Consider the following 288,358-nt stretch of genomic DNA (forward strand, 5'->3'; position numbering starts at 1 on the left):
ATAAATGGAGAGAGGTACACTATTCATGGAGTAGAAGACTCAGTATTTTTATGATTTCATTTCTCCCCAAATTCACGTATGGGTTTAATGCAATCTTATTGAGTTGTATTTTTTTAGAAACATAACATATTGATTCTTGAATGTATATAGAAGCAAAAAAACATAGAAAGAGCCAGATTTTGAAAGAAAGGAATAAAGATGGAGGATATCCACTAACTTATTTCAAGGCTTACTCTAAAGCTACAGTAAACAAGACAGTTTGGCAATAAAGAAAATATAGGCATATAGATCAATAGAAAAAAATGAGGGTGCAGAAACAAATCCACCATATATGGTCAATCAATTCTTAATGAACAGCCAAGAGAGTTCAGTTGTAAAAGAATGTTTTTTCAACAAGTTGTGGTGGAACAAATATCCCTGTACAAAATGAATCATATCCCTTCCTCACAACATATACAAAATCAACACATGCTAGGTCATACACTTACATTTAAGAGCTGAATCTATAAAACCTTAGAAGCAAATAAGATAAAATGTATTTTGATTAAGTCCAGTACTTTTGCTATAATTCCAAGTTCATTAACATTTTCTTCCATATACTTAATCCTTTATTAATGCCATCCAGTGCATTTTTCTACTGAGGCATTTTATTTTCAGAGGTTTGATTTGAGTCTTTAAATTGTCTGTCTCTCCGTATCAAGTTCATGCTTTCCTCTGCCGTAATTTCAATATTAAAACAGCTGTTTTAATATCTTTGTCTGCTATTTCCACCATCTCTGTCATTTCTGGGTCTATCACTATAAATTGGTTTTCTCCTTATTATGGGTTATATTTTTCTGCTTATCAGCATGCTTGGAAATTTTTGACCAGATGCTAGTCATTATGTTTGTGACATTTTTATGTTGGAGTCTGATTGTGTTTTGTTTTTATATTTCTTCAAATAAGTTTGGGCTTGGTTTGGGGATTCATTTAAGTAACTTAGAAACAATTTGATATTCCACAGGATTGAGTTTAAGCTTTGTTAGGTGGGACCAGAGCAGCCTTTAATGTATAGTGAATTTGGCCCCAAGTTTGAGGCCATTCCTTTTAGAGTAATCTACGTGCTACCCCATATGTTGAGGAAGTATTTCTACTCTGGTTCGAGAATGTAAACTATAGTTGGCTCTCTGGTATTTCCAGTGATTTGACTGCCTGCTTTCTTTTTTTGTGCTTCTTTGCATGGCCTGAGATGGTTTTCTGTGTCCAATATTGATCACTATTCAGGTGAAGACTCAAGGGAAGTACTATGTAGATATCCAGATCTCTCTTTATGTAGATCACTCTCTCCAGTACTCTGCTGTGTGAATTATAGATGCCTTGACTACCTCAAATTTTAAATTCTATATTATCTACTTAGGGAGGCCACCAAGCTGCATGTGGGTTCCTGTGCTTATTTATATTGCTTCTCAGTGATCATTAATGAATGTTACATTTCATTTAAGTCTGAAAACTATGCTTCTTATATTTTGTCTGAACTATTGATTTTTTAAGGTAAATGGACAAACACGTTGTTCCATCATATCTGGAGGGGAAAATACAAACTTGATGAGCTTTAAAAAATATTCATCTTCATGTAACCATCACCTCAATCAAGATACAGACTAACAATAAATAACAAATAGAAATTTTAAAGTGAGTATCTCTTCCTGTCATAATTATGGCGGATTATTTTTTTTTTCTGTACGCTGCAATTTTTTCTTAATGACTTCATCAATTCCTCAATTCTGTAATTTGAGAAAAACTTTTAAATGTAATTATAAAAAATAGACCATGTTTTACAGTTTAATGCTTTTTCTGCCTTGTTAGAACATGCATTTTATAAGATATTTTCTATACAATTTATCCATAAAGCCTATTTAAACATTAAAAAAAAAACCCAAAAATCATTTGAATTCTCCAATTTGGTATTTTACAAATAGTGGATATTTTATCACTTAAATTTCTGTATTAGTGTTTAATATATAAGAATTGAATGTGATTTTTTATTTGTGTCTAATTTCATTGTTTAAATAATGGAAGCCTTCATTAATTTTTCTGCAGTCATATTTCTGTCCTATTTCTGGAATTCTGAAGAAATAATTTTCCAAAATGAAAAGATTTCCTCCCTTAACAGTATTATTTTTTAAGTTCAAGAAACAGAAGAATGTTGGGCAAAATCTTTATTGAAGAGAATCCGGCAATAACAAGAACAAAGAGAGCTATTTATCACTGTAGAACTATAGTAATTGCATACTATCTTAGTGATTAAACTAATGATTTAATGCTTGGAATTTAAAGGCTTGGCAGAACCCCTCAAACAAAAAACCAAACAAATAAAAAAACCTTAGTTATGGGTTGTACTTCTCAGCAGTAGCATTAGCTTGAAATTTACATTGGAAAGTACTGCAAGTCTTTATTATATTAAAATTGAGATCCCTCAAGTGTTTTAAACTCAATACGTAATGGAACCAATTGAATTGTAATTCAGTCAATTATTTGTCTTACGTTTAACATTTAAATTTTAAAATCCTGCTACCAAGAAGGAAGAGGTTACTGAGATACAAATTTACACACACACACAAACACACACAAAACATATTAATAATCAATTAAACTAATTAATCAGTTTAATCAAACTAAAAAAAATTTATTTGTAACTGGGCATGGGAAACGTTTCACATTTTTTTTCTGCCTGACTACTTACTGAATAATAAATCTACAAATGTGGAAAAGTTGTGACATTATTTCAAGACAATCTGACTTTTAGTTTGTAGTTCAGGTACAATGGGGAAATAAAATGATACTGATTACACTTTTCAAGTGAATACCGATTACATGATTGTGAAACATTTTCAATGATTATTTAAATAGAGACAGGTTATAGAAATGTCTGCAAGTTTTTAAAACACTAGCTATCAGGCTGCACAGTCTATTGTCTATTGTTTACTTTATTTGGAAATGGCTCAGTGACCTACATAATAGTTTCAAATCTCCAGGTAACTGTGAACTTGGTGACCTAAGGTCAAAAGTGAAGGTAAATATGTCATATATATTATGATATTACTTATATAAGGTAAAATTTCCAAAAGTACAGTTTGGAAACATTTTTTACTCAATAAGCAACAAAGGAAAATAGAAAAATTCCTATTGTTTTCCACTTATTAACTTGTATAGGTTCCTAAATGTCTCCCAGCCTGGTCCAGAGAATCATAAAATAAAAACATGTTCAGAATTACCTCTTATTTTTGTAATATGTTGTCATGAGCCATTTATTTTCCTGCTTTTGAAAGAGATTGTGAAAACATATTCCTATTGGAAAGTGAATACCAATACCAAGTTAATTCATATCCCATGCCTCTTTAATGACAATCAGCTATTTCTGAATCTCTCATCAACCATTAACACACTTTTTATGTTGCTGGAATATTACTGAATACAAGAATTTTTGGTAGTGCACTTGAAAGTTTATATAATCTATTACTATATTGTTTTCTTGTTCACTGTGTAAGCATGTGTAATTAATTAAAGAAGCCAATTTGTCAACCCGATGTGCTCTCTTTTAAAATCGGGAAGTGAAGTCCTTTCACTGTATCACAGTGCATTTAATTAACCTTTGCCAGAGGTTTATTTTTACCCTGTGCCTCCTACATTTACTAGCAGTTTTACCTTGTCATATACCATATAGCATGCCAAACTCAGCTTAACGTTACAGCTAACAGTAGTATTTAGCACCCTTGGTTAAGACAAAATAAAGTTTACATATGTATCATTTGATAAAACAATGTTTATTCTGTATTGGTGTGTTAGTTCATCAGTTGAGGAACACATCCCTAGAATCGAGAGAGCTTAGATTCAAATACCAATAAAGCCATGCAAAAGCATAAAATCTTAGTTTCCTATCAAATATACATTTTAAGGAAATTTAATTATATATTTTTAAGAAAAATAAAATGTGAATAATAATTAAAATATTGAAAAAACAAAAAATATAATTATATTTTATTAAAAATACATTTTAGAAATTAAAAGATTAATAGTTTTATAAAATTAGAGTATAAAATAAAAATCATTACAATTTTTGAAAACGTAATCCATGGTATTGATGGTATATTTTCCCAACAACTGACAGTTTCTAAAATATAGCTCTGCATATTTTGTCATCTTTGAAAAATAATGGGCCTTGCCATAAGTCAAACTTATAAAAAAGGAATGAAAAACAAAACAAAACAAAAACAACTTTAAAATCAGTTTTTTCCATTCTAGTCCCAGAGGAGATTAAGTATACTCTATCCTGTCTTTTTCCCACTGAATACAATTACAAATTGGACAGAATTATGGAACACATCTTTGAGTACTCTGAAATCTACATTTTAACCAGTTAATCCAACAGAAAAATTGATTAAGAAAATAAACAATTCACGAAAGTAGAAATGCAATTGCTAAGAAGTATATGAAATTATGTATAGTAAAACAGTATTAGGAAATTAAAAATTACAAATTTTTACTATTTGATTATTAAATATTATGTGATTAGCTCTGAAGGTTAGAAATATCAAGTAGTGCCATAGATGTGGAGAATTAAGAACTGACATTTACTACTGGTGTAAGATATATATATCCCAGAGGATATGGAGATTATATATATATGTGTGTGTGTGTATTTCCTCTGGGATAGGTAATTCACAGAAACTGCCATAACACACCTGGGAAAAAAATATTCACATATGGGCATTATATTTATGTATAAAGCTAACAGTTAAATAGAAGTTGTACTGTATAACTATTGATCACCAACTAAATGGCAGGAACAATGCTAAGTTACTTAAATTTATTAATCTATTTACTCCTTGAAAATGAACCTATGAAGTAAGTATAGTTATGACCTACATTTTACAGATGAAGAGAAAAATACTTGGTTTAGATCATACAGGCAATATGTGTTGAGATTACAATTTCAAAGTAGATCCCTATTATGGGAGAACAAAAGAAAGTCATGGCCAGATTACAGGTCTTGATATTAACAGCTCTAAGTGAAAAAAGTCGGACTGGGAAAGACAAATACTGTGCAATCTCACTTACATGTGGAATCTAAAAATACAAACCAACTAAACTCATAGATACAGAGAACAGATTGGGGTTTGCTAAGGGTGGGGGCAGGGTAAAGTTGGTGAAGGTGGTCAAAATGTACATACTTCCAGTTATAAAATAAAATAAATATGCCCTGGTGACTTAATGTACAGCATGGTGACTATAGTTATAATACTGTATTGTACATTTGAAAGCTGCTAAGAGATTGTACCTTAAAGGCTCTCATCACAGGAAAAAACTTTTTAACTCTGTGTGGTGATGTATGTTAACTTATTGTGGTGATCGTTTCTTAATATATGCAGATATTGAACCATTATGTTGTACACCTGAAACTAATAGAGCAATTATATCTCAATTTAGAAAACAAATACTAAAGAGTTTGTTTAGACAAACTTATTTGTAATTAAAACCAATGAGCATTGAGTGTGTCAAAAACTGTAAGAAAAAAATACAGAGGAAATTATTATTAATTAAAATACACTAACCAACCAAAATGGCTTTCCAGTTATCCTAGTATTATTCCTGGGCAAGATCTTGGTTTAGCATCATTTTGTAGAAGAAACTGTGCATCTGTTCTGCTTACCCTGCCAGAGGGACCCAAGCACCGGTACACAAGACAGCTGACACCACTGAATTCATGCACCTCAATTCTGTAAGCTCCCTGGTATTCTTCCATTAAACACTTTCACTGTTTAAAACAACTGGAGGTTCTTCTCTTTACTCTTGTTCTTCCTCCTCTTTCCACTTCTTGCAAACAAGGATTCTAGCAGCAATAGCTACTCATCAGTAGTAAAGTTTTTATAACAAAGGAATGATTTTAGAGATGGAAAAGGATAGTAAATGAGACATGTTCTCCCCCTGTGAATATGATGAGAGAGGATGTATCTGGCCATGTCCTTTACTGTAAATCCCCAAGGTACAATTGTCCTCAAAAGCAAGGATATAACCATTAGTTCAGCTGACACATTAAACGTGATTCTGCTTCTTAGTCTAACTGCATAACAACACCCCTTGGTCAGAACCCATGTAGGTCAACAGTAAATATCAAATTCTTTTCCCCACTGGTCTCCAAAAAAAAAAAAAAAGATTCAGAAAAGATTCAGATGCCCTTGGAAAGGAAGAGAGGGACGCAGTGAGTAATTTCTCTGTTAGTTACTGAAACTCATCTAAATACCTTTATGTTCTTTCCTCAATTACTTATGTAGCAAGTCATAATTCTGGCAAAAAGTTTTGAAAAAAATAAAACAAAATCCCACACAGAGTGATAGTAAAGTAAGAGCCATTATTTAAATCCTGAGGGTAAAGTTACAGTCAGGGGGAGATTCATCTCTAAGGGAATAAAAAGTAAAAAGAGTTACTAGTGAAAGAAAGAAAATAATGTCAGGGAAAAATTTTTTTTAATTCTTGAGGGAAATATATTAAGGAAAAATCAAAGAACAGTACAAATTTAAGAATAAAAAGATTTTCTAAATAAAATGTGGCCACATAACAAAGACAAGGGGAAGATTAAAGACTATCTAAGATATTATCAAAGGGACAATTACAATATATAAAGATAGCAGGATTCTATGTGAGCATGGAGATTATATAAAAATAATGACACTCAAGAGAACACAGGAGGAAAACATTTGAGTTCAGATAATAGATACATTAAAGGCATATATTTAGGAAAATGTTTGAAATATGAGTAAAAGAAGGCTTACTTTGATTTGTTGAGAAAAATAACAACCAAATACACATTTTAAGAGTGAACACAGTTCTTTTGCATACTAATAGTTTTATATACTGTTTGATTTATATCTGTGGCCTTGATTTCTTTCTTAGGCCAAGTGTAAGTAATGAAAACAAAGAAAGTTCTCAATATTCACATCTGGGATGGCATTTCCTCAGTATATAACAAATTACGGCTAGAATGATGAGACATTTACATCTGCTCATGTTAAATTCACAACGGATTTAAGCCATGTTAGTGGGGATACTGACTATGTCTGCACTAGGGTACATACAACTGGAATGCAAAGGAGTCATATAGTCATTACCATATAGGTGTTATTTAAAGTGAAAAAGACCACATTAAAAATGACTATAGAAAGAGAAATAGAAGGATTCTGAAGCCTAATCCCTAGAGATTTCAACCTTTAGAAGTCTAACAGAGATTTAAAAATGGGGGAGAAATGAAGACTTACAACTTGTCAAGCAATGTGCTAAGGAATCTTTAAATACTTCTAATTGGACAGTTTGGATTATTTATAGTTGAATGTGATTGCTATTCTTTCACTCATATATACAAATATGTTATCTCTGCCCATACACATAGTTTTCTTATTTCTAAAGATCTTTACATAATTTGCTTTTTGGTTTTGCCTGTGGCTGGTCTCAATTTCATGTTGAATATATGGACTTAAGTTGTGATGACAACTTTCAATTATGTTTATGCCCTATAGATAACCTTTTCTCTTTTTGGTTCTAATGATCTTTGAGAAGCTAAGGACTAAAGGGAAGTAATTAAATAAATCAGTGTTTTTCCTGATTGTTTTGTTGGATGTTTTTAAACAGAACTTGATAGTTTCTATTTATTTTCACATTTGGGGATATTTTAAAAATTTAATAGAATACTATTGGTTACTAATGAAACATTTGAGCAAGAAGTTTTTCAACTTTCCCCATTTTTAAAACCACTTGATTAATGCCATCATGATTTACGGTTATGATATAATTACTATAGGGGATGGGTGAGTAACTTTTAATATTTTAATGTTATTGCTTGCTCTTTATTTTTTTTAACTGAACTCAGCATGGGAAGGAAGAGATTAAAACATGAAGCCAATTACTTCTCTATTCCTTTCACCAGAGAAAGTTTAAATTGGGATTAATGAGTGCTTAGAGGCACTTTTTAAAAAACACTTCTGTGAGGTAAAATGGATATGCCCCAAAATGCACACATTTTGAGTACATTATGAATTTTGAAAAATTTATAGATTTGTGAAACCTTCACTGCACCAAGAAAATGAACATTTCCTCCACACCCAAAGGTTCCTGATACCGCCTTGTAACCCATTTTTCCCCTCAACACCATCCATAGAGAAATGAATCTTCTGTGCTCCATTCCAACTCTACCAGGGCAGTGTTATTGGGTGTTAATATTGACACATATGTGGTATGTATATTCATCAACATTAATTTCATATACAATCTGAAATTGAGAATAAGTAATCCAGGTGAAGGTTGCCATGGCAAAAGTGAGAAAACCAGAGCCCATTCATTGTCTTCATTCATTTATTTAGTTACGTTTACTGAAATAAACACTGTTGTCAGGCACTGTGCTTGGTGCTACAACTACAAAGAGGGAGCATGACCAGACAGAAAACAATAGTTCTGTGTGGAAATTTCATGTTTAAGACATTTTTGAAGTATCCAAGTGACAATGTTAGCATAAGGAGTAAGACACATAGGCAGTGTGCTAGAGCTGGTTATGTAGAACATAAAATTTTCTCAGCTCAGAGCCTGATAGACATGATACGAACATGGGGTTTAGAATCATATGTAACATAATTAAGACTAGTTCATCCCTGGTGCAAGATTGGTACTTTTTTCCCACTATATCCATGTTATACATCATTAAATGACTACACCTATTTTTTTTTTTGCAATCAAAAATCTTTGTAACATAGTGTTCCAAGAAGAGAGAGGCAATTGATACTACATCTGCAAAAAGTGAAAAGGCCAACAAAAAATAATAGGAATTTAGGATTATGTTAGAAATCTGGGATGAGAAAGACGCAACATGCAGGATCCAATCACCAAAATCAGAATCATGAGAAAGGTGGTCCTGAAGGAAGAGAGGACGTAGGAATATAATATTCAAAGCCCATAATCAGAGCCTCATAAGGCATTAGGGCAAGATGTCCAACATCAAGAAATGTACAATTATCTTAATAAACAGTTGTTTTCAATCATCTTTGTAGGCTAATAGTTGTGAGCATACTTTGATACAAGGTTCTTAGATTTTGATATGTAGATGTTATAGATTAATTTTATTCAATAATTGTGCCTTTAAATTGTCTATTCTTCTTTTATGGAAAAACTAAAATCTAAGTACTCTACTTACAATGGAGTTTGCATAATCACAGAAAAAATTTAAGAAAATATTTTTCAGTTTATTATATGTGCCACATATAAGGAACTTGGGCTATGATCTGCCAAAAAAGAAAGGAAAGAAAAGAAAGAATCCAACAAACTACTACTTCTTTAATTTTTCCTTTTTCTTTTTTTGAACTGAGCATTTCTCAGTGGAATAAGCTAGGCAACGTTGTTGCCTCTATACCACCCAGTTCTCTCTGAAGCTATTTCCAAAAGAAAGTTGTATCTGCATAGTCTTTCTGAAGCAATGTAGTTGTTTCTCAAATATCCAGTATATTTTATTTGTCTATTTTTTTTCATCCAGTGTTCCTGGTTTTACTCTTGGGATAAAAATTATTTCCGTAATCCATGTTTGCAAGTACTTGATATTTATAGATAGATTTTATGTCCCCAGATAGACTTTGTTCATTCCAGCTCATAAAATTGGAGGTATTTTAATCCTTCTCATTAGTCTATCTGTGCACTCTCCTAATCTCTCATATTGCTTTTGCTGTGGTCTCTTGGTTTTCATTTATCTATGTGTTCCTAGGATTGGAATGTCTATAACTACATGTATTCAAGCAGGTGAGTTCACATCAAATATGAAGACAAATCATTATTATCATGCCTGTCAAGTTGATAAAAGTCACACAGATTGAAAAAAAGAAAGCTCTTATATTTTAATTATTCTCCAACATTTTACTATTATGAAGCATTTATATAGCATGTTATTTGCACAACACCAAATCGATTTTTTTATGTATATACTCTATACTTTCATCTATTGGCTTAACTACTTCTTGGTAATGTTTTAAATCCTCCAGGGACCACTTCTGAAATTAAGTCAGATGGCAAAATTCTAAAATAGTTATTATTTCTGAAATTCATTAAATATTTGAACTCCTTCTCTGTTATTACTGTTAATATTGCCTCATTGTTCATTGAAAGATGTAGCAGCTACTCTACACGTCAGTTGTGACAGTTGTGATGAGGTCACAGAATGGATACAAATACTGCTGGGTAAATTCCTTTCTTTTAAGACAGGGATCCCTTTTTCTTTAGGTAAAAATCTATTTTCTAAAAAAAATCAGCATATGAAAATCGATTGATTTTAAATTATGAAATCACTCGTATGTGGAATATAAAAAAAGAAATAAAGAGGACACTAATGAACTCATCCACAAAACAGAAACAGACTTGCAGACGCAGTAAATGGTCTATGGTTACTGGGGGTGGGAAGGGATACATTTGAGAGTTAGAGATTTGCAAATGTTAGCCACTCTATGTAAAAACAGAGTGAAAAAACAAATTTCTTCTATAGCACAGGGAACCATATTCAACATCTTGTAATAACCTCTAATAGAATAGAATATGAAACTGACAACCAAAAAAGTTTACGTGTGTAATCATGGTATTGAGATTTTAACTTGCAATATTTTTGTTGTTGTTACACTATCGTCAAGTAAATCTTTTCAAAACATTAATACATAGGTCATGACAAACAATAAATGGTATTTAGGCTTAAAATGAGAACCTGCCAGCCTGCCCCTTTATGTTATAATGATATTAAATAATTCTGCCAGTTGATATCAGTTTTATCTCAGACATTCCACTTTGTATTAAGCTCTGGTCAGTTTATTTCCCATCTGTTATTAAATTGAGAATTAATGGACACATAGCACTGACTATGCATAAAACCAAGTCAAGCTTTTTTTTGAAAAGAAAATATAACTTTTGTTGACAAATCATGCTCTCTATGATTATTAACCAATACAGAAAAAAAAATTGTAACAGAAAGCAAAACTGTATTTTTTATAAGTCTATAAAAATTAGGTCTCAAGATCAAACAGCAATCAAATTGAGGTGCCCAGGAAAAAATCAGAAGTATTTACAAGAAGAAAGAATTTTCCACTCATAACTTTGGGAAAGGCAGGAGATAGAGAGGTGGGTTTGAGGAGTTAAAAAATGGAGAGAGACCACCACCAGGTCCCTTCATCTAACCAGCTCCAACATTAGAAAGGATATTCAAGGACATTTCAAAGTTTATATAGGGGTGTTGTAACTAATGTAATTTTCAATTTTTATTGCAACATCTCACGTTATACTGTTATACATATGAAGGCTCAGAAAACCAGGAATATCAGAATAAATAACCTAATACTTGACTATAAGAATAAAAGGCAGATAGAACTGAAATGAGAAGAACATCACCTGGCTCTTCCTTTTGGAATCCTAATGCTCTGCCTTGTGAAACTGACTGGAGGGAAGAAGATGTGCCACGTCTCCTCCTGTGGACGCGCTCTTACTCAGTCCTGCTGTCTGCTTTAGCTACTTCTGAGGTACTTTTTCTATTGAGATCTTCATGCCCATGAATTAAAATCTGTCTCTTTTTCTCTTGTTAAACTATCTTATGACAGTTTTATTATTCATCCAACCACAAGAACTTAGGAGGGGTCAAGGGGGAAATTTCCCCTTCCCAGACAATAGTAACAAATAATGCACCCTACTACAATAACGTCATGTTGTTAAAATGGCTAATGTGTAAAACTACATGGAAATCAGTGATTAACAATAAACTTCCCTTAAGAATAGCAATGACTTACAGAAAATGATGAAGAACTTGCTTAACCATTCCAACACTCCAAAAAGGCTTTCGCATTGTTCAGAGTAAACTGCTATTTAACTGCTCTTTATAATATGCAATATCACTGTCCACATCAAAGGTCCCTTCGATGATACCATAATTATTAACAGTTAGGTAATGAATAGTCACGGTGTATAGAAAATGTCTCAAAATACTTGCGATTTTATCTACTTTTGTGAAGTTGTATATTGCAAATGTCAAAAATGATGATAGCAATTTCAGATACACGTATTTTTCTTCCCTTTTTTGTCTCAGTTGAAAGTCTGTTGAAACCTCACTGAATCTACTCTGCCATTCTCTACTGGCCGTATGGTAATCAGACCTGGGTAGGACTCAAATAATATTCATTCTCCTCTCTGTATGGCTCAGAGTTAACTATAACATTTCTCTCCAAAGGTGTACATTTTCTTTGCTTTAAGATAAAAGCTGTATTCATACACAAAAAAAAGTACAATGAGATTGTCGAAGATTTTTTTTTTTATAAACTAACATTTTTTTGGACTGCAGTCAGCCATTTAACCTTACATCTCAAAACATGATAAAGTGATCATTCTCTACTATCCTTTTACTCCAGTAGTTATGAAGTCACTTGCAGGGATGCGCTCTGACTTACAATTTTTTAAATTTCTAGAATAGTACCCGGCAATTTTTTGGTATACCATAATACTTTTTTTTAAATTTTTTATTGATTCATAATCATTTTACAGTGTTGTGTCAAATTCCAGTGTTCAGCACAATTTTTCAGTCATTCATGGACATATACACACTCTTTGTCACATTTTTTTCTCACTGAGTTATCACAACATTTTGTGTATATTTCCCTGTGCTATACAGTGTAATCTTGTTTATCTATTCTACAATTTTGAAATCCCAGTCTATCCCTTCCCACCCTCTAACCTCCTCCCCGTAACCACAAGTCTGTATTCTCTGTCCATGAGTCTATTTCTGTCCTGTATTTATGCTTTGTTTTTGTTTGTTTGTTTGTTTTTGTTTTTTAGATTCCACATATGAGCGATCTCATATGGTATTTTTCTTTCTCTTTCTGGCTTACTTCACTTAGAATGACATTCTCTAGGAGCATCCATGTTGCTGCAAATGGCATTATGTTGTCGGTTTTTATGGCTGACTAGTATTCCATTGTATAAATATACCACATCTTCTTTATCCAGTCACCTGTTGATGGACATTTAGGTTGTTTCCATGTTTTGGCTATTGTAAATAGTGCTGCTCGAAGATTTTTTTAATACATACCTATTTTTATTTCAAATGCTAACTTTATAAAATCCTAAATATAGGAATAAATTGGGAGTTCGAGATTTGCAGATACTAACTAGTATATATAAAATAAACAAGTTCCTTCTGTATAGCACAGGGAACTATATCAATATCTTGTAGTAACCTATAATGAAAATTAATATGAAAAGGAATATATGTATGTACATGTATGATTGAATCATTATGCTATCCATCAGAGATTGACACAAAATTGTAAACTGACTATACTTCAATTTAAAAAAGGAAAAAAAATCCTCAATATTTTTCTGATATTATTTATTTCATTCCTGTGAATTATTTTTCTTTTTTTCTTGTTTTTTCTCTCTTCTAACGTTCTCTAAGCTCCTTCCTCTCTTTTTCCTTCTCTTTTTTTCTTCTCTTTTTTCCTTCTCTCCTCCCCTTTCTCTTGTTCCCTTCCTTCTTTCCATTTGTCTTTCTTTTCTTCCATTTCCTTTATTTTCTTCCTCTTTATTTACAGAGAGATATTTATATCTTTGGTAGTCTTTTCAGAAGTATTGAGCTCAAAAATTATATTTTCTCCTTTATCTAACTGATATTGTGTGCATACAATTTTTTCCTGGTTAGAAGAAATGCATTCAGTCACAGTAAATAACTACCTTAATTCTTTAAGGTTAATTATTGATAATTTTTTTAAAAGTAACTGGATGACTATATATTGCTTATGATAAATTATCTTACTAATAGTGAAAATCTAGCTCAACTGGGTCCATTTACAAATTATAAATTTACAAAGCATTTAAAACTTAATTTAAGTGCATTTTTGTTCTCAAAAGGATTTTGATTAGTTTTAGAATTTCAGTAAAGACAACAGATGTACTTTAAGCAAGAGATAAATCTACATAAATTCAAAAAAGCAAAGTCCTTTGGAGTTTCATTTGTTTATCTTTCTTGTTTCCCACTTTTGTCAGTATTTTACCAGCACTGTACAAAAAATATATGCATATGCAGATGCTGAAATGGCATAAATTCTAATATTTAAAGAATAGATGGACAGACTAAATGTGATCATTTACAACGTATGACTAGTTCATCCATAAACTCACATTACTCAGCAGCATATATACTCCATGTAACATATACAGATATATATATGTGTATTCTAAAATATGTAATTCTTCATCATCATAAAAATTATGAGAATGTTCACAGATTATCTCAAGATCTCCCATCACTGTGGGATGCTAAAGATACAATGATGTTAAAGAAAAACAAAAACAAATATATTGGTCATTTTTTCCCTCAGTTCCTCCCAACAAACTTTCCTCTCTGCTCCTATTCCAGCTCCCAGTGGGCAAGATGCAAATACGTATTTGGGACTAACTGGAGAAGTTGAACTAGAAGCTGAGGGGTGTTTCTTTCTGTCTTTATATTTAGTCACATTTCAAATGCTTAAGTTTGATTTTCAAAGCTGGAACAAACCATACTTATCAGCAGAATATTACTTGCCACTAATTCCCTGAGAACAGCTAGGTTTTCTCTGAAGTCACCTATGTCTTTGTTTTGCCCTTAGAAACAAATGCTTTGCAGTATCTTCTCCCTGTCACCCATATTCCTCCAGAATCTTAAATGCTTTTGTTGTGTTCTCACTCTCACAGGAGACTTGTAAACACTTGACATTTCAGAGGAGTGATAGAACTTTGCAGATTTTCCCCAAAACATTGTTTTAAAACAAGCATTCAATATTTTATTATTTCAGCTCACTCATTTTTCCTAAAAACAAGTACATAAGTATGTGCTCCTAAGACAAAAATTAGAAGTTTGTAGTTAAAATAGATCAAATTATGTAATAGTTATGAATAAATTAGGAAATAAATACAAAAGAACTGACTGATAGACATAGTTGGGAGCATTTGAGTAAATTAAATCCTAATGGTTTTTCACTGTATTTTATTGTTTCAATCCTAATGTTAACTCAATGTTTAGAACAGAACATATTTCATATAACATTTTTAACTAACAAATACTAATAAAATCTACCACTATGAAGTAAATTATCAAAGAAATTTTGAGTGAATAATATGTTTTGGCTGTTTCTACACTTGAATAGCCATTTGGTGATTTATAAAAATACACACCCGTATCATCCATTTATATTTTCATTAATTACTTGATTAATTTTAGAGTGTTAGATTACATGTGTGTATAGAGAGAAAAGAGAAAGTTTTGTATGTATGTGTATACATATACATTTATAATATCCATCTAGCCATTACATTTATGTTATATAAGTATATAACATACTTGTTATATAAGTGCATATATGCCTATTATATATACAGCATGTATCCATATAACATATATATAAACATACAGTCAACCCTTGAACAACACAGGAGCTAGGGGTGTCAAATTTCCACACGGTTGAAAATATGAGTATAACTTATAATTGGCCCTCAGTATATGCAATTCATCCATATCCATGGTTGACATCCACAGGTCCGCATCACAGACCTGAAGTAAATTACAGATTCAACCAATAATGCATCTTGCAGTACTGTAGTATTTGCTGTTTAAAAAATCCACATAAAAGTGAACTCATAAAGTTCAAATTCATGTCACTCATGGGTCAACATCCATAAATATATAGAGATGTATATTTACATGTTAATATTATATATGTGTGTGTACATATACATACACATTAATATTTATTTGTTATACATAAAGATATAAGCTTTGTGTGAGAAAATCAACATATATGCATTTTTCAGATTCATTAAAGAAAGAAGATTGACACCGAAAACTATTTTTCCCTTGGTAGATTTCTTTTTTTTTCTCTACATAGAGAATTCTGTTTTTCTATTAGCTTATTAGAACCTGCATCACCATCCTGGATCACCTAGACTAGTGCCTTTTCAAAGTTTAATTAAGATGTCTTCTTCAATTGTAGTTTTCAATTGTTGCTTTACTACATTATATTGTTTTTGCCCTTAAGAGTTTCAAGTTTTAACGTTTTGAAATATTGTTGTCTGCTGCCTGTATCTATCACATTTTTATTTGTTCTTCCCATTTCTTTCTGTATTCCTGGGATTTTTGTCTTTTTTTTTTAATTCTCCAACAGAATTTAATTTCTGGATACTGAAATTTGGTTTTGACATAATTTTTGATTTGATATAAATTTTATTATTTTTTAAATATATTTTTATTGAAGTACAGCCAGTTTACAATGTTGTATTAATTTCTGGTGTACAGCAAAATACTTCACTCACATAGGAACACACATTCATTCCTTCTAATATTCTTCTTCAGAAGATGAGACTGACAAGGGCTTAATCCCTAGAATATATAAATAGTTCATACAACTTAATAACAAAAAAAAACCCAATCCAAAAATGGGCAGAAGACCTAAACAAGCAATCCTCCAATGAAGACATATGAATAGCCAATATAGGCACCTGAAAAAATGCTCAATATTGCTAATTATTAGAGAAATGCAAATCAAACAGCAATGAGGTATCACCTCACACCATTTAGAATGATCATCATTCAAAAGTCCACAAATGACAAATGCTGGACAGGGTGTGGAGAAAAGAGAACCCTTCTCTACTGTTGGCACAGCCATTATGGAAAACTGTCATATATATTTTAGATGTCCTCTAGCTAGCCTTTACTTCTGAGATTGCTTTGTCACTTCTTCAATTTTTCTCTGATCTCAGGAAGCTCAAATCTAACATTTCCATGATTTTTTCCCCTTTATTTATATTGTGGTTTTGAATCTCTTGCTTTCTTTCAAGTAAGTAATTTCTTAATTATATTTTTATATTGATACTATGAATGTCACATTCAATTGTCTCCATTTTTAATTTTTGAGGGTAAGTGCTTTAATCTGCTGAAAGTTTTAATTGTCTTTTTTTGTTGCTACTGTTATTTGTTTTTTATATGAACTTTATACGCACTTAGTTTTTCTTGTAATTAGATTTATGTACATTATGCCAGAGATAAACCTAAAGCAAATTGAATCAGAGAAGCTAAAATAAAATAAACAAAAAATATTTGCCAAATACAAACAAAAAGAAAACAGAGGTTTATCAAGCAAGATAGAATTTAGCCTCCAAAAATTAAATGAGATAGATTTATAGTTTGAAAGTTTGCAATTTATAGTGGTTGTATAATAGCTCCAAATATCTAGCCTATTAACAATACAGCAGCAAAATTTCTAAAGTAGAAACTACAGGGAATAAAAGAGGAAATAGAGAGGCATTAAAAAAACACCCATAATAAGAGTTTTAACTCATTACTCTAAACCCAAAATATTTCATGTGGAAAAAACTTGAGTACAGAGAAGATCTAACCTAAACAAGATAACTAATAAGGTATTGATATATCTGTTTACTCATTCATAATGTACATTTCCTCATTGGTAATGTAGAAAAAAGCACTTCTTTTCAATTGCAAGAGAAAGAGTTTAAACAGAAAAAGTAAAATGAACAAGTAGAAATAATACAGAAGTTGACATTTGATTACAGTACATCATCTTTCTGGATGTAACCTGCCAATGCATTAAGTATCTTTAAATTATGTATATGAAAGAAATTGATTTATAATCTTCCATTATTGTAATGTGCTTGTCAGCTTTTGGCTTCAAGGATATGTTGGTCTAACAATTGTTAAGAAATACTGTCTTTCTCTGCATTCCTTGGAAAACTTTGTTCAAGGTAAATGTTCCTTCTTCTTACATTGGGAACATTCACTGCTGGATCCAACTAAGACAGAAGTTTCTTTTGTAGGAATGTTTTTAATAATACATTCAATTACCTTAATAAATATTGGACTATTCAAAATTTTTATTTCTTTGTGCCAGATAATGTTATTGTTTCCCCAAGGAATTTATGTATTTGCTTTAAGTTAGGAAATTCCTTGGCATACACTTGTTCACAGTTATCATCTTATTAATTTTTTTGCTAGTAGAATGCCTAATAATATCCCTTTCATCATTTCTAGGTTTGGTTAATCACATTTTCCTCATTCTTTATAAAAAATTATAGTAGTCTTTTCAAAGAATCAACTTTTGACTTTGTTAATTTTCTCTGTGGTTTATTTCATTTACTTCTCCTATTGTCAAGGTTTTCTGCCTCATATCTGTTTTCCTAGGGAGGGGATTTGCTCTTCATTTTCTAGCTCATAAGTTGGAAGTGCTAAGGTTAGCTAATTTCAAACCTTATGTTATCTTCTAATATACACCCTAAAGTTATAAATATCACTTGGAGATCTCCTTTAATTACAACCCACAAGTGTGTGCTTCCTTATTCTCATTATTAATCATTTTAAAATATAATTGATTGGATTAGTGATCTCAGCCTGTATTTTAAACGTTTTCTTTTATATTTCAATTATTTTTGAAGTGTATTGTTTTTAAAGAATCTCTAGGTACATTTTTCTACTTATCCTTTGATTAATAATTTCCAAGTTAAATTCACAGTAGTCCAAGAATAGGCTTTGAATATTTTCAAAATGTATTTATTGAGGCTTCTGTAAGGCTCAGGGTTTACCGATTATGTAATTGTTACATGGATACCTGACAAAATTTTGTGAACTCTTTAATCGTTGGAGGCAAGTTTCTTTATATGCCACTTTGGTCAAATTTTTTAACTGTGACAATTTCCTATTGGATTTACTCCTTTATTTTTAAGTTACCCCTCTTTATCACTGGCAATGCTACTTTCCTTAAAGCTAATGTTTTATATTAGCATAGCTATATCAGTTTTTTGATTTGTTGTGATATTTTTCATGTTACACTTATAAACAGCATACAGATGTTTTTATTTAAATTGAGTCTGGCTATCTTAGTCCCAATAAAGTATTTAGTTTATTTGAATTTATAATAATTACTGAAATAGTTAGGTTTTAATATGTCATCTAACTGTTTTCAATTAGGCTCATTTGTTTCTTGTTTTATTCTGTTTTGTTTTAATTTAATTCCTTCCGTGTTTCTTTGAATGAATCAAAAGATTCATTTCATGTTTTCTACATTTGACTTATTAGTTACCTTTTCAGTGTTCTTTTTGTGGTTATACTACATATTATAACCATTATTTTTAGTTATTATATTGGATACAAGTTATTATCTTTGCCACCTCCTGCAACATTGCTAGAGGTCACTTAAGACATATTTTCTCCATTTTAGATTTTATGTTATTGCTTACATTCACTTTAATTCTATGAACATTTTAAACTCACAGAGGTATTACACTTACTGTTTTAAATTGTCAATATTCATGTGGAATTTTCTGGCTGTTTACCATTTTCAGTGATTTTTATTCCCTATTAACAGTTTTTGTTTTCTTTTGTTGTCATTTTTTTTTTTCAGATGGGGGAGAACTCAACAAACAGATGTCCACTAAAAGCAAAAGTTGGAGCTAGGAACATAGAACTAAAAAAAAAAAAAAAGATTTAAAATATACTTTAAAAAAACCCCAGTCTGTGCAGGAGCTGTCTGCCTTCCCACATCCAGTTTTACACTCCATGATTGGTATCTATAAGGAAATTGCTGCTAAGGACTTAAAGCAAATTTTTATCCTCAGCACAAGTGGGGAAAAACAAAACAAAACAAAACAAAACAAAAAGAGAAGTAGTTAAATACATTGTATTCATTATTTCATGCTGTTTCTAAACAGAAACTAACATTGAATTTTAGTGCCTCAGTGAGTCACAGTAAAACACACACAAAAAAAGATCCAGTGAATGCTTAGTCATCCCCTATCAATTATCACAGTAATTTCTAAACCATCACCTTAATTCCACATTAATTATTTATGATGCTAATTTAAGGGGAAGTATTCTATAATTTACAACTTCTTACTACCATCCTCCAACTTAAAGAAACAAATAATATTAATTCTTAATGTATATAAATAACTGACTTACTGGATAGCATATGTTTTAACCTGTGTCCTCTAGAAAGCGTATTTGAAAGGTACAAGTTTAGCACAATGATGGGGGAGAAAAAAGGGAAATGAGACAAGGAAAGATTTGAAGCAACATGATGCTCACCTTGTTGGCACCTGCCTCACTGATATCTAGGAACAAACAGCAGATTTCTCAGCAGTTGTGCTTACTCAGCATGGAAGACTTTTCTTGAAGGACTGCAAGGAATTTATGTCTGGCTGTCTCCTGTCTGACATTTCTTTTGGGTTAAATTTCTGTCCATGGTAAACAAACTTCCCTACACTTCCAGGTTGTAATATTCAGAATCTCTGCTCTTGTGAAGGAAGCCCTCCCTCTTCCACCCTTCACGGTGTGGTTCTTCATCTAACTAGGAAAGTGGAGAGAAGGAGGGAGGCAGTCAAGAGAGACTCGCTTGTTTCCCAGTTTTCTGAGTTTAGAAGTTCTTAAGTATTATGAATTAAGTCTCACAACTAGCCTATAGGGTAGGCGATGAATTTTGTCCCATTTTACAAATGTGTAAAACATCATCTTCAAGGTCATATGGCTCAAAGTGTTATAGGCATAAAATTCAGATTCAATATGATGGCCCCAAGTGTCCACAGTTTGAAGATTATATGCAATCACAAGGTCAGTAATAAATTATTGTTCTTTAATTAAACAAAAGGAATGTTTCTTCAATTAAATAGTTTTATAGTGCTATTCAGGCAGCCTGTGGAACGTCTTAACAGTGTGGATTGTTTTATACCATTTTGAAAGAATGAGTAACTTTTTAATAAAATGTTGCCCTTGTGGCACTTGAATGTATAATATACGGGAAATTTACTGGATTTAATTTGGTATCGGTTAGATGAAAGTTATAGTTAACTTTGTAAGGGAATCTATACAATTATCTAGGAGAAGTGCAACTATAAATAGTTCTTGATGCCCAGTACTTTTTCTTCCCAATAAAAAGTATTACTTATTTAAGGAAAGGAATCTAATAAATACTTGTTGCTGAGCCAGATTTTCCTCTGCATTTCACAGTCATAACGAGCTTCTCCAAGATTTTGCCCCATAAATGAAGCACGCACTGAACTTCAAGGTTGAGTTATGATCCAATAGCCTCTGAATGGAACCATGCCGTGATGTATATGAGACAGCAGATAATTAGAAGTCATTTCTCAGTGTTCTGGACATCCTTTCTGTGCTCTTTAAATGGACTTAAACCACCTCTGCAAACCACACTGTAGTGATACAGCCTAGGCAATGTGATACAATACAAGGTTTTGATTCCACTTTTCCTGTCAAACCAAATATTTTATTCCTAAGAAGCTAATTAAATTCTATTCTCTTGTTTTAAGTAACTAGAATACAGCGAATTGAAAGAAAACAATTATTTTATAATGCTTTTTGTTTGTGCAAATAAATCAATGTTGGAATAGTCAGTTAAATGAAGGTTCCTGAATAGAACTTTGAGTGTATTTCAAATGACCAGTTTTGCCAATAAGGACCAGTAATCAAACAATGATTATAGAGATATGTAAATATAAAGATGGTCTCTACACCTATATTTTGCTTCTCATACTTTCATTGGTTCTATTTATCTTTTTCAGATGCTTACATATTTATTTTTAAATGAAATAATTATCTTGCTCAGATTTTAGGTTTACCTTTTCATTGTGAGTGTACTTGTGTGTACATGCACATTGGAATAATCCAAGGATTACAAAGGATAAATAAATGGAAGATATGGACCTTGACCTATGAAACTTTACCTCTTTTGGCTTTCAAAAATTGTGACAATCAATTTGAGTGATTTTGTTAATAATTATCCTTTTAAATGAGACATTGTAACATTAATTTAAGTCTATTTCTTGAAAAGCTGTATCACTGGAAAAAATGAAGTTGGGTGATCTACAGAGTTAAAATTATCTCCCAGTAAGCTAAATTGGATTTACTTCTTTTTCAAAAGGCTGTATTATACAAAGAAGAGGCTATTCCTCCTTACTGAGATTTCTTGCATTTTGCTATGTTCTAAGCACCAGATAAGCTTTACCAATTACAACCTGCTGTTCAGCACTTAAAGTACAATGGGTCAGCTCTAAAACAGACAAAAGAGCAGCTATATAAAGTTTGACAGTATATCTTTATCTTCAAATGAAACAGATATATTCTCTAATTAAACTTTTTCACGGTTTGGTCTAGTATGTTACCGTCTTTTTTGAAACTTTAAAATTTTTCTTACCTATATTGGCGTTTTTCTTTACAAGTATAGGTTATGAGAAAATCCCTGATTTTGTTGGCCTAAATTGAAAAAGGGAGAATATCATTTTTGATCTCATGGAACCCAGAGAATCTCAATAATTTGCTTTTCCCAGGAAAAATAATATTCCTCTATAACATAGTGGGTATATGTGAGGTATCTGAAATCAAATTATGTGCATTTGTGCGTCTGAGTTTGAGTTTCCGAAAGCTTAGTGTCTCAGTTTTCTTATCTGCAAAATAATAATAATAATCACTTCAAAATAGTGTTTATAGCAAAAAATGTTTGAGTATATTATTGAATACTTATTCTGTATTCAATACAAAGTAATATATTATATTAGTATTATTTTATTATGTAGATATCAATTTTTAATTGACTAGAGCCATGTCATTAAAGATAGCTTAAAATTCTGATTGAGGTTAAGTAACCTGGAATGGATTAACCTCAGAAAAGCATAGGAGAGAACTGAAAGCCAGGATCTGAGTCCTGGAACATGCTCATCTCTGCAAAAGGAGTTATTTGTTGATAACTGTCAGTTATCTTCAGAAGTGAAACACAAAGCTCATCGGGATTGGGTCTAGGTTGCATCAGAAACAAGTGGGCAAAAAACAGGACCAGTAGGTGGAACAGCAGCCATCAGAAATGGATTTTTATTCTAATCCTCACCCACAGCAGCTCAGTGCAGTCAACTCCGCCCTTTAACCAGTTAAGAGGGAGTAGGCTAGTTCATCAATCCAATGACAACATCTACAGATAATTGAGGATATTTTCTGTATTAAGAAACAATGTCATTTGCATCCATCAAGAGTGATACATAATCTAGAAATTCCTTTTCATTAATATAAGCATATTATAACTATAGAGGCAAAAATTAATTACGTAAAATAAAGGCAATGTCCTTAGTCAACAATCCAGACTTCAGGACAGTGAGTTTCCAAGTAATTTACTCCTTAATTTATTCTAAATATTAATTGACTCACTGCATGTCAAGGACTGTTCTAGGTTCCAGGGGAATTCAGATAAACAAAAAGACAAGTTCACTATGTCATAAAACTTGTACTCTGGTAAAAGGAGATGGAAAACAAACAAAAATACAATGTGATTGGTCAGTAGTGGTAAATTATATAATAAAAAAATAGGTCAATTGAGATAAAAAAATGGATGGTTACATTCAGTTAAATTTCCAGGAAAATTGTTATTCTAGTGATATTCAATACGATACTTAATGACAAGAAATATCCAAATATGGCAAAATTTGGTATATAAATAGACCAGAAAAAGGAAGCAGGACTTATAAAGGCCTGGCAGAATGAAATTTGGTAATTGCAGAACTAGAAAGTAGGCCGATGTGATTGCATGTCAGGATATTGGAGGATTTCAGAAAATGAAGTCAACCAATAGGGCCTCAAGTTAATGTCAAACTTTTTAGAATATTCTAAGATAATGGGAATCCATTGAGGGTTTAAACAAGGTATCTTCAGGTTCTGAGTATCTATGGGAATATCATTCTGGTTGAAGACAGGAAATGAATGAATTCATGTATGGAGAATGAAAGGAAAGGGCACAAATTCTGAAGAATGGACTTAGGATAAAATGTTACTCTATTAATCCTGGAAGAGATCTAATGGATGGATTTATTAAAAGTGGTAGTAATAGAGAGAGGGGCATTGTGATATATTTTGTAAATGAGGTCACTAAAATTTGCCAATAGTTTGGATATAAACAGATGAGAGAAGGAAAGAAAAAAAAACATTCTTGAGAAGGTTGAATGTAAGTGTAGCGATCAAGTAATCTTTTTTTATGTTATGTTCACAATAATTATTGGAAATCCAACTGGATACATGAAGCAGAAAAGTATTATAGATAAACGCATTTGGAATTCAGGAGAGGAAGGTGCTGAGTCCATAGCTCTGAGCCTCTTCAGCAGATCGATATTATTAAAGAACATGTTGGATAAGGTCACTCTGGGAAAAAAATTAGAGAGAGAAGACAAAGGATTACCAACCTCTGAAACAAAGATAGATCCTTCATACTTGGAAATTGACACCAGTTCCTACTAAAGTGACTATCATTATTTCCTGGTAATAACAGGAATTTTCTCATTGACTTGGCTATAACAAATTGGGTAAGAAATTACTCTTTTTCATACCAAGCTAGCACATCTACATTAAGAAAGAACAGTTCAAATCTAAAAATGTATTATGTCTAAAGGAAATACTGTATATGTAATTTAGATACAGATTTACTTGTGAGCAATAGAAAAAAATCTCAAAAATTACACTGGCATAATGACAAAAAGTGTCTCCAGGAACTCAGTTTATTACTCAGCTTTATCCAGAGTCTGGAATTTAGTCTCACATTCCAGAGAAGCATCTGTGCTCAAGGTAATAAGATGGAAAAAAGGATAAAAAATAGTAGGGTTGATGGACTACACAGTCTTTCTGAAAGAAGATTCCCATAGAACATACAGAATGATTCCATTTACATCTCATTAGCTGATTGTAGTCTCAAAGCCCCTCCACAATGCGAAGAATGGAACCATGGCCTTTGTTAGAGGTGACTATATGACCAGCTAAGTATTCACTGTCTTTAGAAAGAGTGAATGGGTACTAAAAATAATCAGGAGTCTCTGTCATTTTCATATTACTATTTAATAAAAAAGGATGATGTTGAAATATAGTATTAAAAGGAAATAATTAAATTGACAGTCATTAACTACCTCAATGAATTAGTCCCACTTTCTCAAAAACCTAAGGACTATATGCCTACTTTAATAGATATATGGAATTGTTTACATGAAAATTAATTTAATTAATGCCCACACATTATCCTGTATCCTTTTTGCAGCCCAACATAATATGAAGTTAAAGGGGAAAAACTATAAATTTTAATAATAAAGGCAATAGAAAATTATGTGGGATAATCTAAAAAGTGTTACAACAAAGTAAAATATTTCAATGAACTTAAAGTTTATGTTTAAACAGAGATGCTGTTTCAGAGATAATGTTTAACATATTACACCTCAACAATGCCAGCTACCTTCTCTTTCAGCTATTATAAGGACATATAAATCTCTGCTTATGCAAAACACTTCATGTAGATCATCTGGGGAATAACTTTAAAGAAGAAAATTGGAAGGTGTAATTTCAAAAAGTGTCCAACATCAAGTATATTTCTTTATTAAAATTTGAATTTTTTTCTTCTGAACATTTTAGTTCATTAATAAAGAATAGATCCACTCTCTGAAAAATCTCTTAATTTTTGCTGAAGCACTGAGTATTAAAAGTTTCTCCTTTAACCTCTCCAATTATTGAAAGTTATTGTTTCCTTGTCTGGTTCAGAGTTATAGGAGAGAAGTTCTGCTTTCATCTGAAGGAACCAAAATCAGGTCAAAGAGCTTCCTCCAAGGAAAACAGAGTAAGATAATTCTAACCAGTATTAGTTACCTCAGTGGTTAATAATAAAAATTATGTGAGCTGTCTAAATCAGTATAATAGATAAAGTTAGTGAGTTAATAAGTGACTTTGGAACATTCTTGTATAGTGGAGAAAACCTGTAAAAGAACCTTAAAAGAATACATATGAGTCCAAAAAATTGTATTGATCCATTTAGGATTTAAGACCCATTACTTATGGGATTTGGGCTTAAGGCAAATTACTTCATGTGTTTTCCTCTTTAATATTGGTTATCCCTTTTTGTCTTCTTGTGATATTTACATATTCACTTTATAGAAGGACATTTATCTCAGGCACATTTATTTATTAAAACAGAAGAGTTTAACCGGCATAATGAATAAAATGCTACATTTGTTTATCTCTTATAAAGGCAAGTAACAGTAACAAAGGAATGAAGAGATGTCTCATGTCTGATTCTGCTATTTAAAATCTCACTAACAAAATATTTTCTATGTTATTATTATAGGAATCTCAAATTTGAAATGGACTGTAGAGATAAGTGCAGTACAACATTCTGCTCTCTCTGCTTGAGCATCACTAGTGTTCTGTGTTTTCACAGAACACAGGGAATATCCATTCTATTTTCAAACAGATGTGTAACTGTGTTCTCTAGAGTTTATTCTGCCACCTCCCCCGAAATCTTATAAACACCTTGGTTTAGCTCTCTAGAGTCACAAAAATTATTGGTCATCATTCTTCTACACATCAGATGCTAAGGATATTAGCAAAAGTTTCATGTCCACTATCTTGTTTTTTTTAGGGCCCAAAACTTTATTTTTGTTAAGAATTTTTCAGATTGTCTTTTTTATGGGGGCCTAGAAGAAAGACTACATTCTTCCTTCCAATGCAGCTGAGTATAGTTAAATGACTAAGTGCTAATAAATTGAATGTAAAAGAAAGCAGTCTGTGCTAAATTCAGAAGTATGAGGCCTTCTCTGCCTTCCTCTATGGCACTGGTTTCTTTTAAATGTGCTTGGAATTTGATTATAAATATATGGAGCTTATGTAAACATCCTGAGTATAAGGATGAAAGCAATATTCTAGGAAGATTTCCCTGGAAATGAAGAAGGCAACTGGTTATCGATAACTTGGAGAAATAACAACCCTAATTTGAATGACAAATCTCCAAACATTTGAGTAAGGAACCAAACTTGGTATTTAATGAAAACACTGTTAATCTAGGTGTTTTCTCAATTGCTGTTGAGATGTATTCTTATGGAGATGTATTTTTAATGGATACATCCTTATATAAGCTCTCATATTCCAGGTGTTTTTCCGTGAAGTATTTTGCTATACTGAAAAAATAATTATATTCACGTAAAATATTAATGTATGAATGATGATGTTTAACTGATGTTAAATTACACAGAAATAATTAGAATAGTTTTAAATATTTATATTACTGACTGCATCTATTGACTCTCAATTATGAAAAAAGAGATTTAGCATACTTACACTTCTTCCCACCTTTTATCCGCATTCCTATAATTTGATTTTGTCAGGTGAATTATCAATTTATACAGTCAAGATATATCACATTTACTTTCTTTTTCCTAAATGTAATTTTAAAAATTGGTTTGCCCTAATTCAAGGTTGAATAAAGTCAAAGTTCCTCATCAATTATTTTTAAACTATAGCTTTCCACATTCCTTCATTTTTCATCTTTAGATATTTATTTGTTGTCCAGATGTGATGGTTTTCTAGTACTTTTCTCAGTAAATACTCAAGGATGGTTTTACAGACATAAGAACATTCATTGCTCTACGGCTGAATGAATTTGTTCTGACCATAATGTTATTCAGGTACCACTCCTTTACTCAAAACTTTGTTTTATTTTGAGGATATTGGAAGCCAACATCATTTTTCTGACTAGCTGCCCATCAGTTTCACAGGATATTTGTTAGTGTTAATTATTTACATAAAATTTTCCTGTAATGAATTATGCCCTTTCAATCTACAGATTCAAATCTATTTTAAGATTATTTTATTCTCGTATATTTATATCTGCTATATTATTTCAACTTGCGTTGTTCTCTGCTTCTTGCACATCAATTATGTGTAGCTCAATTCTTCTTTGTCTCCAATAATTATCCTTTCTCATTCCTGTTTTATATCTTTTTGTTGCTGTTCTGTTTTCTGTTTTGAAGTGAGGTTTCAGCCTTATGAATTGCTTGGGTCATGGAACATAAGCAGAAGTAATACATGTAACATTTGAACATGAAAAATATCCCCCAAGACGCCATGTGCAATATGCCACCTATGTTTCTCCCAACTCCAGCAAGGAGAAATAATTTAGATGATGGATAATACATTGCCCTGGGTCCCTGAATGAGGATGAAATTCACTAAAGCTCTATGCCAACCCAAGCTGCGTATGGTTGATCTAGTAATAGTATGAACAAGTAATAAACCACTGTCCTTTTATACCAGTAAGATTTGGAAATTGTTTCTTACTGCAATATAACCTATCTCTTTCTGACTGAGCATATACAACAGTTTTTTCTTCTCATTTATCAGACTTATAGTTTCTTTCTTTGATTTTAATTATTTTTAATTATTTGTATACCTCCATCCTCTCAAGTATATTTCTCTTCTATTAAGTAAAGAATGTCTAGATCTATGTCCAATGTATTTAAACCTTCTCTCAAATCTTCTCTATCATTCTATTTTTCTACTTTGCTTTTGAATATTTTTTCTGTGTTTCATTCCACTAGTTTGCTCTCTTTTTTTAGTTAAATAAGCTGTTTCATTTCAAGAATTCTAATTGATTTTTCCCCCAGGTACAATATTCTTTGGAATCAAGTTTAAAATACAAATTATATTTTTTTCCAAAAATTTTTAAATTTGGCTCTGTTAGATTTATTGAGTGTTAACTTTTTTTTTAATTTAGTGACTTTCCTTTATGGAATTTGTTTTCTCTCTGATTATTTTTCTAACTTTTTAATGGCTAATTCTTGTTCACCAGTGTTTGTTCTATGCACTATTTCTGTTGAGTATGTGGGAAGGGCAGGAATATGTAGAAGTTATAACTTCCCTAAGGCATTTCCCTCATTCTTTAGTGCTGACATGGATTGGCCAACACACTTATTCGGCAGCTTCCCACTTAATAACCCTAGTGAAAGTCAGAGGGTTCAATGCAGTCCTGTTGAGCTTGGTTTATATATCCCTTGAAATAGTCCTACAGCATCAACAATGTATTTTTGTTATTGATTTGAACTGTGGTTTCCCTAGTTTTGTTTCTCTGTAGAATCTGAAACTGGAAATCTTCTTTACTGACAGAAACTTCTGAAAAATTCTGACACATTGATGGCACTCTTTCTTGTTTTTCTCTGTTATTGTAGCTATAGTCTCATCTCTATGTTGTTGCTTCAACTTTCCATGGACTTGGGGGCTTGTGGGGCTGGTGATCTTGGCTTTGTCTGGAATTTTTGTCTGATGTCCTAGAGTTGCCTCTCAGAAGCAAAGTAATTTCTCTGGAAAATATGACTATATTTTCCAGTCTGTTGTGTAATTTTATAGCCTGCCTATGTGCTTCAGAGGCTTACTGCCAGCTTCAGGTCATCTGTGAATTTCATTAGCATGTTTTCCATGTACCCAGCTAAATCACAGATAAAGATGCTCAACAGGATAATATTAAGAACCAAGTCCTGTGCCTCAGTTCATTCCAGGTTGATGCTGAGTCTTTAATCAATATTCTCTTGGGATTCTCATTGAGAAGTTATCAAGTGTAGTTAACCATATTATCAGGAAATTTAGAATTACCCATCAATTTCTCAAAAAAATGAAAAAAGCATTTGCCAATTGCCATGCTAAAATTATTTTACTCTATGTCTTTAGCATTTCATGCTGGCTATCTTTATTTCACCGTCCTCCTTCTGACTGTTCTCTGCACAGGATCCAAAATAATCTTTCTAGTCTGATTAACTTACAGCCCTGATCCTCATGCATCGATGTCTTTCTTACAAATCCCTCTATAATGTGACCTCTAGCTACTTCCTATCACTCTTGTAAAACACTGTCTTTCTTAAGAAATTATGTAATTGCTGATTTTCTTATATAAAATGTTCTTCCCTTACATAGGGACTTGACTTCCTCCTTCACAGTGTATAGGCTCTACTTAAATATGATATCCAAGAAGATATCTTCCCTAATTATCCTGTTTCAAAGAACATGCTCCTTCCATCACTTTTTATTTTCTTATACTGTTAAATGACAGAATGGAGGAATAAACCTTCCACCTCTACTTGCTTAGGGAAAAATAATTTTAATTAAATGAGAAATTTTTAAAAATTTCATTGACTTTTATTGGTCATTCATTGTCTTTATCAATGCTTATAAATCATCTGAATTTTTTTAATCAAAATTTTCTTGACATTAGACTGAAACTCACTCGCCCATGGTTCTGGCATTTACCTCATTTATTTTTAAGAAAATTATGTCTTTGAGCATTTCTAACCTCCCAGAGCTTTAAAAGAGATAAATATAATAGGTAAGGAGTAGAGTATATGTTAAAATGGTCCATCTTATACCAAGAACCACTGCATTATATGCTTACTGTGTTTCATCAGTTTTCAGTGATGATCAGAATAAAGAGCTAGCTAGGAAGTTAGGGGCAGAACCCTAGATTGGTTCCTTGGTTAGGCTGCTTATTCATGTTATTTCAATTTTCTGCCTCAAGTTTCACAATCATTATCCTAAGAACTTTCAGAAGGTTGTAAACAAGTATAAGGGTAATAAATGTAAAATACCATAGAAGTAGTAGGCATCCAATAAAAATACATTAATGTAATTCATAAGCTGACAGAGCAAGGACAGAGCTAGGGCTCAGGTACAGGCGTTAAATGGTGGCTTTCCCACAATCTCACCTACACTGTACTTTACTTTTTTATACCAACATTTTCTACATTTTTCTACTCTGATGATCATTTTCTTTGGAAAAAAATAGGTAAGTTTGATTATTTTTTTGTTTATATCAATACAATTCATAACATGGACCACCTGCTAACGTTTTTTAGTGGTTTCCTTTATGTGTCTTGTTGATGAAAATTTACTGCTCAGCTAAGGTCTCTTTGTTCGTAATATAAATATTGAGTGCTTTCTCTCAATTGGCACATCTGCCACATCTGGACATGATAGCAAATAAAAATAGAGATACAAATACAACAAGCCCCCACCCCTTCCACACACAGAGATTGGTTCCAGAGAGTAATGGCAGAAATTAATAGTGACCTTATAGACGTCAAGAATCTAAGGATGGAGGCCCCTGTATACCTGTGTCTAACTCACCAGTCTAGCCCCTACAGAACCAAAGAGGTTATGTTAAATCACAATGGACAAGTACTAACAGCAACTGAATCTGTTATGCCACACACTGTGTCTTTGTTAGAGCGTTAACAAGGGCTCAGTAAAAGGAAGGTGATGAGTGAGCCAAGTAATACATTCTTGGCTATTCCTATTACTAAAAGAACATTTTTCTTTTGCTTTATGATTTCTGATTTTGAACTCTATTAAGAACCCCTTGCCTAAACGTAGTGAAAGCTATGGTTAGGGTTAATTATTTTTGCATTTTTCCCTATGCCGTTTGTTGGAAAGTATTCTATTCTTACAGTTTTGTACTAGGCATTGTCTGAAGATCTTTCTAAGTGCTCTAGCACTTAGATTTTAATTGGTGGCTAAGCACCTTTAGTTTTCCCTTTGTCTTTGTCTAATGCATTAATTATAATCAGAAAAAAAAAACTAATTCCCTAATATCTATGATAACTATTTATCTTATAGCTCTCAAACATCTAACACATTACATTTGCCTGTTCCTTCTCTCCTACTAGTACTCTATCCCATTCCAGATCCTAAATTATATCATAAGACAAAGAATTAGGAAGTATAAGAAAGGAAGAAATAAAACGCTGCTATTTATAAATAGCATAATTGTATAAACAGAAACTCCAAAAGAAACTGTAAATAATATATCCAAATCTATAAATAAATTCAATATGATCACTAGAAAGAAAATAAATACTATATTAATATAGTTACATTTATATTTTATAACAAAGGGTATTTAGAAAATAAAATTAATAGTATCATTTACAACTGGATCAAGAATATAAATAATCAGAAATGCACTAAAGAAAGATGTTCAAGAACTTTCTATTAAATATTACACCATATTAATTTCCTATTGTTGATTTAGAAATTGCCACAAACTTAGTAAAATACATATTCATTATCTTACAATTCTGTAGATCAGATTTAGAAAGTGGGTTAGCAGCACTGCATTCTTTCTGGAAGGTCTAGGAGAGAAATGTTTCCTTGCCTTTCCCAGCTTCCACAGGCTGCTCATGTTAGTAGGCTCATGCATCTGCATTGCTCCAGCCTCTGCATCTTTGTTACACCTCTTGCTTTGACTCAGACCTTCTGGCCTTCATCTTAATAATTCTTGTGATTACATGGGATCCACCCAGATAATTTAGAATAATCTCTGTCTCAAAATGCTTAACTTAATCACACCTATAATGTCCCTTTTTGCTATGTAAGATAGCATATCTACAGGTTCCAGAGTTTAGTTCGTGGACTTCTTTGTGAGGTTGTTATACATCCTACCACAATAGAGAAAAATTAAAGAAGAAACTAATGAAGTTCTTTATATCAGACATTATGGGGAACAATTGAAGAAGGTGTAAATCTTCATGGATTAGAAATCTAAATATGGTAAAGCTGTCAGTTGCTTCTAAATCTTTTAATAGTTTCAATGCAATGTCATTTAAAATGTTAGCAATATTCTTCCTTACTGAATGGAGATGTTGATTCTGAAATTTATATGAAAATTTAAAATATGAAGTAAAGCTACAATTTTAAATTGGCTTTAAAATTTTATAGCACTACATCATCGTCATGTATCAAAATTTATTATGAACTTTACCATAACTAAGACAGTGTGGTATTAGTGAAAAGATAAATAAGTAAATACATCAGTGAAATAGGACATATTAGAGATTCCAGAAATTCTCATTTATATAATATATATATGAATATAATATAGGAACAGTACCCAATGATCTCATAGGAGGCCTACAATTAATTCTTAAGCACAGTACAGAAAAAGCTAATCATAAGCATAAGATTTAAAAACAAAGGAAACTGATGTCAACAAGATGGTAGATGGGAGTTTTCCCTCATTTTCCTCTCAAAGAACACACATTTGGATTATCATCCATAGACAAGAGAGAATATCTTAGTGGAAATTTGGAAGTCTAGCACACTATTGGAGCAAAAAAAAAAAATTCTGAAATTGGATGCATTGAGGGAGGTAAGAGGAACAGTTTCACTTCTTTACCCATATCACCCTCTCCTAAAGCAGCATAGCTCCGTACCAAGAGAGAGCCTCACCATCCACGATGTATCCCACAAGGGTAAGTGAGCTGTCCTCCTCAGCTGCGTGGGACTCTTCCAAAGAGGTCTGCTTCCTTCTCACTCCACCCAGAGTACTAAGACTGTCTGCTCAGCTGAGGGCAGGGAGAGACCAGGAACACGGCGGCCAGGACTCAGAAATCATCAAAACGATGTTGATCCTACTAACTGCTTCATGCGCTCCATCTAGAAGACTGTTCAGAGAATGATGAAAATGCCTCACCTGTGGATCTCTCTGACTGGCCCACAGGCACCCCGATGTTCCATGCACCTCAGCCACATGACCCTAAACCCCTGTGATGGGCTCTCTGAGTGTGCCCCATGAATAAAAAGTGTGAGTCTTTGCAGACAGGTAGTAAGCACATAAAGAAAGCCAGACTAACTATGTGGTTTGGGAGAAAGCACACAAACTTGAACATTCAGTACTGTCTTAAAGAAAGAAAATGGGAGACTGTCAGCATTCAACCTGGCCTTGTAAGATTAAGAGAAGGCATACAAGTTTAAGAATTATCCCCTCTCCCCAAGAGAGAACAAGAAGTGTGGAAGAGATAAATCCATAGAAAAGGTCTGAGAAAGCCTCAGAATCCCTATTAGGGCTGACAGGTGGGAATATTTCCCTTAGAAACCACTCACTAAAGACTGCAGGAAGTTACTGCCTCTTTAAATTCAAAGAGTGACACAAGATGAAACAAAACACAAAAAAGTCAAGAAGATATGAGATTACTACAGAAACACAATAATCTTCCAGTAACTGACCACAAAGAAATAATGATCTATAATCTGTCTGATTAAGAATTCAAAAAAATTGTTTTTAGGAAGCACAATGAGTTACAAGAAAACACAGAAAGACAATAAAGCCAAATCAGGAAAATAATACACAAGCAAGTTGAGAAGCTTAACACAGAGATAAAATCATAAAAAAGAACCACACAGAAATTCTGGAGCTAAATAATACAATAAAAGAAATTAAAAAATACAATAATGAGTAAGGAGACAGAATCAGTAATCAAAAATCCCTCAACATAGATAAGCTCAGGAACAATACAGTTTTCTTGGCAAATTCTACTAAATATTTAAAAAATTAATGCTAATCCTTCTCAAATGCTTCCCAAAAATTGAAAAGTATGAAATACTTTCAAACTCATTTTCTAAGGCCAGTGTTAAAACTCTGATACCAAAGTGAGAAAACACAACAAGGAAAAAAAAATCACTGGCCAATATGCCTAATGAACATACATGCAAAAAGTCTTAATAAAATATTAGAAGACAGAGTTCAACAGCACATAAAAGAATTATACATCATGATCATGCGGAATTTATCCCTGGGTTGCAAGGATGGTTCAATAAAGCAGTAAATGTGACAACACCACATAAACAGCATGATATGCATAAAAAGCATATTATTATCTCAATAGGATGACACAATTCATCCTACATTTATGATAAAATCTCTCAACAATATTTAATGTAGAATGAATATACAGTAAAATAATGAAAGTCATATAGAATTCAAGCCCACAGCTAAAATCATACTCCATGGAAAAAAGCTGAAAGCATTTCCTCTACAATGAGGAACAAGAGAAGGATGCCCATTATCACCATATCTATTTAACATAGTACTAGGAGTCCCAGCCAGAGCAACTAGACAAGAAACAGAAATAAAAAGCATCCAAATTGGAAAGAAGAAGTAAAACTGTCTTTGTTTGCAGAAGATATGATCTTATCTATGGAAAACCCTAAGACCCTACCAAAACCTTTTAGAACTAATACACAGATTCAGTAAAGTTGCAGTATACAAAATTAATATACAAAAATCAGTTGCATTTCTTTAGTTACAAACTGTCAAAATATAAATTTAGAAAACAATCCATTTATAAATGAATCAACCCAATAAAATATTTAGAAATAAATTTAACCAAGGATGTGAAAGATCTGTATATTGAAAGCTGAGACATTAATGAAAAAAATTGAAGAATTCACAAACAACTTAAAAGGTACCCAATGACTATAATTGTAAGAATTAATATTGTTAAAATGTCTATACTACTTAATATACTCACTCATTCAATGAAATCTCTTGAAATTCCAATGGCAGTTTTCAAAGAAATAGAAAAAAAAATCCTATAATTTGTATAAAACCACAAAAGATCCTGAATAGCCAAAGAAATCTTAAGAAAGAAGAAAGCTGGGGGCATCACACTTTCCAATTTCAACCTACGGTACAAAACAATCCAAACAATAAATATTGCACTGGTGAAGAAAACACACACATAAACTAATGGAACAGAAATAAAGGCCAGAAATAAACTCACACATACATGATCAACTAATCTGACAAGGACATCAAGAATGTACATTGGGCAAAGGATAGTTTCTCAAATAACTGGTGCTGGGAGAGCTGGATACCCACATTCAAAAGGATGAAACTGGACCTCTATCTTATATCAGTCATAAAAACTAACTCAAAATGGATTGAACACTTAAGTGTAAGACATGAAACCATAAAACTCCCAGATGAAAACACAGGGGAAAAACTCCTTGACATTGGTCTTGGCAATGTTTTTTTTTTTTTTGGATATATATCACCAAAAGCACAGGCAACAGAAGTAAAAATAAACAATTGGATCTACATCAAACTAAAAATCTTCTGCACAACAAAGGAAACCATCAACAAACTGAAAAGGCAACTTACAGAATGGGCAAAAATACCTACAGACCACATATTGTATAAGAGGTTAATATCCAACAAACATAAGAAGCACAGACAGCACAGACATCATCTGATTCAAAAATGGACAATGCACTGAACAGACAATTTTCCAGAGAAGAAATATAAACAGTCAACAAGTATATGAAAAGTTTTTCAGCATCATTAATCATCAGGGAAATGCAAATCAAAACCACAATTAGATATCACCTTGATGGCATTAATCAAAAAGACAAGAGATAGCAAATGTTGTGGAGAATGTAGAGAAAACTGTTGGTGGGGATGTAAATTGGTACAGCTATAAAAAAATATGGAGGCTGCTCAAAAAAATAAAAACAGAACTATCACACAGTCCACCAACCCCATTTCTGCATTTATATCTGTATGTATCTGACTGAAACAAAATCATTATTTTGAAGAGGTATCTGCATTCCCATGTTTATTGTAGCATTAGTCCTAATAGCCAAGATATAGAAACTACTTCAGTGTCTATCAATGGATAAGAGAGATATGAGATAGATAGATAGATAGATAGATAGATAGATAATAGACAGATACAATGGAATATTATTTAGTCAAGAGAAGGAAGGAAATCTCTCTTCATGACAACATGGATGAACCTCAGGGACATTACGCAAAGACAGAGAAAGACAAATAATGTATGATCTCATTTATATGTGGAATCTAAAAAAAAACAAAAATCAAAATCACAGAAAAGAAGAACAAAATAGTGCTTACTAGGAGCTGGGTGTCGGGTAAATGGGGAGACAATGGTCAAAGAGTTATAAGATGAATAAGTACTGGGGATAACGTATAGCATGGTTACTATAGTTAATAATACTTTGTTTTACACTTGAAATTTGCTAAGAGAGCAGATCATAAGCATTCTCACTGAACACACAAAAAATATAGAGTATGTGAGGTTATGAAATTGGTAATTAACCTGATTACGGTAATCATTTCACAACATATATGCATATCAAATCATTATGTTGTGCACTTTAAATACATACAAGTTTATTTATTAATAAATTGAGGTGTGTGATTATATACACCTCAATAAAGCTGGGGAAAAAGAAATAAAGTATCTTTTAAATAAAAAAGCATGTTCTCTGATTACAAGAAGATTAAACTAAAAATCAATGAAAGAATGATACATGGAAATTCCCCAATGACACAGAAATTAAATGACTCACTTCCAAATAACCCATGAATCAGAGGAAGCCACAAGAAAACTTTTAAATATTTTGAATTTATTTTAGTGATGCTAAATAATACACACTTTTATCTAAAAAAATAAAATAAACTGGTAAGTTGTTAAACACTGGTTCATTAAACAATATAATTTAAAGAGTAAAAAGGCATGATATAAAGTAAGAGAAGAAATAAATGAGCAATCAGGATGAAATGTACAGTGTGGAGAATACAGCCAATAATAATGTAATATCTTTGTATGGTGACAAAGGTGGTCAAAAGGTACAAGCTTCTGGTCATAAGATAAATAAGTACCAGAGATGTAACATACAACATGATAAATATAATTCACACTGCCATATGTTACAGATGAAAGTTAAGAGAGTATATACTAAGAGTTCTCATCACAAGGAAAAATTTTTCCTTTTATTTTGCATCTATCTATGAGATGCTAGATGGTTACTGAATTAAATGTGGTAATCATTTCATCATGCCTGTGGGTCAAACCATTATGCTGTATACCTTAAACTTACACAGTGCTGTATGCTGATTATATTTCAATAAAACTGAAATGGAACATAAAAAAAGTGGGAGAAGAATTTTGAACAGGAATTTCAACACAGTTTGGAGAAAATCTCCCAAAACATGTGAACATTTTCTCAACCACAGTAGTCATCAGATAAATCAAATTCAAGTCAGAATAACTTGAAATGTTCAATAATACAGTTAACCTTAGCGACAAATAAATAAAAAGAATGAAATGCCAGGAGGAAACAAGGCTATAGAGCTTTTAGGACAGTGTTACGCTGCCCATGGAGGTATAAATTTTCTAGTCACTGGAGAAAATTGGTAGTAGCTTCTAAAGCTCACAGAGCCTTACCTGTATATCCCCGCTATTTCACTGCTGTGCACCTAGGCGGGAAGAGGCATGTGCAGCAGTGATCTGCACAGCACTGTTCACAATATTCAAAACTTGAAACAACCTTCTCATTTTTAATTCATGGGTTGCTTTTGACATTTGGATAGGATTGTCCTTATTGTATTCTAATTAGCATCTTCCAATCCACCAAAAATAGCAGCACTGTTGCCTAGTGGTTTTGACAACCAGACTATCCCCACATATTTTCAAATGGACTCTAGCAGAGAGGTACAAACCCCTCATGAACCGCATTACATAAAAACAAGGAACGAATAATACTGCAGAACAATGGACACAGAAATCAGGCATTTCAGAAGAGCAAGAAAATGGTTTCAGAAACTGATATTCCTTTTAATGCATAGAAAAGGGACCTTTCTTGAAAGGATTGTGAGGAATTTCAGGAAGAAAGACTTAAACAAAGGAGGATATTGAAATTACTTCAGAAGGCAAAGTTTTAAAGTTTTTCTCTCTTGAGTTGTAATCTCATATATTTGTACAACCATTAAGTAAAAAGCTTTCACTTATATTTCCGGTGCCCCTGAAGAAATCCTGATAGGACTGAAGCAGCCTGTCTCATACCTTCTTACTGGCCCTCACAGGGAGAGGGCCCATCAAACTGGCCATGCTTGGAGTAATTGAGTTAAAAAGGCAAAAGAAGTAAGATCCAAGAAGCTCTAGGATAAAATGATAGAGGACAAACCAAAAGATGGAAACATCTCCTCACCACTGTAAATCTCAAAGTGAGAAAGTCTTCACCCAAGCAGGTGATCAACAAGAAAATGCTTTTCAGGCTCATTAAAAGAAGGGCAATAAATAGCAAGTCTCTTCTCCATCTAGGTCTGAATAGCAGTGGGTCAAGGTAGAGGCTAATATATTATCTTTGCTATTAATGAAGACTGATGGGGAGGGTGGAGCTTAATTTAGCACAAAATGGATGTCCCACCTAAAACCCCAAATGAGGCAAAATTACCCAACCAGTCATTGTCATGCGGGACCCGGGCAGTCCTCTGCTGAGAGGGAACAGACAAGCACTACGCTCTCTTTCTGCCGGTAGGTGGGCTAGGTATATTGTTATTTTTCTCAAATTTATCAATAGGGCAATTTACTGTACATCCCTAGGGAGGGCTGAGTAAAAGTGAAGAGACCTAAGGGGGCTCCTTTTAGAGGAAGAAAGCATCAGGCATGGGAGGAAGGATTCCGTTACCCTTTCCTAGTTTTTTTTTTTTTTTTCTCCCTTGACATATTGGACTTTTTGCAAGGCAGCTCACAGTTAATGAACTTTGTGACATTTCCCTGACCCAAGTGATTAGCAGTTTCTCTGCATCTGCCTTTCGGGCGTCTCCTCCAAACATCTGCAAATGCTGCTTTGTGTCTCTTCCTGAGACCATCAGTATTCAGTTTAGGTTTGCCACCCAGATGTTCTGAAATGAATCAAAACAGTGTACTCATTAAACTAACACCAAGATCAGTCTATAGTGTCAGTTAGAAATTCACTCTTGTTCTATTTTTATGCCAAATTAAGTCCAGCCATACTATTCATCAATCTATATCAACTGCAATGAACTCAAATAACTCAAATAACATCAAGATACTTCAGTAAAAGATGTACAAGTATATTTCAACAACAAAAAACTATGCCAAAATATAGAGATATGCTATAATTTAATACAAGTTTTCTATTACCTTTTAGAGAGAAATTCAAAGATTAAACCTCCTCGCAATGATATCAAAAATGCAATGAATTAAAGTTTGAAATGAAATCCTCCTTTCCTAGTGAATTCATGATTAAAGTTCTCAAGTCTTAATTTAAATCCTAAAACCATTCTTCAAACTCTCTTAATCTCTTAATTTTTTTATTGAAAGGTTTTTGAAGCCTAGTAGGAACTGGAAATTCCTTCTCTGGAGCTGTGTGATTCCTGAAGAATCCCAGAAGTTATATTAGTTTATTTCCAAGTGTCATAAATACTGCATTTAACAAATATCTATTGAGCGACTCCTGAGTCACAGGCACTTTTCTAAATTCTTAGGATACATTAGTTAATAAAACATCAAATATCTGTACTCTTGTGAATCATATTCTAGAGAATATGACATAAACAACCAATAATACATTAAATAAGTTATTTAAAATTTTTGCTATTGGAAAAAAAATATATATATACAGGGTAAAGAAAATAGTAAGTTTGGAGGTAGGGGCTACAGATGATAGTTTTAAATAGGGTGGTGAGGCTAAGCCTCACTGGAAAGGTCCCATTTAAGCATCATTTACAGTAGGCAACATGGGAGACTAAACCACGTGGGCTTCTGGGAAAGCATTGGAGGTGGAGAAAAGTCAGAGTGCAGGCTTTAAGTCCCTCTAAGTCAGTGCTTCAGAGGGTGTTTTAGCATCTCGATAGAGCAGGGTTCTTTCAGTCACTGTCCCTGAGGTCTCTCACCGGAGTGGGTGTGATGATTTCTTCAGTTTTAGAAGTTCTTATTCAATACCAAATGCATCTAATAAATGTAGTTTTCCTTTACTTCCCTGGATTTTATCATTCTGACTGGGAGGTATTTTTTGCTTCAACTCAACATCTACTCCAGATATAGACTTTATCTGCCATTGATAACTTTGACACAGGAATCGGACAAGGCATAGACATTCAAGGAATAACACAGCAATTAACACTAGGATGGTGAAAGATTCAACCCCCAGTAGGACTTGAGGCTCAAGATGGTGGGAGATTTGACTTCTTGTAGACCTTGAGCTTCATTATATGCTCATTGTTACATATGAGCATGATAAATAACATGCCCATAGGTGCCATGACAGTCCCAAGGCTAACCATAGGAGGTCAAAGAGTGGGCCGTGGCTAAATACCTGGGACTCCCAGCCCCTTCCCCAGGGTAGCTAAAATGGTCCTCTCACTTGTTCGCATATGAAGCTACTGAGCCCACAAAAACTGACAACTCAGCTCCCTCCTCCTTGGAGTGTGTAACTCTTTTACTTTCATCTGAGCACCCAACCCCCACACCTGATGGCCTTTCTCTTGCCTTCTTAAATAGCCTACATTCTATGCAGTATGTATCTCTCTAAATAAATACACCTTTACTCAACTGTGGCTTGCTCTTGAATTCTTTCCTGCGCTAAGGAGGATATATTGATAGGAACTTAAAAAAAAAAAAGTCTGAAAAAATGGACCAAAATACCCAACAACTGTGAGATAGCTAAAAAGTTGAAACATAGGTTTAATGAGAATGCTAGAAGGAGAAGAAAGAAAATGAAACAGAAGAAATTTTTGAAGCAAAAATGACCAAGAATTTCCCCAAATTAATGTCAGACACCAAACCACAGATCTAAGAAGATCAAAGGACACCAAGTAGAATAAATTCCAACAAAACCACACCTAAATTCTATCCTTAACTTCCATGGACCTCCAAGTACATACACTCCAGAGTTTATAAGAAGTAGCCATCAACCATAGATCAGTAGTCCTCAACTGAGGGCAGTTTTGGCTCCCAAGGGACACTTCTCAGTATCTGAAGACAACTGTTATTATCACAGCTGGAAAAGACGTACGACTGGTGTCTAGTGGGATCCTACAATGTACAGGAAAGTCCCCTGTACACCCAAAAATGAGTTATCAAACCCTAAAGGTCAATAGTGCCAAGGTTGAAAAACTCTTCTGATGACAAAGCCCCTAAAGCTACAGTTAGCCTTGGATAACAAAATGGTACATTTTCTGAGGATTAAAAGCCCCTACCCAAGCATCAATAGTTAAAAGTCAGCTGCACCGCTGTGAACTACTGCCCAACTGAAAACAGCCATCACAAACCACCATGTTAAAATTTTCCAACCCACATGTTAAAGGGAGTTCAAGAGAGTCGCACCAATCGTGCCAGCCTGCATCAGCTGGCTAGAACCTTCAAAGAAAGGAACATGCTTAGGGTCTTTAAACAGATTTAGTTTTCAGGAATATTCTTTCACTTAGTAGATTTAACAACCCTGAGGGATTTACTTAACTTGTTTGAGTTTCATCTATAAAATGAGGGGGATATATACAATTTTATGTCATTGTTGTACAGGTTAAGTTAGATAATGTATAATCAGTCCTTGGCATATACATGTTCAAAGAAGTTAGTCCTTATGAGGATGGTGACAGTTTTGCTGGATGTCTTATATTTTCTCCTACAGAGCTACTCTGCATCCTTTCCCACTCTGTTCTCTGCCCTGGGAGGCTGGAGTCTGTAGGGACTATATCAACGGTCTCCCTTAACTTCTGAAACCCTGTTGACTTTGACCAACAGGAAGCACCAGAAGTAAGTTGGGAAAAGAAGGAAAAGTGAGGATTGGTTATTCCCTCAGGGGTTTATGGGTCATAACAGTCCTTCTGTTACTAGTCTCCAAAATTTGTGTTATTCCTTGTGGTTTTCCTACATCTGACTGTACTCCCCTGTACAGCTTTTGAGAAGAGCTTCTTTATTAAACACTCCTCAAAATACCCAGTTTGAGTACCATTTCTGTTTCCTATCAGGACTTCATTTGACAGGTACTATTACTAATTATGATGATGGGGATTGTTAGTCCTCATGCCACAATGATTTCCAGAGGGGCAAAATTCATGTTTTATACAACTATTTTCCCTTAAAGTCCACAGCACTATTAAAAGATAATGCAGATAAAACAAAACCAGTGGATTCTTGTGTTTTAATTTGATTGCCATTGACACTAATTCAGCTAGGTCATTTCATTAAAAACTTCTACACATTACTAAATAAAATATAGAAAGCCAAAAACATTAATGGAAGCAAATTCAAGTATGTCATCTTGTTAATGTTGGGGTTTATATTGTTTCCTCAGAATAGTAATTTATAAGCAAATGTCTCTTATTTCACTCTCCTCTAGAATTTTGAAATCTTTAAGGAAAAATTCCATTAAGTGCAACAAATCCTTAACGTAAAATTTAAATAGTTGATAAGCTTCTCGTAGTGCAGTTGTTAGCTTAGGGTTCTCAAGAGATTTAGCTCTGAAATTTGATACAATCATTTTTCTGCCAAAGAAAATTACACCAATTTAATGAAACTGTCACAGACTAGACCAAGCAATATACACATCAAATAGATCAGTTCTCAAAGATTGGTCTTCAAACTTCATGACTTTTTTCTAATAGAATAGCAAAAGTTGCTCAAATTCCAGCAATCTTTGCAGTTTAGGGAGCATTTTCTTCTCAACAGTGAAAGGTCATTTAGGATCTAAAGTATTAGGCCTTTAAGTTTTATGTGATCATATAATTTATCACCCAACCTGGGAAATGTTTGAGAGTATCAGGTGGGGCTATTAATAATTATACAAGGTAACAGGTATAAACTGGGACTTTGAGGGGAAAGCTGTGGTGTTTGGTTACTCTATCAAATTCCTTCTAGACTGAATAAAATATTTTTTTATAGATTTTCAGGTTTTTTTTTTTCCTACCCCATATTAATGTCAATCTCCAGAATGTCTCATCTTGGGGTATTTTCCACAATTTTTCTAAGATTTTTTTTCTTTTGTTTTCAGAATTTAAGTGAAAATTAGCCCTGGGTCTGCTTAACATTATTCTTGACACTTCCATTCCTCTTCTCAGTAGGCATTAAATAAAGAAACATAACAAAATCTGCTGGGATAAATACCTCTATCAGTGTTTGTATGTATATGATTATAAGTTTGTAGTTTTCCAAAAATATGTACATTCCAAATAAAGCATCCTATAGGCAGGTTTGAATTTGGTAAACCTTCCACAGAGGATATTTCTTACTCTGTTCAATTCTGTTAGAGAAAATTAAAGTCAATACCATGATATAGGGAGTGTTCTTTTAAACAAATAAATGTAGCTGATTATAAAATTTTAAAATCTGAAACTTATTTATAAAGGGAACATAGATGACAAGTATGTCATCTGGAGAGTTTTCTGCCTGCAGCAGTAGAAACTTATTGAGACAGCAACCTTCAGTATGAGAGCAAAAAAACACAGAAACATAGCACTGAAAACTCTATTGGTGCTACTGACATGAAGGGGATTAAATATAATAACTTTGTAAGTGCTAATATTTCAATCGAGATATGAACATTTTTCATGTCATTTCATGGTTCAATTTTGAAAGCAATAAATCATTATCTATGTACTGCTTTGCCATGATTAAAGTTTAAACGGATGAGCAAAAATTCATACCGAGCTTCATGAAATCTTAGAAACTGAACATTGAGTAACAGTTCTGAGCAGTTAGTAAATAAAAACATTCAAATACAAGGCTCTTTCATGGTAGCTTAAAGCAGGATTTTGATGTATAATGAGCAGTGCAATCTATATAAATAACTGGCATCTATGATGATAAGTTTATCAAACATATTCCATTAAGCCTTCATGAACTTAGAGATAAGTGCCTCTCTTTAGCTGATACAGAAAAACTTTTGACATTCTGCAAAGTAAAAAATAATGTTCAAGTTAAAATTACAACTTAACTGTTCTAAGCAGCACCACAACTCATGATGAAAACTTCAGCATTCACCTCAAAGAATCACACCTGACACGTCACTCATCCAAAACATTCTAACTATTGTAATTACAGTACAAGAGTCAAGTTAACAAGATGATGGAAGTTTGTCTTGAAAGCACACCTCTTGTTGGAGCTTTGTCCAAAGCTGATCTATAATAGGTAGGTAAGCCTTTTTATATTAGAAAAGCCTACATCTTCCATGAGTTAGTGGAGTGCAGGAAATTCTGGTTTGAATAGTCAAGTAGTTATCAGCAGTAGAGTAGGAAATCCAGGTATTTTAAAGATTTTTCTATTATTCATTATTCATTCTTCCATTATTGATTCATCTGCTCAACATTTATTATAACCTTCAGAGGCAGAAGATATGCACTCAACACTGTCGAAACTAAAAATAAAACAAAATGGATAGACCCTGCATGTGGTAGAAAGAATAAGTGGCCCCTGAAGCTGTCCGATTCCCAATCCCTGAAACCTGAATATTTTACATAATAAAAAGGACTTTGCAGGTGTGATTAAATTAGGGATTTTGAGATAGGATTATCCTGGGTTATCTAGTTGGTCCAATGTAACCACAACGATCCTTCTAAATGGCAGAAAGAGGTCAAAGTCAGAAAGAGAAATTTGAAAATATTACTCTGCTGGCTCAGAGAAAAGAGGAAGGGACCACGAGCTAAGAATGCAGGTGGCCTCTAGAATCTGGAAAAGGCAGATTCTCCCCTTCAGCCTCCAGAAGCAATGCAGCCTTGCCAACACGGTGCCTTTAGTGTGGTAAGAGCCAGTTTGAACTTTTGACTCTCAGAACTGTTATACTAACTTCATAATTTATATTGTTTAACAAATGACAAAGCAAAGTTGTTTTAAGCCAAGAAGTTTGTGGTGATTTGCTACAGCAGCAATTGAAAACTAAAATGCTGCCTTAAAGGAATCTGTGGGCTAAATATAAGACTAAATATAAAAGTTAATAACACAAAGTCAATATCTCTTTGAGAGATAAAAGCATGAGATACGATAATGAAGTACTAACAACTGATAACATTGATTGAGCACTTATTCTACTCCAGGACACATGAATTTTCAAGCAACTCTTAGGATAAAAATATTTTCTACCATTTCTATGGTGGAAAAAAGTTTTTTAAATTTATTTTACTTAAAGTAAGTTAAAAAACTGGGAAAGTCAGAGCTTGAATCCATGCTGCATGATTTCAGATCATGAAGTCTAAACCACCATGTTATATATAACATTTCACCAAATGTCAACATAGGGGAGTTAAGGTAGTTGAAACCACAATAGGACCTACTCAGGCAGTGAATTTGTGCATGTACTAGCTGGGTAAGGGAATTCTTCCTAAGATCAGGAGCACTAAACACAACGCACATGTCCTGAATGACTATCTTAATTCACGTCTTGTATAGCTTATAATCATAGTCACCAACATGATGGGCCAGACTTTATTAAATCAAAGGTCTTTGTTCCATAGCATTTTTACCTTTTTGCACTTCCTTGGTAGCTTCCATTGAGTAAATTTTCCCCCAGAGTAGTCAGAGTCATTTGACATTGTAAGAACACACACATATACAAGCACAATGGCCTGACAGATTAATTTATCTTTATGCATTCCCACACATGTCATGAAGCCAAGTATGTACTAAACAACCCCAAGTTTTATTAAATTAATTAGTGAAGATAATTAAAATATTTTTATGGTTCGAAGTGTCCTAAGAGCAATCTAGTATAACACTCCCGTGAAGAATGAAACCGTTTTTGCCTGAGTGATGAGTCATGTCTTAGAGGGTTCATTTTAAATGTCAGAATGACAGGTATGTATATTTCTATTGGAGTAACTTTACCAGTAAAGATTTCAAATGGGAAAGTTAAAACATCATAGTTTAAACCTAGGAAAATGAGAAATAGAAATTCTGTTTTGAAATTGTGTTTGTGAGATAAAAGGAGTCTGCAGCATACATTAATACGCACAGAAATGGGAAGGAAAGAGTTGACTGAGTGATCCTTTAAAAAACTGAATTTACCAATTTTGTTGAGCCCACAGGTTATTGAAATAGAAGAATTATGATTAGGAGAAAGAGAGTGACTGAAGGTACTGAGATTATATAGATGAGAGTTGAATGTGGGGAGTGCTGAATGCAGTTAAGAAAATATGCAGTTAGAGAGTGCAGAACAAATATGAATAACTTACATTTTTAAGAAGAAAACAGGAATAGAACATGTCAAAGAGGACAGGTAAATTAAAATGAGAATTAAGGGAATGAGTACTGTGAATGAAAAAATACGGCAAACCATATGAATAAATAAGAATGCTGAAGCCATCAAGTCATCAGCAGCTGCCGCCACCACCCAGTGAGGACAAGCCTGCAGCCCAGCCTCTGCAGCCACTCCCAGTGGTGCCCTCTGAGGGGACTCAGAATAATAAAGGACAAGAAACTGGCCCTAGATAGCTAGGTGCTTGTCAAAGAATGAATTCAATGAGCCCAAATGTTTGCTTCCTCCAATGATCTGGGGCCAATCTCACAGCCCCTCCCCCGATCCCGCCCCCCAGCATTTCAATCCTGGCACCCACAGTTCTGATGAATGTCAAAAGCAGACTTGAAGAGGGAAGAGGAAATGATTCATTAGTCCCTTGTGTTCCAGGTCAGTTCACTGAAGAGCAAATCTCCACATGATGAGCCAGATTTTCAAATAAACTTGCCTTGTTTATCAATGTACCTATTTCTTTTACTTGTTCATGATGTGTACATGAATTTTTTGGATGGAATTATTGTTAACAGGTTTAAAAGATTTTCATGAAATATCAGTTGATGGATTTGAAGTTTTACCTTGGTTTACTTTTTAAACTTGGTTTAGTCTCACTGTACATCTGTGACCAAAATTCAGTGTATTCCAGATTTTTCTCCATTTTGGGTCAATGACTATGGGGAATGAGAATTTCATTGGTATTTCAAATTAGATTTCATGTATTTTGGATGACAAGAGTTTCATGAATGGTAGAACAGGTTTCTCTATTCTGATACCTTGTCTTTCAGTTCATTGCCTTTTGTACGTCTCTTAATGCACAAATTTGTAAACCAGCTAGTTCAGATAAATATTTTGCCTCGATATCAAGCACTTGAGAAGGGATTAGTGTCTGAAATGTGAGTCACACGCAAAATTGAAATTCATTTTGAGTTGGATTGACAAATCTGTTGCAAAACAGTCGGGGTGAACAAGCTGTGGCACACTGAAAACCAAGTCCGCACAGCAGCTCTAACTACAAGCTGACAATCCTTAAAGGCATTTGAAACCATTTCACATAGCATAATTTGCCAGTAAAATTTAAAAATTAATTATATATTTTTAAATTTTGGCCCTTACAGCATAGTAGAGTGAGTTAATCATTCTCCTTCATAGAATATTGTCATCATTGACCCATACAAGGTCCTTCTCAGGTTTTATTGTGTTTTATATATTCCCCCTTCATCTCCAATCTCCACTCTCATTCCCTGCCTCCGTGAGGACTTGCTGTAATGTGTTTGTTCTATGTCCTTAAAATGTGTGGAGAGGGGAGGGTAATAGCTCAGTGGTAGAGCACACACTTAGCATCACCAGTTCCTGGGTTCAATCCCCTGTACCTCCATTTAAAAAACAAACAAACAAACAAAATTTATTTAAACACGTGGATCCTAACTAGTGTTTTGTATGTTTGCTTTTAGTTTTCACACATAGAATGGTGCTGTAAATATCCTTCTATTTCTTACTCTGTTTTAAAGATCTGTCCATGTTGATCTTTGTATACTCAGTTCATTGCCTCCAACAGTTGCTTTGTATTCCATAGGATGCATTCAGCCCATTTTATTTTATTTTTGGGGTTTTTTTTTTGAGGGGGAGGTAATTAGGTTTATTTATTTATTTATTTTTTAATGGAGGTACTGGGGATTGAACCCAGGACCTCGTGCATGCTTAGTTTGCATTCTACCACTGAGCTACACCCTCCTCCCTGGGCCATTTTACTCCTCATACCCTAGGTATAGGTTGTCTCCAGCTATCCACTATCATAAACAATTTCCTGATGCACGTCCTTACACACGTGCCCTTACTGAGGAATGAGATGAGTTTTGTGGAGTGCACACGCAGGAGGCTGATCACTGTATCACAGAGCATATGGACATGTAACGTCACTAAGTACTGCTAGCTTGTTTCCCTGAATGACTAACCGGTTTAAACAACCATTGGAGGCAGGGCAGGGAGATGGAGGCAAAATTTAAGGGAGTGCCAACAAACTCAGTAATAACATAATATTTTTATTGAAATATAGTTAATTTACAATATTGTGTTTATTTTAGGTGTGCAGCAAAGTGATTCAGTTATATATGTATAAAATATATACATAATTAAAATTATATATAATTATATATACAATTACTATATTTATAACTATATATAATTATTATAATTATACATATTTTCCAAGTTATTTTCCATTATAGATTATTACAAGATATTAAATACAGTTCCCTGTGTTACTATGTTATACAGTAAATCTTTGTTGCTTATCTGTTTCATGAATAGTAGTTTGTACATGTCAACCCTAAACTCCTAATTTATCTCTCCTCATCCTTTTCCCCTTTGGTAACCATAAGTTTGTTTTTCTATGTCTGTGAATATGTTTGTTTTGTTTACAGATTCATTTGTATTATTTTTTAGATTCCACATGTAAGTGATACCATATAATATCTGTCCTTCTCTTTCTTTCTTTTTTTTTTTTTCTGTCTGACTTACTCCACTAAGTATAATCTCCTCTAGGTCCATCCATGTTGCTACAAATGGCAAATTTTTTCTACGGCTGAGTAATATTCTCTCTCTCTCTCTACATATAGGCATTTGAGTTGTTTCCATGTCTTCGCTAATGTAGTTTCTCCAAAGAAGACATACAGATGGCCAAGAGGCACATGGAATGTTACTCAACGTCACTAATTATGGAGAAACGCAAATCAAAACCATAAGGAAATATCACCTCAAACTGGTCAGAATGGCTATTATCAAAAAGTCTACAAATAATAAATGCTGGAGAAGGTGTGGCAAAAATGAAACCCCCCTACACTGTTGGTGGGAATACAAATTAGTGCAGCCACTATGGGAAACAGTAAGGAGGTTCCTTAAAAGACTAGAAATAGAGCTAAAATATGATCCAGCAACCCTACTCCTGGGCATATATCTGGAAAAGACAAAAACTCTGATTCAAAAAGATACCCGCACCCCAATGTACACAGCAGCACTATTCAACATAAAATTGTGATGCAATATTTTTAACGAGCTAAGTTAATATAAAAAAATCCACGATGAACCAAATTTTAATATCTAAAAATAAAGAAAACAACCAGTGCTACACTTGCCTAACTCTCAGACCCCACCTCAGGGATGAGGAACGGGGTCCTCCAGCTACTGGGAATAGTGCTGGAAGACAGTCCTTGGCCTTCAGCCTCTTCAGGAATGTTCTCAGCTGGAAAAAACCACCCCTGAGCGGTCATCCAATTGAGGGCATAGAAATGACTCATTCCTTTACCTCTGCTGGGTCAGCAATGAGGGGTGACCCCAGCCTCAGTGCTCCCCGTGGGGCCGGCTGAGTCTTTCTTTGTGACAGCGACGCAGCTGATATCTCCTGTCTCCTCCCCGCCCTCCTCCACAGGTCCTTCCCAGTAAATGTCTTGCTTGCTAAGCTTAACCTGGGAGTTTGCTATTGAAGATTCCAACTTGTGTCACTTGCTAATATTTGGTATTATCTTCCTGTACAGCATTAGTCATCCTGATGTATGTAAAATAGAATCTCAGTGTTTTTCAAAATTTGCATTGCTTTGATTATCAGTGAGGTTGGACATCTCCTGGCATGCTCTGTGGCCAGTAGGTCTTTTCCTTCTATGAACTGCCTATCCGCATGCTTTGTCCATTTTTCCACATGTGCTGTAAACTTTATAATGTAGAGTTGTTGTTGAATTGATAATTTGGTGAGCTGGCCATTCCGTAGTCTAATTTTAGCAGTTTGACTGTCAGTGGATTAGCTTTCCTTGGATTCCATTTACACTTTTTGATTAACTGAAAAATTTGGCAAATTAGGTGAATTCCATTTGGCCAATGGAATTTTGGTGAATTGACTTCAAGTAAACTGGTTTTTGATGAATTGGCTTGTATCTACTAAGGATGTTTGGGCCGCTAACTCTCCTTACAACTTTCCTTGAGAACGCTCCATGAGATCTGTCAAACCCAATGATGGGGGGAATGTACATGGAAGACCCCTGCCTCTTATAATCCAAACCCCCTACCGTGTTTCCTCCTTCTCCCCTTTCTACCCATATCTGATCACTATGCCCCTCTGCTCAATATCCTCCGTAGTCTCCCTCCACTCCATCATAGCAGAAGATGCCCTCTGCCATGTGACCTAGTCCATCCACTTTTGCTCCTTCCTTCTGTCAGCAGTGGCACGCCCAGTGTTACCTGCATCCAGCCATCTCTACTGTTCCTCAGACCAGCATGGCTCTCTCCCATCACAGAAAAACTGCTTAAAAGGGCTGACTAGACTTTTCTTTTTTTTTTTTTTACTTCAAGTTTTATTTTGCCTCTTGCAATGGTCTTCAGATAGTTTTACAGTTCGTTTTCTACAGGAACTGAGCTTTGATCTAATAAACAATCAATGAAATGTCATCCCAATCTTAATAAATATTCATAACCATAGAGAAGACAGCATAGCACTTTACGATCCTAGAGGCCTGGAAATCTGTTTCATAGTTAGCTCTGTGACCAGAAGACCAGCCAAACTGATAATTAAAAGCCAAGATAAAGCCACAAGCAAACTTGCTAAAAATCCTGATTCCATAAGGGGTTGACCATGAAATTCTCCAGATAAAATGCTAGAAATTGTCCACTCATGTACAAAATGTACTTAGAGAAAATCAAATGACATTAAGCCATTTTAAATAGTATCTTGCAAAGATCTTCCCTTCACCTAAGTCCTTGAAAATGCCAGCTAGGTTCCAGTTGTCCAGCATACCATACATATCCTGCTATCAGTTAAAGATTTCTAAACTGAATATAAAGAGGTCTTCCTTCACCTCACCCATTCAATGCACATTCACAGGCCTTGGTTCAAAGTCACCTGGTAGCACTGGGTACTGCTTTAAAAGATTCTCTCTTCAAAACCCATACGGATGGAAATCTAGGAAGGAAAATCTTTCAAGTTTCTTTTTCCTTGATGCTCCCCTCTCAGCTCAAAGTTAAAACAGCTGATACAAAACTGCAGGGAAGCAAGATAACAATATACTGTTAGGAATCTGGAGAAGTCAGCCAGCCATGATTAAAAAAATGAATCCTGCAGAGATTACCTTCTAGTCTCAAGCTCAGAACCCTTAAAAACACCAAATCTAAATTAAAATAAACAAAGCTTTCGGTAACTGTGGTTAAAGAAAAAAAGTTAACCATAAGTCATTGGTTAAAGTGTGCTCATTCTTTTAAAAAATTAGATACAAACATGCAAGAACTAAAGACTGATTTAATAAAACCAGTAGTAACAGGTCTTGAAATTAAAGGACATCTGACCTGAGGGCAAATGAGATCAATCAGTCCCCGAACCCTACTTGCCAGATGTCTAAACTAACATTTCACATGCTGACCTGCATTGAGGTTAATTTCCAGAAGTGACTGTACTTTCCAACAGATTGAGTCCTATGGAAGTTAGGCTCTCGTACCCAAAGTGGTCATGGCCTAGCCCTAGGTGGGAGGCACTTCAAAAGTAATAAAACTTCTTAAAAAAACGAAGACAAAAGTAAAGAAAATCCACCTTCCACTGATTTAACGTTATTCAAAGTGCCATCCTGAACCACACCCTTTCATTTTCAAAAGGAAAATTACAAAAACAGTAAACACAAAGGATAGTCAGGTTACAGCTAGTTTATATACAAAAAATTTTTTACAAGTTTGTCACTTTTAGGCTTTTGCCACAAACAACTGCACATTTGTCTCTACAAAGCACAACATGCCTGAACCAATGGTCACTACAAAGACGATTGGCCATGGCTTTACCAAAAGCAGAAAAACTGCCCAAATTGAAATCATTTATTCAGCTTACTATGCCATAACCATCCCACTTGGAATCTCCACCCTGAAGCCTCTGAAACCAAATCTTTCTCATCTTTGCCATGACCCTGAGAATGAGATACATTTCATTCAATAAGCCAAGGAGGATGACAAATGATTTTGATTACTCTTAGGTGAGAAATGCAACCATACTGGATGCAGAAAACAGTGCTGACTATATTTATTGAAGAACCCTTCCCTAAAGCCCATGTAAGAGGTCTTGGCACCTAACACAAGACCCAATAAGGAGGCCCAGATCTCTTTCACACAGGATTTGCAGCAATACTATCTTCTTCCAGCCAGTGAGTAGTCTCAAAGTACGATGGGTGAGTTTTATATAGTCTTCTTTGTTTCCAATCCCCATCAGCTGATTTGTTGCCGCTCCAGAGGCTGAACTGTATGAAGACCCCAACCACCACACACCAGGTGAAGTTAAGAGACTTTCCGACAGTTCATAGTGCCAACAAATGTCACAGGCTCCGACCAAGTATAACCACATCCTTTGGAAATCCTTCCATTTTTGCAATTTCAAAACAGCCTAACTTGCTGTAAAATTCCAAAATTCTTTTATCATCCGGTCTCACTTCACAGAAAGCCCCTCGGGAGCCATTAGCCTTCAGTGAAGAAAGGAGACAAGCCATCATGCTTTTGGCTATGCTTGGGTCAGTTAATTTTTTGTGAATATCCATCTTTATCAGAGAAGGGAAGTTGGCAAGGAAAGTTTCTGGCAACACTTCCTGCTCTTCATGGAAACTCAACATTATTTTCTCAGCCTCAGAGAGTTCTTTGTCACCATTTGGCTTGGTATACTTCTCCTGCATGAAGGGAATCCAGGAAATTTGACATTTTCTAATGAAGGGAGTCACATCTACAGTGCCCAGGGCATAACCACATATGCCATCTTCATCTTCTAGGACAAAACAGTAATCCAGGCTGAGGGAAAGCAACCCTCCTACTAACTTGTCTCCAATAAGGTCAGGCTGACTTTGAAAAGGTAAACCCACTCCATCGTCATACATTTCTCTGCAAATCTTGTACACGGAATCCTCATCTTTAGGAAAATATGGTCTGATAGTATAAACTTTGGAGGTAGGAGTCAGTGGGGGTGGTTGAAAAAAGAGGTCATTTGCCCCATCAATTGGCAGCAAACGCTGGAACTCTCCTGCTAGACCACCTCTAAAGGCCCAGGTTTCTTGGTCTCCAATTAAGAACTGTGCTGAAGAATGACTGTGACACCCTAACCACTGTACAAAAGACTTCACCATAGACATTATACTCTTGATATCCCAAACATAGGAGTACATGTCATAAAGGATTGTCCTGTTGGCACAACTGGAGAGCCGAGTGAACATTCCCATCACTAGTCCACACATCTCTTCAAACTTGGCTGCTCGTGACCGCCATTCTTCAATTTTTTCAGAGTCTTTCCCTTTGCAATTGACGCTAACAACACTGCTATTCGCTCGAAGCCACTGGAACTCCCTTAACATCTGTGCTCCTTTGGGTCCACGTTCATAAGGAAGGTAGAATAGGTCAGCAAGTAATTGTAAATCCTCCAAAGTCACCGGTTCTGCAGTGTACAAAGGCTTTTCATTTGGACCAGGCACAAACTCCTCCTTGTTTGTCTGTTCATCAGTCTGCATAGGGGCAATATCACTAATGCAATCTTCCTGCATAGACATCTCTGGGGATTTTGATTCAGCTATGCTCTCTTTATCAGTGTCCATTGGTTTCAATTCCTCTGCCATCTTAGCTTTGACAATTTCAGTCAGTATTTGATTGTCATTCTTGTGGTCTGTTTCTTCCTGTTTTTCTACTACCATGTCCATGGATTCCTCATCTGGGCTGTTTCTTTTCTTCTTCCTTGGTCAGAGCTGTAGGCTCACCACTCAAGGCTGCTCCTTGGCTCATAATGGGCTCCTGGTAAACTGCTGTAACTACAGTTGTGGCATTTAAAGAAGGTGCTGCAACTAGAGGAGTCCCATCAACTACACTTGCTTTAGAGCCACTGTGTGCAACTTGCCTACTGCTGTACTGATGAGGTATGCCAAACTCCTGCAGCCATTCTGTTAAAGCTAACTTTAGAGCCATCTGTGGACTATAGAGTACATCAGTTTCAATATCTTCATCACTGCCTTCATTTTCTAACTTTATCTGGATGGATACTGTACTGTCTTCACTGTCAGTCATTACGACATCTTTTCTCACTCCATTCATGTTTGATTTGTACCAAGTGGCAAGGGTATGGATAGCAACATAGTTGGCTTCAAATTCACAATTTGGATTAGCCAGGACTCCTTTTAACCATGGGATGAGTTCTGTGGATCTTCCTTTGTATGGGCCCAGAAATAGTCTCTTCTGGTCATAATCATTAGCATGAATGTTATCCCAGATTACCGGAGCTCTCTTAATAATCTTAGAAACCTCTTCAATGGACTCTACTGGAATTTCTTTAGATACAACTTTGGGACCTGTCCAAAGCACCTCAATTCCAGGTAGCAGCTTTTCACCCACAGTCCTTAAGTAAGGAGACTGAGACACATTTGGATAACAGAAAGTGCCACAATATTCTGTGGGACAGAAGAGGAACGTTTCTGGCTCTCCTAGATACTGATAAATTTCATTTGTGATGGAGACCTGGGCATGCGCAAAAGAACTGAATACCTCTTTGTCAGCTGCACACATATTATGGTCAATATCATCAAAAAGAAAGCAAATGACCTGCACCCAAACTGAGAAACCTGATCCAGTTTGCGTTTTAAGGTAGATACTTCCTTGGGGTTAGAAAAGGTAATATCCAATCCAGGTGAGATAGCATAGATGAACTCTATCTCATATTCCCGTGCAGCAGAGATGAGAGTCATAAGTTGCTCAGCTTCTTCCACTGAATACATCTCTCGCCAAAACATCCTATGTTTGTAGTCATCTTTTGGAGCATACAAATATGTATTTAGTTCCCATTTCTGGAGCCTTCTAAAGAGTTCTTTTCTCTGTTCCATTACCCATGGTCTTCCATAAAATCCTTCCACCACGCCACATAGGAACCTCCGAGCCCCTCCTGCCGCCCCGGCCCCCGCTGCTCCCCCGGCCCCGGATGGGCTGTCTTCTCCGGGGGCCGGAGCTGCCGGTGGCTCCAACGATGCCCCCGCGGAGGCGGCAGGGTTGGAGCTGAGCTCGCCCTCCCACTCCTCCAGCGCCGACTGGCTCTCTTTCTGCACCATCCTCCTGACCCCGGCCGCCGCCACCTCTGCAGGTCCTCCTCGGCCTCCGTCCGTTGGGCTACAGGCCCGGAGCCCTAGAGAGGGCCTCGGCTCCAAGCGCGCCCCCCTCCTATTCCTCCCCCTCCCCCTCTGCCCTTGCCCCTCCCTCTCCGCAGGGACCCGAATGCCCGGATGAGAAGGGCGGCGGCACCGGCGCGAGCCCTTTGTCAGCCGCTGCCTCAGTCGAAGCTGGGGATCCGGAAATCCGAGCGGAGAGCGAGGCCGCGATCTCTCGTTGCCTAGAGGTAGATGGCCAAGGCGCGTTTTTTCGTTCTCAGTCGGCCTCTGCTGCCCTTCCAATAATCCTAGTTCTTCCGCTGCCTTCACCCGAAGCCCCTAGATCTCCTCTGCCACTGCCTCTACCGCCCGCTTCCTGTTTATCCGCCTGACTAGACTTTTCATCTCCACTTATTGCCTCCATTCTCTCCTCAACCTATTCTTGATGGATTCCACCCCCAGGACCCAGCAGAGACTGCTTTTGTAAAATGCCCGATGGCCTCCAAGTGGTAGCGTTCAGAAGTCACCTGACCTTTCAGGAATATACTTTCTGCACAACTACTTGCTCCTCTTGAGACAGCCTCAGCTCTTGGCCTCAGTGACGCCACGCTCTCTCAGTTTTTTGTTGGAATTTCCTGATTCATCCCCCCTTTTGTGGCTGTCTCCTTCTCCACTCAGCCTCTAAAGGTAGGAGCTCTCCAGGGCTGGAGGCTGGGTCCCTCCTCCTGTGTTCTCTCCCCAGGATATCGCACTGTATGCCATGGTCCTAATACTATCTATATGCTTTATCTGCTGTCTCCTCAGGCCAAGCTCACCCCACATTTGAGTGGAGAAGGAGACAGCCACAAAAGGGGAGAAGAATCGGGGAATTCCAACAAAAAACTGAGAGAGTGTGGTGTCACTGAGGCCAATTAGCTGTTTCCTCGGCCTGAACCCCCTCCCCCAACTCTGCCCATCCCCACCTTTGCAGGTCTGGACCCTCTGTGCCAGTCAGATATGACTTTAAATGGCATCTCCTCAGAGAGTTCTTCTCTGAGTATCCAATTTAAAGTAGCCGTCCACTTACTCTTTACTTCACACCATTTTAACTCTCTCCACAAGCCCTTCTGGTTTTCTGGGGTTTTTGTTGTTGTTTTTGTTTGTTTGTTATTTATTTCTTCCCTTTCTGACTACTCTAGAGAGAATATGAATCCCCATATCAGTACAGACTTCATCTGTCTCATTAGGCAATCAGTAAGCAAGCAAATAGATCGACTTTAAAACACTTTAGCATATACAGTTTGATTTTAGGGACATGCCCCTTCCGTTAAGTTACATAGAACTGTACCTCAGGCTGTTGGCATTTTCACCAGAAATGCACAGTCCCGGGAAAACCAGCAAGTATTCTCATTTGGAATTCCATCTTCTGTACCCTGCAGCAGTTCTGTCCGATAGAAATGTAATGTAAGCCACATACTTAACATTAACTTTGCTAACAGCCACTTTTTAAATGCTGAGAAAGAGGCTGAAATGAATTTTTGGAATGTTTGATTTAACCCAATACATGTGATATTATTTTGACATATAAAATTATTAATGAGATATTTTATTTAATTTTTTTGTGGGGGTTGTACTAATATTAGGTAATTATAGAAGTAGGGGACTGGGCAGATGAGGGAGGATGGTCCAGAAGATGGCATTATGCCCGCTTCCAGCATAAAGGGACTTCACTTCTTCTAAATGAGTGTGAACAAAAAATGGGTTAGAACCAACAGCTGCAACTGCTCGGTAGAGAGAAGAACTTGACCCCACAGGACCCAGTGCTCATTGTTATATAATTAACATTGCAGTTTTGGCCCCTCCATGGGTTTTTCTGTGTACAGCATGGGTAAGGCCGTGTGCAAAGGAAACAAGCATTCCAGGGGCAAGAGCCGTCAATCAATCCAAAGACCATCTCTAAGCCCCGGTACAGCATAAGAGAAAGGGCAAACAAAGACCACCGCTTTCCCTTCCTTGGATCAGCCCGCCTCCCGTTTCTGGAAGTGTACTTTTCTTTTCCTAAATAAATCCTTCAAAATCTTTCGATACACAATGCACTCCATCTCCCATCTGTAAACTTGTCTTTCGGGTAAGACAAGGACCAGGGTCTGTTCCTTTTTGGGGGAGCACTAAGTCTTCCAGCTCTAATGTATCTTACGCTTAAAGAGCACCTCACTTGGCCTAGCTGAAGCACTCCACAGCCACACGTGGCTCCTGGCTACCATATTGGATAGCGCAGCCCTCGAGAGTTTATCACAAGTGCTCCTGTTAGCGAGATCTTGATCAATACTTGAGGTTCTGCAAATTAGCATCATGAATGTCCAGCATTTTTTTTCCCTTGGGGAAACTGATGGCCTGTTAAACAGCAAGATGAATATTTAAAATGGACTTTCATGGGTGAAATGAAAGATGTTAAACAAACATGGAGCAGCTACAATACTTTTGAGACACTTTCCACTCTAGTGTGCACAGGGTGTAAGAATTAGGAGGCCTATAGCTTGTATTTGCAAGGATGGCACTTGAAGTTGAATTCCTAAATGGTCCCAAGTCCAGTCATTGGTTTAGGAAGACTTACGGTTGTCTGATGCCAACTCTACGGCTAATGGCATACTGCCTCTGGAATGTAGTTCTGCCATTCTGGCTGAGCTGAAACTCTCTTGCACGTGCTGGTCAGAGCCCACAAAGCACCTAAAAGAATAGAGAGCTGCCACTTCATTCACCCGACCAGCAGGAACTGCTTTGTGCTTCCTTAAGGAGTATTTATTCAGAAATGTGTGTTTGGCAGATTTTTTTTGAGGCTTGCTTTCATAGTAGTAGTAAGACTGTGGAAGTAAAGAAAGCCTCAAATTTTTCAGCAGGAATTTTTCAGCAAATTGAATTGCAAGTTTACCTATAATCCAATGGACTTGGGGCAGTTCACGGCAGTCTTCACAGCAAACCTCTTGTCAACCATTAACGCTCAGCTGAAGCTCCACCTCCTCCCCGGGCAGACATCAGCCTGCTTCCCTTGCCTCCCATTACACCTTTTCAAAGGCCCTCTGCGTTGCAATTATTTTTATGTATGTATGTATATTACATTGTAATTACTGTTATGTGTGTGTCCCTCCCGGGACTGTTAACTCCTCAGAGGGCAGGGGGTCCTACCTTTTAATCTTTGTATAACTAGCAAACTCAAATCAATGCTTTGCTCTCAATATGCATTTAGTAATCATTTGCAAGATGAATGAACTAATGAACCACAGACAATACTCCATTTAATGCTAAGGAAATGCTCAACCCGGAGTGGAGACACAAGATACATCCTGCCTCAGTGCCTTGTAATCGAAGTAAGGCAATCAGTAGACAAGAGGGGGCTCAGAGATGGCCTGAGGTGACAGAAAATGGCAGATGTCGGTAGCAGTTTTCTTAATTTCTCCATTAATGAGAGTGATTTTTTTGTTTTTTTTTTTTGGTTTTTTTCTGCTTTTTAATCTATCATCTGACATCATTTAGCTAATATAGTCTTTTCCATCTTTGGGGTGACTAACTGTGGATCTTGGCTATTGTCTTTATTAGTTTGGTAATGACTTCATTGGGTTTAGGGGTCATTAATCTCTTGTTAATGTTTGCAACTTTGACAAACAGATGAAACATATTCCCCTTCATTCAAAATTTGGTCTAAAATTAATTATCTTACTTTTTTGGCTTCAGGGCTTGTATATTTTCACATCAGAAGGTACACTTAATTTTAAATGAAGTGATTTTTATAACCTTCCTCTGAAAATTTAAGAAGGGCACTTGCTCTTTAATCTAGGTAATTATATCTCTGGTTTTGAATTAGCTTTTCTTTTTGGATGCGCTAGTTGCCTTCAGCATTTTTCTGTCTCTGTGTCTTCTGTATCCAGTCACAATTTGTCATGATGTCCATGCCTTTTAGCTTTTAATTCACTCCAGAGACCCAGCCATAAAGCCAAGACCTTTTAAAAATTGTGTCACATGTTTCTACTTTCAGGAAAGTGCACATTCTGGGGCTTTTTTGAAGTTATTATTTTTTTTTTTCCTTTTTACACTGATGTCTACAGTTCCCTGAAGGAAGTTACTTCTACTGACTTCACTCATTCCTGTTTCTTTAGTGGCTCACTCTGATTCAAGAAGGGAAGAGTTATGACTTCCTGTTCCAGGAAAAGAATGAAGAGAAGACAACACAGACCATCAGGAGGCTACTCAGAGCACTGGCCTCAAGTCTGGAAGTTTCTGATCTGTAATGAGAAGCCCTGTGGCAAGGGGCGTCCTTCTCATCCTGCTGCTTTGGCTCGCCTTGTGAGTCAGGAGCACATGACTGCCTGAAAAGTATAGGTCAAGCAACTTCATGAAATTGCTCTAATGTTTAAAGCCTGGAACCCACAAAGCATAGAAAGAAAGACAGAATGAAAGAGAGGGATGACTAGTAGACTGCAAATAATCATGTTTATTCAATAAGAAGGAAAATGTGAGTGACAACCATAAGGATTCCACCTATTCATCATGGTCTTTATGTGGGTTGGAATTTGAAATAAAGAGTAGCTGAAGTTTGTTTCTGGGTTGGAAAGTTGAGCTTCAGTAGATCTTAGATTTTTTCCCTTAGTGTTAATAGAATCACGGATTCTTAATAGAAAGCTGAACCCTGGAAGGTGGCTCGTCACTTAGACCAATGCCATCAAACCAGGGTCTGAGAGAGGGAAATGCTTCAGGGACGCCATGAAGGTTTCAGTTAAGCTTCATTTTAAAAATATTAGTAAACATTTAAAAAGCTGAAAAGCTATGACTTTAAAAAAATTACACATAACTCCAAATATTTGATACACCAAATTTAACACATCAGAGACCATTGATGAAATAATGTGTGCTGTAGGTTAACACAATAATCAGACCTGCAACATAAGAATAGTTACCACTTATTATATTCATATGCTGTACTAGGAATAATGCTAACTAATAGCCAATTGGCTTATAACTATTTAACTAACAGATAAATAAATATTTGACTATTTATTTGATTATTTCTTCATAAGTCATTTAATGTCTTTCTCACAGTGTTTCTATGATGATTAAATGAGAAGATGCACATAAACTATTGAGTCCAGTACTTGGCACAGTGTAAGCATTCCATATATATTAACTACTATGAATTCTCACAAACATTCCTGTGGAGGGATTTTTACCACTGTTATATTATCTGTAATTTGCTTTAAAATTCTTCAACGTAGTGCGTATTAACTTTAATCTCTATCCTCAGGGCGTTAGTTAACATTTGTAGTTCCCTACATGAAAATATACAATCCAGGGAGTTAGCATTTTAAAGACTCTACTCCAAAACTGAGGCTCCACTATCATTATTCCTGATCAACACCGGAAGGTTTCTAATTAGCATAATGGATGTGAGAAATGACATTTCATTGGAGAAATGAATAGTGCTGAAGGATGAGTGGACTGACTAGAAGTAATGAATAGACACCCCTGCCCTTGAATGAAGAGGAAAGAATCAAGCTAGCCCAATAGCCTACACCGTTCGAATAATATTAGGATTCTGACTTGTTCTGAGTGTAGCATTTAGTGGAGGTTTACGTCACCTGACTGAGCAGGCTGTTAGCTGAGCGAGGCTGTCAGGATACTTCAGCACCTGCCTGAAGTGAAACTTGCAGACAAGCTGCTTTCAAAGTGTCTGAAAGGACAGAGAGTTAGCACTTCCCTGACCTTTCATAAACTAAGACCAAATGGCTACATGGTATGTGCTTGTATGTTGCAGAACTTGGAGCCGTAAGGTACTTTCTATGTCCAGGGTGCCGTGGGAGGAATCTGCTTCTCCCTGTTGGAGGTTTCCTCTGTCTTCTCAAAAGAACTCGGTAACTGTCAACAACCAGATTGGCTTGGCTGGTTCTCGATGATTCTCATTTGTAAAGCTGAGGCTGAAATTGCTTAAGAATTCTGCTTGGGGTCAGTTTTGTAGTTAGTGCTGGTGGCGCTGAGCTACGTGGCGTCAAAGCCTAAGTTCCTAACAAGTGTGTTCCACCGCCTCTCAGAGAATTTGTTGAGTGAGTAACTGCCCTGTGGTGATTATATCGTATCGTAGATTGTTGTAGCAGTTTCTGTGAGCTGTGTGTACTTCTCGTCTGACTTCTGTGTTATGATAAGGCAGGCATGTGGTTGTTAGATACTGTTAATGATTGAGACTTCAAACAAAATGTCCTGACCTTTTTCCAGCTTCTGAATTAGTCCAACTGAAGAGTATCTGGAGATATCAAAAAGGACAGTGAAAACACCACACCGTTTACAATAATACACACTGAAAACAAAATAGAAATATAACATGAACGCCAAGGCAGGTATTAGATGATGTCTGTCGCTCACCACTTCAGATGTCATTGTTCTATTGTCATTAAACAGCCTCACTGTTCTTACTGGGTGACTTTATAATGAGTAGATATTACATATCTGAAATTGTAAAATAATAGCATATGTCTGGATTCAAATCCCAGTGTTAATTATTCCACCTGTATGAGAGTTGGTAAATAATGTAACTTCTCTGAGCTTTGGTTTTGTAATGTGCGAAAGGGATACTACTATAAAATTGGAAAGATTTCTATGAGGATTAAATAAATGAAAATATGTGAAGCATGTAGCACTTCAATATACGAAAGCCATGATTTTTATTACTCTTTGTATCATTATCATCCAGTCCCATGTTCTACATAAAGTAAGAATATTCTCTCCACCAGTCTTAGCCTATAATGACTAAGCTTCCTTGAATGCTTCCAGTGACAGGGAGATCACTACTTACTATTCCATTGAGTCCATATCTGTACCTGGAAAATTCCCACCTTTGATCCTAGTTCTGCCTCCGGAACTGGAAATTTACCTCATATACCCACGAAGCAACCCTTTAGCTTTTTAACATGACATCTTCACATGAGATGGGAGGGTCAACCGAAGAGAACAACCTGAGGTTGGCTTGTCCCATTTGATTACAGAAAACAGGTGACACAGGACTTGCTTGGGGGCATACACCAGCCTCCAACCCAGCCAAGTTGAGTGATTATATACCAATAACCAGAGTTCTCAAAATATATAGACTGTAAGCAAGATGAGTGGCTTTCCAGGAAGAGCAATTTGGGAAGTCAGAACAATGCTTCTTTCTTTTGTGACTTGGAGGCTGTTTGTCCTTAGGAGCCTCAACTAAATCCCAATCCCCCAGAATAATGACCATTCTGTTAGGGGCTAGGTACACATATACCCATTACTCCCATTTTATAAACGAGGCGCTGAGGCTTAGAGGTGAAGTAGCACTAAGACATACATTTAGTGATGGGCTTCCAAGCCAGTCTGGCTGAATCCAGAGCCCACGTTCTTATCTCCTCAGCAGTCATGAGTCACTGGAACAGTCTTAGTGATGTTTTCTGGTAGCTAATTTCAGCCTGAAAGAGTTAGAAAGCTGCCTTAGAGTTGTTACTTTCAAAATATACCAAATATTAACATTTTAGTCACTAAATTTAGCAGATCTGTGGTTTTCATGATTATGTTTTATTTTAAAATGTGGTAAAGGAATTGTAAGAATATTATCTCTTCCTTGGAGGTTCAAAAATCAACTTGCCATTGGGGAGGAAAAAGATAACGTGATCTATAGGATATTTTTATAATTCTGGAGTCAGCATCCGTGCACCTTGCACACATGAATTTGCTCCAACTGCAGATCACAGCCTGAAACTTCCACAGCGATTGTCAACTAACACCTTTGCCTCCCTGAATATTTGCCTTCAAAGCATAAAAAGGATAAGGAAATGTTGGTGACTCGGAACACCTGTAATATTCCAATAATTCTTATTGTCAGAAGGAATTGCAGCAGAATATAGTGGTTAAGAGTGAGGGCTCTGAAACTCTGCAGCAAGTTTGAACTTGGCCCTGACCGCTTATCAGCAGCATGAGCTTGGACGCATTCCTTCTTTGGGCTTCAGCTTCCTCATCTGTAAAATCAGGGTAGCAATAGTGGCGTTGTTGTGGAGGTTAAACGTGTACGGCGCCTTGAACATGGCTGAGCATGTAATAAGCACTTTATGTTCTTCTTACTTTCCCTCCAGAAAGGTTTGGGGAATTGAATGGTTTATGTAGTACAGCGCTGCAGAATAAACCCATGTGTATGTGTAAATGTGGGTGCATAGGGGGGAGCGAGGGAATGGGGAGGGGGGTGGTTATTTAGCGTTTTAAAGAAACTAATCCAGAGCCCACACCTCAGAAGTGGTTGTTTAAGCATTTCAAGTATCATTAAGAATCTACACACCAGAAGGCTCAGAAACTGGTATAAGGTTGTACCACAGCTTTTCTTGCTTCCATTGGCTCTACCGAGTGTTAGGATATGGGTTTGGCTAGAAAGTTTCGCAGGACCCGCTGTCCTTACCTGAAGGAAGAGGAAGAGCCCTGGTGTTTTCCGAGCTGCATCTCCATCCTGAGCTCTGCTTGGTCCCGTGTTTGCCTCTCTGTTCACAGAGGGCTCTGCCCTGAGATGCATTTGGAAGGCTGGTTAATCCATTGGTCAGAATCCTACAGAAAGACTACAAGTGAGCTTCCCACACAAGGTGCAGTCAGAAGGCCTGAGGACAAGGAGTGGGGTTCTCTGCACTCGTCTGAACAGGCCGTGTGGCTGTTTTTGTGCCTGGTGGCCAATCAGTGTTTATAATTTACCAAGAGGCTGGTCTAAGATATACTTTCATTGAAACATACTGTCTTACTGAGTAGTGTGTTGGAGGAGATAGGAGGAGAGGGAATTGATGGCTTTTATCTGCCTCGGAGGCCAGAGGAGACTAATTCTTACCAGAATAACCACTGACCGTTGAATGACCAAATTGGCATAGGTCAGCCCCCAACACTGAGAGGTCTTATGTAAAGGACTCAGCTAGGTAACTGATACTCTTTTCATTCCCTGAAACCTGCCATTCCTACAAGAAAGCAAAAAGGTAGGCCTGCAACCAATTCATTCATTTATTTGACAACTATTCAGAGGGCCCACTCTGTGCCAGGCACTGTGTTAGGTGCTGGGGACATATGCAGTAGTGTGTAAAGCAGCAGTTCTGCCCACACGGAGCTGACGTTCCAGCGAGCGAAGACAACGAACAAACTAAAAAAATGCCATCAAGCCTTCCTCTCCGTCTCCCCGGGTCCTGCATCAGTACCAGAGAGCAAGGTGGAGGTGGACCGGCCTTGTGAGGTAGAGGCGGGCGCCATCCTGGGGAGGCTACTTTCTTAGAAGCAGTCACAGGGGTCTAGGAAATGGTTTGTCCCGGTGCTTCAGAACAGTTCTGCAATGTCCACGAGCAGTAAACAAGCAAGAAACAAAAGCAGAGTCACTGAAGAGCCACCGCCTATGTGTTGTATGTGTTCTGAGCAGAGACACTGCACATGGGCACTCCACATCCATGGGACCAGTGTGGTTTTCTACCTATTTGAGAAAAACCTCCAGTTCAAGATTCCCTTTCAATATTCAGAAGTAAACAATTAGCTCAGCTCTGAGCCAGCCTGACTCTGAAACATCTATTTGCCCCTTATTTCAACCCTCCTTAGATTCAAGAGCTTGTTTAGTGTCACATCTTTCCTTGCCTCCCGTCCCCAGCCTACCCAGCCCACCTGCCTCCACTGCTTGCTGACAAGTGACCTCTTTGCTCCCAGGGATGGTCTTTCTCTTCTCCTCATTGTTATCCGAGGCTCCCGGGCCTCCATTTCCCCAATATTCTAGGATTATGCCTTTGTCTTTTATTATCCTGTCGCCTTTCCCTTTTAATAATTGTATTCACCCTCCTTCAATAATAAAAGTAAAAAGGGAGAGTAAGTTAGGTTTTAAGCATAGGACTCAAGAAAAAAAAGTCATTTTGATGTTAATCCAAGCACAGCTGAGGGTTGCCTTGGGAAATATATGACCTAGACTTTTGAATTTAGGAAACAGGTTAATTATACTGTGATTATTCATATCACAAAAATATTGCAATGTTACTGATGGTAGTATTATATCTATTTTAAAAACTCCAGCAAGGTAAACTATTTAAAATAATGAGTTCCTGGAACATTTAAAGTAGAATTTGATTTACACATATTTTACTTACAAATTTTGGAGCCAGTGCATTTTGTTTTAAATGAGTCACACCAATGTAATACTGAAATACGAAAGCAAAAATCGAAAAGTATCTCAACTGGTTGGAGCCCCTTTGGGGTCATCATTGTCTCATGATGATTAACAATGACTTTAGGTATTGAGATAAACAGAACCGTCACACTTAGTAATTACTTACTTACTTTAGTGATTGAATATTGATTTAGCCGCCAGCCATTTGTAAGGACTGGGTAGGTCCCCCCTAAAAGTGTAAGACAAGGTACTTACTCTCAAGGTTACTTACAATCTAACCATGAAGATAAACCATATGTATAGAGAAAGTGAATAAAACCTCAAGGGTGATACAGTAGGTACCAGTTGAGGGGTGTAGATGGACAGGTGGTGTGTCAGTTTTGAGGAAGGCTGATTGGCAGGCCAAGTGGATAAGGTTCACTCCACACTAGTGTCTGGATCATCTCAATTACTGTAAGTAGCTTTGGCATCTTCTTAACTCTCGCTCTGTATCTTTAGTCTTTTTCACGCAATTGATTTATTTAAGTGGGCAATATATAGTTACGTGGTAACGTATTTTAATAGCTTGAAAATATACAGTGAAGTGAGTCCTTGTGAAGACATACCCTGATCCAGCAGCAACAGAGTCAGCTGTTCACTCCAGAAAATGAACCGGGAGGGGTTACCAGGAGGCCAGTAACTTATCTGAAATAATATTTATACCACCCAGCAAATAGTGAAGAAAAACTTCCTTCAGCTCTGGACATGGTAGTAATCAAATCCGGTGGCAGGGCTGACATGAGCACTACTCAACAGACAATCCAGCATATCTGTCTTACATCTGGCTGCCGCTACCCAAGAGTTATTATGACATCCAACAGTGGTTAAGTATCAGTAATTTAAACCCCTGTGATTATAACTAAACTGCACCCCTCAAACAATACATTCATGTTGATTTCTTCATCCAGAAATATATATGCAGTGAAAATTGGCCACCCCTGCCCTCTTTCACTGCACGTACCCGCTTTTACCGGACTGCTTCTCTCCCTGGAGACCACCGCCGTTACTGGTGCCTTATGTGTCCCTCCAGAGTTAGTTCTGTGCATGTACAAACATACACAAATGACAGAGCCTATGTACTAGTCCAGATCTTTCGCTAACTTGAAGATTTATCTTGGAGATCATCATATCTCACTAGATTTACTTCACTCTTTTTGTTTGTTTGTTTTCTGTTTTTGTTTTTGTTTGGTCGGGAAGGTAATTCGATTTATTTATTTATTTAGTGGAGGTGCTGGGGATTGAACCCAGGACCTCTTACATGCTAGGCTTGCACTCTACCACTAAGCTATACCCTCCCCCTCTACTTCATTCTTTTTAAAGCTGCATATTATTTTTCTCTTGCATTCTTTTTTAAATTGAAGTATAGTCAGTTTACAATGTTGTGTCAATTTTTGGTGTACAGTGTAATATTTCAGTCCTACGTATACACACAGATATTCATTTTTATATTCTTTCTCATTATAGGTTACTACAAGATATTCAGTATAGTTCCCTGTGCTAGAGAAGAAAAATTTGTTATTTACCTATTTTATATATAGTAGTAGAGCTGTATATTATTTCAGTGTCTGTATGTGCTATAATTTGTGTCACCTCTTGATGGCTATTTAGGTAGTTCCTTAGTATGTACACTTATTTTTAATTTTTAATGTTTTTAATTGAAATATAATTAACATCAATTAAAATGCAGAGATCTTCAGTGTTGAGTTTGGAAGACTTCTGATGATCATTTACACCCATTAACCACTACCTAAGATAAAACACAGAATATTTGCATCTTCACAGAAAGCTCCTTTGTCCCTCTGCAGTCAGTCTCCCCTGCCCCTCCACTGCTCTGATTACTATCCTTATAAATTAATTTTGTCTGTTATTGAACTTCAAAGATTGGATTCAGATAGAATCTACTCTCTTTTGTCAGACTTCTTTCATTCAGCATCACATTTTTCAGATTTGACCATGTTTTTTGCAGATTTAATCTTAATTTATATACTAATCTAAATAAATAAGATTTTTATTGAAGTGTAGTTGATTTTCAAAGTCATGTTAGTTAAATAAGATTTTGCCTATGCTCTGGGTATTTTAGGAGGTTACAAATGCTAATTAATTGATTTACTAATTAATCTCATCAAAAGAAGGTTGGACCTTTGAAATGGTTAAACAAAGATTTGAAAGGAGTCATGAAATTAATAGTAACTTTCATTTAAAAAGACTGCAGGATTTTAGGTGATGCTAAAATTGATATGTGTTACCTCTTTGATATGTAACAAGTGGATGTGATTTTCTGAGAGTCCATGATTTTAAACCATTCCTCTTTTAAGTGCCTTACTTCCTGAATTTCTAATATGTGTTTTGAGATTTTTGCCTGATGGCAATGATAGTCCTGATATAATTATATTCAATGTTCCTGGAGATGTAAACAGAGAAGACTTCTTGGAATGAATGCACAATAAACTCAAGATTGACTGTGGTATACACCCTCCCATGACTATATAAAAGCCATTCCTCCCTGCTCCCTTCACTGTAGCAGAGCCTTGGTTTGTTCCATTTCCCTTGCTTTGGGGAGTACAGGTCTGTCCTCAGCTCCAGAGGCTGAGCCAAATGTTCTAAGGATGGCAGAACTGAGAGACAGCGAAACTGAGGCTGTTACTGTGTACTTAAATGGAAACCTAAGGGACAGAAATTTTTTGTTGGAGGTTTTGAAATTTATTTTATTTTTTTAAGTCAAGTTTACTGAGCTATAATCTACCCTGTTGTAAAATTCACTCTGTTCATGATGAGTTAATTAAAACTAAATTCTTTGTATGCTCTTTGTCATGATTTGCTTTTTAAATACTAATAGCAAACAGAGGACAGTTTTGGTCCATTTAAATTCTGAGTAATCTAGAACCAGTTATAGCACCTTGAAGCTTGGAAAGAAACTGAGCTCTGTAGAGCTTGTACCACATAGGATGCTTTGGCTGAAAGTAACAGAAAGTACTGATGCAAAATGGACTAAAACAATAAGGAAAAGTATTATTTTGGAGAGCTGGGAGTCCATAGTCGGACAGGTTCAGGTGCAGTATGTTCTGAGGCTCCAGGGAATCCCAAGGACCCAGACTCTGTACATATATTCACTGTTGTCCTCTGCTTCCACTTTTGCCTAACGCAACTTCACTCTTGGTCACAATTTCATTGCTAGCAGCTATCTGGGGTACTCCTTCCTTTGTTTGGGTACAGCGGGAGTGAGAGCCATGGAATAAAATATGCCCTTCCATCTGATTGGGCCACCAATCTCTATCACACCTATCTGTAGATCAGTAAGTCTCACACCTATCTCTAGATCAGTACTAGTCAACAGGAGATTGGCTTAGAAAAATAGGATTATTTGATCAGGTGAATGTCTGATGAAAAATTAGGGTCCTCTTAGGAAGGAGAAAGAGGAAAATGGATTAAGTAACAAAAACAACATTTACTACAGAGCTGTATGAAATCTTAGGCTGCTAAGGTCATATTTAGTAGACTAGTTATTGCCTCACCAATACTTGGACTATTCAGGTGGCCTAAGAGGATTAATAGAGCTCCATTAAGTGTTTTACTCTCTAGAAGTGCTTTTATGCACTGCAAAATAGTCTTCACTCAAACAAATTTTATTATATCTCACGGGTAGGATTTCCAGTTCTGGACTCTTTCTGAATTACTTTTACTTTGCATAACCACAAATATAACTTATGGTTGTCAAGAAAATCTCAAGAGAAGCTTACAAACTTTGTTGCAACTTAAAAATATAGATAAAAAATTAATTTGATTCTAAAAAGCAATGTTAGGAAAGTGAAAAAAGGAAGGGAGAAGATGGGAAAAAAATGCCACCTGAAGCAATCTGAAAATGCTTATACTATACAAATGTGAAAACCTGAAAATCACTTTAAGTAGCTTTGAACTAGGCAGAATTGAGCTTCTTCAATTTGAGTCTATGTCATATTACCATCAAATTCTTTAAGAGCTTCAAATACTTTTAAGATCTATGTGTAAGAATTATTCTATGTGTATAGTAAACAGTCTTATGGTTACCGGGGGTGGGGAATGGGGGTGGGAAGGAATAAATTTGGGAGTACGAGATTTGCAAGTATTAACTACTATATATGAAAATTAATAAAAAACCAAATTTCTTCTGTATAGCACAGGGGCCTATAAACAGTGTCTTGCAATAACTTTTACTGAAAAAGTGTATGAAAATTAATATATATATGTGTATGTGTGACTTGGACATTAAGCTGTACACCAGAGATTGACACATTGTAATTGACTATACTTCAATTAAAAAAAAATAAGAAAAAAAAAAAGAATTGTTCTATGTCTAGAAAATAAAACTGGAAGGAAACATACCTAAATGTTGATATTATCTGTGAGCATGAGGATTAGGAAAGATTTTCTTAACTGATTTTCATATTTTTCACATTTAAAAAAATGAACAGTATATATTACTTTTTTCAATCAGAATAAAATAGTGTAGTATAAAATATACAGTGTTTTGTCCAGCAATATAATGTAGAGACTAGATTTATAACTAGTGAAGAATACTTAATCTTGTTCCATTACTAAGAACCTAGGGATTTATAAGCCAGGAACAATCTCTGTGACCAAATATTTCATCAGTGTGCAATATCCAATTGGCTGCTTATATTAGAAGCAATTGCTCCAGGTGTTTTATAGCAACTAAAATGATCCCACCAGATCACTCTTCCTGACTAATCTCATCTTTTCCAAAAGTTAGAGACTCCAATACTAGTCCTTTGTGACAATGATACTGCATTTTGTGAAAAAGATCAACTCCACGTGCCAAATTCCAAATAGCTAAGCAGAGTTTGCAAACTGGTACCCAGAAGGCTAAATCTGATTAATATACTTATTCGGTTTGGCTTGTACAGAGTAACTTAAACATGAAGTAGTCAGTAGTCAAACAAATTAGAAGATTTTTTATAAAATATGAATTTTTGGATTCCTTGAATATTTAGAAGGCTGGAATTGCTTCTAAACAACCATCATATTGCCTACCTTACAGGACTGGCTCCATTTCTTAAGTGTGTGTCTTTGGCAAGTTACTTATCTTCCACATGCCTCTGTTTCCTCTCTGGCAAGGTGTAATAACAACAGTGCCTGCTTCATAGGGTTGTGTTGAGAATTGAATGAACTAATACAACTAAAAGACATAGAACAGTACTTAGTACCTAGGCAGGGATGGATAAATGTTAGCCATTATTAATGTTACCAGGCAACCTCAGGAGGCACTTGAGTTTGGTCCTTCTGAAGTTGGGGATCACATCCTGCAGAAGGTAGGAGAGGTGGGTGGTGCTGGGTACAAAGAGTAGGTTTGGGACATGGGATGGATTTGCAGAGACTTGGCTTCTGGTATAGTGAGACAATGAGAGGGGAATAGATATCAATCAGAACTAGAGAGAGGGGAGTGTAACAGGAATCTGAAATCAGATGAGCATATTTCTTTGCTTTGCCATTTACCAGCTGAAGTTTTCCAAAGTTTTCAAACTTCTGTTTCCTCATCTGCAGAATGGGGATAAAAACAATGCCTATCCTGAGGCATGTCTTAGCATGGATTTCCTCCAGAAAGTAAAGTGAGAACCAAGAGCTTTCATGGAGAGAATTTATTTTGGGAAATGATCCTAGGGTATAGGAGCAGGGGACTGAAATAGTGTCCCAGGAAGAGGAAAAATAGCACAAAGCTGTGCTGCTGAGCTGGATGCTCTTGTAGTCAGCTGGACCTGGGTCCCACGAGACCCTCGAAAAGCCATGTAGAATATACCTCAGATTTGTTCACTCAAGGGATAGAAAAGAGGAGCATTCATGTATGGTCTCTATGCCCTCTCCCCACTGCCCTGCTCCTTTGGTCACTGGTCGCCCATTGGGGTATTAGTTCTTTTGCACTTCCAAGTTTGTGCATATGGAAACCAAGTGGACACCTGCAGGCTTCCTAGTGTCAGAGGTGTCCCAGGGTAGACAGCAAGGGGTACTTGGTACAGAAGAGGCAATGTGCTGTCAGGAGGCACCTGTGGGAAGCAGGTTGCTGCAACAATGGCTGGAGGAAACGGTGGACCAAGAGGACTGTAATGAGGCCCACTGGGGGCCCAGAGTCTGCTATAAATGTCCTATATAGAGTCTGTGGGTTTTCCCTTGTCAAGAGAATCTGAATTTGCTTCAATATCCTTTTTTTTTTGAGGTGGTATGTCTATTTTAATGTACTTTTAACAATGACTGAACTTTTAAATAAATAAATGCATAATAAAAGTTAACATATGTATCCGACAATTTTGTCTTCTATTCTCAACAGTATATTTTAAACCCTGGACAAAATTAGTAGCCCAAATCTTTATTCTACCTTAAATTAATTTGTTTGTCCTCTTCTCTCCTCTCCAAATCACTGTACAGAGTTTGACGATAAGAAATATGATTCTTTGATAGCCCTTAATTCATTCTTGCAGCACCCCTGTATGGAGTTCAAGACCGACACACTTGAATAGCATTAACGTATGTCAACATACCAAGACATCTAGATGTCAAGACGAGAGGAGAGGTTCAGTCTGGAGATGACGGCTCAAAGACTTCTGCTGAAGTTGAAGACCACTTTGTGGTACACCGTCCACTATCTGCTGACTTCAAGCAGTGTGACAAAGAACAACATGACCAACACCAATGAATGTGACCCTACGTGATGCGGCGAGGGACTGATGTCCACAGCAGCTCCCGAGGTAGAAAACTGACTACTTATTATCAAAGATGTGCATGATACCGAAGTTAATAATGTATAAGTATAAAAGTTAAAAAACTGCGCAAAGGTGCTGTAAGTGCCCTGCACACACACGCTGGCAAGAGGCTAAACTACATCAACCAGGAGGTCTGCAGTGAGACTGTTTTCTTTATGAGTTTTAAACTCTGTATTTCTTTAGAATTTTTATGTATTCTATGCGTTCATTTTCTATTTTCTTATGCCCCCTCTAGCTCAAATCAAGGAAGAAAAACCAATCCTAAAAACTTGTGGGTCACTCAGCGGCTTGCACATCAGTCCTCACAGATGCGGGAGGCCGCTCGGGCGCAGGGCCGTGAGAGGCGAGACGTGGGGAGAGGACTCGAGCTGGTGGTCCCAGGACGCGTGCGGAGGGGCTGGGGAGGAGGACGTCTGAGAGACTCTGGGGCTACCCACTTGGACTTGAGATCGCTGGGATTGAGGAGGTTAAATATCTATAAAAACTGAGAGTTTTCAGGTGTCCTACACCTACACCATCCAATTCTGTAAATAGGTAACTCACTTTGTTTTAAAAATACTGGTTTTGAACAATCGAGTTACAGTTATAGTGCATGCTACATCTATTCAGGTGATTAGAAAACCGATCAGCCAGTTTCAGAGATGCCTCTTTCTTAAATTAGCAGTAGGAAATCCCCATGAATTTATCTCAGGGGCAGACGGGTGGTGGGAAAAGCACGGAGTTGAGGAAAACGTGCAGAGAACTGGTCAGGAGTGGCAGAGACGCTCCCTTCTCAGTGTCCTGGCGGCCCCTCTGTAGACAGAGGGTGAGAACACAATTGTGTGTTTATCAGTTTATGGAGGAAACATAAATTTCTGCTTGTTTCAGAAAGGGCCCTCTATAAACACTACCTGACCCTGACAACACCTCATTTAAAAACTGAAGGAACTAGACCTGGCGTGGGTGTGCAGGGAGGGAGGAGAGAAGGCAGGGGAAGTAAAAATTATTCCTAAATGCGAAGTTCAGAGCAGAGCCTGGGCCTCGGGGCCACTGGCCCAGCAAACAGCGCAATCCTTAGAAGGTCGGGAGTGAGACTCTGGGCTGACAATTAAGAGTGAGCAGACGGCAGCTGAGCAGCACAGTCACAGGAGAAGAAAACAGTCACCACTGTTCATTTTTTCACTCTCCCTTTAGCTACAACCTCGGCATAGGAGGTGTGAATGAAGTCATAGAGCTGCTTCGCGTTTGCCGCGTTCCCCAGGACACTCGCCAGCTTGTCTTGGGACAGGCTGGCTAACTCTGCGATGTTCTTAACGTGGTTCATCAAGGAGCGACAGTTTTTGGCATTGACCCCCGGCATTTTCAACAGGAAGTCTTGGGGCCCGGGCTATACTTCTCTGCCTCGGGGAGGGTCTCGGAGTCCGCGGTCACCGCCATGGCGGCCACCGAGTCAGGCTGTGGCTTGTTTTGCTTCAGCTCCTCAAACAGCTCCACGGTTGCGTGTGGGGAGGGGCACCAGAGAAGCCAGAGCCTGGGGAAGTGAAGCGTGAGGAGGGTGAGCTTGGAGCTGACGTCGCTGCTGGAGATCTCCTGGTGTAAGGCACCGCGGGACACGAGGGAGAAGGGCTTGCTGGCGTCGAACTCGATGAGGAGCACCGGCCGCTTGTAGCGGCGGGACATGGAGGTGCACTGGCTGTACAGGCGGCTGTTGTTCAAGGAGCCGATCAGGTCGCTGATGCTCTTGCGCTCCACGCACATTTCCGGAGTCAGGATGTAGTCGCCGACCTCCAGCGTCACTGGCTCAATGTCGATGCCCCGACGATGGATCAGAGACGGGAGTTCACTTCGAAACTCGCGCATATCCACGACTATACTTTGCTGGGTACCATTCTGCTCCTGGCCGCCCTCTTTCTGAGTGTCAGTGGGAGCGCCCGTAGACATGCAGCCTCTTACGAGGTCCAGGTTCGTTTCATCCCTGCCTTCTCTTTCTTCAGGGACAACCATGCTAGCCTTTTCCCTTATGAGCTTTTCAAAAGCTTCCTTCTCTTTCCGCAAAGCAGTGAGATAGCGCTGTTCCTCGGTGGAACCTCCGTATATAAGAAAGTAAACCCTCAGCGGTTTCCCGGGGCGACTTGCCCTGTAAATTTCAAGCTGACGTACGAATGTTAGCTCTGCGTCGTACAGAACCGCGTATCGCGGCTCCACTTCGTGGAGCACCCTGGTCAGAGCGTAGGGGTCGCTGCAGCCCAGAAGTGGGTGGATGATGGTGAGGGGGTCTTTCAGGATCCCGTACGCGGCATCAGACGATACATTTAAATCAAACTCCTCATGCTGAATATCTTCTAAGGAGTTCTCGGGGCTGTTGCTTACGTCTCTTGGACACCCTTCCTCGACATCTCTCTCCTCATCCACTTCTTCAGATTTCCCCATCATCTGAGTTAAAGTCAACCATGGCTTCTTCTTTCTGAGAGCCCTCTCTTTGGCAGCAGCCCCCTCTTTGTTTCGGAGGCCTCTGAGCCTTCTGCTGGATTTCGTTGTTCTCTTTGTACCGTCCTCCTGCCTGAACTTCACCCACACGTCTTCAGCTTTGCTGTCCTTCTCAAAGGTTTTCCTGTACAGCCTCAACAAGAAGGCCTCTGCTCCGACCGCGACGTACTCCCGCAGCTGGGAGCACGTCCTGTCGTCACTTGCACAGATGAGAATTTGTCCTAGACCACCGAGGGCTTCACTCTCCTTATTCTCTGCCTCAATTTCTTTCAGTACTTCGGTAAGTGCTTCCCACTTTGGGTTGCTTTCTAGTACCAGTTCCTTTTTTGCTTCTTGTTCCTCTTCAATTTCCATTTTTTCAGGCATTTTGCCTTTTTTACTCATTTTGGCATCTGGAACATGATAAACCCTTGCTCGAGCATTTACGAACATCGAGGTGCTAGAGTCAAGAAACAGCCAACCTGAATTCTGACCAAATGCCTTCTCTGTTGCTCTGAGAAATTCCAGAAGATTAAGAAATGTGACACAATCATATTGAGAGAGATATTGCAGCAAAGTACGTAATATCTTCAAATCCTGAACCAAGGATTTAGTCTTGGCTCCAAGCTGGTGCCACAAAGGATCCAGATAATGGCGGATTGTCTTGTCAAAAGGTTTTCCAATAGCATTTTCTAAAGATAAATCTTCGACTTCCAGTGATGGGTTATGGCATTTCAGTTCCTTCAGACACACATTTAAAATGTCCGGAATAGCAGTCTGTATAGCACGCATGGCAGGTGTCATAGAAACATGAATTTCTACGACTTCGGGTTTATGCTGTTCTAAAAATGAGTTTACTGCTACATGGAACCTTGGCCACAGATTCAGCTTCTTCACGAAAAGATTTCTCATCACTCTTTCCACGTGACAAAAGCCAGTGTCAAAGGCAATGGCATTGTCTGTGAAAGCTTAAATGAAACCACGTTTGTTTTTCTGTCGAAAGAGGCGCAAGATGAATGCTTCTTGACAAGAATCGATTATTCTGTGAGCTCTATACACCAAGACGCCAGTAATTAAATCTGAGGGTATTCTGTCAGTCAAGAAGTCAACCACAAGTATTCGACTGGTTGCAAATATCACACCGCCTTGTGTGTAAACCTCATAGCGATTGTTACTTGTGATTTCATTTGTTTCACGGCGAGGGAGGTGTTCAATTCCTTCTATCTTCAGCTGATTGATAAAATACTCCTCCTCGGCCGGCTGCGTGTTGAGCACCAGCACCAGGCCTGCCGGGTGGCAGTGCAGCTGTAGGAAGTGGTAGAGGAGCCGGTCCGCGCTGAGCCCGCGGGCGCACACTACCAGCTCGTCCGCATCCAGCAGTTCCAGCACCAACTGCCGCTCGTATTCCAACAGCGGCGCCATAGCTGTCGGTGGAGCCGGCAGGCCCGGCTCCATGGGCGCCCTTCCGGGGCAGCCCAATATCTTTTATTTAGTTGCATTATCCACATCTCCATGAAAACGTTTTTGGGGGCAACTTGCGTTTGCTCTCTGTTAATTGCATAAAAGGTATCTATTTACCCTCTGATTCAGGAATATACAACATTAAAAGTAGATTCCCGTATGATACATCCAAAAGGACAACGTTTAGACTTAGATACCACAGAGCTGATACACTTGTCTGGACATTTCCTCTATAAAATTACCTTTAGAATTGTTACACATTTTTATGTTCAAGAAATCTAGCTTGAAAGACTGCTCCAGAGATTACACGATCACTGCTCTTTGCTCTGCATCTCAGGCAAAGGCCTCTGAGCCTGGGCAGTAAGAGCAGTCAGAGTGATGTGGTAGACGGGGGTCAGGCTTTGACCGCCTCAGTCTTGTTTCAGCCAAAAACTTGTTTTGTCCCCTCACTTCCCCAAGCCTGTTTTCTTGTTTGTAAAAGGATTTGGATTAAACGACTTAAAATTTCTTTGATATGGGAAAGAATGAAATTGGGCTCCCTACCACACACTGCATACAAAAGTTAACTCAAAATTGATCAATGGGGGGGTTGGGGGGGCAGGGAGGGTGCCATGAAGCTTTAGCTCAGTGGTAGAGTGTGTGCCTAGCATGCACAAGGTTCTGGGTTCAATCCCCAGTACCTCCATTAAACAAATGAACAAACAAGCAAACCTAATTACCTCCATCCTCTGGTCCCCCAAAAAAGAAAAAACAAAATGGATCAACCACCTAAATATGAGATAAAACCATAAAACCATTAGAAGAAAATGTAAGAATAAATCCTCATGATCTTGGATTTGGCAATGGTTTTTAAAATATGACACCAAAAGTATAAGCAAAACAACAACCAAATAAATATACTGGACTTTCTTAGAGTTAATAAATTTTGTGCACCAAAGGATATTATCAAGAAAGCGAAAATACACCTACAGAATGGGAGAAAATATTTACAAATCACATATTTGATAAGGGTTTAGTATATGTAGAATATGTAAAGAATATTCTCAATAATAAATAAATAGTCCAGTTCAAAAACAAAGGACTTGAATAGCCATTTTTGCAAAGCACATGGCTACGAAGCACATGAAAAGATGCTCAATGTGATTAGTTATTAGGGAAATGCAAATCAAAACTACAGTGAGATACCAATTCATACCAACTGGGTTGGCTATAATAATAAGTTTAAAAAGGAAAACACGTGTGAGAATGTGCAGAAATTGGAACCCTTGTGTATTGCCAGTGGAAATGTAAAATAGTTCTGCTCCTATGGAAAACAGTTCGGCAGTCTCTCAAAAAGTTAAACAGAGAATTACCGTATGGCCCAGCAATTCCACTCCTAGGTATACACATGTCCTTAGCATTATTCACAGCAGGCGAAAAGTGTAAGTAACTGAATGTCTATCAAGGGGTACTAGGGCTGTTCATCCCTTAATAGTAAATAAGGGTACATGCATACAGTGGATAAACAAATTGTGGTATGTGCACACAATGGAATTTTATTCAACCATAAAAAAGGAATGAAGTACTGTTACATACTACAAGATGGATGAACCTCAAAAACGTTATGTTAAGTGAAAGAAACATGGCAGAAAGGTCACATATTGTGTGATTCCATTTATATGAATTACCCAGAATAGGCAGATCCATAGAGACAGAAAGCAGATTGGTAAGTACCTAGAGCTTGGGATAGGGGATAAGGCAGAATAATGGCTTAGTGGGTCCAGGGTTTCCTTTGGGGTGATGAAAATGTTTGGAACTAGATAAGGGTGCTGGTTGCATGATACTGTGAAGGCACTAAATGTCACCGAATTGTTCTTTTTAAGATGGCTAATTTCATGTCATATGAATTTCACTTCAATTTTTTAAAAAGTCTTTGATAGCTGTGAAATCTCTGAACGTGACAAAAGTAATAAAACCATAAATAGTTCGTAAGATGGGAAGAGCAAAGAATGGGGCTTATTACATAAAATGAACAGTACAACTCTGAAAAAGCCAGGGACCCCCTGTCTTAGATCACGAACTTTCAGCAGTGGGGAATCTGAGTCAGGGTCCTAATGTCTACATTTATGTTGGCACCATTTGGCTGATTTTTTCAGGCAACAAGTGAAGGCGAAGAGTAGCGTCTTTACATCTACAATCGTCTGTAAGAAGTCTGTCTGTAAATCACATGCAATGCAGAAACTTAAAAATAACTCCCCGTCTTTTATGGCTGCCAATCTGGATAGGCATGGAGACAATATGCTGTATTCAAGGCATCAAAGAGATATCACCAAAAGTGTGTAAATGACCTTGGGTTTATTAACTTTTTCAAGGCTATTCATGGTGTTAGCAGAGTAAGCATTTATTGTTTGTGACAACCCCTCAGGGCAGATGCCATGGTCCTGCCACTTTCACATGCTTGTTAATTCTTTCTTGTGTCCTAAATTTCAAGAAGATGGAAATGGACGTTTGGAAGCTAATAATAGTGTCGTCTCATTGGCAGGAGCGAGAAGGGAGACGCCTGCGGAAAAACGATAACACCGGGTGCCTTGAGGCATCCGCAAGGGAATGAGGGAGAGAAATGGGACAGGAAGGACCACGGGGAATCAATAGCACAGGAAGGCAGGGACAATGAAAGCATGTGAGCCCGAAAACCAGCAGGAAATAAAAATATATATGTAAGAGCTTAAACAATGGGAATCAGAAGCAGAGCCTGCTAGTCGTTCACTTCGGCTGTCAAAATTCACTGGGAATTTAGCAGTATTCAAACCACTTAACTTGGTAACTTCGCCTCTGGGGCTCTATCTTAAGGAAATGACCCTATTGAGAATATGTCCTTTTACTTGACATTATCAAACTTCAGCAGTGTGGGGAGGACTAGTTAAGTGAAACATTGACCACCCCCTTGACCAAATAGCCATTAGAAATGGTGTGGTCACAGCTTTCATAATAATATGGGAAAGTGTTGTGCTATTTTTGCACAATAATGTATTTCTTCCTTTTATGAAAGTGAAATACAGTAATTGTGGAGAATACAAATCATGACAGCATCAAAAATAAAATAATTTATAACCCTACTTCTAGAGATAACCAAGTTGTATTTTGGTTTACTTCCTTCCAGTCTTTTTAATGAAAGTATGCATATACATACGTATTTATAAAGATGGGTTCCACATTGTACCAACCTTTGTAATCAAACTTAACTGAAATAGGAGGAAAAAAGTAGCAAGATCTTATACACATATGGCATCATGAATGTCTTTGTATGACGGACTGGGAAAGGTTTCCCCATTTTTATTCCTCAACAGTTTTTTGATATTTGTCCACTTCCTTGATAGAATGGATTTCTGGTCCTCTAAAGTTGGAAATGGTAGGAGAATTGAGGAGATTTGGGAAGGGATGGATGGCTGACTCCATCCTGAGATTCTCCATTCAGTGCCACCAGGTAGGATGGAGGCTTGGTGTTATCACCGGAGCTGGCAGCTTCTCTCCGAGAGCTGAAATGGGATAGTTGCAGGAGAGCATCCCCAGGCTGAAGTCGGGAAGCTAAGTATTTGTAAACCTGCATTGTGTGGCTGTACGTTAAGTTTCCCTTCTTAGTCCTGGCCACCCTCTGACCCCCTATTGCCCCTGCCTCCTCCACATCTCACACACACACACACACACACACACACACACAGAGGTCTCCTCTCATTGGCAACTCTGGACTTGCTTTTATTTAGGAAGCAACTGGTTTCCTTAAAGAAAGTGTGTATTATTCTCACAATGGGAAAATAAATAAACTTTAATGGATAAATAAACCTAGTTGCAGAGGCAGATTTCTTAGGCCCACACTAAGGTTTTCACTGACACTGTGGGCATCCAACATCATGAGTTTACACTGTCGAGAAAGACTTGCACCCCCACCTGGGCTTCATGCTTACCCTGGCTCCCTAGGTCCTGCCCAGGGCACATGACTGAGATCCAGGCCAGTCACACATCTTGTGACAGCCTGACCACTCAGCTCTTCCCTTTTGCTGAATTCTGTCTTCTTTTGCTAACAAGTCCATACAGAAAGAGCAGCTGGGCCCCGAAAGGGCATTTTATCAGGGAGGAATTAGCCTGGTTCTCTGACACCAAGATGAGTGTGTTTGAAGATTATTGGTACTCTGCTCCTTGGCCCTCTGTCCTTCAGTCTAAATAATCCCAGTTCTTTCAATTTTTCCCCCCATAAGCATTATTGTTTCCTACCCTTTAATATCCTTACAATTCTTCTCGGAACCTCTCCCAGTCTTCCTCTTCCCTCTGTAATTACAGGGCTCAGATACAATATTCTAGGAAGCACCTGAGCTGTGCTCAGTAAAATGGAAAGCTTATCTCAAGATTCCTCCATGCTGGGGTTGATGCAGCCTTCCCAGAGTCACACAACGCTGTATTTTTAAGCAACTGCTTTAGAATGCCTCGTGAACAGTTTATTATCTCCCAGGAGCAGAAGCCTGCAGAGGTGGGCATGGTGCAGGGGCCCCCGGGGGGGCACAGCACGACCAGCCGTGCTGGCAGCCAGCACTGTGGGCACAGGAGGCAAACTTGGAGAGTGAGGCCCTCGGGGCCTGGGTCCCTTTTTAAGAGCATTTTCCTCTTCAGAGGCTTCCTCTCCCACCAAACAGACTGCTCCTTAACCTTCCAAAGTAAGAAAGAATCTAATATCATCATTTATACTTTGCCTAAAACTCAGTCACATCGGTGTGTGTTTCATTCAGGAATTTGCATTTTTAACCCTTTTAGTTTTAACTGAAGAGTGAGAGACATTCACTACTGAGAGAATCTCAAACAACAGCAAATGAATGGGCCATATCGTGTCTATCTATTATCTATCTACAGATCTATTTACCTACCTATTATCTATTTATAGATTATCTATCTATCCACCTATGGTCTATTTTCTATCTATCTATCTGTCATCTGTCTACTTACCTGTTACCTACCTATCCATCTGTGTATCTGTCCATCTGTCATCTATCGGTCATTCCTTCTTTCTTCTTGCCTCTGGCTCACTGGCCAGGCTGCTGTTTCTGCCCATTGGGATACCTAAGGGGCTGAGACAGACCAGCTACTCCGTCTCCTCCCTGCTCTCTCCCCTCTTCCCTTCCTTCTATTCATTCAACAAAACTCTGTTGGGTACCTGCTCTGCTCCTTCCACGTTCTCAACAAAGTTCTGGGATTAAAACAATGAAAAAACAAAACAGAGCCCCTGCCTCCAAAGGACTCGTAATTTGGTAGGAGGTGTAATTCCATCCAGACTGATGAGAAAATAAGTGTAATGAAGCATCTAGACACAGCCCTAAATGTCGTGTGACAAGAAAAGAATTGTTGTTCCCACCCGGGAGCGGAGGAGACAGCTGGAAAGCCCTCTTGTGGGGGGGGGCGCTGAAACTTTACTTCTACTATGAGCCCATGCTCCTCCTTTACCATCTTCTGTCCCACACCTCCCAAGATGCAAGCGAGACAGAAATACTTTTTTTCCTTCTGAGCCAGTTGTGTTTCTGCTTTCCTGTCCCCTCCAGGGCAGCTGGGTCACAACTTCATAGCCTGGAGGCTCTTGTTTTAACTTCCTCTCGACACAGGACTGTGGAAGCCCTCAGTGTATAAACGATCTGTGAGTATACATGTGTGTGTGTGTGTGTGTGTGTGTGTGTGTGTGGTGTAAGCGCTGTACACGTGACCAAGTACTAGAAATCTCCTTCCTTGGGACGCAGTGGGAGAGTTGAGGAACCTTGGACATTGGAAACTAGGATCTCATTTTTTCCATGCAAGTAAGTACAAATCAAATACATCTTTATCTACTTGTGCTTTTTTTCACTCTTTATTTTCCACAGCAATTTATTACAGCAAACCTCAGAGATACTCCATGTTCGGTTCCAGGCCACTGAAATAAAGTGAGTATCACAGTAAAATGATCCACATGAATTCTTTGGTTTCCCAGTGCATACAAAAGTTATATTTATACTATACTGTATTAAGTGTGCAGTAGTCTAAGAAAACAAACTTAATTTAAAAATAATGCTATTGGAAAAATGGCAGCTATAGATTTGTTCAACGCAGGGTTGTCACGGATCTTCAATTTGCAGAAAACGCAGTATCTATGAAGTGCAGTAAAAGCAGCGTAACAAAGCTGGGCATGGCTGTGTTCCAATGTTTAAGTAAACTACTGTTCCTTCTCTGCTCCCCTCCTCACAGCACTGCTGACACTACGTACGGGCTTTTCCACACCAAGCAACTCTCCGGCTCTTGGTGTCATACGTTTAACTGCCGCTTACTGCCCAGAGGGCACAGACCCCACAGGGGAAGCACTTGGTCCCACAAGGCTTCAGACACCTCTCGTAAGTCCATGCTGTCACCTGTGCTTCTGACCAGCCAGCCATCGATCCAGGGCTTCCACAACCTTTTCCTTAGGGTTTGATAATTTGCTAAAATGGCTCTCAAAACTCAGGAAAAAAATTTACCAGAGTACCAGTTTATTAGAAGAGGATACAACTCAGAAACAACCAGATGGGAGAGATGCACAGGGCGAGGTGTAGGCAAGGGGCACTGAGCTTCCGTGCCTTCTCAGGGCGCGCCACCCTCTCAGCATCTCCACGTGTTCCCCAACCGGGAAGCTCTCTAAATTGCATTGTGTAGGGTTTTTATGGAAGTTCCATCAGGTTGGGAATACTTGATTAAATCATTGACAGTTGGTGCTTGAACTCAGTCTTCAGCCCTTTCCCCCTCCCTCAAGATCAGTGGGTAGAGCTGAAAATTCCAACCGTCTAATCACTAGCTAGTTCCTCTAGTAACCAGCCCCCACTGTGAGGCTGTCCTGGAGCCTCCAGCCACCTGTCATCTCATTAGCATACAAGAAAGACACTTATCACAGAGGAGATTCCAAGGGTTTTAGGAGATGCTTGACAGGAAAGCAGCAAGGCACGCAGAAACCGAACATGTATTTCTTATTCTGCCCCAATGTTATTCTTACATTTGAATTTACCTTGAATATTAGACTATAAGGTCCTTGAGAGGAAGGACCAAACCATATACACCTTGATACAACCTTTAGCTCTTCACATACACTCAATAAATATTTGTTAAATAAATGAATAACTTCATTAGTCAAAACAAGTATTTTCTAAATGTTTGTTGAATGAATAAATGAATTCATGTGTATTGATCTCTTGTAAGTTTATTTGGTTTCCACAGTAAAATTGACACCATTGTTTCAGTGCCAGGGTGTTTCCAGCCCTAGGAGGATTTTGGACACATGTGAGGTATCTTTAGTTGTCATAATGTTGGAGGAAATATCTCTGGCATAGGACAGTCCCACACAAATTCACTCCAGACTTACAAGTAGGTGAAAAGTGTCTTTCTACTTATGAATCCCCAAACTAACTCAATTGTACCCATAAATACAGAGCACTTTTGGCATCATTTTAATACATGCTCATTGTCCCAGCAATAGAACAATCATACCAAGCAAGGGATGGTTGTACCTTGACTTTTTGGAAACTTTAACAAGAATTGTTCACCAAAAATTATGTCATCTATGGCAACAGCCCTCATGGCATACAAGTCGTCATCACAGCTCAGCTCAATTTGTCAGCATTTGTGATCGTGCATTCATAGTGCTTCTTTGTAAAGACCTAGCACCTGACAGTCATCGCTACATCTTGGTGTGGTCATGCCTAAGCATTTGTGACTGAAATACACATTGCTTTGTTGTAAATTATGTTCCTTTTATTTATTTTATACTACATTGATTTTTATATTGATTTTTTAAAAATTATGTATGATGGTGGTTATATTAGCTATACATTTCAGTTCAAGGTAATAAAGGATAAGCTACATGATATTTGTATTAAAAACAGACTTTGGGTCTGCTATAAACTGAATGTTGGTGTCCCCCCCTCTCCCTGCAGATTTCCTATGTTGAAGCCCACTCCTCACGTGAGAGTTTTAGGAGAGGGGTGACTAGGTCACAAGGGTGGAGCCCTCATGAATGGCATTAGTGCCCTTGCAGAAGAGGCCCCAGAGAGCTCCCTTGCCCCTTCCACCACGTGAGGACACAGAGAAGACGGCTGCCAGTGGACTATGAATCAGGCTCTCACTGGACACTAAATCTGCCAGTGTCTTGATCTTCGACCTCCCAGCCTCCAGACTGTGAGACGTGAATGTCTGCTGTTTGTGCACTGTGCAGGCTGTGGTGCTGCATCGCAGCAGCCTCAACAGACCACGGCTGGGTCTGGGGGGGGCCGAGGTCTTCTTACTCTCCCACACTTTGCTGCTTACAACCTCGAAGAATCATGGGGAGACAACTACCATCTCTTAGATCCCTTGTCCCCTTTGCATTTCCCAAGGAGGCCTTCCCACCTCACTTGGGTGCCCTCAGTTATCCTTCCTCAGGGGTGCAGTGCTGCCTCCCCAGGTGTCAGCCGATGGTGACACCTGACAAAGCCTCCTTCCTTAGAGCTTAGCCATTCATCTTGGTTTGGGGCATTGCTCTTCTGCCAGATGAACAATGACATCAAACTCGGTAATGAGGCTGGGATTAGCTGGCCAAGGGGAGGAGGTTGGCTTAGGCTAGAGAAGTCGTTAGGAACCATTGGTTTATTATCTGAACTCCTGAGAGAAGCTTTTGGTCATGTCCTGAGCTTTCTATAGAAGGCATGTCTGCACACAGCACAGGGGTAGCCCATACAGTGTCTTTGTATGAACTCGAAATGGTGCCCCTTGGAAGGCAAACAGTTGCTAAAAGGCTTCTTCTCCCCTGGCTGGTGTGGCTGAGGCTTGATCAGAGCCGGGATGGATCACAGCTCCTACTCACCTCTGCAGCAAGGACAGCCCTGACTTGGGCCTTTAAAGATTTACTTTTGGTGAATGATGATCATCTGGGGTTGGGCTAAGGGACACTTGTGGCTACCTGAGGTCTAGGCTCCAGAGAATTAATTTCCAAAATATGTTTCTCATGGGCCTCCGTCCAGCTAAGACCTTGAACCCTGGAGGCAGGTTGCCTGATCCAAAACTCGGTTCTATCATTCAGTATCTCAGAACCATTGGCAAGTTGGGTGAACTTGGGAAATTTACTTTAACTTTTAATACCTCTGTTTTCACATTTGTACAATAGGGATAGTAGTATATCTAATCCTCTAATAAGGTTGTTACATGGATTAAATGAGTTAATATATGTCCAGGGTGTAGAACAGTACACTCTGTTAAGAATTATATAAATTTATATATAAGTTTAGAACACTTTATATAAATTCCATATCTTTATTGCTACACTTCCTAAATTATATGAAATTATGTTTGCATCTTTGCTACTAGACCGAATCTCTCACAAAGCAAGACTACTTTTTACCCACTTTGAATCTCTCACACAGTAGCAGAGTGACTGCTCCTCCCGGCTCAGTGAATGGTGTTGATTGACTGACTAACAGACTGAATGAATGAATGAATGGATTCCCAGTGCAGAGCAGTGCCTTCAGGACACCATCTTCCCTGGTAGGTCTTCTCCCAATATGCCAAGCCTTGAAGTAGAGGAATTAGCAGGAGCAAGGAGGTTCCCTGCCCTTCCTGATCGCACCTGAAGTTACCAACAGGCAGAGAGACTGTCTGGCTACCAACCAATGCTGTTAAGTGAACAAAGACGTCTGTGGTCTCTGGGGCTGCCCGTCTGGCACCTTGCAGGAAAGTGAAACCGAGTGTGAAACACACCTGTTCTCTCTGGCCTTTTAACTGGCAGGGCTTTAATTGCTAAGGGGCGGGAGAGGTGGGAGGTCCAGGCTTTAAAAGAGCCAGGGGATTAATTGTGTGTTAATGGATGGATGTACAGGGGTGAGGCGGCGGTGGAGGGGGGGGGCAGCCCGGGTGGGGAGGGGAGTGGGGAGCAGTTGCACATTCTGGCCTCTTGGGCTCTTTCTTCTTCACTGCTGTATGCCTTGTCAGCAGCCAGATGGCCCAGACCAAAATGAAAACAAATTCAGTTTGGGAAGAGAAACCGTAGAGCACGTCTCTAGTGAGTAATGATGCTGAGCGGCATCTCCAGGTCTGGAGCTGTCCTTTGTTGCTCATATTTCAAATAGTGAATTTCCAACCTCCAGTCAAGGCATTCGAGACCTTTCAGGGTTTGAGAGTTTCAGCCCCAATTCCCTCTCCCCGACCAAATTCCTCTCTGTCCTTCAAATCTTAGTGCACATTTTGGCCTCAGCATTGTTCCTGTTATCTCTGTGCAAAATGCCCTCTGCCTATTCAACTGCTCTTGTTAAAAACTCCCATTCTTGTGACAATGAATGTATGTATGTTCATGTATAACTGAAAAATTGTGCTCTACCCTGAAATTTGACACAACATTTTAAACTGACTGTAACTCAATAAAAAAAATGTTTATATAAAAAAAAACTCCCATTCTTTAGGGCTCCACTTAAATGCATTTCCTTCAAGACGCCTCTGAGATCCTCTTAACTCAAGCCATTTTAAGACTCTCATAATCCCATGTACTTTTCCACCTCCCTTTGTTCCCAAGATACTAAAATTTTAAAATATAACTTTCCTTATTAAATTACTTATTATTTTGAAAACATTTAATTTACAATTTGCCGTGGTATTTTGGCAAATCATTGTTTATCCCTGGGAATTCTGGTAAAGTAAGAAAATCTACTATATAGATTGTTTTCAATTTATAATGATATTTTATAAATTTTAAATTTGACTATCATTGAAGATAATAAATGCTTATAAATTCTGGTTTTACTGTTTATCTTTACATATTAGGAAGCCATTACTTTCTTATTTGGTTCTGCAGTCTCCATAGGCCCTTGGAAAGCTGGGTGGCCCTGGATTCTAGGCTACAACTTCTAAACGGGACCGAGCCCTGTCACCAGCAGACTCACTCTCTTTCTTCTTGAGCATAAGGCTCTCTGCACCCCTAGTGGGGGGCTAGTTTTGATCAAATTCTGCCCTTGATTCAGCATCTAGCTACCCGCTAGAAACAGAGGCTCACAGGATATGGTCACGATCAACCAAAAAGATGCCATAATTGTGAACCTGTAGGCACCAGATAGTATGCTATGAAAACACAGAAATCAAACATGTCAAATCATAAGGAGAAATTTACAGACTCTTCATAATAATTGTAGATTTTTATATACTAGTAGATTCAAAGTACACAAATTATAAAAGATACGGAAGACTTGAATAACACAGCTACAAACTTGATGATATAAGTACTTATAAAACTCTGTACTTAACAATGTGACTATACATTGTTCATAAGCACACACATACCATAGAAGACACCATACTCTGGTGAGGTTGTCCTCAGACTGAGAAGCACAAATGAATGGGGAATTCTCCCTGCTTCGTTTGGTGAGAATGATTGAAGGTGGCTGTCACCAGTGGTGTCTGGAAAGGTTTTACAGTGTCGTCTTGAAGGAATTCACTTGTTAAGCTGGTAAGGAAGAGAAGAACATTCCAGTAAGTAGAACTAGTTTATAGAGACCAAAAAAAAAAGAGCCTCAAATGGGGAAATAGCAAGTACTTCTATGTGACTAGAGTATAGGGAATGTTGAGAAGACACCGGAATTTTAAGCAGCAACCATTAAGAGATGGCCTTGCAAGACATATTTTACCTTACAAAGTAGCAGTTTCTAAAATGAGGCTACCCAGACATGGCCATTGATTTTTGCCATATCCATCCACCAAATGTATTTTTCAATCTTAATGTTCTTTAAGTCAACAAACTCTAAAACTCAAGTACATTTACTGAAAAAAGAAATTGCAAAACACCTCTGTAAATGAACAACTGGTAACCTTGTCATTAATAGGAGTTAACTAAAAAAAAATATAATGAAAGCAAAACAAGATGACTACATTCTAGTTATGTATTACGGACTATGGTGAGCATCCCACATACCCCTCTCCAGCAAAATAAAAACTACCAATGTGCTACTAATTGTGGGTTATTATTCACATTAAAAAAAAAAACTGATGCAAAGGAAGAAATCTGTAGTGTTAGAATCACAGGGCCTTCAGAGAAGCTCATTTATTTAGATCACTTAGGTAACCCTTCTCTTCACCAAATGTTTCTGCAGTCCACAGAATAAAGTAATAATAAATGCGCTCTTAATTAACAGGGTTATGGTGAGGATTTAATGAGTTTGTGTAGCGGATCATAGCCTGATGTTTACTGAGTGCTTATTACAGACATACTGTTAAATGTTTTATACACATTATTTAATCCTCATAGCAGCTCTGTGAGGTAGGTACTATTATAGTTACCGTTTTACAGAGGATGAAGCAAAGCCTCAGAGAGGTTAAGTAACATGCCCAGGATGGCATAGCAAACAATTCAGAGCCAGAAACTGAACTCAAACTTCTTGGTTTTTAAGCTTTCAGTGTTAGTTCTAATAACATTTTTTATTTGAATAGTTTATTTTCCTTTTCCCAGAGGCTTTTCCTTGTCACCAGATTCCATTTAGAGGCAGGGGATTAATGTTACTAATATTGCCAGGGAAAAAAGCAGGGAGAAAACCATATACCCAAATCCACTGACCACCAGTTGGCTGGATAATTATTTTCATACTTGACTAAGTTTACTGAATTGTTTCATCACCTCTATACAATTAGGAACAAAGGCCATTCAGTCAGTTCAGGCATAAAAGTCTTCACATTAAACAGCTGAACCTATCTGCCTCCCTGCCTCCCTTGAGAATGATCTGGTTTTAATCTAATGAACTTCAAGAAATATTCAGCTTATCATGTGTTTTTCCTTGGGCTGAATGCTGGAAAACTCACGGTGAAACTGGAGACTTCCATCTACAAAGGGTTCATCTGCACACTTGACTCCCAGATTTCTCTTATTTTCTAACGTTATCGTCCCCTTGGCCTGATTGCCTCATCTATCTATTTATTTGAGATAAGTTCTTATTTTTTTAAATTTAAAATTAAGGTTTAAGTATATGAAGATATCTTTTTAAGATGATACCATTGGACACCAACAGATTTTGACAGTCATGTGTGTAAATACGTTCACTTATTGTAAGTTAACTGTTTTCCGTTTTAACAAAAGTTTCGGGATCCAAGTTCATGATTCCACAGAAATGTTGGTGATTGTCTTGGGAGCTTAATGCCTTCCTCCATTGGAAAACCCCAGTCTTCTTTTTCCTTTATTTTCATTAAATCTCGAAGTTTGGGGTATTTGACAATTAATATGTTTACTTTCTCCATTTAAAATATTTTCCTGTGTATTTTTATAAGCTAATTAAATTCCTTTAAGAAGTTGGAATATCAAGACAGCAATTAATTACTTCATTAACAAAATGACTATCCCCGAGTCCACTTCCCCAGTTCCTCAATCATTTCCTGGATTGGCTAATCCACGAGCAGATGGGCAGAATGCCTGAAAAACACCTTCATTTTGTTTTTCTGAACCATCAAAGTGAATAGCTTTTTACCATTATGAGAAATAAAAAAGCCTAATAAAATCTAGGTGATTGATCCCTTTTATGCCTCTTGAGGGGTTTCCTGAGACGTCGATTAGACACTTATTTTATTTCTCTGACAGAGGCTCACCTTGGAAGAGCCAGGGGATGGATCTGTGGGCAGAGGACCAAAGAGGTTTGGAGGCTCTAACCACCAAGCTGATAGCGGAGGCCCCCGGCTGGACCGGGATTCCATCCCTGTGTGCAAAGGGCAGAGCCACCCAGCTGACATCAGACCAGGGCCCAAGGTATCAGCTGAGAGCTCAGCCTGCCCTGTGCCATGAGGCACCTGGTTTCTAACCTCTCAAATTCCTATCGATTTATTTATAAATGGGAAGAGAATAGGGATCGACCATAATAAAATGATAGAAATGGAGTCAATTTCTCAAAAGACGCTTCGATTTTCCAAACTGAGGTAAAATGAAGAGTTGTATTTTATTGGTCAGTAATTTAAACTTCACGGTCATCTGAAGTTCAGTTTCCCTAATAGTGTTATCTCATGCCCAAGTAGAAGTTAGGTAAATATTTTTCTTCTAGCTAGAGAGAAATTCATCAAAATTCTGTCAGGCAATATAAATTGTGATCACTACTTTGGACTCTCTCTAGAACTATAACAAGTCTCATTCAGAAACTACAATATTCTTCTGGGGAAAAAAACGCACTTTAATCATATACCTGCTGGTCAACACAAAGCTATGAATAAACAGTCCAGCAGGCAATATTGCAAGTAAAGTGCTGAGTGTTTTCTTAAGAACTGAGAAGAAAAAAATGTACACTTTCCCAACAAATGTTTCCTTTGAGTCCTTCGAGAACCAAAACTAAGGACTGTGAATACTAATCTAATTGTGTACATAAAATTACTTAACAAGACATTCTTCAACAGCTTAGTTTCCCCATCATATTTTCACTATAGATTCTTTTAGTCACTTGGAATTCATATTGCTATTAAAATGTTTTCTTAATCATGTAGTAATACCTGGCATATATTTGGGACTGTTTTCAGATTCCATTTTTTCTCTAGTGACACTTTTTTTTTTTTTGTCAATAATACTAAATGTTTTAGTAACTGGTAGGTCTTTTTTACTCTATTATTTGCTTTCATCCTGACTATGTTCTAATTCTTTTTACATGCTTAATTTTCAGACAACTTTAGTATAATTTTATCTATTTCCAATAAAAAAGAAAAAAGTTATTTTATTTGAAATTAAGTCCAAAATATTGGCAACTTGGGAATTGATTGGCAATAGAATTGATACTCTAAAATATTTAGTATTTTAACCCATAAACATTAAATGCTGTTTTTCAACTCTTGTGGGAAGGGATACAATGTATCCTCCAATGAGCTCCATCTTCTGGTGTTTATGTTCTGTTGTAATTCGTGGGTGTTACCTACAAGTTGCTTCTAACCAATAGAATATTTCACAGGTGATGTAATGGCATTTCCATGATTATGCTTCATAACATTATAATTTCTACCTTATTAGAAGACCCTCTCTCTTGCTTGCTTTGATAAAACAAATTTTTATATGCAGCCTTCTCCGTTGAGGCCCATGTAGCAAGGAACTGAGTGTGACCTGAAGGTGATAGCCAGGGAAAAGCTGGGGCCTTTAGTCCAACAGTCCAAGGGAGATGAATTCTGCCAATATGAAGTGACCTTCAAAAAGATCCTTTGCCAGCCAAACCTTGAAATGAAACTGTAACCCAGAAAGGAGTCTCATTTACATGGAATACACAGATATGCGTACACTGATGAATTTAATAAGTTAATACTTAATGGATTTTTGCATGGGTGTTTTTCAGTTAAATTAACTGGCAATTTTCACTCTTCATTCTATGTTTCACAAATTTGGTGCTAACGCTAGCTTGGCTAATTTACAAAATAAATGGGAAAGTTTTCTCTTTTTTCTAATTTTAAAAAAATTATATAGTATATCATTTCCTTCAGTACAACTTGAAAAAATCATGCAATTTCCTCACAGAACCCCTATCTGAAGCAAATGTGATAAGCTACGTAAACCTCTTTAATCAGAATTTGGGATGTTTGGCATTTAGTAAATGTTAATTGCTTCTATGAATGATACTGCTCTGACAGTTTTACCAGTTTCTTCCAAGGTATTTAACTGTTAAAGTTTTCTATCACATAATGACATTTAAAAAATTTATACTTTATATTTTATCTAACAATTCAAATTATTTGCAAGGGTTTTACAGAGTACTCATTGAGTCCTTCACTCACTCTGCGTGTGTTGTGTTTTTCTTATTCTTATTTCAGTGCATTGTGTGGCTTCTCCGTGTCTTCTGTTTTAAAGAATATATTATTTTTATGTAGGATTGTTTCGTAAAAATTTATTATTCTACTCATTCTCCATTTCCTAATTTCCTAATCTACTTTTTTGTTTTAATAGTATGTCTAAATTCTTAAAGTAGATGATTAATTCAATATTATTCTCCCCTGTAGCACTGAAACACGTTAAAACTTTATTCTTTAAGAAAAAACTAAATATCCATAAGTTTAGATATGTAATCTTTATATTAAAATTTTTTCTAGATATTAAACAATTTTAGTGGTAATTTCCATTTTGACACTATTATTTTTAATCAATTTTTTCTAGTTTTTGTTTGTATTTTCATTTTTTTCTCTGCTTTCATTATTTTTATTGCATTTTTTAATATTGGTCAAAGTACATGGCCTATATTATTTGGTAATTTTTGAAACTGAGATTTGCTCTGCAGAATAATACACAGACAACATTTTTAAATGTTTGATGAGGATTTGAAGGGAGTATGTTTTTTCAGGGTATAGAGTTCAATGTATTTTTTAAACCTGCATTATTAGTTAGATATCATTTGATTCTTCAGCATTCTTTCTTATTTTAAGGTATATTCTTTAACACAAACTAATAGAGGCAAGTTAGATTTTTATTTCAATTGTGTTTCTGCAGAATTTGTTTTTGTATTTTCTATATTTTATAACTACTTTAGTTTTTAAGGGTTCATGATGTTAAGAATTGGTTATATATATACAAACTTACTTGACGTCAGTATCTTAAACTAGATTTTTAATTTTTTAAATTTCTAATTTTTTTGCTAATTCTTGTCCAGTAATTTTTAACCATGTTCTACCGGCCTTAGTATAATTTCAGCCCTGAGTCAAAATACAGAGTGATGAAGAGTATTTAAGTAACTAACTACACAGACTGTTTAACCATTGAGGCCAACGTGTTCTGAAACTGTCCTTTCAATGTCCCACACAAGGCAGTTCTTAACGGTAATTACATTAAAGAGACAAACAATTATAAATCTCCCTGTGGTATAATTTTATCAGAGCAGGAACTTATGGGAACAAAAAACACATTGTAGTGGTGAGATCAGCATTATTTTAAGCACTAAAATGCAACTTACTGAGGCTAAATAACCCAAGTAATGGCAATCCCAGAACATCCTTGGGTTTGAGGTTAGCAAATGTTATCAGTGTCTGGCTACATAACTTATTCTGTAAAATAACAATCAGAAATGTATTACCAAAAACAATGTCTCAGAAGATAGAAGTTAAATAATTCAATTCTAAAACCTATAGAGTTTGCATAATATTTTTTCAGACTTCTGACTTTTTCATGTAGTATAATCAAATATAACAGACTGTAATGAGAGTACTTGTTTTCTGAAAATACTAAAGACTGTACATAGACTTTTCTTTTCCTCTCTCCTCTTTATTCAAACTTTGCAGAAGTGGAATGTTGTTTAGGTAATAGATAAACCTCGGGTAGAAACCACTTTTATGAGGAAGAGTTCATGGTGACTTCATCTCTGCTATACTCACGGGTCCATAAGTGTAGTAGCCAAGTTTACAGTAATTCTCTTCCCTGTATTCCCACTGTCCAATACTGTACTTGGTACATAGTAAGTCTACTGCTATTGCTCAGTGTTTTCCACTTTGAGTGAATAAATGTGTGTGAATGACATTGAAGACTAAAATTTATCAACTTAAAATATATATTTTTATGTCTTTCTTTATTATCTTAGAGATAAGAGTCTAAATAAAAATGTATTTGTTTACTTATTTGCTTAGAAGTTGAAAGTTTTCATTTAAAAATTGTGCAAGTTAACAACAGCTGTTTCAAGTAAATTGTTGGTAAGCTAAGCTTTTATCCACATACTGGGAAAAACAAATAACAATAGTAGAGTATAAAGACTTTTGGTGGAGATCGTGAAAGTTGAAGGTGCAGGAGTCAGGTTGGTGTACAAGGAGTCAATAAGATTTGACTCTTCCGTGAATAAGCTAATGAGATTAAGTAACTAGAGTTGAGAGGGCAGAAGAGAACATTTGTTGAAAGTGTGATGTGAATGAGTACCAGGGAAAGGAGATATAATCACTATCCTTAGATTTTAAGATCACATCTTCATACTCACATGGCTTAAACAAACAAGTAAGTAAATACATGTGTTAATAAAGATAAAGCAAAGGTATATTCTCTACCAGATCATCTAACTCAGCTACTCCTGGTGTTGGCCTTGTTTATACTTTTGCCTCAATTCTTTAGTTCAAACTAAAATTGGTAAACTTTCTTAGAATAATAGTCTTAACTTTGATAAGTATTAGCAAAATTAACTGTTTTTATTTTAGTAAGAGTAATGGCAAAATTGGCTATTTCATCACATACAATACTCCCCCTGGTTGTGTTCCTAATTATCCTAATATATGGATTCATTAGATATGAACTCTGTTTTATTAGTTTTTTGTGATTATGTATATGTACTAGATTCTTGGTATATATTTATGATTATGTCCCTAAGATGTGAAATACATCTCCAAAATGAAAAGAAAACAAATAAATTAAAAATACGTACAGATATATAAATTGACCTCTGTCAATGTGTACAGGCAAAACTAATAAATGACTCTTTATGCACTGCCATTATCAACAGCGTTCTGAAGTATTTTGTATAATACTGTGGGTAAAACTTTTCAGTAACCCATGTTAAATGTGGAATTGCTGAATCCTAGAAGGAGAGAGGGATCCAGATAGTGAGGCTGGAAATCAGAACTATTTTTGTCCTGCTGGTGTTTGCATGTCAATCAAAGGGAGATGCCTGGAAGAGTCCAAAGGAGAAATACAGTGTTAAAGTTATTACAGAGATAAATCCGGCTGAATTGGGGGATTTACTAGATATTTAATACATGAAAATAATAGATAATTTCCTGCTTTCATGAAGTTTATAGTCTGAAATAAATACAGGATAACTATTTGCAATAAAGTACGATAGTGAATACTATGATTTAAACATCAAAGTAGTGTTATGGAGAAAATAATGTAAATATGGTTTCCCTAGGACTAATTGATTATATGACATGTGGAAAGTGTCCAGACATCCAGAGATCCTAGAACATGAATTTCATCAATGGCAATATAATGAATGGGCTTCAAACATGTTTTATTTTAAAATTGTGTGTCCCTTTCTTGCTGCAGACATAGCCGTCTCATTAGAGGATATCATTATTATTGCTGTTATTATTATTATCACCATATTATTGAATCCCATGTAAATGTGATGTATTATTCAGGAATAAAACCACAGAAATTTGACAGTTCAGACAAACAAGGTTGTGTATGCATACAGTGAAATCGAACATTTTACTATCACAGCCAATGAACTAGTAAGTTGTCATCTTGTATTTTGAGCCTCGATTTTTGTTTTCATTTTCACTTCTTTGAGGAAACTAAACTACCAGGTGATTAAAAACTGTATTACAAGCTTAAACTGAATGCCTTCTTACTGCTAATGTACTCATTTGTTTTGCATTACATTTGGAATTGAATGAGTGACAATGTCTCCTACTTTGGGCTCCTCCATCAAACCATGGTTATAAAATTAATGAACTGAAAGGGGCTCTTTTTATTAGCAGAGGTTAAAAAAAATTAAGTGCCAATGCAACTCTGAATCCTGAGAAACTAATGAGAAACGTTTTACTTGCTCTTTATTAGAATTCCTCGAATGATAGAAAATAATAGACAATTGAGCACAACCCTTGGTCTAAATCAGCGATACTGTGAGCAAGGTATCATTTGTTGAGCGTTTGTTGCTAAATGCTATGTAGAGATATTTATGCCTCTGAAATTCTTCTAATCCATTGTGACTGATGTATCTGTTTATCTATCTCCTCCACTATCCCAAGGACAAATTGAGGATAAAGCCTAGGTCATTCTTCTCCGTAATGATAACAGTAATCATAACAATAATACTTATCATGCAACCATAGCACATGTTTGTGTCTTCAAGCACTTTACAATGACTCACTTAATATTCATAACAATGGCCTGAAGTAAGACCTCTTACGAAACCCAACTTCCGTTCTAGCGTCTGGATTTAAAGTCCATGCTCTTAACCACAAAACGATGTCAGACCCACTAGCACATTATTGCCAGTTTACAGCTGTCTCTTTTAAATGACTTAGGAAAAAAAGAGATTTTGTAAAAACTCAGTGAATTAATACGGAAATATAAAAAATACACTCTTCCTCTTCTCCAGGGTCTCAAAATGTAGAATTAGGAATTTATATACATACACACCTGAGAAGGTTCATTTCTTTCTGTGCTGTATTTTCTTCGCCTTTTCTGTTTTCTGATCTTAATTTTGTGTTGATTTTGTTTTTCTGTGTGCAGTAGATAGCATGTTTCTAGGACTAATCATATCAGTATCTTCTGAGGTTTTTTCCCCCTACATAGAGAAATTTCTTTCATTCAGAGAGGCCCCAGTGGGGCTATAAGGCCACAGTAATTCTATTTAAGCATAATTCTTCAATTTTAAAAAAAAGGTTACTTTTCGTCTGGATGTTACGCTATAGAAGTACTTCTCTTTAGATAATGAAAGTGAGAGAATTTAACACTTTGTTCTATGAAAATATAAGTACAATACTAAAATGTTTGTGATTTAGTTTTTAACTCATTAAATTACCATTCAATGCAACATAACATCCTTTGTTTTCCTTTAACGGTTGTACAGCACAGTGACCAGCATTTTAAATCTAAAAGTAATGCATATCATATCTTTAAGATTATGATCTTTTAAACAAAATCACTATTCTCTCTATACTTTTAGTTTTCACTTGTGGAATCCCTTGTCTATTTCTCCTTCTTCCCAAGAAGCATTTTTATCAGTTTCATGTTACTATGTCCTCATCACAATGAGTTTCGTTATTCCTGTATTTTAAGGCAGATGTCCTGTGCTTTTAGCTCAGTCATATGTGATCGGGAGACTATATGATTTTTGTCCAAACTGTGCCACTATTGAGAATCAGAACAATGCTTTTAATAAAAGTAACCCAAGAAAACAAGTATAAACCAAGAATAAACTGGGACCCCTGTTTACCTTATATACAAGTTTTCCAACTCTTACGTTAAGGTAATCTTTGATCAGGGAAAGAACAGGCACTCACAGCTGTCTCACTTTCCTAACGCATGGATTTTACCATATTTAGTGGCCCACCTTTTTCTGGATATCTAGTGAGGACAATTTACACACACCCAAGTTTGGCCCCTAGAATCACACTGACCTACCTAGATGCATATTAATTAAGTCAATTAATTAATATGTTCCTATATTCATGTATGCAACAAACATTGACTAAATGCAGGCCAGTCGCTATGCTAATATTTAGGAATCATCACTGAATGACATAGGATGCCTTTTGTATGGGGTTCTTCATCTAATAGAGAAGGATATGCAAATGGGAAGATGATGTATGCTATGGCAGGTAATGTGCTAGAGCACATTACAAGGTCTAGGAGATGAAAAGTGACATAAAACTAATTCACTTTTCATGAGTGAGAGAAATTTCCAGAGAGTAAGGTGAGTTAAGATGTATGGATCCTTTTTAATTGGTCAGTAAAAATGAAGATTATTTCATTTGGGAAGAATGGTGTGTGTAGAAGCCTCGAGGCTGTAGGAGCCATGGACAGGACAGACAGCATGAAGTTTGATAAAGTGAGGAATAAGGTATGGGAGAGAAATGATGAGAAACTTGATGAAGGAAAATACAAGCGCTCATTTCCAAAGAGCCTTGGGAGTCATTCTAGAGTTTGATTTTCATCCTGAGCCTAATGACATTTCAGTGCTTTAAGTAGGAGCCACGCCATTTGATTTGTGGAGATGCAGTGAAAATGTGCCGGTCAGACTTCCTCCTGGGAGGCGCCTGCTCCCCAGAGGTGCCGCTCTGGAGCCATCATTCTGGTGAGGATATATTTCCTGCTGGCTGCCCTCAGGGAGCCTGAGCAGGGTGGCGATGCCAGTGCTTACCCACTCCTGCAAGAGAAAGGACTCCTTTAGGTGGCCCCAAGACTCCTCAGTGGCCTGGCTGATCTGTCTTAGAACTGCGCTGCAGTCTGAGATTCTTTGTATCTACTTATCCTTCCCTCCTGCAGTAAATCTCTTGCTCATCTAATCATATCTTGTCACCCAAACTGACATAATTTGATCTCTGATTATTGAGATTCTGTATGAGTGTCAGCCTTAACTGGGCCTTGGGTTTTGTTTTGTACAGCATGACTATCTACTCTGCTGACTCAACCTTGTATGCCCCAGAGAGAATAATGTGAATTCTAAGTAAAACCCTGGATAAGCATATATCTTAAGAGACGTTTATACATATACATGATCTAACTTAATCAGATCAGAGTCTGTCTGTCACACTACTTTTATAGCTCTTTGAATAGAGAAATTTTTCCTCTCTTGGTCATTAATGTGTATCTTATCCAGTAGAGAACCTAAAATATGATAGGTGAACAAGTATGGTGTGTACATTTAAGGAACAGTATTTGCCAATTAAACAGTGATTTGATGCCTATATGCCTATTTATCTTTCTTGGATTCCTTTGTAACACTTATTACAAAATTAAAATATTTTTAATTTTGGCTAATTATTCCCTGAACTTTTTGTAAGTTATTTTGAACATGTTTATATTCCCATTGCAGTATATGAATTCCAGTTCCTAAACATTCTAACCAATAATAATTTTTATTTAATTAGAGGTATTCTGTTGGTTGTCAAATGACCTTGAAAGATATTTATGAGGAAGCTTGGAGAAACATAATTAATAGATCCTTTAGTTAAAGCTAGAAGTAAGTCTCAGTCATTTTCCTTAAATATGCTCTGATCATGTATTTTATTACAAAGTTTGAGATAACTCTTTGAAGGCTGACTTGGGTATTACAGAATGTTTAGCAATGTCCTTGGCCTCTACCACAAGACGCCAGTGGTACTTGCCATTTCTTTGCCCCCAAATTTGATAACCCCAAATCTCAAGATATTGCCAAATATTCCCTGGGAGGCAAAATTACCCAGGGTTAAAAAGCATTGATATAAAGGAAGAATTCCATCAACTCTATGTTCAATATCTTGAAAAATAAATATTTCAAACTTTAATCTAGATATAGTATAATGCCTCAAGCACATTCTAGAAGGGGAAGAGTGGATTACTCAGTAGAGTTTTATACTGAATTTATCAAGGAAAGGGAATTCATGTCTTAAATTTTTTAACCATGGCAATATCTTGAATATAGTTGATTTCACCAATGATAATGTTTCTAGTATATATTTTGCGAATTAACAAGCCACTGCATTTCACTAATGTGAGAAAATTTCTACTGTAAAAGCAATTGTGTTTCTTGAAGGTGAAGGACACTGAATCAAACTGCAGTAAGCACTTCTGAAGTATAGCTTTCCTTATTTAATGCAAAATTAACATTCTTGGAATGTGCATTAATTAATCATATGGACTGACTATTAATAGGACAAATAAGTGTCCTGGGAAGTAGTTTAAACTAAGGCATATGTAATATCTCATTGTTTATTTGAAAATAAATCACAAATATCATGGTAATTGGTTTAATTATCCCTCTTAATAATTGGGCTTAATGTATCATTGAGTCTTCATCAAGAGAAGCAGTATCTCTTGGAGATATGTATGAATACGTAGGCGTTAACTTCCTAGAGGGTTTGACCATATGAAATTGTGATGCATAAGCAGTCTCAGGAAGGCTGCTGTTTCATGTCTGATGTTGCAGCCTGAAGTCCACAGGGTGGGAAGTTGGGACGGAAGGATGGATGGAAAATGGGAGAGATCCAGAGCGAATTGGAGCTTCTGGAGGCAAACAGAAACTAACTCAGTTCTTCAAGCCCCTGGTGGTGTGGTGGTGTCCTACGCAGCTTGGGCCAACCCATCACAGAGCTAAAAATATACTCCTGACCCCGGAGTCAAAGATGCTGAAGGAGGATCCAGGGGCCAGTAAGGCAGTTACAGTCTGGCTGTTGCTTCGCACCAGTGAGGTGAGGCAGCAGGTCTGCTGCAGTGTGTACGAGCTACAGAACGGCTGCTGCTCCCATTTCTCCATCCAATGGTATCTTAAATATTTTACTTCTGGCCCACCTTTAGTAGAAACATATGAGAAGGAAAATTCTGGGAAACATAGTCAAATTTAATCTTGTAAACCACCACAGTTTATAAACATTATCAATGATATATATGGACTTGGAACATTATCTGTGAGTTTTTCTATCCAGTGATGAATAATTAATTAGCTAACTTACTGCAACCCCTTTCTCTCGTCCCTCTTTTCAATTTGTTCTGTTAGTTACCTTTAAAACTTTAAATTATAATGCTTAAAAGCTAGTTCACATTTTAGGAATTGTAGCAATTATACCTTGAATCCCCATGATTTTGCTCATAAATTCTCCTTCACTTCCTTTTCCCTCTACCTCCTTATTTGATCTTTCATCATCTGTCATCTGTGACCTGCCAAGTGCAAGTTACATGATAATAATCTTGATTTTCAGATACAAAACCTTATTTAAGTTTGACTTGTGTTTTCTATGAGCAGTAACTAAGCTTAAGTTATAATGATACCTAAATATTTGTTGCTAAATAGCCAAAAATATGTCATGGAAATATTTTCTTTCTTGAGCATCTTTTTGTAAATTTTTAAATGGTGCTCCCATTACCTTTCTTATATTTTTTTCCTGATTTTTCTGTGTTCATCATGTCTGTACATTCACCTGCTATCTGGTTTCTATAATTTGATCTTATTTCAGCGACTTCCTTCCTTGAGCAATCTGAATGAGTTGGTTTCTAGGCTGGTTACAACTCCTGAGTTGGATCAACAGTGCTCCATGTCTTCTGTCTTCCTCTTCCTCCTTTGTGTATTCCTCATTATTGGGAAGAGTATACCCTCAGATAACATCCTAAGAAGGAAGTTGCAGGATGTTAAAGTTCTGAGACAGTATTTCTCTCTCTCCCTCTCACACACACACACACATGCCCCTTTTCAATTTCTTCAAATTTGATTAGTAATTTGTGCATAGAATTCTGCGTTCAATATTATCTGTAAGAACTGTTGAAGTTTTTGTTCCACTGCATTCAGCACTTGATATCGATTAAAAACCTGAGACCATTATGATTCTTGTAACTTTGTGCATGTTATTTCCTTTTTCTCTTTAGAATCTCTTATAAAGTTCTTTATTATATCTGCTTTATTCAGGGTTGTATCTGGTTTTAGTTTGAAGAGTTGGGAAATGCTGTTTTACTATTTTTTTCTTGATTTTCTTTGTTTGATATTTTTGTTTCCTTCCTTTCTGAAACTCTTATTAGTGGGAGGATTATATATTAAATTGATTCTCTACGTGTATGTTATGTTTTGTCTCATTTTATATTTCAAAAGACCATAATCTGTTACTTTAACAGTTCTATTTTTCTTGGATAATGTTTCTTTTCTTATCACTTTTGTTATTGTCATTTATTGGTTGTTGGAATTTATGTTGCTGACATTCCGCACATGCATATGAATCCTTATTTGTCCCTTTAAAATGTATTAGAGCTGCTGGAATCTCTGTGAGCAGATCTGCATTCATCAGTGTCGTGCCTGTTATTAGATGAGAAAGCAAAGAACTGGAGATTATTTGAGACACATCCACATTCCTGAAGGCACAGGGTCTCTTTGCAGGTTTAACATTCCCACTAGTACATGCCATACACTTTGTTCAAATATCATGAGCTAAGAAAAACAATCTTTCTTACTATATATTCTAGTTTTATTTTCTAGAGAATAAGCACCTGATAGTTGATAATTTTACACATTAGCTTTTGAGAAGAGAAGGGGAAACCTTCTCATTGCCTCATAAACATACTTTGTGTAAGTTTTTTTTTTATGTTCACCCACTGATTACTCTTCTAGATACATATTTTGAGTTTCTTCAGGGTTTCTTCATGAATTATAAGGCTTCCCATGAAAAACAGATTGCTAATCCTCTGCTTTGATTCACCTACCAATGTACTTATTTATATTTATTGTACTTATTTTTATTATGTGTGATGGTAAGTTTTATAAATGTGTCAACAGGAAGGGTGTTTTGGGATGGGATAAGCATTTGAATCAATGGACTTTGAGTAAGCAGATTGCCCTCCATATTGTGGGTGGGCCTTATCCAATCAGTTGAAGGCTTGATTAGAACAAAAAGTCCTGCAAGAGGGAATCCTCTGGCAGACTGCCTTTGAACTTCATCTGAACTGTCAGCTTTCCTAGGTCTTCAGCTTGCCATTCCTCAGGTTGAAACTGTACCATGAGATCTTCTGGTTCTCTGGCTTGGGGGCCCACACTGCAAGTTTTAGGCTCACCAGCCTCCATAAACATGTGAGCCAATTCCTTATAATAAATCTCTCTACATAGATTTACACATCTTATTGGTTCTTTTTCTTGATTTTCAATTTTATATTTTCAGTTATCATATCTCATGAAAGCCTTTCTTTTTTTAACATATAGAATTAAAAACAATATTATGCCATTCTTTTAACCCAGTTTTACTTGGAATTAATTAAAAACATGTGTGTGCCCAGTCCATTATCTTCAACTGGAAGCAAAGTTTACCTTTAAAATGGAATCTGAAGTCAATATATATAGAAATTGGATTGGAAGGGGGCAGAATAGAAGCAAAGAGTCCAAGTGAATCACTGTTTCATTAAATCAGGTTAAGATAGTGGTGGCCTGTGCAAATGAAATGTCAGTGGATGTTAAGAGGCTATGTCATATCTACAGCATATTTGACATCATATTTGATTGTCCATTTTGTAGTGGTTTCAGCTTGATGCTTCATCTAGGGCTGTTGGATTTTCAGTCAGTTAATTAATTTGTCTCCTACTGTATTCTCATGCACTTCAAGCTGCCCTACCAGGCCCTAGACTGTATTTGTTTTTTCAGTCTGATAACAGTTTCAATTTGCTAACAAGCCCTGTCCTTTCTTGTCCTTCTCCAGGTTTTCAAATCTCTAATAATCTAGTCTTTTGTAACATTTATCATTAATCAAGTCTCTTCTCACTGCTGGCTTACTTATTTCCTTCCTTCTCTCCTTTACTTTGAAGGATGTTGGCTCTCTTCCTGATGTGTGTGTGTGTGAAACTTAGTTATCAGCCTACTGTTATAAGCTAATATAAATTCCTTCTCATTGCAAATAATCTTAATTTCAACGATAGGAGTATAACCTTTATTCTTCCTAGTTTTCCTTGCTAGGAAAGATTAAATGTGGATCCTTTTTCACTTGTTCAGGACATGTCTTTCAGCTCCAGATTCTGGCTATTTCTTGAATCCTGGATCTGCCTTTCGTTTGTGTTGGTACTCTTGTCTTTTGGAAATTGTGCTTATATTTAACTTATTTGGTTTGGACTCATGGCTCCCTAGAAAAACTTTGGCTCAAATGACCCCTCTGCCTCCTGCCAGTTATGCTTTATGTAAATTTTATCCAATTTGTCCAATATGGAGACAGTCCCTGGCCCTGCCTTGCAGGACACGTTCCTGGACGGGCCTCTGCTCATTCGATATGAGAAGCAGATTCAGGTAACTAAATTCATGATGAATAGGATTCCAAATATATCTGTTCCCCTGGGTTCTGTATGTAGGAGTTTATAGTCATTTTTACGTCTTTGTCTTACACTCTAGAATCCTCATTTTGCTCAATTACTTTATTCAGACTCCATCATTCAATTTCCCAGGCCTTGAACTCTAAAAAAAAAAAAAGAAAAGAAAAAACAAACAAACAAAAAACTAAAATAGATGAGGCTATTGCAGCTCTCGTATATTAATGATAACTAAAATTATTGGAATGCTTATAATGTCAATCACTGTGCTAAGTGCTTTACATGACCTATTTAGACACTCAAAATACTACAATTTAAGTAATAATTGTAACATCATTTTATGTATAAGAAAACTTAGGTTTGGTGGGTGAAAATAAGCTACTAATTTAGCCAGGATGCCACATCAATGCTACCTATTTTAGATTTTATTAACAAAGATCATAATTTCCAATACCAGTTTTGATATAGGGTAGTACAGATTAAGTTTAAACTGAGATAACAAACAGCTCTCTAGGTATCAGTATGTAAAAACAACAAACATTTTCTTCTCAATACATGACTTCAGCATCCACCCCTGAATAGGAAGAGGGAACTGGGGCAGCTTATACTTGCAGTTTTGTATTTTGTTCCATGAGTGGCATCTGCCACTTCCGCCGCAGCCTGCCTGCCGGCCCCACCTAGCAGCACTGGAAGCTGTAGCCCTTTGCGTGCATGGAGGAGAGGACAGCTGGATACTGGTGACCATTAGTAATGTCTGTTGTATCAGCATTTCTAGAAGCCGTGGGTGTCTGACTCTAAAGACCATGATCCTGAGAACTGAATTCTCCTTTCTCCTCTCAGTTCTAATCGATTTAACAAAACTATATACTAACTTAAAACTGTTTAAAATACAGAGAAAAATATACAGGGAAGAAAATTAATTACTCATGACCACTGATATTAACATATGAAAGTTTTTCACATAAACTCCATATATAAATCTTAATAAATAATTAAGAAAATTACCAATTCTCTATCCTGTAGGTTTCACTTATTATTTAGCATTTTTATAAATTTAAAGTCTGTAAGAAGATCATATATAAAACTTAGAAACTAAGCTAGAGGTATTTTATTTAACCAATTGGCTAGGTTGGATATTAAAGTCATTGAAATGCTTTAGTATTATGTAGTAGCATTCTGTTAAACAACTCAAGCTACCCTCTAATATAAATTTACAAATATAACAGTACTCAAATCTGTTATGTATTGTGATTTTTTATATTTTTAGGTAATAGTTTTATATTTCCTTTCCCATTTTTCACTCTCTTTGTGTCTTTACTCTTTTATGCCTATGAAGTCAGATTTGTTTACATTTTCTTAGGAATAAAGTATTTCTAAAAGGAGATATTTTTCAATATCAATCTATAATTGCTTAAAAATTAGATTTTAAGTAATAGCACTTTCATCAAAATACCTCCAGGGAATATTTGCTTTTCCTCAATCGAAAGCAAATTGTTTTACACAAATTATCTACTTTAATGACTTGTTTTCTCATTAGTAGAATCTTGTATGATGTGTCTTGTTGACTTCTCCCTCCTCTTGGCATTTCCTGGTGATTCTATGATGAGAGAATTATTTTTTCTTTCACTGACTTTAGGGAATGGCTTCTGCTAAACCTTGGCCTCGTCTCTTACAGAACCATAGACTTCATAAAACGTTCTAAGAAACAGGTTAAATGAGCTCCTCTACTTTTAGCAGTTTGTTTCCACACTATATAATCTCATCTCAATGATTCTATAAATAGATCTCTTCAGAAGTGGTGCCTCACATAACAGGGACCTATTTTGATACTAGTGGGGTTCATAAGCTAATTTTCAGTGGCAATCTCCTGTATTTATACCAAATATATTTCGAGCAGAATTAGTGCTGAAATTATGGTACTCATTTAAAGAACACTTTTGTTTATTAATATTAAATTTGCCATTTTATGCTTATAATTGTTTTAGAACTGCATCTTGCCTAAGAACCGAGGATATTTCCATTGTAAAATTTTTCAAGTTCATTGACTTTTTACTACTATACTTCCTTTACAATGTTTGGCATATATATTTGTTTTCTCCTTTCAATATTGTTCGTAAATTTTAAATAAGTGACATCCTCATTTCACTTAGAAGGCTATAATTACATAAACAGAATAGTCAGAAGGTGTTCTATTTAGAAGACAATAATTGCTTTCTATGGATGCAGAATGGAGGTTTAGAAGGATCACCTTTACACAGGAAAGAGATTGGGAAACGTTCCTTCAAATTAGGAAGTTGTGATAGCTCCATTTTCAACGTGAAGATATTTTATACCTATAAGTTGAGAAAAAAACATATTTGCAAGTGAAACACTTAAAATCATATCTCATGTTTCCATAAGAGGAATATTTTTATGGATTTAATAAAAGCTCATGGACTTAATAAAAGCTCAGCTTCCAAAACACTTGTCAAATTCCTTCTTAAGCAGGGTCTGTGCTGCAGTTAAACCAAGTATTTCAAAGCGTTTTGATAATTTTTTCCTTTGGTTTACACTGTAGTCAGCTCAACTGAATCACTGTCTTTTACCATTTCTATGGAGAAACTTTGATTCTGCGCAGGCCGGACCAGACATAAATCATTCAACTGATGGCCTCTTAATCCTATGTTTTCACTTGTACTTTCAAAAATTGGATCAAAGATACCTTTATTTTCCCATGCTATTCCAAAGTATCATATATTAATAGCTGACGTTATGCAGCAACATGTCTCATGTAGTCTTTCCTGCTCCCTGACCAAGTGCTTACAATCGCCTGTCACTTACCCACTTACTTGCCTCAGACTATTTGTTAGGCTTCCCATAGCCCCACACAGCCTTAAACTTTGACTTGCCCCTAAGCTTAAGTAAGCACTGAGGTATTCAGCACGCTCCCTTAACAACTCATTCCAAGAATTAGCTGACACAAGGAGAACTGCTTCCTATTAAGACGTCCAGTCCTGTGTTCTGCTCACGCTCGCTGTTGCTGCCTCCCTGACAGTTTCTGCTAGTCCTGCTGACCTCCCCATTTATCTGTCTCTCTGTAAGGTTTTTGTTTGTTTAATTTTGAAGTGCTTGGAGATATTGTAGTTAGAGTTTGCTCCCTATTACAATATCCTTTTTAAAAAAAGTCTCTCCTTACCTAAGTTCAGATTTACTTTCGGTTTGCCTAATGTTACTGTCATTATCCTCATTTATACCAACTGGGAAACCGCATATAAAGGAAATATGGTTATTTAACAAAAATTACATATATAGTAATATTAACACTAGAACTTCAACATAAATCTGTATCAAACAAAGTTCTCATTTATGGCATAGCCTCATTTTTTTTTTTACTGCTTCAAATACGGTAACATTTATTAGAAAGATTTGCACATTTTAAAACACTAGGCAGAATTTTCCTTTAAGCTTCTAATCTGTTCACACTGCCTGCACTGTGGTAGTGGATCTTGCTAAGCCACTGCTAAGCAGAATTAGTAAGCACATATGGCCCTTGGCCACATGTCTTGTCCTGATGCGCAAGCAATGGAGACCTCATGCCCCCGGCATGCAGTACAGCACGCTGTCTCCTGGCTGCCTGGCAGACTCCTTGGTGATACCTCATCCTCAGCCGACGGGATGGTTTGAATCTAGTCCTTCATCTGGGTACTCCTGGTATCTCATCCCTCAGTTTCCTGAAGTGTGATGAAATAATCACATTGCAGGAATTGATGAAAATTCAATAGGAGACTCTAAAAGATAGCATTCTTAAACCCAAATAAGTGAACCTGTGAATTCTGTACTCACTGGATGGACTTTCAGGAACTTGAGTGGGATTTCTTAGAAATGGTGTTCTGTTCTGTTCAATCATGCCAGAGAAAAGAAAAAAATGACCTGTAGTCTTTATTGAGGCATGTATCTCTAAATTCTCTCTCTTTGCTCTTTCACTGTAGGGTACACAGTGCTGCTTCATTTTGTAGCTGTGTATAGAAACCGACAAAGGTGAATTTTCTCACTTCTCACTTCTTTGTGTAATTTTAGGATAACTTACGATGACCATTCCAGTTTCTGATTTTTGTTTAATGCATTTGCCTAAAGACAGGCTTAAAATAAGCCATAAAATGTTTCACTGAACAGCTCAAAATATGGTAGGTAATGAAATTGTTTATCAGCCCTATAGCATTATGGTTCTCTATAGTGTTACTTCCGTGATGTAACCTAGATAATTTGTGGGCCCACCTTCTTTTAGAATAAACAGGAGGTTTTGGCACAAAAGGAGGGACAAATATCCTGACCATAAAGTAAAAAATAATTCTGGGACTCTATGTTTATGATGTTAACAGTGGTGAGTGTGCCTTGCCACAAATAATAAGAGAAGTTCATATGTACCTTTACTCTAGGATAGAGAAGCAATCATTGATGCACAGCTATGAACAAAGATTAGCAGTGGGAAATTACTTTTTCAGGTTATACAGAAAAAAGTGTCAAGCATAAATTTATATTTGAGCTGAAGTCTAAGAACTGAATCATGTGCTCAGAAGCATGCCATTGTGTTACACTTTCCTCTTTGAAAATATTTTATTGTTATCCTCCAGAAGTTGTTCATGGCCGATAAACTATGGAATTAAAAAGTATCTTCAGCAAGAGTGACGCCAACATTAATATAAAAAACTGAAGTGAAAACACCAAGTTAAATGAAGAGAAACAGGAAAAGGGGGAAATGAAGCATTTGATGGTAGAATTCCAGCTAATTAATAATTTTTAGACTCATTTTATTATCTGTTTAAACAGACAATTTAACTTTGCTAAATTTGAGATAAATTTAGGATTTAAGTTCTATGTTGAAAATTAAATTGTTTTAATATACTTGATTTTTTTATTGTGCCTCAAAGGAAGAATGCACACCTACTATAAACATGTAGATATAAATGTCTATATCTATGCTGATAGATCTTTCTATATTTAGATGTAGTATACATTATGTTATAAGTTAAAAGTAATATATAAGTTGTTGAAAATCCAGCTTTGATCATATTTGTAGGAAATTACTTTTTATTTGTACTTTTGACTTTCTGTTGAATATTGAAAAAATAATGTACTGTAAGTAGTCCCTGGGTATCTGGGGGGATTGATTCCAGAACCCACTACAGATATCAAAATCCCTGGTTGCTCAAAGACTGTATATCCAAGGTTTTGCATCTGTGGATACAAACAACCATGGATCATATAGTTCTAAATTCACTAGAAAAATCTGCATGTAAGTGTACCCAAGCAGTTCAAGCATGTGTTGCTCAAGAGTCAACAGCATGTTTTAAAATTTTATTTTTAATATCCCTTCCCTATTTTCAGTAACTCTGCTTTCCGTAGTTACCACTTCCTGTTACCCACTCAATTAGGAAACTATTATTTGAGTGGAATTCTAGAGTTAGAATATATTTATAAAATCATCAAAACCTACTGTCTAAGCAGAACTAGAGTTAAAATTTTCTTTTTACAGTAATCACATACATAGTCTATCTTCAAGTTTTCTTTGAAACTCCTATTTTGAGTGAGTGATACTCATCTTGAACAGTTTGGAACTAATACAAGAAGCAGTACATGGTGACTTGGTTGCCCAAGGTCAAATGTTTCATAATATTTATAAAGTTAGAAAAAAATAAGAAAACTCAGCATGTAAAATGATGAAGCTAGAACACTCCCTTACACCATATACAAAAATCAACTCAAAATGGATTAAAGACTTAAACATAAGACAAGATACAATAAACCTCCTAGAGGAAAACATAGGCAAAACATTATCTGACATACATTTCAAAAATTTTCTCCTAGAAGAAATAAAAGCAAGAATAAACAAATGGGACCTAATGAAACTTACAAGCTTCTGCACAGCAAAGGAAACCAGAAGTAAAACAAGAAGAAAACCTACGGAATGGGAGAAAATTTTTGCAAGTGAAACCGACAAAGGCTTGATCTCCAGAATATATAAGCAGCTCATACGACTCAATAAGAAAAAAATAAACAACCCAATCCAAAAATGGGCAGAAGACCTAAACAAGCAATTCTCCAAGGAAGGCATACAAATGATCAAAAAGCACATGAAAAAATGCTCAATATCACTAATTATCAGAGAAATGCAAATCAAAACTACAATGAGGTATCACCTCACACCAGTCAGAATGGCCGTCATTCAAAAATCCACAAATGACAAATGCTGGAGAGGCTGTGGAGAAAGGGGACTCCTCCTACACTGCTGGTGGGAATGAAGTTTGGTGCAGCCACTATGGAAAACTGTGGAGATTCCTCAAAAGACTAGGAATAGACTTACTGTATGACCCAGGAATCCCACTCCTGGGCTTGTATCCAGAAGGAACCCTACTTCAGGATGACACCTGCACCCCAATGTTCATAGCAGCACTATTTACAATAGCCAAAACATGGAAACAGCCTAAATGTCCATCAATAGGTGACTGGATAAAGAAGAGGTGGTATATTTATACAATGGAATACTACTCAGCCATAAAAACCGACAACATAATGCCATTTGCAGCAACATGGATGCTCCTGGAGAATGCCATTCTAGTGACAGAGTGAAGTAAGCCAGAAAGAGAAAGAAAAATATCGTATGAGATCGCTCATATGTGGAATCTAAAAAACAAACAAACAAACAAAAACAAAGCATAAATACAGTACAGAAATAGACTTACAGACAGAGAATACAGACTTGTGGTTACCAGGGGGGTGGAGGGTGGGAAGGGATAGACTGGGATTTCAGAACTGTAGAATAGATAAACAAGATTACACTGTATAGTTCAGGGAAATATACACAAAATGTTGTGATAACTCACAGAGAAAAAAATGTGACAATGAGTGTGTATATGTCCATGAATGACTGAAAAATTGTGCTGAACACTGGAATTTGACACAACATTGTAAAATGATTATAAATCAATAAAAAATGTTTAAAAAAAAAACAACAAAAAAGAAAACCCTTTTAGTCATGCTTTTTGAATGTCTAGATCCTAAACTCTTTTTGTGCATGGTAAAACATTTACATTTGAAAAGGAAATAAAACCAGATTAATCTATCTAGACAAGGAGAAAAATAATTAGTGAATGTTAATTGCTTAAACATTTATAGATTCCAGAGTACTTTCTCTTTTTTTCTAAGTGATTCTCACAGCATTTCTGGGGGTGGAAAAATAACTTATACAACATCACATAAGTGAAAAATGGAAGAACCATGATTCATTCAAATCCTTGCTTTGCACACCAAGTATATCTGCCGTACCTCCCATAACCCCTTCTATTTTTCCATGTCATCTGAAAGTTTACAGTTTAATCAACCATGCATCGATGACAAATATTTCACTTTTGGCTTGCTTTTGACAGTTGAAGCTTTCATCATTATAGTTTTTCTTTTCTGCTAATATTGCTACATGTTCTTCCATAGTATTACTTTTTCCAAACCATCAAGGTAATATAAAACACTGACCTCCAAAATATTTGAACAGAATTTTGTTGATCAAGTTTTTTTTTATTTTTATTTTTTATTAAACACTGATTCCTATAGAACATGAACCATTATGTTACCAACCGGGAACTTCAACAGGGAACTCCTGCCATCTAAAATCCTTCAGTTAGTTTTGTATTCTCATAATCTACCACCTATAAACATGGACATTCCCACTTCCCTCCTCCTTCCCCCCTCCTGTCCCTTTTCTTCTTGGTCGAACAATATAGTGCTCATGTTTTCCTGCAGTATAACTTCCCTAGAATAGGCACCTAATGAATAAATCACATGTCACATTAGTAGAGAATATGGAGTTTCAGTATATGATGGAAAAATCAATTCTATGAAAAGAAAATGATAGTGTAGAAGTGGAAAATTTTTACATCTTATACAAATACTCATTTTGGAAAGCTGTTTTTTCATTTCTTGTAAATATTGGTGAAATTAAAATTTGATTTGTTTCCAGCTTATTTGGAAAACAATGCAGTAAGGCTAACTTGATTTCTTTTACATAGCTTCAAACATAAAGACATTGATTACAGTCAAAAAATCAGCATAAAATGCAGCTGGACCACAGTGCCACTTATGTAACCTTACCCTCTCTCTTTTTCTTTCCTTTTATAGGATTACAGGAAAATAATGTGATTTTAATTGGTAGTAATGATAACATGCTTTTTGTTAGGTTTCTGTAAAATCTGCAATTTTAATTTATATTATTATGCGTAACTCTATCATAGGTTTATCCTAAAAGATACCCGGCACCATTGCAGGGTGTTATTTGGAAATCTAATGGCCTTCTCTAGTTTCACTCATGAGTACATTGTTCTCATTCTCAGAAATAAATCGTTAAAAGGAACATATGTTCTACATTTTCTGCAGTAAAGGATGACAGTTAAATGTCTGAAGGAGGAAAGAGTGGATCAAGGTAGAGGAAATAGAGATGGATGTACTTAGTTGTTGAATAAGAGATTCAGCCATGAAATGTATCGGGAAAGCTCTCAAGGATAGAAAGTCTAAAGAGCAGTTAATTAAAATAAATGTGAGCATCACTGCCTAATTGTGATCATTTTCCTCCTGTATCTACTTGATCTCACTTTAATCCTCACAGTCTAAATATAAAATAATGGCCAGCTTTAGCAATTATTTTCCAAAGTTAATCCATCAATGACATTTAGAGACACCAAGGGATCTGAAAGGGATTTTGTTTTTGTAAAATAGAGATTGCTTCTTTACTTTTTAATCTTATGCATAAGTTGGACATTGACCCAACTCGTTCTCTAGTTAGGAGATGAGTTTTCCTATCCTTGCACTGTTACCTAGGATACCAAGTCCTTGCTACATTTAGACACCTGCATAATTGCTCTACGTGCATTATATCAGGTCACTTGTGAGGCAAATCAAAGAAACTCATCTACCCAAATAAGATTCTGATAAAATGAAGATCGTAAAATAATATTTTGAAGTTTTATGTTTAAGTATTTTTCAGACTACTCAGAAAAACTGCCTTTCTCCAGTACAATTTTTAAAATTAATTTTGCAACAAATGGTGTTTATTGCTTATTGTTTCTAGTTTGTAACTTGATTCTGTTAGCAAAACACTGACTGATTTTGTGACTTTTGCTGCTGTGATTATGGTGTTTATAAAAAACTAATTCATTTTAATTTATATGATGAAACCATCAGTAATTTTTAAATGAAAGCTTTTGAATAAAATTTTGATAGTTGTTACATAATCAAGTGAACTAAATCTGTAATACAATTTTTCATTATAAAAATATACATTTTATGTCAGAAATAATCATTATATAAAACTATTCTTTGTTCATTTTTCTAAACTTTTTGTCTCTAGGATTCATTTCAGTAAATCATGTCATGATTCAATTAAATCATGTCTACTTACCATCTTCAATCTGGAGTCTTAGGTGAACTTTCAGAAGTGTGTTCCATTTCCTCATTGAGCTGGTAGTTGCTGAGTGTGTGGTGAGTGATGGGATAAATGGATGCCAGATGCATATCTTTTTCTTGGTCTCATGTGATGTAATGAGGGATCTTATGTGCATGGATCACCATGTAAACCCAGACAGTGATGCTGGCTAAGGTCTTATAAGAAAGGCAAATCTGTGTCCAGAATGAGTCAGTTCTAGTCCTAATGAAAGGAGTCCACTGTTGGCAGAGTTCAGTGTAATCACTTTGCCACTAAGTAGCTCACTGGTATCTTCTGGGAATGATTCATAGCAGATCTTATGCATTGGACTTTGGTGGACATTCAGAGGCATCAGAATCTAGATTAGCCTTGACAGGCGAGTGTAGCTCTATTGCTGGTCATCATGGGCCCATTTTAACAGCATAGTTGTTGATGATGGCTGACTGACCTGAATTGGTCGAGTCAAAGCTCTACTGTTAGGGAGATTTCACCTCATTGTTGATTCAGGGTCATACTGGAGGGTGACAGTAGCATAGAAGGAATGTATCTTTAGTTTGCATCCATATATGAGATATCCCAAGTTCAACCTTATTTTCTCTCCATCGTCTCTTGAAAGTACCACCCCACCCCCACCACCCAGGCATCCGTAGATGTGACCTTAGGGAGAGGTGTCGGGACAACACTGGAGGACATGGGAGTCTGGATCACTTGATTGTGCAGCTCATTTTCTGCCCTCTGGACCAACCTGTGCCCTGTCCTTCACATAACACTGTCTTGTAATGCGTTGCTTCCAGTTTTCCCCAACCTTTTGACTTGGTAACTTGGCAGGTCTGACAGAACCTATTCATGATGAGCATGATTTTTTTTTTAACTGAATTATAATTGACATATAGCATTTATTCATTTCAGGTGTACAATGTAATAATTTGGCATTTATATACATTGCAAAATGGTTCCCCCAGTATGTTTAGCTACCATCTGTCACTGTACAAATTTACAATATATTTTTCTTATGATGAACATTTTAAGACTTATTTTCTTAGACATTTTGAAATTCATAATACAATGTTATCGACTATAGTCACTATGCTTTATATTACACCTCCATGACTTGAAACTACCTCTGATCTCCTTCACCCATTTCAATCACCCATGATAGGCTTTCCTAATTAAAAGTCACTTGATATCCCTTAATCAAACTTTCCATCTTTACAAGGGCACAGTAGACTATCAAATGCTGTTTTCAGATGATGGCCTGAGTGGACTATAGAAAATAAAGAGACTTCACATGATGATGCCCCCCGCTGGGGCTTGCCATACATTCTAAGGGGTGCTATTCCTGCAGAGTTGTATGGCTCATGTAGAAGGACCCAAGTAGAAGAATCATAACCTGTATCTGCTGCTGATAACCTTTTCTGGCTCTGGGTCTCACCAAAAGCTCTCAGCCTTCCAAATCACCTGGCAAATGAGTCGAAACAGAAATGGCCAGTCTGAAATATGCTGTATCCAGTACAAAATGCCTCCCAGGTTCCGTGTTTCCTGTGTAGTGGTGAATAGTGCAAGATCTATTGTCCTTTACTTTTGCAAAAACCTTGTCCCAGTGCATTGGGCATAAAAACGTCACTGGTGTGATATGTTCCATAGCTTTTTAGTGTTTATCTCCCATCCTCTGGGACACATGGATCTTACCAAGGCCTCAAATATGCTTGCTCTTTTTGCTCAGTTGGTTTGACTATCATGCCATTAATATAGAGAACCAATCTAATAGTTTGCAGGATATCCCAATGGTCTAGAATCCTGGAGAATATTTTATGAGAGGAGGAGAGTTAACATAATCCTGTGGCATCCCATGTGAACTGACTCTGGTCCACTTTCATAGTAAGGCACGAGAAGAATACATTGACCAGATCAATTACTCCAAACCATGCACACAGGATCATCTTACTATGTTCTTGAAGAGAAAAGCTCCTTTTGTACAATTTGAGGTAACTGACTGTCATTCTCTAGGATCAGTCTTGTTTCTGTAAGAGCTGGCATGATGAATAAATGATGTCATAGAGACGACAGTCCTGGAATTCTTTAAGCACTTACAGGGAGCACTGACCTCTCCTATTTCCTTTGATATGTGGTGTCATTTTATTTAATGACCTGGCTCTGGAATAGGTAGTTCTGTAGGCCTTCTGTGAAAAAACTTTTTATGACACAGGCCAAGAAACCAATCTGGGGAGTGGTGTACTGAGAGGGACGTTCACTACACACTCAGGGACTGGGGAAACGGAGACTAGATGATAATGAGTCTGTGAAATTGATAGCACCCGATAAAAGCCAGACCTGGGCCGGTTCTTTACTTCCTGCTTTGTCCCTGCCTTCTGCCACTCTAGCGAGAGTTACCATGCTTCATTTGCACTGTAGCAGGGTCAGCTATGACTCTGTCCATTGATTCCCCCAAATATTTATATATTCCCAGTCCCTAGTTTATTGTTTCCAGAGTAAATGATCCTGGACCTTTTGGGGACAAGGCTAGATGAATTATTGGTGCTTATGTATAATGTAGCTTTTCAGTGTCCATCCTTCTGGGAACTTGGACCTTCCTTCAAATAGTTCCAGGCCTGAAAGCAGGCCCAGAACCAGAAGTGGGGACACAGCATCATGAGTTTTTGCGTGTCTGCCCCAAGCCTCCTGATCATGAATCCTTAATTCACTTTGATGTGATTTTTCAGATCAATGATACAAATGGAGCCATCTGTCTTTCCCTATATATCTTCCCGGCAAGGATGTCATATCCTATTAAACGTGTCTATGGCTGGGTATCAGCCTCCACCCTATTTGTACTCTGATATTGTTGTTTGTTACAATCATTGCACCCACCTTCTTTTTGACAGCTGGTAACCATCACATGACCTACTTTCTTTCAGGAAATTTTCATTACTATTCCCATTGCTGTCAGGGAACCCAGCTCTCTAATAGCTTTCCAACTGTCAGACCTGAACTACAGTCTTACAGAGGCTGCTCAGTTTCTCATCAGTGCCTGCCTTATTGTCTGCGTAAAGAGAGTGTCCTTTAGGCCTCCTTTAAAATATAGTTGACTAGTGGTTTCCAGCCTTATGTAACTGATAGCCATTTCAACATTCCACTTTGCTAAGCTTCTCAGTTCCTTTTTACACTGCCTGTTATGGTAGTTATGGTTATTATATTTCACTTAATGGGGGACATTGCCTTCTTGGGGCTTTCTCCTGCCATTCTACCAGGTCCAATCTGACTCCTGGATCCTTGATAGAGTATTAAATATAGTTTCATAGGAGAGTTTCCCAGTTTTATAAAGTGTCCCTTATCTTTGTGTCATGATACCCTTGACATCAGACTTTCTGCATCCAGCCCCTTACATAAGTCTGACTCCCGTTTGTACACTTGGCAAGGCTATGTAACTCTTTTAGTTATAGTCCTTTCACTCCCTTTGTAGATCAGGTGCCATCCCGCTGAGTCATGTTGTCACTTAACACTGGTTATTGTTCTCATGGACAAAACTGGCGCAGAGGAGCAGATTCCGGGAGTTGGTCACATGTTGTCCCTTAAGGCAGCAACTGGTAGATTTTCTTCGAACAAGGTACATGCAAGCTTTAAATGTGGAGGTGTCCTGGAGGAGTCTGTGAGAGTACTGAGATTTAGGAGATGGAGTTTTAGGAGATGCTGCAGTCTGCGAATGTTCAGGAGCACGTGGAGATTTCGTGTGTTCATGTGCATTGTGACAGGTGTCTCCATCCCAGGTCTAAAGGTCCCACTCCCTCCCAATTTGGGCTCCATCGTGGTGCAATGGAATTGCTAGACAGGAGGATTCAGTCTCCCCTGCCGCTGCATTAACTTTATACCTAAGGGCTGACCTTGAGCCTCAGCTTTGCCTTCCAGCTACAGGAGATGAAAGTTTCCATTTCTGTTGCCGAGGAGGCTCTATGGCTTTTAAACGCATGGTCTTAAATTGATGATGAATAACCTCAGGCATTTGCTATCTTTCTCTAGTTCATTGATTACCCCCTAGTCACTGCTCTGGCAACTGTGTTTCTCATAGTCACTACTTCCTTTCACTGTAAGCCATTCCAGGTCACCGTTGGTGAGAGTATTAATTATTACATTGCTATTTCACATCGGAGGTTATCAGTATGTCACAACAATGGATCCTCATTGCCAATAAATAGGCCAATGAATAATCTATCTCCAAAAGCCCATTTTATAAGCTGCTTCCTCCTGGCACCATCTGCTGTTAGCCTGATTCTGCAGAAAACTGAGTTTTAGGAATACTGGTGCCTTTAAGAAGTTGAAAGAAGCAGGATTAGGCAGAAGGGAAATTCCATCTTACAATATTCAGGTTTTGTTTTGTTGTGCTTTTTGTATTCACTCAGTGATTATCAAACATAGCAGCATATTAAGAATCCTAGCAAGTGTATTTTAAAAGATACCAGTACCTGGGTCCACCACTGATGGATTAAGTCACAATCCCTGTGAGTCGTTCTCAGAGACCTTTAGGTTGTAAATGCTTACAAAGTAGTTTTAAAGTTGAGAAAGTACTGCCTGCTGTTTTGGGCTTATCAGTTAAGTTACAATTAACCACTTTTGTGGCTGCATTCCCGAAGAGACTAGCAGTCATACATCTATATTCATGATTCTACTCTGCCAGTATCAACCATTGCTCCTTGGTGTATCTTTTTTGGAACCACTGGAAGATAGTTTTTTATTTTGACCTTTGTAGGCTGTGACATGGATCATTCCCTAAGCAGAAAATGTTCCCTCTATTTGATCTACTATCTTGAGTGACTCCCAAACAGGAGTTATACAATGAGTCTAAATGCCAGCATAAAAATTCTACAAATATTTAAAGATTATCAGTGTTAAAGAATAATGAAATCACTGAGTCTTCTAAAAATACTATGATTCATTGGAGAAATTAAAGTTTAAGAAATAAAACTTCTTCTCTTTGTAAGTTAAAGACATACAAATCTACACATGTTAAACAAAGATTTAAATAAATCAAGATCTTAGTTTTTCATCCGGTTTAATTTCAGCTGAGAGAATCTCACTGAGATGCTTGGGTAGAATTGGGGTTTCTTTAGTCTCTCGCTGTTATAAATATAACCTTGTAAGAGTGCCAAAGATGATCTTATCTCCAAATCTAACGTGTTTCACCTTTTAAACCCTGAAGGATTTGTTCAATAATTTAATTTTTTATACACTGGCTTTCTTGTAAATACAAAGTCCCAACTCCTTAACATGGCTAATAATCTCTCCTGGCTCATTTTACATTTCCAGTCAAAGACCATGTGGTGAATTAGTCATCTCACATGAAACGAGGTAGAGAGAGAGAGAGGAAACAATTGATTTGAGCCTTGTCTGAATGGGTACCCAGTTTAGAAAAATATTCTCCAGTGATGCATATCCCGTTTAAGGTATCATTTTTCTCATATAGGATTTATAATAGTTCTTACTTAAATGCAGCTTTTGATATCGGAGGTCTGGGCTATGGCCTCAAATTATTATATATAACAAGTTCCTAGATGATGCTGAAGATGTCAGTCTGAGGATACTCTGACCATGGCTTAAAGAAGTGAATCTTTCTTAAACTGCAGTCTTAGTTAGGACCAGCAGCAAAATGTCTAAAACTTAAGGCAGTAACAAGATGAAAGAGATTATGAAGCAATCAGAACATTCATACATTTTTTGTGGGATTGTGAATAAGTAGAAGCACTTTGGAAAACTCTTAGGTGGGATTTGTGGGAACTAAATATATGATAGTGCTAGGTCACAGAAATTTCACACTTCATTTTACACGCAAAGCAAAGACGTGCCTTATTGGCACCAAAAGACAAAGATGCATGTTCATGTTGTGCTATTCATAATAGCCCAAAACTTGAATCAGACTGAATGTTTATCAACATGAGAATACATAATTAAATTTAGAAATATTTATAAAATTTGGTCCCATAATACAAAATTTTAAAAATATTTAAATTTCTAGCTGCTAAATTTTTAAGGTTTGAGCATTAATTCTGCTTTATATTAAATATTAAATTCATTAATATTTATAAGAAAATAATAAAAATTAGTGTATGTGTTTATTTAACATATTATATATGATTTTGTTAATGATTTCTTATTAATTTATGTTTCTCTTTTCTATCATAATTTAAGAGTTTATTTTAAATGGAAATCCCTGATTTTCTGTATGTTTGTTTTTGAGCTATCAAGATTTTTTAATTGTTATTTATTGTGGTCAGGGTTGATAAGAACATCATTATTATTATTATTATTATTATTATTATTATTATTATTATTATTATTATTATAAAATAATGGCCATATTTCTCTATGCTGTGCAATATATCCTTGTTGCTAACTTATTTTATACATAGTAGTTTTTAATCTCTTATTTCCATACCATTATTTTGCCCCCCTTCCCTTTCTTGTCTGTACTGGTAACCTACTAGTCTGTTTTCTGTATCTGTGACTGCTAGTTTTGTTATGTACATTAATTTGTTTTTTTTTAGATTCCAGATATAAGTGATAACAGAGCATTTGCCCTTCTCTGTCTGACTTATTTCCCTAAGCATAATATTCTGTAGGACCGTTCACATTATTGCAAATGATAGGAAGTCTTTATGGCTAAGGACTATTCCATTGTATATCTATATACCATATCTTCTTTATCTGTTCATCTGTTGAAGGCCATGTAGGTTGCTTCCATATCTTGGCTACTATAAATAATGCTGCTATGAAAACTGATGTCCATGTATCATTTTGAATTACTGTTTTTAATTTCCTTGCATACATATCCAGGAATGGAGCTGGTGGATCATATAGTAATTCTGTTTTTAGATTTTTGAGGAATCACCTCTCTGTTTTCCATTGTAGCTAAACAAATTTACATTCCTACCAGCAGTGTACTAGGGTTCTCTTTTCTCCACATCCTTGCCGGTATTTGTTATTTAAGAACTTTTTGATGATAGCTAATTTGAAAGGTGTGAGGTGATACTTCACTGTGTTTTTGATTTGCATTTCCCTGATTAACGATGTTGAACATCTTTTCATGTGCCTGTTGGTCATCTGTATGTCTTCTTTAGAAAAATGTCAATTCAGGTCTTCTGCCCATTTTTTAATCAGGTTGTTTTGTTTTTTTGATACTAAATTGTATAAGCTGTTCATGTATTTTGGATATTAAACCCTTATTGGTCATGTCATTTGCAAATATTTTCTCTCATTCCATAGGTGGTCTTTTATTTTTCTCGATCATTTCCTTTACTGAGTGAAAGCTTTTAAGTTTAATTAGGTCCCATTTATTTTTGCTTTTATTTCATTTGCCTTTATAGACAGATCCAAAAATTATTGCTACAATTTATGTCAAAGAGTGTTTTGCCTATATTCTCTTCTAGTTGCATGCTTTCAGTTCTTACACTTGTCTATAATCCACTTTGAGTTTATATATGGTGGAAACAGATTCTCTCGTTCATCTACACGTATCTTTCTAGTTTTCCCAGCACCACTTATTGAACAGATTCTTTTCTCCATTATGTATTCTTGCCTCCTTTGATGTAGATTAATTGACCATAAGTGTGTGGGTTTACTTCTCGGCTTTCTATTCTGTTTTATTAACCTATGTGACAGTTTTACTGCTTCCCTTCCAATTTGGATGACTTTTTTTTTTTCTTGTCTGATTGCTGTGGCTTGGACTTCCAATATTATGTTAGATAGAAGTGGTGAGTGTGGAGTCTTAGTCTTGTTCCTGATTTTAGAGGAAAAGCTTTCAGCTTTTCACCACTGAGTATGCTGTTAGCTGTGGGTTTGTGATAAATGGCTTTTATTATGTTAAGATATGTTCCCTTTATCCCCATTTGATAGTTTTTATCATGAATGGATATTGAATTCTGTCAAATGCTTTTTCTGCATCTGGAATAATCTTGTGATTTTTATCCTTCCTTGTGTTAATGTGCTGTATCACGTTGAGTGTGAATATGAAAACATCCTTGCATCACTGGAATGAAACTCACTTGATCATAATTTATATATTGTTCATATAATTATGAATTTGTCTTGCTAATATTTTGTTGAGTATCTTTGCAGCTATATTCATCAGCAATACTGATCTATAATTTTATGTTTTTGTAGTGTCTCTTGGTTTTGGTATGAGGGTAATCACAATCTTGTACATGAATTTTGGGGGTGTTCCATCCTCTTCAATTTTTTGGAGTAGTTCGAGAAGGATAGGTATTAGGTCTTCTTGATGTTTGGTGGAATTCCCCTCTGTAGCAGTCTTGTCCTGAACTTCTGTTTCCTGGGAAATTTCTATTACGAATTCAATTTCACTACTAGTAATTGGTTTGTTCAGATTATCTATTTCTTCCTGATTCAGTCTTGAAAGATTGTATGTTTCTAGAAATTTGTTCATTTCTTCTAGTCTATCCAATTTGTTTGTATACAACTATTCATAGTAATCTGTGATTTTTTATATCTCTGTGATACTGGTTATTTCTCCTCTTTTATTTCTTACTTTGTTTATTTGAGTCATCTCTCTTCTTGATGAGTCTGGCTGTAGGTTTATATGTTTTGTTTACCTTTAAAAAAAAACAGGTCTTGGCTTCATTGTTCTTTTCATTGTTTTAGAGGGGCTATATTTTATTTATTTCCTCTCTGATCTTTGTTATTTCTTTCCTTCTGCTGACTGTAGACTGTTCTTCTAATTCTTTTAGATGGAAGGTTAGGTTATTCAAGATTTTTCTTGTTTCTTGAGGTAAGCTGGTGACTGTATGAACTTGACTCTCAGAACTGCTTTTGCTGCTTCCCATAGATTTTTGGAAACTTGTGTTTCCATTTTCACTTATCTTGAGGTATTTTCTGATTTCTTCTTTGAGTTCTTCATCGACGCACTGGTCTTCTAGTAGCACGTTGTTTAGTCTCCACAAATTTGGTGTGTGTCATATATTACATATAATTTTTGTTATCAATATCTTACTTTTATGTAGATTTATTTTTGAACTATCACGGTTTGTCAATTTTTATTTATTGTGTTGAGGAATGTTAAAGAGAATGGTATTTTTTGTGCAAACATATATGGTTGGCTTAAAGATTTATATCAATTTTTTCTTTTGTGGGTATAAAGTATTCTCTTAATAGATGGATGAATGGATGTCTATGGAAATTTTTTGTGTTCAAATCATCTTTTGATTTGTTGGTATGTTTTTAATAAAATGGTTGAAATTGTCCAACTATGGTTAATTATTTTTATATTTCTCCTTGTATTGCTATTAGCTTTTGCTTTAATATCAGTTAAGGCTGTTTGCAAAGGTATATACAATTTCATAGCTTTTTTATATTCTTAGTGGATTGTACTTGTGCAAATCTAAGTTATTCCTCTGTTCTATATTCTCCTTTTGTCTAGGTCTTCTAAGAAGCAAACACCAAGACAGAATTAAATGTGTGAGAATTATATTAGGGAAAATGTCTTTGCTATAGGAAATAGGGAGCTGTAAAAGTGTGAGTGAGAGGTCACATAGTAAAGGAAAAAGGGTTAATGTTGGTGAAACATCCTGGATTGCCCAGCAGTGTAAAGACTATTTTGCAAGGCCATCAGTGAGTCCTTGAACAAAAGGCAAAAGACAAAGGGATCCTGTCTTTCCCAAGAACTGGTCTGCCTTGATCTCTCTGATATATTTCAATATGGCATAGTTTCTGTGCAAATGGGGTGATGAATTTCAAAGCTGGAATGGCCTTTTATACTCCCTACAATAAAAAGTCAGCAAGGCGTACTCTCATGACTGCCACATCCTAGTGTAACAATACTGGCACAGAATTTTATTTGTATGATAATTTTGCCATAGTGATTTATATTAGACAACACGTGCATGGTTCATAGTTTTCATGCCTTCCTTTTATTTTAGATGTGTCTCTTATAAGAATACCACTTTAAGCAATTTTTATATTCCTTTGAGAGTCAAACTCATTCTGATTTATTTGGATTATTGATATGCTTGGAATTACTCTTTCTGTCTGACTTCATATTTTTGGTCCTTAGAAAGGTATCTTTATCTTCTCTCACCTCTTTTCTAGCTTAATCACTTTGGACAGTTTCACTTCCATGTTTAACTCCCATGTTGATTTCAATCAATAATTTCCCTTTTTTCTGGTGGCATTAAATAGTTGAGAAGATAGAGTTACATTTATAGCTTAATCAGTGATCTTTATTACCTCCAGTGTAGACCTGAATGACGGAATATTTGCAGAATTTTATATTGAATAATTTGAATATAACTTAATTATGGAATTTAGGACCCTGCCATAGATATAGAGTATTTTTGATAATCTGTGGACAGTCTTTTTTTTATAGGAAGAGTTTAGAATAACTCAGAATGTAGGTATATAGTCCTATTGGCTCAGAAATAATTGTTTTACACTGTCATAATTTAAACAGGTTGAGAAGAGGAGATTCATTACATTAATCTTGTCTCTAAACATATCTTATGCCTAAAAAGAAAACTTTGCTCTGAAACTGACCTAGCTTTCTAAATATTTGCAGAGTTAATGGTGTGTATATCACATAAAGTTGATTAATAGTCATGAAAATTTACTTAAATACTCAAAACAATGAAGATAAAGGAATCTTTTATGTCCAGCTGATGCATGATACTTTGGTTCATGATATGACAAGGTACAAAGAACACAGCTTTTTTATCTGTTTTAAATAACTGGAAAATAATAATACCAAGTTGCCAACCTAAAAACTGCACCAAGGAAAACTACCACAATGCAATTAAAAAGATTGTCATATATTCTTTCTATGTGGGTCGTCTCTAAGCGTGAAATCTCTTCTTGACATTTTGTGCTAGGTAGCAGAGCTGTTCTTAAATGTCATCTCCTAATCATTGAGATAAATTGTTAGGTTACTCCCTTTTGATACCAGATGATTTCTTTTTTGCATTTTCTACATCCACTTTTCTTCTGGTAAAGTGCAAAGTGTACAACTCTATATTTCATGCAGATACATCAAATTTTATACTCAAAACACTGGTGACTAGAATTGACAGACTAAATATCTATCTGAATATCTGGTCTTCATGAGGGTGGATGCCTTTCAACCTAAAAAAATTATTATATCTTCTGAAAACCAGTATCATAACATCCAGAAAGCAATGTAATGCAAACAATACAAAACTAGTTTCCATATCATTTCAAATTTTATATCCATGAACTCAGTAGACTATATCCAGCACCTACTATATGTAGTATGTAATTACCTGAGTTATAAAAATGACCTGTGATTCAAACTTTGATATAAAAAAAGTAGTGGCAAAATATGATTTTGACTACAGTTGCACAAAAATCTCAAAAAATTAAAACAAAAAAATTAGTGTACTATAAAGGGCTACATTAATGGAGAAGAATATTTCAGCCATTTGTAGAATGTATAACTACGTTCCATATGTAATTTTGAGGACTCCAAATGCATCAAGAGCCTAGGAATAGCATGCTTAAGTTCTGAATCATTTGGATGATGTCAGCTGACTATTTAACAGTTTCTTACTGAAAGAACATAATTTCATATCTTTAATTGAAGAAACATAATTTGAGACCTATTGATTAATCTCCAATATTTTCTCTGCTAAATAATACTAAGTACTAATAGAAACTATAGTTTATGTTGAAGGTTTACATTTCTAGAATTTTTTTTTTTAAGTTATACTTTCTGTTGTCAGAGTGGCCCTGAGAATTAGGAGTTTGTTTTTTCTACTTGTAGTATTTCAAGTTGTCAGTAGGAGTAAGTGCAAAGAGAAAAAAGGAAGCACACTGTACAGCATTGTTTTTTGGTGGTTCTAAAATAAGATGAGTGTGAAATTTCCTTTTTTTTTTTGATCCATTACATTTTAGCAAAGCAGTTTTACCCACATATCTTTATTCAGTGATAATTCCATGAATATATTTAAAAAGATATATCCTAGGATTCTTTTTAAGTTCCTAGCCATTTTAGCACTTGTTCTAAAAAATGAAAGTGAAAACTAATATTTTAGTTATAATAAATGCAAACATATTTTTCTCATGTTATCATTTTTTGTCATTTATTTTTGATGATCTTTATATCAGTTTGAAAGAATGTGACCTCGAATCTCTTTCTGAAACATTCACTACTCAGGTATCTGATGCCACGTAATTTCACTGTAATACTTACTTTCTTAGAAATCTTGGAACAAATTTAATCCGTAACTACCAATGGGATGGGTCAGCTGCTTTTTTGTTTTGTTTAGATTTTAGCTTTTGAAATCTAGGTAACTTAAATTGATCCCTCAAGTTGCCTTTGCCTTTTTTAAAAAATTCTCCTAAAATTAGGAAACAAAATACACATAGACATATACATGTTAAAGAATTGTTGCCAAGTCTTAATTTCATAATTTATGTACTCTCCCTCATGACATTTATAGAAAATATAATAATTTCCATCTGATGATATTCTCTTTAACATAAAATTTATTTTATATGGATATATTATGATTTATATTTATAACAAGCTTTTTGCTAAATTCATAAATTTGCTTTTCACCATTTTTCTTCAGTAATTTATTAATTTATTTAAGATTAAACCAAGGTGTACTAAATATGGATTTTTATTCATGCTTAATTACTTGTCTACATGACATTTCATAAATGATTTAAGCATAGTATACATATATAGTCTTCTTCATATGACTCATCACACATACTTAATAAACCAATTTTTATGTAATTTTGAGACAGCATCACAGATTGGAAAAAGTGCTAGAGTCGTAAGACTTATGGTTAAGTCTTTATCGTATCTTTGAAGTTATCACTGTTAGTAATGTTGTTCTTACTGTTAATATTACCACGATGGTGTCTAAAAAATGCTGATGATCCTTGTTGTAATGGATTAAGTTTGATTTACTTTTTTGTGTGTCAGATAATTTAATAAACTTGTAATAAGTTGGTAAAGGATGAACTAGTTACACGTTTGTTGTTCATGTTGTCATTGTCACTATTGCTATAATCGAAGCGATATTCCTGCCATGTCATGTATTCTGCCGTTACAGAAATGAGGTCTGTCTGTAAGGCCAGAGGAGTTCGGGAGTTAAAATAATCATTTCATGCAGTTATTAATGTAGAATATTTAGTAACAGAGGGAGCATGGAGAATGAGTCACTCTAGAATTGTCACTTAGAAGGCATACACAGTATTCAGTAAAAGAGTAAATGATAGAAGTAATGAAGAATAAATCTCAAGACCACATGCTTGGATGACTTAAAATATCTGCACTGAAACTAGTCAACAAAATGTGATCGAAGGACGACTTCACAATGGAACAGAATAAACATAATTCTTGATGCTCAGTTCATGGTTTGATTGGATTAGATCATAGGAAATATGAGTCTTATACTTGTAAATTATAAACAGATGAAAAGAGGCAGCGGCTGAACCAGATACCTTCCATCAACGCAAATATTAAAGCAGGATAAACAAGACTATTAGTGAACAGAATTTCAAACAAATTAAGATATGGCCATGTTAAGCAACATTATTTACTTGATTTTTAAAAGTTCAGGGTTGTCATTGCCTTAATCTACAATTCCTTAAAATATTTACATACCATGAATTAGTTACATACTTCATAGATTCTATTATTCTCCACTCAGTACCATTTTCATTTCTTTTATATTTGCATTTGTTTATTTGTCCTGCTTTATTTTTGCACTTCAAATACACAATACAATTTAAGGGCAGAGGTTATGTCTATAGTGTGAATACCTAACTTGACACTTGATACTTTGTAGAGATTCAAATACTAATTGTGTGAATGAATTGAATTATTTTATTATTGTTTCTCTGAATATCACTTGCACATACTCCACCCTGTTAATATTCATTGTTGCATAACTTAAAATCAAATATATGTATTTTTTACAGTTATAAGCTTGGTTTTTCTATCCTTCATACAAACTAATAAAGAAGTATAATGTCAAAACTTTCCTTAGCGATATATCTAGCAGGCATCTGGCTAAAGATTTAAAAGCTGTAGGTATTTAATACTACTTATATACTATTTAGTGTGCTATTTCAATTTTCCACTTGGCCAAGTATTAGTACAGAGATGAATTATTGAAACTAACATCAACTATAATGCTGCAGCTATTTTGGTACATTAAATACCAAGTGCCTATAGGTGACTCCATTAGAAAGGATGGATAGACTTTCACTACAGCATCAGCTAAATGAAAGTAGCATCCTTACTACCTTTAATTAGCATAATGTCTATCCATTAATTACGCTAAATTTAACAACCACTCTCTCTTGAGCTTTTATTCTTATTTTAAGAAAATTAAATGAAGAAGTTACTCAGTGTGTAGTATTTAAACATTGTGATATACAGAAATAATCTGGCTCATATAAAAGAGTGCTTTTAAAATTAAAGATGTTTTCTTAGAAACTTGAATTTTAAAAATAGTTTTGATGCCAAACTTCAATTTAATCAATCTGATAATCACTTTTTATATTTTTTGTGCCTTCAACTTTCAATAAACTGAGATACAGTCAATATTTTGACTATAAATTACCACTATTTTGTTGACAATGGATAAAATGGTCTACTTTTTGCACAGTCTAATCCTAAGCATAAATAAAGAGGAATCATACTGATTTTCACAGTCAGTATTTAGTAAGTATAAAATCTATCAATTAAATCCATCTTCAGAATCAGAAACTGTTCAGGTAAAGCAATCAGAACTGCTTTTTTGGCACTAAAAATAAATGTCTGAATTATCTTTTTTTCTTTTTTGTACAATTCTATTGCCTCTAAAGTTACTTTACAATACTCTTTATAGCAGCTTCTTAAACTATCACATTTATACAGGCTGTATCATTATCACCCTTTTACTGATAGGCAAGTTGAAAATCACAGTTTTATTCAAGTGATTTACTTAGCTTTTGCGGTGGTTGACTAAAAGATGTGAAGGGACTGAATAAGAATCATATCATCCTTGCTTTCTTCCTCTAATGTTTTTCTATTCAATAAACTTTGAAAGACCTCTAAAAAACTAACTCAAATAGATTTTGGTGGTTTGTTTAAAATACATCCTAACTGGCATGTACAATAGTAATACTGTCGTGTTGTCCAATTTGATCTGGGAGAAAATGTATGATAAGAGTCAAAGGTGAATAGATCAACTTTGATCTTGTAGCAGAAGAGAAAAGGCAAGCAAGTTTTTGAGGTTTTTTTTTTTTTTTGGACATTCTGGGAAATACTTTCTCATCCTGAGGGCATCTTGCCAGATGACTGAACTGAGAATCTAACATGCTTGTTGTAATGGCCAATACTATGTACGAAGTCAATATGGAAAAGATGTTATTGGAAAATAAACAAAGAGAATGCCTCCAAAGCCCTTGTCCCAGAACTCATAATCAAACTGAGAGCTTGATGGGTAAACATAGTGAAACTTCCCAAAATGAGGCAATTAACTCCAAGGCTCTCACAGTTAGGTCCCTCCTGGCTTGCTAAGCTAGCACCCTCATACTCCAAACTCCCCTAACTGGCATGCTCTCTTAGGATCAGGTTACACGTCACTTCTTCCAAGAAGTCTTTCCTGACCTACAGCATGTTTGGTTCCCTTTTGAGCTACCCTACCAAATGGTTTCTCTCTGTCATGACTTTTGTTATATTATATTGGCCATTTTTCCTGAATGGTAGTGACTGAGACCTGTAACAGTTCAGTTTGTGGCTTACAGTCAGCCTTCAATTCATGTTCCCTAGAGAATGACTAAGCAAATAAGTGAATCATGTATTCAGAAGAAAGAATAAGTTTAAATGTGAGGATGAGTTACCTTACTGAGTCTATATTTGTGAAATACATATTTCAACAGGCTTAGAATTAAGATATAGTCAAATGGCCTCAGATTCTAAATGAGAAAATAATTCAGAAGTTTCTGGAGACTCTAAAACAGAACCATGACATTACATACAGTTATGGATGATTCAAATTATGATTGATTCAGATTAGAAAAAAAGAGGGGTATTTAAAGAAAATCCATGAGATAGGGTGCAAAGGAATTCTTATTTAAAAAAAGAATCTTGGATGAAAGATTTTCAAAAAGGAAATGTATAGTTATTCTTGAAGAAGAAAAATAACCATTTATAAATTCCTATTATCCAATTATCCAGATATGGACATAAAATCTGATAGAGTAGGATAGAAAAATCTTTGGAATTCACTTAGGATATTGACATGACCACCTTCAAAGAATAAAGGGGCCCCCAAAACTGATTGTGGAGAAAACCTGGAATTCAGACATATAGGTAAACTCAGGGGGACTTTTTTAAGGAAAAACAATGTATCAATATTTAAAATTACTTCCTCAGGATTATGGTCAATTTCAGACTTAACTTTTAAGAGAAAAGTATTTCAGAACCAGCCCTAGTATCTGAAAGTGACTATTTTCATGAAATTAAATTCAGCAATACTTAAATGTAAACTTTAAATACATATATTTTTAATATTTAACTCAGTCCTGGTTTGATGTTTACTAATTTTTTTTAACTTTACTATTTGTTGTATCCACTTAGCATCAGGAAAGCAAAAGGAAAGAGTCAAACTGATGATCTCGCCAAGAATTAGGATTAAATGGCTACGGGTTTCTCTAAAATGAATGAAATCATTGTTCATATACTGTGCATAGCTGGCATGCCAAACAAATGATCAAGAATTACACCTGTTATCCTAAAATTAAGCTGGAAAACTATTTTAATAAAAATGTTTATATAAATTGTTATTTCAATTATGAAGCAAGTCTGAGGTTCATATTCACTGTGATGCGTAATTTCATAAAATAAAAGTTTATAAATTTGGACTTTCAGTGCATTTTGAGACACTGAATACGATGGGGTTTGGCTATCAGGCCTTTATTTTCTTCTGAAGTGAGCACTAAACATTGAAAAATGGCTTTGTTACAAAAAACTTCTATAATTTAGTTATGAAATTTAATATTTGAATTATATTTTAGATCTCCTCTCCAAATAGAAGAGTATGACACCATCACAATTATTTATGATATAGTGTATACATTAAATGAAGTGGAAAAACACTGAACTAAGTTGACTGAAGTTATGTGATGGAAATGAGGTACTAAATTAGAAAAATGATAGAAAATAAATATAACTCATTTGGAAAATTGATCTTTGATCAAGTGCTAAAAAGCAGTCGCTTTAATATTTTCAGAGAAAACAAAACGGAGTTTAGATGGTTCAGAATATAGTACCCTACAATTTTTCCTTTATATTTTAAAATCATTTGAGGGTGATTTATGATAGAATCTTTAGTGCACAGCAAAATTACAAGTTTAAGATTTGGCTTTTTTCCTACTTAAACTCTTTCCTATCAATAACCCATTTATGTAGCAGTTACTTATTATCATATCCTATAGTAGGCTCATTACACACATAATTCATAATAGGTAAGCATTGTTATCCCAGTTTTATAGAGAAGAAATTGGGTTTGAGGGTTTCAGAGAAATTGGGTAACTTTCCCAAGGTAGTGTGTTTAATATAAGGGAGAATTAGAATTTGAATGCAGGAATTTGGGGCTTCAAACTTGAGACCATTTTCTCTATACCAAACTGCTTATCTGTTCAGTATCGTATCTTTCTATTTTTCATTCCCATTTACTTTCCACTAAAGCATTATAAAAATATACCAATTTTCTGAGAATCTCATGATGTTTCATACCTTACTCTCTTTTTACATTCCATACGTTACTCTTTTTCTCTTTTTTTAGTTTGTTGAAGTTCATTCTACTTTTAAATAACTGGTAAGCTCCTATTTTTCTTAAAAAATATCATCATATTATAGATTCTCCCCAAATCCCTTCCTGACCACCACCACTGTTCTCAAAGTGTCATTTGCTCTCTATTTAACCTTTTTACCTTCAATGTTCTCTGTACATCATATGTATGCATTCAATTTTTGTATACTTACATACACAAGTTTTCTAATAATGTGGGGGCTTCTTCAGAGATTATGCCACAGAATACCTGTATCTGAATCCCTGGTGCCTAGAACATTGTCTGGTACATAATAGGTCCTGAATAAATATTGAACTGAAATAAAGGCATTAATTTATTTCACAATCCTATTTGTAAAGGCAAGAGGCCAAATTTGGATGGATGGTGATGAGAATATCATTGTTTTTGACATTAGATGACTGAAATTATGAGTGGAAGTTTTAAAGTTTGAATATTTTATAAAAGGATACTAAACTTGAAATGAGAAAACCTATTCTACAATTTTGAAATCCCAGTCTATGCTTTCAAAATTGTAGAATAGATAAACAAGATTACACTGTATAGCACAGGGAAATATACACAAAATGTTGTGATAACTCACAGAGAAAAAAATGTGACAATGAGTGTGTATATGTCCATGAATGACTGAAAAATTGTGCTGAACACTGGAATTTGACACAACATTGTAAAATGATTATAAATCAATAAAAAATGTTAAAAAAATGAATTATAGCTGTTCATGACATATTCTGGCACTACTGACTATTCTTCATATTTTGTTTAATGTAATATTATTGCATATTCATTTTAAGACAAAGGTGGGTAGAATCATTTATATTTAATATCATAGAGCAACTTAAGTTTTTCTTTGCTTATAAAGCTCTTGAGAGATTTTTCTCCTGTGAATTTGACCAAAAAGACACCTTTGTCTTAGATTATGACATCAGAAAGATGTTGGTTCATGAGAATTTAAGTTTTATACATTCAGCCTTTATGTTATCTTTATGATTATACTACCAGTTTTGACTGACAAGTGTTCAATTCAATGAATAATAAGTCTTTGTTATTTATTTTGTGGAATGGATCTGCTGAAAGCCAAAATGGCTATTAACCTTATTATTTTCAATTCCATGTCAAAATATGGCTACATTTATTCTTATGGGGGCATCAGGGGTTTAATTTCATGTTTCAATGCCATGTTAAGATTAGATATTAAGAATAAAATCATATACCTTTGGAGTGCAAAAAAAAAAAAAAAGAAAAAAAGAAATGAGAAAACCTAAATAAAGTCTTGCTTTTTCATATGCAAGCAATGAAAAATTAGGCATTTCATTTCTAAGTTTTAATTATTCTCTAAAATGCGACTTACACAACTCTTTTTAAATCACATAGTTATTTTGCGAAATCAAATAAAAATGGAATAATGCATATGAAAACACTTGCAAACTGCAAACCATTGAATTTGATATTCCTTTTATTATTTCAGGGAGAAAAACTGACCTAAGGAAGATTAGGAAAATTTAGTGGGGCTATCAGTCTAGTGATTTAGGAGAGTTAGGTGCCATGGACTATTTTAACTGAACTCTTGGGTCAGTCTTCCAGACACTCAAAGATGAAATTTGTCAATGAGCTGTGGTTAACGTGAAATGCAGTTGTTAGTGGCATGCTATAGCCTAAATTTAGTCTTCATCTGTTTAGGAATTACATCTGAACTTAAAATAAAATACAGAAATCATGAACGTTGATGTTATTATCTCTCCACTTCCAAAAATGTTCCACCAGCAAAATAATGAATTTTTTCAGAAAAGAAAAGAAAATGTAGTTAGGATAATTTAGGATTTTTACCCTGTACCATATCCTTTTGTGACTATTCAGAATGCACATACTCAAATTAAATATTTGTTCCTTTATAAGTTTTGAAATTTTCAGAAATTACTGGCTTTATTTTAAGCAATTTCAACCCAAGTTACTATTTTACAAAAAGCACTTTGGGAAAAATTTGTCGTAGATATTTTTAACAAATGAATAGGGAAGTAAAAGAGGAGTGATCCAAGACTTGAAGATCAAGAGTAACTGAAAATTTATCACCAGCTAGATATTCAAATTAGGAAGGATGAAATAGTAAGATCTCTACTTTGAATTGTTCCATTGAGGATGATTCATTTTTTAGAGCAGTAATGAAAGTAGCAAAGTGTTCTGTCAATCAGGTACATTCAACAGAGTCATCTCAAGGTCTAGTCAAGCCAAGAGCCATAAATTTTATGAATATATTCTTCTCCTGATGACTGCTTTCTAAATGGAGGAAGAGAAGCTATACACTGGGATATAATGTTACTCCAGGGGGTAAGAGAGAGCACATTATTGTACAACCAATTGATAAGGGTATGTATCCTTAAGGAATAGCTTTGTTATATATTCATCTGGAAGTAAGCAAGGACCATCTTAATACCTCTTTAAAAGCAGAATTAATCATGATTAGGAAATTATGGAATTCTTATTTGTCATGTACAAGAAAACCCATGAGACAAGCACTAGTCTTAGACTTTGAAAAAATGCACTTGATATTAAAACAAGACAATTTACTAAATTTCACAAGGGAACTTGCAGTATACAGATACAGAACAAAATATAAGGGTCTTTGGGTCAAATGTGAAAATGTTTTAAATTAATTCTTGGCACTAAACTAAAATGACTTACCCAGTGATAATTTTTTTACTTTCACTAGTGATGGTTCTTGAACTTTAATTTTTAAAGTGTGATACTGCAAAGTTCTTAGTATGCATTTGTAGTAAATGCAGGCTCTGTTCTAGCATTTTAAATCTCTTAACAGGTCTTTGCTGTGAAGAATTTCACCAGCTGAATCTTAATATTATTCATGGTTATGGAAGGGAACATACTGAAATTTCTTTGCCTATTAGTGTCTTTTTAGCAGAAGTTTAATATTTAGGTAAGATACTCAGATTCTATGCCTAAAATAACATTAGAAGCTTGAAAACTTATTAGACAAGGTAACATGGCATTGGGTACTTTTGAAAAATATAGTTTGAGAAATATGATAAACTTCTATTTTGAGATTTATATTACTTATAATGTGTTGTACATGAAAACATATTTTGATTGGTAAAAAATGTGGCCAGAAGGTGGCGGTCTAGTAACAGGGGACCAGTGTTTGCCAGGAGTCAGTGTCTAGAAGAACTTTCCAGAGAGCTGTGTAGTAACGTATAGTGTGGACAGGTGAGGGCCTGGGGTGGCCCGGCCAGCAGCTGGGGGAGGAGGAAGTCCCCTGGGTTTCAGGAGCTGGAAATGGCTCAGGCGGACAGATTTCATCATAGGGAAGTTACAGATTGCTGTTTTTCTGCAGAGCAGCTTTAAAATAATCTTTTAAATTTTGCAGTAGTTTCAGACTTGAGAAAAAGAGGAAAGTACAGACAGTTCCCCTGTCCCCCACACCTAGTTTCCCCTAATGTAAATGTCACCTTGCATTCGTGTCGTTCACTGTCACAATTAGTACACCTGCCCTGATACGTCTCTATTCACTGAAGTCCGTGTTTCATTCCGATTTCCTTATGTTTTACTGTTCCCGAATCCCATCCAGGATCCCACGTGACGTTTCTGCTTCTCGTCTCCTTGACTGTGGCAGTTTGTCTGATGCTCCTTGTTTTGATGATCTGGAAGAGCTTTAGGGGCGGTGGTCAGGTTTTTATAGACCCTCCCCCAGTTGGACTTTGTCTCGTGTTCCAAAATAGCTCATCAAGGAGGGGAATGTATTTGTGAGATTTTAAAGTCATGGTTTCCACCTCCATTGCTTCTGTAGTTTCCAACAAAGAACAGTAAAAACAGAGGCGCCGACAGACACGAGAGAGGCGACAGCGGGAAGGAAGCTCTCATCACCGGGCTGACAGGACTGTGAAGTTCCAAGCAAATTAGATACCATCTTGCTTACTGAACTCAGCATGCTGGCTTCTTTCAAACATAGCTCCTTGTCACCTGTGTCTCTCCAAATTCACAGCTGTAAGGTACACCTGCCTCACCCAGGGAGGGCGACCTCACAAGGGGAGGATGGCACTTCTGGCTCGGTCTAGATTCACACACGCTATAGAAATCCTACCCAGAGGCTAAAGTTAGCACTGAGATGAAAATCCATCTGTCACCCTGGATGCGGCTCAGCTCATTCCACACACATACAAGCTCTTACTGTGATGGGCGAGGCCATAGTCCCCAGTTACTCAATCCAACTCAAATCTAGATGTTGCTGGGAAGGTATCTAGATGTGGTGAAGGCTCACCATTGGCTGACTTTAGGTAACGGAGTCTGTCCTAAACAATCTGCTGGGCCTGGTTTAATCAGTTGTAAGACCTTAAAAGTGTATCTGCAGCTTCCCTGAGGAGAAGGCGTTCAGCCTGTCGTCAGCTGCCTCAGGTTGTGCCCAAGAGGCCCATTCACTTCTTCCTGATGGGAGGCCCCGCACAATCCACACTCACCCAGCTTCCTGCAGTCTCACCACAGCTGCAGAGGTGCTGGCACACATGCCCTGCTCCTCTCCTGCCCCATCTGCCACCTGGATGCTCAGGGTCAGAGCCCAGCACCCCACCTCCCACTGGCTGGTGCCCACAACAGTGAGGCCCAGCAAGCATGCGCTCTTCTCACTTGTACAGCGCGGTTTTCTGCACCACACGTTACGCGCTTGCATTGCCATCTCACCTGTAACATTCTGGGCCGTGTTCTCTCGCTGAAACCATCATGCCTGATGCAGAACCCACGGAGGTGGCAGAGTTCCGCAACACAGGGCTGTGGGTTTTATTGTATTTAGCTTTGTTTTCAGGACTATGGGCACCTGGCGCTACGCCTGGCACAGATGGATTCTCCAGCAGCAACAGCAAAAGCAATGGCCCATGGTGCTCTGCATCTGGTACCACCAGCCAGGACCTGCTAAGGCCCCTCTTAGAGAAAATCAGCCGCAAGGGGAACTCAGAGAGGTATCAGAAGGGTATCAGAGCGGCTGCCCGGGCTAGGCTTGCAGATGGCCTTTCCTGAAGGGTCCTTCTGCTCAGGGTCTCATGTTGGCTGGTACAGTCCTCCCTTCTTGTCCCTTTTATACACCAGCCTCTGAGTCCTGCCTTAAATGGCGAGCCAAAGAAAAATGTGGAAATGCCAGGAAAGTAAGTTTATAAATTTGTACATTAACATTTGCAGTATTTTGTAACTTAAGGGACCAGATCTATTATCAAGTATATTTCTTTTTGAAACTTGAAGCCATCTACAGTAACATTAACGTATTCATGTGTTAGAGAAACAGGTTACATATTGGAATTGAAATCAATCTCTTAAGAGGAACAAAGAAAGAAACCAGAATAGTAATAAACACATTTCTTACATTAAACAGACTCCAGCATCAAAGTTAGTAAGAAAAGGCTAACACTTGTTAGAAACATCACTGTAACACAGAAGTAACGTCACCTGTGGTGCTAGTATTAGGAAACAGCAGGTACTTTATGACTTGGGGATTTCCTAAGCAGGGCTCAAAAAGTAAACTTAAGGGGAAGAATGGTGGACTTGACCACAGCAAAATGAGAGACTTCTGTACCAGAGCTGGCAGTCTGCAAGAAGTACCGGTAGCCTCTCAAGTCAAAAGGGATAAATACCTAGAGCAAATAATGAACTCCTGCAAATCAGGAAAAAGAAAAAGACAGCCCAATAGGACAATTAAAACACAAAAAACAAACAAGTAAAAAAACCAAAGCAACAAAACCCCCCAAAACACAACCAGAACAGGCAACCCACAGAGCAAAACCTGTGGCCTGGGACCAAAAAGCAGATAAAAGGCATCCGATGCCCCATCTCACAATCAATCAAAACTGATAATAAAAATACCACCAAGATGTCACTTGACATCCATCAGAATGACAAACCTAAGAAGTCAGATAACACCAGTTTACCTCATGCTTGGGAGGAAGCTGAGACCTGGGGACGTGTCCACACACCCTGCCGCCCACACTCACGCCCAGGGCCATACCCAGCTGTACCCTCCATGTCCCACAGAGACCTGCAAGAGGACCCAACAGTCACACTGCCAGGAAAAGCAAGGGTTTCACAGTGTCTTGTGGATGCTACAAACACGATGCTGTGTAGTTTCCACAAATTTCAGGACCCAAACGCACATCTGGATGGTGGGCTGGGAAGACCTCGATCAAATGCCAAGAAAACCAAGAGTGATGTGGGGTCGGGGTGGAGGGACTGGAGACACACCAGAGCAGGCAGGGATGATGCAAGTTAAGACCCTAAAGTGCTGGTGCTCAAATCAAACAGAAGAAAGGGGTGAAAACACCTAACCTGGAGCCCTCCTTTGTTCTGAAAGAGTCAGCCAAACCATTTCTGACTTACTTGGGAACCCACACAGCTCTCAAGTGTATAATAAGCCTGAGTGATTTGAGGTTCACAGGGCAAGTACTAAGGAAAACGGTCTTAAGTTATTTCTCTTCACAAGCAAGTGGGCGGGTGCTAGTGAGCTGAAACCAGCAGCCGCTCCACGTGACGCATCACGCTGGGTACAGATCATGGGCCGCTGAGCGTGGCTGTGAACTGAGTGGCCTTGTGCACAGGCTGCTCTGATGATCACTCACCTGCAAGCCAGACTGAGAAGCCCTTCTCTGCTGGGGAAGCGGTTGCAGTGCTTCCGAACATCCAGGCATTCTCCAACAACTCGATCTTCTTGCTGAACTGCACTTCCAAAACGGGGATAACCTCTGGCATCTTGGCAGATATCAGACGATAAGCTATGTCTGGCTTCCCAATGAACCGCTGGCAGATGCTGACTTCATAAGGTGTGTGAACCTTGATGTCATCTACATGTTCTCTTTCAAATCTGTGCATGAGCAAGGAGTCTGAGTCATGGATTTCCAACCCAGAAACAAGGACAGTGAACTTTCCTAGTTTAACCCGAGATTCTGTTCTTTGGGAAATAACAGCAGGAATTCTGATCACTATCCCTTCTTTTCCAAAAGCTTTGGAACTAGCCATGGAGGCGCCCGCGCTGGGTTTTGTTTCTGATGGCACCTTCCAAAGCCTGGAGCTAAAGGGCCACCAAGAAGGAGATTCCAGCTCTGTCAGCAACTTAAAAAAACAAACAAAACATAGAAACTAGTCAATCAGTTGTTATTTGTTTATTTTTTTGAAAATTGCTTTGACTTCTATAAAGAATGTTACCATTTTACAGTTTTCTTTTTCACAAACACTCTTTTCCACCTCAGAAAGAGCAAAAATTATCATCCCTGTGCTTTAGAGAAGAAAACTAAGGCCAAGAGCAGTGGGACGTTTCGCCTGTAGATACACAGCTAATCCGAACTGCAGACACACAACTGAAACACACAGCTTCTGACTAGAATGTTGCTCTTTTCTCACATGATCTGGGGTAATTCTGGACAGAATAAATCTTGGTCTTAGTCTCTACAGAACTGTCTAATAGCACTTTCTGCAGTAATTTGTATTGCCTAATACAGTAATGGGGACATGTGGCTGCTGAGCACCTGAAATGCAGCTGCTGCAATGATGAACTGAGTTTCAAACTTAATTTTAATGTGGCTAGTGGCTACCATATTGGACAGCACAACTCTAACCCCTAATAGCATCAAGAAATACTATCTAAAAAGCCAATGAAAGAGGAAAAAATAGAAGCAGGAAAGGAAAAGCAAAGGAGTAAAGATCAAAGGGAATAAACAGAAAACAAGAAACAAGAATGTGGAATTGTTTCAACCATATTAGTCAAACTAAATGTAAGTGGTCTAAACTCTCTAATTAAAAGGCAGATTGTGAGTCTGGGTAAAGAAGCAAGACACAGCTATATCCTGTTCACAAGAAACAATGTGAAATACAAAGACACAGATACACTGAAAGGAAGGGAATTGGAAAAAAGATGTGAAAAGCAAACATTAAGACATGGGGTGTTACTGGGGACAAAGAGGGACAATGCTTAATAATAAGAAGGTCAATCTAAAAGAAAATTTACTGATAGTAAATATGTATGTATCCAATAACAAAACTCCAAAATTCATTAGCAAAAACTGGCAAACCTAAAGGAAGAAATAGACAATCATCATTGTAGATTTTAACAAATTTCTCTCCATGATTCATACATCAGAAGATAAAATTAGTATGAATATAGAAATTGTAAACAACCCTATTTAACCAACTCAACCTGACTGATATTTACAGAAAACATCATCCAAATGGTGAATGTACACTCTTTTTACGTGTATTCAGAACACAAACAATAACAAAGAGTACAAAAGAGTGGACAAGATGGCAGAGTAGTGAGACCCTGAGCTCACCTCCTCCCATGGGCACACCAAAATTACAACTACTTACAGAGCAACTATCCTACTGAGAAGGAACTGAAGACTAATAGAGACGATTTTCCACAACTAAAGATATTAAGAAGGAACTACGATGAGATGGGTAGAAGGGGCAGAGACACAGTATATTTTATGGCCCACATCTCCAGGTAGGCAACGTACAAACGGGAGGATGATCACAATTGCAAAAGTTCTCCCCGAGGAGTGAGGGGCCCAGACCCCACACCAGGATCCTCAGCCCAAGGGTACTACACTGGAAGATGAGCCCCTATAATGTCTGACTTTGAAGGCCAGTGGAATTTGTGAAACAGAGAACTGGAGGGCTGTAGCAAGCAGAAAGTCTGCCCTTAAACAACACAAGCAAAATCTCAGATGCTCCCAGACCCAGCAAAGAGGGAGTAATTTGAAAGGAGCCTAGGTCAGACTCACTTTTTGAACTTGGAGAAGCCTGACAGAGAGGTGGGAGGCCAGCAGAACTCCCCCTGGGGACACAGGTATGGGTAGCAGCCATTGATGGGAGCCTGTTCTCCCACCCTGAAGGGCACTGGTGCTGGCAAGGGCCGTTCTGGAGTCAAGACTATCTGCACCAGGACCAGGCCCCATCCACCAGCAGGCTGGCAGCAGTCCCTGGGCACCCTGTACGGAGCAGCCAGTCCCATGGGGAAACAACTCTGCCTGCCACCCCCAGGCCCATGGCCCTGTAGCCAGCCACATAAGGACCTGGCACTGCTCACCAACAGATGGGCCAGCCCTGGGACCCCAGGTCCTACAGCCAGCCACACTGAGACTGGTCCTGCCCACAGGCAGGCCGACATCAGCCCCAGGAGTTCTAAGGCCCTTGCTCCACACACTAGCAGGCCAGCACCAGCCCTGGGACTTGCTGGCACCTACAGCCAACAGTCCCAGGACCCCCCAGGCCCAAAGCCAACTGCACAGTGAGTGGGTTACCCACCAGCAGGCTGAGACAAGCCCTAGGAACCCCTGGGGCCACTCAGTCGGCAGCTCTGGGACACAGACTTGCCCATGAGTGGCCAGCAGGCTCTGCATAAGGCAAGGCTTGGCAGCAGCTAACTGGGCAAAGACCAGCCCTTCCTGCCTGCACACCCACAGCAGCTGGCCCGGCCATGACACAAGAACCCGCTCACATGATGAGGGGGGCACCCCTAGATTATGTAACTCAGGTGACCAGAGCGGGGTGTGCTGCTGGGCACCAAACAATGTCTCCCACACAAGCCTAGTTCTCCAAGATCAGAAAACATAACCGATCTACTTAATTCATAGAAATAAACACAGAGAATTAGGCAAAAGGAGGCAAGAGAGGAATATATTCCAAACGAAGGGAAAGATAAAATCCCAGGAGAAGAACTCAGTGAAGTGGAGATACGCAATCTCCTCAGTAAAGAGTTCAAGGTAATGATCACAAAGAAGTTCAGCAAACTCAGGGAAAGAATGAATGATCATAGCAAGGAGTTTAAAAAGATTTAGAAAATATAAAGAAGAACCAAACAGAGATGAAGAATTCAGTAAGTGAAATTTGAAAATATACTAAGAGGAACCAACAGTAGAACAGATGATACAGAGGAACAGATCAGAGATCTGGAAGACAGAGTAGCTGAAGTCACCCAAGCTGAACAGAAAAAAAAGAAATTTTAAAAAAGCAAGGGCAGTTTAAGATACCTCTAGTCTTATACCACAACACTGTGAGACTAGAAATCAAGTATAAGAAAAAAAAAACTGCAAAAAACACAAGCACATGGAGGCCAAACAGAACGCTACTGAAAACAAATGGGTTACAGGAGAAATTAAAGAAGAAATTAAAAAATGTTTGGAGACAAAAGGAAACAAAAACACAACAACCCAAAATCTATAGGATGCAGCAAAAGCAGTGCTAGGAGGGAAATTTATAGAGATACAGGCCACTTCAGGAAACAAGAAAAAGCTCAAGAGAATAACCTAACTTTACACTTGAAGGAAGGAGAAAATGAAGAACAAACAAAACCCAAAGTTAGAAGGAAAGAAGTCATAAAGATCAGAGTGGAAATTAATGAAACAGAGACAACAACAAAAAAAACACAATAGAAAAGGTCAATGAAACTAAGAGCTGGTTCTTTGAAAAGATAAAATTGATAAACCTTTAGCCAGATTCATCAAGAAAAAAAGGAGAGGACCCAAATAGATAAAAACAGAAATGAAAAAGGGGAGGTTACAATTGAGACCACAGAAATGCACAGAATCATGGGAGATTACTACAAAAAATCATATGCCAATAAGATGGACAATCCAGAAGAAATGGATAAATTCCTAGAAACATACACTCTTCCAAGACTGAGTCAGGAAGAAATACAAAATATAACCAGATCAATTACCACTAATGAAACTGAATCATTAAAAATAAACAAACAAAAACCCCAAAAAACTCCCAACAAACAAAAGTCCAGGACCAGACGGCTTCCGAGGTAAATTCTACAGAACATTTAACGAAGAGTTAAATGCCCATCCTTCTCAAAGTATTCAAAACGTTAAAAAGGAAAAAATGCTTCCCAACTCATTCTACAAGCCCAGCATCACTTGATACAAACCAAACAGATGCTTCAAAACAAGAAAACTACAGGCCAGTATCACTGAGGAACAGAGATGTAAAAATCCTCCACAAGATACATTCAGAGCAAACTTAACAACACACTGAAAGGACCAAACTCTGTAATCAGCTGGGATTTACCCAGGGATGCAAGATGGCTTGATATCCACAAACCAGTCACTGTGCTGCACCACATTAACAAATCAAGGACCAAAACTTGTACGAGCATCTCAACAGATGCAGAAAAAGCTTTTGACAAAATTCATCATCTATTTACGATAAAAACACTCAACAAAGTGGGTATCGAGGAAACATACCTCAATGTAATAAAGACCACGTAAGACAAACCAACAGCCAACATCGCACTCGGCAGTGACAGGCTAAGCGCATTTCCTCTAGGATCAGGAACAAGACAAGGATGCCTGCTCTTGGCACTTCTCTTCTTTGAAGAAGTGCGTTCTTTTTCTGTTTACCATATCTGGGATTGAGTCCTGAAGAAGCCATAACCCTGGATAAGCAGACAAAAATAAATACATAAAAGGAAGGCTACTCTCTCTACCCTATAGACAAGGGGAAACCTGCTGAGAGAGAACTTTCAGTCAATAACAGCTCTACTCCAGCCAAACTCCCCCCAGAGAAGTGCAGCCCACTACTGCCTTCATCAGCAAACACCACAGAGGAGCCTCGACATGGACACTCACCCAGCTGCCCTCAGGCTATGTCCTTCCCCCTAACTGGGGCAGAGTCAGAGAAGGCCATGTGAATGGCCTAGATGCCCACCCGCACCTAGCTGCGCTGAGGGGAACGTCTCTCAACTAGCGTGGCCCCATGCGAGGGGCCAGCAGTATAAGGGAAATCTTACAAGACAGTAGAGGCCAAGAGGGGATGGTGACAAGACAGTTCTCATCCTCCCAGTTAGGGCAGTGTTGGCAGAGGCAGATGGGGAAGCCTGAAATTCCACCCCTAGTCAGTAGTAGCAAATATCTTTCCCAACTCAAGGCATAAATGAGGGCCAGGTGGACAATCTGGATTCTCATTCCCACGTGACAGGAAAAACAATTAGCTTCTAATTCCCAAGAGCACTATGTCAGGGGAAGACCTGCTAAAATAGAAGATAATGTCCAGAGTTTCCTTTAAGATAATACCCCAAATGTCCAGGATACAATGAAAATTCACCACCAGACCAAGAACCAGAAAAATTTGAACATGAGTAAAAAAAGACAAGCAACAGATGCCAAAACCAGGAAGAAATTGATAGAATACCATGACGAGGATTCTAAAGGGGCCATCATAAAGATACCTCGACAATTATGAACATGCTGGAAACAAATGGAAACACAGGAAGTCACAGGAAAGAAACAGAAGACACAAAAGTAGTACCACACGAGACTTTAAGCACTGAGAAATACAGTAATATTAAAAAAAGAAAAAGTCTGGACAAGATAAACTGCATGCAGCATAGCTTGACAGATAAAAGAATCACTGAAATTAAAGATCAAAGGATAGAAATTATCCAAATTGAACAACAGAGAGAAAATTAAAAAAAAAAAGAGTTTAAGTGTCTGAGTGATTAAAATGAAAGATCTAACATTTATATCATCAGCATTCCAGGAAGAGATGAAAAGAATATGGAACTGAAAAAGTGTTCAAAGAAATAATGGCTGGCAATTTTCCCAAATCAGGCAAAAATACATAAACCCTTAGATTCAAAAAAAAAAAAAAAAGAATAGACCCACACAGGATAAAACCAAAGAAATTAACATAAAGATACATTAGACAAAGGAAAAACCCTGACAGCAGCAAGAGAGACAGGAAACCTTATTTACGTAAGAAAAATAATTCAAAGGACAGTGGATATTTCATCAGAAACCATGCAGGCAGAAGGAAGGTATATAATGTTTTTCCAATGCTGCAAGAAAAGAGCTGTCCATTCAAAATGCTTTAGCCAGTAAAACTATCCTCCAGGAATGAAGAGGAAATCAAGCTATCCTCAGAGGAAAGGAAACTACAGAGAATTTGCTGCCAGCAGGTCTGCCTTAAAAAAATGCCTCAAAGAAGTGCTGGATTAGAAAGGAACTGATGAAGACAGGAATCCTGGAATATCAGGAAGGAGAGTAGAAAAACGGAAAAGTAAATACAGGGAAATAAAATAGACTTGCCCTCTTTTCTTGGACTTGCTAAAATATGTATGATGCTTGAAATAAGAAAGTACAACCTAGATGTGTTCTCAAAGAATGTATGAAGATGACTGTGTTATCTTAATATAATTTATATAAATCAGGTGAAGAGACACAAAGATAGATAGAGCTTTTATACTCAACTCAAACTGGTAAAACGTTAACAACAGTAAAAAGTGACAAATTATGTTTATATAATGTAATATCTAAAGTGACCAATGAAGAAGCCATGTATTTTTAAAATTTTTTATTGAAGTAGTCAGTTACAATGTGTCAATTTCTGGTGCACAGCACAATGCCCTAGTCATGCACATACATCAGTTTTCATATTCTTTCTCATTAAAGGTTATTACAATATATTGAACATAGTTCCCTGTGCTACACAGAAGAAACTTTTTAAAATCTATTTTTATATATAGTGGCTAACATTTGCAAATCTCAACCTCCCAAATTTATCCCTTCCCACCCCTTTTTCCCCATAACCATAAGATTGTTACTATGTCTGTGAGTCTGTTTCTGTTTTGTGGGTAAGTTCATAGTGTCTTTTTTTTTTTTTTAGATTCCACATATGATACCACTCATATGTGGAATCTTTCTCTTTCTGACTTACTTCAGTTAGAATGATGATCTCTAGGTCCATCCATGTTGCTGCAAATAGCATTATTTTATTCTTTTTATGGCTGAGTAGTATTCCATTATATAAATATACCATAACTCTAATGAAGAATCTATATAAGAAGATACATTCAAAATATATAATCACAATGCGATTCTGAAATAATATTCAGGTAACCCACAGGAAGGCAGGAAAAGAACCAGAAATGAACAACAGAGAGAACAAACAACACAAAAAATAAAATAGGAAGCTTAAGTTGTTTTATACCACATTATTGTTAAGATGGCGAAACTCTCCCAAAATGATCTAGAGCTTCAATCCAATTTTTATCAAAATCCTAGCTAGCCATTGTGCAGAAATTGGCTAGTTGATACTAAAATTCATATGAAAATGCAAGGAACCCAGAATAACCAAAACAATCTTGAAAAAGAAGAAAGTTGGTGGAATCCTACTACTTGATTGCAAAATTTACTACAAAGCTATAGAAATAAAGATGGTGTGGTACTGGCATAAGGTGACACATATGGATCACTGAAATAGAATTCAGAGTTTAGAAACAAACCTTGACATTTACAGGCAACTGGTTTTCAACAAGAGTGACAAGACAATTCAATGCGGAAACAAGTCTTTTCAACAAATGTTGCTGATAGAACTGGATATCCACATGCCAAAAAAAGAATTTGGACCCATTTTACATATCATTCACAAAACGAACTCAAAAGGAATCACAGGCCTAAATATAATAACCAAAACAATAGAATTCTTAGAAAAAAGCACAAGAGTAAACCTTTGTAACCTTGGACTAGGCAATGGATTCTTAGATGTAACACCAAAAGAGAAGCAATAACAAAAGATACATTAGACTTCATCAAAATTCAAAATTTTCATACTTCAAAGAACACAAGCAAGAAAGTGAAATGACAATCCACAGAACGGGAGAAAATATTTGCAAATCAGATATATGATAAAGAGACTTGTATCCAGAATACATGACGAACTCTTACAACTCCGTAATAACAATTTAACCTTTAACCATAAAAAATGGTCAAAGGATTTGGAAATAAAAATACATATGAACAAAAAACACAGGAGAAGGTGCTCATTATCATCAGGAAGTGAAAATGACTGCCACAGTGAGATGCCACTTCACACCCACTAGGATGGTTCCAGTGAGAAAGACGGGCTGTAACAAGCACTGGTGAGCACGCGGAGAAAGCGGAGCCCTCACCCATCACGGCAGGAGTGCAAAGTGGTGCAGCTACTTCAGAAAACAATCTCTCAGTTTCTCAGCATGTTAAACAGAGACCCAGCAATCTCCCTCTCAAGGAAAATGAAAATATATGTCCACACAGACACCTGTACATGAGCGTCCACAGGAGCACTCCTCATGGTAACCGCAAAGTAAAAACAATGTGTCCATCAAAACCGGTCAGTGGGTGAACAGAATGTGACAGACCCATACAGCAGAGTTCTTGTTCAGAAATATACAGGAATGTACTTGATCCTCCAACAGGGATGAACCTCAAAAACAATGCTAGGTGAAAGAAGCCAGGCACACATTAATTCTCCAGAAAAGTCAAACCTAAACAATACAGAAAGAGAGGAGATGGGTGGTGACCTGGGCTAGGGTGAGAACAGAGAGTGACGGCAGACGGGCTTGAAGCAACCTTAGGGGGTGATGAAAAGGTCCTAAAATTGATTATGATGTTTGTCCAACTGTAAATTTACTAAAAATTACCGACTGTGCACATAAAACAAGTGAATTTTTTGGTACGTAAACTAGAAAGCTGTTCTAAAAAATCTACACAGGCACATTAGAGTGAAAAAGAGGACAACAGAAAAACATCTTCAAAATGCTGAGCTCAATTTGGTTCAATTATGAAGAGTGAAATTATCATTCAGAGTGTAAAATAAAGGTATTTTCCAACATATAAAGATTGGGACAATACTACTTACTCGTAGATCCCAATGAAAACACAATCAGATCAATTATTTCCTCAGCAAACTCCCGTGATCAAATCTGGGTCACCAGCTTGTCTTCATTTCATTTAAAAAGAGCCACGTGTGACCTGTGTGCTTAACTGAACAGGTTCCATTTTTGGAGTCAAACTCCATTTTGTGCTGATAAAGCAGGAACTAAACTTAACTCTTGAACTGGGCTAAGGCGGATGGCGAAACACACATCTGCTGCGTTCACATTTTTAAGAAAAAATCGGGACACCCTAACAATAGATTTCCTGGTAACCTATGCAAAGTGCTCAGAACCCCAATGAAATGTAAACTGTGACTGTATCTTCCAACCATAATTTTAGACAAAAAACTGAGGTGATGGTTCTAAACTTCCCTCTTCCTCATAATGAAAATCTCTGACTTTTACCCCTCAGTGGGACAAAGTTTAGGTTGCTACCTGAATCTGTGCTCCCTGAATTGCAATTCCAAGACACCAAATAGGGGTGTAAGGGCTTCTACTGGCAAAGACTCATCAGAATTGAGGGGCTCTATTTTCCCAGTTTCATCAGGATCTTCCCACATTTCCACATTCCAATTTTCAGGATCCCATTTCTTCCCTATCGATGCCTGTGGTGTAACAGCAGACACCATGTGAAGTTGGGATTTCAATTTACATTATAATTCAGCCACTGACAGGCTGATGCTCTGGATCCGGTTTTCAGAAATCTCAGTGCTGTTGCTATGGGAGCTAAGGTTTTTTTCAGGGCACGTACAGAAATGTTCAAGTCCTCATGGGGCACCCTGAACTCGTGCTTTCCTTCCTACACGCTGTCCAGTGGAGTCAGGGCAGCCAGCCAATCTCATTACACTCATTAGTTTGACATAAGTCTTATCAGGTATCAAATATATGGTCACGCAGTGCCCTGCCTCTCTGAAATATCTGGCTACAAGCAGCCCAGGACAGGATGCTATGTATCACCACTGCCACACCACCGGTGCCCTCCACACCACCAGGGCAGAGAGTAACTAGTTTTCTTTGTCTCTAATCAGACCAGAGTCCAAAACCTGTAGGATTCAGAACTCCCTCTTCACTCTCACTACCAGAATCTGTATCAGTCAGGGTTCTCAGAGAGACAAAGCCACCAGGATACACATACACACGCACGCACATAAATATGGAGAAAGAGAAATCAAAAGGGAAAGGGACAGAAAGGGAGACAGAGAAGGAAGAAGGGAGGAAGCAGCAGAGAAACAGAAAGAGAGGAAGAGGAGGACCACATTTTGCGAGGACTCCCGAAGGCACTATGACTGCTTAAATCTTGAACTGTCATGACAAGAGCACCAGACATTCTCAGACCACACAGCACGGGTCTCAAACACTGACCACAAATAGCCCTTTTCAGCAGAACCAAAAACTTCATAGTCCAGGCTTTCCCATACAAGACCATCCATAACATCCCAAGAGAACAGCAAATAGGGCATTCCAGGAGCAGTGACAGGCTGCTATTCAAACAGAACATCTGGAGAACAGAAAGTAATTCTTGGAAATTTAAAAATATGGTAACAGAAATAGAAGGTGTTGACTGGAAAAAAAAAAGTACAACCTAAAAGTTGAGAACTATATTTTATTAGGTGGACCTTCTGAGGACTTCAGGCCCCAGAGGCAGCCTCTCAGATAGCTCTGAGGGACTGCTCTGAAGAGGGGAGTGGGGAGCCAGGATAAACAGGATTCTGCAACAAAGACCAGGTAGTCGGAACATCAAAAGACTACTGTTAAAGAAAACCAGGTTATCCCAAGTTAATGAACTTGGTGCTTCTCCATGATGGGAAGATGCAAGAGTCTGAGCTCACTGAAATCAGTCCTTCGATGTGCACCTCCTCCACCACGGGCCATGATCCTGATCTTCCCCGTCCCGAGTCCCCACAGGGGGCGCCATCGGGGCAGGTGCAGGGGCTGAGGGCCTGGCAGTGGGCATGACTGCCCCCATCCTGCGTTCCCCGAGGCTCTCCTTCGGGGGCTGCGGCACTGGCTGATGCAGCATCCTGTGTTTGCTGACACAACAGGCGACATTTTTCATTCACCAAGGGTAGGAAGATAAACTTCAAGAAGTCAAAGTAGAAAAGGCCAAGGAGAAAGGAAAATGGTAGCAGTATTTGAAGATCAGTCCAAGTCAGATAACAAAAAAAAGAGGCTTTCTGAAAGGAACACACTTTAAAAACTGAGGGGAAAAGATCATCAGAGAAATAACTGAGGCAATTTCCCAGCTCCGATGGACAAACTGAGGGCTACCACAGCAGACTGCAGAGGCCTCGCAGCGAGGAGCGTCCCGCACCATGAGAACACCGCTCTGGGCACACAGGCCCGCCACGCTCTGGCTAAGTCACCCCGAGGCTGCGGAGCGTGGGCCCTGCGTGCACCCTCCCTGTTCATGTTGTCATATTTTAACTATATTTTTCCTGTAAAACACTTTAAAAACATCTTATAAATGGCAATCTGCTGTATACATCTCTTTGCAACTTGCTGTTGGTTTTTTTTAGCACTGCTTTGGGATTTATCCAAGTTGATGTGCATAGATCTAACACATAATAGTTAACATAAAAGAATGAGTCTATTTTGTGACTAAAACATAGCTTATCCTCCTTAGCTTATCCCATCCTCCTTCAGAAGCAAGTGACTGCAATTGTTCTTTACTGTCCACAGTCCTTTACTGAATGTTCACATCCACACACGCCATGCACAAGTGCCAGTGTGTCTCTAGGACACACACCGGAAAGGGAAAGGGCATGGTCGTGGGGTGTGTGCACCTCTGGCTTCACTAGTTTTGACAACTGCTCTAAGTGGCTGAACTAATTTATATTATTGATAGAAACATCAGGGTTCTCATCACCCCAATTCTTAACCAACAGCTGGTGTTGCTCAACTGATACTTCCCCTCATCACGAGGGATGCTGAAATCCTTTTCGCAGTTCATTGGTCTTTGGGTATTTCTCATTTGTGAGACACTGTGGCAGAGACGAATGGTCCCCAGCATCCACTCTCCTCTTCTTCGTTTCCTAATGGGACACGTGAGTAATCTCTCACAATGACCCAGCTTCTCTGTTCCTAGGTGTAGCTATGTGATTCAGTCCTGCCAGCAGGATATGAGCAGAGTGATATGTGCAACTCTGGGGTCATCTTCTTAAAGATAAGACTGCGTGCCCTGGCCTCCCTCTCTGTTCCCCCTTCCCTGGGAGTGAGGGCCACCGGCAACTTTTGCTACAGTGATGCTGCCATGTGATAAGATGGGAGATCCTCTAGCTAATGCGTAGCCTTAGGTGATGACCTGAAGCAGAGCTTTCCATCTGCCTGGGACACCTTCTTTCCTTTGGACCCTTATATGGGGGGAAATAAACTTCTCGCTTATTTCAGCCACAGTATTTTTGGATCTGTTATAGCAGCTCATTAGCCTAAATGCCAGTCAACAGCCTTTATCAAGTTTTCTGTTGAGTTCGCTTTTTCTCATTTTGTCTTTAACTAGCTGGATATTAATCCTTTGTTGGGATACGGGCAGATATCATAAATATTTTCTCCCAACCTCAGGTTCATCCTTTTGCTTTCTCTTTTGTCAAAAGATACAAGTCACCTGATTGTTCTCCTAAAGAATTACACCAACTGCCGCGCCTCATGAGCAGTGGGACAAAATGCGGATTCACTGTCCTCAGGTGGCACTGTGTATTCTTTTAATTTTTGTTAATTTGACATTAAAACCTAGATGTTCGTTATCTTAATGTGCATTTCTTTGACTTCCAGTGCATATGAACAGTCTTCTAAAATTCTAGTCTCTATATTCTGATACGTATTGAAGATACATTAAACATCCCTGACGTACTTTACACACCTCATAGTCAGTGCAGCGCTCCTCAAAGTGTGGTCTTTGGACCCTGCAAGGGAGCCTGGGGGGTCAAAATTGCTTCCTCCAGCGCCACAACGCCATTTGGCTCGCTAGCTCTCATTCGCTCATGAGTGCAGAGCGGAGTTTCCAGAGGCCACACGACCTGTGACGGTACAGCAGACTGACTGCAGAAGCAGACAAGAGAATGCAGCCATCTTCTAAGCCTCACCTTAAAGAGATGAGCAAAAAACTCACACGGCACCACTCTTCTCACTGACCATGCTTTGCTTTATGAAAGTTACTTTTCATTAAAAAATGTTACCTATGTTACTACATCATTGGTTTATCATTGTACTTTCAAAACAAATAATTATTTAATTTCTTAGTTTAAAAAACTATACAGTACAGAACCACCCAGAGCCTGGGCCCTAGACTAGGCTTCGCCCTGTGAGGCCCCCGGGGGGACCTGCTTTCAGATCAGCTCCTAGAACTGGAATTTCTGAGTCAAATACTTTGAGGCTTTGGATACGTACTGCTGAACCTCCTTCTTTCTCAGTATTCATTCCTACCAACTTTTCTCAGGTGAATTTAAAATTTCAGCTTGGGGCAGCACAGAGTAGGAGAGGAAGACGGCGGAGCAGAGAGACCCTGAGCTCACCTCCCCTCGCACGAGCACATCAAAATCAGAACTATCTGCAGAGCAGCCGTCAGTGAAGGGGCTGCAACCCACCAGAAAAAAAATCTTCTGCAACTAAAGACATAAAGAAGGCATCACAACAAGATGGGTAGGAAGGGAGAAATCGTGATATAACCAAATCCCATACCACCCCGGGTGGGCGACCCCCAAACTAGAGGAAAATTACAAGGCGGATGTGAGCTTCGAGCCCCATATAGGCTTCCCCAGCTCGGGGGCCCAGCACAAGGAAGACGAGCCCTCAGACCGTTTGGCTTTAAAGGCCAGCAGGCCGTTCCTGCGGGAGCCCCTCACAGCTGGGGGAGACAGAGACTCCACTCTTATAGGGCGCACACAAAACCTCACGCCCACCAGGACCCAGGGCAAAAGCAGTAACCTGATAGAAGCGTGGGTCAGATCTACCTGCTGGTCCTGGAGAGTGTCTCCTGGAGATGTGGGAGAATGGCCATGGCTCACCCTGGGGGCACAGACACTGGTGGCAGACATACTGGGGAACATTCAACCCCAGGAGCACTCCTGGCGGCTGACATAGTGGATCATTAGCGCCAAGATCTGGCACCAACCAACAGCCTCCAGTAGGCTCCAGTACCGGGACACCTCATGCAAAACAACTCCCCAGGCGGGAATACAGCCCCACCCATCGGCAGACAGGCTGCCTTGGACTTCTAAGGCCCACAGCTGCCTCTAGACACGCCCCTAGGCATGGCCCTGCCCACTTGAGGGCAGAGACCCAGTTCCACCTACCAGAGGGCAGTACCAGCCCTCCCGCCAGGAAGCCTGCTCAAGCCTCTAGAACAGTGTCACGCCCCAGGGGGCAGACACCAGAAGCAAGAAAACTATAATCCCTCAACACAGGCCAGACCCTGCCCTGGGGCCAGCTGTGCTATGGCCCTGCCCACTAGCAAGACAGCGCAATCTTCAAGACACCCCGGCCCCCAAATGAACCGTGTCAGGAACCAGACCCCTGCCCACAACCAACAATGTGAAATGAGTTCCAGGATCCCTGGGCCCTGCAGCCGGAATCCAGCAACCAGCTCTGCCTGCCAGTAGTGCAACACTAAGCCCAGGACGTGGCTTCAGCTGCCAGTGGGCAGGCAACAGCCTCAGATTCCTCAGGACACTGACTCTGCCCACCCGTGCACCATCACTAGCCCCAGGACCCCCAGGGTTCTGCAGCCAGCCACCATGCACACGGGCCCTGCTAAACAGCAGCCAGCACCATCCACACAAAGGTGGGGCCCGCAACCAACCAGACGAGGGCCAACCAAGCCTACCCAGACAACCTGTAGAGTCAGCCTGCCGCAACAGAAGGACACATGCAGACCCCTTAGGGGAAGCCCTAGAGCATGTATCTTGGGTGGTGAGAGGGGAGTGCACTGCTGGATGCACAAGACATCTCCTACAGAGGGCCACGTCTCCAAGGTCGAGAAGTGTAACTAACCTGCCACATGCACAAAAATACAAATAGTAACACAGACAAAATGAGGCAGCAGGGGACTATGTTCCAGACAAAGGAACAGGATAAAACCCAAGAAGAAAAACTGAGTGAAGCAGAGATAGGCAATCTATCTGAGAAGTTCAGAGTAACGATTGCAAAGATGATCAAAGAACTCAGGAAAAGAATGGATGCACAGAGCGAGAAGTTTTACATCTTTAACAAAGAGTCAGAAAATATAAACACAACCAAACAGAGACGAAGAATAATGCCAATGAAAACTACACTAGAAGGAATCCATAGTGGACTAAATAACACAAAAGAATGGATCAGGGAGCTGGAAGACACAGTAGTGGAAATCACTACCTCAGAACAAAGAATAAAAAGAGATGAGGACAGTTTAAGAGACCTCTGGGATGGCATCACACTACTACTTGCATTATAGGGGTCCCAGAAGTAGATGACAGACAGGAAAGGGCCTGAAAAAACATTCAAAGAGATAATAGCTGAAAACTTCCCTAAACCTGGGAAAGGAAACAGGTACCCAAGTCCAGGAAGCGCAAAGAGTCCTCACAGGATTAACCCAAAGGAGAACACACCAAGACACGTAATCGAAACCGCAAAAATTAGAAATAAAGAGAGAATACTAAAAGCAGCAAGGGGAAAGCAACCAGTAACATGCAAGGGACTCCCGCAAGGCTATCAGCTGACTTCTCAGCAGAAACTCTGCAGGCCCGAAGGGAGTGGCACAACAGACTGAAAGTGATGAAGGGGTAAAACCTGTACCCGAGAACACTCCCACAGCACGGCGCTCATTCAAATTTCATGGAAAATCAAAAGCCTCACGCACAAGCAAAAGCGAAAAGAATTCAGCACCATGAAGCCAGCTTTACAGCAATGTTAAAGGAACTTCTGTAGGCAAAAGAGAAAAGGCCACAACTATAAACAAGAAAATTACAAAATGAAACAGCTCACCGGTAAAGGCAGGCACACAGTAAAGGCAGGTAAACATCCACACAAAAAGACGCAGGGCGGTTAAAACACAGGAGTAGTAACATCACCTGTATCCACAATAAGCAGTTAAGGGATACACAGAACAATTAGATGTAAAACAATAATCGCAGCTGGCTCCTTCTCAGCTGGATCTTCTGCTGCTCACACTCCTCCTCCTGCTCCCCACCTGTGCCCCTTGTCAGCCCATCACGGTATGGTGTCAAATAAAATATAAAGGCAGTAATCATCAGGGGAGGAGAGTATACATGTAGGGTACTTAAAATACATTTGAAATTAAGAGATCAGCAACTTAAAACAATCATGTACATGGAGAGACTGCTAAGCAAAGCCTCACGGTAATTGCGAACCACAAATCTACAATAGATATACACACACACAAAAATCCAAAATAACACTAAAGATAGTTATGAAATCACAAGACGACAAAAGAATAAAGGAGGGGAAAAAGACCTATAAAAATATCCAAAACAATTCACAAAATGGCAGTAAGAACAGACACATCAATAATCACCTTAAATGTAAACAAGCTACATCACCAACCAAAGAACACAGACCAGCTGAATGGATACAAAACTAAGACCTGTACATACACTGCCTGCAGGAGACTCACTTCACGTCTAGAGACACGCACAGACTGAAAGAGGTGATGGAAAAAGGTATATTCCACGCAAATGGAAATCAAAAGAAAGCTGGAGTAGCAATACCTACATCAGACAAAACAGACTTTAAAATGCTGTTCCAAAAGACAAAGGACACTACATAATGATCAAGGGATCAATCCAAGAAGATAGAACAATTGTAAATAAATATGCACCTAACACAGGACACCTCAATATATAAGACAAATATTAACAAACATTAAAAGGGGAAATTGACAGTAAAACAGCAGCTTTAACAGCCCACTTACATCAATGGGCAGATCATCCAGATAAAAAATCAACAAGGAAACACAGCCCTTAAATAACACATTAGACCAGTAGACTTAATTGATATTTACAGAGCATTCCATCAGAGAGCAGCAGAATACCTACTCTTCTCAAGTGCACGTGCAACATTCTCCAGGATATACCACATAGTAGTAGAGGCTACAAAATGAGCCTCTGTAAATTTAAGAAAATTGAAATCATATCAAACATCTTTTTGGACCACAGTGCTATAAGACTAGAAATCAATTACAAGAAAAAAAAAAGGCAGAAAACACAAATATGTGGAGGTTACACAATATGCTACTTAACAGTCAAGGATCACTGAAGAAATCAGAGGAAATCAAAAAACACCTAGAGACAAATAAAAAAGAAACCATGGTGATCCAGACCTGTGAGGTGCAGGAAAAGCAGTTCCAAGAGGGAAGTTTGTAGTGATACAAGCTTACTTCAGTAAACAAACAAATAGAATCTCAAGTAAACCACCTAACCTTACACCTAAAGCAAAAAGAACAAACAAAACTCCAAGTCAGCAAAAGAAAGAAATCATAAAGATCAGAATAAATGAAATGGAGACTAAAAATCCAATAGAAAAATAGAAAAAATTCTCTGAAAGCTACAATCTCCCAAGACTGCACCGGGAAGAAATAGAAAATATAAATAGACCAATCACCAGCACTGAAACTGAATCAGTAATTTAAGACCTCCCAACAAACAGAAGTCCAGGACCAGATGGCTTCCCAAGGGAACTCTACCAAACATGAGGGGAAGAGTTAACACCTATTCTTCTGAAACTATTTCCAAAAATGCAGAGGAAGGAACACTTCTGAACTCATTCTATGAGCCACCATCACCTGATACCAAAACCAGGCAGGGACATCACACACACACACACACACACACACACACACATTACAGGCCAGTATCACTGAACGTAGATGCAACAATCCTCAACAAAATACAAGCAAACCAACTTCAACAATGCAGGAATTACCCCAGGAATGCAAGGATTTTCCAATATCCACAAATCATTCTATGTGAATTCACAAATTGAAGACTAAAAGCCATATTATCATCTCAATAGATGCAGAAGAAGTTTTTGATAAAATTCAACATCCATTTATGATAAAAACTCAGCAGACAGTGGGCACAGAGGGAACATAACTCAACATAACAAAGGCCGTATATGACAAACCCTCAGCTAACATCATACTTAGTAGCAAAAAGCTGAAAGCACTCCCCCTAAGATCAGAAACAAGCCTGGGAGGCCCACTCTCACTCTTCTTTAAAGCAGTTTTGGACATCCTAGCCACAGCAATCAGAGAATAGAAACAAATGAAAAGAATCCAAATAGGGAAGAAAGAATTAAAACCACCTGTTTGCAGATGACGATACTATACACAGAAAATCCTAAAGATGCCAACAGAAAACTACTAGAGCTCATCAGTGAATTCTGTAAAGTTGGAGGATACAAAATCAACATACAGAAGTCTGCTACATTTCTACACACTAACAACAAATATCAGAAAAAGAAATTGAGGAAACAATCCCATTTACCATCACATCAAAAAAGAATACAACACCTAGGAATAAGCCTGCCTCAGGAGGTAAAAGACCTGCACTCCAAAGCCTGTAAGATGTGATGAAAGAAACTGAAGATGACACAGGTAGGAAGATACACCATGTCCTTGGATTGGAAGAATTAATATTGTTAAAATGACCATAAAATTCAAGGCATTCTACAAATTCAATACAATTCCTATCAAATTACCAATGGCATTTTTCACTGAACTACAACAAAAATTTTTATATCCAAATAAATTTTGGATATATATATATATCTCCAAATATTTATTTGGATATTGAGTACCCACAACAATCTTGGGAAAGAACAGAGCTGCAGGAATCATACTCCGTGACTTCAGATTATACAACCAAACTACAGTAATCAAAAGAGTATGGAACTGTTACAAAAATGGACACACAGATCAATGGAACAGGACAGAAAGCCCCAAAATAAACTCATGCACTTCTGGTCAATCAGTCTATGACAAAGGGGGCAAGCATGTACAATAGAGAAAACCATCTCTTTGATAAGTGGTGCTGGGAAAACTCGGCAGCTACGTGTAAAAAAATGAAATTAGAACATTTTCTCAAACCATATTCAAAAATAAACACAAACTTGATTAAAGACTTAAATGTAAGACTGGATACTATTGAACTCCTAGAGGAAAAAAATAGGCAGAACAATCTTTGACATAAATTGCAACAATATTTTTTGGACCCGTCTCCTAGAGTAATGAAAACAAAAGCAAAAAAAAACCCAACCAACCAAACAAAAAGGATTCAATTAAACTTAAAATCTTTTGCACAGCAATGGAAACCACAGCAAAATTAAAACATTACCTACAGAATGGTAGAAAATACATACAGATGATGCAACTGACAAGGCATTAATACCAAAATACACAAACAGCTCATACAGCTCAATATCAATAAAACAACCCAATTGAAAAACAGGCATTAGATGTAAACAGACATTTCCCCAAAGAAGATATCCAAATGGACAACAGGCACATGAAAAGATGCTCGTTTAGTGATGTGCTAATTAGAGAAATGCAAATCAAAACCAGAATGATGTATCATCTCACAATGGCCAAAATGGCCATTATCAAAGAGTCTACAAATAAATGCTGGAGAGGGTGTGGAGAAAAACGGAACTCTATTACAGTATTGGTGGGAATGTAGTTTGGTGCAGCCACTATGGAAAACAGTACGGAGATTCCTCAAAAAACTAAAAACAGATTTATCATGTGATCCAGCAATCCCACTCCTGGGCATATATCAGGAGGGAACTCTAATTCAAAAAGACACATGCACACCAGTGTTCACAGCAGCACTATTTACAACAGCCAAGACATGGGAATCAGCCTAAAGGTCCATCAACAGGTGACTGGTTAAAGAAGTTGTGGCAACACACACACACACACACACACACACACACACAGAGGACTACTACTCAGCTATAAAAAAGAGTAAATAATGCCATTTGCAGCAACATGGGTGGACCTGGAGACTGTCATTCTAACTGAAGAAAGACAGAAAGAGAAATAAAAATACCATATGATAGTATCACTTATCTGTGCAATTTACAGAAAAAAAAAACCCAAATGAACTTATTTACAAAACAGAAACAGACTCATATACATAGAAAACAAACTATGGTTACCAGGGAGAAAGGGGGTGGGAAGGGATAAATTGGGAGTTTGAGATTTTTCACATACTAACTACTATATATAAATAGATAAGCAACAAGTTCATGCTGTATGGGAACTATACTCAATATCTGATAGTAACCTACAGTGAAAAAGAGTATGAAAAGGAATATATGTATGTATATGTATGATGAACCATGCTGTACACTGTATACAACATTGTAAAGTGACTATATTTCAATAAAAAGCAAACAAGAAACACGGTAAGCTCATCACCTGTTTTTTTGTTGCTCTGTATTCTGGTTGTCATCAACTATTTATATTTTATAGTTTCCTGACAGCTCCTCTGGGCTTCATACACAGATTTTATAGTTGCATTTAAAGGAAAATACAGGGCAGAGTATGCTTACTTCATCTTACCCAGAACCAGAACCTTCCCTTCAGGTTTTGAGGCTGGGTGTTAGTTCAGCCTTGTTGAACACGATGTATAGGCTAGAAAGAGCAGGCATAAAGTTTGCTTGGTATTTTTTAAAATTATATTTTGCTCCATGTGAAGCAGGGATGTGAATGTGGAACCATTATTTGTTACATGCTCTGAGCTCCTTTTATTCATCTATGTGCTTCAGTAAATAACAGAATGAATCAGGCAATGACATGTATCCAGATCACAGTCATTGAGAGTTGGACTGGGAGGTAAAAATCAGGGTTATCGATTGATAATATGACTGTGTCCCTATGAGACTTCTATTTTAGTACCAGTAGATGGAGTCAGTTCTCCTTAACAGGATGGATAGATTTGCTCAGGCAACATCAACAGCTAGACTGTTCTCCACAGTGGCTCTCCTTTACCAGTTCTAGATCTTCAGAGACTTTGAGAGATTATGGAATCCAACACTTTCTGAATGAGATACAGCTACAGGAAGGTTGAGAGATGCCAAGTTCACACAGCTCATTCCTGTTAGAGTGAGGAGCAGAAACAAGACTCCTGGCTGTCTGGTGTTGCTTTTTCCCATCATAAAGACATTCTTTACTCTGTCTGTCCCATGATACTGCTGGTTCAGTGGATCAAAGAGATAACAGCTCATGTGAGTCCTACCATTGAGAGAGTCTGGACCTTGTGTGGACTTTCTCCTAGCTTTTCAAAATCAGTATGTGGAGATTCTGTCTCATTGCTTTGTTCTTTTGGGTGAGAAAAGGACTTTTTCAGTGGAGTATTTCTTTGAATTTCCAAGCCACGGACTTTTTGAGCAAAGACTATTCACAGAATTTTCTAAAAAGTGGATGTAACAATCTGACCAAGTTTTTCCTTATTGTTAACACAAGTCATAGGAGTGATTTTTTTTTCGTTACCATACTGCACTTTCTCTGATAATATTTCTCTGAAATAATTTTTTCAAATTTTTTGGACATTTTCCCTTACCTGGTAATTTAAGAATTCTATTCATTCATTCTCATCAAGCAAGACTGAGATTTGGTTTAAATAAATGATACTACATTCTCCAAAGGAATTTGTGAATGAGGGGGCTGGAAATAGAAGACCTATCTGATCCTTAGATATAATGAAGTTCTGAATCCCAAAGGAAGTTGGAACCAGAGATTAAAAGATGGGAACTGAATATAATAGGAAACCTAATTTGTCCATAGTCAAAGGGCTTATGAATGGTAGAGTGTGAATTGAATCCAAATCTACAGAGATGTAAAGTCTGGTTCTTTTCTGTTCTACCACTGGATGAAGATATACTGAGTTCTGTTGATTAGGGAGTGAAAAAACAGCTTACAATAGTGCTTAAGACAGAAAAAATGTTGCACAACTGTTAGTTAAATACATAACAGAAATGCTGCATTGTTTGCTTGTGAAAGGCAGAAAATTAAGTTTGTTTATATTGCTTGGTAATTAATATTTTTTCTTATTATAAGAACCACCTTCTCTTTCCTATTCAATGACCCTCTCTGGTCAATTTCTTTTGCCTTCCTCAAGACCCAAATAAAAATCTGTCTCCTCTCACCATTGTTCTATTCAGAATATGATTGTATTGTCTTTATTATTTCACAGCATGGACCAAGTTTATAGAACATAATTTGCTTATTTTGGAAATCTTCTTTGGAATTGGTCCCAAGGATTAGGTAATTGTGTGTGCGAATGTTCAAGACAGCAACTCTCCCTCATGAATTTTCGTATGCCAAGCACTGAACGAATTGTTGACTATTGGGTCAGGGTTAAGGCTTGCTAATTTAAAGAGTTTGTACTTTTTTATTCCCCCTGTAAATGCAATGTAGCGTTCTTAAATACAAGAGAATTCGAATTTAAATACAATGGAAATGTTAGTCCAATTATTTTGTGACTCCAGGTAAGTAAGTGTTCGATCAGCCTTTTGTAATTAAGCAATTAATTCTTAGGAAGGATTATTTCTTCTCTCATCTCTAAATTTGAATCATTTTAGTGATTGGTCTGAAGTGAAATAATTGCTTATACTATTTCCCTTTTTCTACATTCTTCACAAAAAATCTCTTGAGACCCGTTTTCCTGTAAGACATTTCTTTCATCTCTAGGGAATAGGAGGCGCCATAAGGACTCAGGCCTTTCAACAGCATAAACAAATTAAGCCTTACCAGGAAATCTACAGGGGCTTGGGCTTAATCATAGTTTCCTAACAACGCGAAACATTTAAAAATTCCTTCCAATGTAATATGTGACAGGAACACTGGGATGGGGTTGGGGATTAATATCAAAGACTCCCTTTTCTAGGGAGCAAGTAGAGGAAAGGTATTTCCTGGAGTGTCAGCATTTCATCCCCCTATTTCAGTGAGTGTGATGAGCTCACAACCCCTTGTACTGAGTTTGTTGGACCCCTAAATACTTCCTTCTTCCCCTGGGTTGGTGTTTCAGAGGAAGTTAATCTTTTTTCTCCCCTCATTTTTAGGCTATACCTGGAAAGTAATGTAAAATCAAGTGCCAATATCGACTTGGTCAAATAGTTTGACTATTTTCATTTTTGTTCCCTAGACATTTGCTATTTTAACTTTAAAATTAGGCTTCCGAGTTAACAGGTAATCAATTTTTTTTCAGGAAGCCTCCTTACCTCAATGTCCTTGTTCCCCAGAGTTACCCTCCCAAGCTTCTCCAAATTCATTAACTTCAGGATAAGCAGATGGGGGCAATCTCTTAAATTAAACTAAATGCTGCTATGAAAATAATCTGTATATGTTGTATTGCTATTAGCACAAATTGAATCCATTAATTTCATTTATATAGCAATTATTCAAAGACCTATGCTTTGTACAATGTACAAAGTATGACCGAATCCTAACTTAAATGATTTTGCAGTTTGTTTTTCCTAAGAGGAGTATAGATCAAAGCATTTCCTTGATCAGTGCAATAGCTTACATTTCTTTTGGCCACCTCTAATTAGAGGACAACTTAAGATGTCTAGGTGTTTCTTCTTGACTTTTGCTTTGTTTTTGTACCTGTGGACAAACCCATCTACCTTCTACACTCCTCTAATTTCCACTCATTATACCTCCAGATTTCTCCTTCTAAAACTGGAACCAGCACATTGTTAAATGTAGAAAAGAAAGATAAATGGCTGGCTGTTCTTGGTCTGCCAACATAATAGGATAAACAAGAGGTCAGCTGCTGGCTTTTGTGACCCGTTAACTTAGCTGAAGCTTTTCTTCAAGATCTTGGTGAAGAAAAAGGCAACCTCTGGGCTGTGGGCCTTGAGCATGTGCCATACCTCGGTAATTGTTTGTCTTTTTGGAGAAATGCCCTGGCTCCCCATGTCTATCACTTGTCCCCTTAGTACAAGGGGATGACTCTGGGAAGGGAACTTCATCAATCTGGGGACAATCTCTCAACCCAGACCTACCCATTATCTCTTCTGAGAATTTGACGCAGGTCTGTATAAATGGATGATATTGCTGCGGTGATGACGAATTGTTTCCTAAAAAGACTTGTGGACAGATGTACGTCATTTGAGATCATGGGCTCCCAGAACAGTGTCCAAGAACACCGATGCTTTTGTAAGTTTTAGCAAAATCTAATGAATCTTATCTTCTAAAAATTATTTCATTATTTTTTCCCAACATATTTTCTGACTTTCATCAAAATATTTGCGTATTTTAAAATACAAGTATTTCAGGGAATGCTCTTTAAAACCCTGTGATATAATTGTTAAAGTTCCCTTATAAGATGAAATCAATTCTCATGTTTATACACAGGTCTTGGGGTGTGTGGGTCTATGTTTCAGATCCTATGATAAAGGGCATCAATTCCTCTTGCAGTCTTACAGATCTAACTAATAAGCCATCACTATAATGGATAATCAGGGAGGTCTATTGTTAGGCAAAAGTATTTTTCAAGTGTGTAATAAACTTTCTAGATTTCTACACATTTTTCTCAATATTTAGTAGTCTCTGTGAGAACATGAATTCAAAAAAAAGCTTGAGCGTTTTGAACAACCAGTCCAAACTAATATAGTATTCACATTAATATAGTATTCAGAGAGCCCTGACAAAGAGCAAATCTGGTTATTATTAACCCTGTTCTGTGGTGGAGGAAATGTGGGTACAAAGAACTAAAATTCATTCAAGGAACCATCCTCAGGCAGATGTGATTGCTAAGATACGGTAACTTGCCTTGGGTGACTTAGACTCTCAGTTCCATTTCCAGTGCCCAATTTATTACAACAAATGTCGGACAATTCTGGGGCTCCTCAGGCTGCCATGACTGGCTTCCTTGGGAAGCATCTGTCATCTGGGAAATGTGCAGATTATCTTTCTTCCAAATTTGGTACATTTCCTGAGCTCACAAAGGTCTTTTTCCCTCATTTAGTTCTCCCACCCCATTTTACTTTCCTTTTTTTCCCAGCTTTATTGAGAAATCACTGGCTTGCATCACTGTAAAAGTTGAAGGTATACAGCAGGATGGTTTGATTTATAGAGATCGTGAAATCATTACCACAAAAAGTTCAGCTAACATCCATCTTCTCGTATAGATACAATTAAAATAAAAGAAAGAAGAAGAGAAAAAAGGAAAAAAAATCTTTGTGTTGAGAACCCTTAGGATTTATCCTCTTAACCACTTTCCTATACGTCATAGAGCAGTGTTAGCTGTAGTCATCATGTTGAAAGTTACATCCCTAATACTTACCTATTTTGTAACTTTAAGTTTGTAACTTTTGACCACATTCCTCCAATTTCCTCTCTCACTGCTCTCCACTTCTGATGACCACAAGTCTGATCTTTTTTTCTATGATCAATTTACTTTTATTATGTATTTATTTTTAAAAATTTAAATATATATTTATTGAAGCACAGTGAGTTTACAATGTTGTGTCAATTTTTGGTGCACAGCACAATGCTTCAGTCATATAGGAAGATACATATATTCATTTTCATATTCTTTTTCACCATAAGTTACAAGATATTGAATATAGTTCCCTGTGCTATACAGTATAATCTAGTTGTTTATTTTATATGTAGTAGTTAGCATCTGCAAATCTCGAACTCCCAATTTATCCTTTTCCACCCCCTTACCCCCTGGTAACCATAAGTTTGCTTTCTATGTTTGTGAGTCTGTTTTGTAGATTAGTTCATTTGTATCCTTTTTTTCCTTTTCTTTTCTTTCTTTTTTTTTTTTTTTGTTTCACATATGAGTGATATCATATGGTATTTTTCTTTCTCTTTCTGGCTTACTTCACTTAGAATGATGATCTCCAGGTCCATTCATGCTGCTGCAAATGGCATTATATTTTATGGCTGAGTAGTATTCCATTATATAAATATACCATAACTTCTTTATTCAGTCATCTGTTGATGGACATTTACGTTGCTTCCAAGTCTTGGCTATTGTCAACAGTGCTGCTGTGAACACTGGGGCACATGTATCTTTTTCAATTAGAGCTCCCTCTGGATATACGCTCAGGAGTGGGATTGCTGAATCATATGATAAGTCTATTGAGTATTTTTGGCTTCTTTGTTAATTATTAGTTGACCTTATATGCTTGGGGTTGTTTCTAGGCTTCGGATTCTGTTCCATTAGTCTTTTTGTCTGTTTTTAAGCCAGTACCACACTGCTTTGATGACTGCAGCTTTATTGCATAGCTTGAAATCATAAAGTGTGATACCTCCTGCTTTGTTATTTTTTTCTCAGAATTTCTTTGGCATTTGGGTTCTTTTGTGATTTCATTTAAATTTTAGGAGCTTTTTTTTTCTTAACTTCTGTAAAAAAAAATGCCATTGGAATCTTGGTGGTGATTGTACTGAATCTATAGATGACTTTTTGTAGTATTGATGTTTTAACAGTATTAACCCTTCCAGTCCATGCACACAAGATACTTTTCCATTTATTTGTTTTCTTCTGTTTCTTTGACCAATTTCTTACCATTTTCAACATAAAGATCTTTTACCTCCTCAGTTAAATTTATTGCTAAGTACTTTATTGTTTTTGATGTTATGATAAATGGGATCAATTTTTAAACTTTTTTCAGAGTATAGAAATGCTACTGGTTTTTGTATGTTAATTTCCTATTCTGCAAATTTACTGAATTTATTGATAAGATCTATTGGGTTAGCCTATATAGTCAGGCTATGAAGTAGCTAGCTTGAGTTTAGTGGCCGCATTATACAAAAAAAAAAAAAAAAAGGAAAGAAAAGAAAAAGAAATGCTCAGAGGGTAAGCTCCTACAACCTGCGAGTGGCCTAACTTGGAATCTGGGGAACAGGGTCACACAAAAGGCAGAATCAGTTAGCCCAACTAGTCAGGTTAAGAGAATAAGAGCAAGCAAGATGGAGAAAGATTCACACATTATATATATATATATATATATATATATATATATATATATATATATGAAATAAATACATATTATATATTTATATATATACATGTCATGTATATATATGCGTGTGTCATCTGCAAATAGAGACAATTTTATTCCTTTTTTCCCCCCAATTCTGAAACTTTATCTTTTTCTTGTCTGACTGCTCTAGCTAGGACTTTCAATACTATATTGAATAGAAGTGGCAAGAGTGGGCACCCTGGTCTTCTTCCTGATCTTAGAAGAAAATCTTTCACCACTGAGTATAATGTTAGCTGAGGGCTTTTCATATATGGGGTTTATCATGTTGAGATATGTTCCTTCTATGCCAAATTTGTTAGCAGTTTTTATCATGAATAGATGTTAAATGTTAACAACTTTTCTGTATCTATTGAGATAATCATATGATATATTTCTTTCATGATATTAATGTGATGTACCACTTTAATTGATTTGCATATGTTGAATCATCCTTGCATCCCAGGGATAAGTCACACTGGATCTTGGTGAATGACCCATTTAATGTGCTGCTGAATTTGGTTTACTAGTACTTTTGTTGAAAGTGTTTGTGTGTGTGTTCATTAGAAATGTTGACCTGCAGTCTTCTTCTCTCGTAGTGCTCTCCTCTGGTTTTGGTATAAGAATAATGCTAATAAATTAATGAGTTGGGAGTGTTCCCTCCTCTTAGATACTCCCACCCCTTTTTCTACACCACCACCACTATTTAAAAATGCTACCATTTGACTGTCACAGGACAAGAATATGTGAACTATGAGCCAGAGATAAGCTAAGGGCCACAAGACAAGGCAGCCAGATAGAAACAGTAAATAATGAGGACATGTGAAGTGGGAAAAGTTCCTCTAAACCTTTGCCAAGGTAATTATATAAACGGAATCTTCCCCCTGGGTGAAGCTTGTGGCAGAGACCCACTTGCACTGTAGCAGGTTTATAAATAACCCTAAAAATATTGATTGTTTATGAAAAAGAGTAAGAACAATATTAGGACTCAGTACCTTGCTGAGGTCATCTTAGGTCCAACAACTTTTTGTGTTCATGGATCTAATTTTCAGTTAACCCAGCAGTGTTTAGACTCAGGAAGCATACTTATACTAACCAAATCTCCAAGCAGTTGGTTGATAAGACAATACTATTTATTAGCTGAGAAGTGAATGGGCCCCAAGGAGGGCTAAAATGTTGTCATTTAGGGTACAGCATTTATGCCATTAGATGGAAAGCAAGGATGGCAGAACAGGATGTTAGATGACCCAAGGTGCATTAGGTAAGTCTGCCACCTACGATGAGAACTGCCATGCCAATGAAGGGGGACTACTTCTTTTTTGCCTATTTCTAAAAATGCACATGGGGATTCTTAAGCTCCCACTCTCCCTTTTCTAAATTCCATACAAACAACTAGTGTGACCCTGTTGAGATCACAGATTTTGGCTTAGTATCTTTACAATACCAGGTGTTGGGGCTGGGACAGAACAGTTTAGTAAATACATAGAATAAATACTGAATGACTTAATAAATGATTCCTTGTGCTAAAAGCATAGAACTTAAATGTTCTCACCAAAAGAAAAAAGATAAATACATTAGGCGATAGGTGTTATAACTAACTATGTGGAGGGAATTTTTTCATTATATACCTATATATATGTATACTTACCATGATGTATACTTTAAATATCTTATGGTTCTGTATGTCAATTATTCCGCAATAAAGCTGAAATTATTTACACACATATGTAATAAAACAAATTTGGAAGAAGAAAGTAGGGAAAAAGGTATATACATGAGGTTGGTAACTATTATTGTCTGCGAGTGGATGGGATTATGGAATTTATATTCTTTAATTGTCTTTGCTTTCTTGTTTTTCTGTAACAAACATGCACATGTTCTTATGATAAGGATGGTTAAATAATTAACAAACTAACTGAATAAAAAGCCCTTGTCTTTGGGGCATCCCTCTTGAGCCAAAAATAAGAAAGAAAAATAAAATGGCTGTTCCTTTATATGTGGTGATTACAAATCACACGTTAAGTTTCATTACAAAGTGTTTTTATTTTTAATGTAGTTAAAGATTCTCGTACTGGAAAAAAAATTGCTTGTGTCCATGTTACAACTTCTGAGCTTGCAGTTGGTGCTGACCCAGCTTAGCTCTAGGTATGTATTTTCACTATGATCTGTAGATATGCTACACTCATACATACTATTTTAAGCTGTTGCGCTACAATTTTCAAGTTCACATATAAAAACTCGGGTTCTAATTGTTCTTTGCATGTCTCTTCATATCCGGAAATAACTCTTTTCTGAGTCTATAACCCCTTCTGATTGGACCACAATTGGACATGCCCTGCATGTGGACAGAACAACTGAGGGAAACCACAGGGATGCATTTACAGACACTCCATTTATATCATATGCTAGTTTTTCCAGCAGCTGGGTGTTTGTGAACCCGATATATGCTGATGATAGGAAATTACATCCATACAGCTAAGGTTTAATTGTTGATATTGAGGAAATACATTTTTTTTCCTGTTAATATTTGAGTCCTAAGCAAGTTCTATGTTCTCAGGCCAAGTACCTGATTGGTATCTATTTGATAATGTAAACTCTCAGTGAAATGCAGGTCAGAAAACAAATCTACTGCAAAAATAACCCTGCAGAATGATCCTGATTATTCCTTTTAATTGATCTCTCTGCATGGTATTGTGTTGAGCTGCAATGCACATACACACAAAAAAATCCCTCACTTTTCTGCTCATTTTGTGAATGCACCTGGCAGGGAAAAAAAATCCTTTTACCTTTGCACAAACAAAGCTCCTTTTGGTCTCTTGGGTAATGTCTTTGTCATCACCGTTGGACCAAATCACGAACAATTAAGCGGCAAGTGAATTTGGAGTTCTCTTGTCTCAACCCTCCACCCTCCCTTGCTTTCTTGACAATGTATCAGTTTTGTGACTATCCTTTAAATGGATACTGTGAGTCCCATCTATACTTGTAGCTCACAGACAGTGCAGGGTCTGGGCACATAGTAAGTCACAAATACATTTTTCACTTGAAGTTATAGTGATGGATATTTGAGAGCTGACCATATTCACTGAAGCTATTGCTCCATAAATTTAAGGAGGAATGTGTATCAGCAAAGAAATAGGCTCAATGTTAATGGAATCTGGCATGTTTGCTTTTTTTTTTAAAGTATGTTTTCTTCCCTCCCAATTAATTTATGATTATATCAATAATTTTTAATTATTACTTTAAAGGATTATCTAGTTAACTTACTTGATCAGATTAGAGGCTACTGAAGCAAACGTTATAGCTTCCATTGCTTTATAGCCAAATATCTTTACTTAACACCTTGCCCTGCAATTCCAGGCAATCAGCAGGCAACATGGCCCAGTGAAATAGTGTGGCTGGTAAAATAAAAAGCATTCTCACTGTTGGGATAAAACAAGGTGCACCCTTTCTGTATGAATAATAGGACACATGTTAATATCTCTAAATAAGTATATCAAGCTGAGGGTGATGGAGAGAAGCAATGAAAGCTCTAGAGATTTCATTTTGCTTGGATTCTCTGACCGGCCAAAACTGGAGATGGTCCTGTTTTTTGTCAACATGCTTTTTTACTTTCTGGCTGTCACAGGCAACTCCACCATCATCTTTCTCTCCCTGCTGGATGCTCGACTGCATACGCCTATGTATTTCTTCCTCAGCAACCTGTCTCTCCTGGATCTCTGCTACACGACCAGCAGCATTCCCCAGATGGTGGTCAACCTCTGGGGTCCACACAAAACCATCACCTACGTAGGTTGTGTCATCCAACTCTTTGCCTTCCTGTCTGTGGGGGGCATTGAGTGCATTCTTCTCTCCGTCATGGCCTGTGACCGCTTTGTGGCTGTCTGCAAGCTGCTTCACTACCTGACCATCATGCACCCACAGCTGTGATTGCAGCTGGCAGCCTTTGCCTGGCTCAGCGGGATTGCTAACTCCATCCTGATGTCCCCACTGACAATGTCCCTGGGACGGTGTGGTCACCATCGCATCAACCACTTTGTGTGTGAGATGCCGGCTATCATCCGCATCTCCTGCATCGACACCGGCCATGTTGAAGGCCTGGCTTTCTTCCTGGCCATTTCCATTGTGCTTGTGCCTCTCACCACGATACTTGTCTCCTACGGTTTTATTCCAAGTGCAGTGCTACGGATCCAGTCTGCGGCCGGGAGGCAAAAGGCCTTCAACACCTGCTTCTCCCACCTGGTGGTGGTGTCCCTTTTCTACAGCACCATCATCTACATGTATATGCAGCCCGGGAACGTGGCAAGCCAGGACCAGGGCAAGTTTCTCACCCTTTTCTACTGCCTAGTGACCCCTACTCTGAATCCCTTCATCTATACACTGAGAAACAAAGACGTGAAGGGGGCCATGAGGAAGGTTCTTGGGAAAGACCGCATGCAGCCTGTTGGATGCTGGAGGGCACTGATGTAGGCAGTCAGTACTCATCCTGAGGTTCTTATCATCCATGGAAATTGCTCCGTTTCCAGGCAGTAACAATGCACAATGGCATGTAAAATGCTGAGATGTTATAAAACGGTCTTCTCTCCTTCAGGGATCTGACTCAGTAATTTGTATCTTTGCTTGCAAGTGCACACACCGTCTGTGTTCTTCAAACTGGCAGAGTTAATCACAAAAGATAATGTGCTGGTGGAGAGATGCAGCTTCCTCTTTGCTCAGTGGGTTTTTTACAGGGAGATAATTATTTCTTTGCAGATAACACACTCTGATTCCAGAGATTTGCAACATTTGTAACATCAATTTCAGGTCAGATACACAGGAAAGGAGGCATCATGGCAGAACAGTGTGTGTGTTGAGGGTGGGTTGGGGGGTATAACCAGTATTTTGGGGGCACATTTATTCCATTCCTTCTTCCCTTTAGTTCTGAATTTTCCAGACCCTGCCACAGAGATGATTTTCTTACTTCTTCAGGCCGTTTCCTGCCTTCTGTCTTACGCAAATAATTTGTAGTGACTTCAGTCAGAACAATGTTCTTCTGTGTGTGTGTGTGTGTGTGTGTGTGTATGTGTGTCAAATGTGTTCCTCAGAGTGAACCATGGACACAAAGGTTTGAAGGTCACTGTCTTAAAGAGTCTCCATTGGAAAAGCTCCCAAGTAGGCAGTATGCCCGCACGGAGGGAAAACTAGGGATATAATTTTTAATAATTCAGTAACAGAGGGTCATAGGAGAATAGTGGTGTGGTGGCACATGCACAGGAAGAGTGTGGGAAACAAGGGAACCACAACTGCTTACTATGGGAGAGTTTTCCAGGATACGTGATGATGGCAATGATGATGACAAGGCTGAAAATGAAGCTAATTGTGATGAAAATAGAATTGTATTTTATCAACTCATATATTTTTGCCTTTAGATATTCTGAAGTAGCTATGATTCAAGATTTAGTGGAAAGTCATAGCTTACTTCACATTACCTTTTTTCTTAAAATTTACAATAGAAGCAGAAAATAAGATTCTTTGATTAAGGTTTTTTTTTTAAATAATAAAATTAATAAAATGTCAACTGTTTCCTGGAACTAGTCAGTCTCCATGATGGTCAACTTTAGGTGTCAACTTGGCTAGGTCACAGTACCTAGATATTTGGCAAAACAGCAGTCTGGATGTTGCTATAAAGGTATTTGTAGATGAGATTAACATTTAAATCAATATGAGAGGTGATTAGGTATTCTTACTGACCCTGGCTGATTAACGAGGGAAAGTAAAATGCCAGCCTGATGAAAGGCAGGACACTCCTCTTCTCCCACAGCTGGCTTCTTATTTATAGGAAGCAGTTCAGCAATTTCTGTCCCACAACTGCTGCATTAGTTCTAAGGAAATACCCCAGTATCTCTTTCTTTGTTCTCTTCTCCCACCCCTGAAGTCTGTTTTAGGACTGAGCTCCATGGGAGAAAGTAGCCAATAGAGGACGGTTCGCACTACAGGAATGAAGGAAACAATGGCAGAGCCTTCCAATAAAAGATCCCACAGCCCAATAAGTGCCCAGAGCTGTCTCAACAGGCTACCTGGCTGATGGCTTCCACTCGACTGTTTCCTTTTCCTCTCTCTCTGAGCAATAAAAGCAGTTCTTTTTTCACTTTGTTCCTCTGCCTCTACTGAGAATTCTTTCTCATTTGGTGGACAAGGACCCACACATCTGGGGAGGTTTGCCACCCACTTGGTGGGCTTTTCAATTTGGGGTTCCTTATCCGCTGACAAATAGACTGAGTAAAGCAGATTGCTCTCCATAAAGTGTATGGGCCTCATCCAGTAAGTTGAAAGTCTTAAGGGGAAGACTGAGGTCACCATAGGAAGAGGAAGAGGGAATTCTGCCACCAAACTGCCTTCAGACTCCAGCTGCAACTACGGGGTCCACCCTGATCCCAGCCCTGCCTCGGAATGCACACACTTGCTGTTAATGCCCGGTCAACCCAGCTGCAAATCAGTATCGTGTTCGAAAGTCCCACAGAAACTGAGTTTACAAAGTACCAGCAGCATAAATCTGCCCACGCTGTCTGGGACGTGGCTCAGATTTCAGCCCCACTTCCACTTGGGGGAAACCCACCAGGGATTGTGCCCTTTGAGAGCAGGCTGAGAGGGAGACTGCCATGGCGGGGTCCCATACCTCCCTCCGAGAGCATGCATGAATAATGGTGCTTTTACGGCAGGGCCATGCCCTGTGAGCTTGCTGAGAAGGAGGCTGCTCTGGCGGGGTCCTCCCCCTGCTTCCACATATACCAAACCCGGCCTCCTTCACACACACTCCCGGCTTGGGTCCTCACCACACTCTAGCCTCATCTGACCGCCTTCACACAGCTAACTCCAGTTCTCTCCCTGGGTCCATCCTTTGAAGCCTGAGCTCCAGCACCCAGGCCCAGCATGCACCAGCAGGCTCGCGTCTTGGGCTGGGGACTGCACATATCCTCTGTGCCAGTGTCTTTCTGTTCTGTTTGCCATAAAGCAGCTGCTGTGTTTTCCTCAGAGCCTCTGAAGCTCCTATTCTGACCCAGCGGATCTCCCACTGGTGCGGGGGCTTCCCAGAGTGGGGGCACTTTTTCTCTTTCACTGCTTTCTCCCCAGGGCATAGGTCCTGTTCCAACTATTTTCTCTCTCTCTCTTTTTTTTTTCCTACCTGGTTCCATGAAGATTTTTCTTGTGGTTTTATTTGTATAAGATCTTCTATCAGAGTTCAGATGGTATTCTATGAGAATTGTTCCACATGTATATGTATTTTTGATGTATCTGTGGGAGTTGAGGGCCTCATTCTTCTATTCCTGACGCCCCCTCCCCAACTTTCATTTTTAAGGCAGATTTGTGAAGTAAACTGAGCTGCATCCCAATCTGTTTTCCCCTCCAACTGTCAATATACAAGCAATAATTGTAAAAAAAAAATGAAATTCTTGTATTATTTGCCTCAATAATGTACATTCTGGATGTTATCTTAAGAAAATAATTCAGTAGAAGAAAGAAACCTACACACATCACATAACATAGCAGAAAAATAAAATTTAAAAAAATCCTGAATGTCTATGCATATCAATTGCTGGAAACCAGTTCAAGATATGAGTGTATGAGTGTGAGTATTTTAATGTCATTTAATGGAAAAAACTCAAGAAAGAGCAGGGCATACTGAAACTAACTGCCTATATTAAAATATGAGCTTCCTTTCTTCCAAGATTTGATAATTTGTGCCTCAGTTTACTCATGCATAAAATGGGGATAATGATAGTAACTAAATAATAACTTTCTTGTGAAAATTAAATCAGTGAAATTATAATTCCAGAAATGTGGATGGCAATACTAAGCTCTCAATATATGGGTGTCCTATAATTCTATTTAATTCTGATACTGACTATCTGCATTTGGCATCAGAACCCACAGATATAAGAGGTAGGTCCTCCACAAGACCATTCTCAGTTCAGGAGGCAGTTCCAAGCCCCAGGTTGCTACCCATACTTATGACCAACTGACTATAAATCAGGGGTTCCCAGTACCCCTTCTGCAGGTTCAGTTATTTGCTAAAATGACTCACATAGCTCAGGGAAACACTTAAGTCAACTGGTTTATCCGAAAGAGTATCAATGAATAGCCACATGAAGAGGTACATGAGATGAGGTCTGCAAAGCTCCTAAGCACAGGATCTTCTGTCTCTGCAGAGTCTGGGGTCCACTACTTTCTTGGCACATGGATTCTTTCACCAACCTGCAGCTCTCCAAACCCTGTCCATTGCATGGGGGTGACTGATTAAACCACTGCCCACAGGTGACTTAATTTCCAGCCACTCTCCCCTCTGCAAAGGTTGAGGGTGGGGCTGAAAATTCCAACCTCCTAATCACATGGTTGGTTTCTCTGGTATCCAGACCCCATCTGAAGCTATCTAAAGGACCCTACTTTGAGTCACCTCATTGGCATAAACTCAGGTGCATTTGAAATGGGCTTGTTATGAATAACAAAGGACACTCTTCTCATCCACATCACTTAGAAAATTCTAAGGGACCTTGAAGCTCTGTGCCAAGGAGTCAGGGGCAAAGAACAGATGCACATATTTCTTATTACATCACAAGAGATTGCAGGCAAAATGCCAAATATGTCTATGGATAAACAGACCTAGACATATCTCAGCCTAAAATTTTAGTAAGTTTGTAATTACCTAAACTTTATGAGGTCAATAGTATCTACCTTACTGAGTCATTACAAATATCAGGAGGAAAATGTAAAGGACTTCATACAGATTAGGCACCTTCAGTGGCAGACATTGCTATAAAATGTCACAAAAAAATATAACAATTAACATGTAACTCTGTAAACAATTAACAGTATCATAACTAGCATACACATTACACATATAAGCTATGTAAACAATTAACAGAATATTATTATTAACAAAAAATAAAAATAGAAAATACTTTCTCTTTATCTTGGCCTGAAAATATACCTGCTCTTACCTTGCACTCAAGCAACACTAGACAGAAATGACGTCCCAAGTATCCTGCCCCTCCAAATCAATATTGATACTTTTAACTCTGTTTTTCCTCCTCATAAGTGATGAGTTTCTAAATATGCCCTCGTGTCCCTCCAAAACCACAGCGGTTCTCTAAGACAATGTGCCTAAGAGCCTTCTTCACATCCTTGTTCCTCAGCGTGTAAATCAGGGGGTTCAACATCGGGGTGACGATGGTATAGAAGAGGGCTATGAACTTGCCTTGCTTGTGAGAGTTGCTCTTGGCTGGCTGGAGATACATGAAAATGATGCTCCCATAAAACAGAGCCACTACTGCCACGTGGGAAGAGCAGGTGTTGAGTGCCTTTCTCCACACCTCTGCTGACCTGATCTTCAACACAGCCCAGGCAACACGGCTGTATGAGACCAGGATGAGACCCAGAGGCAAGACGACAAAGATGACACTGGCCACATACATCTCCACTTCATTGAAGCTGGTGTCCACACATGCCAGTTGCATAATGAGGGGCATCTCACAGAAGAAGTGATCAATGTGATTGTTCCCACACAGAGGCAGGAGCATAGTGAGTGTGGAACCAACCATGCTGGTGGTCAGACCCCCGAGCCATGAGGCAAAGGCCAGGCTGCGGCAAAGCTGTGGATGCATGACGACAGTGTAGTGGAGTGGCCTGCAGATGGCAGCGTAGCGATCGTAAGACATGACTGCCAGGAGGATACATTCAGTCGCCCCCAACCAGTGGGAGATATAGAACTGGGCCACACAGCCTCCATAGCGGATGGTCTTCTGTGGACCCCAGAGGTTGACCAGGAGTTGTGGGACGATGCTCGTGGTGAAGCTAATGTCCAGGGAGGAAAGGTTGACAAGAAAGAAGTACACAGGGGTGTGGAGGTGCACATCCATACAGGAAAGCAGAATGATGGTGCTGTTGCCCAAGACGGACACCACATAAATCCCTGAGACAATGACAAAAAAGACAGGTTCTAGCGAGGGTCGTTCAGAGAAGCCCAGAAGCACAAAGACTTCTGGAGAACTCCCACTGGCTACTTCCACCATCACGCAGAGCTAGAGGTGGGCACAAAGCCCACCTGCAGGTGAGTGGGGGGCACAGGGTATCAAGCACTAGGGGTTGCATCAGCGAGCAAGCTTTAAATGTAAATGCATAGCCACTGTATTTGAAAGCACCCATCCAACTGCTCCATGGATGATCTTGTGCCGTCTTCCTGAAGGCCAACTTGGAATGCGTGCTAGAAGACATGGAAATAAGCACAGCCTGGGGAAAAAATGGTCATTCATGCAAAATTCTTGGACAGTTATGCGCTATTTCTTTTTTATTGAAATATTACTTACAGTAGCAACATCTGGAGTCAACCTAAATTTTTAGTGATGAGGTTTTCAATGGGTGGAGGATGGCATTTCATCTGGTGAAACACTGCACTGCCTTTAAAACTGAGCCTGTGCTGCCTCCCTACTCAGTTAATAGTCACACGGAGTCCATTCTGACGTTTCTCTTTCTCTCAAATCCCACAACTATCAGCAAATTTTTGCTTTATTAAATATAACCAGAGTCTCATCACCTCTCACCACTTACGCTGCTACTCCCCTGGCCCTTACTGTTATCATTTACCTCCTGAACAACTGACCTCACATTCTGACTTGTCTTCCTGCTTCCCTGTTACTTCCCTTCAAAGCATACTCAACACAGCAGCCTGAAGATTACATTAAGAGATAATATGAGAATACGAAAATGAATATATGTATATTCATGTATGACTGAAGCATTGTGCTGCACACCAGAAACTGACACAACATTGTAAGCTGACTATACTTCAATTAAAAAAAAAAGAATTACCCTGTGTACACAGCATTAGACTACAAGCTTAGAAGTGTACTAGCTGAGGAATACTTGCTATAAGGAGTTTTAATCCAAGAAAGAAAAGCAAAACAGATTAAAATTTACACACAAAGGTACAAGCATGTATCGTATTTCTACGTACTAAAGCCTCAAACAGAATTCTATTTTTATTGTACATAAATATAACCATGCAAAAAAGTTATAAAAATAAATTAGTTATACTGAGATACAAAAGTGCTCTGTATTTTAAAGGGATAAGGAAAAAATAAAGCACGGAATGCCAAAAAACAAAAAGAGAGAGAGAGATGATAAGATCACACTGCTTTACTGCTCACTACCCCCATTATTGTGGAACAAGGCTTTTCCTCCAAAACAGTCACATGCTTGCCTTCTCACCTCCATCAGGTTGGTCTTCAAAAGTCATCTTTCATTGTCTTATTTAATACTGAAAACCCACCCAGCTCCCTTCTCTCCTTTTCCTGTTTTATTTTTATTTTTGGTACTTATCACTATAGAATAAACACGCTATTCTAATTTATTATGTTCATTATCTGTCCCTTTCCATTACAGTATAAATTCCATGGAGCCATGCCTTCCTGTTATTTTGCTTATTGCATTTAGACACTAACCCAGTGTCTAATACACAGAAGTCCTTTAATCAATAGCCACTGAATGGGTAAACTGTGAGACAGATTGTTAGGATGGTACGTGGTCATGGTGGAGGCAGAACTAAAGAAATGGAAAGGTATAGCTGATTCTCACTCACTCACAGGGCAATCTCACAGCAGTATTGTCAAGAAAGAACTCTTGGAACTGTCAGAGTCATGCACAGGTGACTCCAGTGATCTCTTCATCTTACACACGGGGAGTAAAACAAAGGATGAGCCAGCAGGGATGATGTGTGAAGCCAGAAGCCCCCATAGAAGCAAATCGATAATCTCAATCTGCTTCCATTGTCCCTGAACATTTCTGGAGCCCTTATTTACAAAAACATGAATTTTTTCTTCCCTTTCTTTTAAAAGGAAGAGTAAATTCATTAAAATTAGAGCCCATTCAGATGTGAGGAACAGAGCAGCTGTAAACTCAACTGTAAACTCTTTTAAAGTCCCAGAGAGTGAAACTTACTCATCTCTATAATTGGCATTTTATGAAGCAAAATAAACTTGAAGACATGTACATTCACAGTGTTTTAAAATACATGGAGAGTTTCCCAGTGCATTTTGTAGAAATGGAGCTCAGAGAGCCTCAGGCATTTGCCAAAATTCACACACAGAAGTTATACTGGTGTGGACTTGACTGAGTTAGAATGCAGAGAAAATCCTCTGCTTTGCGTAGAGAAGACTTGAGCAGCACTGAAACTCTGAGAAAGCACCTGGGAGATGGATTCTGACCCCCTCCAAATTCAGGAAGCATGGAGAGCTGTCAGAACACGGGTGGTTTCATAGTGTGGATGTGGGAGAGAAGTGAGCGAGGATAGTCATGTGTAACTGAGTCATGGCACAATAAAGTAATTGCCCTGTACAGACAGTCACCTCAGACAAACTGATGAGGACATCAAAAAGTAGAACAGTAAACTGAAAACTGCATTGTCCCCCTGGGTGTTAACTATCTCCTCTGGAGATAAGAAAATTTTGTTGACCCACATATGAAGAAAATGTTTGAATGTCACCAAGAGACGGGGATCAAGAGATCAGTCATGGTCATGAAGTAATATAATAGTTTGGTAGAATTTTTGAGGACATAGAGATCTTTGTGACAATCAGTGGCTCACTCAAAGGCCAAGAGCTCCTCAGAGCTCCTTGGAGCACACTCAAGACAACAAGATTCTTAGTACAAAAATAACATTCCTGGTAAAGGAAGAGTTTTGTTCATTCAGTGAGTAACCAAAATTGTTACAGTGAAAAAAAAATCACTCTTGAAAATGTGGCCCCCACCCCAAGTCCTGTGACATTATGACAAAGAAAGGTAGCATGGTAACATTTATGGGGATGAGTCCAAATTCTGTGAGTCAATTATGCAGTCACAAACTCTACCCATGAATGTGGGCAACCTGCTAAAATACCAAAGACTACAAGAAGAGCGAATTAGATTACTGAAATGGATCAGTGCTCATCAATCTTAATTGAAATTGCCAGAAACTCTGTGTTCTATTTTATCTTAAATACCATGAAAAACAAATAGACCCCAGAATGTCACTTACTGATGGTGAGATAGCAGCAGCATCTTTCTGCATTCAGGGTGCAAACATTATATAATGGGCTGTATTTTATTTCAAGAATCGGTAAGATCCACAAATTCAGGGCATGTGACATTAAAAAGTAGGAAAGCAGCCAACAGATTTAGAAGCCATAAAAATACTGGAAATCTCCAAGCCAGTAGTGGCAAGTGTGCTAGGCTGTCTTCAAATGCATGTGTAAGGACAGAGCCTTAAGTTTTAAAATCAGAATAGGTTTAAATTAGAAAGAAGCACTTTTTTTCCCCTAAGAAAACTGTCAGCAAAAATACTGAGGATGATTCATAGTGTTTTCAGAATAAGAAATAAATGCCAACCCCAAAGGACCAAGTGTGTCATAAAACCCTTAAAATCACAAGACATTCATTTTATCCCCTGGAGCAATCAGGAGGGAGACAGAGGGTAATGATGTCAGGAAGATGAAATTGGAAGGAATGAAGCTTTGGGGATTTTTTTCCCTATTGAGTGATTACAATTTTATTATAATTTCTGTATACACAGAATTGATTCTTTTGATGAATAAAATGTTATTTTAGGTTTTTATACTGCCAAACATTGATTGCAGAACATAAGAATCAGTTATGTCTACACAAAATTTATCATGTAGTGGAGGGGATAGTCTGAAATATTTGCCTATACCATAATTTTGGTACAGGTTTTAAAGATGTTTTTGAAATCCAATTATTCTATTATTGGTGTACAATACAATGACGAACTAATATTTTTCTTGCTAGATCAAGTTTATATTTACTATGGTAAAACACATATAACACATAAATTTACCATTGTAACCACTTTAAAGTGTACAAATCAATGGAATTAAGTGCAATCACAAAATAGTGTAACCATCATTAGTATCCAGTTCCAAAAATAAAACTTTTATTTATCACCCCCAACATGCTCCCTTTAAGCAATCACTTTCCATTTGCTTTCCCTTCCCCAGTCTTTGGCAACAACTAAATCTACTTTGTCTCTACAGATCTGACTATTTTGGATATTCCATATAAACAAAAACATACAGTATGTGGTCTTTAATGTTTGACTTCTTTCACTTAGTATAAAGTTTTCAAGGTTCTTGGATACTGTAGCATGTATCAGTATTTTATTTACTTTTATAGCTGAGTAATATTTCATTGTGTGACTTTACCGCATTATGGTTCTCTATTCATCTGCTGATTTAAAAAACAGAAATTCATTTTGAACTGTTTCCCTCTGTACTCTTTGATTTGTATAGTAAAAAGAACCTTGGGAGAGGATCATTAGTAAGAATTTGACTCGTGAAATTAGTCAGGACTGGGTTTGTATATTGCACTGGCACTAATTAGTTCGGACTGTTAGTTAAGCCTCTAAGTTCACTTGTTCTCAGTTTTTTTATTCATATTTTAAAGGGTTTTCAGAGCATTATTCTAATTTGTAAGGTAAGATCTGTGCCTGTCATAGTTACTAATACATTCCCCATTGTCCCATATATTTGCCTGATACCTCACATGTTGACAACACCTAATGCATATTTATTATTATTATTATTATTATTATTATTATTATTATTATTAGTCAATGAATGAACGATTCTGGAGGTAGTCTGTCAATCAGAGTATGAAATGATCTTTTTCTGTTAGCTTTATTGAGATATAATTGACATATAACCTTGTGTAAGTTTTAAGATGTTCCAACATGTGTTTTCTCTCCAAAGCACCAAATGACTCACATCAGCTGGATGTCAATCAAACTAATTTTGACACTATATAATGCAGATTACTCCTGAGTGACCCTGCAAGGAGCTATCATGAACCCCACTTTAAAGATGAGGCAACTGAGGCTTTGCGTGGACAAATGACTTGCTGAAGGCTATGTGGTTATTAAGTAGTAGAGCAAGGAGTGCACATGGGTTTGCACCTTAAATAATATATTTCCTATCCCCTCACTCCCTTAATTACCTAATGCGGTTTAATGGGTTCAAATACTAACTATATCGTGAAGATTCTCCAAATTATATTCCTGGGCAGCACACCCACGCCCAACTTTAGACTCATACAGTTCATTGTCTATGTTATATCTTCATTTGGAAGATGGAATGGACTAAACTGCATTCCTCCAAAATTTATATGTTGATGCTCTTAACCCTACTGTGACTATGTTTGGAGATGGCACCTTTAAGGAATAATTAAGTTTATCTGAGTGAGGTCATAAGAGTACTACCCTAATCCCATAGGACTGGTGTCCTTATAAGAAGTTGAAAAACACGAATCTGCTTCTCCTTCCTTCCTCTCTCTCTCTCTCCCCATCTCCCTCTCCCACCCTGAGCATGCACAGAGGAAAGGCATGTGAACACACAGTAACAGGAAGGCTATCTATAAGTCAGGAAGAGAGACCTCACCAGAAACCAACCTTGATGACACCTTGATCTAGGATTTTCAACTTTCAGTACTGTGAGAATATAAATTCCTGTTGTTCAAGCCACCCAATATGGGATTTTCTTTGGCAGGCTAGCACCAATTCCAAATTTAATGCTTCAGAAAGTGAGCCCTGTTCCCTACCAGATCTTCTCTAGCTTCACCCTCCCCATCCCAGTTGATGATAACTCTATTCTACTAGGTTCTCAAGTCAGAAATCACACAGTCAACTTTCATCACTCACTTTTCCACTCCCTACCCTCACTCAGCATATATAATCTCTCCAAAAATCCTACTGGCTCTATCTTTAAAATATTCAGATTACAATTACTTCTCACAACTTGTCTCCCTGTGTCAACCATAATCATTGTATTAAAATGTAAGTCACATAAAATGTATCTTACTCGAAAGCATTCATTCCCATTCACCTGACTCTGAATAAAGATGCAACATTGCCGTAATAACCCACGAAGCCCTATACTAGCTGCCCCCTTCACCTTCCATATCCATTACTTCTCTAACCCGATGGCCCACCACTTCCCCCATTCCTCCCCTGGCTGTAGCCACAGGAGTCTCTGTTGTTCCTGACACATGCCAGGCACTCATCTGACACATTACTTTTGTCCCTGCTGAGGACTCTGCCTAGAACCACCACCCTCTCCTCATGTCTGTCCTCAAGCTTCACTTGGGGAGTGACTTTCACTGTTGCGCTACTCACAATGGCAGATCCGCCCTTTCTCCATTCCTGCTCCACTCCTCTCGAGAGTACTTTCCATCACCTCACATTCCAGATGCATATTTCCTCATTCCCACGTCTGTGCCTCCTTCTTTCAGAATGGAAGCTCATGAAGGCAATGGTTTGTTCATTTCCTTCTGCATCGCCAGCTCCCATTCTGCATCGCCAGCTCCCAGAGCATGGTCACACAGATGCTGCTTAATGCTCGTGTGTATAAATATGCTGAACTGCACAGTGTGAGACCGTGGCCGCCTGGAGAATGCAAACAGCCCTAGGGAAGACGGAATTCTCTCTCTGTTGAAAACAAGTAGTCTTTTCTTCAACTTGCCCATTCCAGAGCTGAACACGCTGTTAGAAGAGATAATTAGCTTGACTGTGGTGAGTGCTTCACAGTATATACCAAAATATCATGTCATACATCTTAAATAGATGCTATTTTTATTTACCACCTCAATAAAGTTAGACAAATAAAACAAAAGAGAGATAAGATCTCACACAGGGTTTTGCAGTTTCCTTTTTTTCTTTTCTATTTATCTGCAACTTTACAATTATTGTGCTACTTCATGTATCTTGCAAGCTGCCATCACAGATTACTCAAAGACCTGTGTAGTCTTAGTTTGTCTTAAAACATTTTTTTTACAATTATAATAGTGGAGTTTTTTGGTCAAAATTTTCTTCAATTCATAGTTTTTTTTTTCCATATTGAAGATAATAAAACAAAAACAAATACACTTCATTACTTAGAACAATATATTCCATATGCACAGCCATTGAGCTTCTCAGAATTTGAGTTTCCCCATGCATCACTGAGCAAAGCAATGGCATGGACTCCCGTCATGTGGGTCACATGGGGAGATGTTAGCCCAAGGGTACAAACTTGCCCTTGGAAGACAAGTAAGTTTTGGGACCTGATGCACGGACAGCATTGTGATTATAGCTAACAATACTATACTATGTAGTTGAAAGTTACTAAGAGACTAGATCTTATGTGGCATTTAACCATATAAACAAGCTGATTGTCTTCTGAATGGTGTGCCTTTCAATTGAAAACAGATTATAAGAACAAAATGTCCAAAGTTACTATTGAGCATGGTCAAAGAGCATTTGAATAATACATATTTTTATTTTATATTTTATTTATGTTTAATTTTATAGATTCCAGAAAGAATGCTGATATTAAGATTACTAAACTATGTATGTTTACCTTTCTACATATAATAAATCTAAGTCATCTGCTTCTACGCCCACTATCAATCCATAACAACATCAGTTTTCTGCAACTTAACCTCTAACCTTAGCAGGATGTAAACATCAGAACCATTAAGATTTGCCAATTCTTAGTGTCAATGACTGCCAGTTCATTCAAGGAAGTTGAGCTTATTAACTGCTAGTAAAGGACCAAATGCCAGAGGGAAATGCAGCATGAAGTTTGCCTTAGGGGAAAGTTCCTAGGAGGTGACAGAAAGGATGTTCTGTTGAGTATGCTAATTAAAGGTTGAGTATTTGCATTTTGATTAGGGAGAATGAGGCCACAGATCTATATACAGTTTGTTAAACCAAGCTGAATCTTTCATTGTTCAGAATACGTTTTATAGTTAGGTCGTGGTCTTAAAAGGGATGGTAAACAAGACCTCAAATTCTTCAAAACTATTAACTTTGGTTTTTTTAATCCTTCAACGTTTCTGTTCATTTCTGGAAGGAATGAGGAAATAACTCAAGGAAATAGCTTTCATTGTGATATATTTCCACAAGTGGTGTCATAAAAGGAAATTTCCCTTCTACATTTGAAAATGTGTTGTGGCAACTAGGACACATCCCTCACAAGTTCCAGATAAGGATCAGTCGAGCTAATTATAACATTGTTGAGCATGAACTCCTCATTCTCATCATCATCACCAACTAGGCAATTGTAGATGACTGTTCTCTGATTATCAGAATAAATGGAAAGCATTTTGTGTCCTTTTCCAAACAAATGAAAGATGAACTTGTTGGTAGGCAGGAGACCAAGTAGAGTGAAAAAGCAAGTAGAGAATACTGACAGGGAGGACTCTTGCAGAGGATAGAAATGACCTGCATCTTTGGGGAATTTGAGGCACTGGCTTTGAAATGACTGGCAACTCTTATTTTTCTGCACAGCACTGAGAGTGCTAAATGAAGCTCCTATGACGTGCACGTCTGCTGTGCTCGGTCAACTCTCACCGCCACCATCATTGTGGAATACCTTACAGTTCACTAAAACTCACTTTCACTTATACACTATCCATTCTACAGATGAAGAATGCAAGTCCCAGGAGGTTCACTGGTTAGCCTTCGGTAGTAGAATTAAAGTCTTGTCCTTCCAGATGGACTCATGCTAGTGTGAGCAGAGAGAAAGTTAAAGAGGCTGAAGAAACTAGAGGCCTTTGGTGTTACCACATCTCCATCATTTAGTGTCTGAGGTCCAACAGGGGCCTGCTTAATTGAGCATGTAGGGGATGATGAGTTTATCTGTGAGTAATAAACGGTTTATTACACTGGCTCTCAAATCTTAGCAGGCAATAGAATAGCACATGCCCAGAGTTTCTGATTCAGCAGGTGTGAGCTGGGACCTGAAATCTGTATTTCTAACAAGTTTTCAGGTGACACTGGTGCCGCTGGTCTTGGGACCATGCTTTGAGAATCCCCGGCCTAGTACCTTCCTCCTTAAAGGACCAGCAAGAATGGCATCAGTAGGGAGCTTGATGGAAAGACAAAGCATTAACCCCAGTTGGAAAGAATCAGAACCCACACTTACAAGGTCCTTAGATCACTGTGAAAGTTTGGGAAACAAGGCTTTGGTACATAGGTTCTTAAATATGAATTAAGTAAACCATAAACCCAGAATGGGGTGTGAGACAATCCTGCTTCAAATATATTTCTCTCACTCTGGTGATTGAAACATAACTAGTAATACAAAATTTAGAAATGATTATAAGGCACTTGAGACCCATGAGCTCTGTCGATGGGGAGCAGTAACTTAAACATCTTCAGCCATGGTATTTTTATTTGGGAAAAAAGAAGGAATTGGAACAGATGAACATGCAGTTTCTGAATTCAGCAGATCAATTTCATGCTGGATACAAACTGAAGAAAATCAGTTACCTGTTCTGCTCTCCATTTGGGGGGAAATGTAATGAATAAGCCATTTCACCCCCCCAACAGCAGTGGCTCAGAGTCAGCAGTCAGCTAATCGCCTGCTTTGAAATTATCACTATGGCCAGCTTGTACTTTGTGGCTCTGATGGGTGGTGCAGGGGAGGGAGTGGGGGACCAGATGGTGGAGATGAGTATGTTAGGCCCTGTCTCCTTCCCGCTTGTAATACTAGCCTTAGAACAACAGGAAGAACAATTGCTCTACCTCAAATAACGTTCAGATCTTTCTATTTTCATACTCTTTCTCTGCATTCTAGTCTTCTGAAGCATCAGACTGCTGAAGAAAGATATTTACACTTGATTTGATTTTTATGAATAGAAGAACAGACATTTATTTTTAATTATCATTCTTTTTCCTTACAAGAGTTTCTTTTTGTGTGTTTGGAAGAGGACAAAATATTGGGAGTCTTGAAATCTCAGATTCCTGAAAAATAGGATGGCCCCTGCCATGTCTGAGCCTGAAATCCTGGAATTTCCTTGGAAGCAAAGTAAACCCAGAGTGTTAGATTTATTCTCTCCTGCTTCAGCTTGATTCTCCCCCTACATTATACACACACACACACACACCCCGCCCCTTCCTGTCCCCCTCCCCTTCAGATCCACCCCTGTCTACTTTACCATGCCTATGCCCATCCCCAGGCAGCTTGTGACTGGTGAAAGCACAGGCCAGTGGTCCGATGCAACATCCTGCCCTGTATTGTGGCTGTTGTTACTTTGGTCAAGGCACCCAGGATCTGAGAAACAGAGTCACTGTGAAGGATGGGAAATTATCTCCTGAGAGAATTCAGGTGAGTCCTGACTCCGGGCACAGCCCTTCTTGGAGAAAGAGAGCAGGGAGAAGGAAGCCAGGTGTATGCATTTGGAATAGGGGGGCAGTTTGACTTGAGGAAGGCTGAGCTTGAAGACAGCATCCTCTAAGAGCACACAAAGACCTCCCATTTCACCTTCTCTTGGCTTACTTTGCAATCATGGTAGGTTGCCAGATTTAGAAAGTAAAAATACAAGATGCCAGTCAGATTTGAATTTCAGATAAACAGATACATTTTAAAGTATAAATATCCCCATGCAATATTTGGAGCATTATTGCATGGGTCACACTTACACTAAAAATTTGTGTTGTTTACCTGCAATTCAAATTTAACTCTGCATCCTGTATTTTATCTGGTAGCCTTGGCCTGTGGTCACTTGAATCTGTACACTTCTCTTTCCTCATCTGGGTAAAAGGCTTCCCTCTTCATTCGTTAGCTTCATGGGATCAATATGAGACTAAACTGTCAGGTTCTTGAAAACTACAGAAGCAAAATAGTTCACTGAAATGCTTTTAATTCAAGTAGTACTTTTTTGAGTTATTTTTTTTATCCCTATCCCCATCAAATGCTTTTGAAGTTGTAGAACAGATATGGATAATAAGTATCATTCTTTTTACACCTTGCTTAATATTAAAGATTGTCTCTGCAGCACCCCATTCACCCATCCACTCTCCCGAACTCCTCCCATACAGTCTTATTATATTATATTAAAAAACTAGGCTTAAAAGATGGCATGTAATTGGCATATAACATTAAGTATAAGCTGTACATAGTGTTGATCTGGTGCATTTGTATACTGCAATCTAATTACCACCATAGACTTAGCTAATACCACTATCACCTCTATCATGTCAGATGACTTCACATAATATCATTTCTTTTTCTGTGCTACAAACAATTAAGATCTAGACTCAATAGCTGTGAAGTTTATAATACAGTACTGTTGACTATAATTGCTATGTTGTGCATTAGATCTCTAGGACTTACTTATTTCCTAGTTGCGAGTTTGTATCCTTAAACAACATCTCTTCAATTCCACCACTCCTCAGCCAGGTAACCACCATTCTACTCTGTCTCTATGAATTTAGCTTTTTAAGATTCCACCTATAAGTGAGATTATACAGTATTTGACTTTCTCTGTCTGACTTACTTCACTTAGCATAATGCCCTCAAGGTCCATCCGTGTTGTCACAAGTGGCAGGATTTCCTTCTTTTTCATGGCTGAATAATATTCCCCCCTCTATATATATAGACTCTTGAACAATGCAGGGTTTGGGGCACTGACCACTCCACACAGTCAAAAATCCACATTTATCTTTACAGTCAGCCCTCCACATCCGCAGTTCTGTGTCTGTAGATCATGCGGTACCGTAGTAGTATTTACTGAAAAAATATCTGCTTGTAGTTGGACCTATATGGTTCAAACTCTGTTGTTCAAGGTTCAGCTGTATATACATATGTATATGACAATATTATATTCAAGGGTAAACTGTGTGTATATATGTATACATATTTACATCACATCTTGTTTATCATTCATCTGTTGACAGATATTTATACTGTTTCCATATCCTGGCTATTGTGGATAATGCTACAGTAAATACGAGAGTGCAAATATCTCTTGGCTATCCTGTTTTCATTTCTTTTGTATATATACCCAGAAACAGGATTGCTGGATCCTAGGATAATTCTATTTTTAATTTTAAAATAATTTTTGTAGTGGCTGAACCAACAGTGTACAAGTGTTCCTTCTTCTCTACATCCTTGCCAACCCTTATTATCTCTTGCCTCCTTTTTTTCCTCTTTCATTCTTGATAGTAGCCATACTAACAGGTGTGAGGTGATATCTTACTGTGATTTTGATAATTTGCATTTCCCTGATATTCAGTGACATTGAACATTTTTTCTGTACCTATTGTTCATTTGGATGTGTTTTTTAATAAAACTAGGTTGATTTGGTGACACAACACTCTAATCACATTACTCCTGTGTTTCAATGAGCAAATCCATTCCCACTAGCTTGCAGTTGAAATGTAGACCACTCATTCTGGAGTTTAAAGTCCTATATATTCTGTTTTAATCACTCCCTCCTTGTTTTCTTCTCACTTTGGGCGTTGCCTCCACTGTCTTATGTAGCAGCTGACCTCTAATGAAGTTACTAAGGAGCCTCTCAAAGGCAGTTATTACTTTGAATATATCTTTGCAGCCTCTGTGACTCCCTAGATCTTAGAGCAAAACAGGGATTTAAAGAATGTGTACTTAGTTTAGTTAAAAAAAATTTTCTTCCCTTTGTGTCATAAATGTGTTGTATGGACTTTATACCCTTGTCAATCTGACCACTTGTTAATTTTTTGAGTTCAACCCTGCTTGCCTTGGCTGTCAGAACTCTTGCTCCAAAGTTCACTTTCAATCATTTTTACTTATCATATTCATTCTGCAGTGCTCTGGCCAAATGCTCCATCTTCCTGATCTCTGCCAGAAATTATTATTATTATTTTTTTTACTATTCTATGCTTTGTAAACAGTTATACACACTGATGACACTAAACACATCCTGCCTAGTGTCATGACTACATGGGTGTAAGTCTTGTAGATAGTGGATTCTTTGACTACAAGGGCAGTGTCTTTAAACTCTTTGAGAAACCCTTGAAATTCTTGCTCATACTCTGAAGAAGGAAGGCTCTCAATAAATGTTTTCTGGCTGATATTAAAAAGCACATGGGATTCTCATTCAAGAAAAGCAGAAGGTAAATTTATCTGCTTCAGAATACTGAGACCCAAAGGAGTTTTCCTTTCTTTTTTTTTTTTTTTGTCTCCCTCTTTATGTTGATTTTCAAAATTTCTGACATATACCTATTACTGTGTTGTGATAGGGTTGGTGATCTCTTTTGGAACAACCCTGAACTTCTCTTACTATATTAACATTAAAGCAGCAAGAGGATGCTGATTCAATTAGACCATGTTGTAAATGAAGCCAGTTAAGACTCAGAGATATGGGAGTGTCTTGGTTTGCTCACCTTTGTGGTTGGAAAGACCCTTTCTCATTCTGCTCTTCAGCCATTCCTGTTTAGGATCTTATACCCAACTCCTGGAGAAGGCTATTGGCTGGATTTCAGTTCTATTTTAAAAATCCAGGCTGATGTGAAGAGCAAAGGGGTGGAGGTACCCTCTGGAGTTCTCATGATTGGCATCTATGAATGATGCCTCTGCAGTCCAGGGACTTTTCTAGGTCCAGCATGCCACTACACTCAGGGCAGCTAGATTCAGCAGTACTCAAGGAACTCACAAGGCTGAGTGAAGTACTCAACTTACATTGATTGTAACAACTGATAATTATCTCAGGCTTTATCTCTGCCCTGCACACTCTTAGGAAATTTATTAGATTATCTCATTATTTTTCCGTATCTACTATCCAAAGTGGTGGTTATTATCCTCACATACTGTGATCTTGGGAAAACGCAATATTAAATATGAAAATGTGTCACATAGTTGGATACGCTGATTAATTGGTGATGGGAGATATTTTATTCTCAGTGAGTAAAATATAGGTAATTCCTGTCTAGAGCACTCTTTATTGGTGAACTTGGTAAGGCAGGTTAGCAGCATTTCTTGAAGGTCATACAAGCAGATAAAAGAGAAATGGATAGTTTCTGATAAATAATTCACTGGGAAATCACGAAGCTGGATTAAACTTATATTTGATAATAGTCCTTCTTTACTTGTAATCCTGGACAAATTCCTTGGTTTCTGGGATTCCATGTCCTTGTGTCCACAATGGGGATAATAATGTTGCCAGATCCTAGCTTCAGTTGTGAAGATAAATGAAACAATGCATGAATGTTAACAGGGACATCGTAGGCTATTAATCACTGATGGCTATTATTTAACTACTTTCGTAATCTGAAGTCAGATTTTTTTCAGGTTCTTGAGCCATAGTGTATTTCGCTTTAGTGAATTACTCATAGAAATTATTTGGTTCACAAGGAACCAAATTCCATGCACTGCAGATACGATTGACAACAAAATGGAAACATTCCACCTCATAGAACTTGTTTTATTAACAGAAAGGAGTTACAGACAATTATATAAATTACACAGTTCAGGTAGTTAAAAGTACTATGAATTAAATATAGCAGAGGAAGGAGTGTGATGTTATGAACATCTAATCTCTGAGGAGAGACCTGAATAATTGAGAATAACCAGATTAGGCAAAAATCTGTGGGATTGACTACCAGAGAGACTATATATATATAGTCTTTATATATACTATATAAAGGCCCTGAGGAGGGTCTGAGTATGGTGTGCACTGGGATTAGGAGCACAGGAGGACATGCGGTTACTAAGGTGAGCTGAATCACTACTTGCCAGCTCCGTATTTTATTGCTGGTTGTCCTGTGCTCCTTTCTTTTTCTTTGTATTGAGATATAATTGGTATGTAAAAATTTGCATATTTAAAGTATACATTTTGTTAAGTTGTTACATATGTAAACTCCTGTGATATTATCACCCTGATCAATGTGCTAAATATATTCACCTCCAATTTCCTTGTATTTTCTTCTCTGTGTTTTTTTTCTTAACTTTTTTGTTGAGTTATAAGCATTTTACAATGTTGTGTCAAATTCCAGTGTAAAGCACAATTTTTCAGTTATACATGAAAATACATATATTCATTGTCACATTTTTTTTCTCTGTGAGCTACCGTAAGATCTTGTATTTATTTCCCTGTGCTACACACTATAATCTTGTTTATCTATTCTACATTTTGAAATCCCAGTTTGTCTCTTCCCACCCCCTGCCCCCTTGGCAACCACAAGTTTCTATTCTATGTCTATGAGTCTGCTTCTGTTTTGAACTTACTTTTATTTTATTTTTTTTAGATTCCACATATGAGTGATCTCACATGGTATTTTTCTTTCTCTTTCTGGCTTACTTCACTTAGAATGACATTCTCCAGGAACATCCATGTTGCTGAAAATGGTGTGATGTTGTTGGTTTTTATGGCTGAATAGTATTCCATTGTGTACATATACCACCTCTTCTTTATCCAGTCATCTGTTGATGGACATCTAGCCTGTTTCCATGTCTTGGCTATTGTAAATAGTGCTGTTATAAACATTGGGGTGCAGTTGTCACATTTTGAAGTAGGGTTCCTTCTGGATATATGCCCAGGAGCAGGATTCCTGGGTCATATGATAAGTCTATTCCTAGTCTTTTGAGGAATCCCCATACTGTTTTCCACAGTGGCTGCACCAAACTGCATTCCCACCAGCAGTGTAGGAGGGTCTCCTTTTCTCCACAGCCTCTCCAGCATTTGTCATTTGTGGACTTTTGAATGATGGCCATTCTGACTGGTGTGAGGTGATACCTCGTTGTAGTTTTGATTTGCATTTCTCTGATAATTAGTGATATGGAGCATTTTTTCATGTGCCTATTGACCAGTTAGTATGTCTTCCTTGAAGAATTGCTTGTTTAGGTCTTTTCCTCATTTTTGAATTTGGTTGTTTGTTTTTCTCTTATTAAGTCGTATGAGCCACTTATATATTCTGGAGATCGAGCCTTTGTCAGTTTCACTTGCAAGAATTTTCTCCCATTCCGTAGGTTGTCATTTTGTTTTTCTTATGGTTTCCTTTGCTGTGTAGAAGCTTATAAGTTTCATTAGGTCCCATTTGTTTATTCTTGCTTTTATTTCTATTTCTTGAGTAGAGTGCCCTAGGAGAGGATTTTTGAGATGTATGTCAGATAATGTCTTGCCTACATTTTCTTCTAGGAGGTTTATTGTATCTTAACATATTTTAAAGTGCACAATACCTTATTATTGACTATAGGTGCTATGTTTACTGCAGATCTCTGAAACTTACTTATGTAGCATAACCAAACTTTACATCCATTGAACAACGCCCCATTTCCTCCTCTCCCTAGCTCTTCGCAGCAATCACTCTACTTTCTGTGTCTATGAGTTTGTCTATTTTCAATTCCATGTGTAAATTGAAATTATGCATTATTTGTCCTTCTGTGACTGACTAATTTCACCTAAGCATAATAGCCTCAAGGTTCACCCATGTTGTTGTAAATGGTAGAGTACTTTCTTTTTTATGGATGAATAATATTCAATTGTATGCATATGCCAGGTTTTCTTTATCCATTCATCTATGAGTAGACATTTGTGTTGCTTCTATATTTTGGCTATTGTGAATGACGCTACATCTTTGAGATCCTGATTTTGATTTCTTGATGTATATCCAGAAGCAGGGTATATACTGGATCATATGGTTATTATGTTTTTAATTTTTTGAAGAGTCTTTATACAATTTTCCATAGTACCTGCACCATTTGGCTACTTACCAATGATGCACAAGGGTTCCAATTTCTCCACACCATTACCACCACCTGCCGTGTGTGTGTGTGTGTGTGTGTGTGTGTGTATAGATAGATGTATTTATATATATATGTTTTTGATAACAGCCATTCTAACAGGTGTGAGGTGATAACTCAATGTGATTTTGATATACACTTCCCTGATAAGTAGTGATGTTGAGTGCATTTTCATGTACCATCTGTATGTCTTCTTTGGCAATGGAGGGAAAAATGATACAACTGTTCTTAAAGAGTTTAATTCAAATATGTCCTGCAATGAAAAATTCTTCCTTCTTTTCAAGGTCAATCAGTATTTGTGGAAAGCTTATATGTGACAGCACTCTTGACCTCAAGAAAAAATTAACACAGAGGACAGATTACAGTCCTCTGATGCTGATGAAAAAAATTGCTAAGACACTTCAAGAAGCACTGTACTTAATCACTGTTCTGTAACTTTAAAAAATTAGAGATTATATAGCTGAGAAGGACAAGAACTTTTCACAGTGACTTCTGCTATAAAGTGTAATTTTTAAGTGTATAGAATGATGACTTAACACATGTATATGTTGCAAAATGATGACCAGGGTGTGATTTCTGGTGTCAAGTCATGGGTAATTTCCACTACATCACAACAGCCTCTTTCCAAGATAGGGCAGACGTTAATGTGTTCTAGGTAGAAGCATACATATTGTGCTGTAGAAACGAGGAAAGAATGAATGGAATTCTGAATTAGAAAGACAGGAAGGAAGGACATGTTTGAGGAACTGCTGTTTGGATTGTGCTGCAAATGTTAGGAATGTTGACCAAACTGGAAAGGCTTTCTAAAGTGTAGGGACAGTGTGTGAAAATGTATGAGTTTGAAGTAAATGGTGGTTCAGGAATTACAATTAATTAATTGTCTGGTAATTATAACATATTGTTCATGAATAGATCCAATTGGAGAAGAACTTGAAAATGAGATTCAGCATTCGATGATAAAGTCTTCTACAGATACTAACTACTATACATAAAATAAACAAGTTTCTTCTCTAAATGATTATATTCAATATCTTGTAGTAAACCTATAATGAAAAAAATATGAAAAGGAATATATGTATGTGTATGTATGACTTAAACATTACGCTGTACACCAGAAATTGACACAACATTGCAAACTGACTATATACTTCAATAAAAAACAAACACGATAAAATGTAGCTCACAAAAATTAAAAAAAAAGGAACAATCTTGTGTACAAAATACATTTCATTAGACAACAACAAAAAAGTCTTCAAAAGCACTTGGGAAGTGATAATGTAGTGAAAATTTATGAGTTGGAGAAAGATGTAATGTGGCTTATATTTTAAAGAGAATTGTATGAACTCAGTGTGTAAGGTGAAATGAAAGAGAAAAAATGGACAAAGTTAAGAAACTCTTAAAATACACCAGTCAAGAGATGGTGAAGACCTAAAATTCAGCAGGAAAAAACAAAATGAAAAAAAGTTCGTTTGGTGAAAGTAACTGCATTTCCAATGTTTGGCAGTCATTTAGATCACAAATGTGATGTGAGAGAAGGATAAAATTATTCCCCCAAATGAAATTTAAGATTATTCCTGGCATTTCCAGGGGACCTTTCTGTAATTAGAGAATCTTGGCAGATGCTGTATATATTTGGAGATGAAGGAAACACAGAAACAGAGAGGCAGTGATAGATCTTAGGTGAGATGGAACTGGAGAGTCCCAGCTTCCTCTTACAGCTGTCAAACAAATCCCTATCAAATCTGCCAGATGGAGGAAACAGAAATGATAAGAATCAGACTCAACCCACTCCCTTTCCTTTTCCTATGATAACGTTCTTTACTTTCTCCAGATGCAACCGTTATCCCGTGCCTCTGTGTGGTCATTCACCTAATGAAAGAGCTATGAGTCTTGCACCAAGGGTTTTCCAGATCTATTCTCAGCCACTCTACTCCAATGGTACTGAGGGGAAAAGGAAATGATATTTATCAAGCAGCTGAAGGGTGACAAACATATTGTACAGTTGGGTTAAATCCTCCTAATAATACAATGAAGGAGACATTGTTATCCCCATTCATACAAGTTTTGAAATTTAGGGCACAAAGGTTTCAAACTCACAGTTAGAAGAGGCAGTTTAAGTCATTAGACACGAAGTCAGCAAGACGCCAAAGCTTGCAAGCCTTGTCTGCTTACTTGAGAGAGAACTTAAATAAGACTTCTTTTCAAGAAGAAGGTATATCCAGGCTGTGCTCTAGGCCTTCTGGAACATGGGAGGGTGTGAAGCCTGATGATGGTTCTCTGAGGGGACCGAGGGGATGCAGGGTTAGCCTTCTGCCTGCTGCTCATCTAAAGGATTCAATATTAAATGGATAATCAGGAATGTTTCCTTCTTCTGGAAATCTGAACCTGATACACACATTATGTTTACAATGTATGAATCTTCTCTCCGTCTACTCAGTGATGGAGTTCACGATGTCCTATCCCCAAATGCAGCATCTTGGTATATTGACTATTTTAAGCTGAAGGAGTCTGAGGAAACAGCAGAAGCAGGACAGTTATTCTGACCCCTTCACCCTTTTGGTTCTTCCCTGAAAGCATGAGCTAAATCACTCACTTGAAAGATGCTCTCTTGTACCAGGAGGAAGGGAGAAATTCTTATCAACTGAGGACCAAGAAAGCTATATAAATAAACTGTGTTACATCTTCACCATTTATTTCCCTTAGCCTAAACCCCTCTGCCTTGTCAATTCTTCACAGATGTTTTGTTTTTTTGTCTAAAAGGTATAAAAGCTTCCTGTTCTGCTTGTTTCTTCTGGTCTTCATTCTCTTGTGAAGGCTCCCATGTATATGCAAAAATTAAATAAAATTTGTATGCTTTTCTCCTGTTAACCTGTCTTATGTCAATTTAATTTTAGGCCCAGCCAGAGACCTAAAGAAAGCAGAGGATAAGTTTTCCTCTTCTACATCATCTACCTATCTATCTGAAGTTTGTTTGTACCTATGAACACATCATGCAAACAGGCCCTAATTGACGAAAAATGATACGACAATTTCTTAATAATGGCACAAAAAACTTCAGAACTATAGATTGATAGTTTTATTGTTCTTGGTCATCTTGAATATCTTATGATCTCTCTATGACCCAGACTTTCAAAGGTGATAGTTTAAAGGAAGATTCAATAACAGAAAATCTATACTGCCTCTGGTGGAATTAGACACAGTCTTAATTTCCTCAGACAAGATGGATTTAGAACTTGTAGAAGTTTTTTGGAGAAATCTTCATAACTGAATCTCTATAACTGTTTATAAAGAAGCCATGCATTCCAGCTCAGGACTAAAATATTCAAATTAAAACCTTGGATATTTCCCAGAAAATAAAGCTTTAGTGTGCCCCTGACTTTAGAAAGGAGAGATAGTAAACAAAATATAGGAAAATCGGCCTTAAGACAAACTTGATTCATCGTCTCATCAATTCTGCCATTACTTTTTTAAAAATTAATTTATTTTTTACTTGAAGTATAGTCAGTTTACAAATGAAGATGAATTCTGCCATTACATTTTAAATGTACCAAGTGCTTGGCCAGACATCAGAGACTGGAGCATCTGAGGCAAAGTCCCAAGGCTGAAGCAGGTGAATTTTCCTCGTGTAGGTGATCACATAGACTTCCCCTCTTTATTCTCATTAGCTAATATTTAAGCAGTGGTAGAATGTAATGAATTTTGGTGATGCTGTTACGTTTTCCAAGAAAAAAAAAGAAAGAATGGGCTAGAGATTTTCAAAACTAACTCTTCCTTGAGACCACTGAGAAGTATTTTGCATTGCCATTTTCATTCAATTTTTAATAAAGTTGTAGGTCCTTTAAAAGTGGAGAAATGAATAAGGAAATCACTACGAAGAGAGAAACTGAGGCGTGGTAGAAAGTAGTAGCAAGTGTAAGATGGTCTTGGTTTAAGCCCCTGTCATGAGATTCTTTTGAGTATTTTTAAAATTAACCATATTCCCTAGTTCTTATTTAATTTATTAACTATTATGTTATTATGATATATTTATATTTTATAATGTATATGTTTATTATATTATTTACTATATATTATATTCTTCATTGTTTCATTATTTGTTGTTTATTATTTTCCCCAGCTTTACTGAGATATAATTGACATATAATATTGCATTAGTTTCAGGTGTACAGCATAATAATTTAACATTTGTTTATACTGCAAAATAATTGCTACAGTACGTTTAGTTAACATTGATCACCTCACACAGTTGCAGTTTTTTGCATGTGATGAGAACTTTAAAGATCTTCTCTATTAGCAACTTTCAAATCTATAATGTGTTATTAACTGTAGCCACCATGCTGTACGTTACATCCTCAAGACTTATTTATTTTATAACTGGAATTTTGTGCCTTTTGACCACCTTCACATATTTCTCTCACTCCCTGCCACCCCTCACTTCTGGCAACCATCAGTGTCTTCTCTGTATCTATGTGCTGGTGACTTTAAGATACCACATATAAGTGAGATCACATATATAGTATTTGTCTTTCTCTGTCTGATTTTTTTATTTAGCATAATGCCCTCAAGGTCCATTCCATACTCCCCAGTTCTTAACCTATTATCAACTTTCACCTATGCAAGACCATTCTCACTATTTTTTCTCCTTCCTCCCTGATTCTCAATCTCACTCCTGTTCCCATAAGTATCAATTTTAGCATATTTCACCTGTAACCTTAGAGAGAATGGATCTATTTATCTAAAATTTGAATAGATACAAATGATAATATGATGTCAAATGAGTCTATTATTTACTTTCTTTACTCATCAATATCTTTGAGATCTGTAATTGTTAGAGTAAGTGCATCTGCTAGGTAGCTGCTTCTGCGTGTTCATTATCTGCACTCACTTCATACCATTCATTCACTGCCAACCCTCGCACCAAACTCCTTCTGTGGACATTGAGAACACACCTCTTACATCCCTTTGGAAGGAGTGACCTGGAATGCACCCTGTTTCTTTTCTAAGAAGAGGCTGCACCTTCTACTCCCCCTTTCTGGATAGCTTCTGCATCTCCACATCCATTCCTACAATTGGAACACGCATGTTTCCTAATTCTGCCATTCATTCATTTTAATATAAATTTGTATCCAAGTGCTATTTTAATTTTCATTTTTCTGGTTGTTTGTTGGTGATTTTCTGTATTTATTCATATGCTCGTTAGTCACCAAAGCTTCTTTCAAATGTTTACTGTTCAAATCCTTTACTCATCTTTTTTTTTTTAATTTGGTCTCTTGCATTCTTGTGGATTAGCAAGCACCTTTTGAATACTGCAGACTCACCTCTTGAGTGTTAGCGAAGTTAAAGTAAAAATACTCAATGACACATGTGAAAGATGGCAAAGAAGACCTGATTTTACAGTCTAGGAGACAGATGGGGCTCAACTCCAAGTATGGCATGGGCAAGTGGGGATTTATAACTATGGAACAGAGTTGGGGGGGTGGTCAGTGGGTGAAAAATTGCTAATAAGAAATAGGGATAAAAGTGGTTCGGCTAAACCAACCTGAGTGAATTCTTGCTGAAGACAGGCCGGGATGATCAGATATTACTTGGGGGATGGTGGAGGATGAAGAATTTGAGCTATCAGGGGCGAGGTTTCTAGTAAAAGTTTCATAGCAAGATTCTTGTTAAAACTGGATTTTTACAAGGAAGTGCATAGATGGGACTAGGAGGAGGTTCAGGAGACTAATGTTGGCTCACACAAAGAATCTCTGTTAGCTATTACAAATACCTGTTCTTACTGAGCATCTATATGCTAGTTACATTTTTTATTTACTGGAAATCCTAAATGTTGATATTATAAAATTTGTCATCTTTTTGCCTCACGGTTTGTGATTTGGTGCTTTTAAGATAATTAAATTTCCTTTCATTGATTTCTATATTAAAGCAAAATTTGCATATAGTGAAATGAGCAAATGTTAAGTGTAAGACTTGAGTTTTACAAATGTGGATACCTATATAACTGGTACCCCAATCATGAGATATATATATATATATATATTTATTTTTTTTTTCATTATCCCCGAAAGTTTCCATGCCTCTTGTCAGTCAGTCACTTCCAAACACTGTTCTGGTTTCTATTCCCATGTTTGCCATTTTGTAAATGGTCCCGTACAAAAGAATATACTCTTGCATTTATCTTTTACTTAACATTAATGAAGAGATTCATCCACATTGCGTGTACCAAAGTTCATTCTTTTTTTATTGTTTAATGTTCCAGAGTTTATTTATGTGCAAATATACAAGATTATGATTATACATTCTTCTATTCACAGCATTTGACTTGCTTCTGATTTTTGGCTGTAATGAATCAAGCTTCTAAAAATACTCACGTACAAATGCTTTTGTGGATATGTGTTTTGAGTAATTTCCTAGGAGTGGAACTGAAGAAGTTTTTCCCATGCTTATATGATAAAGCTATTATTCTGACATTTCTTTGATTGACTTTGTTATTTACATCATCAATCCCTATTAGTATATAGCTTAAATTAGGAATTTTGCTTTTTCTCTCTCTAAAACTAAGCCACATTTTGCGATTTCATCTACTAGAAGAGCCACTCTTTTCTCTTTGAACTGTAGTTCCTTCTTTATTATATTCAAGTTTCTACATATAGATGGTTCTGTTCCTTTGTACTCAATTTAAAAAAAATTGGCCTATAACTTTATTGGCAGCATACAGTTTTTATTATTATGACTTTGTAGTATGACTTGGTATCTTGTGTGATGCTATCCTCAATGACATCATAGAGGTTTGACATAAGAAATATAAGGCAGAGCAGATTTTTTCCCCCAGTAAGATGGGTTTTAATATAAAGAGTTTGGTACTTACAAAAATCATTGGAATGACTGAAGTTGTAGGTTTGAGGCTGGGCCTCTTATAAAGATATTCTCACCCTACAGAACTGACTGAGGGGAGCCCCTCCTGCCCAGGAGGCTTCTAGAAGGACTCTCCATTTAAGAATTCTTCACCCCCTACCAACAATGTCTATGTGGCTGGAGAATGGACACCAGAATGTTTATGTGGAGAAAATTCCTCTGTGAGCCTGATTTTCAGAGGAAGAGCCATAAAAAGGCCTCTTCTCACTTTGGGCAGCACCTAATTTGCAGCTTGAATATTGGTGGAAACAATCACCAGAGTCAGAGGAAGATGGTAATTGCTTTCCTTTCTCTGAAAAGAAGGTAGAATAGATGTTGCATTGCCCATCAACTGTGTCCAGAACATGCTCTCTTCATCACTCTTCGTTTCAAAACTGATTTAGCTCTTTGAGGACTTTTCCCTCCCATACTCATTAAAAATTTAATTTGTTAATTTTATCAGAAGTGCCAACTTGAATTCTCATTGGGATAACATTGACTACCTAGAGGGCAAAAAATGCTATGCTAATGCAAATACACTATTCCAATCAAAAATTGTTTGTAACTGTACCTATTCAACTCTTTAATGTGTTTTAATAAGAGTTGCAATTTTTGTTTTTTTCTTGCATTCTTTTGTTAGGTTGATTTCGAGATACCATTTAAAACAGCAAATCTATGAAGTGCATTATTCTCTAGCCTGGTATTGTTGAAATGCTACTGACTTTTGTAAGGTCATTTTGTGTCCACCAGCCTTGCTGACTTCCTCATTTATTTTAAAGGTTTGTTAATGTTACTGGGTTTTCTACATAGTTAACACATCAGCTATAAAGTTAAAGATTTTTCTCTTCCTTTTCATTTCTTGCAAAGCCTACTTGTTTCTTGTTTCGTGTTTATTAACCTTGCTGTATGTTTTTGATATATTGCTTTTATCAAAATAAGGAAGTTCCAACTTACAATACATTTTATGAGGATTTTTATTGTTAATGGGGCTCAATATTATCAAATGGATTTTTTGAAACTATTGAGAAAATCTTGTAATTTTTTTCTTAGATTCTAAGGTGGTAAATTATGTTAATAGACTTTGTATTGATGACCTACCCTGTTTGGTATAAAACCTTATTGAATGTCATGTGCTTTTTGTTGTTGTTTTGATTTACTTTTTATTGAAGTATAGTTGATTTACAATATTATATTAGTTTCAAGTGTACAGGATAGTGAGTCAGTATTTTTATAGATCATGCTCCATTCAAAGTTATTCCAGGAAAGTATCTATAATATCCTGTGCTATCTCCTTGTTGCTTATCTGTTTTATACATAGTAGTTTATCTCTCTTAATCCCATACCCTTAACATGACCCTCCCCCTTTTCTCTCCCTTTTGGTAACCACTAGAATGTTTTCTGTATATGTGAATTGGTTTCTGTTTTGTCTATATATTCATTTGTATTATTTTTTAGATTTCATATATAAGTGATATCAAATAGTATGACTCTTTCTCTGTCTGACATTTCACTAAACATAATTTTCTCTAGGTCCATCCATCTTGTTGCAAATGATAGAAATTCATTCTTTTTTATGACTGAGTAATATTCCATTTTATCTAGATGATAGATAGATAGATAGATAGATAGATAGAGTAGATATAGTATAAATACATATATCTCACAGCTTCTATATCCTTTCATCTGTTGAGGGCACTTAGGCTGTTTCTATTTCTTGGCTATTGTGAATAGCGATGTTGTATAAACACTGCAATATGTGTGTCTTTTTGAATTAGTGTTTGTGTTTTTGTTTTTTTCCAAATATATACCTAGGAGTGGAATTGCTGGATCATATGTAGTTCTATTCTCAGCTTTTTGAGGAATCTCCACACTGGTTTTCATGGTGGCTGCACCAATTTATGTTTCCACCAACAGTGTATAACTGTTTCCTTTTCTCCACATCCTCTCCAACATTTATTTGTAGTTTTTTTGATGCTAGCCATTCTGACAGGTGTGAGGTGATATTTCATTGCTGCTTTGATTGGCATTTCTCTACTAATTAGTGATGTAAAGCAACTTTTCATGTGTCTGTTAGCCCTCTGTATGTTTTCTTTGAAAAAAATCTATTCAGAACTTCTGCCCATTTCTTGATGGGTTGTTTGTTTGATATTGAATTGTATGAGCTTTTTACATAGTTTGTGTATTAACCACTTGTCAGCCACATCATTTGAAATATTTTCTCCCATTCTATAGGTTGTCTTTCCATTTTGTCAATGATTTCCTTTGCAGTGAAAAATGTTTAGGTTTAATAAGGTCCATTTTGTTTGCTTTTGCTTTTATTGCTTTTGCCTTTGGAAACTGATCCAAAAAATATTACTACAATTTATGTCAAAGAGTATTCTGCCTATATTCCCTTCTAGGAATTTTTTGGTTATGGATCTTACATGTAGGTCTTAAAATATGGAAAAATCAGCCATTATCTCAGTACTCTGGCAAACATACACTTCTAGGCTTAACTTAGTATCTGATATTTTAATGATAGACTATTGATAATTTATTAATACAGTCAACAAATCTTTGTATATCACCAATGTCTGATGTTACATGAATTCTGCTTGATTTAAAAAAATCTTTTACCTCATGTACTGTAGAATTTAATGCCCAGTTATGTTCAGTAATATTAATGACATCAAACTCTAACTAGGTTCCTACTAAGTTAAGAAGTTTATGCTCCTACTTTTTTTAAACTTTAAAATACAAATATCCCTTAGAAGGTTAAATCTGTGAATCATTAATAACCTCAAGGACAATTACTTTAGTAGATTCTTTCTTCATTGACCAATTTAGGAAAATGAAATCATAAGAAAACTGGACTCTAGGAAGGCAGAAAAAGAACAGAAGACGGGGACGCTGAAATTAAATTTTACCTGATTTTACAATCTATCCTACTAATAATCATTATATCAAAATCTGACCGCTTTTGAATATTATCCAGAAATCTCTATAACAATATATTCTGTAAAAGAAAAGGGTCCCTTCCTCTGCAAATCTGATTTACTTTGTATTTAACAAATTCTATTCTCTGCTTAGTGGTCCTATATGTCAATATCTAACAATGTTTCTTTAACTGTAAACACCAACACTGAGGAAATGACTTCTCTGAATAAAGCCAGTAAACAAGTGTGGAGCTCATAGTCTGAGATATTTCATATGCAGCCCTATGTAGAAACAGGACAACAGACCAATGTTGGGGATCTGATGACAGCAGAAAAAGACCAAAGTAATGCTATGCTTGTTGTACAACAGGTGTAATGAAAGATTTGATTAATTGAATTATGAGCCTGGCTGTATTGCTAACTATTACATAACCACAGTGTAATCACATTGTCACTCTGGTCACAACTTCATCATTCAGTCTGTGTTTGATTCTCATAAGAATGATTTTCATTTATGGGAAAACCCTAAGAGTAATATGTACAACAAAAATTTCTTTCTTTCTTTCTTTAAATTTTTCTTTTTTTTATTTATTTTGTTGAGGGGAGGTAATTAGGTTTATTCATTTACTTTTATTTTTGGAGGAGGTACTGGGGACTGAAACCAGGACCTTGTGCATGCTAAGAAAGTGCTCTATCACTTGAGCTATCCCCTTCCCCCAGAATTTCTTGAATAGTGGTGAAGATTACATTGCCCTATATGTACTTTGATGGCAAGACAGCAGGGTTTGGAGGACCTTGGTCTGGCTCAGAGGACCAGGGTCGATAGTCCTAGTACTGCACATGGATGTTCATAAGCTGCTGATGCTACTTGGGCTCACTGGAGAGTCTGCACCCTCCCATTGTTAAGGTCTTTCTACCTTTTTGTCCCCTCCTACCTCTTCTGGTGACTCAGGAAACTTGCATTCCCAATTTTGATCAATTACAGCCTTGGAACTTTCCTGATTATTAAAAATGACACATTGAGATCAAAGATCACACTACAGACATTTTGCCCCATCATCAGCCTGGCCCCTGTGGTCAATTTCCAAATTGCATTCTGTAACTACAACTACCAATTTCAAAGGAAAGGAGAAGTTTGACAAAATGGAAAGGCACGCTTGGTTTTCATGGCAAGGAAAGCTAGAAAAGGAGATGAAAATATTTGGAGGGAGGTAACAGTCTCTTTCTTTGTGTTTTCCTATAGTTGCCTGAAAGACAATCAAAAGCAGCTCGGGAAGGAGAATCCAGATGTGAAAAGTAAACGGTAAGAACACAGCATATCAGAGCATTTCCCTCTCCCAAAGATTAACTTCCAGAATCTCTGTCCCAAGAGAGCTAACACCTTATCTTAGACCTCTTAGAACCACAATGATCCAATTCTTTGCTGATTGCTTCTAAGACCTTCGCAGAATGTTGGATGGGGACTCTACCTAAACATGAAAGATGGGGTATTAGTGGGTGTACATATTTTGTTTTTTAATAGCTATATAAAGCAAATTCATGAATGTATAGCTGAAATAAAAGATGTTTGGCTTTGGTTGGCTATTTGCAATGGCCATACTTTTAACATACTCTTTATGCTTAGCCAGAATACTCTTTGGGAAATACAAGTCTAATTATGACTTTCCCTTAAGACACTTTAATGGTTCTCTCTTACATCCAGAATAAAATCCAAATTCTTCACCTGGGGCTTCAATGAGGATTGACTCCTGTGTACCTCTCCAATGTCCTATCTCACCCTGCACACTCACCCATTATCTCCCAGGGAGTCACACTCTTCAAGCCACCAATCATTTCCACCTCAGGACCCTGGTACATACAGCTCTGTTAGGGCTCATGGTTTTTGTTTTCCTTGCTTGTGCTTGATATCATCTCTTCTGGAGATGCTGGCTCTTGTGAATACTCTGAAAAATCTCCCTGACTAGACTATGTGGTAATGCTTTTTCCACACCTGGTGGATTTCCTGCACTGCCCACCCCACCTCCCTCACTTATATTTGCCATGCCTTTATCTTAACTTGTAACTTTACACACACACACACACACACACACACACACACACATACATACATATAATTTATTTATTAATAGACTTTATTGTTTGAGCAGCTTCAGGTTCACAGCAGAATTGAGCAGAAAATAGAGTTGGCACATAGCCCTCCCTACCCACACACATATACTCCTCTACCCTCAGCATCCCTCATCAGTGTGGCATATTTGGTACAACTGATGAACCAACATGGGCACATTATTATCAACCAGAGTCCATAGTTTACATTAAGGTTCACTCTTGATGTTGTACATTCTATGGGTTTTGACAAATGCATGACATGTAGCCACCACTACAGTATCATATAGAATACTTTCATTGCCCTAAAAATCTCTTGTGCTCCATCTATTTACTCCTCCCTCGTAACTTTATATTTGTTAATTTAGCTTTTTATAGTCCATCTTCCTCTACAGGCCATGTGTTTGTCAAAGCACTAACCACCGTTTGACTTACAAGTGCCTATCTGTTGCCCAACCCTCACAAGACACTCAATGGAAAAAAAGGAAAAAAAAAAAAAAGTAGTGAAAAAAACAATCTTATACCTGGACAGCGGTATCTTGCCTTGGCTTAGATGAACAGAAACACCCTGACTTGTTTATCGGTCATGGGCTTTTCATATCTTTGCACTCAACCTCTTTCCTAATCATTCCATTTCAAGGTCTGGGTTCCTACCTCTGAGATGGCCCCTCCTGCAGCTACAAAGCATAAAAGGACGAGGGATTGAGAGGAAGGCCTAGGTGTTTGCTGGTGATGTGAAACAATGTTTGCAGGAATCAGTCATTTCCTACGTGTTTCATATCTGCTTTCTCTGCACAAAGAAAAAAGTAGAAACACTAGAGGGACTATGCCTGCCCTGTGACTCTTTGCAACTCTCCTTTACATTTTGTGGTTGGAAAGGAGATAGCAAGTATCTGCTGATGTTATAGAACCAACTTTCTGATTCTTATCTGCAGTGTTTTCCCCACGGATGTTCTGTGATTCATTATTTATTCTTGAAGTTCAGAAGGCATTACGTAACAATGTTCCATATGATTTGTGCATTTTTCCCTATAAAATCAATATTCAGCTTCAAGTCTTTAAGTTTTATTTTTATATCTTTGAACACTTTTGTTTTATTTGTTTGGTTCTCACCTCCAGAAATAACAACTATGTTTATATTAGGCCTTCTTTTTTCATAATTAACACCTTGACCTTCTCATTTTATACCATTTAATTTTCCAGTGTGCTTTACATGCTACTGCTTTGTTTTTAGAGGAACTGATTTTACTTTTCCATGTTTTTAATGCTGTTTTAATTTCTCTAAAATGTTGTCATTTCTTTCAGTTGTTTTCCTGATTTATGCTGGCCCACTTTCCCTCTCCATGTCTTATTATTCTTAATATTTAATAGCAGATAATCACTCTTTATCTGCCTTAAAAAATACACTGTTTGTGCTATTTTTGTGTTATGTTTGTTATGCAGGTCATTTTTGAGATAAAGTGATATGTATGTGTACATCTGAGCATTTGCTTGGGGAGGGTGCAGAGGAGAAGTAACTTAAGATTCAGGCTTTGATTTTAGTATGAGTCTCAGACTGCTTCCTCACCAAATACTCTCCCTCTGCCCTGGGCACATCTCTGTTCTGCGTGTATTACCTTCTTTGCAAAGGACAGGTTGTATCCTTTGCCATCTCCATTTTTCCTCTCAAATTTAGCAGTCCGGGAAGCAAACAAAAGGTGATGTGTTGGCAATCCCAACCCCTTTGTCTCTTCTCTGTTTTCATAAAGAATTCTGTCCCTGTGGAAATAATCTCTATTTCTCTCATCATTAGCCCACATAATGTCTGTCACCGTAAGTTGGCAGTTAGAATTTCTAAGACTTCTCATTTGTCTTTGAAGATACGTACTCTCTCATGAAGAATAGCAGAGAAACAAATTGTGTTTCAATATTCTTCATTGAATCATTCCTGATTTCACCATACTGCACATATGTTCTCTGTATATATGATAATATACAATATGCATGGTCTAAGAATTTAGTAATTCCTGAAGTTTCATAAATTATGGAGTCTGTTCTTCACATTTTTCATTATTATCCTACATTTTTGTGGTTTTTCTTTTTTCAGCTTTACTGAAGTAACTTGTCATGTAAAACTTTAAGATATTTAGAGTATTTGATGATTTGATATATGTACACATTTGGAAAGTATTTTTCCACTGAAGTAATTCACACACCCATCACTTCACACATTTGCCTTGTTTTATGTGAGAGCGTTTAAGGTCTACTCTCTAACCATTTCAATTATATAATACGGTGTTATTAACTGTATTTCATACTTTTTCAGAAAGAGACAAAGTAAGCAGACTTTTAATTTTACTTAACCTTTGAAATGTAATCTAGCAATGACGTTAGGTTAAGAGCAAAGAAACATTCCTTTCAAGTGCAATTTTAGCTTTGAGAACTGGAGTGTCTCATGTTATTATCTCTTTTCTTTGTAGGCAGGAAATGACTACACTTGAGAGAGAAAATCAAGGTCAAGATAAGAAAAGTAAGTCATTGCTTCAGATTATTTCTCATACTAGGGATGCTGTAAATCACTCTATTTCTAGCACTTACAAATGTTGCTCAACATCTCCCTCTTGAAATTCTTCCTTCCTCCATTTGTTTTGACACCACATTCCACTGTTTGGGTTCTCAATTGCTGCCCACTTCTCTACGATCCAGTGCTACCCTTTCTTGGGTACATCTAAGATGCCAGTGCTTCTTAGGTGACCCAGATTTAGAATCTTTCTACGCTCTTGAGGAATTTGTGTATGAATGATTTTACTTCTTCTACCCTTTGGTAGAATTTTCTTGGAAAAATAATCTAGGGGAGGACATATTTATTGTGAATAATTTTTTAACATATAGATGTAAATGCTTTTGAAGTTACAGACTATCTCCATTTTCTAATTCATCTTGTCAGATTTGAAAGTTACATTTCTCATCAAATTTGTCCTTTTCAACTAAAATTCAGAAGCCCTTAGCTTAAAATTGTTAATCATATCCTTGTATGTATTTAACGTTTGCAGGATCTATAATGATGCCCTCTGATTTCTAACAGAGTTTCTGTGTGTGTGTGTGCACGTGTGCACATGCAGATTTTCTATTATTTGATTAATCGGTTTTACTAGAGTTCCTTTATTTCATTAATATTTTTATGGAATCAGATTTTGTAACTGATTAATCATTTATCACAAGAGATGCTCTCTTTCTGGGCCTAATTCCAATTGGTATATAGCTTACCCAAATTCTAAGAGGCTCATCAAATATTGTGCTATTTTGATTTATAGGAAGAGGAGATGCAAGTTGAATCTGATGCGGTTATCCTGAAATAATTCAGGCTACTAACCCCCCTCAAACTTCAGTGAGGTGCAGATTCCTTAATTTTCCTTTGGCAACCTATGTGTTTAAAGTGGCCTGAGGTACCTGCTCCTTTCCGTTCACTAGGTCCTATCAGCTTTATGTCCTCCATGTAGTAGACCATTAATACGTCCTGTGGGTTTATGAAATGATCAATGTTTGTGCAAGTCAGATTTTGACAGAGAGACAGAAACTGCTGAAGCTCTGAGACACACCAAAGAAGCAGCACTGGTGTCCCTCCACATGAAAGCAAATGTATCTAGATATCTGTCATTCTGCTGCTTTAGTGAAGTACACAGACCTTATCTGAACAGTAAATGCAATCAAAGTTGCCATCTAATTAAATCTGTGAAACTGTCCAAGACCTAGCCATCCTTTACTAAGGCCAAAATATAAAGAATATTCTTTCAGGGCAGTCCCCTTGGTCCTTTAATCAGTTCTTGAACCACAAATTTAAACACAATGACTAAAGAATTTGAACATGACACAAACAGATGGAAAAATATACCAGTGTTCTTGGGTTGGAAGAATTAATGTTAAAATGATGATACTACCCAAGGCAACCTACAGATTGAAAGCAACCCCTATTAAAATACTAATTTTGGTATTTTTCACAGAACTAAAAGAAATAAAAATTTGTATGGAAATATAAAAGACCCCAAATAGCCACAGCAATCTTGAGAAGAACAGAGCAGAGGGAATCATGCACCCTGACTTCAGACAATAAGCTACAATTAATCAAAACAGCATAGTACTGACACAAAAACAGACATAGATCAAGGAACAGAATAGAGATCACAGAAATAAACCTATATACTTATGATCAATTAATCTATGACAAAGGAGGTAAGAAAGCACAAAGGAGAAAATATAGTCTCTTCAGTGAGTGGTGCTGGAAAAACTGGGCAGCTTCATGTAAAAAAAAATGACATCAGAGCTTTCTCTAATACTACATATGAAAATAAATGCAAAATGGATTAGAGACCTAAATGTAAGACCAGAAACTATAAAACTTCTAGGGGAAAATGTAGGCAAAACACTCTGACATAAATCACAGCAGTATATTTTTTGAATCTGTCTCCTAAAGCAATGGAAATAAAAACAAAAATAAACAAATAGGACTGAATTAAACTTAAAAGCTTTTACACAGCAAAGGAAACCACTGACAAAACAAAAAACAACCTACTGGATGGGAGAAGATGTTTGCAAATCATATGGTTGACAAGAGGTTAATATTCAAACTATATAAACAGCTCATACAATTCAACATCAAAGAAACAAACAACCCAATTTAAAAATAGGCAGAAGAACTGAATAGATATTTTTCCAAAGAGGACATACAGATGGCCAACAAGTACATGAAAATATGCTGAATGTTGCTAAACATCAGGGAAATGCAAATCAAAACCACAATGACAATTATGGGTCTTCTGTGATTCCATATAAATTTTTGGATGATTTGTTCTAGTTCTGTGAAAAATATCCTGGGTAATCTGATAGGGATTGCATTAAATCTGTAGATTGCTTTGGGTAGTATGGCCATTTTAAGAATATTAATTCTTTCAATCCAAGAACATGGGATATCGTTCCATTTCTTTAAGTCATCTTTAATCTCCTTAATCAGCATTTTGTAGTTCTCCACATATAAATATTTCACTTCATTGGTCAGATTTATTCCTAAGTATTTTATTTTTTTGGATACAATTTTAAAAGGGATTATTTCTTTACTTTCCTTTTCTGATATTTCACTATTAGTGTAAAGAAGTGCCACTGATTTCTGTATGTTGATCTTGTATTCTACCTTGCCAAATTCTTTTTTCTGCTCTAGCAGTTTTTGTGTACAGCCTTCAGAATATACTACCATGTCACCCCCATATAATGACAATTTTACAAATCACCCTAAAATTTATATGGAATCACAAAAGACCTAGAATTGCCAAAGCAATATTGAAGAAAAAGAATTAAGCTGCAGGAATAACCCTCCCAGACTTCAGACCATACTACAGAGGTACAGGAATTCAAACAGCACGGTATTGGCACAGAAACAGACATGGATCAATGGAAGAGAATAGAAAGCCTAGAAATAAACCCAGAGACCTATGATCAATTAATCTTCGACAAAAGAGCCAAGAATACACAATGGAGAAAAGACAGTCTCTTCAGCAAATGGTGTTGGGAAAACTAGACAGCAGCATGTAAATCAATGAAGTTAGAAGACTCCTTTACACCATACACAAAATACATTTAAGTCTTTAAGACATTTTGAGTGTAAGACAAGACACTATAAACCTACTAGAAGAAAACATAGCAAAGCATTTTCTGACATACATCTTAGCAATGATCTCCTAGGGCAGTCTACCCAGGCAATAGAAATAAAAGCAAAAATAAACAAATGGGACCTAATTAAATTTATAAGCTTTTGCAGAGCAAAGGAAACCATAAGCAAAACAAAAAACAGCTTATGGAATGGGAGAAAATACTTGTAAATGATGTGACTGACAAAGGTTTAATTTCCAGAATATATAAACAGCTCATCCAAGCTAATAAAAAAAGTCAAACAACCCAGTTCAAAAATGGACAGAAGACCTAAACAAGCAGTTCTCCAAAGAAGACATAAAAATGGCCAATAGGCACATGAAAAGATATTCAATATTGCTAATTAGCAGAGAAATGCAAATCAAAACTACAATGAAGTATCACCTCACACCATTCAGAATGGCCATCATTCCAAAGTTCACAAATGACAAATGCTGGAGAAGCTGTGGAGAAAAGGGAACCCTCCTACACTGCTGGTAGGAACGCAGTTTGGTGCAGCCATTATGGAAAACAGTATGGAGATGCCTCAAAAAACTAAAAATGGACTTAACATATGACCCAGCAACCCCACTCTGGGACATATATCTGGAGGGAACTCTAATTTTAAAACACATGCTCCCCAGTGTTCATAGCAGCACTATATACAGTAGCCAAGACATGGAAGCAACCTAAATGTCCATCAACAGATGACTGGATAAAGAATTTATGGTATATTTATAGAATAGAATACTACTCAGTCATAAAAAAAGAATAAAATAATGCCATTTGTAGCAACACGGGTGTCCCTGGAGAATGTTATTCTAAGTGAAGTAAGCTAGGAAGAAAAATTAAAATACCACATGATATCACTTATAATTGGAACCTAAAAAAAAAAATGAGGAGACAAATGAACTCGTCCACAAAACAGAAATAAACTCACAAACATAGTAAACAATCTTATAGTTCGGGAGGGAAAGGGAGTGGGAAAGGAAAAATTGGGGAGTTTGAAATTTGCAAATATTAACCACTATATATAAAAATAGACAAAAAAATTTCTTCTGTATAGCACAGGGAACTATATTCAATATCTTCTAATAAGCTTTATTTAAAAAGGATATGAAAATGAATATATATATATATGCATGACTGGAACATACGCTGTACATCAGAAACTGACACATTGTAACTGACTATATGACAGTAAAAAAAAATCTTGAGGTGGGGAGAGTATTCAGGATTATCCAGGTTAACACAATGTAAACACAAAGGTTCTTAAAAGGTAGAAGAGAGAAGCAGAAAAGACAATGTCAGAGTGATGCAGCATGAGAAAAACTCAAATAGCCATAGTTGGTTTGAAGCAATGGAGACGGCCATGATCCGAGGAATAAGGGAAGTCTACAGAAACTGGAAAAGGCAAGGAAATGGAGTCTCCCCTAAAGCCTCCAGAAAGGAATGCAACCATGTCAATACCTTGGTTTTAGCCCAGTGAGTCTCTTTTAAGAATTCTGATCTGTAGAACTGTAAGATAATAAATCTGTGTTGTTTTAAGCCATCAGGTTTATGGTAATTTATTACAGCATTAATAGGAGACAATTACAACCTGAAATAGTAATGCTATTTTATAAGGGTCATTACTGAGGTCAGTTCCTAGGCAGCCACTCTAGTTAATAATTTCAACTCTGAGCTAAAATACTGAGTCCAGATCTTCTGGTAAGTGCACCAGTATCTAGACACACATTCAGTCCCATAACATGTGTGTTTTCCTTCATAATTTAAGACTCACAGAATCAATTCAATCAAATACCATGTTGTTGAATTCACCCTTTTGTTTATTTGATTTGGGCAGGTAGTTAATAAATATTAAAGAATAAAAAGGTATATATTCTCTTTCTGTTCTAATCTCTTTCATTTCAAGGGCATACTTGGATCTGATTTTTATTTTCAGTCTGAATACAATGATGTGTTTTGTTGAGGGATACTGGCTGGCTTTCCTCTGCAAGATGACTTTCCGCAGGGTTTTTAATCAAGGAAGGAGGAGTCTCAATATTTATTCAGGATGAGAGGCAGTCCTTCATCTAACAACATAGTCTTACTTGCTGGTTTTGGAATTCAGGTTAATTGCAGTCATCAGAAATTTCCTGATATTCCTGTTCTAATTCTAAGGTTCATATTCTTTTCCAATCAATGCCTTAACCTCAAATAGAAATCTACTAAGGATGTTAATTCAGCTGACCTTTAGCATAGTGATGACATGTTTCACATCTTTACTCTGAGAATAAATATGTTACTTCTTTTAACACCTTCAGCACCAAAAGCTGCAACCACTTCACCCAATAGTGTTTGATTTCTTCATGCCCTTCATATTGATGCTTAGTTCCCCAGATTCTTGCCTCTAATGCTTTAATTGAATTGTATTCAGGCTACATAATTCTCTCAGTTTATGATTATAAGATGATATTAATTAAAAACATTTGTTAATTAAATTATATATAATTATATTTATAAAGATATGTGATTATATGGATTTCTTATTTAAAAATTTTTTAAACTTTTTGAGTTCTAATCATTTTGCAATGTTGTGTCAAATTCCAGTGTAGATCACAATTTTTCAGTTATACATGAAGATATATATATTCACTGTCACATTTTTTTCTGTGAGCTAACATAAGATCTTGTATATATTTCCCTGTGTGTTACAGTATAATCTTGTTTATCTATTCTACATTTTGAAATCCCAAACTGTCCCTTCCCACCCCCCGCCCCCTTGGCAACCACAAGTTTGTATTCTATGTCTATGAGTCTCTTTCTGACTTGTATTTATGTTTTGTTTGTTTTGTTTTGTATTTTTAGATTCCACATATGAGCGATCTCATATGGTATTTTTCTTTCTCTTTCTGGCTTACTTCACTTAGAATGACATTCTCCAGGAACATCCATGTTGCTGCAAATATTTGAAATCAATGCATTGAACATGATTTTTTTTGTGAAGAACAGTGAGCTATTAGAAATTACTAACAAGCTTTGTTATACAACGTATGTTTAATTTGTTTAATATATTCTAAGATTTTGCTAAGAACCACTACCAAGTTTAGTAGGCTGTAGACTTAAGAATTAGTCAATGTTCCTTTTACAAATTGGGATTTTGATATATTTAGTATTCTGCGACCTCTCTAATAACTTCTTTATTAAAATACTAGTAGTTGATCTCAGATTAACACATGTATAATTTGCTTCAGTATTCATAGGTATAATCAACCTGAATCTGGATTTAACTGGAGATAGTTACTTTTGTTACTTTACTACTTTCTTTATAATGTACTTTTCTCTATAATGATTGCTACTTAATTCTTATCTCTATAATAATTGTTCATCTTAAAAATCATGTGCTTTTCCTGTGATAATTTCATACAATTTATATTTTAAATATCACAGCCATAATTACTCTTTAGAAAAATATTTGCCAAACTCTATTGTCATAGCATGTTTCTGGACAAAATTTTGTTGCTCAGTTTCAAAATCCACTTTTATTCACCAGCTTTGGTGTGTGTCACTTACACAGAAACACAGTATTGACACTGCCTCATAACATTTGTTTTTCCTTGATTTTGTCATATAGCCTTGAGAATGTAGTAATAACATGCAATCATGTCCGATGTTTAGATGAAGTTTTATCACTGTATTTTATTCTTTCACCATCTCCTTACCACCAGCCTGTGAAGTTCTACAACTCTCAGGTTGCTTTCTTTTTTTATATACATACATATATTTTTATTGACGTATACTCAGTTTACAATGTTGTGTCAATTTCTGGTGTACAGCACAATACTTCAGTCATATAGGAACATACATATATGAATTTTCATATTCTCTTCTACCATAAGTTACTACAAGATATTAAATATAGTTCCCTGTGCTATACAATATAAACTTACTGTTTATCTATTTTTTTATATATTAGTTAGTATCTGCAAATCTCGAACTCCCAATTTATCCTTTTTATTTGTTATCCTCCAGGTAAAGATGTTCCATCCACTTCTAATCAGGTAATAGAGAAATTATTACATTTGTCTAATAAATGTCAAAATACAGACAACTTCATATAAGCCTAGTTGTAGCTCTTCCTTTACTTGTGACTTCTGAATGGATTTGTCAAATTTTTCATATTTTAAATAATATTCTTGTTCATTTTAATGCAGACATAAAAGGAAGTTAAAATATTGAAATATTTTAACAGATTTAGGTAATCTGTAAATTCTTATTCTTGTCCCAAGTCTACTGAAATCTATTATTTTAATTTTCAAAAACCTTGTAACAAAAATAAATGAAATCAAATTCACAGTTATAATGTGAGAGCATCAATTCTTTTTATCTTTTCACATTCCTCTTTAATCCATATGTCCAGGAATTAGCGTTTATATTTAGACATTGTATGGAATATCAATAAACATATTAAAATGTCTATTATTTTTAATACATAAGCATTATACTGATTTAATTAACATGTAGTATTCATGTTTTTTAATTTTCTTTCATAGGTCTATGCAACTGACAATGTATTTAAACTGTAAATTTTATTAACTGCATTTTATCCTATGAAAATGGATTGCTATGTAACTTGAATACTTACTTATTGAGATCTGATTGCTGCATATATTGCACCTCAATATGTGTGACCTAAAATATACGACTGCTTTTCTCTAGGTATTCAGGGAGACAACAGTGACTTTTTTTCCTCTTTTATTACCCTGAGGTGAAATGAAAGCAGAATGAGTAGTAGTTTGGAGCACAGTTCATGTTGCTAAAATAAGGTCTCTAAGAGGCTTGGAGAAAGGGCTTTGAACACTTGAGGTGTAAGATCACCATCAGACAAGAAGAAATGAGGCATGGGTCACTGAGTTAAAACCTGATGGATGATTCTGGATCCTTGATCTCTTTTTTTTCTTGGCAGGAAAATGAGAACGGCAGTGGTTCTGAAGAAGTGAGCTACACTGTCATTAATCACCTGCCCTATCGGAGACCCTCTCTGAGCTCCAATGATGATGGTTATGAGAACGTTCTGTCTACCACAGGAAGAGGGAGACCATTAAGAGAAGGGTCGGAAACAGAATATGCCCGTCTCAGGACTTCTGTTACTAGGTCTTCTTCCTGTACCCCTGAGAATGATTATGAATTTGTACTTCCTCACTAGAACCTTCATTCCTCATCGTCTTCCAGTAACAAAGATGATACAGCATAGTGGCCTCCAGGGGAGCTTCTCTTTCAGCAGTTCATGAAACATTCATTTCTGGCCCAATCTTAGAAATTATGTCCTTTTACTATATTTGCATTGAGAAGCTCTGAAATACGGCATTTCTGTGGTTTGGGTAAAGCCATATAGATTGACATAATGAGATACAGTATTCTGCATCCTCTTGTTTGTAAGGTCTGAGGACATGGAGGTGGTGGGAAAACCTTCCTAAGACAAACACCCACAGATATACAACTTAGAATATCCAGTTTCAATTCTGCTTTCCAAATTTCAAAAGCCAACATTTATACTCCTAATCATCTATTTCAGTTTTTGAGGTCTAATATATTAAATAAACTTGTAAAATATAAGACCAGTGACTAGACCATTTGCTAACCTGATATTTACTTTAATCTTATCTTTTCCATGTATTAGAGATTCTTGCCATAAATTTGAGGTAGTAGTTCAAAAACTAATACCTTTTGATAACTGGCTTTTCTGAAAGAAGAAACTGAGAGTGCCATTAAAAAAAAAAAGAGGAATAAATGAATAAGGGCTGGGGTCTTTCTTTCCAATAGTAAATCACAGAATTCTGCTTGAAGATTCCTAAGAAAATGAAAATATACATGCTTATAGTTTTGTTCACAACATACTACTTAATTTAACCTATGACTAGTTATCTCAAATGAGGAAGGATGAATAGTGTCTGGTTTTAAAATTTAGGTAAATTTGTAAGTAATCCATCTATTTTACTTTCATTCCCAAGGATATTCCAAATGATATGCCAGCTTCTCAATAAGGACACAAAGGCCATAAGTGACAAAATATTTATGATTAATTTTTTACCAAAGTGGGCATAGAGGGAACATATCTCAACATAATAAAAGCTATTTATGACAAACCTATAGCCAGCATAGGACTCAACATGAAAAACTGAAAACCTTCGAACTAAAATCTAGGATAAGACAAGGTTGTCCACTCTCACCACTCCTACTCAACATAGTCTTGGAAGTCCTAGCCACAACTATCAGGCAAGAAAAAGAAATAAAATGGATCCAAATTGGAAAAGAAGAGGTAAAACTGTCACTACATGAAGATGACATGATACTATATATGGAAAACCCTAAAAGCTCCACACAAAAACTACTAGAACTAAGAAAAGAATTCAGCAAGGTAGCAGGATACAAGATTAATGTACAAAAATCAGTTTCATTTCTTTACACTAATGATGAATCAACAGGAAAAGAAAGTAAAGAAATAATTCCTTTTAAAATAGCACCCAAAGTAATAAAACACCTAGGAATACATCTAATCAAGGAGGTGAAGACTTATACATGGAGAATTATGAAACATTGAGTAAGGAAATTAAAGAAGACTTTAAAAATGGAAAGATATTCCATGCTCCCGGATTGGAAGAATAAATATTGTTAAAATGGTCACACTGCCCAAGGAAATCTACAGATTTAAAGCAATCCCTATCAAATTACCCAGGACATATTTCAGAGAACTAGAACAAACTGTAATAAAATTTATATGGAATCACAAAAGACCTAGAATTGCCAAAGCATTACTGAAGAAAAAGAAAAAGGCTGGATGAATAATCCTCCCAGACTTTAGACAATACTACAGAGCTACAGTGATCAAAACAGCATGGTATTGGCATAAAAACAGACATATGGATTGATGGAACAGAATACAGAGCCCAGAAATGAGCCCATAAACTTTTGGTCAATTAACTTTAACAAAGGAGGCAAGAATATACAATGGAATAAAGACAATCTCTTCAGTAAATGGTGTTGGGAAAACTGGACAGCAGCACGTAAATCAATGAAGCTAGAACACTCCCTTACACCATACACAAAAATAAACTTAAAATGGATTAAAGACTTAAACTTAAGGCAAGACACAATAAACCTTCTAGAAGAAAATACAGCAAAACATTATCTCACATATATCTCAAAAATGTTCTAGGGCAGCCTACCCAAGAAATAGAAATAAAAGCAAAAATAAACAAATGGGACCTAATTAAACTTACAAGCTTTTGCACAACAAAGGAAACCGTAAGGAAAACAAAGCAACAGCCTATGGAATGGGAGAAAATTTTTGTAAATGAAACCGACAAAGGCTTGATTTCCAGAATATATAAACAGCTCATATGACTTAATAAGAAAAAAACAAGCAAGCAAGTTCAAAAATGGGCAGAAGATCTAAACAAGCAATTCTCCAATGAAGACATACACATGGTCAATAGACATATAAAAAATGCTCAATATCACTAATTAACAGAGAAGTGAAAATCAAAACTACAATGAGGTATCACCTCACACCAGTCAGAATGGCCATCATTTAAAAGTCCACAAATGATAAATGCTGGAGAGGCTGTGGAGAAAAGGGAACCCTCTCACACTGTTGGTGGGAATGCAGTTTAGTGCAGCCATTGTGGAAAACAGTATGGAGATTCCTCAAAAGACTAGGAATAGACTTACCATATGACCTAGCAATCCCATTCCTGGGCATATATCCAGAAGGAACCCTAATTCAAAAAGACACCTGCACTTCAATGTTCATAGCAGCATTATTTACAATAGCCAAGATATGGAAACAACCTAAATGTCCACCGACAGATAACTGGATAAAGATGTACATTTATATAATGGAATACTATTCAGCCATAAAAATGACAACATAATGTCATTTGCAGCAACATGGATGTCCCTGGAGAATGTCATTCTAAGTGAAGTAAGCCAGAAAGAAAAAGAAAAATACCATATGATATTACTCATATGGGAAATCTGAAAAAAAAAATAAAGAAAACAAATGAACTTAAATATAAAACAGAAACAGACTCACAGACATAGAATACAAACTTGTGGTTGCAAGGAGGGACGGGGTTGGGAAGGGACAAACTGGGAGTTCGAGATTTGTAGATACTGATGGGTAGATATAAAACAGATAAACAAGTTTATACTGCATAGCACAGGGAAATATACACAAGATCTTGTAGTAGCTCACAGTGAAAAAGAATACGAAAATGAGTATCTGTATATTCATGTATGACTGAAAAATTGTGCTGTACACCAGAAATTGACACAACATTGTAAACTGACTATAACTTAATAAAAAAAAGAAGAAAAAATGGCAATATCATGGAATTCATTTCATCTTAGGGCCAACTAAAAACAAATATTTATGTCACAAGCCATAGTAATGCAGAAATAAAACAAAAGTTTTGAGGAAAAAACTAAGGAAAGTGGAAGATGGTGTAAACATACCAACTTCATCATCTTTTACAGCAAGGAAATGAATAGTATTAATTAACAATGATAAATTAGAAAGATTATAAGTAAATACTAGTATAAAGATAGAGTAAGGAAAAGGTTTTCATATACTGAAATTTGGTAGTGAAATTAAGACAGGAATACAAAGGGAAAAGAAATATATTTACTACTTGCTCATAGTGTGAATCAACTTTTTCTACATTAAATAAGGAACTGTAAGTAAAATACAGAATTAAAGCTAGCTCTGTAGATTCAATGCAATCCCAATCAAAACCCCTGCACTTATTTTTCAAAAATTCCAGTCTATTCTAGAATTCATACAGAAACTCAAAGGACCCAGAACTGCCAAGGGCACCTGAAAGCAGATTAACAAACCTGAAAGACTGAACACGACCAGATACCAAGACTTATTATAAAAAGGTAATGTGGCATCAGCACATGCATTGACTACGTAGTCAGTGAAAGTCAATAGAGAATTGTGAAATAGAATTGTATGTGGTTGATGGCCAAGGTGGCCTCATAATGCAGTGGTACATTTTTCAATAAGTAGTTTTGTATTAACCAGGAATTAATTAGTCTTCTATGGTACCATAAAAAATTATCACATATGTGCTGGCTTAAAACAATCCAAAGTTATTACCCACCATTTCTGTGGGTACTGGTATAGGTGAACTGGATCTTCTGCTCACGAACTCAAAAGGCTGCATAGGAGGTGCTTGCTGTCAGGGCTGGAGACTCATTTAAGTTTCTGTGTCCTCTTGTACATACATGATTGTTGCTGGAATTCATTTTCTTTTGGTTGCTTAGCTCAAGCCCTCAGCTGATAGAGACCATCTGCTATTCCCTCACATATGGGTCTCTCTCCAAAATCGAAGTTCACTCCTTCAAAGCCAACAGGAGAACTTCTCTCATGCTTTGAAGCTCTCCTTTCAGAAAGGGCCAAGTCCCTCCGAAGGACTCATCTGAGTAGATCAGATCCAGTTAAAATAGTCTCCCTTTTAATTAAATCAAAGTCGGCTGACTTGAGGCCTTAACGACATTGGAAAAATCACTTTACCTTTGTCTATAACATAACCTAATCAAAAGTAAAATCCATCATGACAATCATTCTTTACATACTCTAGGGGGCGAGATTATACTGAATACCAAGGGCAGGAAACTTACAGGACATCTCAGAATTTTCTCACCACAGCCAGATACCCATAGAGATTGAAAAAAAAAAAAGGAAAAGAAAACAGAAGAAGAAGCAGCTACATGCCTTCCTCACACTATAAAGAAAACCCAATTCTCATCTTACCTTATAACAAAAATGAATGGATTGCAGATTTAAGTTCAAAAAAAATGATTTAACAAAAATGTAGGACAATATGTTATGTTAGTGATCTTGGTTTTGACAAATATCTCCTAAAATGGTAAAATAATACTAACAAAGGAAAATAATAAATTGGACTATTTCAAGTTAAGAACTCTTGTTTATTAAAAACATGATAAAAATCTAAGTTGTGAGAAGACATTTGTAATTATATATACAACCAATAAGAGTCTATCCACCACATGTAAAGAATTCCTACAAATCACTATGAGAAACACAGAAAATTCAGTGGTACAGTGGGCAAAAGACCTGTGAAGGCAGTTGAAAAAATATATGCCAATAGCAAAAAAGCACATGAAAGACACTCAACTTGATTAATAGTCAGAGGAATGCAAATGAAAAACACAGTGAAACATACCAACACTTATGAGAGTAGCTAAAATTTATAAAAGATTAAAATGCTAAGTATTACAGGGCATATGAATAAACTGGAAACTGCTGGAAAACTCTTTGTGCCTCCTAAAACTGAACATACCTATACTCATCTACAGCAATCACACTCCTAGATTACACCTAATAAATACATACCCAAACATATATGCACCATGAGACAGATCAGCATGCTCCCAGCAGAACTAATCCTTATATCTATAAAATGTCAACTCCACAATGCCCTTCAATACAATAGAGGAAGAATCATGATATATTCACGTAACAGAATAATATTCAGAATACAAATGAATGTTCTACAAAAACACACACCTTTGAGATAAACATCCAAACATAAAGTTTAGCAAAGTTAAGTCACACAAAACACATAATGATTATACAATTTATATACAGTATTTTAAAAATCCCCGGCAAAACGAATCTATACTGTTAGAAGTCAAGATTAAGTTTCCTCTTAATGAGTGAAGACACTTGAAGGGATATGTGAGCAGATATTTGACGTTTGGGTAGTATTACTCCCTTGAGCTGGATGCTGTTTCCATAAATGTGTAAAGATTGTGAAAGTTTTTCAAAAGGCACACTTCTAAGATATTTGTACTTCTATGTATAATTATAAGGCAAACTAAAAGTTTTTTACAAATAGGATAGGATGTCTTTAATTGTAGTTAATTTCTAAGTTAAAAAATGATAAAAGACATCACAAACCATTTCAATCAAGAAAAAAAAAAAGCCCGAGTAACACCTTGAAAATCAGACAAACTTTTATTTGAGAGACAGAAAAAGAAAATGAGAGAGAGACATGAAATGATGAAACTGGAAATCCATAATGTATATCTAACAATTTGGCAAATGTACAAACTGGTCAACCATGAAGACGGCAGTATAAACAATGTCTGAAATTTGCAACTCCACAAAAGCAACAAACACATGAGAAAAATTATCATAATCAACACTTTCAGAATTCTGGAAAATAATGAAAGATAATCAAAAATGGTATAGTTTTGCCCTAAGAATAGACAGTCTAGTCCAGTGAAACAGAGTTGAGAATTCAAAAGTGAACTCATACATCCATGGCCAATTGATTTTTGACAAGGATGGCAACACCAGTCAATGGGTTCAAACAGTCTCTTTAATAAGTAGCGCTCAGACGCTAGGATACCCACTCATAAAAGAAGGGCAGTGGGCTGCCTACAACAACCACATACAAAAATTATTCAAATTGGATCAGTAACCCAAATATAAAGGCTAATATGACTGACCTTCTTTGGAAGAAACTTGAGTAAATTTTCATGACCTTATATTTGGCAGTGAAGACTTAGATACGAAACCCAAAACATGAGCAACAAAAGAAAAAATAGATAAACTGGACTTTAAAACGGAAAACCTCTGTGCTTTAAAGAACATAATCAGAAAAGTGAAAAGACAAATAGTAAATGTAAAGGGGATTTGTGTTCAAAATATATAAAGAATGCCTACACCTCAAGAACGAAAAGAGAAATGTCCCACTTAAAATACGGGAAAAGGACTTATTGAAGTCCAGAGTTATACAAATGGCCATCTGAAAAGATGCTCTGTATAACTGGTCATGAGAGGAATGCAATTCAAAGTCACAATGATACATCACTTCACACTTACTGAGAGAGCTAGAACAAAACATACTAAAAAATCTAAGGAGAAAAGTGTAAAATAATGTGTTCCTGACGATGTGGCAGGAATGAAAACTAGTGTGGCCACTGTGGGGAACAGCGCGGCGCCTCTTCCAAAAAGCACAGAATTACAACCAGCCCAACAGTTTACTGAACACAGAGACCCAAACAGACACATCAGCGAGAAAGGATCGGTAATCCAGTAACTACTGCTGTAGAGCGAACGGGAAAAAATATTAAATTTGGATAATTCATACTTTAAGTGAAATTAATTCTGAGTTGAGAAACAAGGTAGGAAGTAAATAAAATCATAAGAAAACTAGCAGAAAATGTCACGTAATCTCAAACCAAAGACTATTTCCACAAGCAAATGTCCTAAGTGGAAAAATAAAGGCGAGACCCGGGATACACACACATTTGCACACAACCTTCACGACCGAAACCCCAACCAAGAAAACCAGGAACACCACGCATGGTCGTCGGGGCCCCAGTCCCGACAGTGCCGCAGGAGGACCAGACCTCCGACCCCCGCGCACCAGGTTCCTTGGAGAAGCGCGACCAGGCCGAGGGCTCCCAGAGGCCTGCAGGCCAGAGGGCGGGTGGCCCGCCCCGCAACCCCAGCCCAGTCGAGAGGGACCTCACGCCCAGGACCGAGGGTCGCCGGCACACCCCGCACCCGAGGCCCGCGCCCCCAGCTCGAGCAGCTCTGAGAAGCTCAGAGAACTGCAGACTCACCCTCTGTGGAGGCCGTCCTGTCAGAGGCTCCTCGTGGGCGCTGTCTCCTGAGGGGCCGATGTCCTGTCAGAGGCCCCGGAGGGAGCGGAGGCGGCAGGTCTGACAGCAGGCCAAGCGCTGGGCCTGGCCACCTCGCTCTCCGCTCCAGACCGCAGCTTCCACCGACTGGACTGGCGTCCGAGGCCCTCAATGCATTCTGGGGTTCCGTCTGGCTGCCAGGTTTATATGCGTAGGGTTTACGTCTGTGGGGTTTACGGCAGGGGTTTACGACTTGGGGGGCTTTACGACTTGGGGGGCTTTACGGCTGTGGGGGTTTAGAGCTAGTGGGTGTTAGTCTCGGCCCCGCTTCTGTGGCTGCCGCCGTGGGCCAGGTCTACTGCCTGGCTCTCGTGGCCCGGCCACTCCCGCCCCTGGCTCCCATGGAGGTGAGCCGTGCGGAAGGAGATCTTCAGCGGCCTCACCTGCGACACACAGGGGAGGCCACAGAGCCAGGAGCCTCGTCTTCGTCTTCGTGGACGAGAGGCCTCCGAGCTGCAGCCTGAGGGGCGACCGCACCAGAAGGCCAAAGGTAACCTGTGTCCCCTCCCTCCGCGCGGCCTCCACATGGGTGTCCATAGGGACAGTAGGTCCTTGAGCAACACGGGCGTGAGGTGTGCGGGTCCACTCACAGCAGAGTGTTTCAGTAAACGGGTGCTCTAAATATGCACACCATAAGCCAACACATCTTAAAATGTTTCTCCCGTGGATTAAAGGAAAAGCAGGGAGTTGTGGTTTTCACAAAGTACGAGAGGGATTTTTTTCCCCACTCCCTAGTTTCCCACGTTGTATAATATGATAATGTTTGTTGTGAATCTGCAAAAAGGCTGCATGCCACTTGTGTGTGCTGTAAGGTTTCTAATTGCTACCTTCAGCTATTTCTAAGATCGTTAAGTAGTCAAAGTGGGTTTATTTTGAATGTCAGTTATCCAAGAGCTTTAACTACTACGTTTTGTCACATATGGTTCATAATGTGGTTCAAAGACGCTGAATTACTTTTCCATAAACCATTTCTTTGGGTCATTGTGTCCTAAACTTTATAATGGGGTTGGGGATCATCTGACTTCCTCACTGTCTCTGCATTTGCTCTCCCAAATGGAAGAAGCAGTATATTCCATGTGTCCTACTGACTTTTCTCACTAGTCTGTAAAAATCATTAGCATTTATCCTCAATATGGAACACTGTACTGAAATATTAGCATATATTTTAAATTTCTAGAACACATCCAGGGGGGCTATACTTTCTGTGTTTTTGCCATTTAGCAATCATTTACATAAATAAAAAGCCATAAAGTCAAGGAGCTTTTTTTTTCCAGATTGCCTATGGTAGTTTTCAGTAGCAGAATTTTGAGGTATTAATTTTTGATTCTAGGAAAGTCTTTTTCTTAACTTAGTTCCATAAACTGTAGGACTGGCATCATTATTTTTTATCAGCTATTTTTATTTCAGTTTTGTTGTATATGTTTTTCTGTTTAATCTTTCTTTGTGTCATATATTAGGGGTGGATGGCAACATTGTCAGAAAAGCAGTTTCTTTACCCTCGGGCCCATATCCTCTGTGCTCCCTATAACTGAGGAAAAAAAGATTCATTGAGAACATGTGGTTTCCTCCTGTTGAGGGTCCCTCCAGGTATTCAGGCATCTACCTGCTGAACAGTGTCCTCTGCTCTAAGTTGCAAAATATTTTTATTCTCACGTAGTGTATTTTTGTGTTTGTGTAATTATAACAATTTCTCTCTTTCCTACCCCCGCAACCACGCCATATACATAAAGTCAAGAGAAAAGGGCAGGAGAAGTGGAAAGAAAATTACAAAATTCAATTGGAAGAGGTCCCCAATAGTGGAACTTTAATTTTCATTGCACTTGGCTCTGTGGCCAGCAGGCCAGCTGCTTGACCTCCCTGGCCCCATTTTTGTCCTCCAGTGTTAATTTGTTTGCCCTTTGCCGCTGGCTCCTGTTGCCCAGAATCCCTGGAGTTAATCACATCACAAGGGAACTCGTTAACTCAGGGACTATATGTGACTGTATTCATCGTGCAGTTAGTCTTAGGTGGGCACAGTGATGCCCATGCAGTCTCCTGCAGAGGAAGGAACGTAAATCTAAGCTGGGCAACTCTTCTTTCTGGCACCTGCATGTGGGATATTAGATACTGTAAATTGTGTATGGTGTCAAATGAGTAGCTAGTGTTAATGTGTCACAGATTGAGTGGGACTCTGGGTTAAAGTCCTAAAGACAAGAAGAATGTCGAAACAATGGTTCTTAGTTGTAGAAATGATCAGTCTGATTCTTCCCAGCTTCAGCTGACTTGGAACTAAATGGATGCACACGGTTTTTAACTACTTAATCTCCTTATTTCATCATATGTAAAACTTCAATAATCTTAGCTTCTTCCTGTTTGTTGTCTCAATATCCTGATGGGAGTTAAATGTTAATGATTTTCACTGAGCCCTCTGCAGCATTTCTTGCATTCTATTGATATTGCATTCAGTCTCTAATTGTGATTGTCCACTTTGCGTTGGCTGTGTACAGAGTTTCTGGACTAGAGTTTCTTTGGTTTTAAATTATTCTATACTGTGCAGGCATATTTATCTTGAAAAGGAAAATTCAAACAAAACCAAAACCCTCCTACAAGGCCTATGCTATCCAAATGATATCTACGGATGTTTGTATTCCTTAAAGAAGTGACTCAAATTTACCTTATAAGTATCGTATCCTGTTATGTGGCATAGTTAATATATGAAATAATCATGCTTCCAATTTAGTTTCTTTTTCCTTTTTCAAATAAAACCCTACCATGTACTCTCCATTTCTATATTTGTTTCTTACTATCAGGAAATTCTTTGGTCTTGGATTGCTCTCCTTCTCATCTGTTTAAGAGCAAGGTGAATACAACCCAGACCTTCTCCTCTATAGATTCCTCTCCCAACTCTGCATCCTGACAGTGAACCTCTTACACTGATCATAAGATGCATACTCTCACATGTTTTATCATGTTCCTGCCTTATTTATGTATCCATTTGGTAGACTGTGAGAATGTACTATGGTGTTTGTAATTCCTGTATTTCCTGTGAAATTCCATTACCTTTATATAAAAAATTATATTGAGGAAAAGGTGTGAAAAATCTCAGTGTTAATGCATTTTAGCTTTTATTTCATCCTCAAGGTAGATGGAAAACATATGATCAATGAGACCAGGAATGCCACTTCATGAAATAATCAAGGATATCACACACCAGTATTCTCTGCTTTGACCTTTTCTCTTTAACTGTTTACAAACTTACTTCTTAACATCCAGATCTTAACTGCCAGGGAATTGACATAAAATCCTTGAAGTTTCTGTTTAATGTGATTTAATCACTCTGGAGTGAGTAATCAAAGTGAGAGTAATGCCGTGGACTAATGACAGCACCTTCTCTGGGTTCATTCTGGTAGGTTTTTCTGACCGACCTCAGTTGGAGCTGGTTCTCTTTGGGGTAATCATGTCCCTTTACCTCATGACACTCCTCGGCAATGCTGCCATCATCCTAGTATCCGTCTTGGACTCTAAACTCCACAATCCCATGTACTTTTCCCTCTCCCATCTCTCATTACTGGACCTTTGCGTCACCAGCAGTATTATTCCTCAGCTTCTGGTCAACCTGGGGGGTCCAGATAAGTCTACCACGTATGGAGGCTGTGTGGTTCAGCTCTACGTCTCCCTTGCCCTGGGATCCACAGAGTGTGTCCTTTTGGCTGTGATGTCCTACGATCGCTATGTCGCAGTCTGTCGTCCTCTGCATTACGCCTCTGTCATGCACCCTCGGCTCTGTCACATCCTGGCATCTATGGCGTGGCTCAGTGGTCTGGCAACCGCCCTGATACAGTCTACTCTCATGCTGCAGCTGCCCTTCTGTGGGCATCGCCTTGTGGATCATTTCTTCTGTGAGGTTCCTGTGCTCATCAAGTTGGCTTGTGTGGACACCACCTTCAACCAGGCAGAGCTCTTTGTGGCTAGCGTCTTATTCCTGGTGGTGCCCTTGTCGCTCATCCTGATATCCTATGGGCACATCACCCAAGCAGTTCTAAAGATAAAGTCAGCCATTGGATGACGTAAAGCATTTGGAACCTGCTCCTCCCACCTGACGGTGGTGATCGTCTTCTATGGAACCATTATCTTCATGTATCTGCAGCCAGCCAAGAGGAGATCCAAGGACCAGGGTAAGTTTGTGTCCCTCTTCTACACTGTGGTGACCCCCATACTTAACCCACTTATCTATACTCTGAGAAATAAGGAAGTGAAGGCAGCACTGAAAAAAATTCTGAGGAGGGGGAGGGTATAGCTCAGTGGTAAAGTGCATGCCTACCATGCCCGAGGTCCTGGGTTCAATCCCCAGTACCTCTATTAAACAAACACACAAATAAATAAACCTAATTACTTCCCTCCCTCCGAAATATTTTAAAAAAGAACAAAAAATTCTGAGGATAACTTTGTGATTCAGTGGGACATGATTATTAAAAGACATTTAGAAGAGAGTTATTTAGACTGATTAATGAATAATGACTCAGTAAATGATTTGGTCATGTTCATAATTTTATAATTGAGTTTTAGTAGAAAAAATTTTAAACAGAGTTTAAATTTTCCACTTGGACGGACCTGAGTTTGAATACCCATTCCACCACATAACATCTGTGTGACCTGTACAATTTGCATAACCTGTATGTTATCTATAAACTGGGCTGCATAATATTGAGCAACCCAAACTAAAATTAGATTATTCTAGATGTTTTATTGTGTATAAAGTTTATTCATAAAATCAATTTATTTAGTAGGTATAACCATATGCTATATGGGTATAATTGTAATTTTTCTTTTGCAGAGATAGAGATATTTTGACCTGTTGCTCATAAAAGAAAGAGCAAAACATAAATGTCAGTGGCATTATTCTTTCAACTAGCCATGGATTCCAGGACCCCTCAGCTTGTGGGAAGTTCCCCTGAGTGAGTCCCATTATACACTGAGCTCACCTGTATTGCTGCGTTTTCCCTCCTGCTAGCAAGTTTCTGATTTTTTGTATTTCTTTCCTTAGTAGGTTTTTGGAGTCATCACAGTTTAAAGTCTTCACACAGGTGACTCCCAGATTTCTGTTCCAACACAGATATTTCATAGTCTATGTTCAACTATGTATTTCACTTCTCCACCTGGGTGTATTAAAACAACCTCAAATCAGCACATCCAAACTAAATCGAAAGCTCCCTGATTTTGTTTGTTTTCCCACACTATTCCCAGTATCACAAAATGAAACATACTTCATCCCAACTGCTGTCTATTTCACCTGCTGTACGTAACCTAGACACAGTCCTGTGGATTTTACCTTTTAGCTATCTCTCTAGTCTAACCATTTCTTTCCATTTTAATTTTCTACCACCAGTGCACTTCTAAGATGATCTCCTTACTAGACAGAAGATATTTATTTAAGTGAATTAAATACATCTTCCCTTATACCTTTTATCATTTTGGATGTTGCTAGGTACATGCAATTTTTAGTGCATCATGGATCTTATGTTTGTCTTATCTCCTTTATGAAATGCATTTGTTTATTAACAATTACTGAGGCATTGAAGATGCAGATGTGAACAAAACAGCACCCACACTTTTATATGCTAATGGTCCAACTCAGTCGACTGGGAGATTTTCCCTCTGTGATGGTATCTATTGGCAAACAATAGAAGACATTAGGGGGAAAAACCCTCACTTTCAGCATATTGATTGTAGAATCAAATCTGTCTCAAAGAAGTGATAATATTAATGGTTATGTGTTTTTATTATATTTGGATTTTTGATATTAAACTGATATGGTTGCTAAACAACATCATCTAGGCAGTAGCACCCCACCCTGAAGAAAGAGGAAAGAATTTATATTGTTATTTGCTAAATCACAAATATGTTAATATGTGTATAAGAAAGGAAAGAATCCATGAGTGAGTTTTAAAGGGGCTGACAGCTTATAACAGAAGCCAAATAGTTTTCAAGTAATATATTTTAAGTGACAGGGAGGACATTTTTTAAAAAAATCATTAGAAGATTTATATATATACACCTAGCAGGATATGGTTGGAAATAGAATGATCTCCCTCATGCTGAGGAGAGCACAAACATCTCTGAACTCCAAGTAAACTGGGGCTTAATAATTTAGAAAAATATATAGGAAAGGAAAATCAGTTTATGGAGCACATGCACTGACAGGTTTTTTCTTTTTCTCTTTTGCAATGTGAGTGCCTGATTTGTGGTTTGATTCAATGGGGGATCCATTTCAATGGGAGATCCACCTCAAAGATGGCTGTCTCCAACAGACATGTTGCCAGCCACTTGACAAGGTAATCAATCAGGCCACCTTCTCCAACTGAGGTGCCTTTGTTTTAGAGATTTTAGTTCGTTTCAGTCACTGACATTTTGGGCTCCTGGTTGGATTTTTTTCCCCAAATCTTCTGGCACTTCAAATTCTGGCTCTGATGGTTTAAATTCACCAACAAAGAGTGAACTGAACAAACAACCCAATCCAAAAATGGACAGAAGACCTAAACAAGAAGCAATTCTCCAATGAAGACGTATAAATGACTAATAGGCACATGAAAAAATGTTCAATATCACTAATTATCAGAGAAACGCAAATCAAAACTACAATGAAGTATCACCTCATGCCAATCAGAATGACTGTCCTTCAAAAATCCACAGATATCCAGAGGGAATCCTAATTCAAAAAGACACCTGCACTCCAATGTTCATAGCAGCACTATTTACAATAGCCAAGACATGGAAACAACCTGAATGTCCATCAACAGATGACTGGATAAAGAAGGGGTGGTATATTTATACAATGGAATACTACTCAGCCAGGAAAAATGGTAAAATAGGGCCATTTGCAGCAACATGGATGTCCCTTTAGAATGTCATTCTAAGTGAAGTAAGCCAGAAAGAGAAAGAAAAATACCATATGATGTCACTCATATGTGGAATCTAAAAAAAAAAAGGCAAATGAATATATATAAAACAGAAACAGACTCACAAACGTTGAATACAGACTTGTGGTTGCCAGAGGGGAGGGGGGTGGGAAGGGATAAATTGGGAGTTTGAGATTTGCAGATGCTGGCTGGTGTATATAAAATAGATAAATAAGCGTATACTGTATAGCACAGGGAAATATATTCAGTATCTTGTAACTTACAGAGAAAAGAAATGTGAAAATGAATATATGTACGTTCACGTATGACTGAAGAATTCTGCTGTACATCAGAAATTGACACAACTTACAAGCTGACTATACCTCAATTAAAAAAAGTGTGAATCCAAGAAATCCTAGGTCTCCAACCTTGCGCCTAACAAGAGTAGAACCTCAGGCCCACTGCTGTCCCTTCCCCCCACCACATCATGTGGCCCCAGGTGTGTTGTGTAATTTTCAGGTCTTGTCAGTCATAAAACGTTTTTTTCAAAGTTTCCTGGTGATTGCTGAAGGTTTTAATTTGTTTTTAATTTTTATTTCTTTTGAGGGGGAAGCTATTAGGTTTTATTTTTTTAATTTATTTATTTATGGAGGTACTTGGAATTGAACCCAGGACCTCATGCATTGCTAAGCATGCACTCTATCACTGAACTATATCCTCCCCACTCCACTGAAGGGTGTTTTGCAAGCATTGTAACTACTATAATCTCTGCTCCAGCCACAGTGTTAACTGTTGATAGGCTGAGACCAGTATAAAACAACTTAATATGCAGGATGTGGAATCTGGAAATTTTTGGTAAGCAGGATCAGACTTAGATAATCAAGGAAAAATGGGGACTCTCCAATTCTGAATGACAATAAAGCAGCAATTAATTTTTATCTTCTATAGAACCTGTGAAGTACTCTAAGGGTAGAAAAGAGAAATAAGAACATGATTAATTTGCTCAAAAATTCAAAGTGGCATTTTACTATAGTGAGAACAGAGCAGTACAATAATGCCTGATATTTGTTGTTCAATTGGAAGTCAGTCTTCAGCCACCTTGATATTCTGGGCCAGTTATTCAAGAAATTTACTCATGAGGTTATTTTTCTGAATTACTGTAATTTCTCTGAATTCTCTGTAATTACTGAATAATAGTATTTTTCTGTTGCCTTATGCAAGAATTATAAAGGGGTAATCGGGATGAATTTTAATTGGCAAATGTTTTGGAAAGTGCCAAGGTAAGCTCCTGATATCTTACTGCATAAATACTTAAGTAAGAGAAAGAAAGATTGCAAGGCACTTTTTCATGATCATGGTCCAGGATCTTATGGACAATTTAATGAGTCCCATGTTTTCCATAGAGGAAATGTAATTTTTGTACCCTTCTGGGGACATGATGATGCCACATTAACAAAGTCTATTGTTTGTTTCCTAGCATAAGCCATCTCGTTATGGAGGAAGTAAGTCAATGAGGTTTCTCTTTTTCAAGTTAATTTTTTTAAGAAGTGGGGTCACTAGGGGTAGCTCACTTTCTTCTGATACATTACTGTGCAAGCCCCAGGACCTGGTTTAGAAAACATTTAATTTTTCCATTATTCAGAATGGATATTTTCATGTTGTACCACAAACTGCATGGACCAGGAGCAACATGTTTTAGAACTGTTGCAGAGAGATTCATCTTCCAGAGAAGCAGCTTTGTAGCCATTGTGGTAACTTTTTAGTCATAACTGAAGATCAAACTTTGTTTGTGCACCAAACTTCCAAAGATAGTTTCAACATTCTTGCATCCTCTTTCAGGTAGGGGAAGAAGATAAGGTATTATTTTCTGGGCATAATGACATTGGTTTGGGTGGTAGTCAGTGTGAAGTCAGACTTTACAACATCCTGAATACTTCCTTTTCTTGGAACCTCTCATTTGGTTCCCTAGTTTGCTTTTTCTTGAATAGCTCCTGTGCTTCTGGGAGCATAAACTGAACACTTATTTATTTATTCTCAAGACACAGGCTGCTGGAGATAGTGTGGACAAGGAAGTAATTCCGGAGGCTACAAGTCATGTTCTTGTCCTGAAACAGGTACATTGACAGGAGGCACCAGCTGCTGTCATTAGACCAGCATCTCATCTCGTCTGACTAGATTGTATGTTTTATTGCAGATAGAGCAAACTATGAAATTAAAGAAACAGACTTGTGAAGACTGGATTTCAAATTAATCTTTTCATGTTGTCTCTGATTATTCCAGAAAATTTTCTTTCTCATAAAATTGCCTTGGCTCCTTTTTTTCTTCCTTCCTTCCTTCTTTCTTTCTTTTTCCTTTTTGATGCTTAATATCTTCCCTGTTCAAAGGCAGCAACAAATGGGTTTAATGGAAGCTTTCTGTATTCTTCAAAATGGAAAAAAAAAAAAAACAGTCCCCTGACCCAAATATTTTTGCAGTGACACACATTTCTGAAACATCTTGCCAAGATCTAGAAACCATCTTACTGACTTAAAAGGGAATAATATCGAGATATACATTATCTGCTCAACCAACTGGTCTTACTTTTGACTACAAATAAATTTCCAGAAATTCATTTCTAAAACATTAGCATATGCCTCACTTCTTCACTTACCACTCTGCTACCCCTTTACTTAATTGCAGTCTCAGTTTTCTGATCTGTTCTGGAGCTGATTGACTCCATAGACAATTAAAATGCTTGTTTTTCATATCAGCATGCTACTTCCTCTCATGGTACATCCTGAAATCTCCTTATTCTGAAAGGACATTTGAGCTCAATGTAAAATTTATTTTTGAGTGCAATTTTTGTTGTTTTTAAAAGGTACAGGTAGTTAGCTGACAGTATTTGTGACTTTAGCCTAGAGTTATTCCCATTCTATTTGTATAAGAAAGTTGTGTTTCCTTTATTTAAAAATAAACTAATTTTTGTGTTTTGTTATTGGATGTTACAAATGAAAAAAAAAAAGAATCTACCAAAATAAGAGTAGAAAGTTGAATGATGTATAGCAACATTTGTATACCAGAAGGTATTTTAAGGAGAATAATAATTCATGGGCTCAACACTGTGATAGCACTTTGAACTCCCACCCTATAATCACACAGTGAAATAATAGATGCCAGATATTTTCAAAGAGGAAAAAAATGTTAGTGTTAGAGAAGAAGGCAAAATATGAGAGTTACAACATTTGTTGATACAGGTGGTGTTCCTGATGGGGCCAGCTGAGGAGAGGAAACTGGAGATGTGACCCTGGAGCTGGAATTCCGTGAACAGTTGGGTGTGAGGTGCTGAGGGGAATGTTTAGCAAAAGCAGGGGGAGGGGTTTTATCAAAGTTTTTTATTACAGTCAGGCTGGACACAGTGTGACATGACAACACCCAGGAGTTTTCCACAGTTTAAGGTAGACGGGCTGGAGGTGCATCTTGTTCTCTGAGGGTGGCACGAATAATCAGTATAATATGAAACCACCCAGAAGATGGCCGTTTGGATAGATGATTGGACTGCAAGTGACAACACTGACTGGGTGACAAGCCAAGACACCATCGACTATGAGTACCTTATTTTTTTGTGGGTAGTACAGATAATCAATGGTTTTTAAAGGTGGTAGGTAGCTGTAGGGACACAGCATTACCTTCGAGGATGTAGAGGACCCTATCCAGTGGGATGTCCCATGTCATCATGGTGGATTGGCTCAAAACAACGGGACCAAAAGTGCCCATGTCAGGAGATCTTTTCAGCTGCCAAATCCAAATGCTAGCTTCATACAGTGGACCATATACCATAGTGTGCTGGGGGCACAGAAAGAAGAAATAGAATTGCAAGGGAGCATAGTCAGCATTTGTCAGGGAGCTAGAAGAGAAGGTTGGTTGAACCTTGGAAGATACTCATTACTTATTGGTGGAAGGAACAATTATTAGCGTGAGTCATTCAATCCCAACTAGACAACCTGATTCTTTCCATGATGTGTCTGTGTATTTAAAGAAATGTGTCTTTGTTTACAAATATATTCCTACTTTAGTTAAAAACTTTAATGATGGTATTTTGCAGTACAGATGTTTTACAGTTTTGTAATAAAGGAGACATTACTTACAGTATAACTTGTTAATTTGCTGGGGGTTTTTTGAAAATTTCTTTGTGAAGTAAACTTGATTAAGATGTTTCTGAAATATTTCCAAAATTATCTACTTGTTAATTTTGTATTTTTATCTTTATTATGCTGTTAGAGTCTTTTCTATGTTTTTAAAGGGATGTTTTATTACTATTCAGAATTAATTTTGTTAATTTATGTAAAATGTTACTTTTTTCAAGTTTTATTTTCTGGTATTTTTTTAACTTACTTACCTGTTCTTTTCTTATTTTGTCTTGTTTAAAAAGAGTGTTTAACTATAAAATTCTCATATTTTGATGCTTAGGATTTAAAAAAATGATACATTTAATAATCTCCAATTGAAATTTTGGCATCTTGTTTCACCTAATTTCCTACTTACTGATGGCAGTTTTACAGCAGTAAGTTAGAGGGTATAATGAGTAAGGTTTCTATTCTATACATAATCGAAGTTTTCATTAAAGCTTAGTAACTGGTCAATGACATAAACTTTGTGTTACCAACATGTTTGCTTTTTCTGTGCTTATTTTACTTGAGTCTGAAAATCTAACAGTGACATGTCTTCATTGTGGATTATGTTACATATATTCATAAGGCAACTGTAAGAATGATTACTTCAGCTTAAATATTAGCTTTCATAGTGTTAAACTGTGAGCTTTTGATGTTAAGAAAATTTATTGTGAGAACTTGAGGGTATTGTGTTTCTGATTTTTTCATGTCCTTTGTCTTTCTTAATAACTCTGTTTTTTCCCTTTTTATTGCTTTCTATGCAAGTTACTCAAGCATATTCCTTAATCAACTTTTTTTCACTTACTTTCTAAATATAACTTAGAAAGTAACCATTATAGATATATATAATGTGGTTTCCCACAGTTGTTCTGTCCACATGTGGGGCATGTCCAATTGTGGTCCAACCAGAAGGGGTTATAGACTCAGAAAAGAGTTATTGCCTGATACGAAGGCACATGCAAATAACAATTAGAACCAGAGTTTTCATATATGAACTTGAAAATTGTAGTGAAACGCTTAAGGAATAGTCTGTTATGATTGCAGCGTATCTACAGATCATAGTGAAAATACATACCTAGAGCTAAGCTGGGTCAGCACCAACTGCACGCTCAGAAGTTGTAACATGGACACAAGCAATTTTTTTTCCAGTACGAGAATCTTTAACTACATCTAAAAAAAAAAAACACTTTGTAATGAAACTTAATGTGTGATTTGTAATCACCACACATAAAAGAACAGCCATTTTATTTTTCTTTCTTATTTTTGGCTCAAGAGGTATGCCCCGAAGACAAGGGCTTGTTATTCAGTTAGTTTGTTAATTATTTAACCATCCTTATCATAAGAACATGTGCATGTTTGTTACAGAAAAACAAGAAAGCAAAGACAATTAAAGAATATAAATTCCATAATCCCATCCACTCGCAGACAATAATAGTTACCAACCTCATGTATATACCTTTTTCCCTACTTTCTTCTTCCAAATTTGTTTTATTATATATGTGTGTAAATAATTTCAGCTTTATTGGGAAATAATTGACATACAGAACTATAAGATATTTAAAGTATACATCATGGTAAGTATACATATATATATAGGTATATACTGAAAAAATTCCCTCCATATAGTTAGTTATAACACCTATCGCCTTATGTATTTATCTTTTTTCTTTTGGTGAGAACATTTAAGTTTTATGCTTTTATTAAGTCATTCAGTATTTATTCTATGTATTTACTAACTGTTTTGTCCAAGCCCCAATACCTGGTATTGTAAAGGTACTAAGCCAAAATCTGTGATCTTAACAGGGTCACACTAGTTGTTTGTATGGAATTTAGAAAAGGGAGAGTGGGAGCTTAAGAATCCCCATGTGCATTTTTAGAAACAGGCAAAAAAGAAGTAGTCCCACTTCATTGGCATGGCAGTTCTCATTGTAGGTGGCAGACTTACCTAATGCACCTTGGGTCATCTAACATCCTGTTCTGCCATCCTTGCTTTCCATCTAATGGCATAAATGCTGTACCCTAAATGACAACATTTTAGCCCTCCTTGGGGCCCATTCACTCCTCAGCTAATAAATAGTATTGTCTTATCAACCAACTGCCTGGAGATTTGGTTAGTATAAGTATGCTTCCTGAGTCTAATCACTGCTGGGTTAACTGAAAATTAGGTCCATGAACACAAAAAGTTGTTGGACCTAAGATGACCTCAGCAAGGTACTGAGTCCTAATATTGTTCTTACTCTTTTTCATAAACAGTCAATATTTTTAGGGTTATTTATAAACCTGCTACAGTGCAAGTGGGTCTCTGCCACAAGCTTCAACCAGGGGGAAGATTCCATTTATATAATTACCTTGGCAAAGGTTTAGAGGAACTTTTCCCACTTCACATGTCCTCATTATTTACTGTTTCTATCTGGCTGCCTTGTCTAGTGGCCCTTAGCTTATCTCTGGCTCATAGTTCACATATTCTTGTCCTGTGACAGTCAAATGGTGGCATTTTTAAATAGTGGTGGTGGTGTAGAAAAAGGGGTGGGAGTATCTAAGAGGAGGGAACACTCCCAACTCATTAATTTATTAGCATTATTCTTATACCAAAACCAGAGAAGAGCACTACGAGAGAAGAAGACTGCAGGTCAACATTTCTAATGAACACACACACACACTTTCAACAAAAATACTAGTAAACCAAATTCAGCAGCACATTAAATGGGTCATTAACCAAGATCCAGTGTGACTTATCCCTGGGATGGAAGGATGATTCAACATATGCAAATCAATTAAAGTGGTACATCACATTAATATCATGAAAGAAATATATCATATGATTATCTCAATAGATACAGAAAAAGTTGTTAACATTTAACATCTATTCATGATAAAAACTACTAACAAATTTGACATAGAAGGAACATATCTCAACATGATAAACCCCATATATGAAAAGCCCTCAGCTAACATTATACTCAGTGGTGAAAGATTTTCTTCTAAGATCAGGAAGAAGACCAGGGTGCCCACTCTTGCCACTTCTATTCAATATAGTATTGAAAGTCCTAGCTAGAGCAGTCAGACAAGAAAAAGAAAGAAAAAGTTTCAGAATTGGGGGAAAAAAGGAATAAAATTGTCTCTATTTGCAGATGACATATATATATATATGTATATATATATGACATGTATATATATAAATATATAACATTTATATAATATATATAAACATATATATATATATATATATATATATATATATATATATATATATATATATATATATATATATAAAACGTGTGAATCTTTCTCCATCTTACTTGGTCTTTTCTCTTACCCTGACTAGTTAGTCTAACTGATTCTGCCCTTTGTGTGACCCTGTTCCCCAGATTCCAAGTTAGGCCACTTGCAGGTTGTAGGAGCTTACCCTCTGAGCATTTCTTTTTCTTTTCTTTTCTTTCTTTTTTTTTCTTTTTGTATAATGCAGCCACTAAACTCAAGGTAGCTACTTCATAGCCTGACTATATAGGCTAACCCAATAGATCTTATCAATAAATTCAGTAAATTTGCAGAATACAAAATTAACATACAAAAACCAGTAGCATTTCTATACTCTGAAAAAAGTTTAAAAATTGATCCCATTTATCATAACATGAAAAACAATAAAGTACTTAGAAATAAATTTAACTGAGGAGGTATAAGATCTTTATGTTGAAAATGGTAAGAAATTGGTCAAAGAAACAGAAGAAAACAAATAAATGGAAAAGTATCTTGTGTGCATGGACTGGAAGGGTTAATATTGGTAAAACATCAATACTACAAAAAGTCATCTATAGATTCAGTACAATCACTACCAAGGTTCCAACGGCATTTTTTTTTTTACAGAAGTTTAAAAAAAAAAGCTCCTAAAATTTAAATGAAATCACAAAAGAACCCAAATGCCAAAGAAATTCTGAGAAAAAAATAACAAAGCAGGAGGTATCACACTTTCTGATTTCAAGCTATGCAATAAAGCTGTAGTCATCAAAGCAGTGTGGTACTGGCTTAAAAACAGACAAAAAGACTAATGGAACAGAATCCCAAGCCTAGAAACAAACCCAAGCATATAAAGTCAACTAATAATTAACAAAGAAGCCAAAAATACTCAGTAGACTTATCATATGATTCAGCAATCCCACTCCTGAGCATATATCCAGAGGGAGCTCTAATTGAAAAAGATACATGTGCCCCAGTGTTCACAGCAGCACTGTTTACAATAGCCAACACTTGGAAGCAACCTAAATGTCCATCAACAGATGACTGAATAAAGAAGTTATGGTATATTTATATAATGGAATACTACTCAGCCATAAAAAATAATGCCATTTGCAGCAACATGAATGGACCTGGAGATCATCATTCTAAGTGAAGTAAGCCAGAAAGAGAAAGAAAAATACCATATGATATTATTCATATGTGAAACCTTAAAAAAAAAAAAGAAAGAAAAGAAAAGAAAAAGAAAAAAAGGGTACAAATGAACTCATCTACAAAACAAACTCACAGACATAGAAAACAAACTTATGGTCACCGGGGGGTAAGGGGGTGGAAAAGGATAAATTGGGAGTTCGAGTTTGCAGATGCTAACTACTGCATATAAAATAAACAACTAGTTTATACTGTATAGCACAGGGAACTATATTCAATATCTTGTAGTAACTTATGGTGAAAAAGAATATGAAAATGAATATATGTATCTTCCTATATGAATGAAGCATTGTGCTGTACACCAAAAATTGACACAACATTGTAAACTCACTGTGCTTCAATAAATATATATTTAAATTTTTAAAAATAAATAATAAAAGTAAATTGATCATAGAAAAAAAGATCAGACTTGTGGTCATCAGAAGTGGAGAGCAGTGAGAGAGGAAATTGGAGGAATGTGGTCAAAAGTTACAAAATTAAAGTTATAAAATAGGTAAGTATTAGGGATATAATTTTCAACATGATGACTACAGCTAACACTGCTCTATGACGTATAGGAAAGTGGTTAAGAGGATAAATCCTAAGGGTTCTCATCACAAAGATTTTTTTTCCTTTTTTCTCTTCTTCTTTCTTTTATTTTAATTGTATCTATACGAGAAGATGGATGTTAGCTGAACTTTTTGTGGTAATGATTTCACGATCTCTGTAAATCAAACCATCCTGCTGTACACCTTCAACTTTTACAGTGATACAAGCCAGTGATTTCTCAATAAAGCTGGGAAAAAAAGGAAAGTAAAATGGGGTGGGAGAACTAAATGAGGGAAAAAGACCTCTGTGAGCTCAGGAAATGTACCAAATTTGGAAGAAAGATAATCTGCACATTTCCCAGATGACAGATGCTTCCCAAGGAAGCCAGTCATGGCAGCCTGAGGAGCCCCAGAATTGTCCGACATTTGTTGTAATAAATTGGGCACTGGAAATGGAACTGAGAGTCTAAGTCACCCAAGGCAAGTTACCGTATCTTAGCAATCACATCTGCCTGAGGATGGTTCCTTGAATGAATTTTAGTTCTTTGTACCCACATTTCCTCCACCACAGAACAGGGTTGATAATAACCAGATTTGCTCTTTGTCAGGGCTCTCTGAATACTATATTAATGTGAATACTATATTAGTTTGGACTGGTTGTTCAAAACACTCAAGCTTTTTTTTGAATTCATGTTCTCACAGAGACTACTAAATATTGAGAAAAATGTGTAGAAATCTAGAAAGTTTATTACACACTTGAAAAATACTTTTGCCTAACAATAGACCTCCCTGATTATCCATTATAGTGATGGCTTATTAGTTAGATCTGTAAGACTGCAAGAGGAATTGATGCCCTTTATCATAGGATCTGAAACATAGACCCACACACCCCAAGACCTGTGTATAAACATGAGAATTGATTTTATCTTATAAGGGAGCTTTAACAATTATATCACAGGGTTTTAAAGAGCATTCCCTGAAATACTTGTATTTTAAAATACGCAAATATTTTGATGAAAGTCAGAAAATATGTTGGGAAAAAGTAATGAAATAATTTTTAAAAGATAAGATTCATTAGATTATGCTAAAACTTACAAAAGCATCGGTATTCTGGGACACTGTTTTGGGAGCCCGTGGTCTCAAATGACATACATCTGTCCACAAGTCTTTTTAGGAAACAATTCGTCATCACTGCAGCAATATCATCCATTTATACTGACCTGCGTCAAATTCTCAGAAGAGATAATGGGTAGGTCTGGGTTGAGAGATTGTCCCCAGATTGATGAAGTTCCCTTCCCAGAGTCATCCCATTGTACTAAGGGGACAAGTGGTAGACATGGGGAGCCAGGGCATTTCTCCAAAAAGACAAACAATTACCGAGGTATGGCACATGCTCAAGGCCCACAGCCCAGAGGTTGCCTTTTTCTTCACCAAGATCTTGAAGAAAAGCTTCAGCTAAGTTAACGGGTCACAAAAGCCTGTAGCTGACCTGTTGTTTATCCTATTATGTTGGCAGACCAAGAACAGCCAGCCATTTATCTTTCTTTTCTACATTTAACAATGTGCTGGTTCCAGTTTTAGAAGGAGAAATCTGGAGGTATAATGAGTGGAAATTAGAGGAGTGTAGAAGGTAGATGGGTTTGTCCACAGATAGAAAAACAAAGCAAAAGTCAAGAAGAAACACCTAGACATCTTGATTAAGTTGTCCTCTAAATAGAGGTGGCCAAAAGAAATGTAAGCTATTGCACTGATCAAGGAAATGCTTTGATCTATTCTCCTCTTAGGAAAAACAAACTGCAAAATCATTTAAGTTAGGATTCGGTCATACTTTGTACATTGTACAAAGCATAGGTCTTTGAATAATTGCTATATAAATGAAATTAATGGATTCAATTTGTGCTAATAGCAATACAACATATACAGATTATTTTCATAGCAGCATTTAGTTTAATTTAAGAGATTGCCCCCATCTGCTTATCCTGAAGTTAATGAATTTGGAGAAGCTTGGGAGGGTAACTTTGGGGAACAAGGACATTGAGGTAAGAAGGCTTCCTGAAAAAAAATTGATTACCTGTTAACTCGGAAGCCTAATTTTAAAGTTAAAATAGCAAATGTCTAGGGAACAAAAATGAAAATAGTCAAACTATTTGACCAAGTCTATACTGGCACTTGATTTTACATTACTTTCCAGGTATAGCCTAAAAATGAGGGGAGAAAAAAATTAACTTCCTCTGAAACACCAACCCAGGGGAAGAAGGAAGTATTTAGGGGTCCAACAAACTCAGTACAAGGGGTTGTGAGCTCATCACACTCACTGAAATAGGGGGATGAAATGCTAACACTCCAGGAAATACCTTTCCTCTACTTGATCCCTAGAAAAGGGAGTCTTTGATATTAATCCCCAACCCCATCCCAGTGTTCCTGTCACATATTACATTGGAAGGAATTTTTAAATGTTTCACATTGTTAGGAAACTATGATTAAGCCCCTGTATATTTCCTAGTAAGGCTTAATTTGTTTATGCCGTTGAATTGCCTGAGTCCTAAGGGCGCCTCCTATTCCCTAGAGATGAAAGAAATGTCTTACAGGGAAACGGGTCTCAAGAGATTTTTTTGTGAAGAATGTAGAAAAAGGGAAATAGTATAAGCAATTATTTCACTTCAGACCAATCACTAAAATGATTCAAATTAGAGATAAGAGGAGAAATAATCCTTCCTAAGCATTAATTGGTTAATTACAAAAGGCTGATTGAACACTTACCTGGAGTCACAAAATATTTGGACTAACATTTCCATTGTATTTAAATTCGAATTCTCTTGTATTTAAGAATGCTACATTGCATTTACAGGGGGAATAAAAAAGTACAAACTCTTTAAATTAGCAAGCCTTAACCCTGACCCAATAGTCAACAATTCGTTCAGTGCTTGGCATATGAAAATTCATGAGGGAGAGTTGCTGTCTTGAACATTCGCACACACAATTACCTAATCCTTGGGACCAATTCCAAAGAAGATTTCCAAAATAAGCAAATTATGTTCTATAAACTTGGTCCATGCTGTGAAATAATAAAGACAATACAATCATATTCTGAATAGAACAATGGTGAGAGGAGACAGATTTTTATTTGGGTCTTGAGGAAGGCAAAAGAAATTGACCAGAGAGGGTCATTGAATAGGAAAGAGAAGGTGGTTCTTATAATAAGAAAAAATATTAATTACCAAGCAATATAAACAAACTTAATTTTCTGCCTTTCACAAGCAAACAATGCAGCATTTCTGTTATGTATTTAACTAACAGTTGTGCAACATTTTTTCTGTGTTAAGCACTATTGTAAGCTATTTTTTCACTCCCTAATCAACAGAACTCATTATATCTTCATCCAGTGGTAGAACAGAAAAGAACCAGTCTTTACATCTCTGTAGATTTGGATTCAATTCACACTCTACCATTCATAAGCCCTTTGACTATGGACAAATTAGGTTTCCTATTATATTCAGTTCCCATCTTTTAATCTCTGGTTCCAACTTCCTTTGGGATTCAGAACTTCATTATATCTAAGGATCAGATAGGTCTTCTATTTCCAGCCCCCTCATTCACAAATTCCTTTGGAGAATGTAGTATCATTTATTTAAACCAAATCTCAGTCTTGCTTGATGAGAATGAATGAATAGAATTCTTAAATTACCAGGTAAGGGAAAATGTCCAAAAAATTTGAAAAAATTATTTCAGAGAAATATTATCAGAGAAAGTGCAGTATGGTAACGAAAAAAAAATCACTCCTATGACTTGTGTTAACAATAAGGAAAAACTTGGTCAGATTGTTACATCCACTTTTTAGAAAATTCTGCGAATAGTCTTTGCTCAAAAAGTCCGTGGCTTGGAAATTCAAAGAAATACTCCACTGAAAAAGTCCTTTTCTCACCCAAAAGAACGAAGCAATGAGACAGAATCTCCACATACTGATTTTGAAAAGCTACGAGAAAGTCCACACAAGGTCCAGACTCTCTCAGTGGTAGGACTCACATGAGCTGTTATCTCTTTGATCCACTGAACCAGCAGTATCATGGGACAGACAGAGTAAAGAATGTCTTTATGATGGGAAAAAGCAACACCAGACAGCCAGGAGTCTTGTTTCTGCTCCTCACTCTAACAGGAATGAGCTGTGTGAACTTGGCATCTCTCAGCCTTCCTGTACCTCTACCTCATTCAGAAAGTGTTGGATTCCATAATCTCTCAAAGTCTCTGAAGATCTAGAACTGGTAAAGGAGAGCCATTGTGGAGAACAGTCTAGCTGTTGATGTTGCCTGAGCAAATCTATCCATCCTGTTAAAGAGAACTGACTCCATCTACTGGTACTAAAATAGAAGTCTCATAGGGACACAGTCATATTGTCAATCGATAACCCTGATTTTTACCTCCCAGTCCAACTCTCAATGACTGTGATCTGGATACATGTCATTGCCTGATTCATTCTGTTATTTACTGAAGCACATAGACGAATAAAAGGAGCTCAGAGCATGTAACAAATAATGGTTCCACATTCACATCCCTGCTTCACATGGAGCAAAATATAATTTAAAAAAAATACCAAGCAAACTTATGTGCCTGCTCTTTCTAGCCTATACATCGTGTTCAACAAGGCTGAACTAACACCCAGCCTCAAAACCTGAAGGGAAGGTTCTGGTTCTGGGTAAGATGAAGTAAGCATACTCTGCCCTGTATTTTCCTTTAAATGCAACTATAAAATCTGTGTATAAAGCCCAGAGGAGCTGTCAGGAAACTATAAAATATAAATAGTTGATGACAACCAGAGTTCAGAGCAACAAAAAAACAGGTGATGAGCTTACCATGTTTTTTGTTTGCTTTTTATTGAAATATAGTCACTTTACAATGTTGTATACAATGTACAGCATGGTTCATCGTACATATACATACATATATTCCTTTTCATACTCTTTTTCACTGTAGGTTACTATCAGATATTGAGTATAGTTCCCATACAGCATGAACTTGTTGCTTATCTATTTATATATAGTAGTTAGTATGTGAAAAATCTCAAACTCCCAATTTATCCCTTCCCACCCCCTTTCTCCCTGGTAACCATAGTTTGTTTTCTATGTATATGAGTCTGTTTCTGTTTTGTAAATAAGTTCATTTGGGGTTTTTTTTCTGTAAATTGCACAGATAAGTGATACCATATGGTATTTTTATTTCTCTTTCTGTCTTTCTTCAGTTAGAATGACAGTCTCCAGGTCCACCCATGTTGCTGCAAATGGCATTATTTACTCTTTTTTATAGCTGAGTAGTAGTCCTCTGTGTGTGTGTGTGTGTGTGTGTGTTGCCACAACTTCTTTAACCAGTCACCTGTCGTTGGACATTTTGGCTATTTCCATGTCTTGGCTGTTGTAAATAGTGCAGCTGTGAACATTGGGGTGCGTCTGTCTTCTTGAATTAGTTTTCTCTGGTTATATGCCCAGGAGTGGGACTGCTGGATCATATGGTAAGTCTGTTTTTAGTCTTTTTAAGGAACTTCCATACTGTCCTCCATAGTGGCTGCACCAATTTACATTCCCACCAGCAGTGTGGGAGTGTTCCTTTTTCTCCACAGCCTCTCCAGCATTTATTGTTTGTGGACTTTTGAATGATGGCCATTCTGACTGGTGTCAGGTGATACCTCATTGTAGTTTTGATTTGCATTTCTCTAATAATTAGCGATAGTGAGCATCTCATCAGTTGCCTGTTAGCCATCTGAATGTCTTCTTTAGAGAAATCTCTATTTAGGTCTTCTGCCCATTTTTTTCACTGGGTTGCTTGTTTTTTAAATATTAAGCCTCCTCAGCTAGGGGTCACTATGGAAGTCCAAAAGGTGATTCTGCAAAGTGGGATCTCAGCCCTTACATCACACCACATTCCAATGAAAAACCAAGCACGTGGTGTATCAGCTGGACCCAGGTGAATATTACTCCAGCAGAATTTTACCTTGCTAGTGTCTTTTTCACATGAAACCTTTGTATCACCCATGATTTAAGACCATTTACAGTCAATCTTATTCTACCTGTACCACCGTAGACAAACTCTTTCCCAGGGTGTAATATCTATTTCCATACACCATTACTTTTTTTCTGCTATTTTCAAATATTCTTACAGATTATCAGAATTCCACAATTTCTCGGTATTCTAACTCAACTCTCTGGTCAAATCTTTTTATCACCATTTCATCTCTTCTCCTCTTCACTTTACTTTTTGTTATATTGTATTTTATTGTATTAGTACTTTATTCCGATTTCTTTCCAACTGATGACATTTTGGAGGAGCATCTCTGAGAGTCAGTTTCCTGAGTCTCTGTAGAGACTTAGTGCAGAGGTCATTGGCCAGATTATGGATGGACTGATTTCTCACTCCATCTCATGAAACTCCCATTCACCACTAACTATATACAAGAATGAGGTTTTGGTGAAGAAAAATGTGTCCATAACTGCAGTGTCAACACTAGGACAAATGTCACAGTTCTGAGTGGTGGTGTATCTAAGGGGGTATGGTATGAATGAGTGAACATCCTGCAACCAGGAAAATTTCTTTGATTTCCTTAGAATTTCCAGGATGTACATGTGTCTAATAAGTACTTGTTGACTTGACCCATTGTAGATTTATCACAGAAATATGGTGGCTACAGGAGGTTTTAGGTGAAAGAATAAACCTCTTGGGAAGTGATGTCTGCAGCTGTTGCCAATGCCCTAGTCCAGGTCAGCAGGAAATACACTCATTATATGTGTGTGGATGATCTAACAGTGGTTGCCATGCCACAGAGACACAGCAAGAATAAGAATAAAGACAGGGACTAGTGCTCAGAACAACAGACTAAATTTCTTCAATCTTTTATTTCCAAGATGATGCCCTATGGGTGATTTCTTGAGCTTAAAAGGGAAATTTAAATTTTGTTTTTATCAAATGGAAAGACAACAAGTGTCTACCAGATAGTCCAGATTTTAACTGTGTAGAACCTAAATTCACAAGAATCAGCTGATGAAATGAAAACCTCAGTGAGAAACTGGGCATGTCTGACAGATCCTGAGCACTATCTTGGGTACTTTCTTGCCTTGTAATTCTAAACAACTCCTTTCCTCTCTGAATTTTGTCACATCATTTGCAAATGGAGTAAAAAAACCTACCTTCCATATGTCCTGTGATCGTCTATATAATACAGGCAGATTATAGAAGCAACCAAATTTTACTTTATTCTTAGTATCTCCAAAACATCAAGCTAAAGTGACTTTGAAATAATTTTTCCATTTCCATCTGGATATATTGTTTTCATAGATTCAGCCTCTGTCATAGTCTATGATTCTACTCCCCTAATAATCCCCAAAGCCTGAACTTACATTATCTACTAACAATATAAAATCAGCACACTTACCCTGGGTCTCCACCTCCAAACCCTACGTTTATACCAGGGCGCAAAATTTTGCAGCAGAGTCCTCTGGGAGTTTATAAAGAACTCTATTTATTTAATATAAAAGAAGCAAGCAAAGAGTATTTCCTATAACTAGGAAAAAGCATTTTTCTCCTTGTAGTATTGAGTGGGAAAGTACTAAAGGCAATTTTTACTAAAAGCAAGAGCTAAATAACAAAACTGAAGCTATTCCTAAAGGAATAGATTGCCAATGGCTGTGGTCCATGAAAAGAAAAGTAGACATCATTGAGATATCACTTGTCTAATATTTGTCATACCTTACCTTATTTAATTTCTACTACAACTTTGTAAAGTAAGTATTATTAGCCTCATAATACAGATGAAAAAGCTAGACAACAAGAGATAACTGGTAAGAGGAAAAATCAGTTTCAAACCTGGATATGGTTGCCATCACCCTCTATGCCTGGTCTGCAGCATCATTCATGCCCAGTAAAGGTGGCCATCCATTCAGAATGTTCTAGGACGGTTTCTAGTTGATGTAAGAAGTTGGACTAAGTTTATTTCAAAAACAATTATTTCCAAATCTGGCTCTCAGTAATATCTAGAGAACTTTTTAAAAACAGACCCATACTTGGAGTTTTTGATGCAAGAAATCTAAGGAGTTCTTGGAAATTCATATCTTAAAGAGTCTTATGCAAAACCAAGTTGCAGTAATACTGCTCTGAGTAGCTTCCAATTCTAACAACTTTGGCCATCAAAAGTTTTTTTGAGATAGTGGTAATTGAATATAAAACAGCTTTCTTTCAAGAGGAATATTTACAGCTGATTAAAGCAATCTGCTAAGGAAACCAAAGTTCTTCATTCTATTCCAATGTTTTTCAGTTGTACTTTTGTCTGCAAAGTCTTGGACTCCTAACTCCAGTCAACTATCTTGTAAATACTTTGGCTGTGAGAGGAAGTCAAGGAAAAGGTACAGATGACGCTAAGTAAACTCTTCCTTTTCAAAAGCAAACCAAAGAATACTCCTTAGTCATGGAGAACCAACCTCAATCTAGGACAACAAATTGTGATTTTACTGAGGTTGACTCACCACTTTTTGAAAAACCACTGAAGTCATAACTAAAGGAGCTTCAAGAGGAGGCCACTCACATTGCCTCATTTTTAGTTGGCATCTCATGACATAGTCTGCAGACTGTGATTTGAATTAGTTCTGTACTGAGGTCCCCTGCAGTTGCAAATTTAAGCCCAAAGTTGGATAAAATGAAAGTACATTAGAGATCTCCTAAAGCAGACATCTTTAAACAGAAGGAAACCACTTCACATCCATGGAGCGGAACATGGGGTCAAACTCAAAAGCATTGTGGTTTCCATGTTCACTTCACTCTTTAAATGTTAGTTCTCCACATGGTTGAGACATATACAAGAGGGCGAATCCAGAACATCAACTTATAGTGCCCTAACATTTCTCTTTTAGGTTTCCTTGGCCCCCTTCTCCCACCCCAGGAGCTTCCTCATTGCTCCTTTCACATCCTTGTTCCTCAGAGTATAGATGAGGGGGTTGACACTGGGAGTGATGATGGTGTAGAAGAGAGTGAGGAACTTGCCCTGATCTTGGGAGTAGCTGTTGGCTGGCTGCAGGTACATGTAGACGATGGTTCCATAGAAGAGAATGACCACCATTAGGTGAGAAGAGCAGGTGTGGAAGGCCATCTTCCGTCCTGCTGCTGATTTGATCCTCAGCACAGCAGCAGTGATCATGCCGTAGGAGGTGAGGATCAGGGAGAGGGGCACCAGGAGAAGAGCGACCCCCAGGGCAAAGGCAGATGCTTCCACCAGCATGGTGTCTTCACAGGACATGGCAGTCAGAGCAGGCATCTCACACAGAAAGTGGTCCACCTTGTGACGCCCACATCGAGAGAGATGCATCGTCTGGGGACACATAACAAAGGAGTTCAGAAAGCCGCAGCACCAGGCCATGATCACCAGCTGCAGGCAGAGACGTGGGTGCATGACCACAGTGTAGTGCAGGGGCCGGCAGACAGCCACATAGCGGTCATAGGACATGACAGCCAGGAGAACACACTTGGTCGAGCCCAGCACCATATAGATGTAGAGTTGGGCCTCACAGCCATGGTAGGTGATGGTCTTCTCTGGACCCCACAGGTTCCACAGCAGCTGGGGAACAATTCTCGTTGTAAAGCAGAGGTCCAAGAAAGACAGGTTCCCAAGAAAGAAGTACATGGTTGTATGGAGCCTGGAATCCATTATGGACAAGAGGATGATGGCAGTGTTGCCCACTAGGGTCAGGATGTAGAAGACCAAGATAAAAGCAAAGAGAATTCTCTTCAGTCGAGGCCGACCAGAAAAGCCCACCAGGATGAATGCCTGTTGGTAGCTGTCATTGTCTCTTTCCATAATCTTCACCAGCTGTTACGGAGACACAGAAAAAGAATTAGAAAAGATGGCAAATGAAGACTGTACCCAGAAGTCTCCAGTTTCCACTTACAGATCTGTAAAGTTAGGAAGGTCAGTTGCCCCTCTATTACTTTTCTAGTACACACTTTTTGTTACCTATTAAATGCAAAGCAGTGTACCTGATGCCCCTGGAAGGCAGAGGATGAGTTTATTTAGAAGTTGTTCTCTTTGGTGAATAATGTATGTATATAATGATAAAGAAAGGAGAAAGTGAAAGTTCTCTAAAAGATTTGTTCAAAAGCTGAGTGTTTTGCAAATTATTTCCAAGTGATCAGGGAGATCTCTATAGAACACTTTATATTATAGGGAGACGGCTGTACCTGAGAGGTTTCTTGGTGTTTTTTGTTTGTTTGTTTGCTTTTGGTTTTTTTTTCAAGTAACAAGTAAGAATGTATACATGTGGTATATTGAGAGAAATATGTTCTAAGAAGGAAGAAGGATAGTAGGATGATGCTCTGGGAATCCACAAATGTACATCAGAAAACTCCTTAATGACATGCAGTTTTATTGACTTTAAACACAATACCTTTTGATCATAAAAGAAAGAGCTGAGATAGGCTGGATTCTGCCTCTATTATAAAAGGCACAATTGCAAACGTGTAGCCTGAAATCCAGTTTTTCTCTCTATAGTTTGACTTTTCCTTGTGCAAGCTGGAGAGCAGGCTAGATCCTCTCTCCATCCCCACCCAGACCTCACGTGTCTATGTGACTCATGGCGTCGGGTACATGCCCTGAACATTTCAGCTTCTTGTGGTTTCCAGTCTGTGCCAAGGGCTTTGATGGGGCTCTGCCTTACAGTATAGCACCAGTCAGTGTTCACTCAGGCTTGTATCAGCTCCGGTAATAGCCAACAGCATCGTGGCGACACACAGGAAAGAAGCAGTGAGAACAAGGGCACAGAAACATTTTGAAGGATGTATGTCTTCGTGCAGCCGCTGTCACCACTGGTCGAGCCTGACAGTGGAGAAGTTATAAACTCTATTCAGCTGGCACTGCAGGCAGGAATTTTGTAAATTTCTATTTACTGCGCCAGGCACAGGAACCTCTGCCAGGCCAGCCACGTGAAGAGATGAAAGAGGGCAGGAAATGATCAGAAGTAGCCAGCCAAGTACCAAAGACTTTACTAGGTCAACCGAGCACTCGAAAGGGAGGCCTTCCCACACACGCTTTGCTGGTGTTGGTTGTGAAGAATAACTTGCACCTCTGTATGCATAAACCTGTCACAGCTTTCAGCCAAGTTTAATATAATCAATGGAAGCGTCTCATCAGAACAACAGAAGGCTAGACAAACTGCTCAGCTACAAACACCATGCAGGGCCCAATTGCTCAGGCAAAACTGCAAATTTAACACATTTATTTATTTACAACATATCTTCTCTAAGGGATATTTTCTCAATGTGCTATTCTTTCATTCCAAGATGGCCCAATGCTCAGCCTTATGTCCAGTACTCAGAGGCTCTCCTTTGTTTCACCTAACAAGCGTTTCAACCATAAATGAGTGCACCCAGTTTTTCATGCATTTTAGCTCATCTTTAGTTCAGAACCATGAAGTTGCAAGAAATACAGATGTTGAGAATGGAAATCGAAAAGGAATGGAGGTGTTCAAACACCTGAAGTAGTTCACTTAGCACCTAACACTATAAAAATGCACAAATTTTGAAACCTTTGGCCTAAAAATCTTGATGAATGCACTTGGCTTGATTCTCTGACTAAAGATTACACCCAATCCTGCCGAATGGGAGATAACAATACCAAATGGTGGAGCTTTTTTTGTCTGTTTCAGGTATATATCACATCTTAAACAATCATCACTCTTTTCATATTTACAATATGTTAAATATTTTGCTGAGCTTTTACACTTACAGTTACAGGCCTGCCTCACAGCAGCCCTGCAAGGTGGGCAGGCCGAGTATGAGGATCACCATGTTAGAGGTGAACAATTTCAATGACAGAATACCGGAGCAAGGTCCATAAGGCCAGTCCTACCCATTAGCTCAAAAGTTTTGTTCACTCTGCCTTCTTCCCCTGTTGGTATCTATTTAAACTTGTTTCAAGTTGGTCTTTTGTTACTGTTTCACTCACCTGCACCTACAGACCTAACAAAAACATTATGAGTACTTGCTGGGGAGAAGCTTGTGGTCATTCTCAGCATCGCCAGGGAAGGCTTGCAATGCTTGATTTGTCACTGTGATAAAACAGAACGACACAGAGGTTTTCTGTTCAAATTGGCTATTATTTCATGAGGAGATTAAACAGGGTGATATGATGTGTGTGTGTATATGTAGGGTCAGGGGATGCCCTGGGATCAGCCCAGCTAGGAGTGAGGAAGCAAACAGAACATCATCTCTCCTAATCTACCTGTCTTAGGTCCAGTTTGTTAGAATTTGGTGCTTTCAGATGTTTCTGAATTGGATGCAGTAGCTGTGTTTTTAAACGGAGTTAGAGTACGGGTCGGCATTGGGAACCTCCTTATTCTGGTGCCCTAATAGATATAAACCCTAGTAGAACTATTACAAATATAATTATAAATCCAACAAAGGACCAAAGATACAGAAATAAGACTCATTGCTACAACAAAACTCATATCAAAATCCTCACTATTGTTCTTCCCAGAAAGCAGAAGACCTAAGAATCTGTCATCCTTTCTTACTTCAATTCCAGAGATTAGCCAGGAGTTTTCTCAGGGATTAGGCAGCTAATTCTGGTCCCTTTTAGTTTCTGGATCTTGCGAAGGAAATTCCAGCAAAAACTCTGATGAGGGATGGAACACACACAAAAAAAATCTCTGCCCCACTGAAGTTTTAAAATGAAACTTTAAGTTTCTAAGCTTAAAAGAATAAAATAGTTAACTGTGGGCAAAAGCAATCAGGACTGGCCAGCGGTGGCATCTTTTCTTAGCTGAGTGGGTGAGGTTGCATAGTGCCACGTTTCAAATCAGCATGTTTTATCTCACATCCATAAACAGGTACCCTAAGGTTAAGGAGATGGCAGATGATCCCCCAGGGATGAAAGGAAGCACACTTATTTCAAAGGGCTTTAAAAAACATTATGTCATTTTATTGGTGCATAACAAGGGGACAGGAAGACAGCTCTAATACCTGCCACCTTGGGAATTTGGAATAGTCTGGAGACCTGAAGACAGACATCAGTTTGTTTACAGAGCTAAGACTTCAGGGACTGGTGTCCTCATCTAGAGATTGGCTCAGGCTCCCACATGTGAAGGCTGAACTCACCAGGGAGATTGCATGGAAAATTCCCAAACATGGGACTCAGGTTTTCTTGAAGAGAGATTTGATTTCTGGGTTTTATGTAACAATGAGAGTAGATCAATTTCTTATTTTGATCTTATAATCACAAAGTTAAAACTATGAAATTGTGGAGAGCTAGGAAATGCCAAAAAGCTGAATCCACACCTTTCAATATGGGAAAGAATGGGGTAACGGAGATACTGATTTGGGAATTCTGACCTAAGAATTCTCACTGCCATGTTGAGAAGCCAAGAGAAAAGTCACTTTTCCCCTCTACTACACCCAGTGTGTCATCTGCAAGGATGGTGTCACATCCTGAGGATGGTGTTCAGCCAGTTCCGTCTAGATCAAGTGACTGGATGGTGTCTCTGACCCTCCCCTTCCCATATTCTCAGTGCATATGTCTTTCCAGGGGCTAAGGTTACCTTGTTTTGCCTCCTGCAGACCTCCCAAACAGAAACATGGGATGGGAATGTCAGTCTTCCATACAACTGGCAAAAATAATTTGATTACAATGTTTTATTTAGCTCTTCAAAATGGCAGGCACCACCTCTTGTAATAAGACAGGAATCTCTTTGAGAAGTTGCAGAAAACAGAATATATCTGATCTTCTTGGATTCCAGCTGCTCATACTTTATTAATTTAAAAAATGCAGTCCTGCATATGGCTTGAAAAAGATTATAATTTTATATATAAAGGAATTAATTTCCAGTTACATTGTGACTTACTCAAGGTCAGATTGCTCATGGCTAGTGGCTGCCAAGTCTAGAACAGGCCATCAGACCTTCTTAATTCATAGTCTTTCCATGAAATCAGATGAAATGCAACTATTACACACTGAGGTAATGTATGATAAAAACTTTCATCAAAGTAGGTATAGAAATAGCATACCTCAACATATTAAAAGTCACTGACAACCAACTCATGGGTAACAAAATCCTCAACATTGAAAATCTGAAAGCCTTCTTACTAGATTCAGAAACAAGATAAGGATGTCCACTCTCATCACTTCTATCCAACATGGTATTGAAAATCTTGGCCAGGAATCAGACAGGGGAAATACATAAAATGGGCCCAAATTAAAAGAGAAGATGTAAAACGTACACTATTTGCAGATTACATGATACTCTATATCAAGAACCCTAAATTCTCCTCCCTAAAACCATAAGAAGTAATAAATGACTTCAGCAAGACAGCAGGATACAAGATTAATACACAGAAATCTGTTACATTTCTTTACACTAATAACAAAATATCAGGAAAAAAGAATGTAAAAATTCCATTTAAGGCAAATCAAAAAAAAAAAACTATCAATAAACTTAATGAAGCATTTAAAGACCTATACACTGAAAACTATAGAACACTGATAAAGGAAATTGAGGCTAATTGAAGAAATGGAAAAATCTAGTGCTCTGAGATAGGAATAATTAATATTGCTAAAATGGCCTTACCACCCCCCAAAATCTACAGACTTAATCTGTAGATTAATCTATAGAATTACCTTTGGCTTTTTTCATAGAACTGAAAGTAATAATCCTAAGATTTATATGAAACCACAGAAGACCTTGAATTTCCAAAGCAATTCTGAAGAAAAAGAAGAAAGCTGGAGGTGTAATCCTTCAAGACTTCAGACTATACCTAAATGCTACAGTAATCAAAACAGCATGGTACTGGCAGAAAATCAGACACACAGATCAACGGAACAGAACAGAGATCCCAGAAATCAACCCACACTTTTATGGGCAATTAATCTACAACAAAGGATTCAAGGATATAGCACAGAAAAAAAGAGAATCTCTTCAACAAGCAGTGTTGGGAAACCTGCACAACTACCTGTGAAAAAATGAAATCAGAACACCCCTTCAGATCATATACAAAATTAAACTCAACAGAGTTTAAAGACCAAAATGTAAGATAGAACAAAAGAGAAACATACTTTGGTATACATTGCAGCAAAATTTTCTTAAATTAGTCTCTCAAGACAAAAGAAATTAAAGCAAAAATAACAAATAAGACCTCCAAAAATAAGCTGGATATATGCCCAGGACTGGTCTTGCTGGATCACATGGTAAGTCTATTTTTAGTCTTTTGAGGAATCTCCATACTGTTTTCCCCAATGACTGCACCAAACTATATTCCCACCAACTGTGTAGGAGGGTTCCCTTTTCTCCACAGCTCCTCCAACATTTATTGTTTGTGGACTTTTGAATGATGGCCATTCTGACTGGTGTGAGGTGATACCTCATTGTAGTTTTGATTTGCATTTCTCTGATAATTAGTGATATTGAGCATGTTTTCATGTGCCTATTGGCCATTTGTATATCTTCATTAGAGAATTGCTTGTTTAGGTCTTCTGTTCATTTTTTGAATTGGATTGTTTGTTTTTATTATTAAGTTGTATGAGCTGTTTATATATTCTGGAAATTAAGCCCTTGTGTATCGCCTCATTTGCAAATATTTTCTCCTGGTTCTGTAGGTTGTCTTTTTGTTTTGTTTATGGTTTCCTTTGCTGTGCAAAAGTTTGTAAGTTTAATTAGGTCCCATGATTATTTTTGCTTTTATTTCTTTTGGCTGGATAGACTGCCCTAGGAGAACATTGCTGAGATTTATGCCAGAGAATGTTTTGCCTGTGTTTTCTTTTAAGAGATTTATAATATCTTGTCTTAAGTCTTTTAGCCATTTTGAGTTTATTTTTGTATATAGTATGAGGGAGTATTTTAACTTCATTGATTTACATGTAGCTGTCCAGTTTTCCCAAAACCATTTGCTGAAGAAACTGTACTCCACTGTATGTTCTTGCTTACTTTGTGAAAGATTAATTGACCATAAGTTTGTGGATTTATTTCTGGGTTCTCTATTCTCTTCCTTTGACCCGTATGTCTGTTTTTATGCCAATAGCATGCTGCTTTGATTACTGTAGCTCTGTAATACTGTCTGAAGTCTGGGAGGGTTATTCCTCCAGCTTCATTCTTTTTCCTTCAATATTGCTTTGACAGTTCTGGGTCTTTTGTGATTCCATATAAATCTTAGGATCATTTGTTCCAGTTCTGTAAAAAATGTCCTGGGTAATTTGATAGGGATTGCATTAAATCTGTAGATTGCCTTGAGCAGTTCAATCCATGTGTATTCTTTAAACAAATGTTTCTGTTGTAAATAATTGTTGTATTTTTTTTTCTTTTTAATCCATTCAGCCATTCTGTGCCTTCTGATTGGATAATTTAATCCATTAATATTTAAAGTAATTGTTGATAGGCAAAGATTTACTTTTGCCATTTTGTTCATTTTTATGACTATTTTCTTGTCCCTTGCTTCATGTCTGGCTGTCTTCCTTTGTGATTTGATGATTTTTTGTAGCATATGCTTTAAATCCTTTCTATTTATGTTTGTGTATTTACTGAAATATTTGACCTTGTGGGAACAGTGAAACTTACATAAAACATATTTATTATAGTCTGTTTGAAGTTGAAAACAATATCTATCACTTAGAAAAACTCTGCTCTTTACCCTTTCAAAATTTTTGTTATTGATATTGCAGTGTCCATATTTTATAGTGTATCCCTTTACAAATTCTTGTGGCTATAATTGTTTTAAATACATTTATCTTATAACTATCATACTAGAGTAAAAAGCAATTTATGCACCACCATTAAAATATTACAGCAATCAAAAATTTGACTATTTACTTACCTTTACTATTAAATTTTATAATTTCAGAGGTGTTGTGCTACTAGTGTCTTTTCAACTTGAAGAGCTCCTTTTCAACATTTTTGCAAAGCAGTTCTAGTGGTGATAAACTCCTTTAACTTTTGTTTGTTTGGGATGGTATTTAATTATTCTTTATTTCTGAAGGACAGCTTTGCTCAATTTGGTATTTTTGCTTAGCTTTTTCTTTTCTTTCAGAACTTGGAATATATTATTCCACTCTCTTAAGGGTCAGCCTTTAAGGATTTTGATGAGAAATATGCTGATAGCTTTATGAGGGTTCCCTTGTCACTTTTTTCTCAATGATTTAAAATTTTCCTCTTTGTATTTGACTGACTAATTTTGGTTATAATGTGTCAGTACAATTTTCTTTGGACTGATCCTATTTGTAAATATCTTTATAATCCTCTTTGTGAATATCTTGAACTTGGATATCCATGTTTCTTCCAAAATTAAAAAAAAAGTTTTAGTCATTTAAAAAAAAAAGTCTTCTTCCCTTTTTTTTTCCCCTCCTAGGATTATCATAGTGTATATTTTGATTTACAGAATGGTATCTCAAAATCTTGCAGGAATTTTTCAATCTTTTCCATTTTTTTCTCTGACTATAATTTCAAATGGCTTGTGTTCAAGCTCACAGAATTTTTTTTCTGTTTGATAAAGGATGCTGTTGGTGATTTCGATTGGATTTTTCATTTCATCCTTTGTGTTTTTAACTGCAAAATTTCTATTTGTTTTTTTATGATTTTATATATTTATTGAACTCTCATTTTGTTCATATATTGTTGCCCTGATTTCATTGAACTGTCTATCTGTGTTCTTGCTCAGATTCTTTAAAACAATTAGTTAAATTATTTTTCAGGAAATTCATAGTTTTCTATTTCTTTGATGTAAGTTAATGGAAAATTATTTTTCTTCCTTGCTGGTGTCATGCTTTACTGATTTTTTTTGGATGTCTTGCATTGATGTCTTTGCATTTGAAGAAGTAATCTGCTGTCTTTACTGACTGGCTTCCAGAGACAAAGATCTTCACCAGTCAACCAGGCTATGGGTTCTGGAAGTCTCTAAGATCTCTTTCATGGACACACCAGCTTCATTCCCTCTTCAGAGTAAGTTAGAAGATTGAATGCCTTTTTCAAAACCCTCAGAACCAGGATGAGTGCTAACAACTCCCTGTTTCTTTTTTCTTTCAGGCACTGATCATGAAGTATTCAAGATTATTCACAGTCTCCTAATCTAGCTGAGCCAAGCCAGCTGTCTAAACATTCTTGTGCATGACCTGCAGAGGTTTTAGCCCACTATCTTCATGGGCATGTGGGGCAATGGCCACAAGGTCTGCTGGGCACATGGATTGCTGAGGGCACATGTGCATTGGCTGAGGGGCCCACAGATGATTCAGCCTATGAAGTTCATGAGTGACCCTATTGGTGGAAACCACAAGGTGTTCAGTAGAAATCATTGTCATTCGTTCAGTTGTGCACCCATTTGCTATGAACCCCTGACTCCTTCCCTGCTCCTAGCCGCCTCAGACTATTCAATGATGCAGATCCTCTCAGTGTTTTGGGTAAGTGAGAAAGAAATGGGACTATTGGGCAGTATCCTGAATGACTGTGGAAGCTAGGCACTAATGAACCTCTTATTTCTCCCCGTGAGAGAAGTCATGGGGTTAGAGGCTCTCTCTCGGCACTGAGCTGTGCTGCCTTAGGGAAGGGATGACACAGGTAATGAAAATATTCTTTGATTCCCTTATGCAGCTCTTCTTACATTCTTTGCTTCAACAGGGTGCCAGTACCCCTCGGCTGGACTCCAGAATTTCCACAGTGATATTCTCATTCATGGGAGATTGTCAGAATTATCGTTTCTGTGGGGGGAATAAATGTTGGAAACCCCTGTTCTGCCGTATTGAGCAGAGAACTGAAGGAAGGGAAGTAGCTGGCTCTACAGACACCTCTGGAGGAGGCACTTGGGCAAAGAGATCAGTCAGACAAAGGCCTTAGGGTGAGACATCCCCAGTCTGTTTAAGACCGGCAAGGCAATCAGTATAAAAGTTGTGGACTGATAAAGAGCAAGAACACTGGAAGTTCAGATCTATAAAGAAATAAGCAGGTTAGACTCAATTTATCAGGGTTTTGTACATCCCTGTGAGTACTAGGGGGTCTCTGGAGAGTTATGAGCAGAGGAAAAGTTCCTTGTCTAGGTTTGAGTAGATTATACTGGCTTCATTGTTGGCAATAGAGGTAAGGGAGTAACCGTTTAGTCCGAAAAGAAGAAATTCCCATCTTTTGGAACATTTGGTAGGTAGATGAGAGATAAGGATTCTAATCTTGGAATATTGAGATTTTATTAGACACCCAAATGGATTTCTTTCTAAACACAGAGTTGCATTTAGAAGGAATACCTAAGATAGGAAGTTGAATTTGGAAGTCAATTCTACAGAGAGGCAAAAGATTTAGAGAAACCATATAAAATATACCAGACTATCAAAATTATTCTCAGTATTCAGGAGAGAAAATATTGAACTCAGGAAAATGCAGAGTTAAAAAATTGAGGCGAAGGAGAACGATTTTCAAGGGAAAAAAAGGAGCTACATATAAGGGTAAAGAAAAACACAATAAATTAATGATTATTTAAGCCAAATGATACACTACATCAAAGTTTGGGGAGTTATGTTTGTCAATGTCATTGGTAGCATGAAATAGACTGAGAATTGATGTCAGTTTATAAAATGGTAGATGACCTTGGTAGCCTTAACAGGAATGATTTTGGCATATGTGGTTGGAAAAATTACTAAGTGAATTGGGTTTAATACCGAATGAAAGCAAAAAAAAAAAAAAAGGAAATAGTGAGTACCACAATATTTTAATACTTTTTTTCTGGATATGTAACTGATAAATCTGATTATAGAGACACAGTAAAATGGAATCAAATAATACTTTTAAGTTGAAATACAAAATACATACTTTGTATTCTGAGGGAAATGGTCCAGTAAAGAAGAGAGAAAATTATGATACAAGAAAGAAGGGAGGGCAGTTTTAAAAATATCCTCATGTAGGTGATAGAGGTGCGAATCTGCTTTATATGGTGAAAGGTTAGTGTTACTTTGCAGTGTGCACAAGGTCTCCTCATTGACAGATGAGAATATTGAGGAAATGTGGAAATTTGCAGATGAATGGGTAACAATAACACAGACATAAAACTTTTCTTCTGCATCTTTTAATACCTGCATTGAGCTAGTAAACAAGTCATCAGATGAAAGTGTTGTAGAAACAGGAAACATTCAGGATTAAGAAAAACTAAAATGATTTGAAATCGACATCAAGAAAGAGGGACAATGAATGAATTGCAAATGAACTGCCATCCTTGGAGGTTTAAAAGTCCGCTAGAGATGACAAATTTGAAGTGACGATGTTTAGCATATCTTTCCAGTCACATTCAGCAGGATGTGGTCAGAACCAAGGAAGCTATATTTAGATAGATATGGCGCTGCAAGACTCTAGTGTGGCTAGAGAGATGTGTGCAAGCTATCATTGTAAATATGGACCATGGAATTTAAGCTGGAAAAGAAAAGTGTTTCCTTAAATCTTAGATCTAAAAAGGATAGGCAATTTTTTAAAAGTAGAAAAGAAAATAGTGGTTACACAGCTGGTTGAATATTTGTGGTTTTATTGAGCAAGGAAAAGTCTTTCTGATCAGGTAAATTAAAAATTCAAATAAAAATGATATTAAGTAACAGTGCTTTACAGGTCATTTGTGGGAACTGTGTCTTAGCTAGTGAAAACAGAAACTGGTAATGTCATGCATTGTTGAGAAGAATATAAATTAGTTCAATAACATATGTACACATTTTCCATCAAGCCCGTCCATGAATTTATGGCAAAGAAAAGCTTACATGTATGTGGACTGAAATACATACAGTGTTATTCATCAGTCAGAAGGTCAAATATCAATCAAAAGAGGATGGGGAAAATATTCTTGTTTATTTTATGACGTTTCCATGCAGATTGAAAGAAGGAATCATGATTATATTTAGACATTAACATTTAAGCTAAAACAGAAAATAAAAGTGTGAAAGGACAATTTAATAAAACCATTATTTGTAGTAAATTGCACAAATCATAAATACACAGAATAAATGCATAGATAGCAACAGCTCAATTAATTTTCATAAGTAAACATACTTGAGTAATTTGTTCACACATTCTCTATGGCAGTGCTTGCTATGTATACTTGATTTGTTGGAAACCAATGAAGATTTGTTTCTTTATATTGATACGTTGTCACTGAGCCTGTTTGTGACAATAAAGTATATTGTCTTGAACATGAGATATTTACCAACTGGATACATTAATAATTTATCCCTGGGCAAAATCGGTTTTAACCAGATGCCATTCTTTTAAATATGGAATGAGTTTAGCTTCTTTGTTTAGGGCCTGCTTTAATTTATCCCTCCTGTAATGATGCAATTGTCCATGAAACTATCATGGCAGTTACGTACCCTACTGTGTCTCTTACATGAAACAATATTTCCACAATGGCATTATTTATGTTGTGGTAAAAAACTGGCTCTGTTTAATGCCTTTATCTTAGGGCCTTTGGAACCTTATTTTCCCACGTGGTAGTTGTATCTCTCTACTGGTCTTTCTTCAGGACAAGAGACGTTCATATACCTGCAGTCACCAGAGACTTACACCCAACACCATGGGAAATGCCTCTTCCTCTAAACGGAATTCTCACTCCAACAATTAATCTTTCCTTTGATGCCCAGAAGACAAAGACATAAAGACAGGTAGATAGGTTAATTGGGAGAATGTTCCCAAAGATACCGGGCAGAGAATAAAGTTGGAGGAATGATACAACTTTCTCTAATTTAATATATGGAAAAGGTAACACATCACCATGAAGAAGTTAGTAAATAATTTTAATTTCAATTAACATAAAACTTATAATACTTGTATTAATTATGAAGTATACTGGTGGCTTATTATATAATTATATGATACCAATACCATAGAAAGGTTTAAGTATCAAAGAAACCAGTGTCTCTATTTCTCTCTCTCTCACACACAGATAGCAAGATGCATTTTGTCACTTTGCTGCTAACAATTTTATTTCTAATATTTCTTGCATTCCAATAGAGAAACTTATTATGGATTCCCAAAACTTTGTAATATTTTACTTAGGCATGTGATATATGGCATTAACTTTGATTATGTTCCAAAACTCTGGGAGAATTATTCAGTCTACCTCCATTATTTTCAAGCTAAGTTTTGACTTATTAGTCAATATATGTGAAAAGGAGTAATGTGTATTTATTTCCAAGTAGAAACATTAACAGCTATTATGTGACTCCCAACCAGGTGTATTTTCCCATTACTGTACATTTGGCAAAGTCTCAAAGAGCGGCTGCCTCTTTCATCTTGAATTCTGGAATGAAGTAGGTACAGAGCAGAATCACCACTGAGCCAAGGCATAATGTGAATTCTTTTTTCTAGGCTATTCTTATATATACTAAGGTATTCTGTTACTGAAACTTAACATAATCCAAATTGACTGGTACAGTGGCTATAAAGTAATTGTACAATTGCAATCTTCCATAGCAATCTTAAATACCTATTCCATCATGAACATTTCTTCACACCAGATACTGTGCTAGGTGTACCTGTTATTTATTACTATAGCTTTATGCATCCTTTTGAAATGAATCAAAATTATATTAGTAAGCTATGTGCTTATTTAACTAATGTGAATTAATTCATTACATGGGCATTCCATGAAGTTAGGTTCTCTTGTGTTGTTGACCGCTCACTCCCTCTGTGCTTGACAGTCAAAAAAACTTAGCTAATTACATTGGTATTTGGAAACTACCACTGGAAAATATTTAATATTTATCATTTACTATTACTGGTCATTTTACACATTAGTTATCACTCAAGTCCTTCCTCACGTGAACATTTTTGTCATATCTATACCGCACATTAGTGTGATGTTCTGTTTGCTAATTGTCTCCCTATCTTTTTAAGCCTTTATAACCGAGACAGAAGAATTTGTACTAAGTGTAGACGCTGGTGCGCTCTGTGTTGTGAGCTATCATTTTTTATTTTTTTGGAGGAAACTTAAGAGTTTATTGAATGAAATATATGTTGGCATTGGAAGACTTTTGTTTTCTTTTATTTGTTGTTGTCTTTTTTCTTTCAGTTTTATTGAGATACAATTGACATACCACACTCCAACATAAGTTGAAGATGAACAGCATAAGCTGACTTACATACATCATGAGATGATTATCATGATAAATTTAGTGAACATCTGTCATCTCATATAGATACAAAATTAAAGTATTAGAAAAAAACTCCTTTTGATGGTAACTTTTAAGTATTACACTCTTAACAATTTGCCTATGTTGTATACAGCAGTGTTAATTACATCTATCATGTACATTCCATCCCTAGTACCTATTTATATTATAACTGGAAGTTTGTACCTTTTGACTGTCTTCATCCAATTCCCACTTCCCACACCTCCACCTCTGGTGACTACAATTCTGATTTCCTTTCTTATGAGCTTATTAGTTAGTTTGTTTTAAAGTATAATTGGCCTACAGTACTATGTTAGTTCCTATTACAAAACATAGTGATTTGGTATTTCTATAAATTTCAAAAATGATCCCCAGAACTCTAGTTGCAAATTGTCATCATACAAAGATGTAACATTGCTATTGACTATATTCCCCACATTGCACATTTTATTTATTTTGCAACAAGAAATTGATACCTCTTAATCTCTCTCACCTATTTTTCCCCTCCACTCTGGCAACAACCTGTTTGTTCTCTGTATCTATCACTCAGTTTCTATTTTATTAAGTTTGTTAATTTGTATTTTTAGATTCCACATAAAAGTGAAATAAATAAAAGTGAAATAAATAAAAGTGAAATAAATAAAGTGAAATTTGTTTTTCTCTGACTTATTTTACTTGGCGTGATACATTCTAGGTCCATCCATATTGTCACAAATGGCAAGATTTCATTCCTTTTTATGGCAGAGTAATATTCCTATATATGTATTATCTATCTATCTATCACATCTTCACTCTATCTATCTATTATCTATCTATATATCTATTATCTATCTATCTACCTATCACACCTTCTTTATCCATGTATCTATTAGTGGACATTTAGGTTGCTTCCATATCTTGTCTAAATATTCCTGCAATAAATGTAGAGGACATAAATCATCTTAAATTAGAGCTTTTGTTTCTTCAGATAAATACTCAGGATGGAATTGCTGGATCACATGGTAGTTCTATTTTTAGTTTTTTGAGAAAACTCCTTACTGGCTGCATCAATTTATATTCCCACCAACAGTACATGAGTTTACTCTTTTTTTTCCCCACATCCTCCCCAACACTTGTTATTTGTTGTCTTTTTGATAATAGCAATTCTGACAGGTGTTAGATTTTATTTCATTTGGTTTTGATTTGCATTTCCTGAAATTACTGATATTGAGAATCTTTTCATTTGCCTGTTGGCCATCTGCTCATCTTCTTTAGAAAAATATCAGGTCAGGTTCCCTGCCCATTAATTAATCAATTAGTTGTTTTCGTTTGTCTGTTTGTTGCTGCATAGTATGAGTTCCTTGTATATTTTGCATAGTACCCCAGATCAGATCTATCTTTTGAGAATGTCTTCAATCACTCATCAGGTAGCCTTTTATTTTGCTTACAGTTTCCCTCACTGTGCAAAAGCCTTTTAGTTTACTATAGCCTCATTTGTTTATTTTTGCTCTTGTTTCCATTGCTTGAGGAGACATCTAAAAAAGTAATATGAAGACCAATATCAAAGAGCATACTGCCTATGTTTTCCTCCAGAAATTATATAGCTTCAGGTCTTAGATTTAAGTATTTAGCCCACTTTGAGTTATTTTTGTGCATGGTGTAAAAGAGTAGTCTAGTTTGATTCTTTTGCATGTAGCTGTCCAGTTTTCCCAACACCATTTACTACATAGGCTATCCTTTCCCTGTTCCTTATTTTTGCCTTTTTTTTTGGTAAAAGAAAGACTTCATATATTTGATTATTTTTTCTTATTTAGAATGTTCACAGAAAGCATACCTATTCTAGGCATATAGTTAGTCTATAAAGATATATTAATTCTGCACTTTAAAAAAATCTTCTTCTGGTATATTTATACAATGGAATACTACTCAGCCATAAAAACCGACAACATAATGCCATTTGCAGCAACATGGATGATCCTAGAGAATGTCATTCTAAGTGAAGTAAGCCAGAAAGAGAAAGAAAAATACCATATGAGATCGCTCATATGTGGAATCTAAAACAAACAAACAAACAAACAAAGCATAAATACAAAACAGAAACAGACTCATAGACATAGAATACAAACTTGTGATTGCCAAGAGGGCAGGGGGTGGGAAGGGACAGACTGGGAGTTCGAAATTTGTAGATACTGACAGGCATATGTAGAATAGATAAACAAGATTACACTGTATAGCACAGGGAAATATACACAAAATGTTATGATAAATCACAGAGAAAAAAATGTGACAATGAGTGTGTATATGTCCATGAATGACTGAAAAATTGTGCTGAACACTGGAATTTGACACAACACTGTAAAATGATTATGAATCAATAAAAAAAATCTTCTAAATATATTTCATCTACTTAGAGAAAATAATCAAATATTATCAAAGATGAAATACCATTTAAAATCTTGACTAAGTATGATTTTTAATTTTTTGGACTATATTTTCTTCATCTGAACCCTTCTGACTTGCTTCCAAATGTCAATTTTCTTATATTTTGTTATCTTCATTTGTTCAACAAAATATCAATTTTAATTTCCCATTTAAAAAGTTTTGTTGGAATGATTAATAGATGCAGTGATTATTTTTATTAAACATTAAAAAGTAATCCCAGATACATTAATTTTATGTATTCTGTCCATGAGAATTGCATTGTGGGTATTAGGTCAATTGAACAGTAAGACTTTTTTCCCAGAAGTGATCTCAGAACCATAAATTCCCCCTTGAATCTTTCCAAGTTTAATTGGTGGATTGAGATTATAGTCCCTGCAGTAATACCATTATAAACTAGCCATATCCTAAATCTAGGTACTTTATGCCAAAGGGGAGAATCTGTTCTCCTCCATTTCCTTTCTGATTTACTCCTTGTTTTAGATTCAAAATGTAGAACTTACTGTCGTTCTGTGGCTTTACTCTCCTGACTCCCAAACAGGCAACGAGTCAGGAAGAGCAGAGCAAGAATCCAAACTCTCGCATCCGCTACTTTTCTTCCTTAGTTGCCACTTTTACATCATCTTCCCAGGAAATTAGTATCTTTTTTTCTACCTGGATTGGCCAGCATTTATAACTGGAATCACACAAAAATACTAAACTGAAACGAAACCATCCAAGAAGAGGCTGGGATCATCCACAATATCAGGTATTACAAAATAGCTGCTGAAAGAAAGTAAACCACAGATTCTTCTATGTAGCAATGTCCACATAATTTTAAGATGCAAGAACAAAGACTTATGGCATCCTAGAATTCTTCCATCCACCCTTAGTACATGATAACCCCTCTGCAGGGCTGTGCACTGAGCTCTTGATAAAGCGTATTAAGCGTAAGGATCAAGCAGTCCTTGGATGGTGGGAAGAGATGGAGGGCTTAAAAAGTTGGGAAGTAGAAAAAAATATTGTAATTTCAAGTGTGATTATTAAAATTCACCATGTGCAAATAACATGAGCTTGACATCACACAAAATATAAAATACGTTTAAATCAGAATGGCTATTTTTTTTAGGAATTCTTTTTAAATGAAAACTGAATTCTTCTTAAACGAAAAACTCATATTTAAGACAGACAAAAGAATATGCAGCCGTGATGTGAAGTAACACTTCACTTAGCTGAACAAAGACACAGACATAAAGTAAGACTGACATAGAGACATACATCCATGTATTCGAAAGACATTGCATAGAACTTCATGCAAGCTATTTTAAAAAATAATTTTATAAGTGTTAAGGCTTGCAAAAATAAATTTATAATTTGAGTCTTAATTTTACTTTTCTTAGTATTAAGAAACATTGGTGTGTCTGTATGTGTGTTTGAGAGAGAGAAAGACAGAGACAAACAGAAGTACTGGCAGAGAGATGCTGGGTGATTGGAATCCGGGATATTTCTACTAAAAGCTACTACTTTGTAATGACAAGAGGTAACAAGAAATAAAAAGGAAAAATGGCCAAGGGCATTTTAACGTTATCCATGGTCATAATTTCTTAATATAAAATGGAGGAATTATTTTACATCACATTTTAAAATAATATACAGAAATGCATACTATGTATGCTTCAGAATGTTTATTTGAAACTTTAAGAAAATTTAACACATAAGCTTCAGTTCCTTGAGAAATGAATTTACCTAGAAATTTAAATTTCTGGCCAATATTGAGTAATGTGTTGCTATCATAACTCTTCAAGTAGAACTTACAGATATTTCCTATCTTGATACTTTTATTGTAAATGTACCACTAAAATCACACCCTCCTTCAGTTATCATTCCAGCAGTAATAAATATTTTGAGTTTTTAACACCCTTGTTAAACCCATTGTTCTCTTCCTTAATAACTTTCCTCTAAAAACTGCTTTTGCTGCATCCTGTAAATGTTGGTATGTTGTGTTCCCATTTTTTTTCCTTTGGAATCAAGATTTTGTGATTTCTCTTTGGTTTTTTTTTTTTTGTTGTTGTTGTTTGACTTTGTCACTCCTTTTGCTCTAGAATGTATTACTTTCTACAGATTCATAATTTTTTTTAAATGTACCTTTGCTTTGTTTTCTCACATTTTAGTTTTATTGTGTCTCAGTTCTTCGTCAGGTCTTCTCTGGGTTGAGTCTGTTTGGGGATGTTTGAGCTTTGTGTAGCTGGATGTCCATAACCCCACTCAGAATTGGGAGTTTTCAGTCATTCTTTCTTTAAATAGACTTTCTCTCTTTTATTTATTTTTAAAAAAATTTTTATTTTATTGAGTTATAGTCAGTTTACAATGCTGTATCGATTTCCAGTATAGAGCACAATTTTTCAGTCATACATGAATATACATATATTCATTTTCATATTCTTTTTCACCATGAGCTACCACAAGATCTTGCATACATTTCCTTGTGCTATACAGTATAATCTTGTTTATTTATTCTATATATACCTGTCAGTATCCACAAATTTCGAACTTCCAGTCTATTCTCTCTTCTATTTCTGAAGCTCCTGTAATTGTCTACCTTCATATTGTGTACCTTGATGGTGTCCCAAAACTCCCATAGGATTTTTTTCACACTTTTTTTCTTTTTACTCCTCTGAATGGATAGTTTCAAATGACTTGTTTTCAGCCTCACTGATTCACTCTTTATCAAGTCTTCTGTTGAAGTTTGCTATTGAAATTTTTAGTCAATCACTGTATTCTTCAGTTATCAAATATTTTTGTTCTTTCTATAGTTTATTTTCCATTGTTGAAGATTTCATTTTGTTCACATATTATGTTTGTTTTCTAATTTTATGTAGTCATCTGGGTTTTCTTGCAGTTCACCGAACACTTAAAATAATTATTCTGAATTATTTGTCAGTCACTTCATAGATCCCCCTTTCTGTTGGGTTGGGCACTGCAGTATTTATTTGTTTTTACTGGTGGTGTCATGTCTCCCATTGTCCTCACGATCCTTGAATCCTTATGTTGCTATATGGAATTTGAGAATGTGGTCATCTCTTCCATTCTTTACAGATCCATCCTGGCAGATACCCAAAGACTTTTGCAGTCATCAAAACGGTGTTCTAGCCAAGCTAGCTTGTAATACACACGAAGAGGTGGGGAATTCTGCTAAACATACATACATTCACTTTCATATTCTTTTTCACTGTAAGTTACTACAAGATATTGAATACAGTTCCCTGTGCTATACAGTATAAACTTGTTTATCTATTTTATATATACCAGTCAGTATCTGCGAATCTCTAACTCCCAGCTTATCTCTTCCCACCTCCTTCCCCCACTGGTAACCATTTCTCATATTTCTGTTGTCTGACATTGCCTCTTCCTTCAACTGGTCATCAAATCTCTGAATTCTTGTTTATCTGCTTCATGATATCCTCTCGCTGATGAAAGTGCTTTATTAAGATATTTTTTAAGTTATAAATTAAGTTTGAACATTATATCATGATTTAGACCTGCTTTTTGGCAACCGTTTTCAGGTTAATTTACTTAATCTGCGAAGAAGTTTGTTAATTATTGTTGTTTGCTTTTTGGTCAGGACACTGCATTTTTATGTGTTATTATTTAATGATTTAATTTGCTTTTCCTGTTACTACCACATTGAATTCCACAGGCTTGCAGCCACTGGGGAATCATTCCTTCTTTCTCTGGCTCTATTGCTCTGTTAACTGTGTACCTACACTTTTTTTCTCTAAGTCCCACTTTTTGTCACTACCTCACCATTGACCATGACGGATGACGATGTTATTTTGTTAGCTCTATCCCCTTCTCCCAAGGCTCTTTCAAACCTTTCTCTTCATCTTTTCTCTGATTGCTCCCTGCCTCCTTGTCTGTAAGACTCATGCACAGCTCTTTACACTAATGGCAAGCACTTCTCCCCAGAGGGAAGCTCTTTTTGATATTTTGGGGCTGTTACCACCATTAGTGACCCTGAGTGCCCTTCTTGTTTTCTTCAAGGCCTCCTGGCCCCATTCTGGGTTTTCTGCAATAATTCTGATGAATCTCAGAAAGGTATTTTGATGAATACCTTTCTTCTCCATTACATGTAATTTGGTGAGGTTTTGTTTGTTTGTTTGTCTGTCTTTTAACTATGATGAAGCTACCATGTGTGCTTTATTTTGCTATTCATTGTCCTGGATGTTTGGTATATATTTTTGGAATAAAAGTAAAAATATTAAGATTAGAAGACTATCTATTGTAAATAGTGCTGCTATGAACATTGGGGTGCAGGTGACTTTTTGAAGTAGGGATCCTTCTGGATATATGCTCAGGAGTGGGATTCCTGGGTCCTATGGTAAGTCTATTCCTAGTCTTTTGAGGAATCTCCAGACTGTTTTCCACAATGGCTGCACTAAACTGCATTCCCACCAAAAGTGTGAGAGGGTTCCCTGTTCTCCACAGCCTCTCCAGCATTTGTCATTGGTGGACTTTTGAATGATGGCCATTCTGGCTGATGTGAGATGATACCTCATTGTAGTTTTGATTTGCATTTCTCTGATAATTAGTGATATGGAGCATTTTTTTTCATGTGCCTATTGATCATTCATATTTCTTCCTTAGAGAATTGCTTGTTTAGGTCTTCTGCCCATTTTTGGATTGGGTTGTTTTTTTTTTCTTATTAAGCTCCTATGAGCTGCTTAAATATTCTGGAGATCAAGCCTTTATCAGTTTCATCTTTTGCAAAAATTTTCTCCCATTCCGTAGGTTGTCTTGTTTTACGTATGTTTTCCTTTGCTGTGCAGAAGCTTGTAAATTTCATTAGGTCCCATTTGTTTATTCTTGCTATTATTTCTATTGCTTGGGTAGACTGCCCTATGAGAACATTTTTGAGATGTATGTCAGATAATGTTTGGCCTATGTTTTCTTCTGGGAGGTTTATTGTATCTTGTCTTATGTTTAAGTCTTTGATCCATTTTGAGTTGATTTTTGTGTATGGTGTAAGGGAGTGTTCTAGCTTCACTGATTTGCATGCTGCTGTCTAGTTTTCCCAACACCATTTGCTGAAGACACTGTCTTTATTCCATTGTATATTCTTGCCTCCTTTGTTGAAGATTAGTTGACCAAAAGCTTGTGGGTTCATTTCTGGGCTCTCTATGCTGTTCCATTGGTCCATATGTGTTTTTGTACCAATACCATGCTGTTTTGATTACTGTAGCTCTGTATGCAACAATGAATGTATGTATGTTCACGTATAACTGGAAAATTGTGCTCTACACTGGAAATTGACACAACATTGTAAACTGACTATAATCCAATAAAAAAAAGATTAGAAGACTATCTAATAACACCCAGAACTTCCTTATTTATGTTTGAAAATTTTTGCATTATTTGCCTGTGTGTAGAAGGAGATAATTAGGGTAAGGGTGCAAAGGATTTTCAGTTAGTGGTCCAGGTAGTAGAAACAGATTTGGAAGAGGGAAGTTGTTGAAAAGGTGATGAGGGGATGTTGACACACAGACAGACAGAAGCCCCTTACATATAGATGTGCATATATATTTCAGGAAATTTTTTCTCAGTTCATGATTAGCTAGCATGTACATCCATCATTTGGCTTGCAAATTCTAATTCTTTTCTACTATTCTTTTATTGGCAGAATTAATAACTAATACCATAAACAAAGTGCTTGTAGTGCTAAAATTTTCTTCCTTTCTTCTACAGTATTCTAGTTCAAATAAAAACTCTGTTTTTCATGTTATCTTGATTATAGAGGGATTTTGTACAAGTTTTTTCTTTCTTACATTAAGGAAAGAAAGTCTTAACTACCACAGATTCTAAACTCAGAGAAATGTATGTATTATTGTGATAAAACAGTATCCTATGAACATTTATATGTATGTACATATATATGACATGTTTACATTTATATAAAAATGTGATTTTATAAATTATATATAAATGATATAAACATATAATAGATCATGTTTTATATATGTTTAAAATAACACATGTATATATAATCTTCAATAGCACTATGAGCTACAAAGAATCAATTGTAATTTGAATGAGATGACTTAAATGGTTTAACATTTCACCATCTCGATCTTTAATTAATGGAGATGTATACAATCAAAACACTTGTTTTTATCTCTTCTGTTGAAAGTGCTGAAGCGAGGGTAGATTTCACTTTGCACTCCATGCCTTGAGCCTTTGCATGAGAATCTGCATTTTTGCTATCAATGAGGACATGTATCAAATGTTTACCCCCTGATGTCCATGGACCAGGTATGGCAAAGTATTCGTAAGTCTTCTGTTTCCTTATTTTTCTCTTTTATTGCAACTTGAATTCTGATGTGATTTTAAATACAGATACAATTATAAATATGGTATAACTTATACATACATTTCATTTTGTACATTCTATATCTTATTTCAGTTTGACATTGGACAATAGTACTTAAAGTAGTTTTTAAATATTGACCAAAATATCTGGTAATACTTTGAAATAAAATATTTGCATAAAATGAAAGGAGGCGGTCAGTTGCTTTGCTGTATAAATAGATAATTTTAATAATCAGACATATCAATTTTAAAATGGACAAATATAAGAAGAGCAAAATTGAATAAATATAAACAAAGAACATCAACTTAAAATAAATGTTAAAACAATGATTTTCACAAATTACATAAGGGGCAAAAACTAATAAAATTTCATTTAGCCATGATGAATTGACATGAGTAGCTTTCAAACACCTGGAAAGGAGTATTTATTGTACTACGTCTGCAAGATTTAAAAACTATATTGACTTTCCTATATTTTGGCAACTAATTCTATTTCTGGGGCCCTTTAAACAAATCAAAGTATAAGTAAATGTATGGATTTTTTCAAAAATATTATAGTAATAAACTTTAACCAACTATAATGGCAAATAATAAAACAACATTTGCTACATGATGAAAGTGGATGCAGTCTTTGAAAATAAGTTTTTTTGGTGTGTTTTTTAAGCCTTTGGCTATAAGATAATCCAAAAAACTCAGGATTTGGTCATATAGTAAGTATATACAGTATAAAGTATCAAAAATTTTTAAAAATAGATTTAATTTACATTTTTTGGGGGGTGAAGAGGTAATTTGGTTTATTTATTTCTTTATTTAATAGAAGTACTAGGGATTGAACCCAGGCCCTCATGCATGCTAGTCACGCACTCCTCACCTTAGTTATACCCTGCCCTCCAGATTTATTTTAATAAATTATTGTAGTATAATTTGATGACCAACAATTTAATATTTATACCCATTATATAATAAGTATGGGTATATTGTTGTTAAGGTACAGATGATGAGCGAGGAGCGTGGGTATGAAAGTAGGTTTTTTAGTATCACTAAGGTGAGTATAAAAAGCAGTTAACAGTGATCATACTTGAATGAAGATATTTCAAATAAACGTTATCTTTTAAATTTATATATTTTTATTTTTCAAAGATTATATACTAAAATATAATGTGTTCCAAGTACATTTTCAAGCAAAATAGTACATAATTTGGTGACTATAAGCAGCATTAATTTCAAAATTTAATTTGAAATTAATTCACAACATTTGGACTTGAAAAGGAAAATATATAAAGCTTTCAAAAATTTCAAAATTATTTTGCAACATTTGGACTTGAAAAGGAAAATATATAAAGCTTTTGCTTCAGGTGGAAGTACCTACCAAGGAGAGAGCTAAGGTAAACTAGTTCTCTGACTCATCTCTAAACACTTGTAAGTTAAAGCTACAGTAATTGAGGAATGTTAAAAGTAAGTGGAAAGGAGATACGTGAAGCGAAGAAGATGGGAAGTGAAGGAGGAACCATGGAATGATGTGTGTGCGTGTGAGATTGCTGTCTGGGTATTTCATTAAAAATGTCAGCAGCCCAAACTCTACTGTCACTGTCCAAACCCATGAGTGGGCATCTGGTTGATGCTAATCTGATTCTCATCTCCTCTCTGTCCTCTCTCCTCAAGACTATATCTTCAAGAGCTCCTTTCTCCATCACTCATCACATCACTTCAAACTCCTCATGATGCCTGGGATATACTACCACTACCTACATCTAACTTACGTTCTTTGCAACATCTGTGTTAATTTTTCCTAGTGTCTCCCTTGTATCTGTCTGCTGTTGTCTAATTTAAAAATGCACAATAGCAGATTCTTCTAGGAAGACCCAACCAAAATTGATAGAGTATACAGTCTCACAGATGAACATCACTAATTTATTGAGCTATCTCTTCTAGAGGAAGATTGAAGAGCGGATGTTAGATTATGAGTGGGAAAAAGAGGGCATCATGATGGTGTTTGCATTAGAGTTTCTTCCATTAGAAAAAAAATGAAATATGCTTCAAGGAAACAAAGGGAGTACCATTTTCTGTCAAAGGATATACAGTGAGGAAAGTGCTATCATATTTTACAGCCTGGCTGAATGTTATAAATGAAAGAAAATCATATCTGAAGCCATTACAGTTTACCAATGTTCACCTCATCAATTTCTGCCTCCAGAATATAAATTCTGTTCTAAATTGAAGTCTGCAGGATAATGGAGGAAAGCAGCAACAGTTCTGAAAAGGGATTTCTTCTCCTGGGATTTTCTGACCAGCCCCAGCTAGAGAGAATCCTTTTTGTTATCATTTTGTTTGTCTACATCCTGAGCCTTCTGGGGAACACCGCCATCATTTTGGTGTCTTGCCTGGACCCCAAACTCCACACTCCCATGTACTTTTTCCTCTGCAACCTCTCTTGTGTAGACATCTGCTTTACCACAAGTGTTGCCCCGCAGTTGCTGGTTACCATGAGTAGGAAGGACAAGAACATGAGCTATGGCGCATGCGTGGCCCAGCTCTATGTGGCCATGGGGTTGGGCTCCTCCGAGTGTGTTCTCTTGGCGGTCATGGCTTATGATCGCTATGCTGCCGTCTGCCAGCCTCTGCGCTACACAACCATTATGCATCCTCAGCTCTGTTCGTCCCTGGCCAGCACAGAATGGCTCGGTGGCCTCATCACCTCCCTGATTCAGTGCTCCCTGACTCTGCAGCTGCCCCTCTGTGGTCATCGCAAACTGGACCACATTTTTTGCGAGGTGCCAGTGCTCATCAGACTGGCGTGTGTGGACACCACATTCAATGAGGTAGAACTCTTTGTGGCCAGTGTAATCTTTCTAATTGTCCCTGTGTCACTCATCTTAGCCTCCTACGGCTGTATCACGCAAACTGTGTTGAGAATGAAATCAGCAGCGGGGCGCCGGAAGGCCTTTGGGACTTGCTCCTCCCACCTGGCTATGGTCATCATTTTCTACGGGACCATCATTTTCATGTACCTTCAGCCAGCGAAAAGTAGCTCCAAAATCCGGGGGAAGTTTGTCTCTCTTTCCTACACCATAGTCACACCACTCTTAAACCCCATTATCTACACTCTGAGAAACAAAGATGTGAAAGGCGCTGTGAGGACACTAGTAATGGGAAATGCTTTGGTTTCAGAAAGGGCATGAGCTGTAAGTATAAATTTAGCGTGTTGTTTTTAGCTTGTGGGTGACTTGTTCTGAGTACTGTTTTCCTGTTCAGTGCCATAAGCAGTCGTAAAAGATGGAGAACTCTACAAGAGGCTGACACACTCAAGCCACACTAAGTTTCATTCTTTCCAAACATCGTTCTCATGGAGTCCAAGATTCTATGCTCCGTCTACAGTAAACTCTTTGGTCCTCCTCGACCGTGCCATCAACTTTCATGCACTAATTATTTCACCCTGGAATACTGGTCTATCTGGTAAACCTCGACTTCGCCCTAAAATCTCAAATAAAATGTTACCTGTACTCTCCAGGTTTCTTGAAACATGAAACATGATTCATCTCACCTTCTGGGTAAAACTGTTTCATAATAAATGTTGAGAACATAAAACATACCCTATTTTATTCATACATTTCACACCATTATATATATGTGTATATATATATATATATATATATATATATATATATATACACACACACACACACACATACATATATATACACACACACATATATACACACATATAAATATCTATATTTAGAAAAAATATATTACCACTTTTCCACAATATCAGCTTAAACCAGAGAAGAAACTAGCCTTGCTATATTGACTCATTTATGTTAGGAAACCAGAAATATAAAATAGAATTGTGATGCAAATGTTTGCTTCATTATTTTATTAAAGTAATCAAAGGTGCAAAATTTTATTAAACAGATTAATCCACATATAATTCGATTCATTCCTCTTTTGTTTAAAGGGGTTAGAGGTTGAGTAAAAGTGAGAGAGAGTGTGTGTCATTCTCTTTGTCTCTGTCTCTCTGGCTCTCTCTCCCAAAGAGAGTGAAATTCATCAATTTGTCAGTCTCAAGTATTTTAAGAGAAAATTGTGGAAGTGAAAAAAATGGATTTAATCTACAATCTTAATTTTATTTTCATCTTTCATTATAATACCCACAAGGGAAAAAAGAACATGAAAAGAAAAAGTAAAATTCATACGTGACTTAGACTTAAGATAACAGAAAACTGAAGCTCATGTAAATACAGTTTATAACAGAATGTTGCTGTCAGTGTATAAATGTTAAAGTGTGGACCTGTCTCTACTGCCAAAGACTAGATGGAAGGCAAAATGGCTGCACATTTAAGGATAAAAAGCATCAGAAGAATTTTCTGAATGAATCAGGGGTGCTGCTCCAAAAGCATCAGTCCAATTTACACCTATTAAACATCTTCATAACAAATAAAGTGATGAGTATTTAATTTAACAGAAAGAAGAGGCATAAAAGCCTGGTTGAATTTGTCTTCTAGATTTTTCTTATGTGGGTCCCCTACTCAGTAATGGAAGGAAGAGTGGGGAAGCTATTTGAACACGTTCAGGAATGCACACTTTCATTTATAACATCCAAAGAGAGAAGTTCTACAGGGAACCTCACGTTTCTAAAAACATCATTTCTGTATACCCCGAAAAATACAACACAGGAAAGAACACATGTATGTCAGACTCTAAATCAATTTAATTAAATAAGGCCTCTAAGACACAAGATATCACAGTTGAAACACAAGCACAAAAACAAAACACAGCTAAATACCCAAATGCCTTTAGCTTTTCTGTAAAGGAAAGCAAATGTTTAGTAAGTAATGTTTTAATATCTTACTTTATTTGGGAATAACCTGGTTATTTCATGAAATCCCATCATTTAACTCAATTTAACATAATTCTAAAATTTAAGTTACCAAATATTTGGAAAGATCATGTTTAAGTAGATATTTCTAAACAATAGGTTATTCTGAAGAGTCTACCCAAAAGTTCTTATCTTATTGGTGTTTAATTTACTTATAAGAATTTTGTCACACCAAATGATTATTTTTTGACAAATATGCAACAGATATAACAAGATCTTATTTGACTTTAATTAAACCTGGGTACAGTGAAAGTATTATACTTAATATTGATGACTCTAAAGACATGCCTATATTAATCAGATTAACAAAGTTAAGCTAACCTTAACACCAGGTATTAACTTAATATTGAATGTTTCCCAGTTTGATGAGAAGGTTAATAAGAGACCAAGAGGGAGGCACCCCTTTGTTTTCAGAGCCTTAGGACCTTGTGGTGGCCAGTGGGAAGAAAAAGAGTTAGAGGTTGAAGGAGGGTGTTTTTCTAGAGAACCCAAATTAGAGGTCAGAAAGCAGAAGCCAGTATTCCCAGTAAAAAAACAGACACGAGTTTATAAGACGCACATAGCCTTGAGATTGGGCACGGCCAGGGAGAGTGTTGTTTCTTGAAGTGTTGTCTTAGATAGAGAACCCAAACATATTTGAAAATTTCCATAGCAAATCTTCATTGATAGTTTTGGCATTTAAAAAGTGGCAGAGGAATAATTTTAAGAAACAAGAGAATAATTGCAAGGAAACTAGAAGAAGACAGATGATAATAAAATATAAAAATATGAATAGAATAAACAAAGACAAATGTGTCTTTAAAAATAAATTTAATGATTATAACAAGAGTGATCAGAAAAAGCGAACCATATAATAATTAAAAATAAAATTATAATAAATAAAAATAAAAGCAAATTATATAATAAAAATAAATAAGATTTTAAAAATTAAGTAATAAATAAATAAAACAGAGTTAGATGTAATAAACTAGGAATCACAGAGTAGATTGAACAGATGTAGCATGATGAGTTGAGAAATAACGGAAACTGCATAGAGTTGGATAAGTTAGATGATGAAGAATCCATGGGATGCAGGAGAAAGAGCATGGTTATGGAGAGTGCACAATGAAGGCAAGTCGTCTAGCATGCTTACAGAAGTGATGACTTTATTGCTGCTTTGGCACAACCTTGCTTAGCGCCACTTGGAGGCAGGCAGGGCTGGCGGGCTGGAGCTAGCTCACTCTCCTGGCATACCGCAGACCCTCTGGTGAGGCAGACAAGTGTGCCACATGGGCAGACCCGTGCACTTAGCTGGGTGCAGGGGAGGCGGCATTGTGGCCTCCATACTCCTGTCCAGGGTCCTGGCTTGGTTGTCTGCTGGGCTGTCTGGCGCCACTTGGAGCAGCCACGTGTGCCATGGTCTGCACCTGGTCCCTGCCCAGCCCAGCTGCTGCCCACTTATCGTGCCCTGTATCCTCACTCCAGCTGCAGAAGCCAGCCCCAGGGGCTGGCGCTCCACTGGCCTGGGGGAGGGCACATATCTGTGTCATGACACTAGAGAAATTCTCACGGGAAGAGGGGAATAAAAGTTACCTTGATTCTTAGTCACCTGAAAAAAAAAGTATTTTTAATGAAAGACAGAAAGTGTACTATAAACAGAAGATTTCATTAGTAAAGTAAAAAGATAGTAAAATATAGTACACCCTTAAGAATTGGAGGTGGGCCAACCCAAGAGGGGGAAAAGGATGCTGCTCTTTTGTTTCTCCCGTCTTACAGCCTGGCTTAGGGGGCATTTTTGTGACTGATTGATTGACAGCTCACAGTCTTTGAGTGCTCAGGTTGACTGATTGACAGCTCATGTTCCTTGTGTTCAGGCTGATTGACAGCTCACGTTCCTGGTGCTCAGGCACGCCCATCTCTCTTGCACATGCACACAGAGAAACTTACAGGAAGGGACTCAAACTGAGCACCTTATCCTGAATGCAGGTGTACTGTTATTTTCTGGGTTGCTCCTTCCCCCTTCCTCTCCCCTTTGCTTGATGCTTATTTCTGTCTAACTGCCTAGCAGTTCAATATCACTAATCAACAGGGAAATGCAAATTAAAACCACAATGAGAGATCACCTCACACTTGTTAGGATGGCTGTTAAAAAAAAAGAGAGAGAGATAACAATTGGTGGCAAAGATGTGAAGTAAAAGGGACACTTGCACATTGTAGGTAGAAATGTAACTTGGTACAGCCATTATGGAAGACAATATGAAGTTTCCTTAAAAAACCCCAAAATTTTACCATCATGTTATCCAGCAAAATAAATGTACGTAGTCTCTCAAAGATATGGAAAGGAAACAACTTAGGTGTCCAGAGAGACAGATGGATTAATAAAAAAATTGTGACTGTATATATACATATTTACATATGATACACCTCATTTAGCCTAAAAAAGAAAGAGAACATGTCATTTGCAACAACATGGTAAACCTTGAAGTACATTACGCTCGGTAAAATAAGCCAGACACAGAAGAAAGTATCTACATGATTTCACATATACGTGGAGTCTAAAAATGTCTAGTACATGAAAGTAGAGGGTGTAACAGTGGTTACCAGGGGCACAGAAGTGGAAAAACTGGAAAAGTGCTGGTCAAAATGTACAAAGTTTTAGTTATGTAGGATGAATAAGACTAGATACCCAATGTACAGAAAGATCACTATAGGTAATAATTCTCTATTGAATACTGGCTATTTGCTACCAGACTAGATGTCAGGTACTCTCACCACACACATAAAAATAACTAGGTGAGACAAACAATCCAATAAAAAATGGGCAGAAAAACTAAATAGACATTTTTTCAAGGAATACATACAAATGGCCCCAGGTACATGATCAGATCCTCAACATCACTAGTTATAATGGAAATGCAAATAAGCTATCACCTCACACCCATCAGAGTGGCTGTCATCAAGAAGACAAGAAAAGAGGAGTGTTGGCAAAGATGTAGCAATCTGGGAACACTTGTGCATGGTTGGTGGGAATTTAAATTGGTCTAGTCTCTGGAAAACAGTCTGGAGGTTCCTCAAAAAATTGATAAGATAATGCCATATGATCCATCAGTTCCACTCTGGGGTGTATATTCAAAGAAAATAAAAACAGGAGAAGAGATATGTACTCCATGTTTATTAATTATTCACAATAGCCCAGATATGGATTATACACAAAATACTTACAATTATACACAAAATACTTACAATTGAGATAGCATTGGAATTTTTAGTAGTAATACTCAATGTTAAAAGACAAAGGAGGGAGGGATACCCTTATAATCACGAGGGAATATGATTTTCAGCCTAGAAGACTACACTTAGCCAAACTTCTAAGTGGGAAGATAAAATAATGCCATTTTCAGACATGCAAGTTCTCAACAAAATTTTCTCCTATGTACCTTGTTTGGGAATCTACTGAAGGATATGCTCCACTAAAATGAAAGAGTAAATAAAAAAAGTAGGGAGGCTTATAGTATAGACATCAAGGGATCCAGGGAAGAGGGTTAATGGTGAAGGATCCTCCCAGGAGGATCTCTGTGAAGGTAACCCTCAGGCAGGCAGTCTGGGAGGGGCGCCGGAGCATAGAGGCTACAGGAAGGGTGGTCTAGGAAGCAGCAACTGAGAGAACTTTGAAGTACTCATGATAACAAGAAAATATTTATCAGGGGAAAACTTGTACGTACGGCAGAAAAGCAGATCAAGCAAACAAACAAGTCTGAGACCTGATTAATTCTAGTTTCAGACCAGATTTTTTTTTTCTTTCAAAAGCAATAAAATAGCATCTTAAAGGAAAGGTAACCACAGTGCCACCAATGACTTTAACATCAATATTTATTCCATCTTAATAATATAAAAATTGAATGTTATTTTAACAAAATTAATGGAGCTATAATCTTTTTGAGATGATGGGAGAAGTATGTGTGTGTGTAGAGCTCGGGAGAGTGGAAGGAACCCAAATCCTGATCGTTTGTAGTCAAACTTGTGCCAGTTATTTGTCTGTGGACTCTCAGCTCCAAACTGACTAGGAGTCAGTGAACTACAGTTGCCCCACAAACAGTACAGGAACTAGGGGCTCTGATCCTCTACGCAGTCAAAATTCCAAATATATTTTACAATCAGCCTTCTGTAGCCATGGTTCTGCATCCATGGATTCAACAACAGCAAATACTGGAGTATTGTAGTATTTACTATTGAAAAAACAAAACAGAACAACTCATGTATAAGTGGACACATGCAGTTCAAACCAGTATTATTCAAGGGTCAACTGTCGTTACTCTGAATCCATTATCAATTTGTTTCATATTAATTTCTCCCAGAAGGAACTACCAAAAGGAGACCAAGGGGAGAAAATTCTGTGATTATATTTGTTTCCTTGGCTTATTCTTTCAATACATCAACATCTTTATAACCAATTCCCTGTATTAATTTTTCTTCTTAAGGGAAAAAAAAGATTGTTAATGTGTAATGATCCTACGTTATAAGCCATGTGAAGGAAAGGCTTTTTTTTTTCTTCCACTATACCATATTCTAGCCCCTAGTACAGAGCCTGATATTTAATAAAATTGTACAAAAATTTTTGTAGAATATATAGAAAGTCTTTCATTACAATTAATTATATTATATTCAATTATGCACCTTCTGTACATAATTTTTAATTGTAAATTTAATTCATGCTTTTCAGTAAAAGAAGAAACCTGAAGTTATCATTTACACTTTTACCCTCTAAGATCATGATTCTTGCTTTTTTGTCTTTTGAGGTATTTGTACACGTTTGTAAGCTCAGTGTATATGGACTCATACAGTCTTAAATCAAGTCATTTCCTAAGTGTATCATTACAGTTTGGATATCTGATTGAGGTTAAGTGTATTGAAATGTGTTTCTTTTACATATATTTATAACTGCAGGAATAAAAATATTAGGGGCACAGAACTGAGGTTACAGTGGACTTTCATGGGTAAACACTCTGCTTTAGAATTTTCTGTAAACCTCATGGCTTACGAACAAAGTTCTATGTGATATTAATGCAAACATAAAAATCAGCTGTGATGGCTAACGTTTTTTGTCAACTTGACTGAGCCATGGGATGTCCATATTAAACATTATTTCTGAGTTTGGGTGTTGCCAAATGAGACTGGCATTTGAACTGGTGGATGAGAAAATCATATTACCTCCCCTAATGAGGGTGGGATCCATCCAATCTATTCAGGACCTGAGTAGAACTGAAGGATTGTGGAACAAAGAATTCACTCTCTGCCTGACTATTGGATCCAGGACATTGGTGTTCACCTACTCTTGGACTTGGGTTTTTACCACCAGCTTTCTTAGATCTTTACTTTCCAGATGAGAGATTATGGGATTTTCAACCTCCATTGTCATGTGAGCCAATTTCTTACTCTCTTTCCCTCTCCCTGGACAAATGGATAAAGAGAATGTCTATCTGTGTATATAAATATCTCTTGGTATAGAAAATCTCTCTCTATATGTGCATAATACCTACATCTATTGTATCTGTGTCAATATGTTGATATATATATCTATCTAGTCCCCTATTGGCTGTTTCTCTGGAGAACCCTGACTAATACACTAATGTAACTAATACATAAACTTTCTGAATGCTTTTATAAAATCCTAAAAATGCCCATTACCTACAGACTGACTATTAGAAAGTGCCTCCCAGGATTCAAGAATCTTTTTCTATTCATGTTAGAACACAGATGTCACACTAACTTGTGATATTTGGGAAAGATGGCTTAAAATCACTGGTTCCCCACTGTTTTTAAGAGTGAGTGCCTTCTCTTAGATTTCTGTGACTTCCCAGAGGACTTAGACTCATATGGTCTCTTCCTAGCTCTTGCTTTTTCTGATGTGGTCGAGATAATACTTCATATAAATATTTGATTCCTGGAAGGTGGGTATAGCTCGATGGTAGAGCACATGCTTAGCATGTCTGAGGTCCTGGATTCAATCCCCATACCACCACTAAAAAAAAGAAGAAAAATTAAAAACAAAAAAAGTATTTTATTCCTTCTTTTTTTTCCCCTAACATTTTTAGAGCAAGTTTTCTCTTCCGAATCAAAGACAGCCGTGTGAACTCCCACCATCAGGCCAACACTCCAAAGAAGCCCCGCCTGACATTTACTGATTTTCCATGATACACACATACACACGTACAGTCTTGCACTCTTCAGTTAGGTAGGACAGTTCATTAAGCTATCAAACATACATTCATATAAATACTTCTTCCTGTTTTATAAAATTTTAACTAAAACATAAAATACATAGTAAGAATTCCAAAACACATTGGTTGTGCACATAAAATAACACAAAATATATATACTCGTTAATTCATCACTTGAATAAAGAAGGAAAACATCATCAACATTCGAAAACTCTACTCGTGTGTCATTCAATCATCAAGCAAAAGTAATTATAATCCTGATTTTTAACCTAGCTTTCTAAGTGGTGTGCTTTGGTGTGCGCTCTGTACACCTGTCTGTTCATCTGAGTGCATGCTAGAGGAAATGAACCGCGCACCCTGCACATGTATCTCACAGCGCTCTTATGCCATTGCCACCCCTGCAATGGATGGATGCCAATTGTGGCAACTGGTTCTGTAGATCTTTTTCTCCAAGACTGGTTATCAGCTAGGGCATAGTACCCATCCTAGACTACTGCCTTTCCTGACATTAGGAGCATACAACTTGCAGTTAGCCATACTTGCTTGTCAAGTATTTTGCTTAAGTAAAACATATTAATCCTTGGCAAATTATTTTTGTAATTTTAAATGTTCATATTATTAGAGAGAAATCTTAGTAACAGCTTAGTGAGATATTTTTGTCATGCAATGAAATAATGTACATCCATTTAAAAATGGTAAAGAATGTTGAATGATGTCTTAAATATGCATTCTGGAGTGGTAAATAGGTAAAAAAAAATATGAGGTGGTCAAGAAGGCATGACAGAGGCAGAAGAAGACCAGAAGCGCCAAGATTTCTACCAGAAACCTGAACTTTTGATACATCAGTACTGAATGGCCGCAGCATGAAAAACACAATAGAAGGCTGGCACAGCAAATTTTGAAAGCTGATGGCAGTGCATTATCCTTCACTTTGGAGATTTATTGAAGTGTTAAAAGACCAACAGCAAGGCAACAAACAAATTGTAACCTAGGTTCTTGGTAAGTGCACTCAAATACACCAAATGACTTCATGATGATAATGACAAAATCAAACTTGAATGACCAGGAACTGTTAACAGTGGTATCAAATATAAAGCAGATTAATCAGGTTGATATATACTTGAGAGAAATTACTCATCAACTTAAGGGTAACCTTGTTGGATTTCATGAGGAGTAAGAAAAAGAATAAACGTGAAATCCAAAATTTATCATGAATTACAATAAAAATAATGTAAATACAATTTTAACGAATTTAAATGTATTATTCAGCAAATCAAGGATGAAATGTCTCCGTGGAGTTTTGGACAGAACTCGATTTCAAGGGCCTTTTTTTCATGGACCAAATATCCCAATGGGCATTTTGGACATGACCAACTATAAAAGACTTTTTGGCATAGCCCAATTGGGTCAATGTTTTGGACAGTACCAAATGTCCTGAAAAACATTTAGTGCTTATGGTAGAGACACTATTTCACACTGAGAATCCAAATTGTCATCAAAAAAGCCAACACAAAGATCAGGTTAAAGCTTGCATCTCTGGGGGGGTTATTAATCCTAAATTTAAATAATTACAGTGTTGAAGGTGCAGGATGCTCTGTTATAATCCCAAATCACACTGTGATACACAGTAAGCTTGCAAGGGTAAGAAGGTTGGTTGACACAGCCTTTAATTGCACAAAGAGAACAATTCACTGAAACAAACTATGAATAACCAATACACGTTCCAAAATCTAGGCATTGAAAACACATAACTGAGTACAAGTTTTACTTCTGTAAGAAATGCTGAGTCTGTAGAAATAGTGATGGCAGTTTTTTTTTCTGATATTCTTGTCATTGTTGTTGCCATAATTAACTGGAGGTAACATATGGCATGCTTACCATTTGCTAGACTTCATGTGGAGTACAGTTATTGGAATATCTGACAAACTTTCTCATGCTAATTTGATAAATCAATATCACGTGGTGGTCTTAAGAACATTCCACAATCTTAATTGCTCATTTACTGGCCTGCTTTCCAAAATGCCTTTCTCCCGTTCTCAAAATTTTCACAATCCTCCCTGTTCTTCACAAACAGGATCCTTCTCTTTTTTTTTTTTTGCCATACATATATACACACACACACTTATTTATTGAAGTATAACCAGTTTACAATGTTGTGTCAATTTCTGGTGCACAGCAAAATGCTTCAACCATACATGAACATACATATATTTGTTTTCATATTCTTTTTCACCATAAGTTGCTACAAGATATTGAATCTATTTCCCTGTGCTAAACAGTATCAACTAGTTGTTTATTTATTATATATATATTAGTTAGTATCTGCAAATCTCAAACTCCCGATTTGTCCCTTCTTACCCTCATTCCCCCCGGTAACCATAAGTTTATTTTCTATGTATGTGAGTCTGTTTCTGTTTTGTAAATAAGTTTGTTTGTCTTTTTTTTTTTTAAGATTCCACATATGAGTGATATCATGCATTTTTCTTTCTCTTTCCAGCCCACTTCACTCAGAATGACATTGTCCAGGTCCATCCATGTTGCTGCAAATGGCATTATTTTATTCTTTTTATGGCTGAGTAGTATTCCATTGTTTAAATATACCACAATTTCTTAATCCAGTCATCTACTGATGGACCTTTTGGTTGTTTCCATGTCTTGGCTACTGTAAATAGTGCTGCAGTGAACATGGGGTGCAGGTGTCTTTTTGAATTAAGGTTCCCACTGGATATATGCCCACAAGTGGGATTGCTGGATTAAATAGTAAGTCTATTTTTAGTATTTTGAGGACTCTCCAGTTTTCTGTAATGGCTTCAACAAACTATATTCCCACCAGCAGTGTAGGAGGGTTCCCTTTTCTCCACAGCCTCTCCAGCATTTATCATCTGTGGACTTTTAAATGATGGTCATTCTGACTGGTGTGAGGTGATACCTCACTGTAGTTTTGATTTGCATTTCTCTGATAATTAGTGTTATTGAGCATTTTTTCATGTGCTTATTGGCCATTTGTATGTCTTCAGTGGAGAATTCCTTGTTTGGTTCTTCTGCCCATTTTTGGATTGGGTTTTTGTTGTTGTTATAAAGTTGTATGAGCTGTTTATATATTCTGGAAAGTAAGCCCTTGTCTGTCTCATCTTTTGCAAATATTTTCTTCCATTTCAGAGGTTGTCTGTTTTGCTTATGTTTTCCTTTGCTGTGAAAAAGCTTGTATGTTTAATTGGGTCCCATTTGTTTATTTTTGCTTTTATTTCTATTGCTTGGGTAGATTGCCCTAGAAGAACATTGCTAAGATTTATGTCAGATAATGTTTCACCTATGTTTTCTTCAAAGAGTTTTATAGTGTCTTGTCTTATGTTTAAGTCTTTAAGCCATCCTTCCTGCCAAAACCTGGAACAAGACAAGGATGCCCACTCTCACCATTTCTACTCAGTATAGTATGGGAAGCCCTACCCATAGCAATCAGACAAGAAAAAGAAATAAAAATGATCCAGATTGGAAGAGAAGAGGTAAAATTGTTATTATATGCAGATGACGTGATATTATATGTAGAAAACCCTAAAGGCTCCACACAAAACCTACTAGTGTAATAAAAGAATTTGGCAAGGTAGCAGGATACAAGATTAACATACAGAAATCAGTGGCGTTTCTTTACAATAACAATAAAATATCAGAAAAGGAAAGTAAAGAAACAATCCCTTTTAAAATAGCACCCAAAACCCCAAAATACTTAGGAATAGATCTGACCAAGGAAGTGAAAGACTTACATGCAGACAACTACAAAACATTGACTAAGGAAATTAAAAAGATGACTTAAAGAAATGGAATGATACCCCATGTTCTTGGATTGGAAGACTGAATATTGTTAAAGTGGCCATACTACCCAAAGCAATCCACAGATTTAATGTGATCCATATCAAATTACCCAGGACATTATTTTCACAGAACTGGAACAAATAATCCTAAAATTTATTTACATTGAATCGCAAAAGATCCAGAATTGCCCAAGCATTACTGAAAAAAAATAAATAAAGCTGGAGGAATAACCCTCCCAGACTTCAGACTATACTACAGAGCTACAGTAATCAAAACAGCATGGTATTGGCACAAAGACAGACATATGGATCAATGGAACTGAATAGAGAGCCCAGAAGTAAACCCACAAACTTTTGGTCAATTAATCTTTGACAAAGGAAGCAAGAATATACAATGGAGAAAAGATAGTCTCTTCAGCAAATGGTGTTGGGAAAATTGGACAGCTGCATGTAAATCAATTAAGTTAGAATATTCCCTCACACCATACACAAACATAAACTCAGAACCTCTTCTTTATTTTAAATACTCTGAGAAAATAGAAGTTATTAGAAGAGAATTTGCTAGTATCACATATGCCATGTCTTACTTCCTGATACAGTCAATGAACTGTCTACGCTCACACAAAAGATTAACCTCTCCAATTCTAAATTGCTTTCTATGCTCTCTGTCATTCTCAAAGGCTATCCCTCTGGAGGAAGCTTCCTTTATTTTCCATCCATCATCAATTTACTCTTTGTATAGAATTACTTCCTTAACGTAGCTGTAATACCTCACAACAACAACAAAACACATTGGTCACACATATCCTTCTAGCTGCTGCTCCATTTTTCTGATGTCATCTATTAAAAAAGACTAACTGTATTTATATTCTGCTCATCTTGTTCATCAGTTTACCCTGAATCTTCTCTGAGCAAAGGTACATGGAAGTTAATATTATTAAGTTCACCTGTGACCTCAATGTTGCCAAATACAATGGTCAACTTTTACTTCTTATAATTCAACAAGAAACTGCATTTGTTGCAGTTGATTATACTTTCCAGCTTTGAATAGTTTCTTCATCTTTATCATTTTCATTCCACTAAATCCCTGTCTCTTGTTTTACTTGCTTCCCAACTGAACACAGGTGTTTTAAGTCTCAGTATCAAACTTTTACTCTTACCTAAGTGATTTCAACTAATTTCATGTCTTTAAATATATATATACACACACACACACACATATACATACAGATATATATATATATATATATATATATATATATATTTAATTCTGAAGACTACAAATTTCACAACTCCAATGCAAACTCCAATTGGATCCACATATCTAATAGACTTTTCAAAAGTATCTCAAAAACAACTGGATTCTTGATTTCTCCTGTTGAAACCTGCTACTCTACAAATTTTCAAATCTCAGTAAATACAAATTCCATTTTCTTTTCACTTGAGCCCAAACCATTGAGTTATCGTTCATTCCGTATTCTTTCCTAACAGCCATTCCCTCCACAAGCTTAATCCTGCTGTGTCATTTCCCTGCTCAATCCATCTTTGTCTCTCATTTGAAGCCCCCTAATTTGTTGTCCTGCATCCAGCCTAGCTCCCTGCTCTAGTCTCCAAACCATAGACATAGAGATCCTTCTAAAAATGCATAACTTACCAAGTTATACCTATACAGAGAATTCTTCAAGAACTTCCCATCTCTGAACAAAACTAAGAATGCATTCAAGTCATTTTGTTGAATCACAGCGTTGGGCAGTGTAAGTTTTCTCCCCATCTCTAGAATTCTGCTGTTAAAATAACATGAAAAGAAGCATGATAGAATTTTTCGATGTTAAATATTAGAGTCTATTCACTTTGAGTAGGTGTGTAAAGCTCAGACACTCATAAATTCACACTCAGTTTAGCTCAACCATCCACTATTTGTTGTGGCCCAGTATTTGAAAGCCAGTATTTTCACACAAATGCTATAAAGGTGATCATAAAGTTTATAATCCACTGGGGAAAATCCAATAATTAAAGGCAGTATTAAATTTGTGATTTATCTTCTTAGTCACCTGTGAATTGGTATTTTTTTTCTTATCCATACAAAAATAATCGCAGAATTTTGGGCACCAAAATTTTGTAGCTTTGGAAGGTTTTTTGTTTTGTTTGACCATGAAGTGAGTGTAAAGGGGACCTTATGAGAGTTGCTTAAAGTCTAATACCTGCTTTGTTTTTTTTCTCTCTTTTTTTTCCAAGAGATAAGAACTAAGATCAGAGGAATTCTTTTACTTACTTAATAATACATTGCTTTTGATAGTTAGCCAAAAAGTCTAGCACAGCTAATGAAAGCACGTTTGGTTCCCTTCATCAATGCGGAAGAAACCAGCCAAGGTAAATCCTCTTAATTGTCAACTATAAACAATCTTTGACACCTGACCAGATACTCTCCATAGTCTCTTGTGAAACAGGGCACACAGAGGATGTTATTAGGAAAACCTGTTCCCAGTGTACTGACTCTCTAACCATCACTTGTGGATACTTTCCGAGCAGATAAGCATTGTGCAAGTATCTTTTTAAATGCCCCCACGACATCTTTGTTTCTGATGCTGTAGATGAGAGGATTGAGCATGGGCGTGATGATGGTATAGAAGGCTGATACCACCTTGTCCTGCTCAGGGGTGTGAAATGCCTGGGGCAGCACATATGTGTAGAAGGCAGCCCCATAGAAAATGCTGACTACAGTCAAGTGGGAAGAGCACGTGGCAAAGGCCTTCTTCCTGCCCTCAGAGGAGCGCATGCGGTGGACGGTCAACAAGATGAGGGAGTATGAGGTGGAGATAATCGAGATGGGGATGAGCAGCATGAGTACACAGCAGATGTACATCAAGGTTTCTTACAAGGATGTGTCAGCACAGGCCAGTCTGAGAACTGCAGGGATCTCGTAGAAGAAATGGTCGATACTGCGGGAGCCGCAGTAGGGGACATTCATGGTGATTGGGGTGAGCAGAAAGCCATCCAAGGACCCACAGAACCAGGCTCCAGCAGCCAGAAGAAGACACACTTTGCGGTTCATCAGGGCTGGGTACCTAAGAGGGTTGCAGACAGCCACGTAGCGGTCATAGGCCATGAGGCCCAACAGGAAGAACTCTGAGCCAATCATGGTCAAGTAGAGGAAGATCTGGATGCCACAGGCTGCAAAGGAAATGGTCTTCTCTTTAGAAACCATGTCCACCAGGAGCTTTGGGACAGTGGTACAAATGAAAAGGGTGTCCATGATGGACAGCTGGCTTAGCAGAAAGTACATGGGCGTGTGGAGGCGGGAGTCCACCTGGATCAAGAATATCATGACCATATTTGCAGTTACAGCCACCACAAAAATAGCGAAGATGACCGCAAAGACAATCCCTGTAGTTCTAGGTTTTATCAGAAGCCCCAGGAGGATAAAGTCAGAGGATGAAGTTCTGTTCTTCATTGACGTTGCCTATGACAGCTCCAGAGAAGCAGGAAGCCACAAATACAGGGGGAAAAAAGGAGAGAGAAAACACTTTCTGTATGGAAGAAACTCACATTGGAGATGACACCTCAGTGGCCACTGGTTCCAATAAAATTTTCAATGTCATAATGCTAGAGACAAAAACAAATGGACCAAGAGACATATCATAAATCATAAACTATAAACCTGTTCTTTTTTTTCTCTTTGGAGAACAACACTTTTTATATTGTGTTTATGCTGCAATACATAAACTGTGCTAAT

At 37.0% G+C, this 288,358-nt stretch overlaps 5 protein-coding genes and 5 pseudogenes across 6 annotated transcripts; 4 read left to right on the forward strand and 6 right to left on the reverse strand.

Annotated features, from left to right (window-relative positions):
• Window positions 1–52,571: 52,571 nt before the first annotated feature.
• Window positions 52,572–55,927, reverse strand: LOC140685606 (protein O-GlcNAcase pseudogene; annotated as a pseudogene).
• A 5,905-nt stretch (window positions 55,928–61,832) lies between these two features.
• Window positions 61,833–221,957, reverse strand: LOC116277446 (synaptosomal-associated protein 47-like). The gene is made up of 5 exons (XM_072937402.1): window positions 221,785–221,957; window positions 137,974–138,463; window positions 64,285–64,384; window positions 63,190–63,307; window positions 61,833–62,124 (listed from the first exon to the last, which is right to left on the reverse strand). The coding sequence occupies exons 2-3, from the start codon at window positions 138,368–138,370 to the stop codon at window positions 64,368–64,370; spliced, it is 414 nt and encodes a 137-aa protein (XP_072793503.1). The 5' UTR covers window positions 138,371–138,463; window positions 221,785–221,957; the 3' UTR covers window positions 61,833–62,124; window positions 63,190–63,307; window positions 64,285–64,367.
• Window positions 73,820–76,688, reverse strand: LOC102534837 (DNA repair endonuclease XPF pseudogene; annotated as a pseudogene).
• On the forward strand, window positions 168,516–169,478 carry LOC102524783 (putative olfactory receptor 2W6; annotated as a pseudogene).
• LOC102525030 (olfactory receptor 2C3) lies at window positions 174,092–175,054 on the reverse strand. The gene has a single exon (XM_072938357.1). The coding sequence runs from the start codon at window positions 175,052–175,054 to the stop codon at window positions 174,092–174,094; it is 963 nt and encodes a 320-aa protein (XP_072794458.1).
• Window positions 185,050–214,371, forward strand: LOC140685818 (germinal center-associated signaling and motility-like protein). Of its 2 annotated transcripts, XM_072938296.1 has the most exons (5): window positions 185,050–185,173; window positions 202,616–202,675; window positions 205,938–205,987; window positions 213,151–213,179; window positions 214,085–214,371. In XM_072938296.1, exons 1-5 carry the CDS (start codon window positions 185,145–185,147, stop codon window positions 214,322–214,324), a joined length of 408 nt encoding a protein of 135 aa, XP_072794397.1. In that variant the 5' UTR covers window positions 185,050–185,144; the 3' UTR covers window positions 214,325–214,371. The 2 variants fall into 2 exon arrangements, 1 of the variants encoding a protein (XP_072794397.1); XR_012059269.1 differs by lacking the exon at window positions 213,151–213,179 and having other exon boundaries at window positions 185,147–185,173; window positions 214,085–214,243.
• A 3,245-nt stretch (window positions 221,958–225,202) lies between the features above and the next one.
• Window positions 225,203–226,138, forward strand: LOC140685816 (olfactory receptor 2G6-like; annotated as a pseudogene).
• Window positions 226,139–246,602: 20,464 nt separating this feature from the next.
• LOC140685820 (putative olfactory receptor 2W6) lies at window positions 246,603–247,681 on the reverse strand. The gene has a single exon (XM_072938297.1). The coding sequence runs from the start codon at window positions 247,679–247,681 to the stop codon at window positions 246,737–246,739; it is 945 nt and encodes a 314-aa protein (XP_072794398.1). The 3' UTR covers window positions 246,603–246,736.
• Window positions 247,682–271,882: 24,201 nt separating this feature from the next.
• Window positions 271,883–272,922, forward strand: LOC140685967 (olfactory receptor 2G6-like). Its single transcript, XM_072938358.1, has one exon. It carries the CDS (start codon window positions 271,975–271,977, stop codon window positions 272,920–272,922), a length of 948 nt encoding a protein of 315 aa, XP_072794459.1. The 5' UTR covers window positions 271,883–271,974.
• A 14,200-nt stretch (window positions 272,923–287,122) lies between these two features.
• LOC116277481 (olfactory receptor 2T11-like) lies at window positions 287,123–288,076 on the reverse strand (annotated as a pseudogene).
• Window positions 288,077–288,358: the final 282 nt, after the last annotated feature.

The sequence above is a fragment of the Vicugna pacos genome, chromosome 15, assembly GCF_048564905.1.
Source record: "Vicugna pacos chromosome 15, VicPac4, whole genome shotgun sequence".
NCBI classification, from domain to species: Eukaryota; Metazoa; Chordata; class Mammalia; order Artiodactyla; family Camelidae; genus Vicugna; species Vicugna pacos.

Bases quoted from the DNA above. Each gene is read 5' to 3' on its own strand.
- LOC116277446 (XM_072937402.1), bottom strand. From the start codon at position 138,370: ATGGCTAGTTCCAAAGCTTTTGGAAAAGAAGGGATAGTGATCAGAATT.
- LOC102525030 (XM_072938357.1), bottom strand. From the start codon at position 175,054: ATGGTGGAAGTAGCCAGTGGGAGTTCTCCAGAAGTCTTTGTGCTTCTG.
- LOC140685818 (XM_072938296.1), top strand. From the start codon at position 185,145: ATGGGAAATTATCTCCTGAGAGAATTCAG. The intron at 185,174-202,615 runs GTGAGTCCTGAC...GTTTTCCTATAG, and splicing joins TATCTCCTGAGAGAATTCAG to TTGCCTGAAAGACAATCAAA. The intron at 213,180-214,084 runs GTAATAGAGAAA...TTTTCTTGGCAG, and splicing joins TTCCATCCACTTCTAATCAG to GAAAATGAGAACGGCAGTGG.
- LOC140685820 (XM_072938297.1), bottom strand. From the start codon at position 247,681: ATGGAAAGAGACAATGACAGCTACCAACAGGCATTCATCCTGGTGGGC.
- LOC140685967 (XM_072938358.1), top strand. From the start codon at position 271,975: ATGGAGGAAAGCAGCAACAGTTCTGAAAAGGGATTTCTTCTCCTGGGA.